Consider the following 288358-nt stretch of genomic DNA (forward strand, 5'->3'; position numbering starts at 1 on the left):
TCCAACAGGAAGGTAATGAAAAGTGATGGATAAATTATCAGGAAGGAAGACAACAGATTCCTACTCATGGTGGAAAGGGAGCCCCAGCTCTGTTGTGCTCACTGCCTCTCCCAGGTCGGGCAGGAGGGGGTCAGGGCAACAAGGTGACTAAGAGCTGACCAGGCCTGCACGGTAGGACTTGCGCTAGAGCCACAGGCTCTGCAAAGCAGTGCTTAGAGGCTCCTATGAGCTACATCTCTCTCCATATACGTTTACAAGTCAGTTAGTCAGACTGAGAGGGTCATGTGTACGAGCAAGAATGCCTCATTCAGCAAATCCTAGCCCAACTCATGGAGGGAGTTGTGATGTACCCATCAGAGACTACTTGTATGTAGGACAAGTCAATATACAGTCCTTATTACCCAGTCAGCCACTACGCAGGGTATTCAGGCCCTGAGTATAGTCCTGAGCCTTTCCCAGGATGGAATTTCAAGTATGCACACACACACACACACACACACACACACACACACACACACACACACACACAAATCTTGGATTGACATGTCTCAGTCATCAAGAACAGTTATCCAGGAGTGGAACTACAAAAGTCACAAAAGCAAGGGAAGTACATTCAAGGACTTTCTCAGAACTATAGACTTCCATGAATTAGGTCTTTGTCCTCATTTTGACAGGTGGTGCTGCTGCCTGTGCTGGGTTCCGAGACCTGAGGGGTACTTCCATCATGGCATTAAGGCTTGGAGGCCTGTTACAAGACTTTGCTGTAGCGTATAACGGAGCCAAGGCGTCTTTCCTTGGGCTGTTGCCCTCGGTTTCTCCTTCCTTTTGAAAACTTCTCTTTTGAGTATCACACCCTGACAAATGGGTCCAGACCATGTGATGTCTGCCTGTGCACTCTCACTGTAGCCAGTAACGCTCATTCCCTGCTTCCTCCTGGATCTGCCAAGAGACAGTCTGATACCTGAGATTCAAAATAAAAAACAGTGGAGAGCTCCAATCCATGCTTAGCCTCCGCATCAAGCCTTTAGATTAGGTCACAGGTACAATAGAGGACTTGAGAGTTTGAGCTCTTAGGAACATGAGTTGGGCTCAAATTTTAAGGCACTTAAATATTCTTATGGACTCTGAAAACTACTTAAAATATTCTAATTCTGTAATAGTGACTCAAAGGGGAGTTAACTCAGAAATAATCTTTAAAGTGCTATTGGAATTACTAAATGTGTGTATCAGTCAGTAATATAAGTTGGTTACTAACAAAAAAGACCCAACCCATACAGATAACCTTCATTTCTCCTTTAAAAATGAAGTTGGATATAGGTCTTGCAAAAATCTCACATTCCTAGGATCATACAGACCAACAACCCCGATACCCTCTATGACCCACAGAACTCCTGTCTTCAGACTTCATAATGACCTCATGCCTAGAATGGCTACTGATCAAAACGAAGAAAGAATTTGTCTCTTAGGAAGCCTTCCTGGAAGTAACTTTGACCTAGTATGTCATGAACCCAACTCTTCTTTTGGGGCCGGTGTTGCGTTCTATAAAACACAGTATAATGTGGCTGCGGGGAGCACCTTGGTGGGCCAGGCCAGGGTGGTTCCATGAAGAATCATGACCATGGACCATGCAACAGGCCTAGTACAAAAGGAAGTTATTGGGGGAAGGGAAGAGGACCTAGAGAAGTGGGTAGAGACAGAGAAAGCAAGATAGAGAAGGAGAGAAAGAGAGAAGACAGGGGAAGAAGCTAGCTGAAAACACATAGAGACAGAGACAGAGAGAGGGGAAAGAGAGAGGGGGGAGAGAGAGAGAAGAGGAAGAGAGAGGGAGTAGGGAAAGGGAGAGAGAGAAAGAGCGAGAAGATGGAGAGAGAAAAGAGGGAACAGGAGGAGAGAGGGAGATGGGCAAAGGGAGAGAGAGAAAGAGAGGGAGATGGGAGGAGGAGAAAAGGAGAGGAAGGGGAGGCGGAGAGGAAGGGGAGGAGGGAGAGAGGAAGGGGAGAGGGAGGGGAGAGAGGAAGAGAGAGTGTGAGAGAAAGGAGTGAGAGAGAAATGAAGAAAGAGAGAGAAAAGAGGAGGAGAGAGGGAGATGGGCAAAGGGAGAGAGAAAGAGAGAGAGGGAGACAGGAGGAGGAGAGGAAGGGGGAGGAGGAGAGGGAGGGGGAGGAGGAGGAGAGAAAAGGGGAGAGGGAGGGAGAGAGAAAGAGAGAGAGAAGGAGGGAGTGAGGGAGGGAGCGGGAGAGGGAGAAGAGGGAGAGAGGGGGGAGAGGGAGTATCTTCTATACTCCTGCACACAGTGTAGAAGATGCTAGACTTCTTAATACACTTGCTGGTGTGAGTCATCAGCTCACAAAGACCTCGTGACCCCAGGTTTCCTATCCTCACCATTCTTATCCCTTGATCTCTGATGGTGGTGGAAATGGTGGTGGTAGAGGTGGTGATGGAAGTGGTGGTGGTGGCGGTGGTCATCGGCATCATCTTCCTCTTCCTCCCCGTCTTTGGAACCTGCCACTGAAGAATGCCTTGCTAGTCCAGGTCACTCACAATCACACCTAACTGCAAGATATATAAACCCAAAGAAAAGACTTCTACTCTTCAGCCTGTGTCTTGTGTTCTTTTTTGTTTTAATTGAAGAATTAATATTTGAGCATTAATTAACACTCCACTATAACTTTTATTTAATTCTATTCTCTTCTTTCAATACAACACACAACATGGATTTAATATCATACTCTTGGTTTTTACATATCAGCTATATACTAAACAAGTGAATAACTATTTCTGCACCCTTTGTATCCTGTATCCTTCAGTGCTCCTTGAATTAGACAGCAAGTAGTGCCAGACTGGAAACCTATTTCTCCCAAGTAAAAGGTTTGATTTAAATTTGTTTTTCCTCTTATCACTTCAGATACATGTACATGTATCTGTATCTGTGTATGTGTATGCATATGTGTGTGTGATGTTTATGTGTATGTGCATGTGCTTGTGTATGTGTATGTATCATGTTGTGTTTGGGCTTGCCACTTGGACTACACTTAACATCCTAAGCATGAATCCCAGACACAGTCCCCAGACATTTTTCTAATTAGCTCTTACACTTCAGTCTGGGTTTAAGAACCTTCTTACGTTCCTACTTCAGGGTCTTTTGAAGCTTCAAGGACATTTGGAATAACAAGTAAACCCAAAGCTGAGCCACTTGCTCAGGGTAACCCTCTGGAGTTGTTCCTCACTCTGCTGTTGAAATAATTAATCCAGAATTGAACAATAGCATCTGAGGCTGTGTAAAGAGCTGTCATTAAACTAATTTCAGTGACGCCTTCAGAGCTGAGAAAACAATACTTTTATTTTTTTCTCGTTTGAAATAGGATGCCAAAGAGTCAGCCACAAATGGCGGTAATTCCATCTTAAGGAGCATTAAAGCCTTATGGAAATTTCCAGGACTAGACTTGAATTGAGGCCAGAGACTTTTAAGGAGCAAAACCTAATATGACAAGGAATAATAGAAGTGGCCTCAGAAAGGCATTTAATAAAAAACAGACATTTGAGAGAAGGAAAACCATCTTGAGAAAAGTAGAAAAACTCAGAATAAAAATTTGGATGTGATCTGTGCTGTGATTGGCTCAGAAAATTCTGGAAAATGACCAACCATTGCACACTTGGTGGGCCTGGCCTTAATAAAAGGCAAAATAGTGGAGGGACTATTTAGACTGACGCAGACAGTCCGAGAATCACTGCTGATAGGCACTTATTAAGGGGTGAGGGAAGCAGCAGAGGCAAAAATTAGTTCGTGTAGAAGGAGGTCTCTATTCCCTAATTGGTCCTTGAATGTGTCAAGGACCGGAGGAGGAAGGTGAAGCAGGAGGATTGCCTTGAGCTGGAAAACAGACTACGTAAGAGTGGGAGATCATCTGAGAAAAACAAACAAGCAAAGCACAAAACTTTCATTGGATTTATGGCCCATCCTAACCCAGGAAGCTTCTATGTCAAGGTTCTCTGCTGGATTGTTTCTGTAGAAACCTTTTTTTGTTCTAATAGATAGATGTTGAAATTATAGGTATTAAACTGCACACTCAGATAGCAGCTCTATATACAAGAAAAAGAAACCGAAGTGTACATGCAGGAAGAAAGTCGTATGAAAGTTGAGACAGAAGCGGAAGGGTATGTTGTCGACCAACCCCATAATGACAGAAGGTGTGGCTGCTACCAGAACCTGGAAGAGGCAATGAAGGATTCTCTCCGCGAGCCTCTGGAAGGACACGGAACTAAGAACTCAAGTCCTCCAGAATGGCGATAGAATGGGTCTCTGTCATTTTCTAGAGCGAAATGTGGCCAATGGTTGTGGGAGCCGCAAGAAACTAATTTAGCCCTTCATGAAATTTAACACTACAGTGAGGATACAAATCACAGGTGTAGTGTGGCAGGGAGTTAGATAGGAAAGCAGGATAACACGGGGTCAAAGGGCTCCATCTGGAGCCGCTTGAGAATGATGCTCAGGAGCAAAGGCCGTGATTAAACTCCTCAAGGTTTCCCTCAAGGAGGGGTGGGCAGATATCTTATACAGTCCAACAAATAGTTTTTCCTTGTTGCTATGAAAGGTATGATAATGAAAGGTAATTTTATTCAGATCATTAAGATAAAAGTAACGTGCTAGCATTTCCAGATATCTGCCCAGGCATCATTAGCACATGCCCGTGACCTGGAAGGACAGCACAAATTACCCTGAACTGTGGCCATAGCTCTACTTAAAACAAAAGTCAAGACTAGACGTATAGAATTAGTCACTTGTTGCTATTGTTGAAGCGCTAGTTGGCTTCTCCAAAACTCAGGTTGAACTATATCCTCACCTTTAGGTATGAAGCGGGGAGCGTGGAAACCTAATCTACCTGTGAGTGATGTTGAGAGATGTTTCAGGTTAGATAACATCGTCAGGAGCGGGGACCCCCGCCACCTCCCCCACTGAGCCAGTGAACACCAGAAGAAGAGAGACCAGAAAGCACCCATATGAGACACACAGTCATCCTGTCTGCCACCTGCCCTGCATTACTTTGAGATTCTGCAAGCAGAAAGACCACCCCAGACAAGGCCCTTTAGGCTTGGCCCTTCAGACCCACAAACCCCAAAATCCTCTTTTGTTTATAGGTTGCTTAGGCTGTGATACTGTATTATTAGCCACAGAAATCAGAGTGGGATGAACACCTAGGGAATTCATAACAAATCCCATTGTACTCAACACTGGCCATGATGTGGTTATTTTTAAATAACAGACGGGTTTTAAATAACAGACGGGTATAAACCGCTTTCACAATGCCGTGTAAATGCTGGGTGTAAAATCAAATACACATGGTTCTGGGAAAGTGTGTGTTATCTGGGAGATCTCCTGACACAAGATAAGTTATTTCAGGTGAGTAAAAAAATGTTTCATGAAGAAGAGGAGAGAGTGGCGGGGAGTGGGTCACACAGGGACCGCTGGCAGTAAAGACTCCCACACTTCATGCATCTCCTTCAAAAGTTATTTACTAATGGATCACCAAATCCAACTCCCCGTATCTGTAAATAGGTTTGCATTTGTCAAGGGAGGCAGACAACGATTAAGTTGTTTATTATTTAAGCATCACAATTTAACCGTTTTATACCGGTTGACTTCTATGAGAAAAAGAAAAAGAAAGAAAAAAAGAAAAAGAAAAAAAAAGAAAAAGAAAAAGAAAAGGGAAAGAATTCAAGGATGATGTCATTAGGAAGTGTCTTAGTCACGGTTTCCAGTTGCTGTGAAGACACAGCAGTACAAAAGCAAGTCTTACAAAGGCAAACTTTTGATTGGGGCTGGCTTACAGGTTCAGTGGTTCACTCCATTACCATCACAGCGGGAAGTATGGCGGTGACTAGCAGGCAGGCTTGGGTGCAGCAGGAGCTGGCATTTTGTTCCAAAGGCAGCCAGGAGAAGACTCTCTTCTAAAGGCAGCCAGGAGGAGGGGCTCTCTTCCACCTGGGTGGAGCTTGAGCATAGGACGTCAAAGCCCACTCACACAGAGGCTCCCCTCCTTTGACAAGGCCACACCTACTCCAACATGGCCACACCTACTCCAACATGGCCACAACTACTCCAACATGGCCACACCTACTCCAACATGGCCACACCCACTCCAACAAGGCCACACCTACTCCAACAAGGCCACACCCATTCCAATATGACCACACCCACACCAACATGGCCACGCCTCCTGATAGTGTCACTTTCTATGGGCCAAGCATATTCAAACCACCATGGGAAGGTAACCACTACAGACAGATTTGAAGGTGGTAATGATCGCCAGGGTGTACGTGGGCAAAGAATTCAGACAAAAGGAGGAAGCGTTCTGATACAGTGCAGGAGTCCTGTCCACAGAATAACAAGGAGGCCAGTGTTGCTCACAGGAGGAAAAGAAGGTACTTTGGGTCCTCACAGGCTACAAGGAAACCATCTTTTCCTCATAAACAAGGAGTCGTAACTAAAGTGAGCTTCCTTTCTCTCAGTTCCTTCAGCCCTATGAGTCCCAGCTTGATTATCACCCAGATGATGGCTGTTGGCTACAGAAAGTGCATCATTATTCCTACACGAAACCACATATCTTTCTTCCCTCCACAAATTCTAGGAAAAATGTGTATCAATGAACAAAAGGCTTTACAAGAACTCTAGCAGGAAAAAAAAACATGTGATTAATACATTCATTATGAGTGGAAAAACAAAAATTTTAGAGCCCATTCAGGAATGAGAATGAGCTTGTTTAAAACCGCTCCCGTCCCACCATGACTCTAGGAAGAAGTCAGAGAGAAGATGAATGGTGCCCACTTGACACAGATATCTGAGCACAAAGCCAAACGACACTGAACTTCTTGTCCTGACAGCCGTACAAGGGAAAACCGGGCCAAGAGGACATTTTTCACTTTAAACAACATAATGAGAAAAAGAAAACTGAATCAGGAAAGAGAAAAAATGCATGCTTGCATTGAAAATGCCTTGCAGAGCAGGACCTGTCAAGGAGACCCAAGGACCTAGGTACAGCCAGCTCTGTGTGTTTGTGTGTGTGTGTCTGTCTGTCTCTGTGTGGTGTGTTTGTGTGTATGTCTGCATTTGTGTATGTCTGTGTTTGTGTGGTATGTTTCTATGTATATGGTGTGTGTGTGTATGTGTGTGTGTGTGTGTGTGTGTGAGAGAGAGAGAGAGAGAGAGAGAGAGAGAGAGAGAGAGAGAGAACTGACAGTTTTGTCCCCTCACCCAGAGAACTGCAGTTAGATAGGGACAATGGAAAGAGAAACCTTCCCACAACATCTTCCCTCTTACACAGAGTACCTGCCTGGAAATATTTAAGGTCATTTCCTTCTTCCGCACTAAAGAAAAATAGACTCTATAGCCTATACAGTGAGGTAATTGCAACAAGGCCACACTTCCAAAATAATGCCACTCCCCGGACAAGCATATTCAAACCATTACACCAAGACACAGCATGTCAGAGTAGCACTGAAGGCCCTTAAGGAAAAAGCTGTTCCTCTCTAGCCAGAAGTGTGAGATCTATGTCTAGTTTGAGAAATGCTATTGTCCCTTACTCCAGTTGGGCGGGTCATCGACCTGGTTCGGGGACCACGCCTAGGAAGGCAGCTTAGTCTTGTAAGGAGATGCTACACTTTCCTGTCTCAAAATTCCCACCGCTAGCACAGTCCCTACCAAGAAGTCCTGTGAGGTCCGCCTGCCTGTCTAGGTTCTGATTCAGAAAGGCCTAACTTCTCGTGTTTCTTTTCTGTCTCTCTCTCCAGATGTTGATTAGACCTGAGGCCTGCACTTTCTGCTACTTGGTGCTCCCTTCCCCTTTCTGTAAAGTTCCCTTCCTTTCTATGGTTGTCGCACTACATGGCTGAATTCCATGCCCGCGTAATTCAGATCGTGTGGCTTCTTTTCCTTCTGTCTCCATTCTCTTCCTCCGGCACCTGCCGAGATTTCAATCTTGGCTGCCCCATTTGCTTTCTCTTACTGTTTTCTTTTCTTTGAAAACTTAATAAAATTGTCTTCGAGCTCCCTGTGCACCTGCTCTTAAGTTTTTTATCAATGAGACTGAGAACCCGAGAAGTGGGCTCTGACTCCCCTGGAAACTAAATGGACCATGATTCTTGATTCACACTGGGATGGAAGACTCTCCATAGAGTCTTCAAGGACTCTGTGACGTATGAGGAGTCTTATTTAGTCAAATCTCAGCCTTGCCAAGGATCCTCAAGCTCCTTACACAGTATCCTATCCACACAGCCTTTCTTCAACAAGAAAATACACACGCTCTAAGGTGAAGACCACATTAGACCAGCCAGGCAAAGAGCGTGGTGGGCAAACTGGAACTCTGGGAAAGACGCCACTAACAGGGGTCCGTTTTCTCACTCTCGGGAGCCTTTGCTCCGGTTATGTCAAACGTCTATCCCACAGCCGTTCAATATTCTGATGATCCCACATTTTGCACTTGAACAATATTAACAGACACTGTGAAAATACCGTAGGGAAGGCTCTGCTACGTTAGTTCGATTTCAAACAGTAACCGGTCCTTTCCAACGGTTCAGAAGGCAAACATTTCTACTGTCCCACTCGTAATATCCACACCAAATACTTCGCTTTAAAAATAATCGATAGGAAAAATCCCCTGTGACTTGCTTTATCTGCCATCGATACAAAAGAACACATAATTAGGGAAAGCTAATGAAGAATGAACAGGGAAGAAAGGCATGGTGAGTGCTAAAGAACAATCTAGAAGCTGGTCGCTTAGAAGCAGCGGACAACGGTTGCAGAGTTACAGCTGCCGAATCTCAATAGCTAGTGATTCAGTGAACTGAAAAATAAATCAATTGCCAGCCCCAGTGTGAATAATCCAGTATGCCATCTTATCTGCCCTGTAACAAGATACCTAATAAGCCCTTCTTCAGCCCGGAGACTTGATGAGACTTGTTGGAGGCGGAGGATTTGGTTAGACTTGTTTACACCCTGCCTGGGCATGACACTGTGGTCCTTAATCAAACTCACTTTTCTTCCCAGTCACAGCCCAGTGCCGTCCATCAGCAGATGTCTGTGAGGATCTGCTCCCAAGACATCCAAGACATTGGTTGTTTTCTGTGATTTTTTTTTTCCTTTGAAGGGACTGTTTTATTCATCACACATTCACAGGTCTGATGGTTTCCCTTCGGAGAAACACAGCACCTGGAAAACAAACAAATATGGGCACTTGAATACTTCCAGGAAGTAGAAATGGGAGAGCAGAAATAGGGGGATAAAAATGAAGATAATAAATGACAACTTAGCTAAGAGTTAAGGTATAAGGAAATCCAATACAGTTTTTCCATCTTAGGTTATAATACAGTGACTCGTAAATTAATTTGACTGGTGCACATGGTTGTTATGATAGTCGGAATTCAGCTGCACATGGGGAACACAGAAAGCACTCAGTATTTGTGTGATGGTCAGTCATTCAGTTCCCCAACCTCCTGCCCTCTCAGGAAGCTTTACTGAAGCCCCAAGTCACCAGACCACAGCCCAGCTGTGTAAGCCACAATGACCCGCGAGGAGAACACTTGGCTACAGTGCTGATTGAGTTATTCTCACGCTGCTGCTGACCATGACTAAAGCCTGTACCTGCTCACACAGACAGGATAGGCTCCAGCCAGGCAGGCCCTTGGTGATCCAACCCAGGGGATCCCCCTCCTTTGCCTCCTGTATGACTCTCTTTCTACTCTCACAATATTCTGCAAATCCATCCTTTTCTGAACATATTATTTATCGAGGTCTGCCTCCCCCCCAACCCCTAGCATAGCGGTGGCCATTTTGCTCTATGCCTGCCAGCTATTTCATATTGTCGCTGTAATATGCCTGCCAGTCATTGACACAGAACAGTAACTTGACTCAGAGCAGGGTCATGCTGACTATATTCCTTGTTACTTTATATACCTTATGAGGTTTGTTAATCTTAAGAAATTCTGAAACCATAAGCTTCACTTCACTTAGGACCCACCAAATTAAAGGTTAATATGGACTGTCACGGCTAAAATGTCTTGAGTCAGGGCTGACCAACAGGCAGTACTTCCACCACCTGCATATGAGCTCGTTGGGTATTTTGCTGTTTTAGTCTTTGTAAGCCGGCCCTGAGAAATGTTTAGCACACAGCTTTCGGCCCGATCAATCAGTCTTTAAATGTGTGTGTTCAATAAACTATCCCTGGCTGACTGAGGTTGGTGTTGTGGGATGACTCCTGGACCCCAACATCACTCTTCTGTTTCTATAGATGCTTGTAGCTCTCCTTCCCTCTCCTGCACCTTTAAAAGACAAACTAAGAGTTACATGTATGAAGTGAGTAGCATCTTATACTTATTCATTTTTATACAGATTAAACAATCTTTTTGACAAAAAAATGTATCCCATCTAAATGGCAAGCCTTCCATTCTTCCCTTGCATCTCTCACTCAAGCTCCTTCCTTTACCCATAGGTTAATTGCTTTTCCCTTTGTCGTGACAGTACCTAACATGAACAACTTGCTAGATAAAGAACTTGTTTTGACACACAGGTCAAAGGGTCCAGTCCACTGCAGAACAGAATCTATCAAGTTAGGAGTGTGACAAAGGTAGCCACATCACACATATAGTCAGGAAGCGAGAAGGATGAATGCTGTCCTCTTTTTATTTAATCTGGAACCCTAGCCGGTGGGATGGTGCTCCCCACGTTGAAGACAAATCTTTCTCCCTGCTTATCTTCTCTGGAAACACACTCACAGACACACCCAAAGGTGTCTCTAACCCTGCTAAATGGACAATCAAAATTATCACAGCCACACTCGGTTTTAACATGAAAAATAAATCAAGATGTAAGACCAAGAATTTTGTTTTTCTACAAAATTACTTCCCCTTTAAGAAATAAAATTGAGGTGCTCTAATCAGACCTTCTCACTGACTCTACACCCAGTCCCACAACACCCAGAAGAAGCTCGACTCCCAGGTGCTCTAACATGCCCAGGATCACAGGATTTCAGGATCCCAGAGGCACCTTGACTCCCAGGAGCTCAGACACACCCAGGATTTCAGGATCACAGAACCCCAGAATCACAGAATCACAGAGATAGCTAGACTATGAGGAGTTCTGACACAACCAGGATCACAGAAGGGACAGGATCCAGTCAGAGACAGCAAAGGCAGGTAGCACTAGAGATAACCATGTGGTCAGAGGCAAGCATAAAAACATAAACAACAGAAACCAAGGTTACTTGGCATCATCAGAACCCAGAACTCCCACCATAGCAAGTCCAGAATACCCCATCACACAGAAAAAGCAAGATTAGAATTTAAAATCACATTTCATGATGATGATGATGATAGGGAACTTTAAGAAGGATATAAATAACTCCTAAAAAAAAAAAAAAAAAAAGTACAGGAGAACACAGGTAAACAAGTAGAAGCCCTTAAAGAGGAAATACAAAAATCCCCTAGGGAATTACAGGAAAACACAACCAAACAGGAGAAGGAATTGAACAAAACAATCCAGGATATAAAAATGGAAATATAAACAATAAAGAGGTCACAAGAACAATGCTGGAGATAGAAAACCTAGGAAAGCGAACAGTAGTCATAGATGCAAGCATCACCAACATAATATAAGAGATAGACAGAATATCAGGGGCAGAAGATATCATAGAAAACATAGACACAACAGTCAAAGAAAATACAAAAAGCTCCTAACCCAAAACATCCAGGAAATCCAGGATACAATGAGAAGAACAAACCTAGGGAAAATAAGTATAGAAGAGAGTGAAGATTCCCAACTTAAAGGGCCAGTAAATACCTTCAACAAAGAAAACTTCTCTAACCTAAAGAAAGAGATGCCCATGAACATATAAGAAGCCTACAGAACTCCAAATAGATTGCACCAAAAAAGAAATTCCTCCACATAATAGTAAAAACACCAAATGCACAAAAAGAAAGATAGAATATTAAAAGCAGTAGGAGAATAATCAAGTAACATATAAAGGCAGACATATCAGAATCATACCAGACTTCTCACCAGAGACTATGAAACTTAGAAGATCCTGGGCAGATGTCATATAGACCCTAATAGAACACAAATGCCAGCCCAGGCTACTATATTCAACAAAACTCTCAATTACTATAGATGGAGAAACCAAGATAACCCATGACAAAACCAAATTTGCACAATATCTTTCTCCAAATCCATCCCTACAAAGGATAATAGATGGAAAACTCCAACACAAGGAGGGAAACTACACCCTAGAAAAAGCAAAAAAAGTAATCTTCTTTCAACAAACCCAAAAGAATATAGCCACACAAATATAATACCACCTTTAACAACAAAAATAACAGGAAGCAACAATCACCTGTCCTTAATATCTCTTAACATCAATGAACTTAATTCCCATAATAAAAAGACATAGACTACCAGACTGGATATGTAAACAGGACCCAATATTTTGTTGCATACAGGAAATGTACCTCAGTGTCAAAGAAAGACAATACCTCAGAATAAAAGGATGGAAAATTTTTTTCAAAGAAAATGGTCCCAAGAAACAAGCTAGAGTGACCATTCTAATATTACATAAAATCAATTTTCAACCAAAAGTTATCAAAAAAAAGAAGGAAACTTAATACTCATCAAAGAAAAATCTACTAAGATGAACTCACAATTCTGAACATCTATGCTCCAAATGCAAGGGCACTCACATTCGTAAAAGAAACTTTACTAAAGCTCAAAGCACACATTGCATGGCATACAAAAATTGTGGGAAACTTCAACACCCTACTTTCACCAAAAGAAGGTTCGTGGAAACAGAAACTAAACAGAGACACAGGGAAACTAGCAGAAGTTTATAAACCAGATGGATTTAATAGATTTGAAATAGAACATTTCATCCTAAAGCAAAGGAATATACCTTCTTCTCAGCACCTCATGGTTCCTTCTCCAAAACTGACCATAATCAGTCACAAAACAGGCCTCAACAGATACAACAAAATTGAAATAATCCCATGCATCCTATCAGATCACCACAGTCTAAGGCTGGACTTCAATAACAACAAAAACAACAGAAAGTCTACATGCATATGGAAACTGAAAGACGCTTTATTCAATGATAACTTGGTCAAGGAAGAAATAAATAAAGAAATTAAAAACTTTGAATTTAATGAAAATGAAGGCACAACATACCCAGACTTATGGAACACATCAAAAGCAGTGCTAAGAGGAAACTTTATAGCTCGAGTGTCTCCAAGAGAAACTAGAGAGAGCTTACACTAGCAGCTTGAAAGCACACCTGAAAGCTCTAGAACAAAAAGAAGCAAATACACCCAAGAGGAGTAGATGGCAGGAAATAATCAAACTCAGGACTGAAATCAACCAAGTAGAAACAAAAAGAAATATGCAAAAAATCAACAAAACCAGGAGCTGGTTCTTAGAGAAAATCAACAAGATAGATAAACCCTTAGCCAGACTAACCAGAGAACATAGAGACACTATCCAAATTAACAAAATCAGAAATGAAAAGGGAGACCTAACAACAGAAACTGAGAAAATTCAAAGACAATTATCAGATTCTACTACAAAAGCCTATATTTGACAAAACTGGAAAATCTAAGAGAAATGGACAGTTTTCTAGACAGATACCAGGTACCAAAGTTAAATCAGGATCTGATAACCCATCTAAACATAACCCCTAAAGAAATAGAAGCAGTCATTAATAGTCTCCCAACCAAAAAGTCCAGGACCAGATGGGTTCAATGCAGAATTATATCAGAACTTCAAAGAAGACCTAACACCAATACTCTCCAAACTATTGTACAAAATAGAAACAGAAGGAACACTACCCAACTTGTTCTATGAAGCCACAATTACACTGATACCAAACCACACAAAGATCCAGCAAAGAAAGAAAACTTCAGACCAATTTCCCTTATGAATATTGATACAATAATATTCAATAAAATTCTAGCCAACTGAATCCAAAAACACATTAAAACAGTCATCCATCATGATCAAGTAGGCTTCATCCCAGAGATGCAGGGATGATCCAATATATGGAAATCCATCAACGTAATCCACTATGTAAACAAACTCAAAGGAAAAAAAACACATGATCATCTCATTAGAAGCAGAGAAAGCATTTGACAAAATTCAACACTGCTTCATGGTTAATGTCTTGGAAACATCAGGAATTCAAGGCCCATACTTAAACATAGTTAAAGCAATATACAGCAAACCAGTAGCCAACATCAAACTAAATGGAGAGAAACTTGAAGCAATCTCACTAAAATCAGGGACTAGACAAGACTGCCCACTTTCTCCCTACCTATTCAGTATAGTACTCAAAATCCTAGTCAGAGCAATTAGACAACAAAAGGAGGTCAAAGGGATACAAATTGGAAAGGAAAAAGTCAAAATATCAATATTTGCAGATGATATGATAGTATTATACTTACATAACCCCAAAAATTCCAACTTAGGACTCCTAAACCTGATATACAACTTCAGCAAAGTAGCTGGATATAAAATGAACTCAAAACAGTACCCTTCCGGGCTGGAGAGGTGGCTCAGTGGTTAAGAGCACTGACTGCTCTTCTAGAGGTCTTGAGTTCAACTCCCAGCAGCCATAGGGTGACTCACAACCATCTGTAATGGGATCTGATGCCCTCTTCTAGTGTGTCTGAAGACAGCTACAGTGTTCTTACATATAATAAATAAATAAATCTAAAAAAAAAAAAACAGTAGCTTTCCTCTACTCAAAGGATAAATGGGCTGAGAAAAAAATTAGGGAAGCCACACCCTTCACAATAGTCAGAAAAATATAAAATAACTTGGTGTTATTCTAACCAGCAAGTGAAAGATCTGTATGACAAGAACTTCAAGTCTCTTAAAGAAAGAAATCAAAGATCTCAGAAGATGGAAAAATTTCCCCATGCTCATGGATTGGCAGGATTAATACAGTAAAAATGGCCATCTTGCAGAAATCTATAGATTCATTAAAATTCCAACTCAATTCTTCATGGAGTCAGAAAGAGCAATTCTCAGACTCATCTGGAATAACCAAAAACCTAGAATAGCAAAAACTATTCTCAACAGTAAAAGAACTTCTGGGGGAAATCAGTATCCCGGACCTCAAGCAATACTACAGAGCAATAGTGTTAAAAACTGCATGGTATTGGTACAGTGACAGGCAGGAAGATCAGTGGATAGAATTGAAGACCCAGAAATGAACCCATACTCCTATGGTCACTTGATATTTAACAAAGGAGCTAAAACCATCCAGTAGAAAAAAAGACAGCATTTTCAACAAATGGTGCTGGTTCAACTGGTGGTCAGCATGTAGAAGAATGCAAATCAATCCCTTCTTATATCCTTGGACAAAGCTCAAGTCCAAGTGAATCAAGGACTCCACATAAAACCAGATACACTGAATTAACAGAAGAGAAAGTGGGGAAGAGCCTTGAACACATGGGCACAGGTAAAAATTTCCTGAACAGAACACCAGTAGCTTATGCTCTAAGATCAAGAATCAACAACTGGGACTTCATAAAACTGCAAACCTTCTGTAAAACAAAGGACGCTGCCAATAGGACAAAACGGTAACCAACAGCTTGGGAAAAGATCTTTACCAATCCTACATCCAATATCCAATATATTAAAATAAACTCAAGAAGTTAGACACCAGAGAATCAAATAACCCTATTAAAAAATGGGGTACAGATCTAAACAAAGAATTCTCAACTGAGGAATATCAAATGTCTGAGAAGCACCTAAATAAATGTTCAATATCCTTAGTCATCAGGAAAATGCAAATCAAACCAACCCTGAGATTCCACCTCACACCAGTCAGAATGGCTAAAATCAAAATCTCAGGTGACAGCAGGTGCTGGCGAGGATGTAGAGAAAGAGGAACACTCTTCCATGATTGGTGGAATTGCAAGCTGATCAAAGCACAGTGGAAATCAGTCTGGTGGTTCCTCAAAAATTTGGAGATAGTATTGCCTGAGGACCCAGCTATACCACTCCTGAGAACATACCCAAAAGATGCTCCAACATACAACAAGGACACATGCTCCACTATGTTCATAGCAGCCTTATTTACAATAGCCAGAAGCTGGAAAGAACCCAGATGTCCTTCAACAGAAGAATGGGTACAGAAAATGTGGTACATTTACACAATGGAGTACTACTCAGCTATTAAAAACAATGACTTCATGAAATTCTTAGGCAAATGGATGGAACTAGACAATATCATCCTGAGTGAGGTTGCCCAATCACAAAAGAACACACATGGTATGTACTCACTAATAAGTGGATAGTAGCCCAAAAGCTTGGAATATCCAAGATACAATTCACAAACCACATGAAGCCCAAGAAGAAAGAAGCCCGGAGTGTGGGTGCTTTGGTCCTTCTTAAAAGGAGGAGCAAAATACTCATGGGAGGAAATAGAGACAAAGTGTGGAGCAGAGACTGAAGGAAAGGCCATCCAGAGACTGCCCCACCTGGGGATCCATCCCATATACAGTCACCAAACCAGACACTCTTGTGGATGCCAAGAAGTGTTTGCTAACAGGAGCCTGATAGAGCTGTCTCCTGAGAGGCTCTGCCAGAGCCTGACAAATATAAAGCTGGATGCTTATAGCTCTTGAACTGAGCACAGGGACCCCAGTGGAGGAGTCAGAGAAAGGACTAAAGGAGCTGAAGTTGTTTGCATCCCCATAGGAAGAACAACAATATCAACCAACCAGACCACCACCCACCCACCTCAGAGCTCTCAGGGACTAAACCATCAACCAAAGAGTACACATGGCTCCAGCTGCATATGTAGCAGAGGATGACCCTGTCAACCACCAATGAGAGGAGACCCTTGGTCCTGTGAAGGTCCGATGCCTCATTGTAGGAGATGCCAGGGTAGGGAGTTGGGACTGGGTGGGTGGGTGGGTGAACACTCTCATAGAAGCAAGGGGGGTGATAAGGGGTTTCTGGGGGGTGGGGGGGACTTGGAAAGGGATTAACATTTGAAATGTAAATAAAGAAAACATCCAATATAATAAAAAAGAAAAGAAATAAAATTGAAACATATGTAAAAATTCTTGCATACCAGATCTTTCCTTGTGTCCTTGATTGTAAGCTGGTAAATCAGAACCAGAGAATTTGTCAGAGGAGGCCCTGATTGGAGGGCAGATCTGTGCAATCAATGAGGTTTAGGGACTTGGGAAGAGAGCAGGGTACCGAGACATTGTGCTAACCAAAACTAAAGAAGCGGGGCAAAATGGATCAAGAAAATCAGCAGGGGGAGAGAACCCCGAAAGGTAGGTGATGAGGACAGGAACACTAATGAGTGAGGTCACCCCTTAATGACCCACATTCTCCACCTATTTAGCAGCTCCACAGCCCAGTTAAGCCTGAATGGAATCTATCAACTTCCGTCAGCAAAATCTGCTGCAGACATGGCCAATTGGTCCTCTCTGCCAATTACACTGTCCTCCTTGTCTTGTCAAACAGGACCATTTAGGAATTCTTTTAAGTGAGACAATATATGTGAAAGAACCTCGCAGGTCAGAACTCACACGACAGGGCTCTGTCGCTTTCCCTGTATATAATGTGAGCCGTGGCTCCAAAGTCTTTAAGTTCTGTGGCCAGGAAAACAAACTGAATGCCACGGCTGGTAAGAAATTCAAGGCTTCAGAGTAATTAGCTAAAGAGGCTCTGCGTGTGGTCCTGCCTGCAGTGCCTTATCCCCCAGGCTGGCAGTGACCAGTCTCCTCCTTTCTCTTTCTGACGAGGCTGACCATGTTCATGTTCATCCTATTGGGAAAGGTGTTGTTTCCTTTGGATCTTGGCCAACCAAAACATGTCATTAAAGGCCTAAACGTTTCAGTTCCCTGGCTCCTTTCCTATATGTCCTTCATCTACAGGTTATAAAAGGACAACACTTACCTCATTCTCGGCCTTTAATATCTATGGGACTTCCCCCACAGGAGTAACAGTACAACTGAGATTTAGATGGTCCTAATGAAGCAATGATATTTCCCATGCAGCTTTATTGAGAGACAAATGACGAATAGAAAATGCACATATTTAAGAAATGTCATGTAATGATTTGGTATACACACACGTATTGTCAAGGTTACATGTCAGGCATCAAGTTTGTGAACCTACTGCCTCATTTAATTAGTATCAGCGTGCGTGTGTATGTATGTGTGTATATATAAGATAGAGTTGTGTGTGTATGTGTGAAAAACACACACAGAATACATAATATCTGCTCTTAGCAAATTTCAAGCGTGTAATACATTGTTAATGGCTATTCAGAAAATTCATAACAGAGTTTTTTCCCTTTGTCAGCATTTCCCTATTTCCCACACCAGAGCTCCTGAAGTCACTTACTTTCTAGTTTGATGTCTTTACTTTCTCAGGTTCCCTGTATAAGTAACAGCGTGTGTCTCTGTTTATCTACTCTTGGCTTATTTCATTTAGCATAGTGTCCCTCCCAGCTCAACTATTCTGTCACAAATGCTAGCACACACCACCATGAGCACACTGATAGGGACAGTTTAAGGATGAAAGGTTTTCTTTCCTTTTCATTTTGGAGGTTTCTGTGCATCATGGAAGACAGGATGTCCCTCACACTAACAGGAAGCAGAGCAGGGCAGTGGCAGGAAGGGGCCAAGGCAAAGGGGAGGCCCGAAGGGCGTGCTCAGTGGTCCACGTAGACAAACCAGACCCCACTCTTCACAGCTAGATGATTTCCCAGTAGTTTACTCAAATTTTGACCCCTGTAGGTGGATCTAACCATTCCTTAGGTCAGAGTCCTCGTCAGCATCTTTGGAAACAACGTTGAGTGTACTCTAGACGCACTTTACTAAGCTCCAAGTTTCTCTCAATCCACTGAAGGTGATAATCAATATTAACCACAGCAATTTCCTTCTTTTTCTTTTCTTTTCTTTCTTTCTTTCTTTCTTTCTTTCTTTCTTTCTTTTTTTTTTTTTTTTTTTTTTGGTTTTTTGGTTTTTTGGATTTTGTTTTTTTCCGAGACAGGGTTTCTCTGTGTAGCCCTGGCTGTCCTGGAACTCACTCTGTAGACCAGGCTGGCCTCGAACTCAGAAATCCTCCTGCCTCTGCCTCCCAAGTGCTGGGATTAAAGGCATGTGCCACCACCGCCGGGCAATTTCCTTCATTTTTAAAGGTTGAATAATATTCTTTTCTATATACATACCACATTTTTCTTTATCCATCAATAGACATTTAGGTTATTTCAGTATCTATTATGTTATAAATAATGCAGCAATAACTGTGATGATATATCTTTTATAGACTGAATTAATTATATATATCCATATAATACATATTTATATATATATATATATATATATACACACACACACAGTAGGTTTTCTTTATTACAATGTCATTGTAATGATTATATACATATGTATATATGTATATACATATATTCAGTGTTTTTTTAATTCCAGTGTCTTTTAATGAATACAAGATGAATTACTATTGTGGGTTGGATTTCTTCATATACTTGTTCACCCTTCTTATGTTTTCTTTGGAAAAATTCTGTTGAAGTCTCCCATTTTAAAATAAGAGTTTTAATTTTCTTTTCTATCCAGGGAGTTCTTTCTGTTCAGGGAGTTCTTTGTATATCTTGGACATGAAGCCTCTGGAAGACTTTGTGCCATGAAGTCTTGGTGCCTTGATAGAGAGAGCACCCTGTGTTGTATGTGCATTTGTTTCTGGGGTCTTTCTGGTTATTCTCTGTGCTTTTACATCAATAACACACTGTGCTGATAGTTCTGCCATCTGAAATTTGGAAGCTTGATACCTTCAGTTTGCTCTTTCTCAAGACTGCTCTAGCTATTTGGGATCCTTTTCAATTTCATCCAAATGCTAGTATTATTTTTTATTTTTTTACTATTTCTATTTCAAAAATGCTTCGATTTTTCACAAGAACTGTATTGAATTTACCAATGACTGTAGGTGACATGGCTGCTATAACAATACAAGTTCTTCCAGTCTTGCACATCACATTCTTTTCACTTAATTTGAGTCTTAATTTTGTTCCTCGTTGGCTTCTAGCTTTTAAAGTGTAAATATTTCATCTCCTTGGTTAAATTTATTTTTAGATTTTTTTCTCCCAATGGGAAAAAAGGGAGCTGTTCTCATAATTCCTTTTTTAGGTAGTTCAAGGATGATATACAAAACCAAAACAGATTTTTGTATATTGACCTTGGATCCTATAACTTTATTGAATTCATTTAGTAGCCTGGGGAACACCTGTTTTGTGGACTGGTTGTACTTTTCCTATGTTCTGCCATAGAATCTGTTGTCTTAGGGGTTTACTGCTGTGAACAGACATCATGACCAAGGGAACACTTTTTTTTCTTTTTTATTGGATATTTTCTTTATTTATATTTCCTAGTTTCCCCCTCTCCTGGAAACCCCCATCCCCCATCCCCCTGCTTCTATGTTCCTCCACCCACCCACTCCCATCCCCCACCCACTTCTACCCTCCCACCTACTCCCAACCCCCTACACCTCTTCCCTCAATTTCCCAACACTGGGGCATCTATCAAGCCTTCTTAGGACCAAGGACATCTCTCCTGTTGATGCCTGACAAGGCAATCCTCCGCTACATATGCAGCTGGAGCCATGTGTAACCCTTGGTTGGTGGCTTAGTCCCTGGGAGCTCTGGGGGTGGGGTCTGGTTGGTTGATATTGTTGTTCTTCCTATGGAGTTGCAAACCCCTTCAACTCCTTCAGTCCTTTCTCTAACTCCTCCATTCTCTAACCCCTCACTCAGTCTAATGGTTGGCTGTATTTGTAAGGCTCTGGCAGGGCCTCTCAGGAGACAGCTATACCAGGCTCCTTTCAGCAAGCATTTCTTGACATTCACAATAGTGTCAGGGTTTGGTGATTGTATGTGGGAGGGATCCCCAGGTCGGGCAGTCTCTAGATGGCCTTTCCTTCAGTCTCTGCCCCACATTTTGTCTCTATATTTACTTCTGAGTGTATTTTGTTCCTCTTCTCAGAAGAACTGAAGCACCCACACTTTGGACTTCCTTCTTCTTGTGCTTCATGTGGTCTGTGAATTGTATCTTGGGTATTCCAAGCTTTTGGGTTAATATCCACTTATCAGTGAGTGCATACCAGTGTGTTCTTTTGTGACTGGGTTACCTCACTCAGGAAAATATTTTCTAGTTCCATCCATTTGCATACAAATTTCATTAATTCATTGTTTTTAATGCTGAGTAATACTCTTCTGTGCAAATGTACCACATTTTCTGCCCAGAAGTGGTATAGCTGGGTTCTCAGGTAATACTATATCCAATTTTCTGAGGAACTGCCAGACTTATTTCCAGAGTGGGAATTCTTATAAGAACAACATTCAATTGGGCTGGCTTACAGACAGATTCAGAGGTTTAGTCCATTATCATCAAGGTGGGAGCATGGCAGCATCCAGGCAGGCATGGTGCAGGAGGAGCTGAGAGTCTGAAGACCAATAAGAGAAGACTGACTTCCAGGCAGCTAGGATGAGGGTCTTAAAGCCCACACCCACAGTGACACACCTGTTCCAACATGGCCACACATGGGTCAAGCATGTTCAAATCACCACATCTGTGAACAGAGATTATCTTGGTACTTCAAATTTAGATTCATTTTGTTCCATTTTGAGCCTTCATTGGTCTATCTAGCCCTTCCAACACTACATGAACTAAAAACAAAGAAAGCATGTGTCCTCGATTTATTCCTGCTGTGAGAGAACCTTTTAATCGTTCAACAGGGACTATGATATTGGCTGGGGGCTTTTCCCATGTGGCTGCTAACAATAGAAAGAGCCCTTGTATCTTTAGTTTGCTGAGTGCTGAATTTTATCATGCTTATTAAGGTGATCGCATGACTGTTTCCCTTCGTTCCGCTAACATGCCACGATGCCCTGACTGGTGTTGGAATAACGTAGAAACATCCCTGAAATTGCAGAAATAAGCCCTACTTTCATATGGTTTACAATCGTTTCATATGCAGTTGAATTTGGTTGTTAGTGTCATGCTGAGGATTTCTGGCAACGACTAGGTCACAGGAATTTTTTTTTTACATAGTGCCCTTCTCTGGTTTTGATATGGGTATCATGTTAGTCTCCGTATGCCTCCTCCATTCTGTGACAGAGTTTGAGAAAATTACTTATCAGATGGAGACAAATATTCAGCAGAATTCACCCAGGGACCTTTTCATTCCAGGGTCCCTTTAATTAATTAATTGGTTAATTAATTAATTAATTTCAGATTCAGATTCCTGATTTATCTTGCCTCGTAAAGCCTTTCTCGTCATTCCCGCTTCTCTATCCTTTTCCTGAGTAGGTTCAGTATGTCTAAAATTTCGTTGTTAGCCCAAAAGCTCAAAATAAACAAGTTACAATTCACCAAGCTCGAGAAGACAGAGGACTTAAGTGAGGGTGCTTCGGTTCCTCTAAGAAAGGGAACAAATTAGTCACAGGAGCAATAAAGGAGACAATGTATAGAGCAGAGGTTGAAGTAAAGGCCACCCAGAGACTGACCTACCTGGGGATTCATCCTATAAACAGTCAACAAACCCCAACACTATTATGGATGACAAGAAGTGTGTACCAAAAGAGCATGCTGTGGTTGTCTCCAGAGGGGCCCTGCCAGAGCCTTACAAATACAGAGGCAGATGCTAGCAGCCAACTATTGGACTGGGCATGGGGTCCCCAATGGAGGAGCTAGAGGGTTGTCCAGAGGAACTGAAGGGGTTTACAACCCCATGGGAAGAACAATGATTTCAGACACCCAGATGCCCCAAGACTCCCAGGGACTAAACCATCAACTAAGGGGCACACATGGTTCCAGCCAAAAATGTGGCAGAGGAAGACCTCGTTGGGCATCAGTGGGAGGAATAGTCTTTGGTCAGGTAAAGGCTCAACAGAGGCAAACAAAGGAAAACCGAGGGGGGGGGGGAATGTGTTGGGTGGAGAGGCATATACATGGAGGCAGGGGAGAGGAGGAGGGGGAGGGGCTGGGCATCTTAGTGGAGGGGGGATATCGGGAAAGGTTTTACCATTGGCAATGTAAATGAAGACGATATTCAATAAAAGTAAATAAATAAATTTAAAACTAATTTCCTCCACTTTATTTAGGTTATGCAAGATGTTCATATGCAATTGTTCACAGTGCTTTCTTATGGTCATTTTTTTTTTGTTTGTTTCTATAGAAAAGACAGTGAGATCTCCATGTTGGTCTCTCATTTCTTATTTACATGATTGTCATTGTTCTTGTTGGTTTGTTGCTATGCTGTGGATCGAATTAGGACTTTGCACACCATAGGCGAGTACTCCACCCACTGCCAGTGACTCCATCCCCGGTTGGCCCGGGGTTAATTTGGAGTTAAATTTTTATCTTCTCTTGGTGTAATTCAGGGTAGCCTTGAACTTGAGGTTCCCCTGCCTACATGCTAAGACAGCACTACCCCTCCCCTGCTACCTTTCTTTTAAGACCTCAAGACCTTCTCTTCTCTCTCATTTTTAAAGCCCATCTAGCTCACCTTGAGTTTGTCTTATTCTTTTTTTTTTTTTCTTTCTAATGTACCTATAACCACAATTTCCCTAAGACCAGCTCTAAGTTTTGGTATTTTTTTTCTTATTACTCAGTATTTTCTAATTTCCCTTGTGGATTCTTTTTTGAGCCACTGTTCATTTAAAAATGTGTTATTAATTCCCACAATGTTGTGGGGTTTTGGGTTTACTTCTATTATTGCTTTCTATCTTTACCCCACTAAGGTTAGAGGCCACAGTTTCTATGATAACTATCGTATAAAACCCAGCCTAGAAAATGTTCCTCTTTCACTTGGGAAGAATTTGGGTTCTGCTGATGTTAAAGAAGAGTTCTCTCTGTGTATATTAAATCCATTCCAATCTAACTATGCTAATATTTATACTAAAACAATCAAAAATTCATAAAGCTATGTGGCTGAGTTTCTTATGCAGACAAAATATCAATTATCAATTAAAATTCTGCCACAGGCTGTGCCTCCTGTAATTCATTTTCCATCCAATCTGTTTATTTATTTTTGTGGAAAAATAATATAAACCTAATAAGATCTCTGGGTTGCAAGCCTGAAATACTATAATGAGTAAAACTGTCATAAGCAAGACACTCCATTTCTAAAATGTGCATGTCCAAAGGTAGAAAAAAATTCAAATTCTTTTCTCTAAAGAGCAAAATCAAGTGTGAAAAAGATTAGGAACATGAAATGCTTTCAAGTACTACCATAAATAATGAAATACAAACTATAGAGTGTAGTTTATCTCTTCCATCCAACTGACATATGGAAAAATCTGAAAGCATCCTTTAACAGAATATGTTTTCCATATGATAGGAAATATTTTTGTCTACAGATCATCTTTAAATATTAAATACTATGGCATTCTTTGTGACACAAATTTAAAAGGCAGTCTGTTCTATAACTTGACAGTTCTCAACTTAAATATTAAATTCCAAAATGCCCTGGCCAGCATTATTGGTACAGAATTGAGCATAGCAGCCTTCTAAAGTGGCCTGCCAAAATGTATTACACATCTACACAGATACTGATAATCAGGAGTACTCTGTTAATAGAAAATCCCCAAATTAGAGAAGCCAGCCTCTGCTATATAAGGATAAAAACCTTAGATAACTTGTTTTAAAACTGAAATATTTCTGTTCCTGATATGCACATGCCATGGAACCAGTGGCAAAAAAAAAGAAAGAAAGAAAGAAAGAAAGAATAAAACGAAAAAAGAAAAAAAAAGAAAAGTAAGACCCCAGACGGCCAGAGAAAGATTTGGAGACATTTGAGCTAGAAACAAAAGTTAGAGAAATGACAGCATGTGGTTTGAATATGCTTGGCCCAGGGAGTGGCACCATTAGGCCTTGTTGGAGGAAGTGTGTCACTGTGGGGACACGTGATGAGACCCTCCTCCTAGCTTCCTGAACACAGTCTTCTGGCTGCCTTCCGATAAAGATGCCAGTCTCTCACTCCTTCTCCAGCATCATACCTGCCTGGATGCTGCCATGCTTCCTGCCATGATGATTATGGACTGAAACTCTGAACCTGTAAGTCAGCCCCAATTTAATGTTATCCCTTGTAAGAGTTGCCTTGGTCATGGTGTCTCTTCACAGCAACGGACACCCTAACTAAGACAGACAGTCACCTCAAATCTCAATGCTCCTCCATCACAGCACATCCAGAAAATGGGATTCACGTGGCCCACAGAGTAAACTGAGAAGGCTGACTGACTTTCGCCTATTGTATAAAAAAAACAAAACAAAACACTTAGGACAACAAATGCTAGGCAGGATGTGGAGAAAGAAAAAGTCTTATACAAGGATGCAGGGGGTTGGGGGAGATAAATTTGTACAGTTATAGTAGGAAACAGTATGAGGACTCCTCCAAAAAAGTTAAAGAGACCTATATACTCTAGTAGCACTTCCTGAGTATTCACCCGTGGAATCCAAATTCAGTACACAACAGGGACACAATACATTCAACATTCATTATTGCTTCTGCACTCATCACCATAGCCAAGATAAAGACCAACTTAGGTGTCAACAAGAGACGAATGGATTAAAGCAATGCGATCTATTTACACAATGAATTTTATTCAGCTATAAATAAAAGTGAGACCATGACCTTTTCAGGAACATGATGAGAACTGATGATTGTTGTTAAGAAAAATAAGCCAGACTCAGAGGCAAATATCATATACTTCTCTTATTTATGGAGTGTAGATTTAAATGCACACACATAGAACATGGAAGTATAAAGAAGATTATGAGAAAGGAGAGATGATATCTAAAAGAGAAGGAAGAAAACAAGTGAAGTTAATGAAAGATAGACAATATCTGATAGAAGATAGATAGATAGATAGATAGATAGATAGATAGATAGATAGATAGATAGATAGATAGATAGAAAGATGGATGGATGGATGGATGGATGGATGGGTGGGTGGGTGGGTGGGTGGATGGATGGATGCATAGATAGATGATAGATAGATAGATAGATAGATAGATAGATAGATAGATAGGTAGGTAGGTAGATAGATAAATAGAGAGATCAATCGATAGATAGATAGATAGATATAGATTGATCAATCATAGATAGATAGATAGATAGATAGATAGATAGATAGATAGATAGATAGATGATAGGCAGATAGATGACAGATTGTTTTGGGGAATATTAAAAACAATATTAGAACAACAAGTTCCTGCACTACTCAGGGCACCAGTGGACCACATAGCACCAGCAGGGTGTTCTCCACAGACTCTCTGGCCCAGAGCTCCCAAAACATCTCCATCTGATTCACTAAGTTCCCTTGGCAGGTCACTGCTATGCCAGCCTAATGCAATGGCCAACCACCTCACAGTTAGCTGTCACAATACCCAGAACCCCGGAATATCAAAACTCTAGAAGCTTATAATCAATCAGTCAGATTTATATATCAATAAATTCTCAATACCCACAGTAAATTCTCAAGATGCCCACATAATAATTTCAGACATTGATAATGATACAAGATGCCCACCTCGATTAGACAAGTTATCCCAATTACTCTATCCCTATATGATATTATAGCTACCTGTGACTATTTAAAGCCATACAGAATCTGAATCATCCTGTTCGTCCTCCATTTTCCTCCTCTTCTTCTCCTGTGTCACTCCCTGTCTCTGCAACTCTTCGCACCACCTCCCTTTTCCCTGTTCAATCACAGACTTCTTGCTGTATTAATATTTAAATTATTTGGACAGGAAAAATCCTGCTACATATCACCTTTTCTGTTCAAATTTAAAAAAAAAACTTCTCTCAAATATAAATTGAGTACAACTATTACAATTTTATAATTTATAAAGTACAAGATAGACAAAACACCCAGTCCATCATTTTTGTCAATAAAAATAGAACACTCTTTCATGTGTCCCAATGTAAAAAACTTGTAATTCTATACCTGACTTATGTCCTGGCTTTAGATTGTAAATCATCTGAAAACCATTTTATCAAATCTGTTTTCTCAATGCAAATAGCCCGGGTTGGCTATGAGACGTTTCTAATCCCATCAGAAATCTGAGAATGACCAACATTACCTGAAGATACATGAAGTCTAATATGTTTCCAGAACTGAGACAAGTTGTAGAGACAGCTGCCTACCTCTACAGCCCCTGAAAGTGAGGAAGTTGGAGCCTTCAGCTTTCTGGCCCAGGATCATCTGACAGACCTTTGAAAAACAAGGATTGTTAAGGACTAGCTTATTCTGTCTTTGCAGAATTAACCTGTCCTAGCCTGTAACTTGTGTTCACTCAAGGACAGTACAGGTCTGCAGGAGAGATAGGCAATTTCTGCCCAGTGGCCACCTAGCCACAAAGAGCCACCTTACCTGGAGGTATAGAAGCTCAGATACGAATGGGGAGCTGTTAGGAACAGGCTTGTCTCAACACCAAGTGAATAAATAACATTAAATGTCACATTCTGTGGATTACTGACGTTTTTGAAAACCAACTATCTATGTAAAGTAATCTGGACAGTTGTCTGTTAATTACCCTCAGCTATTTCTAATTAAAATATCTGAAAACACCCTAACAATAAACTCAGAGCCATGAATTTGCTATTTGGCCCTTAACTCATGGGCTTAAACATCTCAGACCAGTTTATAATAACAGTTCTAGAAGGGCTGGGTCCAAGCCTTGTACTCACAAAATTTTTGTATCAATAGAAGAAATTTATACCAATGAAACCTTGATTCTGTATCAAAATAAAGCCTGTACCAAAATAAGAAATTATGATTTCAACTTAGTAACAATTATAAAGGTTTCTACCAAATGAGATTATGGCTATACAATCAATTCTAGTTATTTCCTCCCTGTTCCAGTTATGACCATTTCTAAGTTCCCTAGAAAGGCAACCTTAGAAGAACCACCTCCAGCCACAAAGCTCAGAGAACTAGGATGATGACTCTTCGTAACTTCTTCAAGCTGAATATGGGTGTTGAGATATCTTAAAGGGGGAGAGGGGTAGAGAAATGGGGAGTTGGCTGGCCTTAAGATGGCTACACCAGCATCTCTGATGTCTGTGTCCTGACTGGATCTGGAAAGTCCAAACATCAGGAGTTCAAGCAGGTTAGGTCACCATGTCTGATGAGGAGACTCACCAAGGCCGTATATTCTGTAATATACAAATCTCAAAACAAAATTTTAGTATCATCAAGATAACTTTTTTGTTTGATTCTCTGGAATCTAGTTCTTCAGGGGGTCTCCCTTTGTCATATCTGATCTATATTACTCTGGAGGGTGTACAGACACTAATCCCCTTTTCGAAAAACGCAAAGATGAAACCTTTCTCTGAAATCAGCATATCAGTGAGCCAGTAACCAGAAAGACCTTTAGATTGACCTCTCTCCCAGAGGAATAATATAACTGCAAAACTCAAAATCACACCCATTTTGAAAATTAAAACAATCCAAAACAAATGAAGTAAACTAAAACACTGTCTGTGCCTATTTCTAGGCCTTTTTATTTTTCCATGTAAGAAAATAACCCAAGGTTCCTCTGGAACCCACGTTAGACAGAATTTGAGTATCCTGTAAGATTATTAGAGTAATAAATCTTTATACCATCTTTAAAGCTATTAACTCAAACTCTCACTAACATCTGCCTATAGGAAGCAGGCGGCTTCTACTTGTTAAGCTCTCTGCCTCGAGCAGCATCCTGTATACCATCTATCTGTTGAGCTCTCTACCTGGAGCCACAGATACTTATTAATACCTGGTCATAGCAGGTAATTATCACTATCCTCTCTGCTTGGAGTTCCTATCCTAGTTATGAACTACGGGTGAAAATACCCACGTGATTCAGACAAAATATGTATATAAATCTTTCCTAAAAGCAAATAATCCCAATTTTATAAATTCACAGTTAGATAGATAGATAGATAGATAGATAGATAGATAGAAAGGAGATAGATAGGAGATAGATTGATAGATTATATACACACACACACAATAGCTGTCAGAAGGAAGAATTATTTGTGGGAAGTAAAGTTACAGCAAGGAGAGAAAGAATGGGAGAATGCAGGTAGGAGAAAGTTGAATGAGAACAGTGTGTGTGGGGGTACTTGTATATATGTATGTGCACATATATGTATATATGTGTGTGTGTGTGTGCATATATGAGTACATGTATATATATGTGTGTGTGTGTATGTGTGTACATATATGTGTGTGTACATATATGTGTGTATACATATATGTGTGTATACACATATATATGTGTGTGAATACATGTATATATATGTGCGTTATGTGTGTACATATGTGTGTACATATATATGTGTGTGTATATGTGTACATATGTGTGTGTGGCCATATATATATTTATATATGTGTGTGTAAATATATATGTGTGTGTATGAATGTATATGTATGTATATACCTATGCATGTATAAAAATATTATAATAAAACTCATTTACTTCTATGGTAACCAGAACATTAACTTTAAAAAAATCAACAAGCACGTTTATAAAGGTCTCAAGATGCAAGACTAACATGTTTAAAAACATTAGGACTGACAAGATGACTCAGGAAAAGTACTTGCTGCACAACCTTGATAACCATAGTTTGGTCCCCAGAACCTTCATAAAACAGCAAGATGCCACAGCTGTCCTCTGTAATCCCAGCACCACACCACAAGATAGGCTATCGTACAGGAGAACTGCCGGAAGCTCATTCTCAGCACAGCACGATGGCAGAAACAACAGAGAACCTGTCTCTGGCCCATCCCTGCCCCATTCCCACCCGACAAGGTAGAGTGAGAGAACTGAACCCCTGGACAATTGTCCTCCAACCTCCACAAGTGTGCCTTGTGACATGCACATCCACACTCACACACAAACTCATTTTCAGATGATCAGGGAGCTTATTATGAGATTGTGTCTCATAATGTCGGCAGCTACACCCATAAAGTCTCAACAAAACAACTTCCTACACATGAGCTGAGCAAGAATGCTACCAACAGATATGCCAAACTGGACAGGGGAGAGCCCATGAGGCCGCGGCCTACACAAAGGATGACAGCAACTAAGGAGAGCTGAGAGTGGGAGAAACAGTCTTCCCCGGGGAAGAGGACACCAATTGGTCATCTAACACTGAATGGCCAGCCCTGAAAACATATACAGTCTGAGCAGGTTAAATTTAGGAGTGTGTGTGTGTGTGTGTGTGTGTGTGTGTGTGTGTGTGTGTGTGTGATGGAGTGCATGTGTGTATACATACATAAGTGTGTACATATACATACATATAGACATATACAGACACACATATACGCGTACAGCAACAATTAATTTAAAAAAAGGGCCATGAATTTGAAAGAGAGCAAGGAGAGGCATATGGGAGCTTTTAGAGGGAGAAGGGGAAAGGGGAATAATATAATCATATTATAATCTCAAATATAAGGAAATAAAATATATTGTGTATATTAGCAATACGAAACTGAAAAGTTAAAATTTTTAGATTCAATTTTAACAACATAAAACAGCAATAGATGAACTGTATCTGTAATCTGAAAGCTACCCAAAAAACTACAGAAAATGAAAAAGTCTAATAGGTGGAAATGAAAACTCCATTGATGACAGACTCAACAGAAGACGTCACACTCTGCAAATTGACCTGTAGGTTCAACACAAGCCTAACCGAAATCCCAAGCCCCATGTTTGTTTATAAAATCTAATTATAAAACAAATTTAAAGAGAGTAAGAGTGCAAATAGTCAAAGAATTTAAAGTTTTGTGGCATACTTATGTTTTTGAAGGTATCCTTAAAGCTACAGAAATATAGAGAATGTGGCATTACACAATAGAATACAAAATTCAGAAACTGATCCATATGTAAATGTTTAGCTGATTTCCAGTGACACGAAAACGTCAGTTTGGTTCGGTGTGGAAAGAAGACTTTTGAGCTAAATGTTAGTAGGTGTGGTGGGGATTGGCCTTTGATACAGGTCATGCAAAACTCTAACTTAAAAATAATCAGAAAGTTTAATGTAATATTTAATACTATACACATCTAGAAAAATAGAAGTTATTTATGATAAATTGTTAGACAAACATTTTCTATTCAAAATATGCAAAACATCTGTAAAAGAAAGAAACCTGATAAATGATACTTCATCAAAAATTTAAAACTTGTTTGAGAGACATTATTTAGAAAATGAGTAAACACACTAATGAACGGGAGAGATGATGTGCAAAACAAATATCTGAAAAAAGATGTGTGTCCAGAAAACATAAGAATTTAATTGGTCAAACTTAAGAAGAAAGCACAGGGGAGAAAGATGGATAAAGTATTCGGGTAATTTACAAGAGGACTTCTGTGAATGGCTAGACTACACATAAAAGGATGTCTGCTACTCAGTGACTATATTCATCTCTTCTCTTTTGTTCTGTCTGGTTGACGGTTTGACAGGTTCGGTCTTTGCTGATTTCAAAAGGGCTGGTCCTCTGGGCTAGTTAAACACCAAGGATTACAACAAAATAAGTAACTCAGAACCCATAGAGCCGGTTGGGATCCAGTCTAATGTACTGCTTTGTGAGTAAACTATCCTCCACAGGTAAACAATGGGCTTAACAGACTATCTTTCTAATGGCAGTCACGGGATCTATAGACCTTGCAATTTGCCTAAATGCTAATAAAACTGTACTTTTAAATGTAAGGATATTCAAGTTAGATAAAAAGTGATGTGCCATTACTCACTTCAGCACAAATCTAATCTTGAAAAGATGAGGATATGAAGTATCAGGTCTGAGAGCAACTGGGAACGTCTTGCTTTACTGATGAGACTCTTAATTGAAGAATCATTTTGGCAAACCATTTGGCCATTTCTCATAAGGCTAAAGATACACTTACCAGAATGTTGCCGATTCCACTCCTAAGTATTTACTCAGGAGAAATTAAAATACACGATCACACATATATCTATCCACAGTGATTAGGACAGCAGAACATAAGGTACCATCTGGGCATAGGGGCAGACATAACATCTCCACAGGGCCATGGAATCTACAGGAGTGAAATTTCCACTCAGCGAAAAACCAGGAAATTCTGGGAAAAGGCAGCAACAGAGACAAACTGCGCTTGTTGCATTCAGGGCGGAAGCTGAGAAAAGTCACTATAGAGACAGAAGCTTAAAAAGGAAAGCTTTCTTTTAGGAGGGCCCAGGAGATGGACAGTTGGGATCTGAACCCTGCCCCTGAAGAGAGATTGTACACTTTTATAGGATGGGAACACAAAGCAAGGTGAGGGCTAGGGGGAGCTGCAGTGTTATCCAAATATATTTGATGAGTTAAACAAGGGATTACCCATTGGAGGTTGGGCCATATCCTGGCTTCAAGGTCCTTTTCTCCTAGACACTGGGTCCAGAGCTCAGCGATAAGAGGACAAGGGAGCAGGTTAGCTGCCTAGGCCTGGGAACATGAACATGTTTGACCCTGCCAGCAAGATAGAGAACTTGTCCTTGAGATGGGTGAACTAGACAACTGTTTACAACAGAAGTTGTTCAGCTAAAGGGAAGTCCCCAGCTCCCCTAGGGACTGGGACCCTGAATTTCATTTCTCCCTATGATGAAACAGAGTCTGAAAATGAAATGGTAGCATTTAGAAGAAGTTTCTTTTGCTTGTTCCCAACAATGCTAAGCAAGTCAGCCAAAAGCATAAAATCTGCAAAGATGTCATTTTTATGAAGTTCTACAATGGATGAATTTATTAATGGGACACAAGCATTATTCTGATACTGGCGGTGGTAAAGATCAGTCGAGAGGGACTGTCCGTGACCTGGACACAGAGGTGATTTGAGTGGAGTGTAAAGGCCTGCTGTCGCCGGGTGGTGGTGGCGGTGCACGCCTGTAATCCCAGCACTTGGGAGGCCGAGGCAGGCAGATTTCTGTGTTCGAGGCCAGCCTGGTCTACAGAGTGAGTTCCAGGACAGCCAGGGATACACAGAGAAACCCTGTCTCAAAACAACAACAACAAACAAAACAAAAAAAGCCCGCTGTCTTCACTTGAGTGGTGACTTTATGAATATAAATGTGCCATGGCTCAAGTCCAGACACACAGATGCATGCATTTTACTCTACAGAAACTATACCTCGATAAAGTTGAGTTTTAGAAAACATCACCCTTTAAATAAAATGAGCTTTTATATCAGTTGTATTATTCTTTTATATGTGGGGTAATATGTTTAATTTCTCTGAGAATATTATGCAGAAAAAAATCTGCAATTACTAAGATGGTTACCAGTTTTAAGAGTGAAGACAGTATTAGCTATTAGCAATGTTGTTTTGTGTGCCTTTAAGAGCTTTGTCTTTGTGCCATTCATGCTAACATACACCTATAAATACTGCTTTATAGAAGTGGACATACTTTGCAAAACTCTTTTTACACAGTCGAACTGTTAGTTCTGACACACAGACTCTGTTAGCCATCCCTTCCAAATCTGAAACAGAAGAGCCTTTTGCTCCTTAGATATATCATAAAACCTGGGAGCTGGCTCAGGACACCAGAGTCTGGACAGACATCTGCTGCTGTCTCCAAGAGGAGGACGAGAAAGTCTGAGAAGGTGGACTGGTGCTGGTCAAGAATGACTGTTTCTGCAGCTTTTTAGGAGACGGGGGGAAGATAAAATAAGCTTCCAGATGGCTACACCTCATTACTGCCTGGCAGCATCAGGGTGAAACAACAGTAAATTAATCAGTAAATTCAAGGAGATTGAATGGCAGGTGGAGATGTACATCAATGCTATTTTAGCGCAAGTCAAATTAAATCTGAGCAACTGACAGCGATCTTTCCCTGCCGCTTCGCCTCCAGGAGCGGGACAAATGGGCTCCTACTTTCTGTGGCCAAACTGCTGTTATTTTTCTGTGATTTCCTTAGCAAAATTCTGGAGATGGCTTGGTAAGGTACCCATAGGATTAATACAAAATTTCACATTATAAAGAGAGAAGAAAGGCTACACTGTGGCAAGGAACCTCTTAAACTACAGCCCCAGCACCAAGCACTCCTCAAGAAAGCCAGTAGGGGAGGATCCGGGCTTGGTGGCGCACACCTGTAATCCCAGCACTTGGGAGGCAGAGGCAGGCAGATTCCTGAGTTCGAGGCCAGCCTGGTCTACAGAGTGAGTTCCAGGATAGCCGGACATCCAGGGTTATGTAGAGAAACCCTGTCTCGAAAAACCAAAAATAAATAAATAAATAAATAAATAAATAAATAAATAAATAAATAAATAAATAAATAAAAAAGAATGTATGTCGGCCATAAACATTGGGGCCTAACCGAGAGCTCTGTGGAAACACTGTAGGAGTATTACAAGGTGCAGCACGAGTGTTTATCTAGAAAGGAATGTGTCTATCCAAAAACACATTTTGATTTGTGTTTCTGATTACGCATAAGGGCATTGTGTTGAGTTATTTTACTTGTGATGTGCATTTAGGAATAACGCTGTATGGGAGAAAAGGCTGGCCTGTGTATTGCTACCTTTCTGGTTTCTCGGGTGAAAATGCCTGAGGCGGCTAACTTCAGGGGAGGAGTGGCTACTCTTTTTCTTTTTAATTTTAACCAGCTTATTTATAATTGTTATAAAGTCGAAATGTGTTCACTAAAACGTTTTGCTTGCATTAATGCTTTAAACACACCTTGTATTTATATTAAAAATTCACACACAAATGAACGTGGAGAAACTGCCAATACCTAATACTGTCCCTTATGTTTCCACTCGCAATCATATACTTAGGTACCTTTGACCCCATGGAAAAAATATCTAACATTCAGAACTACTGATAACAGGAAGAAGAGAGAAAAAAATTTTTGAGAACGAAATGTTTCCCCCTCATAATGGACTCTTAAACACGTTCTCCAGGTATGCTGTGTGCTAGCTGGTTATCTTTTGGCATAATTGTTACACGTTTGGCACAGATAGCATACAGGTTGGTTGGTATCTTCAAAAAGGCCAACCACCTGCCTCCTGCAACGCACCAATAGCTGCACTCTGGAAGCACAGACCTGTTTCAAAGTCCTGAGCAATTTCTCACACCAGACGCTGAAAGGGGAGCTTGCGAAATCAGAAGTTTAGTAAACCTCTGATAGCATCTGATTTCACAGAATGACACAGTACCAGGCCTATAACGAGGCTTCTTCACCCCTCCAGTAGAGGGCGCACTCTTGCGAGCAGCTTTGGTAGCCAGTTGGTTCCTGGGTGCTTTACCACCGGTGGATTTGCAGGCAATCTGCTTTGTATGAGCCATGGTATGGGCACCTCCTTCTGTAACCCCCTTCTCCTTCCGCTGCGGCTAGGCAAGCGAGAGCCAGCGCTGGCATTTGAGAGTGACTGTGGCGAGCCGGAGGCTGCCCAATGGTTGCTCTTGACTCACAGCCTAAGAGGTGCGGATCACAACCAGGAGAGGAGAGGAGAGAGCAGTTCTCTTTGAGCAGGTCAGAAAGCAGGGTGGAGCATTTCAGGTTCTGCCAGCCATTTTGTTCAATCGAAGCCCAGAGCCCATGCGAGGGTCCCACCCACACTCAGAGAGGTTAATGCCCCCCAGAAACGCCCTCACAGACACAGCCATGCCACGCCTCAGCAATTCCCTAGGTGATCCTAGATCCAGACAAGCCAACAATGAAAATTAACTATCATATCTCTGAGTTAAAGATACCCAATAATTGATGGTACCTGCATTAGGTTCAATTCTTTCGCTGGCAAAGCGTCTCTCTGATGTAGGCTGTGGGGTCTCTGGCATGCTTCCCCCTCCCCTTTAACCTGGACATTGTCGCTGGGTAGCCCCCTGGCGGGGTGTGCTACACTAAAATGATTTCTAGAAGCTCTGGGTAGCCAGAGAGACCAATTAAAGGAGGTCTGCTTCCTCCCAAAGCCGTAATAAAAAGGAAGTAAAATTAGCAAATTCAGAGCTCAGGAAAGGAGTTTCAAGGTCCTTTGGTATTTCTGCTAGGGTTTACTCTTCAAGCAATATTGTTTTTAATTGTAACATGACCCAGCTTGTGGGTATTTTGAAGCTTATATATTTGAAGGTAGAGGACTTTATAAAGAGGAAACAAGATTTTATAAACCAAAAATTGCAAGAGCAAAAGTGAATACTTACCTAGGCCAAGAAACAACAGCAAATTATTAGTTTATTTATCTAGGTTTTGTTTTCTTGGCATGGTGTTCATTGTGTATTTCAGACTGAGTTTAAACCCTTGATTGTTTTGCCCTAAGTGTCTATGACCGTGAGTGTTAGTATATCTAACTGCAAATTACAAGTTTTTATTTATTTTTTCTTGTTTTGCTGTATGTACACAGGTGTCTGGCTTTATTTCATTTGCATGTCTGGTGCCCCTAGAACCCAGAGTGAGCGCTCAATCCCCTGGAACTGGACTTAAAGATGTTATTGCAACTCTCTGTGCGCACAGGGAATCAAAACTGAGTGCCCTTAGCCACTGAGTCATCTTTCCAGGTCCTCAAATTACAATTTTAAAAAATGTACCAAGCCAATTAATTCTTTTTGTGTCCTGAGGCCTCTGACAGTCTTTTTAGCTTTGACTAAGGAATTTCCTTTCCATTACATCTAAAGTTTTATAGAGTCAACAATCTTGAAAAACATATAAAGTTAATCTACAAGAAGAATTAAATGCATTTTTAAACTGTTGTCTCTTGTATCGAGCTCTATAGCTCTGGTCTTTAATTCTTACAATAGCCCACTGGACGTTTTTTATTGGCTTGACAAGGAACAGGACACCAGAGAACCGAGGAGACCGCAGCTGTACCTTGGTGGCTGTGTCCCCTGACCTCTCACGATTAAACATCCATGAAGCTGTAGTTAGCTTCTTGTCGCTATAGCAGAAGCCAACTAAGATCATCATGTGTGAGTGCTATCAAAAGGCCTGCATCCTTCAAAGGCTTGGCTTCATTCTAATCATTTACATCTATGTTTTGATTTGTGACCTCTCCCCACTTGCCCATCTCCAGAAGAAAGACCCTAAGAGGAAAATCCAGTTTTCCACGCTTTCAGAGAAAAAGGGGATACATCCACCTAATGAATATGCTACCCAGGTTATAAAAATTCACTTTAAAAAAATTTCCTTAAAATCCACAGCACAGGGATAAAACTAGATGGCTCAGTGGCTAAGTGGATACCACTCTTACAGAAGACCTGGTTCAGTTCCTAGATCTGAACATCAGGCAGGCAGGTTACCGCCACCTCACACTCTACCTCCAGTAGATCCAAGAGCCTCTTGTAGCCTCTACGGGGACAGGTAGGTGCTCATGGGCACACATCCCCACAGAGACATACTCAAAATGCACATAATTAAAAATAAAAATAAATGTTAGTCGGCACAGTGGTGCAGGCCTCTCATCCCAGCATTGGGGAGGTAGAGGCAGGAGGATCTTTGTGAGTTCAAGACCAGCCTGGCTTATGTGCTTAGTTCAAGGCCAGCTACTGTCACTTAACAAACTCCAAACTAGCCAAGGCTGTACAAGAGATCTTATCTTTATCTTTATGATAAAAAATAAATAAAACAGAAACAAAAACCATAACTCACGGTTCCTTATTCTGCTTTGTTAAATAAACTTTAAACTATCTGTCTCAGCCAGATTTTTTTTTCCTTCAAAAAGACATTTATTTTCTCTGGCTCGAGTCTTCTCCAGTGGAAACGTTTCATGTCCAGGTTCACCCTGTTTACTGTATGTGTCCATATCTATGTGATCTAGTCGTCTGGGATCTACAAACCATGCAGCATCCTACAAAGATGCACCCACTGCTGTAGTACAGCCTGTAGCTTCCACGTTCTCTCCTCAAATCATGTGATTCCAACAAATTCTATTTCATACAACCTACACGGAAATATAGACTGCTAATAATGGCTTCCACAAAAGAGAACTTTCCATCTGAGTAGCGGTGAGAATCCCTACCGTGCTTGGGGCCATTTTCCAGAGTCACTCCTGGCTCCATACATTCAGAATATTCCTCTCCTACTTCAGAAGTCAGGGGCAGGGGATATATTCACTGCAGTGTGACCGTTAGTCACAACCCTGGGGTTGTCCAAGGCACTTGGTAGCAGGAGTGTTTCTGGAAGCCATTCCGGCACTGGGACAGGTAAATGCCAAGGAATAATATACAAACATGATCGCAAGCCACACTGAAATTGCCCTCACTAGATTAAATGCCCCCTGTGCATCTGACCCTCATGTCTATCTCCTAACAAGGGCACTTGTGCGAGGGCAGGCAGAGTAATAATAACTAGTGGCAGTGGATACGCTTTTCTTCTTCTTTTTTTTTCTGGTAAACTTTAAAAATCTATGGGAACGGGGAAGCTGGAGAGAGAGCTCAGAGTACAGTTACACTTGCCGAGGTCCTGGGTTCGGTTCCCAGCAGCCACATGGTGGCTCACAACCATCCCAAACTCCAGTCCCACAGCCTCTTTGTCCAGGACTACCCTGCTCATTATACAACTGTGCTGTCCCAAGGCACAGGAAAGCATGTGGTACGCATGTATCCATGCAGGCAAAATGCTCGTACATATGAAATAAAATAAACAAATCAAAGAATGATTTTTTTTAAAAACCTATGGATTGACAAGGCAGCTCAAAGCATAACAGTGCTTTTAAAAAAAATTTAATAGATATATTCTTTATTTACATTTCAAATGATGTCCCCTTTCCTGGTTCCCTCTCCCCCAAAAGTCCCATAAGCCATCTCCTCTCCCCCTGTTTCCCCAATCAACTCCCTCCCACTTCCCTGTCCTGGCATTCCCCTGCACTGTGGCATCGAGCCTTCCCAGGACCAAGGGCCTCTCCTCCCTTTGATGTCCAACAAGGCCATCCTCTGCTACCTATGCATCTGGAGCCATGGGTAACACCATGTGTACTCTTTGGTTGATGCTTTTGTCCCTGGGAGCTCTGGGAGTACTGGGTGGCTCATATCATTGTTCCTCCTATGGCGCTGCAAACCCTTCAGCTCCTTGGGTCCTTTCTCTAGGTCCTCCATTGGGGACCCTGTGCTCAGTTCAATGGCTCGCTGAGAGTGTCCCCCTCTGTATTTGTCATGCACTAGCAGAGCCTCCCAGGTTACAGCTATATCCAGCTCCAGTCAGCAAGTACTTGTGGGCCCAAGTCTGGCTTCACAAGTTAACTCCCTGGATTTACCACATAAATGTAGAAGGAAAGAACAACTCCAGGATGTTGACTTCTGACCTCACCTCCGCACAAGTGAGCACCCCTCTCTACACACAATAATAAACACAAAAATAGATGTTCAAAGATTAAAATACTTTCTAAAATTTATCCTCATGTGGATATATCCCAGTATGACTCCCTGGGTCATGAGAAGGCCCATGGAAAAGGAAAGAGGGCTGATGTTTAAGTTTCCCTGTTACAGACCGAAGTCCCCCCACCTCCAATGCACATGCTAACCTCCTTGTCCCCTACGTGACTACATTTGGAGACAGTAGAACTTTTAGTGGGGGTAATAAATGTTCTCTAAGGCCCTAAGAGCTACAACACCACAGAATTTTGTTCTTAAAAGACAAAGTACCAGGCACACATGTGCAAAGGAGACCCGCCTATGTGGTCACCGTAGTGGTCAGAGAGCCCAGGCAGGAAGCAGTGCCTCATGCATCTCAACTGTGGATTCCAGTGTCCAGAACTGTGAAAGCGGCCCCCTGTTATTGAAGCTGCCCAGTCTTTGGCATCTGAGTCTCCTAGTCATAGAGGCTGTGGAGACTAACACTGTGGGGAGAAAGACTCGCTCTCATGTAATAAACTCAAGAGATTAGTGGACATGAAGGTCTTTAATATTCAATTCTAAAAACCAGTCACCAGTGTAGAGGAAGGACAAAAATGGCTGGTGTATTGACTTCTGTGAGATACTGGCTTTTAAAGTCCCTGATTGATGCTGGAGAGATGGCTCAGTGGTTAAGAGCCCTGGCTGTTCTCCCAGAAGTCCTGAGTTCAGTTCCCAGCAACCACATGGTGGCTCACAACCATCTATAATGAGCTCTGGTGCCCTCTTCTAGTATGCAGGTATACATGCGGATAGAGCACTCATATACATAAAATAAGTAAATCTTTCAAGTCCACAATTAGGAGAAACTCCTGCTTCAGAAAGATACAGCATTCACAGTCTTCATACTTGACTCACTACTCCAAGTGTAGTGGACCCGTTGACTCAGTGCGTTTGAATGCTTGGCCATGGGGGAGTGTTATTATGAAGTCGTGTGGCCTTGTTGGAGTAGGTGTGACCTTGTTGAAGGAAGTGTGTCACTGGAGGCAGGACTTAAGATCATATCTATGCACAAGCTCTGTCTACTATAGGACACAGTCCACTGCTGCTGCCTGCAGAACAAGGTGTAGAGCTCTTGGTTCCTGTAATACCAAGTATTCCTGCATGTTGCTACACTTTCTGTCATGACAACAATGGAAACTATAAGCCAGCCCCAATGGATATGTTTTCCTATAGAAGAGTTGCCTTGGTCATGGTGTCTCTTCATAGCAATGAAACAAGGTTCCCACCCTATTGGTTCAGAGCAGAGAACTGTATCTGATGAATATCCTTGGGCTGGAACATTGTCTTCTTTCTGATTGTAGGATCAGTCATGTAGCAAACTGCCTGCAACTTTTCAACTACCTGAGCACTGAGACAAGCAGGTGTTGGCTGCAGGCCAGAAAAGAGAGATGTCTAGAAGTTCTTGCTTATCTGTGATTCTTTGATGAGTTCCAGGCACACCCTCTACTGAAAATGAACCACATGACTTATTTCTCAGGATGTTAATATTCCTTCCCTGACAGTTCCATCTAAATTGAGCACTTACTGTTATTCCTTCGCCTCCTAGTGCAGAAAAATACACTACTCAGCATCCTCTATGCACTTCCCTAGAAGGTTAAGAGTATATGGTAGAATACACAAGGTTACTGCTGGGTTATGAGTTCAAATCTTGGCTCTGCTGCTTCCGTGTGATTGCAATCCTTATTACGAGAAGCTCATGAGTCTCTATCTCTAAAATGGTAGTGATAGAAACATACTGTCTCAGGGTCTAGGGATTCAGCTTGGTTGGTGATGTGTGAGCGTGATAACCCATGTTCAGTCACTAGAACCTATCTAAAACATCTAGCTGTGGTAGTGTATGCGCATAATCCCAGAGCTAGGGAGGCAGAAACCAGTGGGTCTCTGGGATTTGGTGGCCAGCCAGCCTAGCTTAATTAATGCATTTGTGGACAGTAGGAGACCTTGTCTCAGAAATAAGTAAATGATGATAGATAGATGGCAGATAGATAGATAGATAGATAGATAGATAGATAGATAGATAGACAGGTGATAGAAAGGTAGATGATAGACAAATGGATATGTAGATAGATAGATAGTTAGATAGATAGATAGATAGATAGATAGATAGATAATGGATAGATAAATTATAGATAGATAGATAGATAGATAGATAGATAGATAGATAGATAGATAGATAGATCATAGAGGTAGATAGATGATAGATAGATAGACATACAGGTGATAAAAAGGTAGATAGATGATAGATAAATGGATAGGTAGATAGATAATGAATAGATAAATTATAGACAGACAGACAGACAGACAGATAGATAGATAGATAGATAGATAATGGATAGGTAAATTATAGATAGATACATAGATAGATAGATAGATAGATAGATAGATAGATAGATAGATAGATACATAGATACATAGATACATAGATAGATAGATAGATAGATAGATAGATAGATAGATAGATAGATAGATAGATAGATAATGGGTAGATAGATGGATAGATGGATAGATAGACAGACAGACAGACTGAAGTGTACGGTGCACAAGAAACACTATCCATGGTTAGTCTCTGGCCTCCACACACATGGACACACATGACTATGCTCGTGCACACAGGTACCCCCCATAAATGCACACACAAAATGTAGTTCCCATCTCCAAAGCACTCTAATAAGAATGAAGCAAGCTACTGTGCATGTGCAGTTCTTCGGCATGTGCTCGAGACCATGTGACTACTCCGCTATTTTCTGTCGTTTATTGACGGTTAGTCTGTTGCAATAGGGACAGAACTTTGTCTTGTCCTTCAGTGTTCACGGTGCTCAAACCAGTGCTTCTGAAGCACACGCCAAACCCAGAATAAATATCTGTCACCTTTGAATATGAGTGACAAAGGCCTACGGGGCTTTTGTCCAAGTCCACAACCAGAGGTTATTCTATGACTTGTAACTTAACCCTCTCCTCATTTCAGAGCCCTTAATTTTGTACATACTGTGGGATCGCTGCCAAGTGATATCGCTTTAATTGGCACAGGCTAATAAGCAAAGTTCAGAGGGCCAGTTAGCAAGAGCCAGAGAAAGCAATACAGGCTCTCCTTCTAGTCCATGCAGACTTAACATTGTGAGAGAATTTCCATTTCAACAAACTATCACCCCTGTAATGAAGCCAAACCACTTCCGTGGATATTTGTTAGCTTTGCCTCTGCTTCTGTATGTGAATCTGGCTACTGCAGCCTGGCTGTTCGTATCTGACGTTCTAGAAATCGGTCTACGGCGCTCTGGCACCTTCTGCTGATGAACTTGAGAACTTTTCCTTGCTCTCCAGCATATGGCTGCCACCAGTCACACTTCACGGCTCAAATGCAGGGAAAATCCAAATCAGATGTCGGGTGGCTTTGGCATTTGCTTCCATAGGTCAGAGTTAGCTATGGAGACTCTTGGCCAGCTGTCACTGAGAGTCCTCTGCAGGAGACAGCATGGCAGAGGAGGGAATTTTATCCTAAATATCAACTTCTGCAAATTGCTTGTGCTTTATACCGCGTAAGTCGTCAGCAGGGGGAACATTTGTCACCAAGGAAACCAACAGGACAGTTTAGTTCCCTGTCTGATACCCTCTTCTAGCTCCACCAATGGGGATTTTTCTAGTTAGACTAATGGTTAGTCCTCCATAGGAAGAAGCCTGGTAAAGAATGTGCTGTTTGCTGACTGAGACAAATACAGAGACCCACAGCCAAACACTGGACAGGGTTTGGGGACTTTTATGGAAGAGTTGGGGGAAGGACTGCAGGCCCCAAAGGGGATAGGAACTCCACAGGAAGACCAGCAGAGTCAACTGACCGGGATCCTTGGGGCTCTCAGAGACCAAGCCACCAACCAAAGAGCATACACGGGCTGGACATACGAAGCAGCTGGGCAGCTCGGTCTCCATGTAGGTCGCCCAACTACTGGAGCAGGGACTGTCCTTAAAGCTGCTACCTGTCTGTGGAATCTGTTCCCCAACTGGGCTGCTTTGTCTGGCTGCTTTGTAGGAGAGGATGTGCCTAATCCTGCAAAAGTTGACGCCGGGGGTGGGGATGGGGGGATACCCGGGGGTGATCTTCACAATCTCAGAGAAGATGGGAGGAGGGTTGAGGGAAGGGACTCTGAGGGAGTGGGCATTGATTAGGTTGTAAAGTGAATAAGCACACTAATTAATGGAGAAACACACACACACAAACACAAGCACACACACAAACACACACAGGATATGCTGTGCTCACAGCGGCAAAATTTGAGTCTGGTCCCCTGTCTTGAACTTTATATTTCTACCTGGTCCTCACTGGTCAGCTGATTCCTCGCCATTTAAAGCATAACATCTACACAACTCTGTGTATCTTCCTTACCCAAACCTGCGACCTCGCCCGGGCCCAGGTCTAAGTTTATTTCCATCTCCTGGCTACTGTCACTATGTGGGCCAAACATGATATTCTGGATGAGACCATGTCCTCTGGATGGAAACCCTAGCTTTGGAATTTGCAGGGATGTGCCACAGGCTAGGCTTTTGACCTCATTTCTCTGTCCATACAATGAAGTTCTTCTTTATAAGTTTACCATGAAAACCAATAGAGATTGTAAACTTGTGCTCAGCCAGACAGAAAGTAGGGACCACGATGGCTGGAGGGTGGAGAAATCGGCTGCTACCCACTCAGTTATTCAATGAGGACCGTTCTTATCTCTCTGTCCCTCTCCCTTCCCCACTACTGACGTCTAGCTCACACCCATGGCATTGTGAGTCCATGTTGAAACATGCTAAGCCAGTGTTATCTCGCCTTCTGTTCCTTAAAGGGTTGCCCAATACTTTTTCTAAGTCCACGCAAGGCTACAATCAAAAATCAAAAAAATGTAAAAATACAAAAAAAAGGTGGAGCTCCCTTGTCCAAATAGCATTGTCCCGGGTAGGGCTAAAAAGTCTATACACTCTATACGGTATCACCTTTTTTTTCTCTCCAGTTTCTACTCCTCACACGCTCCATCTTTCTGCCCCTGTGTATTCTTCCCCTCCCCCACAGACCCGCCAGGCTTGTGTGTGTCCGAGCTGAGCTGACCGCTTCAGCTCTTCCAGCTCTTCCGGCTGGAAACACTGATAACCTTTCAGTACACAGCCCAGCCCTCTCACTGGAACTGGTCAGTGCCAGCCCAGAGCTCTGCTTTCAGGTGAGCCTCGCAGGGTGGGTGCGAGCAGGGCATCCAACCTAGCCACTGCCTAACACCAAACCTGCTTGCCTCCCGCTAATGAAGGTTCTCTGAAGATGGACCCTTTACACATCAGCATCCCAGCCCAGCTGAATGAGCACCCAAGAACCATCTCAACAGAAGGCTTGCAAAGATCAAAGCAGCGGCAGCCCCCTGTGGGGGAGAAGGAAATGCATTCAGTGAACGCAGGCTCAGTACTGGTGTCCCAGCTCTCTCCTTCCGACTCTGTTACTTACTCAGGGATGCCAGGCAAGCCCCTGAGTTACCCTCTCCAGTTCAACTTTTGAGTGAGGGTGAGGATTTCAAATCCGAGCCTGTCCGCATGGCCACACACAGTCCCAGGTACAGGAACGCAGATGGAACTGAAGGCGGTCCTTTAAGGTGGACTCTGTCAGCTGCCCTGCAGCAGCAGCAGCCTATGGGGTGGGACAGAGAGGGGACACAACCCAGGAGTGAAGGAAGCCCTGAACGTGGTTACCAATCTCCCTCGAACTTTCTCCTAAGTGTTGGGGCTGGAGAGATGGCTCAGGGGTTAAGAGCACTGGTTGTTCTTCCAGAGGACCTGGGTTCAATTCCCAGCACCTACGTGGCCGCTCACAACTGCAGGTAACCCCAGTTGCAGGGATCTGGCACCCTTGCACAGACTTACTGTGCAGTCAAAATGCTAATGCACATAAAATAAAAATACAAGGCAGCTCAACAGTAGTCAATAGGTCAGTGTGAACCTTGATATTTGCCGATTTATTGCCATTTCTTATCCTAGAAGTCTGGAGTTGTCATAACAGCCTGCATTCAGGGCCAGGGCCAGGGCTAGTGTGCACAGACAGCAGAGAGGAATGTGAGTTACAGAAGCCAGGGAAAGGCCCTGCCACTGCCACAGGTCACTGTCACAGTGAGCCACCACTCACCTGTGGCTGTTATCTACGTCTCTCCAGACTTGAAAGGTTGACCTCTGCTTCATAGACCGACTTCCAGACCAAAGGTTAGGGTCTAGTAGAACTTAGTCATTGTCAAAGAAATCACTGCGCCCTCCAGAGAGGCACTCAGAAGTGTTTTTCACCCTCAGTATCTGCTACATCAACTATGTGCATTAGCATGACGAGTCAGTCACTTTTAGCTCTGAAGTTTAGGAAGTGGGGGTAAAAGTTCTTCCCGGGCCTGGGCCTCTATGGGAAGAGCCCATAGTGGGAAGGGCATTTTGTCTGAAGTCAGATACTTGATCTCAGCTTACCAGGAACATCCCACTTCCTATCAGACAAAGACGCATCTCCAGGACAGCTCCCGGGATTTACTCTTTGGTTCTTCTACACCCTGGAGCTGAGTTACAGAGTAACTTGCAACAGGGCTCCACCATTCACCCCACTAATAAGCTAGAGCAAAGTCCACAACAGGTCTCATGGAAAAGTACGAGCAAAGGCCAGAACTCCAGGAAAGGACGACCACGGAGCAGGGCCAGGTGGCCCGTCCTGAGCGGGGATCCCTGGGCTACCCCCAGCCGTGGGGCCATGAGCTCTGTGCTGGCAATCTTCCTGCAGGAACTCCCCGGCCCCGTCCTGGTCCTGGGGATCTTCCTGCCTGTCACCTTGCTGCTTCTCCTCCTGATTGCCTACTTCAGGATGAAACTGATGGCAGGTAAGTGTGACACCCCACCAGGAAGGGTTTGGTTCACCCTTGAAACTCACCAAAGCCTGCAGGTACTGGGGAAGCTGGAGAAATATATCTTGTTGATTGGCAGATTTCTTCCCCCCACCCCCGGCCCTCTCTTGATGAATGAGGCAACGTTTGATACTTCCAACTGTGTAGGTTGTGAGGTTCGTAGGGTGTGTCAACATGCCATAGGGCCTCCTTCCCTGTGGTCCCCTGTAGACAGTCAACTGTGAGTCACCAAATTGGACTGACAGTTGCTTGTTTCTATCAAGGCATCAGACTCCATGCTGCCCATGCTGCCTCCTGCATGTCACAGATGTGTGTGTGTGTGTGTGTGTGTGTGTGTGTGTGTGTGCCGCAGCCCTCGGAAGAACCACTGTCGGTCACATGGCACTGGGTCCCCACGGACACTGAGTGCTGCTGGGAGACTTAAGGGACCTGGATGGCCCAGGTGGGCACTAGTCCATGTGCACCTCTCACACCAGGTGGGCACAAGTCCATGTGCACTTCTCACACCAGGTGGGAACTAGTCCATGTGCACCTCTCACACCAGGTGGGCACAAGTCCATGTGCACTTCTCACACCAGGTGGGAACTAGTCCATGTGCACCTCTCACACCAGGTGGGCACAAGTCCATGTGCACTTCTCACACCAGGTGGGAACTAGTCCATGTGCACCTCTCACACCAGGTGGGAACTAGTCCATGTGCACCTCTCACACCAGGTGGGAACTAGTCCATGTGCACCTCTCACACCAGGTGGGAACTAGTCCATGTGCACCTCTCACACCAGGTGGGCACAAGTCTATGTGCACTTCTCACACCAGGTGGGAACTAGTCCATGTGCACCTCTCACACCAGGTGGGAACTAGTCCATGTGCACCTCTCACACCAGGTGGGAACTAGTCCATGTGCACCTCTCACACCAGGTGGGAACTAGTCCATGTGCACCTCTCACACCAGGTGGGAACTAGTCCATGTGTACCTCTCACACCAGGTGGGAACTAGTCCATGTGCATCTCTCACACCAGGTGGGCACTAGTCCATGTGCACCTCTCACACCAGGTGGGCACTAGTCCGTGTGCACCTCTCACACCAGGTGGGAACTAGTCCGTGTGCACCTCTCACACCAGGTGGGAACTAGTCCGTGTGCACCTCTCACACCAGGTGGGAACTAGTCCGTGTGCATCTCTCACACCAGGTGGGAACTAGTCCATGTGCACCTCTCACACCAGGTGGGAACTAGTCCGTGTGCACCTCTCACACCAGGTGGGAACTAGTCCGTGTGCACCTCTCACACCAGGTGGGAACTAGTCCGTGTGCACCTCTCACACCAGGTGGGAACTAGTCCATGTGCACCTCCCACACCAGGTGGGAACTAGTCCGTGTGCACCTCCCACACCAGGTGGGAACTAGTCCGTGTGCACCTCCCACACCAGGTGGGAACTAGTCCGTGTGCACCTCTCACACCAGGTGGGAACTAGTCCGTGTGCACCTCTCACACCAGGTGGGAACTAGTCCATGTGCATATCTCTCACATCTTAGCTCTGCTGATTCCTTCACAAGATGAACTTTCAGAACCTCGCAAATGATTCAGGCGTGAAGTGAGGCATAGAGCGGGTCAAGATGGTCTCCTAGGATATACACACATTTTCACAGCTCTGCACACCTGTATATACCCATGATCACGTACATGTACATATACCGTCATCAGCCTCTGACCTTCTGCTTAAGAAATGTTCTAACCATTGTGCTATCAGGGCTTAGCCCTGGATCTGGACTGCAGCAGAAATTTTCCGGAAGACAGATATATGATATATATGATATATTACGCACATATATGTTATCTGCTTATATCTATATCATATATCTATATTCTACATATCTATATGGAGATATTGCTATATCTATACCATATATAATATATTTATTATATATAACATATAATAATATAATATATAATAATATAATATTTATATTATAAATAATAAATAAATATAATAAATAATAATGTAATATAATATTTATATTATATATGATATAGATATGTGATATATCTATATATCATATATCATACACACACACACACACACACACATATATATATATATATATACATCATATATAACACAGGATACATTCAGAAACTATGGTCACTTTGGCCCTGGATTGAGATTGTTTGCTGTGGAGCTGAGCTGTGTATTGAGAACTGCATGTTCACTCGGTTTTCAGTAAATTCTAGATGCCATAAAGGTTAATGCTTATTTTAGTAACGTCCCTAAAAATCAACCGGCTTCCTACTTTGGATGGTTTTATACTAAACTACTGAAAGCTGGCATGGTTGTACACAGCTGTGATTCTAGCACCCAGGAAGCTGAGACAGGAGACTGGCTTAAATTTGAGATGAGCTTGGACTACAGCATGGGACTCTGTCTTAAAAACGACTATAAAGTCTCTGCTCTTATAAACATAAAAGTGGCCAAGACCAAGCAGTGCCCTCCTGCATGCTCTTAAGGAGTTATGAACAACAGGCCCCAGCAGAAGAGCAATGGGGGGAGGGGGGCTCGCGGCTGCGATGAGACTTAGAACACAGGAGACCCCTAGAGGACAGAGACCGTATTACAGAACGCTGCTTCCCATCAGGGCCTCCAGGAGAACTCTGCGGCCCAGCGGTAGGAAATGAGGAACTGCAGCCTTCAACGTTCCTCGTGCTGCCGTGACCCCCAACCGTACAATTATTTCCATTGCTACTTCATAACTATAAAGTTGCTACTGTTATGAATCATAATGTAAATATCCCTGCTTTCCAATGGTCCTTGGTGACCCTTGAGGAAGGGTTGTTGGGCTCCAGAGGGCTGGAGCCCCGCAGGCTGAGCGCCACAGCTGTAGCCTTACTTTCTGCCTCATTTTTATGAACAGCTCTCCTGCAAGATTGGTTTAGGGACTGCAACGTCCGCTACAAAACCCACGCCATAAGTCCTTTTCTCCATTAAGTTCCTCACCCCCTCCCCATCCCCAAGAACAGACTCCTAGAAATTTTGTACCCAGATATTTAAGATTTAATGGATACAGAAAATGTGGTATATTTGCACAATGGAATACTACTCAGCAATTAAAAACAATGAATTCATGAAATTCTTAGGCAAATGGTTGGAACTGGAAAATATCATCCTAAGTGAGGTAACCCAATCCCAAAAGAACTCACATGGAATGCAGTCACTGATAAGTGGATATTAGCCCAGAAGCTCTGAATACCCAAGACACAACTCACATATCAAATGATTCCCAAGAAGAAGGAAGGAGAGGGCCCTGGTCCTGGAAAGGCTTGATACAGCATTGTAGGGGAGTACCAGGACAGAGAAATGGGAGGGGGTTGATTGGGGAATGGGCGGAGGGAAGATGGCTCATGGGACTTATGGGGAGGGGGGGACCGGGAAAGGGGAAATTATTTGGAATGTAATATAGAAAATTAAAAAAAAAAAAAAAAAACTTCCAAACCTCGGGAAAACTCCAAACCAAAGAAGAAACTGATAATCATGACTCCCAAACATATGCCACAGAGTCCCCTCAATCCACTGGCTCCCTGTCCGGGGCCACACCCATTCCCACCGGAAGACCCCTCATAGTCGCGGCAGTGAGCACAGCTGGACGCAGGTGCCCCAGGTTCCCACTCACACTGGAGAGCAGGAGTGGAAGCCAGTCAAGGGTTTGTGCTCTTCACACACTTCAGTTTTATCTCCAGCTGCCTCCTTAGCAGGATAAAGTCCACAGTGCACACTGTCTCAAAAAAAATGCAGCAACCACAAAACAAGACAAGCAGATCGATCGCAGGAGCCTCTTGGATTTCAGTCTCCCAGTGGCCTCTACTTAGCAGTTATGATAGATTGATTCTGTGGGACGCTCGTGGTCTATAAAAAGATGACAGCTCAGTTCTGCATGGGGAAATATCTGTAACACGAGAACTGCACGTGAGTACTCAGTATTTTATTTAAGTATTTAGATAACTCTGAGGTCTGAGCAAATCATACTCCTCGGAACACCCTGGAAAGGCCAACCTGCAGCTGGGAGTGTGGCCAGGCAGCCCTCCCTGTTTCAGGGGCAGTGCAGACAAAGTATTTCTCTTAGCTATTGCCTCTATCGCGGTGATGAAATATCATGACGAAAAGCGACTTGAAGAGGAAAAGCAACTTGGGTGACTTTTCATGAACCACAGTCCATTAAGGGAAGGCAACGCAGGAACTCAGACTGGGTAGGACGGGAGGCAGGAGCTGATGCAGAGGCCATGGAGGGTGCTGCTTACTGGCTTGCTCAGCCTGCTTTCTTATAGAACCCAGGACCACCAGCCCAGCGTGGCATTGTCCACAATGGGTTGGGTCCTTCCCAATCAACAACTAATTAAGAAAATTCCTACAGTAGTTACTTCATAACTGTAATTTTGTTATCAAGAACCGTAACGTGAATATCTGATCTGCAGAATATCAGATACATAACCTAGTGAAACTTGACACCCCCCAAGGGGTTTTGACGAATGTGTACATAACACTGCTGCATAGTGACCTCCATCTGTCCTGAGCACACCCCTCCCCAGGAAAGCTGCCAGGAGTTCAGGTCACAACAAACACGACACGACTACATCTGTGGGTCAATAGACAGGGAAGTGCTCTGACGCATGTGAGCACAGGGGGCACATAACCAACACACCTTCATCCTTTCTCCCTCTAGCCTTGCAATGGTCTGAATATGATGGCCCAGGGACTGGCACTATTTGGAGGTGTGGCCTTGTTGGAGTAGGTGTGTCCTTATTGGAGTAGATGTATCCTTGGAGTAGGTGTGTCCTTGTTGGAGTAGGTGTGCCCTTGTTGGAGTAGGTGTGGCCTTGTTGGAGTGAGTGTGTCCTTGTTGGAGTAGGTGCGTCCTTGTTGGAGTGGGTGTGTCCTTGTTGGAGTGGGCGTGGCCTTTTGAAGTGGGTGTGTCCTTGTTGGAGTGGGTGTGTCCTTGTTAGAGTAGGTGTGGCTTTGTTGGAGTAGGTGTGTCCTTGTTGGAGTAGATGTGTCCTTGTTGGAGTGGGTGTGTCCTTGTTGGAGTGGGTGTGTCCTTGTTGGAGTGGGTGTGTCCTTGTTGGAGTGGGTGTGTTCTTGTTGGAGTAGATGTGTCCTTGTTGGAGTGGGTGTGTCCTTGTTGGAGTGGGTGTGTCCTTGTTGGAGTGGGTGTGTCCTTGTTAGAGTAGGTGTGGCTTTGTTGGAGTAGGTGTGTCCTTGTTGGAGTAGATGTGTCCTTGTTGGAGTGGGTGTGTCCTTGTTGGAGTGGGTGTGTCCTTGTTGGAGTGGGTGTGTCCTTGTTGGAATGGGTGTGTCCTTGTTGGAGTGGGTGTGGCCTTGTTGGAGTAGGTGTGACTTTGTTGGAGTAGGTGTGTCCTTGTTGGAGTAGATGTGTCCTTGTTGGAGTAGATGTGTCCTTGTTGGAGTGGGTGTGTCCTTGTTGGAGTGGATGTGTCCTTGTTGGAGTGGGTGTGTCCTTGTTGGAGTAGATGTGTCCTTGTTGGAGTGGGTGTGTCCTTGTTGAAGTGGGTGTGTCCTTGTTGGAGTAGGTGTGGCCTTGTTGGAGTGGGTGTGGCCTTGGTGGAGTAGGTGTGGCCTTGTTGGAGTAGGTGTGGCCTTGGTGGAGTGGGTGTGGCCTTGGTGGAGTAGGTGGAGTAGGTGTTTGACCATGGGCATGTGCTTTAAGACCCTCCTCCAGTCTTCTAGCAGCCTTCAGATAAAGATGTAGAACTCTCAGCTCCTCCTGCAGCAGGCCTGCCTGGATGTTGCTGTGCTCCTGCCTTAGGATGATGGACTGAACCTCTGAATCTATAATTCAGCCCCAACTAAATGTTGTTCTTCGAAGAGCTGCCTTGGTCATGGCGTCTGTCCACAGCAGTAAGACCCTAACTAAGACACCCCTCCAAATGGTACGACATGCCAGCCAGTGAGCTTGTCCTAACCCCTGGATTTTCTTAAACTGTGAATCTACTCCCTCTCAGAACTTTCAGATTTTGACATATGATTAAACCCTGGGGGTGACACTGGTGACATCACATCATGGGTCAGTGGGGGGGTGGAGCCCCTTAAACAGCTTTAAAATTTACTCCAAATCTACTTGGGGCGGTGTTCTCCTCCTATGACTGGACACCACGGACTGAGTAGTTTTCAAAAATGAAACTTATTTTCTATAGTTCTGAAGACTGGGAAGTCCAAGGTCAAATGGCCCCATTAAGTAAGGTACGTCTTGCTAGTAGAGACTCTGTGGTCCTAATAATTTTGGACAGATCCAAATTATTTTTTTTAAATAACTCATAATCTCATTACTTGCTGATTCATTCATGAGAGCACAGTTCTGTTCTTAAAGGCCTCATCCGGCCCTAGAGCTTGAGAACCTCACAGTTCTCAAGGGGGCGAGGGCAAAGTTTTGGTGGCAAACCAAACTAGAGCACTATTATGTACTACGGCTCGTTCTAGGCACTGGGACAGATGGTCACCATAAATCTTTTAGTTCAAGAAGAAACAGTCTTACATTTAGAAAGAAAAAAAATGCATCAGAAAAAAATTAATCTAACACCAGAGATGTAAACTTGTAGGTTTCTGACTTTGGCCTCTGGCCAAGTTAAGGCTGAACTCTGCCCTTGAACCTAGCCAAATCTAAACCCTAAATTTCCACATTCTACATCTTTTCCAAACTGTCAAAGTGAGGACCGCCACGAGGCAGGGTTCTCTGAATTCCTAAGGGACAATGTGGTGATGAGATAAACCCACCTTCTCCACCGCCACACCCCTTTGCTGTCTCTTAATAAAGCTGCTAAATTCCCTGATTACAGCGCCAGACCGATTAGCACCTGGGTCTGGAACGAATGAACGTGGCTTCTCTACTTAATCTTCTAAAGCTTTAGCCTCCTTGTCTGCAGGAATAGCAGCAGCAGCAGCAGGGTTCAGCTGCAGGAATAAGCTGTGACAAGCAGGTCCCCATTCTGAAGCTACTATCACTCCCGCTAGCTTACAAATCCCAAGAAACGGCCATTGTGTTATTATAGTGTCATTTAAATTGTCTTAGAATAATGATGCCACCCCAAGGTGACTCACCTAGAAAGCAGCAGGCAATGAATCCCCTGCCGTCTGGCTCCAGAGCTGGCCACCTTAGCCTACACACCAAGCTAAACCACAGGCAGGTTTCCTACCAGCTAAGTGGGTCCCTTTCTGGGACCAAGCAAATAAACTCACTACCAAGTCGAAAGGCAACTGTGGGAAGTCTGTAAACAAGGAAAGAATGCTTACAAAAGCTTTGGGTGGGTTGATCCTTTAATAGAAAAGAGATACAAATCATTCCTAGTGAGGGTGATTCACATAAATATCTACCCCAAGCCAGGAAGGTGCTTCACCCACGGCCCAACAAAGAAAATCTGTTATATTGCTCACGGAATTTTCTATAACAAACTCAGAGGCTTTCAAAGCCGCTTGCTGAATCTCTCTGCACATGCTCCTCAGCGGGTTAAATGCAGGGATTAAAGTGATAGCCCAGCTGCAAGCTTGTTTTGGAGAGAGGTAACTTATTTCACTTCTCTTACTCTGTAGAGTGGGCAGTTTTGGCTCTGACTGGGCGACTCACCACAGCTCCCCAAGCTCATCTTCCCTCATCCTCTGTTCGTTTAGCTGTCTCCCTTCAGTCTCTTATCTGGGCCACCCGCCTTCAGCTCTGTAATGTATATCTTAGTCCCTCATTTAAAGCACTACTTATACACTTCTGGTGGACAAGCAATGTAACCCAGTAACTGAAAGTGCAGACTCTAAAGTCAGGTTACCTGGTATCAAATCCTGAATACACCCGTTTCTGTAGTTCTGGAGAAAACTGCTTTATCATGGTCTCTCTCTGCTCATCTATGAATTAAGGAGTGACCAACTTATGTCACAGCAAAAGAATTAGACAAGTTAACACATGCAAATTTAGCAAGGCTATCTGGTACATAACTGCTGAACAAATATTGACTATTGAGTGTCGTGGCTCACATAGCCTAGGACATGTCTTCATCTAAGAACATGGAGCATTGCTTAAGGATGATAATGTGGGATCATGGAAGGATCCAAACCAGGTAGAAAAGGTTTAGCAGGTACATGATGAGGGATCAATAGCATAGCTTGATGTAGACACTGAGAATATTGTCAATTCCATAAGCATGGCATTGGTAATCAATGTAGGCAGCTGTGAGGAACAAAATCTTGTGAGTGTATGTCTGTGTGTATGTGCACCAGGAACATCTACAGAATGTATATTTAGATCTGAACAGAGAGCTCAAGGTTAAAATCAAATCTGGTTGCTGACAGACACACTAGGTGAAGGTCCGTTGAGAAGGTTGCACGCAAGGCAAACGCACGGGAGCAGGTCAGTGGTGGGAGGGGTAAACAAGGGGCTGTGGTGGCATCAGAGACCTGGACTGGGGACTGGGAAAGGCCACTGGGGTTAGTAAGTCAGCAGAAGTAGGCACCACTTAAGGATGTTAGTATTTAAGCAGAGCAGTGTTAGCTTAGGAACTCATAGGCTCTGAAAATCTGAAAAGGCTGCCAGTCAAAGGGGCTACAAGCTTAAAGTCCAAAACAGAGAAAGAGCCGCCCTGTCGAAGGATGACATATTCCCAAGTGTATTTTGGGAAAGGAGAAAGGACAGAGACCTTGTTCTCCTAATTCCTGTATCTCCAACTCCTGGCCTACACACATTTACTGAATATGAGAATATAAATATCTGCTAAACAAGATGGTTGGACGCTAACGATCTTTAGTTCAATAACCATCTGTCCTAACCAGGGAGAATTTTAAAAGTAACTGAGGGCCAGGGAGATAGGGCTGTGTGTAAAGGGACTTGCCACCAAGGCTGATGACCCAAGACCAATCCCTGGGACCAAATGGTGGACGGTGAGCACGGACCAATCCGAGTTGTCCTCTGACCTCCACAAGGGCTGTCATGCTCGGGACTTCACCCACATACACACAGAGAAAAGATCAATACAACCTTTGAAAGGAAGCCAAAGAGGTGAGATCCCAAAGTAGAGACCCAGTCTTCTGTAGCTCACAAGGTGGCCACTTAGAGAAATACTGGCCAGGAGCTTTTCATGGGCTTTCAGGGTTCGAGGCTCTCAGCTGTCTCCAAATTCGCTACTGTTTTTCCTTTCAGTTGAAGAAGAACTGGCTCAGACTTCTGATCGCCAGAACAAGTTTGGTTCTTCCCAGAACAAGAGAAGGAGACGAAGGTGATGGCTGGTGTGACCCAATGGACAAAGCGCCGTGAATTTCTAAAGGCCAAGGAGCAGCAGTCGACAGAACCACCAGGACATGAGAAACAACAGTGAACTTATCAGTTGCTACCAGAGGACTTCTGCATGGTCCTGCGTGGTCCGACGCTAACGGCAGTTCCTGGAAAGGATCACGCACTTAAACTTTTCTTTAACATGCTCAATGCACCAGGCATATCTTCCGTTTCTTTCATTGTGACTGCTTATTTACTCTGTGGAGAATATTTTTAAAATAAAACTTCTAGATCTCATCATATCACTCTATAAAATCTCACATAATTTTCCCTTTAAGAGTAAGGAAACCTCCAGAGAAGTCTAACAAATAGCAAGACGGCGCCCTGTGGGAGCCCAGTGGGTGCTGTATAGGAGTCCTTCCATCGGGCCCTCTAGCCAGTCTGAAACATGGTAGCTTCAGACAGTGTTCAAGACCTCACTTTGTGTCTCTCCTTCTCCCAACTTTAAGACAACGTAAGCCATGTCTGTGGCAGGCTGCACCGAACACTCGAATCTCAGTGTTAGCTATGGGTCACTCACCAACACAGCTTCCCCGTGGCAGAGATAATGATGAGGTGCTACGTGGGAACGGAAGGGAAGCCAAATGTTCCTCTAATCCCCCAGTAGAGAATAATTCAAGTGTTTTTTTTTTTTGTTTGGTTGGGTTTTTTTGTTTGTTTGTTTTGTATTTAGTAAAACCCAAACACCAAGGAGTTCTAAGTAGAAAGTCAGCATTTCAGAAGCAGGATTCCCATCATTCTATCATTACCTGGCAGCTGAACGGATGGTGTGCACTGTGCTCTTCGTAGTCTTCTAGTTAACAGCAACACATGTCCAGCTGTCCCCAACCCTGGCTCAGTTCCAGCCTTTGTACATGATTCCGCTGCTCTGAGTCATCTGTTTTCTGTTTTTGTTGTTTTGTTAAAGCACCAATCTCGGTAGTGACAATCACCCATGACTGCAAGGATCAAAAGTCACCATGCCTCACTGTGGCCTGGTTATTTTCCTGCCTTTTCCTCTCAGCTGCACCCTGGAATTCTTCACAGGCACTACTCAGTGAGCTTTCTGTTGGGTTGCCTTGCAAAATTTAACTCTCAGATCAGCCAACACTGGACAACCCTCATTTCTCTGTTTTAATAGCCCTCAATTCTATCAAGTCTGTCTGTTGGGCCTTTCAGAGCCGGGTAATTTCTAAGGGTTCACACCATATGGAAGAAGCAACACCATTCTTTCGGTTCTGGGAAGGATCTCTTTTTTAGCCCCTGGGGGAGGCAGCTTGTATAAAACTGCTTACTAGGCAGTGTGAAGGGACACAGGAGAGTCGCGTACCCAGCAGCTGAGCCAAATGTGTGGTTCGACATTGGGTGGCTTCCCTTTTCCTCCAGAAATAGGAGCTTCAGAAATCTGAGCTTGGGCTTTGGTGGCTGCCTGACCGTTCACTTGAGTACTGTGGGACAGGTGAGTTTGGAACATGTATGTTTGGAATAGTAAGCAGAATCGTTTGTTACAGGACGGCTTCATGGTGTTCATGCTGGAAATGAGAGTGAGGCATTGACAGAACCGTATGTGCGTGCTTTTTATAAGAACATTAGGCTGGAGAGATGGCTCAGAGGTTGGGAGCACTGGCTGCTGTTCTAGAGGACCTTGGTTCAATTCCTAGTACCTACACGACAGCTTACAACTGTAACTCTGGTTCCAGAGGATATGCATATGCATGCAGGCAAAATACCTATAACATAAAATAAATCAATCTTAACAAAAAAAAAAGTTAGCTGTCTGTCATGAAAAGTCCTGAGGATTTCATTACCAACTCAGCGAAGGCCCCGCTAACAATTTTGCCAAATCTGAGGACAGCCAGCAGCTGCAGGTTGAGTCTTTGCTCAAATCGCAGTTTAGATCTCATTCGGCAGCTTCTACCTCAGATCAGTCTCCTTCCATCACTCCCAAGTCAACTCCAACCTACGCGCTGAATCCCCAGGAAGACATGTTGCTCCCCACAACCCCACATGTTCTCATCCCGGCAGCTCCTAGCCTCGTTTCTGTCCCCGCTAACCTTGCTAATATTCCTTCCTACAATCTAAACGAAGCATCCAGTAGGTGTAACAGTTTTCAGCTCTACTCCTGCACTAAAACTTCAATGGGTGCTTTCAGCACCTTCACACATCTCTTGTAAGTCAACGAAAATAAATAAAAATTGTTATTGAGCCATTAAAACTCAGGGGGGGGGGAGTTCTATTTACGTATGGGGTCTAGAATTCAGGTTAAGATGGCTTTGAACTCATGACCCTCCTGCCTCAGTCCCACCATCACCAGACCCAGTTTTAAGGCTGTGGTAGTTTCCAAGGTGTTTTCGTTTTGTTTTGGTTTGGGTTTTTTTGTTTGTTTGGTTTGGTTTGGTTGGAGATTTTTTGTTTTTGTTTTTGTTTTTTTGTTGTTTTGCTTTTTTTCTGAATTAGTACTTAGCAGTTGGGTGTTGCCTAGGATCGTCCATCAAAAGACTTCTAGAAATGGACTGCAAGTCCGTGGCTGCTCCTCACCCTGAACCTAGATGGTAAGACAGAAAATTTGGCATGGGCAGACACTCATGTCCTCCAAGACAGTATTCGCAATCTCTTAGCCATGAGGAAATACTTAGCCATTCCAGGGATCTCAGTGCTTTCTAGTAGCAATGGGGAAAGTCACGAATACATTTTTTTTCTTGAAATTTCAGTTCTCTGGCAAAAGTGTATCTTAGAAATCAGAATTCATACCACCTTATAACTTGTCATAATTTAGAAAATGTTAAATATACTTTGGATAAGAATTTGAAAGCACGCTCTAAAGGTCACGCTTTAAATCTGCAATGTCCCCCACAGTGCACGTGCTGAGCACCTGGCCCCCAACTTTATTTCGAAGCTCTGGGTAGAGCCTTTAGGGGGTGGACCCTGCTTGGCAGAAGTGGGAAGTGTGCCCGCCCAAGGCCTGCCCCCGTGTCCTGCTTTTTGTGCATTATGAGGTGATTGTGGCACTACTTGCTACCTGCTCCCCTGTGCCTCTCGAACTATAATAAACTGAAACCTCTGAATGAGTCGGACTCTAAGCTTTCCTCCTTTAGATCCTGAGATGCCGGGGTCAGGCTGTGGTGCAGGTCCTAGCACGAATGACCCAACGGGAATGGAGCAGAAAGCACACATTCTAAGATCTGTATTTATGATCATTAAAATTAAAATTAAAAAAAAATTCTACTTAAAAATCTCAAATCCGTACCTTGAAACTCTCCGATCCACTTTCCTACTTACCCTGCCATCTGGCCAGATACCGGGTGATGGGATGAAGAGTTCTTCCAGGACCCCGCTCCTGCGGCCTCAGAATAAAACAGAGACAGTGCATTGACCGCCCTGCTTCACCCATGGCTGCTCTAGAGGCCCTTTCCACCATTAGACACACATGCAAAAGAGCCCTCACCCACCGTCCCAGGTGGACAGGAGATTTTTAAAATATGGACTCGGATTTTGTGATGGGAAGTCTATTTACAGAAGCACGTTCAGTCTCATAATATCCCCATGGCTGGGCTGGCTGAGACAGGCTTCTCCAGATAGTTGTTCTTGTGACAACTATAGAGACCGTGCGAAAGGCCTTTCACAAGCTGAGAGAGAATTTAGCAGGAACGGATCTCAAAGAAGACAGTTTTGCAAATCAGATTTCCTGTGCTCATTTTAAACGACCACATAAACAAATTCTATGTAACACTTCAAAAAAAAAGACTATATGGTCGACCATTTTCTGTGTCATGTTTGACACAAGTAGGCCGGTAATGTGGTACACCGTGGAGAAAGCTCCCGGGACCAACGGCAGTCACAGGTGGGTGGGTGGGTGGGTGGGCGGGTGTGGTCCCTCCGCGGTCTGCTCCAAGAACACAGAGTGGACATGCAGCAGGACACAAGCGCAGCAGCGAGGCACAAGCAGTGTGGCTGACCCATCGCCTGAAAGCACACAGAGAGGGCAGGCCCCGCTGGTGGAACGCACACCTTAGGCCTCGTAACCAGCTAGAGCACCATTTAACCGGGCGCGAGGAATCTGGCAGACGGAATGCTGGATTTGCAAACTTTGCACCATTTCCACCAGTTCACTGAGGCTGGGGGAGTAGCAAATCAAAAGACAAAACAGAGTTTAGCCACTCTTAAAATGTTATTCTCTTAAGTATTTTGTAAAAATACTAGGTTTTCTGATGGGAAAACTGCACTCCAGTTTATTTCTGTGTTTATGAAAAGAGAAGTGACACGTTTATAGAATAAACAAACTTTTATTTTTTATAACAGTATTACATAAAGCAAAATATCATTTAATACAACTTGAAGCTGCAATAAATCTAATCTGGCACCATAACTATACATAGAGTCAAAAGCAAATGAGGCAAATGTCCAATACAGTTAATGAACTCCTATCAGTTCTCGGGTCAGCTTTACACGGAGTAGCTTTCTTACAACCAACAACACGCCCACTGTCCCCAACCTCTTCAACGCTACAAGTCATCAAGCCATGCCAGAGACACACCTGCTCAGTAGCGAAGGGTCAGTTGACTTGGAGACAGAGACGTTTCATACAAAGCAAGTGCTATACTCAAGTGATTAGACACTGGGAGAATTGGAACAGGGAAGGTTAAAAAAGAAACCTCTAAGGCTTGAAGCTGCCTGGTTTTCTTTAGTAGAAGGGTGTGGCACAGGGTGTGGTTCGCCCTGTTCTGGAATGCTGTGGTCAAGTGCATGTCTGAGAAGTACTGCACTGGGGGCCATGGCCTCTGACACAGTACGTGGTCAAAGTGGTCAATTCGTAGTTCTCCAGTCCAGAGAGTCTCTGACTCTACTGAGTACAAAGCCAAAGGACTGGATGGTCCAAGGTCAATATAAAAATCATCCATAGAGAAACTCCCTAATATTAGAAAAAAATGTCAGGATGTAAGAAATGCTTTTAATCGGTATTAATATGTTCTCATGCAGTATCGCTACTGCAGTCTGAAAGCTGAAAGAATTGGAGACAATCTTGAATGAAAACTGCTACCTAAATTAGTCACGAGTCTCCTTTCCACATAACAGCACCTGTTCGGGTGAACAGCACCTCGCCAGCCTGGCCGGCTTGGTTCACCGTCATTTGAGCAAATGAGTCAAAAACGCAGGTAGGGAAAGGAAACAAATACAAACCCTAATAAAAAAACAGAATTACAAAAAAAAGAGTAATAGGGAAAGGGGAGTGGGGTGTCTAGAAGTGGTTATACAACAAATAATATATTAGGAATGCTGTTGGCATTTTAATTCTTCAGGCTTCTGGTCATTGTTATCATCAGTTGGAGCACAATTTTGCTGTAGTAGTGGTGTGGCGTTAAGACTTGGAATGGTCAAAGTTCTTCAGATTCATGAAGTTAAATGTTGTTTAAAAAAGACTTTCTAGGAAAGAAAAAAAAAGACATAAATCTTAAATATTCCAAAGCCAGTGGCTTAAAAACAAAGTTAAATAATCAAATTTTTCAATCAAGCAATCAGGCTATCTGCCTACTTGAACAGGAACCAGGGTATACACTGGAAACAAACATGAAGCAGGCATTCCAATCCTAGAAGCCTTAAAATTCCCGGATCTGAAGAGAAGCAAGACTTAATTAATGCCAAGGAGACGGCATGCGCAGTGTGACGCCCGCCAGTGTCCATCTAGTATCTAGTTTGCCCTTTTACAGCTACCGACTGTGGTCCGCACACTGCACCTGAGAAATTCAAACCTAAAGCTTGGAACAGAGGATGGCCTCTCAGTGCCAGTCCCGCCCAGTTTAGGGCCAAGGCCCCTCTGTCCAGCACAGAGCCGCTGCGCAGCACAGAGCCACTTCAGCAGCTGCTTTGGTTATCAGGTCAAAGGTCACAGTATGCGGGTGGGCGGCTGCCTTCAAGTAACCCCTTGGCTTCAGGGTCTAACAGAGCTGTGAGACATAGGTGCCTGGGGAGAAGGGCCCCGCTCACTGAGAGGGACAGGCAGGGACTTGAGGTGGTGAGAGCAGGCGAGGAGGCACAGGCTCATGGTACCGAGACAGACTTGGGAGTCTGTGGGAGAGGGGACAGAAGGCGCGCACCGGTAAGCACGGGCACACGGTAAACACGGGCACACGGTAACAAGGTGAGCTGGACCAGGTCTCCTCTTAACCAGAGGAAGAAATGGACGAAGAGCAGAGCAGCAGAGGACTGAATGCGGTCAGAAGCCACCACCACTCCCACCCCCGGTGCCGCTGGGCGAGGAAGATGGCACTGGGGCAGTGTTATCATGAGGGGGAGAAGACTCAGACTTGAGCTGTTGTCACAGAGCAGGACCAATGACGCCCAGTGGCTCACGCCTTCCACCCCAGCACCGTGCAGCTCTGTGGTTTTGAGGCCAGCCTGATCTACATATTGAGCTCCAGGTTAGCCCACGGCTACAACAGTGACACCTTGTCACAAAACAAAAACCAAAGACTGAAAAGAAAGTGGTCATATAGTACCACAAAGGCAGACAGACAGCACAGCGGACTGACAAGTGATTCACATCCCTGAGCTAGCAAGAGGTTTTTAGGTGTAACTGTTTCATATTCTATGTCAACTTGACAAAGTCTAGCAAACATGTTAATTACAGAGAAGAGCGGACATTAATGTTCTTTCCAGAACACACCAGTCCCCAAATAAACTGAGAATGTATGCGGTACTGGTCAGATAGAATTCTTATTTTGACAGTGAAAAACCACTGCCCGTTATTGAGAAGCAGTGCAGACACTAGGGGAGCATCCAGATGAACCAGGCAGGGTGGTTCATCACTGCACGGCTCCCGCCCTGCTGTCAGCTCCCGCCCTGCTGTCCTCATCCTGGGCTCTCTCACTCATTAGCACTTCTGGGGGAGTCCAGGCAGGGAAATCAACCAACAGAAGCAAAGTCTCTCTGGCTGGCATTCCCAAAGAAACATGTGGGGGATGGTGACCAATCAACTGCTCGAGGGTTATCAGTGACCTCCGGACTCACTGCCCCTTCTCGTACTTTGATATCCAGTATCTCTGCTCTGCCTGGGAAATACAGATCTTTTCTTTTTTTCTTTTCTTTTCTTTTTTTTTTTTCAAGACAGGGTTTCTCTGTGTAGCCCTGGCTGTCCTAGAACTCACTCTGTAGACCAGGCTGGCCTTGAACTCAGAAATCCGCCTGTCTCTGCCTCCCAAGTGCTGGGATTACAGGCGTGTGCCACCACTGCTCGGCCAAGGATCACTTCTTAAACACAGCTGCCACAGCTGTCCAGTTAGCATAGAAGACAAACTCCTTCACCTGCTGAAATAATGTTTTAGGTACAATGGATTACACAGTAGTAAGACTGGAAAGAAGAAACAAGGTCAGTGGTGACCGTCTCAGAAAGTCTACAGCAGAGGTGACATTTAGGACTCTTCATGACATTTTTCTCTAGGTTTTAAAAATCCATTTAAATAAAAAAAAAGTCATAAAATTAGAGATGAGAGCAAAAATTATGTTTTGATGATATTACAGGAATACTAGAAATATATAGGAAACTGAAGACAATAGGTAAAGAAAAATCTTCAAACCTATTCAATTTAACAATGAAAAAATACATTAAAAAGTCCTTTACTTCCATCTACTCACAATGAAATCACTAAAAAGGTAAAATAGGCTAATTTAAAATGACAAAAGGCAAACTTGATGTGCTTCTAGATTTCCAAGCAGTTTTTAGAATCTAAGTAACTTGCATTTTAGTGTCAAATGCATTAATTCCTTTAACCTGTGATGAGCTAGCGATTGGTAATTGATTCCTGTGAGCGCGGAGCCCCTGGGCTCCGCATCATTTAGACAGATGAGCAGTAGCTTGTGTTGTAAGTTCTTTATACATCTTTGTACCTTCACTCCTGCGTTAAACACAGCAAGAATCTCTAAGAACTAAGCATTTAAGTTCTGAACTAAGGAAGGTCAAAGTCAGCGATGGGCCCACAAACGTCACTGGCATAGTCACATCAGAGGTTTTAACTTCCTTCCTTCCCTCCCTCCTTCCTTTTTTTTCTTTTTGCTTTTTGGTATCTGTATGAAATAAACTTAGTATGTGTCAAGTTTTTATAGATTTGGGTGGAAATGGTTGACACTCATTCCCAACTACAAATGAGGCACTGCACCATTAGGTAAGGCTGAACTGCTTCAAGCGACTGTCCCTTCCTGCGCTGGGACGGACAAGCAGAGAGCAGTCAGCTACGGCTCCGTGCAGAGCTCCACCCATCTCCTACGCAGAGCTCCATCTCCAGCGCATAGCCCTCTTTTTCTTTCCTTCTTTCTCTTTTTCTTTTTTGATACAGTGTCTCACTGTGTAGTCCTGGCTGGCCTCAAACTTTCAGAGATAGTCCCTGCCTCCGCCTCCCAAGTGCTACAATTAAATGTGTGCACCACTATGCCTAGCCTTTTTTCTTTAAGACAGAATTCTATCTTGTATTTTTATAGTGTCAATGCAAACTGACAAGAATTGGTATCTTCACTCTCACAACAGTAGAGTTACAAGGTCAAATGGGTTATGGGTTATATTTTATTAGAAATGTAGTCATGCAAACAAAACCACCCTGGGATTGTGCAATGTTAGTAAACATTTCAAACCACACCCATTCCCAAGCCTGTGATCCCCTCATCTGGTCAATATGAAAATGAGCCAATGTGGCTACACATGGTAGGTCTAATTCTTTAAGGTCAAGTTCTTTAAGAGCACATGCTGTCCCCATGCTGACTTAGCCTTCAGCTCTCACGGGTTGAGAGGTCAGCTTCACTCTGCCCAGGGCACCTTGTGGAGCAGCTGAGGAAAGTCAGGTCCACGTGCAGAAGTGCTATGGGCTCACTTGAGAGACACAGGCTTAGGTTCGAGGCCACGTCTCAGTCTTGAGACTGCTGAGCTCCAGAGAGTGAGTCAATAAACTGGTTTTTAAAAGCACTTAATACTGCCCGTAAGCAGTGTTATCCAGGAGAAGTCTGAATAAAAATAAAATCATGGGTTTTATACAAAATAATGAAAAGAAAATCGAAAAAAACCCACAAAAGGCTTCAAATGAAAGAAAATTCAATTACTACAAAGCAGTAATAGAATCAGAGATCTAGAAAACAGAAATATTTTGTAAGACACGATACAACTATTTCTGAAATTATAAGTTCTGTATGGTCGAGCATAACTATTAGGGTTACAAGGGACATACCTCAACATAGTAAAGGCAATTAACCACCAGCCAACAGCAACATCAACTTAAATGGAGAGAAACTCAAAGCGTTTCCAATAGAATCAGGAAGGAGGCAAGGCTGTCCGCTCTCTCCACAGCTATTCAATTTACAAGCGAGAGCACTCTTCACAAGAGCAGCAGGACAACAGAAGGGGACAACGAGATGCACAGTGGAAAGAAAGGGGTCAGGGTCTTTATTTGGATGGTATGACCTTTTCCATCAGTGACCCTAAAACCCCACCAGGAAACTTCTACAGCGAGGAAACACTTTCAGCAAAGTGCAGGATACAAATCCAACATACAAAAATCAGTAGCCTTCCTATATATAAATAAAAAATGGACTGAGAAAGATAGCAGAGAAACAGCACCTTTCATGAGAGCATAAATATATGTCTTAGGTTAACTCTATCCAAGAAAGTGAAAGGCTTGTTTAATAAAAACATTGAGGACATTAAAAAAGAAGAAATCAAAGACACGCCAGCAGATGGGAAGGCCGCCCCTGCTCGGGGATGAACACATTCACTCGACCATCTTACCAAAAGGAATCTACAGATCCAATGCAATCCCCATCACTTCCACACAGTTCTCAAAGAACGCGATAGGTCAGTTTTCAGCTTCAAAAACAAAAGCACAGGCTAGCTGAAACTATCCCAGTTAATAAGGGAATAGCTGGGTGCACTCCCTCTAGCTTTCAAGTTGCACCAGAGCTGTAACAATAAAACCACATGGTACTGGCAGAAACACGCACACATTGATCAGTGGAATCAAATCGAAGACAGCCTAAGTCCACATACCTACGAACACCTAATTTTTGATAAATAAGCCATAAATATACACTGGAAAAAAGACAGCATCCAACAAGCAGTGCCGGTCACACAGTGGCTGAATGTGGGACACGCAGAGATCCATTCCTTCCACTCTGCACAAGGCTCAGTGCAAAGGAATCACGGACCTCGATGTAAGGCCAGGGGGGGACGGGACCTGGCAGAAGGGAAAGTGGGGCAGTCTTGAACTCACTGACCCAGGAGAACTCTGAACAGAAGAACACAGAAAGCACAGGAACAAAGAACAATTGATAAATGGATTCTCATAAACCCGAAAAGCTTCTGTATGGCAAAGGACATCTTCATTAGGACAAAGCAGCATCTGATAAAGGGCTAATATCTAAAATATATAAAGAACTCAAAGAACTGCACACCATGAAAGCAGATCAGCAGCAGGGCAATGCACGCCTTTAGTCCCACCACCTTGGAGACAGAGGCAAGCTCTGAGTTACAAGCTTTCTGGTCTACAGAATGAGTTCCAGGACAACACAGTAACACAGTAAAGCCCTGTCTTGAATGAAGAAAAAAAGAAAAGAAAAACCTCAATTAAAAAATAGGGTACTGATCTAAAAGAGAATTCTCAAAAGAAGAAATGCAAATGGCTGAGAAGTGTTAAATGTCCAACATCCTTAATCTTCAGGGATATGCAAATCAAAACTACTTTGAGAATTCACCTTACACCAATTATAATGGTCAAGATCAGGGAAACAAACGACAGCGCGTGCTGGGGAGGATGTATTTAAAAGAAAATGTGGTACATTTACAGAATTTAATATTACTCAGCTGTTATAGAGAGAGGTGGGCGTGAAATCATGAACTTTCCAGGTAAAAAGATACAACTAGGAAAACTAAATCTAGCTGAGTGGGGGCACCCAGATCCAGAGACAAACACGTGCATATGCACATATGTGTGGATACTGGCTGCTGAGTCTTGTTAAGCAGGCTGGAGTTTATATGCGTTCAATACAGAGTAAGGTGCAGTGGCGGGGACAGAGGAGCAAACAGGACAGTCACGGATGGAGGGGGAGGCAGACTAGAAAGGGGAACCAGCCGGGGATGAGGAAGAAAGGGTTACAGGTGAGGAAGGAAATGCGGAGGGACATTTAAAACCCAGGCTATCTGAAGGGTCATATGGAAGATGATATAGTAGAAATTCCTTAAAACATATACATATGTGAAAAACATCTAAATAAATCACCAAACAATGGGAGGGGGCAAAAGCCCAGGTCGACGTCTCTCGCCACTGAATGAACGTCCCGGTGCTGGGAATAGATTACATCTGAGTGAGGCTGGCGAACTGGACCCCAATCACAGCAGCTCTGCCAAAGGGAAGCTGTTTTCTGCAGCTGAAGGGAAAGGCCCACTGCTGAAGACAACAGTTACACAACCCAGGGAACACGGACAAGCCAAGCTGGCGCCTACCTGTAGCCTTCACTGCTCGGGGACTACCAACCACTCACGGTACTGGAGGGTACTCTGCACGCTACCCAAAGAGAAAGTTAAACCCAACCCAACTACAAAGCTGACTGATTGGGGTGCCCTGCCTATATAAACCACACTTAAGGGCACATCCTCTTCCCAGCAGTGGATGGCCAACACAAAAAAACTTTTCCTTGTTCTTTTGAGAGGTTTTATTTTTATTTTGTTGTTTGTTTTTAAAACGGTTTCCTACTTTTGTTTGTATGGGTTTTCTGTATATGCAAATGTGTGTCTGCATCTGTATGTTTTTCTTGTGCTTTTTCTTTTGCGCCTTTTTGTTTTGTACTATTCTGGCTTATTTGTTTTCATTTTATTTTTTAATGACTGTTTTCGAGTGAGAGAAAGAAAGAGTAGAGATCTGAGTGGGTGGGAAGGTGAAGGCGTGCTGGGAGAAGCTTCGGAAGGCGAGTCATAATCAGAATATATAAGAAATCTATTTTCAATTAAAAAAAGAAGACATATATCTAGGTGCTCACAGTCTGTTGTGAATTTCCTGGTGCTGGAGGGACATGCAGCTGCCCAGAGTCGTCCAGGGAACCAAACACCGCTCCTCTGGACCGACGGCCACTGACCCATTTCCCCAGCCCCATTTTTCTTACATGTAAGAAAACTGATGGATAACATTGGAAGCAATTACAGTTTTCATCGCTTCTCAGCCTTCTGGCTAAGATCAAGTGCAATAACAGTTTCCCCCCTTATCTTTTGTATGTCGACTTGACTGAAGCTACACTTATCAGAAAGAAGGAAGCCTTAATAGAAAAGATGTTGCCGTAAGATCTGACTGTAATGCATTTTCATAATTAGTGATTGATGGGGAAAGGCACAGCCCATTGTGGGTGATGCCATCCCCAGGTTGGTGATCCTAGGTTCTATAAGAAAGTAGGGTGTAGTGGTTATTCCAGGCTGTGAACTTGACTATATCTGGAATGAACTACAAGCCAGAATTGGAAGGCTCACCTGTGATCCTAATCTGGAGGCTGGGAGATACAAGTTTCTGACCTGGATCTTAGCTTGGAGATCTTGAGGCATAGTGGCTATGAATCTCAGAAGATTAAGACAGGGAGATCTCTGAGTTCAAGGTCATCTGGGACAAAGCAAGTCCCAAATCCAGGCGTGGTGGCACACACCTTTAATCTGGGCCACACCTTCTGCTGGAGACCAACATAAGGACTTTGGAAGAAAGATAGATTTGCTCTCTCTTCTTCACCTGCTTCCTTTGTGGGATTGAGCAACTGCTAGATCCTTGGATTTCCATTCAGGCTGTAAATCAATTCCTTATTATATAGAGACTACCCATAAGTTCTGTGACTCTAGAGAACCCTGACTAATAAAGAAGTTGATACCAGGAGTGGTTCTAGAGGAGCAGAAGTATAAGAATGAATCGTTTAAAAATCTGGAGTTGGTTTGATAATTCTCCAGCACCTTCAACTACTGAAACCTCTCCAGATTCTCTCTCTCTTGGGAGCTCAGAGAATATTGAAGAACCGTGGTTGAAATCATTATTTCAAGCTTAAAGAAGCTAATGCCTTTGATTATCTGGGTGGATTAGGTGATTCGGTGTACAAAACTTTCTACAAGTTGGGGGAAGAATCCGAAAGATTTTGCTGGTTGGTTGCTCTTGTCATCTCTGGAAAGGACAAGAAGGAGTTGTACGGTTGACTGAATTACAGTGAATATTCAAGTCTCAGCCTCAGAGGGTATCAGCAGTTAAAGGAAGGGCCTTAATTGGCAAAGAATGGGATCCTATAACTTGGGATATTGTACTGGCTGGTTTTTTGTATCAACTTGACACAGGCTGGAGCTATCACAGAGAAAGGAGCTTCAGTTGGGGAAGTGCCTCCATGAGATCCAGCTGTGGAGCATTTTCTCAATTAGTGATCAAGGTGGGAGGCTCATTGTGGGTGGTGCCATCCCTGGGCTGGTAGTCCTGGGTTCTATAAGAGAGCAGGCTGAGCAAGCCAGGGGAAGCAAGCCAGTAAGGAACATCCCTCCATGGCCTCTGCATCAGCTCCTGCCTCCAGGTTCCTGCTCTGCTTGAGTTCCTGCCTGACCTCCTTTGATGATGAAGAGCAGTGTGGACCTGTAAGCTGAATAAACCCTTTCCTCCCCAGGCTGCTTTCCAGCACGCTGGTTCATTATAGCAATAGAAACACTGAGCATTTGCAGGCCCTAGTTTGTCCTCCAACACTGAAAAAAAAAAAAGGAAAAGGTAGAGAAAAGAAGAAAACTAAATACACAGAACTGAATTAGCAGGCTGAGTTAGGCAATAAAGAATAAGCAAGAAGAACGACGGTTAGGGCACACCTCCTATGCTGTTGAGACCTAGCGTGAAGATACATGATTAAGACGGGGAGGCACGAATCCGCAGGGCCCAGTGCAACGACCGCCAGAGCGCAGTCCGCCAGGGCGCAGTCCGCACAGGCAGCCGAGCTGGGACACTTCAGCGCAGACGGAAAGGTCCGCGCTCTCAACAAACCGCAGGAAAGCTGCCACTGCTTTTAAGCACACAGGAAAGGCAAGTGAAGGTAGGTTAATATTTGCTACTCGAGGAAAAGCTTGTAAATTCAATTACATTAATAATGAAAATGAACACCACAGACCTCATGACATTTGTAACATATGACAGCATCAAGATTTAGAACTAAGAATCAATAAAAACACCATGAACCTCGCATTGGCAGCATATGACATCATAAAGTAATTCATCATAAAGTGAATGAATAAATGGAGGCTGGAGTGATGACTGAATTGTTAACAGTGCTTCACTGCCATCGCAGAGGACCTGGGTTCAAGTCCCAGCACCCACACTGGTTTATAACCCACCTCTAACTCCAGTTTCCGGGGATGAAATGCCTTCTTCTGGCCTCTGCAGGGACCAGTTATGCATGTGGTCAATATAACAAACACACAGGCAAACAATCCGGCCCATAAAAGAGTAAATTAAAAAAAAAAATCAATGAACAGGAGAAAAAGGAAATGGGTATTTTAAAAGGTGAATAAGCTTTTCACAGAAATGCTTTGAGCTTTCTGGCTTTTCCTGTTTTCACGGAAGAAATATGAGGAGCTAGGAACCACAGACAAAGATATTAACGGAAGGAACTGAAATAACACTCAGTCACATCCTGTTCCCTAACTAGCACAATCAAAGTCTCCATCCGAGACGAGGCTGTGAACTGGTCCGGGTCTTCGTCTCCGCAGATGGACTACGAAGAGCTTCTAATGTGTAACGCGGAAACCCACGGCCCTGTCATTCCCTCTGACTGCTCAAAGTACAGACTTAAAAAAAAAAGTAAGCTCGCCGTGCATTTTTTGTGATAACGTGTTTGGTAAAAGCCTATCAGGCAAATGTGACATTTATGCTGGCCACCAGGGGCTCCTCCGTCAGCACACGGAAGCAGCGAGGGCATGAACTCCTTCCACACTACTGGTCATCTAAACGTCTGTCTTACCACAGCACAAGTGTGCGCTGGTCTGGTGTCAATGGTGTAAGTGGTATGAACACGCGTGTTGCTGCTGACATGCACGAGTTCCTTGCGGGTAGCTCTGACTGGCTTCTTAAAAGACTAACATCCCAGCATATTTAAGCAAATTTATTGCTTTTAATTTTTATTATATTATTTATTTTGTGTGCAGACGTATGTGATTGTTTGAGATGCGCATGACACAGCACACACAACTTGAAGTTGTTTGTCTCCATTCGGCAGGCAGTGAGTCCCAGGGATGGAACTGAGGCTGCCGCGGGCATCGAGTCCCAGGGCTGGAGCCGAGGTTGTCCTACTCACAGCGAGAGCTTTCTTTTACTTGCTGGGTCATCTCATGGCCCTCATTACATTCTTTTTTTTTTTTTTTTTTTTTTTTGGTTTTTTGGATTTGGTTTTTTCGAGACAGGGTTTCTCTGTATAGCCCTGGCTGTCCGGGAACTCACTCTGTAGACCAGGGCCTCTGCCTCCCAAGTGCTGGGATTAAAGGCGTGTGTGCGCTACCACACCCATCATTAAATTCTTAAAGGTAGTTTAAAGATAGGTAACTATAAAGTAAATACTTTGAGATAAGCTTTTCCAAATTGTCTTCTAAGAAATATACAGTAGGTAAATATGGTTTCTTGCCACAATCTCCAAACAGTGATTAAAAGATATATTTTTTTACCACATGGGTGAAAAATGTAATAATACTAGACGTGTAATTTTTACTGCTTTAAGCAATAGAATAAGGCCAATGGTTTTTTGTCTGCAGTTCGCTTACTTGGTTCAAATGGTTTACCTGTGTAATCATGAGCACACTTTTCTCTAGAAGTGTTTACGCTTTCTTTATAAATTGTTAGATTTCCCAGTCTGCTGAGCATGTTAGTCCTTTTCTGCTGGTTATGTTAAGCACCATTTATCAGTACTTGCCCCTCTGGTCCGGCTAAACTGTACACTTTCAGGCCAGACAAGCTCTATGCTCTCTCTATAGCTCACTGCTTGATACACCATTCTTAACATGCAGATTTTAAAGACATACCTCTCATATAACAGACATCTAACTTACGGTTTCCAAACTACGGAGAGCAAAGCCGCTGAAGTGAAGCGGCGGGGTGGTGGTGTGGTCAGGCCAGGCCGCGGACCCCAACAGACGAGGTCATGAGGTCACAGTGCAGTCCGGCCAGGCCGCGACCCCCACAGATGAGGTCACGGTGCAGTCAGGCCAGGCCGCGGACAGAGGGCAGGGCCAGGCCGCGGACGGAGGGCAGGGCCAGGCAGCGGACGGAGGCAGGCTCGCTTACCTTACTCTTCTCCCTCCTCCGCCAACTCTGTCTCTTTGTGCACTACCACCCTTGTGACAGACATGTCAGGGTGCTGCTCTCTGGCTTCCCGTATGGCCTGGGCCAACGCCTGTGGGGTCAGAAGAAGAAGCGGCTATGAGCTGAGTATGTGGCTCCACCCAAAGACGGCAGAATACACGCATCTCCACCAAGCAGCCACGAGCGCCAGCAAATCGCTCTTGTGTCTTCCTTTACAGCCACAAGGACGTTTGAATCGTGGTCGTGGCTCAGCTCTGAGAACGCCCGCTGTTCTACACTTCCTGTCCTCCCCGCACACCCCCAAGGGTGGATGCATGCAGAGCTCGCGGGCTTTGAAGGCCCTGTTCCCACTGGGCACTGTGTGCGCTCACCGTCTGTACTGAGTTCTGGCTTGTACTCACATTAGGAGAACATGGTTTTTCTCTGAGCCTTATATAACTTTTACTGGAAGTTTATATAATCTTTACTGGCAATAAAGATTATTTTGAGGTTGGCTGTATGAATGTAGGTAATGATGTCAACCAAAAGTGTAGTGCCTCATCTGGACACTCAAGTGTAGCCACCACACAAACAGCTGGAACTCCAGGACATGGGACCAAGGCCTCCTAGTCTTTGCCATCTAATTTAAAACATTAACAGAAAAAAATGCCTATAAACCTATAGGAGTCAGAAAAACGCAGCAACAACAATTAAAGGCATCACTAGGAGACAGAGCAGACGGACCACCCCTGCCGGCCCTTCTCTGCAGCTGAAGACCCAGAGGTTGGCTGCTTCTCAAACCCAGGCAGCCGCCATCATCAAGTGAGAAGGTTTCAGCGTCAACTGCATCGTGTCGCTGTCGCGTCACGGTCTCTTCCACCGACAAGGGAGGGAGAAAGAATACTGTCTCATCAGAGAGCACACTGTGTGACATGGAAAGACTATTTTTGAGAGACATATCTTTCTTAACTATTGTGAATGTTATTTGTAAAGAAGGTTTGGAGGAAAAATAAACAAAACCACACAAGAACAAAGTCTTGGAAAGAGTCCTAAAAGGGAAAAAAAATTCCTCTAAGGTACAGGTCTTCTCATTGTGTAAGGAAACCATGCAGTGGTTGTGTAAGGAAACTGCAAAAAGCAGTGCAGTGGTTGTTTCCCCAGGCCTGTCTGTGGGACCAATGCGTTGCCGGGTCACATGACAGCTTCTCTCTGGTGTGAAGCTATGGGCATACCTTGAAGCTTTGTTCATCAAACCCGGGCACAGCTAACAAGCACAAGGGCAGAGCAAGGGCCACAATCAACGCCCGGTACCCTGAACGTGCGTGGGTGTCTCGCCTGCATGTGTGCCTGTGGACCCACCATGCTGGAGTCTCGGAAGCCAGAACAGAGTGTGCGGTCTCCTAGAACCGAGGCACAGAAGATTTAGGATCCACCAATGGCTGCTGAGAAGCCAGCCAGGGCCTCTGGAAGAAAGGCCAGCGTCGGCGTCCTGTGACCATGAGCTACGCTCAGCCTGTAGCTTAAACTATACCTGAATCCTTTCATTCTACATCATCTCAAGAAATTAAATACAATAACATGTTAAAAAGACATTGTTATGACAACAATAAAGATCATGAGAAAATATTGCTGTCAAATTCACAGGGGAAAAAATTTGAACCTGGGTCTCAGTAGAGTCAATTAGTTTTGAACTTCATGGGTTCCTTCTAATCTAGTCTCTGGAGGGCAGACCTAGGACAACAGGCTGCGCCACCATGCCAGACTGAGAACTGTTGTTTTAGGAAGACATAATCTCAGGAGGGAAACTATAGGCTGCTCACTCCAGGACGGGAGCAGGAATCACAACCAGCACAGAATGAAGAGTGGCTAAGCCGGATCCTGCGGGAGCATGTCTCTCCAACACCGACATGAGTCCTGTGAGAGCACGTCTCTCCAACACCGACATGAGTCCTGCGGGAGCATGTCTCTCCAACATACCGATATGAGTCCTGTGGGGGGGGGGGGACATTTCAGGGGGAGGGAATTAAAGATACAATGGCTGGGAAAATTCGTGTCCTCAGGCTTAGAATGCTGAAGGAAGTTAGCAAACAGCTCTTGAGGAAGAAACCCAGAGAGGGGGCAACTGAGAGGGCAAGAGAGTCAGGTAAGCTCCAGGTCAGGGGAGGCTAGCCCTCCTAGCAACCCTCACCCCATGTCAGTGTGCTAGCCCTCCTGGGACCCTCACCCCATGTCAGTGTGCTAGCCCTCCTAGCAACCCTCACCCCATGTCAGTGTGCTAGCCCTCCTGGGACCCTCACCCCATGTCAGTGTGCTAGCCCTCCTAGCAACCCTCACCCCATGTCAGTGTGCTGGCCCTCCTAGCAACCCTCACCCCATGTCAGTGTGCTAGCCCCCCTAGCAACCCTCACCCCATGTCAGTGTGCTAGCCCTCCTAGCAACCCTCATCCCATGTCAGTGTGCTAGCCCCCCTAGCAACCCTCACCCCATGTCAGTGTGCTAGCCCCCCTAGCAACCCTCACCCCATGTCAGTGTGCTAGCCCTCCTAGCAACCCTCACCCCATGTCAGTGTGCTAGCCCTCCTAGCAACCCTCACCCCATGTCAGTGTGCTAGCCCTCCTGGCAACCCTCACCCCATGTCAGTGTGCTAGCCCTCCTGGGACCCTCACCCCATGTCAGTGTGCTAGCCCTCCTGGGACCCTCACTCTAAATTCAGTGAGCACACACAACTTTATCTCTAACCCTCAGAAACCAAAACCAAAACAAACCAACAAGCAAACGAATTCCCGTAAATCATGGAACATGTAATAAAAATACCATGCTTACAAACATCACACACACAGAGTCTTTCTCAAGCACGCAGTTCTCATATCTAACAGTGGCCTTCTTGGAGACCGCACTGTGTTCAAAGCCGTGTCTACCATCTGCCTCTCTTCTCCAGCAGATGTAATCCACAAACACCTCTTTTCCTTTCTTCAAGTTGTGAAACAACATCAAAAACAAAACAGAAACAAAACCACCTTGTTCTCCTTTTTTAAAAATCAGTTAAAATAAATGAAAGAAAATCCAGAGAGCTAGAAAGACAAGAAAGGAAGAAAAGAAGGGAGGAAGGGAGGGAGGGAGGGAGGGAGGGAGGGAGGGAGAGAGGGAGGGAGGAAGAAGAGGAGGAAGATGGCGGCAAACAGACTCTTCTCATCACGTGTGACTATAGCCTAAAATCAAGCAACTCCGTACATTACCTCGTTATAACCATTCTAACAAGCACTGAACTTAGTTTAAATAAACAAATGCATAAACAAACAAGCAAATAAATAAATAAATAACACCAATATACATTTTTGTCTTGAAATATTAGATATTCTTTCCTTCCCTCTACTACTCCAGATTACAATAGGGAAGAAAGCCTTGAAACCATTTAACAACTAGGCATAAGACGTCTTGGTGGCTTTTGTTTTGCTTGAGTTTTAGGGAACTGTCAATAACTGCCATTTGTTTTAAAATGTGTGACAAGCTGTCTTTAAACAGGCTGACAGGAGTCCCTTCGCTGGTCACCAGAAGTCCCCACTGTCTCGCGTGTCACTGCAGTGGATGCTGAACAACTCGTCATGTTTTGTGCCAGTGTGCTTAGGACCTCTCACAGGACAGGGCACGCCAGGCTCAGAGGTGTCTTTCCCATCTAAGGAGGGAACTGGACTCCACCCAGGATGTACCGGAGGCGACCACACACAGCCGTGACAGGAAAGGTGCTTACCTGATCGTGATCCAGAGCTGCGTCCCCTGTGATCACAATGCGCTTCTCAATTCGTGTTTCGGAGATCCCGCCTTTCACAGTCTATGGTCAGAAAGAAGAAGGGGCGATGACCAACCAACCAACCCAAGCTGGCGAGCAGAGGAAAAGGCGGAGCCCAGCTTCCACCAGTCACCATCTTAAGACCAGAACCCAGAGCATCGCGTGATAGTTCCTGTGCCACATTTCTCGATTCCACAGAGGCCTACTGTCGAATCAGGCAGTTATCATACGCACCCTCTGACTGAAAGCAGACCTCAAAACACCAACATTCTGGGGAGATTAAAATGGAATGGATGCCATTTTAAAATCTAAATTCTTTCCATGGGGATAATCTACTACAGTCCCTGTTTCTTCCCTATCAGTTGGCCAACTTTTGAAAAGGAAAGTAGCGAGAAGAAAAAACTGTTTAGGATATGTAGAATCACAAACACTTGGTGGGTTTTACACTTAGAAAATCATCTGATACTGTAGGTTTTTTGGGGGGGGGATTATAAAATACTTTAATTAAACTGGACCCTAACTTGCATTTCCCAGCCCAAGGCAAGCTCTGTTCTTGGTCCAGAACAGGTAACCTTTTCTTTTTTTTTTAAATTTTAAAAAAATTTTTTATTCGATATATTTTTTATTTACATTTCAAATGATACTGTAGTTTTTGATGCTTGATTCCAGTCCTACAAATTCATTTCGTGAGTTCACTCGATTTAGTGCAACTACAAAGAATACTTGCATTTAAGACAAGGAAAACAAATGAAATTTTCATTAAAGGTTTGAACTGATGGCTGCTTCTGTGTGTCACTGTGCACTGGCTATGCAGAAGACTAGGCTGAAAGAGGCCCTGCATGGATGGCCTCACCAGGGCTACCGCTCAGGTGCAGCTCTGAGTACCGGGGCCATGCTGGAGATGTTCCGAGATCCTTCAAACAGAACACAGCCAATACCAGAGTCCTGGGCAAGCACACAGGCAGCCTCTACAACCTTCACAGTTCACACGCCAAGTCACAAGCAGTGGCACAGAACTGAGAAATAATGCCCACCGCTAGCTTTACAATTTGTAAGAATGAAGAACCAACATATAATTTTTAGTTCACAAAATTTCTTACTATTTTTGTTTGCTTCTTTAAATTTGTCCAGAAACATGACACACTTAAGACCATTAAGCACTAATCCAATGTGAAAACAGAAGCAAAATGAAATGCTGGGAAGTCAAACGTGAACGCACTGACTGACATGGGGCAGTCAGCTGGAAGCTTCTTCCCAGGGTCTCAGGAGATCTGGTGTGACGGTGATTTAGACATCCAAGCCCCAGATGCAGCAGATGCTGTCAGGCTGAGGACTCTGGGTGATAAAGTACTAAATATTTAGAAAAGGCTCTGGGTAAATGTCAAGTCTACATACCAGGATTTAAGTAAATGAGAGAAGTCTCACAGTTTTACTAAAGTACTACTGTCTATGCAGCTGTCTTAAATATACTAGTCATATTTTTACCCCCTTGTACTTTACAAAACTGAAATTTGGTTCAAAACAATTTGTCATCGGAGCCTAATTTCTCGGATAATGTAAGAAGGACATTTCAGTCTGTTGGCACTGTCTGTGTCTCGCTTAAAAGTGTGTGAAGGAATAAAGGAGAGATACAGAAAAGATCTGTTGGCCATGTACCATTCTCTCCCTAGGGCCCCCCTAGGTCGCTTTACCTTGGTGATGTGTGTGGTTGTCGTTGTTGACGCGGACTCAGATGTGATGGTTTGTGCGGTCAGTAACACGCCCGAATCACCACCAGCCCCGCCGTCAATCTTTGGACAGTTGGAGGAAAAATACAAAGTAACGCTTAACTTCCATCACGTCAGAAAAGACCCCCCACTGCGTATGCATCTTCTAAGAGTCCCACAGCTGGCAGGAGATCCTAGCTTCCTATCCTCTGCGTGTGGTGGTGGTGCTTCAGGGTCCAGAGAGCGGCTGACAGGGAAAACAGAGCTGTGAAAAGCATGATGTACAGAGATAAACCGTGTCTATTAGGAGAGGAAGAAGGAGGAGGAGGTGGGTCTGTCAGTCATCTGAGAGCAAATAGCATTTATAGAAGCTGGAGAAAGAAGCCAAGAACCGGAGGAAGACGTTGCCACAGTGACCAGAAGTACTGGCTTTGCTACTGTTTTTAAGCACAGGTGGGTAAAAATAGGTAAACATTTTCTCAGATTACTAAGTAAGGTTATTTACTTCTCTCGAATATATTCTATAAAATGTACAAAGTTCTTACAATGGTTGATATCTCATGAGTATATATATAAGTGCACATAATGATAGTGCATGTGTGGGTATACACACATAAACATACACACATATGCCATTGTATATATTTTTAAAAGAGCTACTTTGTTTACATTAACACTAGAAGAGGCAGAAGATTCTAGAGTCTGCCAGGAAAAATAACAAAGCAAATTAATAGCTTAGTTTTGTGAGAATCACAAACACAGTTCCCTATTTCCTACAAGGAAGCTTCTCTCAAACTCACCTCAGGCGCCTGATCCCCTTTCTGAGAGGCTTACCACACTGCTGATCTAGTCAGAGCAACATCCTCACAGACCTGCCCACAGTGGGTTTGTTTGCTCTTATGTGGTATAGTTAACACGCCTGAAACTGTTTTGATAAATGTTGCACACATGTACGCATTCAGTCTTACACAGACCTGACATTCTTCCCCATAGTGCAATCCTGCCAGAGAAAGGTAAATTATTTATCATGCCCACTTTTACACAGGTCCGTTTTGAAACGATGAACCCATTTGTTCCCTTTCATTGGGTGAACCTGAAGATCACCGATTTGACTTTGGCTGCACTGCCACGGACCTCCTCCTCAGCACTGACATCACAGGTTCACACCACTCCCAGCTTTGAGCAGGGATCTGAACTCGGGTCTTTATACTTGTGTGGGAAGTACTTTACCTAAAACTAAGCAATCTCTCCAGCTTTCTTATCTAAAAATATCTTTGGAGAACTAGAGTTCTGCAGAGCTAAAATCAAGTATGCGGTTCCTGTAGTCACGTGGACACTGTTACGTGGAATCCACCACACATGTCTAAGGTAAGGACCCAGAGTAAAAGAGAGAAAGTGTATGGGTGCCACTAATGACAGAATAAGATCTGAGTTTATTTGGTCTGCCTTCATGAAGCAGTGCAGGGAGGAGCTTATCTACATAACACACTGCATCTAGAAGGCTTTGCTAGGCCAGCTGATCCCAACAATGTGCACACTTTTAGCTACAACAGGCCAGAAAGGCCCCGTAATAACAGGAAAGGGCACCGTGTGCAGTCTGTCTTGACCAGCCATTGCACGGCTCTCCCGTGGAAGGACCAGGTCACCAGCATGGTCTTCCTCCTCTTCTCTAACTGAGGTTTCTCTTTACTGCAGCTCTCTGTCTAATTTAAGACAGCAACAGAGCTAGCTGTATTGTCCCAACAGTTGCAGTGTGTGGAAAGTGAGGTCAAAGCCCAGATCCGGGGAAGACCCTGAGAACAGAAATAGCCATGGTAAACAAGAGCAGGGACTCAAACAGTGCACGTCTTGAGCTTTGTACCTGCGGAGACTCATATGTGATGGTTTTGGTCTCAGTTTGAACAATGGGGACTTCCTTGGTGGAGATCTCTGTCCTTTGTGAGGCGTCAGAAATTGTTACCATCTCTGTTTTTACCACTGGTGGCTGGCGTGGAAAAGGAAGGGAAAGGTAAATTCTAGTGGTCATGAAGTAGAAGTGTTTACAGGAACCTTCAAAAATAATTGTTAAAAATATCCAAACACAAGCTCATGCATGGAGAGTAAGAGTAAAAGCAAATGAAGTGAAAGATTTAAAAGATATGTCTTCAAGTATATCTCACATACACAGACATACACACACACTGTCTCTGTCTCTCTTACACACACACACACTAACGCAGTAGCTCCCTACATTGCATTCCTCTTCAGACTGTGCGGGTCCTAAACCACTACACTAACACATGTACCTTCTCCTTTGGAAAAAAAAACGAAAGACAACAGCGTGTACTGTATGAAGGTAAGTACCTTTATCTTCACTGATGCTTCAAACCCAAATGTGAAGACTTACTATTTCTAACTGTAAACTCCATGAACCAAGATTTGCTCTTTCCCCTGCCAATTTCCGACACCACTGTCAGAAAGGGTATTTTCAAGTATGAGTATTTTCAATTACGCTCACCAGAAAGTTTGCTTTTTTCTGCATTAAGTACAATGAAATGTTATATGTAAAAGCAGCCGATCAGTGCTGCCTGAAGTTCTCTGAACGATTTTAAGCATGAAGAGGGGCTCACAGTCTGTTAACCCCGCTCGGCATCCACGGCATAGCGGACTACAGCACTACCCAATGTGAGAGCTGACCTTTGCGAGAAAGCTCCCAGCAGGTATAACTACTTAAATGGAAAAGGTAGATCAGAGTGTTCAAAAGACTCGAGATGCCTTTTCTGAAGTGACATAAGAAATGTAAAGTAAACTATTTACTTCAAGACAAACCCACTTAAAGAGTGTCCGCTCCATCAGAGAGAAAATGCTGATAAATACTGACAACTGTGGGCATTGTGGAATCCAGAGACATTCCTATGCAAGTAAACTATCATGTGAGTCAATGCCCCTCACGATCAAGAACCAATCTGAGAAAACTACACAAGGTTCTCTTTCTTGAAACTATAAGAAGAGACACATCTAATACAGATTGGCCCACAGCAGAATGGCAAACAGGCCAGGGTTGACGGAAGGAAGGGTGTGCCTCCAGTGGACTCCTTAGTCCTTGGGTGCCAAGAAGAAAAAGACTTAACCAAACCACACTCTCCCTGGACTCTAAAGACCAGTCACAGTGGCACTCAAGACATAACATTCGCCCCACTGCCTCACAGCAGCAGCAGCAGCAGCGGCGGCGGCTGTGAGCGCTAAGGAAGAGGCAGAAGAGGCAGGGAGACACGCGCAGTCACCTCAGGAGCACACACTGGACCCACCCCTCACGACTCTCCACAGTACACACACATCTTACTACAGAAACCCATGAGAAAAGGCTTGTGATGGAGGAAGGCATGCAAAGAAAGACAAAGCACCCAGAACATGCGCGGGAGACCCGGAACATGGAAGGAAGGAGGCAGCTGCAGTGAGACCTGCAGAGGAGCGACAAAGCAGTGCCTTCCCTTCTTCCCACAGACAGAGAAACCAGGCTCTTGCTGAGAAAGATGGAGGAGAATCAGGAGAGGGTGAGGAGTGGCCGCCGGCAGCCGGCGTTTCCACCTGAGAAAGGCGCTAGAGCTGGCTCGTGCTGAGACGCCCATTTACCTCAGAACAACAAATAATCTCTGGCAAACCATCAATGTCAAGGTGGGGCACCTCTCCGTTAACTCTGTGCTGGTCGGCCTCCGCTTCTTCTCGCACGGCTTGCTCAGTGGTGCCTCCCTGGGCACCCTTCTCTCCAGGGAACTTTTGGGCAACTACATTTTCCTGGGCCTCTGTTTCTACTGGGAGCTCGCTGGCCCCTGCTTGTCTGTCTGGGATGGCTTCGGGCATGGCTGCCTCCCTCTCTACTACCTTGGCGCCTCGGCCGGGCTCTTCCTCCAGCTCTTCGTCACACTCCTGCTCTTCCCTTATGGTGCCCTCGGTCACTCGGTGGTGGGGCTGGTACTCTCCCACGGCCTCCTCACTCTCACTGCTGCTGCTGCTGCTCTCAGAAGACAGGGAGGTGGAGTCTCTGTGGGCCCCAGGCTCCACCTTACGACTCTCCCCAGGACCACTCCCCGGTGACAGCTCTTTACCATTCATCTCTTCGGCGATTACGCTTTCGTCTTTCCCAACCTCTGCCCGCTTCTCCTCCACTACATTCAGAGTCTCATGTGAACTCTGTACAAAAACAAGACGGATGAGGGAAGACAAAGATACATGAATACTTAGAAACAGCGCAGGCCCAAATTAACTGATGGCAGATTCATGTCATGAAGAAGAACAAGATGACTGTGATGCGGACTGAAAGGGAAGCGGGGACGTGAGGTGGATGAGCGGGTGAAGGAATGACATTAACATGGAAGGAGAACCTTAACCGCGTCCCCGGCTCCAGAGCAAGGCCCTTCCGGCGTGGGCGTGGGAGGACGAGTCTGCGGAACAAAAAGCAACCAAGGACACCAAATCAATACGGTTTTACCTCAACAACCTCCAAGACAGAGACGTGACAGACAACGCAGACACAGAGCACAGAGCGCTACCCTGCCAAATCCTGCTCAAGGTCGCACACAGGACAAGGAGACAAGTGCCACAACACTTACGAAAAACAGACAACAACACAGCCCACAAAGAAATCTTTAAAAAGTATTAGGACTATTCATGGACTTGGAAAATGCTGAAGAAAAATGTGCTCTTACACCTAAGCTCAGTAACCAGCTTAAAGGATAATCTTCACAACTTAGAAACCTGTTCCTGCAATACTTTAGTCTGAATCTAGAATAAGGGCTGGTACCCCAAGTCCTAAATAAATGCAGCATCAGGATGGATTGATTAACTGACTGATTTCCTTTTTGGATGGTGCTTTAAAAAAAAATCTTGGATTGGCAAAATCATGTTGGTTTCAAACAGCTATTAACATTAAGAGTTCATTCCAGAAAGTTCCTAACACCTCAATTTGAAGTAGAGATATAGTAACATAAATGACTACAGTCCAGTATTAACTGGGGTGCAGGGTTCTCTTAGAGGAGGCTCAATGCTTCATGCTCCCCTACACTTAGAGAAATAAAGCAGAGAGACAAGGTTTCATCCTTGTGGCACTCCTATTAGTCACCAAATCAAAAAACCAAAAAACCAGCAACAGTGCTGTCTACTCAAAATATCGCCCACACTGAATGCAGATGTGCACCGGTCCTCTGACCCTGCTGATGCTAACCGTTGGGCCATCAAGAAGCTAACTGTCCCTAGAGGTTTTCCTAACAGACATCAGTTACATCAAGGGTCCCAGCAACCAAGGGCACCAGAGCTAAGTTATACAACTGTCTGTAGCTCCTACAAACTATGCTACAGACTCTGTAACTGGTTACTGTAAAAAAGTCACGGCAACTGTACGTTTGAGTTGCTCAAAATGAATGCTATGTAAAAATGTGATCAACAGAAAAGAATCACCTTTTCACTTTTACTGAAAACTCAGGAGTTTCAGATATTAAACTGAAAACTGCAAGCCTGTTTTTATAAGCGAGGACATGTAAGTACAGACTCCTCCAGAGACGAAGCCGCCTAGAGCTCAGAGCAGCTCTCAGGGACACTTCTCCCGCTTCCTGCAGGCCAGGGGCACAGCTGCTGCTGAGCCGCAAACGGCTGCCCAGGGTTGGCTGCCCAGGGTTGGCTTGCCCAAGGCTCCAGAGGATCATTCCAACACACTTAGCGCAGCAACTCGGGTCGGGCATGTGAGTGCGGCCTTAAATGACACACTACCAGAAGACAGCTGGAGTCTGGGTTTGAGACCTGAGCTCTGCAAAGCTCAAGCTGGCTCTGCTTAGGTGAGCCTTTTCTTCTGTGTGTTCCCCAAATGTTGGCATTTTCCCCATCTATGAAGTGGTTTATAATCATATTCACCGTTTCCTGATGCTTCTCCCAGTGACTGCACTAAGTGGAGGGACCTGTACCTAAATGCCCCCAGAATGAAGGGCGGCTCCTGTGCTTTTAGTAGGGGTGGGGGGAATGAAGTAAAATGCACCTCAGGCAAGCGTGAAAAGGGCGCAGAAGAAAGCGGCTCTGTGGGTGCATTAGCGTTCACAACAGCGCCCTCTGCTGTCCAAGTGGTGGCTTTCACACTAAGAGAAAAGCCCTGGCCACTAAACAAAATGGATGTTATCTCCTCTTCTAGGCTCTAGAGGTCAGAAAAGGAAGAGCAAAGAGTTAGCCACACATCAGGACAGACAGCAGTGACCTACTGAAGGAAAGGAGGTTACTCAAGAGAGAACAGCAGAGCAGCGCACACTGGAAGGGGAGATGCGCATGCTGGCGATGGAAGCTGAGGTGGAGGTGTGCTGAAGCCTGCTTCTGCTCCTTGCCTGACAATTTCTGGCAGCTGTCACCTACAGAAGCCATTTATCACAGAGCACTCGGTCCCCAAGCCCCGGACTCTGACATCGGAGGTAGCCACCTTCCACAGAGAACACTCTCCCCAGCAGCCCTACATTAGAAATGCCCCTTTCCTGAGCTGGGCCCTGCTCTCCACGCCCTCCCGACAGAGCCTAACTCCAATGCTCCCTTCTCTGCTGCATATAACTGCAGAGACGGTCCCGACAGAAAGGGGGGCACTTGTTTGTTGTTTTTTTTTTTTCAAAAAACGGTTTGAAAAATAAGACAATCCCCAAATTTGAAATATCCACGCATATTTAACTTTCATATTTCTATCCCCTATTCAACACTCCCTAGCCAGCCTGAGAGGGTAAGCGAAAAGCTATGACAATCCTCAGAAACTTGGAATGTCATAAAGAGTGAAGTAGGAAACCCCTCCGCGCCCACCAAGGGCAACTTTTTAAGAATCTTAATAAACCACATTCTCCAGCAATCTTTTTAAAAAAAAAAAGATAAATGCTTGTCACGTATAAAGTGTTCTTCAGAGTGGGAGAGTGTGGAAGTTCTTAAATTTTTCAGCAGAGAAAAAAAAAAGCTTCTGATCTTAATAAAAATTGTGAAATCCCCAAGGCATCTTAAAGCAACAGTGTAGCTCATCCCTCACGTCAAGAGAATACAAGCTGTAGGCCACACAGTGGTTACCTACCCATTAGAGACTTAAAATCGACTGGCTTCTGATTTTCTGTGCTGTCCTGCCCCCAAAATTATTTATGGTCAAACAAAAGCCATTTTAAAATTCAGTGTATTTTTTTTTAAACAAGATACCACTTCTTTTTTTAAAAACAAACAAACAAAAACCCCACCTAGGCGGTTGGTTAGTGAGGAGATGGCTCAGCAGTTAGGAGCCCCTGTTCTTGCAGAGGACCCAGGTTCGATTCCCAGCACCCACAAACTGATTCGCAAGCATCTGTAACTCCAGTTTCAGGGATGTGATGCCCTCTCTTTGACTTCTCTGGGCACCAAGCACACATGAAGTATACATATATGTAGGCAAACACTCGCACATAAAATAAAAGTGAACACATCTTTTATCTTTCTTAGACCCATATTATGAGACTTTGGAAATTTTAAGCAAATACATGGACATGGGTTTTTTTCCTACTTCTCAATAATGATTATCATCTGAAGATAAATAAGAAACCCTGGAAAATGACCAGTGATAGGGAGACATAAGAATACTACAATGCCATCAGCTCAAGTCAGCGCCTGAGCGCAGACTTCCAATGGCGGTGTGTTACCTCAAGAGAAGATAAGAAACAGACAAATAGCCAATAAAGATTTCACAGGTGAGGGAACTAGAACACAGGAGCAAAATCACCTGATACACATAGTATATATTTTATACACACGACAGAAAAAAATCCGGTTATTTCAAGTGTAGAATAATCCCTCTAGGAATGCTCCCTGATTAAACATCATATAATTTCACTCTATAAATCATTTTATACTGTGCATTCATAAGACATGAGATCCATAAAAATGTAATTTTAAATATCTTCACCAAAATTCTAAGTAGTATCGCCAAAAGCCCTTTAAACGCTGCCATCTGAGTTGGCTCCTGTGCATCCTGATTAACCTTCCATTTCCGGGTCCTTAGGGCTTAAAAACCTCCTCAGCTGTGTGTGCTCTCCTTTAGCGTGCTCTTCCGGTCTCATGTTCTCACCAGTGAGAATCCGTACGCTTTACGTGCGTCTCCTCCTGGCCCTTCTAACACACACTACATTTTACCTTTTGGCATTCTTGCTGTATGACCATCTGCAGCCACTGAGTGTGTGTGCCCGCGGCCTCCCTCCCCAGCAGCCCCTGAGCCTCAGGGTTAGCAAGCCAGCTAAGCGACCTACGCAGGAGTGGTGTGGGAAGAGTGCCAAGCCTGGTCCTCCCTTGTGACGATGCTCAGGGCGCAGAGAAAGAGACTGCCGCTAGTTCTCTGAGTAACTTTGGCTGTTATGAGCCTAACTTTTTAAACATTCAAAAACTATCTGAAAGATAAACTGACAGTAAAAGTCGCATTTCTGGCTGCGAGCAGAGACGCGTGGGGGAGGGGAGGCAGACGCAAGGATGAGAGTGAACACCTTGTGCACCCGAGCTGCCGCCGCTTCGGACGTCTGGGTGGCCGCCGTCAGGTACTTCTCCTTCGCGGACAGGACATCCCTGAAGACATCCTGGCCTTTTCTCTATTGTTTCAAACAATGACACGATCAACACAAAGACACACACATCACACCTTAGCAACACAGACGTACAAGGACGTGTGGGGCAGTGGAGCAGACCGGACAGAACAGGACACAGAGGAAGGCCGTTCAGTCCTAGGGCTGAAGCCACTGCTTCTCTAGAAATTCTAGACCAAGCTGCTGGACCCATCGGCCGGAAGACTCGCTTTGCTCCTTCACGACACCCAGCGTGGAGCCTATCTAAGCTCTCCAGTTGAGAGGCTTATTTTTCAGTTCATGTGTTTATAAAGCTCTGCTCTCCAACCAGTGTCACGAGCGTGGAACATATCACTACTAGGGCTTTGCTCTGGGAGGCGGGCAAAGCCAGCAGTGGACTAGCCAAACCAATTTTTTATTTTATTTTATTTTTTTATTTTTTTGGTTTTTTCGAGACAGGGTTTCTCTGTGCAGCCCTGTCCTGGAACTCACTTGGTAGATCGGACTGGCCTCGAACTCAGAAATCCGCCTGCCTCTGCCTCCCAAGAGACATAATAAAAATTGTATCATAGTAGCTTTCAAAAAGGGAAAAGCAAACTATATCAATCTCAAGAAGGGTGTGCCCATGAACCGTGTCTGTTAGCATTAAGAAAAACCATGGAGGCAGAAAACGGGAGGGAGGCAGAGATCTTCTGAGAGATTGTCAAGGCAGGCCTCGTGCCGGGAAGCAGCAGGCCTTACCTCCTGTTCACACAAAGGAGAATGTTTAGGCTTCACTGCTGTTTATAATGTTTTTCCAAGAAGTTTCATAACTGTATTGCCGTCTAATATTTTAAAATATTTCAAAACTTTTGAAGAGAGCTCATCAATCCCCAAAGGTAAGTCTTAGCTCCTTATCTTCATGGTAATAACCTTAAACTAATCTGCATACGACACACTCTCCTTCACAAACCAAGCATCCTTACTTGAGAAGCCAATAGCTTCTCTGACAGAGTACTACATTAATTCCTGAATTGTCCTACTGACCCAATACTACTAATTTATTACCTAAAGATGATAAAATTACTCTGAAAATATTTCCAAAGCACTTTGAAATGCATAAAATTTACCTAAGAATTACGCCAACAAATACTACATTGTTAATACTTAGTAGTTTAAAAATTGTTAGCAATATAAAAGAATTTACACGGGAACATTTTCTAACATCTGAGGATCCACACACATGGGGCAGGGGCACGTGAGACACAGAGCGCCGGGCAGCCAGGGACATACCGCTTGGGTCTGGAAGGACAGAGGTGTGACACGCCGCTTCTCCCATTCACTGGGGCGAGGCTCAGGTATGGACTCCATGAAACTGCGCTTGAGCTCACTAATGCTAGCCTGGTGTTTCAGAATGGCCTCCTGGGCCTTGTCCAGGTCCTAGCAACATGTGCCACGACAAAGGGGAATCCAGGGCGGAAAACCCAGCAGGGCAAAAGCAGAACCAAAAAAACACAATAAAGTAAATTTATGATTCAAAAGCCCAATAAAGCAAGAAAAATGCCCGGTCTCAAAAGCCGTATTATTATCTGTGGATAGCCCTGAGTTCATATAAATTTGAGAACAAAGTCATTGAGTTATTTTACTCATATCTGAATGATTTTAATTTCTTCTCTATTTAGAATTTTAAATGATTTTAAATTATTCAGTTAGAAGGGAGTCAGGGAACTGAGTATAAATAATGGCTAAGAACCCATATATATATATATATACATTTGGGTTTAAGTAGCAGCCTACTGCTTTGTTAGTACAAATTTATCTTTGGGATAAAGGCTCTTACCAAGTTGTGTTCTGTGAATACAGTAATACACAGAAGGGTGAACACAGAGACACACTTGGCCTGGAGGGAGAAGTCTGTCCAGAACTATCACCAAAAGCGGAAAAGCCAAGGGACAGCTTTGTCAGGAAATCCCAAATGCCAGTGTCTTTTAATTCTTAAAGAATAGAAATAACTCCTTCCAGAGACCTTTTCTGCTTGGTCTCTCTAAATGAACCACACATTGGTCTCCTGTAATAACAAAACCAGGTGAAACCCAGCCACCTCATAAACACAAGGAAAAAGCCTATTCATTCGGCTGTCACTGCCGTAGGCCCTGAAGAATCAGCAGATATAAAAGAGAAAAACACAACAACAAAATCAAAACAAAATGGAAAGTGGCTCTGTTAGCAGTGCACGTATAATCAATGTTCGGGAATTTGAATGGGTGTAATTTTAAGTGTTTTGTTGTATTTCAAAAGCAACGGCTGCCTGTAGATTATAGTCCCGCTCCCAAGGCAGATCATGCATCTGACCAATTAGCTAATCCAGTCATGCACAAGCACGGTAGTTCACCGTGAGCTTCTAGAGCTATTTGGGAAAAGTCCTGACACCCTGAGCCCACTGCTCAGCATGGGGATTGACTGGCTTGAGACCAGGCACGTTTCTTGCATCTGTTCAAGATAACAGTGTTACTTGTTATCCTTGACAGCACTTTAGTAAGTTAAGCAACAACACATTTCAACATTGTCAAAGCTGCCAAAGCAACTGAAGAGATTAGTCAGATTACTCAGAGCTGCAGGTGTCCCTGAATATGCTGCATACCCCTCCAAAGGGGCCTGAAGGAAAGATGTCCTTCTGTGACAGGGAGAGCACACTTTACAGCCCCCAGTGCCTCTCTCCCTGCATTTCTCTTCCTCCCTTCCCTTCCACCCTCTCTCCTCTGTTATTTTCTTTTAGTAAGAACAATCCTATTAATTAGCATATTCTCAGGTCCAAGGCATTAAAGGGACCACAAGCTTCATCACACAGATAGCAGTGAAATTTCAAGCAGGAAAGCCATAGTTCAAGGGTCAAGTGAGTGGACCAACATTATATAAAAATTACCTACTCTGTTTGATGTACATTAAACTAGAGATTGTGTTACTTCACATCGTATAGCTTAAAGGTGATCTATTAGGGAAACGGGCTTACTTAGGAATCAATCTAACTTAACTAAGAAGAGCTTTTCTCCCAAGCTGATAGCTGGAGATCTTACAGCAGATACATCCCTTCCTATACCAGCTAAGAACCGAGGCAGACCGGTAGCATGCACCCCCAGTTCAAGAGCCCCATGCACTACATGCACCGTGTCTGAGGAGAGCAGCCAGCCAGTCTGTGCGTGACCTCCCGTCCACAGCAGCCTGGCAGCCAGAGGACAGAGCAAAGCCTTCAGAGTTCATACAAACCTCCAACATTAAATTGCTATGTCTGACATAAATATTATCCCCGGCTACTCTCAAGGTATTTTTCTGTGAAATTAAATCACACACAGGGAGAAAAGGCAAATAAACACAAGTGTATATCAGTCATCGAGCATCACAAACAACCCAGAATTTCATAATCTAAATTCTAAAATAAAAGAGAATGAAAATCTTAAGAGCCACAACAAACAAAACTTCAGGTAAAACCACCGTCATATCCCATCCCATCCCAACCCCAAGTCAGGGAGCAGCAGGCAGCAGGCACTTAATATCTAACATAAGGGAAGCAGACACCTGCTCTGGGCACATCTCTGCATCTTCCATCTTCCCCTGAAAAGCCACTGGCCACACGGGCAGAAAGGAGGGCTCCCGGCAGGGCTCCACCGCCAGGCGGGGGTGCTGTGTCCCACGGATGTGCAATAGCGTGAAGCTCGCTCCGGCCCCGGGACACGCCAGGCCAGTGGCTGTCTTCACCTAGCTGCTGTGCATGATGGAATGGCCCTTCGTGTGCGTGGGATGGACAAGGGCAGCTCACTCTTTCTCAGTCCATAGAGTACGCTCTACTTTAAAGAATTTTCTTTTTTAAGCAGAATAAAAATGAGAGTACAAAGATGGCAAAAGCCAAGTGGCGATGGAACAAGGGACAAAGACGCCAAATTGGTCTTCGGCTAGGAGTAGGTTACCGACTTGACATCGCTATACATTGTCCCGTCAGTTTTTAAAGAGCAAAATTAGCCAATTAGCTTTTTTTCATATTAAAAGGGATCTTTCAAATATATCTGCTTCCCATAAAATTTTTATGCAATAGTTTTCTGTAGTTAGGTATTTCCAAATATTTAATGACCCCAAAAATCAATTTGGAAATGGGACTAAGAAATATTGAGTAAATGTTGACAGTAGGAGACTCATGTCAGAAACAAAAACAGACACAAAGGGAACGTCAGCTTCCCAGGCTAACCCATCCATGTGCTCCTCTCCTGGGCTGCAGTGACAGTGCCACAGAGTTAGAAGGAATCCTGTGTTCTGACCATGTGGTGGTGTGTGTGGGAGGTAGGAGGGAGCTAAGAACTTTCTCCCCACCTCCATGTCAGAGGTGAAGAACACGACATAGCTACGACAAGTTGGTGAAGAGTCAGTCTCTACTTTCTTGCTCAACATTTAACTCACTAAAATGTTGATATGAGGTTATTTCTCAAGTAAATGTAAAGAATTACAATTTCTTCTACAATGGTATATTCATTCCATTTCTTATATTTTTCTTTGTTTGCCCTGATTTCTATGATATATAGTCTGTGTTGATAGAATCCCTAAAATACAAGACACTTAATCAACCAGACCATATTGAACAAAATAATTAAAAATGTGCTGCACATACTAAGGCTGACTTCCTGGTAGTGCAGAGGTAGAACACGTCAAATAAACTCTTACACAGATGTAAGAAGTCTCAGACACCTAATTTTAAATACATAAGAATAGAAAGGCCAACCTCTCATATTTAGTCTAATATCTCAAAGCCATGGTTCATTTTTAATTCATACTACAACAGAACTATCATCTATCTTATAAAATACCCGATGATGACTCTTATATAATTACATAATTCAGGGTAGGAGAAAGAAGACTAAGGAAAACTTATCTACTTGGTCCCCAAATGCTAAAAGTACAACAGACATGGAGTTTCTGAGACTTGGAAACATCAGGAGTGTAATTTACATATAGACATGGGCTCGTAAGTGCACGTGCAAGCTGGAGTTTTGATCAAGATTAGAATACTATGTTCTCCTGATACACGACAATTACAATTATGCCCAAAACATTCTAAGTTTCGTTTTAAAATAATGATCACATGCTTAAGGATCAATATTGATACTTATCGTCGAGACACAGCTAATATGAATGCTTGAGGACGTTACAGATTCCCAGCTCAGACACTCCTGTAACAACATAGCATGATGTACGACTATTTATACATTGATCCTACCAGTTTGCTCTGAATTTAGAATGTGTGCTGACCTGGACTTCAAATAGCAAAGGGAAGTATCTTAACTCATTGCTCGTGTGTGTGTGTGTGTGTGTGTGTGTGTGTGTGTGTGTGAGAATGTGTACATACTACTTTGAGGGTAGTCAGTAAAACTGATGCACATGTTTAGACTCTATCAGAAGGGGGTGTGACAAGAGAGGGAGGGTGGGCTTCAGACACTGCCGCTTATGGAGACATGGAGGTCACTGCTTCTTCTTCCTCTGGTTTGTCATTCAAATCACAGTCATAAAAGACGTGGAGTGCCGTGGCCTTCCCCTCCAGATAGCAGAGGGCTAGTGCCAGAGGAAGGGAAAGAGTGAGGGAGAAAGCAACTGACTGCGAGGCCGAGAGCAGCAGCCCGAAGCTGAGGATGAGTGAAGGGATGAAGGAAGGCGAAGTGATGGGGACGCGATGCTGGACGCCGGCAGGGAGAAAAGAAACCCAGAGCGTGGGGAGGCTGGGGAGCGCCAGGTACCCATCTTCATCCAGAAGGGATGGGAAGCCAGAGGCAAAGCAATGGTGAAAGGGAAAGGGAACGCAGCCGGGGTCAGCGTCCTTGGGGACAGCCAACCTGAGAGTCCTCTCATGCACAGAAGGACCGTCAGGTTGAGGAGGGGCGACCACAGGCTCGGGGGCAGACTCCAGTGTGGCCGCCTCAGAGTCACCCTGCTCTGAGGTTCCAGCCACGGAAAGCAGCTCGAAGCTATCTAGTGTGGTCTGATCAGCCTCCCCAAAGGGGTCTTCCTCTGAAATGTCTGACAGCACGTCCACTTCAAGGACTGGCAGGAGGTAAGGGGGGGGAGATGACGTACAGCACATGAGAGGAGACAGGGGGCACATGCACGCGGTCTAGTTAACAACCCACGGGTGGGTGGGTGGGAGTCCCACAATGGTTATGTTCAAAGGAACAAGGAGGAAACAGGAGAAAAGAAGAAACATTAGTGAAAACTTCACTCCCAAGTAGGTTTCATAAAAACAGCAACTAAAAACTTAACTGAATAATCAACTTTTAAGGAGAGAAACTGGCCTCCTTTTATCACATACAATTTACACATATTAATGATTATTAGTTTTTAACTAGCATGACTCAAACCTAGTTGCTGACACAAATATTAAGAAATGCTAGAAAAATGCTCACAGAACTAGTCATTTGCTAAAGACAAGAAAGATTTCATTTAGAACGTAATACAAGACCATTTGTCTAGTTTTTTCTCATAATTACATATATCAACTTAAGACAAACTGAACAGATTTCAGTTTCCTCAGATAGTCTGTAAGCATAATTTAAAAGATTTCTGAGCACTTGGCAGTTGGAAGATATCATCTAGAACATAAGCTGTGTTGTTTTTTTAACTAAATGGTGTTTAGCCAGATAATTTTCCACACGACAATTACAAATTGTTTAACGACAGGAAGCGAATGATTCGTATCCCCTGCTGTTTGATGCCCTGCCCTGTGGCACGTGTCTGTGATGGGCACAGAAGCTGTCGGTGCTCGCCAGGACTCCTACAGTTCCGGCAGAGGCTTCAGCTACAGCTCCTTTAGATGTCCGTCCTGCATGTCTTTACATTTCTCAAAGACAGACTTAAAAAAGCACGGTAAGTCAAAAGGATGATTCAGGAGTTGTGTGTGTGTGTGTGTGTGTGTGTGTGTGTGTGTGATTTATTTCCAATGTTGCATATAAAATAATGCTTTGGGCAAGCATGGGAATGATCTGTGCAGGAGCTCCAAAGCTCTTTAGTCGTGGGACTGGTAGCCACCGGAAATGACTTTAGTAACAAAACTGACAGACTTAAGAATGTCTCAGTTCATTAGTTAGAGTGGAAGGACAAACAAGGCAGAGCAAACAAAACAGCATACAATCTTGCACTCTTCAAAGCTATGGATTATTAGTGGATTTTCTTCATAAAGAATATCTTAATTCATCTAAAAAGTAAGTCATAAAAGACAGGGATTACCTAAAAGTAAGTAATAAAAGACAGGGATTACCTAAAATTGACTAGTAATAAAATACGGAAATTTCAAACCACATGGCTTTTATCTTTGGTTAGCCAACTTATAATAAACTAAGCAAACAGAAAATGCTAGTGCATTGCTTTCTTATACTTGCATAATCTACTCTGTTCTTACATTATTATAATTTACACTGAAACAAATATTTTACTCTGAAAAAAAAATAAAAAACGAGGTTAGACATCACAGTAGCATGATCCTCTTGAAACATGGAAGATTGTAAGCACCGGTCACACAACGACAAGAAATTCTGTTCAACGACTGAAAGTAGCAAAGAGCCTGGGTCTGAGCATCCTTCCCCGCAGCGCGAGCGCTAAGGGAACGGCCTTACCTTTCCCTCAGCGAGCAGGGGCGTGGCTTTTGTTGGACTTCTGCTGTCCCTCCGGCCATCCTGGATGGTGACTCCAGGGCCAGGCGCTGATCCCTCCCCAGGAGGGCCTGGGAAATCCTTCACAAGACTTTGGTCCACAACGCCAATCGGGGCTGACCAGAAGATAAGTTGAAATACATTAGAGCCGTGCGTGTAAAGTTTGGAAGAATGTAGTCCCTTGACCAACTGTAACTAGGACATAGTGTCTGAACTTTGGATATATAAATATGTAATATAAACTTGTTATTAAACGAATACAAAACTCTAAGTTTTAAAAATTCTGAGTTTTTAAAAATTAATCCATCCAGCAAATCAGATTTTCGAGCATGTGGCTGACCCGGGAATTGGCCAGTAGGCGGAGCTCTTGGCCAACTGCAGAATTACAATGTAAGCAATACTCTGGGGGTCTGATCATTGCTATATATACCTTTTTAATAAAATTTTGTATCAAAATGATTTGTTTTCAAGGGGTTTTAAGAAATCCACTGCAAACTAATTTATTTGCATACTAAAAGATAGTAGATTTAAGAATTTACCTACATTAATATTTTTTTGTTCTTCTGACACTTCTGAACTTCTCAACCTGACCAGTGACCAGTTCTACTGCCCCAAAGTGACCATGTGCCCTGCTGTCCTCTCACAGCGAGGCAGAATCTACTGTACTAATGTTTTTATCATAGTGCTGGATCACCTCAAGAGTCAGCAAGCCAAATGACAAGTCTCTCTACCAGAGGCTCTTCCTGAACAGTGGAATCCCCCAGGTCTTTTCCTCCTTATAAAAAGTGCTTCACAGACACCCAGTGGTTTGCTTTTTCCCATGCACCAAGAAAAATTCCAATAAACAAAAAACCCACAGGGCTGGAAGCTGTTAGAGGGTGGTGTGTGTAAGCCATCGTTTCGTGAGGGATCTACCCTTTCGATCTTTGTTCTACAGGAACCAAACACCCCACACCCCTGCCTGCCCTGTCCCGACTTGCCACTTTCCTAGGCCTGTTTTTATTCATCAAATGATACTTCTACTTAGCCAGGAACCCCAAATTCTAGAACATCACCCTTAACACTAGCAAATCAGACAGGGCCCTTGAATATATTTTTTGAGCATGGCATGGTGGTGGTGGTGGTGTTTTTGTAAACCTCTATTTCTACACCATTTCAGCCTTTAAAATTTTTCCGATCTATAATAAACTTTTCAAAATCCACATAAATTGTTAGAACATTAAAATGAGCTCACATCATACATTATACCTATTTATTTCGTGAAGCTGGTTTTTGTTTTTGCTAAGATTTTACTAATTTTCCAGTGTAGAAGCATATAATTATGCATACCTCTTGGACTTATTTTACAACTTTAAGCACTCACTGCCATCACAAATTACAAAATGAAAAAAAATCTGACCTATAGTTTCAACTATACTGATATATAAGTCAATATAAAATTAAAAATTACAAAGCCAAGTTGACAAAATGTTGATGGCACACGTTTAAACACTCACCCATTCTAATGTGCTCTAACCAAGTGATCTGCTCCAACCCAAGGGAGCACCACAGCAGCCACTGTCATGTGACCACCACTGTCATGTGACCACCACTGTCATGTGACCACTGCATCCCAGTGTGTGGGCTTCGGGACTCAGTCTTCTCTCACCATCCTCCGGGGACCAGTTGATTCTGCAAAGCTGACCCTGCGCGCTGCACGACAGCACCAGCGCACTAAGGATTCCCTCAAGGGCTTCCTACAGAATGGACGCGCAAGCCTAGCAGAAGCCAGGCTCTCCTGCCATGCCTGAGTGTGCTGTCGTCTCTGGGCTCTCACCTCAAAGCTGCTTTGCACCTTCCACTGTCTGGGATGGCCGCTGTTCTCTCAAGTCTAGTTCTGCCTCCCTTTCATCCTCCTAGGCCTCTGAGGGAAGCTTCCTTCCCTGAGGACCCTACTTAAGCATCCCGGAATCCCTCTCTCTCCTAACTCTCAGGTTCAGAAAGCCCTGCTCCCCCCACTTCCCTATGCATAAAAATTGCTGTTTCTAGTTCCTACCCTCAGGAGGCTCCTGGCTTTATGACAGTCACCCTGGGTGATCTTAACTCGTAAGTCTTTTAAGGCTACCTTAAACTGTGCCTTTAATGCAATCACTAAAATATTTTCCTAAACTTTAAAAAGACCATTATTTACCTATCTGTATTGTTCGAACCTTCAAACACAGTACACATCAGTAACACTAACGGACTGCTGACAAAAGGCTGAGGGAAGAGGCTCTGCCCTGGCTCAGAGCAGCTCTGCTGTGAGAACGAACACACACACACACACACACACACACACACACACACCAGCCAGAGTTCACTTGCCATAGGAGCATGGAAAGTCTCCTACTTCTCACAATAAGGCAGTCATCCTTTGGATGAGCTGTCCATCTGATGGATCACAGCATCCGAAACACAGAGGAGAAAGAAAGGGCTGGTGCCACGCCTACAGCGTCTCTGCCTTCTGCAATAACTGCTCAATCAAGATGGCAGGTTTCCCAAAGAAGTGCACAGACTACAAAGATGCCCTGGCTGACTGTTGTTCATTAGCTCTAAGACAACATGAGAACTCTACAGCCTCCCACCTTAGAACAAAAGCTGGTGACAGTCCCCAGAAGGCTCCTCGAGGGGCAGAAACAATAGCAACTGCACCTTCCCTACCCAAGGCAAGGGCAGACCTGAGAGGCCCACTATTCAGTCTGGCATGGGTCTCCAGATCTACTAAGGAGCATACTTAGTTGTTGGCCGACACAGCTAATTCTCTATAAACAGTCTTATCTGGAAATATGGACAATTCTTTGCTTGACGCATGTATTTTTCTGATGGTTCCTTAAAACTCTATGGAAGACTCTGCTGAGTTAACAACCACATATATCAAAATACCCGCAGGCAAAGCCTGGGAGGTAACTGTGTGCAGCTGCACCTGCTTAGGAATGTCAGGAAAAAGAGGGAAAGGCTGCTCTGTGAGAATCCTCTACTCATGAAAGAACGTTGGTCTAGGAATCGTCTGCTTTATCTAATTATTTAACATCTTGCTGTTCAAGTTCATATTTCATATTTGCATAGTTATATACAGGAACAACAATCAAAATGGGATTTTTGCTAATAATGCAATATAAAATTAAAATGTGTCAAACTATTCAATATAATGAAAAAGGCTGAAAAACTTTCTTTTCACTGAAAATTAATATCATTTTTGTTATATAACAAGAAAAGCAGCTTAATAAAATGTAACATGATAACATCATCTTTCATATAAAAACATATTATTAATTCCTAATAACTAATAAGCAATATGACAAACATGTAGAAAAGAAATATCACCTGACTTCCATGAATGTTTCTATGCAAGACTATAAACATGTAGCTCACAAGGACTCTAAGAGAAGCCATTAATATTTATGCTATCTCCCTGACTCATGAGTATGCATTTCTTTTGTTATTGTTGTTTATAAACATATTTAAAGTTAATATTTTTGAAACCTAAAGTGATTTCTCATATGCTATGAGTCTGGTAAACTTCTGAAAGCACACCTTCAAATCTGAGTAGTAGAAGTGTTTTGTCATTACTGGAATTCATGCGTAAACATACCCCAAAATTCCCAGAGTGATGTGAGCAACTAACGAGGTTAAGAAATTAAGTCATGGAGGCTGGAGAGATGGCTCAGTGGTTAAGAGCACTGACGGCTCTTCCAGAGGTCCTGAGTTCAATTCCCAGCAACCACATGGTGGCTCACGACCATCTGTAATGGGATACGATGCCCTCTTCTGGTGTGTCTTGAGAACAGTTGCAGTGTACTCAGAGAGAGAGAGAGAGAGAGAGAGAGAGCAAGCTAGCTTTAAAAACACATATGAGAAAAGGGCTGGAGAGAAAGGTCAGTAGTTAAGAGCACTTAATACTCTTCCAGAGGACCGCAAAATATAGATAGATAGATAGATAGATAGATAGATAGATAGATAGATAGATAGATAGATAGATAGATATAGATAGAAAGAAATTAAGCCACATTAGAGATCATAATGAAATAAAACCAAGAGAAACATTCATCTGTTAGCTTACAGACACAAAAATACATACTATTTATGCATGTTCCAACAACAAACATGAAAAACAACAACAAAAATTTATGTTCAGAGTGATAGCCTGAACACAAAATTATTTTACTTTGAGAATAGCAACATTTTACTAATTTGGGGGTAACTGTCTATCCCTTGAGACCAGTGGTCCTCAACCCTATGGGTTGTGTGACCTCTATGGGGATCACATATCAGATATCCTACATATCAGATATTTACATTACAATCCATAACAGAAGCAAAATCAGTTATGAAGCAGCAACAAAATGGTTTTAGGGTTGGGGTCACCACAACATGAGGAAGGTTGAAGACCATTGCTCTAGAGGGTGTCTAGTGGTCTTATCAACCATACTGACCCCACTAGACTAGAAAAGTGAATAGAATCCAGAATTATAAATGCGTTACCTCCATCTAGGCTCCTTGAGACACGTTTACTAGAAGCGCGCTCAAACTGTGGTGCTGGCCTGTCTATGAGGGTACTTGCTTCTCGGGTCTGGGCCTGTGTGCGGCCGCTGTAGCGGAACTTGGACCCCAGGGTCAAGAACTTGGTCTTTGGTGGCTGCTCTGGAGACACAAGCCTACAAAGAAGAAGAAAAAAATAAGGACAAAGTCTTCAGGTGGATTAAGAAAAGCATAAGCACAGGTGTGTACTGCTAAGATCTCATTTCATACATGATCAGTCAAAATCACTGCTCCATCGCTTTAATAAAAACATCCTTCCTGCATGCGTGGTTCTATTGCTATTTTGGGTTCTTTGAGACAAGCTGCATCCAACTCGTCCACAAAGCTCTGGAATTGAAGAGCAGCACCACACTGGGTCAGAGGTAGTTTTGTAACAGTAATGTGCTCACATTTTTATTTTTTTAGCCCAACCAAAAGAGCAGCTGCTCTGAGTATGTATCAAGAGTATTTATTTGATTTAGTGCAAATCACTTATGTAAACACATATGTCTGAATCTGTGCTGCTAGCTGTAAGTGTCAAGTAAAAAGCCCATTATCATTAGCAATTGTTAATAGTTATGCCTCTTTCTGGTAGGGGAAAAAAAAACCATCTAACACAAGGAATCTATTCAGCCAAGCAATCTGGTCCTGAAGGACAGACAGCGGTCCTCAGAGGCCACTAATATTCTTTCTTGCCAGTGTAACTCTACCAAGCAACTGGGTTCATAATGCAAGAATTCAAACCTTAATGACAAATAATTTTCTGACTTATGTAAGAACATGCTTTTAATATGTAAGCATTTATGAAACAGCTAAAATCATCTTTCCATTATTTGAGTTAGAGAAACACTTAACAAAAATATACTCTCAGAGACCTTATAATTTACTAATGAAGACTTTAGCTGACAGTTCAAAAATATGGAGATTTCAATCATTTTCCAAGGAAAAGTCAATTTTTTACAAGTTTTTTTTTCTAAAATCATTCCAAGAATTCCCAGATCTGCATAAGATTTTATAAATCTTCTGCTTAGGGAAAGATGAGTTCTAAGTCAAGGTGGTAAGAAATAATAATGCTCAGAGGTAATCTAAATCCTCCGTTAACTCAAAACAGTATTAATCCAGAAAGACACGGTCAGAATTTAATAAGAGAACCACAGGCATCAGGCTTCCCCGGGCCCATCTATTCATGTGGTGGAGCACATAAAGCTACGTGCACATCAGTTGTAAGGCATACTCCACCTCCTACCTACAGAGAAACAGCAGAGCACGGCTGGGAACAGGCACTCTGATGACTGTTCGCCTCAGGCTGTCTCCAGATGGGCGGAACATGGATGGAGTTTCTCCAGCTAGCAAGGCAGTGAATGTGACCTTGAACTGCTCTCTGCAGGAAAGCAATCAGCTACAAGTCACAGGAGGACAGCTGCGGGGGCACATCAGTGCAGCCAGAGTTTGGGAAGTACTCCCTAGACACACCCTGTGGCTCCTAGTGTGTCACTGAGGTCCACTCGGGAGTAGAGATGTAAAGGCACACGGACCCTTCTTGTCCGTTAAGGAAAGTTACTCAGAATAGAAAAGATTTAAAGACTACTGTAACAAGGAGACATGAACTGGGCCCTGAAAGAGATCTCCAAAGAAAGATCTGAAATTACCGACAGGGCATCTATTTTACCAAAATACAAGAAAACTTTAAAAGATCACGTATTTTCAAGAGCTATTTTTCTTCCAAATTCTAATACATTTTCTGTTTCTTTTACAAAATAAAACAATTAAACTTCTTGTGCTTAAGAAAACAATTTTAAAGAAAATTTAAAATCTTCCAGGGGTGTTCCCCAGGTTTGTAATTGTTTTTTGTTTTTGGTTTTGGTTTGGTTTGATTTTTTTGTTGTTGTTGTTGTTTTTTGGATTTTGGTGTTTTTTCGAGACGGGGTTTCTCTATATAGCCATGGCTGTCCTGGAGCTCACTCTGTAGACCAGGCTGGCCTCGAACTCAGAAATCCGCCTGCCTCTGCCTCCCAGAGTGCTGGGATTACAGGCGTGCGCCACCACTGCCCCGCAGGTTTGCAATTGCTAATTTACTCTTTGTAACTTCATCAGGGCCTGTGAGTGCTTGAGGAGACCCGGGGCCCACTGTCTCCTCAACTACAGACACATCCAAACCCCAGCTCAATGGGTTGCTTGCTTTGTTTTGTTTGAGGGTTTTACTATGTTGCTTGGACTGGTCTCAAACCATGAACTCAAGTGACAGCCTGCCCCAGTTCTGTCTGTGTCTGTGCCCTCATTGTGGTCACGCATGTACACACACACACACATACACACACACACTTGCACTTGAACACATGCACACATACTCACACACACACATACACACACACATACTTGCACTTGAACACACACACACACACACACACACACACAGCTGAAGCACAGGCAGCGCCTCTTCAGCACTCTCCTTCTGCTATCTCAGGGATCAGCCTTGAAGAAGTAACTTTGGTGTTCAGAGTATCAGAAATTTAGGAAAAGGCGCGTGCTGCAATCCTTGACCTCTGAGCCTCCCTAGAGCTGCTTCTGAGGTACTCTGTCTTAGCAGAACATAAAATAACTCTTCCTTAAAATGAGCTTGAGGGTGTGCTTGCTTTTGCTGTGTCCTACCCAACTTTCTCATTACCATGGGCTGTCCATGTCCACATGAAAGGAACTCTACATAATCAAATTTTTGCTAATTTATTTTCTGTTAAGGTAATAGGCAATTGCTTATTATTTAAATATATATTCAAATATTTATCAATTAGAGCATTTTGCATGAAATATTTTACATACATGATCACTTAATTATTTCTTTTTGCACTCTAAGGCATATGAGTAGCAGAACCCCGAGCACCTGCAGTTTTCCCCAGGCTCCTTGCTGCTGTAGCCTTGTGTGACAGCTCTCTGTCTGCTCTAGACATACAGGGCCGGTGCCATTATAGCTCTACATGAGGCAGGCCCACACGTCTTCAGAAAACATTTATTCTAGCTACCACGAGACATCATAAACTTTTCAAGGACTTCTACAATTAGTATAGCGGAGTCAGACAGATTCAAATATATGTTGAATTATATGTCTTCCCTAAATTAGCATATTTGAGTATTCTTGAAAATAAATCTGTTCCATTTCACTGTATAAACCAGTCATTTGTAATAACTACAATGTTTTAAAAGCAGCACTGATGACATCATTTTTCATTGTTACACACAAGAAATAGCTTGTTTGCTTCTCATGTAAAATCTCACTTAATTTAGAAAACAAGCCCATAAAGAAATAAAGGAACCCTTTATCAGCATCACACCGGGATAATGAAGGTGAAGCCAAGGTTGTATAGCCTGTCACTGTCACATGGCTAGGGTGTGGCAGAACAGTACTCAATCCTAAGTCTGCAGACAACACTTAACCCGATCTGGCTTTACAAACCAGTGGCCAACAACAGAGGCGATGAGGACGACCAACCTACTCGTGAAGAGACCAGCCCTACGGCAAAGACCTGAAAGGGGGTAAAACACAACCTACGACGTGGAATCAAGGGGAATTTGGAGGGTTTGTTGGTTAGTCTGTTGCATGTTTATTTCTCTATGTAGCTACAGCTAGTCTTGAACTCACTATGTAGACAAGGCTAGCCTTGAACTCTCTATGTAGACAAGGTTAGACTTGAACTCCCTATGTAGACAAGGCTAGCCTTGAACTCCCTATGTAGACAAGGCTAGCCTTGACTCAGAGATCCACCATGCTTCTACTTCCCACATACTGAGATTACAAGCTTAGGGGATCTTAGGGGGCGGTTATTTTTTACTTTGGGGCTTGGTTTTTAAGGAAAGTATGGATATGTAACTGGCTAAAGAAGTCAGAGGTGTCTACTGGAAAGTAAATTTACCAAGCAGAACCCAGCTGTCTTCCAGCCTGACTGAGGAAGCCTCTGACCCTCAAGCACTCAGCCCCTTAAGTACTGACGCACGCATGGCCCTCAGTCAGCGCCCTTCAGCTACAAAGGCCTGGAGCCTGCTCCTGAGTCACCCACAGTTTCCTCTCCCCAGAGAGCTAACTTGGAGATGATAATACAGGAGGATGAAATAAATAAACCAAAACAATGTCTAGCCATCCTTAAAACAGGAGAAGTTAAACAAGATAGGTGCTAAGATGAAGCGGCAATTCTTTTGGAAGGAAAGGAGGCTATTAAAGAAAGGTGGGGTGTCCGTGGCCCCCAGTTTCTACAGTGATGCACTGCACTGAGCGCAGCCCTGAGGAGAAGCCAGCATGAACGGCTCTAGAAGGCGATGAAGAGTTCAGATGCTAAAGGAAGCCAAAGGGTGGGCTGGCTGTCAGCAATGAGGATCCCACTAATGCTGAAAATTAGGTTTTTGAAATAGCATTAATACACAAGGTTGTGATACTCCATCAGTCACCACAGAGTCCTGCTTAACACAGAAATGGCCATGTCAGGACATCAGATTAAACCAGGAGCAGCACACTGGGGTCGCTGGTGTGTTAGGAGACAGGGGCTTGAGGTGGATAGGTCCCCTTAACAAAACAACCAAATGGAGCAATGACAGACCCAAGCTGACTGAGAAAGAGCTGCTAAGAAGACAGCCTGACTTAGAACTAAGAAAGCCAATGACAGAAAGGACAGCAGCAGGCAGGGTTAGCACGGTGGTGATGGGGGAGAGAGGCGGCAGAAGAACCCACAGCACAGGAAACATGGTTGTAGAGTACCACAGGCTACTCCGGCCGGGAGCCATCTTCACCTCACCTGTAGAACGTGTGGTGCTCCACACACACTTTCCATAGCCTTTTAGCCGCCCGGTGGTTTGGCAGTTTGAATCCAATGGTACTCTCAAACTGTTCCAGCTGGAATAAAGCCAGAAAAACAGAATCAGCCTCTTCTTTAACCAATGGCTACATGCCACTGTAAGCAGATTCAGTTGTTTCTGTCAGAAGTAATTCTTCTTTAGAAAGTAAGTGTTAATCTATATAGTCATACAAAATAACACATTTCTGACTGTAAAACTGTTTCTATGAAAAGCATTACTAGTTGCCCATTGCCCAAGTGAAATGATTATTCAACTCCACTAAAAACACATTCCATTACTTACTTTGAGTCAGCAACAACAAGGACAAAAAGCTCCTGCTATGTGTGGCAGGGAAAAAGAGCCCTTTCTGTGAATAACCTAGCAGTTTTGTATATCAGCAACAGGAATGTTCAGATACACTGATGAAGACATCAAGAATGGCGTCTTGTGCAGCACAAGAGAACCAGGAAGGGCTTCCTTCTGCAGTACTCTTATGGCAGAATTCATTTACCTCCTACTAGAAAAGGGGACACTGACAGCACCTTAGCCAGGCCAGGGTGCACGACACTGCTCACCTCTGCTGGTCTAACTTTAATGTAGAAATTGCTGCGCTTATAGGAAATTTTCAAGATCTTCGGCCAAGCAAAACGATTGATCCTCAGTCTGTCCTTGTAAATGAGAAGTCCGTTAGCGCACACGCCCAGCCTGATGTCCACTCCTTCTGAGTCCTGCCAAGGGTAAGCCATCGGACAGTTAGAATGACAGGTTATACAGACTGAGGCAAATCACACTGCAGATGACTGGAAATGTCAACTTCGAATGCTCACGTTTAAATGTTAGTGAGGGTACCTAAATTAACTCCAGGAGGAGGACACGTGCTCATATTAATAAAATGATTCATCTTCAGAAATCAGGTCAAATTTGAATAAGAAAATATCATTTATATGACATACTCTGCAAAAGATTTAATTTATGCATTTTCAAGTTCTGCAGTTTATGGGTTTTCAAGTTCTGCAAAAAGTTAACAAGGAAGGAAGAAACAAGAGCCAGACTGAGGCATCTTGGGGACACAGGACAGAACATGTCCTGGAGCAAGTCTGTCCCTCACGGACAGTCGGCTGTCCCGCTCCAAGGTACATTCTATTCTTTTAATTCACCAAACTTGCATGGCTATGTGAGTTGAGAGCTGGTGAAACTATACCTATAAATGTCTTCCAGCCTGACTGAGGAAGCCTCTAACCCTCAAGCACTCAGCCCCTTAAGTGCTGACGCATGCATGGCCCTCAGTCAGCACCCTTCAGCTACAAAGGCCTGGGGCCTGCTCCTAAGTCACCAACAGTTTCCTCTCCCCAGAGAGCTAACTCGAGATAGATGACAATACAGGAGAACCGCAAGCCTGAAGAGGTTTGGTTCACTTGCCCACATCAATATACAGAAAGCCGAGAGCTTGAAGTGTGTTTAAAAAGGCAGCAAGTGACACTTCCCCTCATAAGTCACTGAGCACTTAAGAGACACACAATATTCAAAACACACAAGCAGTTTTTCCACCAGGGGACAGGTAATCTCAGCCAAGACAAGACAGAGAAACTCAACACTACCGCTCAAGAGAGGTACACATTTTAAGAATCACGAACAACGTAGGATAAAATTTCACACAAAGCAGCAACAAACAACACATTAAGAAGTCTCAATTCAATGACACCATGCTTGACAGCAGCATTACAAAGAAGAATGTGACACAACTTAGCTTTTCTTAAAATAAAAGTACAGTTAGCCAACTGATACTAATTTCATTTTCTGCTAGGATACCTGAATAATTCACATGCAAAGGACACAAACCTGCATTACCCCACACTGAGCAGGTTTGAAAACACTGGGCTGCCGACAGCCAATGGAGGTTTGCTGCAAAGGCCCAATGACCCAAGCTCCATCCCCAGGAGTAGATGGGGAAAAGCCGCACCAGAGTCTCTGACTTCCACACACGCCATGGCGTGTGCCCCACAGTATGTGCATGCCCACTTACATATCAAATACACAACATTAAAAAAACCCGTAAAGGGGCTGGAGAGATGGATCAGTGGTTAAGAGCACTGACTGTTCTTCCAGAGGTCCTGAGTTCAATTCCCAGCAACTACATGGTGGCTCACAACCATCTATAATGAGATCCGGCGCCCTCTTCTGGTGTGTCTCAAGACAGCTACAGTGTACTCATATAAATAAAATAAATAAATCTTTAAAAAAAAAAAAACCGTAAAATAGCCAATACTCTGCTCTCTGGAATCCTAGCGGCCTCAGCTCTCTCTAGGAATAGCAGAGAAAGTCGGGTGAATTCGGCACAGAGGCCCAAACTACTTGGCATCAAACTAAAATGTTTGTCAAAGGTATCGACACCCATGGCCAATGGGAGAGGGTGTGAGATGGCAGAAAACGCTGTGTTTTCATCAGAGCTAATTCACTGGAAACAGAAAAGCCAGCTCCATCTAGCATGAAACAATCTTTAGATAGGACAGACAAGTATTTTTATTTTACTTCAAAAGAAACTCCACCTGTATGTATTCAAGCACCTCAGTGGATGTATGCTAGCCCACGACTGTTTCAAATGTATCAGTACTTGAGAACAGAATAGCGGGTAAGGCCATGAGGTGCAAGGAGAAGAAGCATTCTCAGTCTACCAAATCTGCCATGTCTGAGCTGTGCCACGCAGCCAAACAAACAAACAAACAAACAAATAAATAAATAAATAAAACCTGACTCCAGAAATTACCATCTGCTCTGCCCCTTGGGAAGCTGCCTGGGCAGGAGGTCTTCTAGAGGTTGGAGATGCGGAAGACTCCCTCCCTGTGTGGTCACAGCAGCTGCTTCTAACAGTGGCGCCTCTGGAAACAACCCCTTGCAGTGTGGCCTTCTGCAGAGCCAGCCTGCTGCCCACCTTCAGAGCCAGAGGGTACCGGACATGACAGCACCCGGCCCACCGCTCTGCGCTTCCAGCCCCTTTGTCAAGACTCTCCAGCCAACACTCTTCAGCCTGTCCTGACTTGAAGCTGCCATTTTAACGTTTCAAAAAGGAATGAGTTCAAGGTGAGGGAAAATGTTTTAGGACGGTAAAAATTTCCATGGCCTGTTCTTTAAAACTCCTACAGGCCTCTTCCCAGGGCCTGCACAGCAATGGCTATTGGCAGTCTAAGGACGGACACTAGGGTGAGTGATGGCACTGGTGGTGCTGCTGCTCTGTCCCTTACTGGTCAGCAACACCTGACACTACATTCATAGTCAAGCTTACCTTTAGAACGCCCACATTATGAGAAAAGAATCTACTTCTGAGAACTGGGTTCTACACGATGATCTACAAAGTCAGGCGCTAGAACAACTGCACACAGTTGTTATTGGTGTCCTCTCAGTCAACCTAGGATTCCTATCACAAGCCTCCATGGGCGACAGCTGAAGCCTCCATCATCCCGTCCATGGGCGACAGCTGAAGCCTCCATCACCCCAACCATGGGTGACAGCTGAAGCCTCTATCATCCCATCCATATGTGACAGCTGAAGCCTCCACCATCCCATCCGTCTATGCACTGCTTCTGAAATTAGTCTGTGGGGCTTCATGGCCTGGAGCCAGGGCACATCTGTGCAAATTTTGCCCTTCCGTGCTTCAAGATACACTTTCTTCTCCCAAAAAGGAGGCGGGAAGAGAGAGGGAGCCAAGACAGCAGCACTGGGTCTAACACAGGGGTCCTCAACATTCCTAACGCTTCAACCCTTTCAAACAGTTCCTCATGCAGTGCTGGCCCCAACCATAAAGTTATTTTTGCTGGAACTTCATAACTGTAATGTTGCTACTGTTATGAATCATAATGTAATTATCTGTTTTCCAATGGTCTTAGGCAAACCCTATGAAAGGGTTCCTCTGCCCCCACAATGGGCCACGCACAACCCTCAGGGTGAGAACCACCGGTCTAGCAGAAGCTGGAACAGAGCAATGAACCAGGGTAAGGAGTAAGGCGGCTCGGTAGTAAGAACTCTTGAAGACGCAATCATAAAGCCAACAGAAGAAGAAAGCAGAGATGACAAGGGAGTCCTACACCATCAATGTTGTAAGCAGTCACCAAGAAATACTACAGACCAAAGTGGAGACAAGCAGCCTTTTCCAGAAAGAATCAGGCTTTGTGAAAGTGGAGATTTCTCAGAACTTCAGTCACCAGGCTGGAGGTTACAGTACCTTGGCATGATGCAGGTCAACGCCGTACATGGAAAGCCTCTTTGCGTTTTCTAAGAACTGAGAATCAGCTTGTGCTGGAGATAAGCCCCTGAGAATGAAAAGACACTGTGTCACCAGGAGATGCAAGTGTGTTCAGAGGAGACACGGCTGTTCGCAGGACGACGGGAGAGTTGGGACTGGAGGGGGAACCGTGTCTGGCTGCAGAAACGCAGGGTAGGAGACAAGAAGCAGCTCTGCCTCTAAGGTCAGTGGATCGCGCTCGGCCTGCGCATCAAGCGGGGGGACTTCCACCCTTCCCGATGTATCCTTGAAATGTCGCTCTTCGCTGTTCTCACAGTGGAGAACAGCCAGAGCAACATGGGTGTGACACACGCCAACAGAGAGAGAGCAAACTGCCGCTTCACCTTTTAAAAACTGGCCGATTCTTAGCTCCTCATTTAATTTTAGTATTAACCAAAATTACTTGTATTTGATTTTCTAAGTATGACCAACAGCATAGCATTCTGCCTTCGGAAATGTGTTTTTATTCCTATTTCTCCAATCCAACAAATTTAAGCAACTGGCAAACTGATGATCTCTGCCCCAAGGGTCTTCATTTTCAACACAGCATTTCATACCTACCAATTCAAATCTGGGTGGCAAAATAATTGTCTGCTGAGTAGAATTTCAATATGGGGTGGGGTAGGGTGGGGGGGGGGGGGTCAAGTGTTGCCCTTTTAATTTTTTTTAAACAAAAGTCAATGTATAATAGCCCTTAAGAGTTTTAAATGTCTGAAAGTTATTCAAATGATTTTAGTCAATATTCCATAAGATTATGGTCTTCATATATAAATATTCTGTAGTGTATAGAAATATTAAAAACTCATATGAAACTCCATTTTGACAGCAATATGAAAGTATTCAAAAGTACACAGCCATTCAAGTAATTTAAGCACTCCTCACCTAAACCAAGGGCGCTCACTTCCTGTGGCTCAGGGCTAGCCGCCCACCTCAGCCGACCCCGCCCATCACTATCTGTGCTTCAGTTCAAATCCAGATGCTTCAATACCTCCCTAGCTTTTAAAAAAGTATTATTTTTAAAAATATCAAACATGAACACAGTGTGTTTTGATATCTCCCTGGCTTTCTTACAAAATATAGTAATACTTTATATTTTATACTGAGAGGCAGAAGAAAGGTAATGTCACACCAGTATGGCACAAGTCTGCCTCCTGTGTATCTGCTGAGAACGACAGGGTGAGGGAGGATATGGGTGTCATATGGGAATACACACCATTCTGATACAGGAGTTTATCAGGAACACAATCTCCACATTACACTAAAAGGAACTGTATAAGGGCATCTCAGGAGGCCGTGTCCATTGCTTTTGGACACGATCCCAGAGGAGCCAGTGGATAGGCTAAAACCTGTTTCTCAAACGCCGAGCTAGCAATATGCCTGTCTGCCTGCCCGGTGTCTGTTGTCTCCCACTCGCTGATGGACAGACCTGTGGGTTTTATGCAGTTCTGCCACCTTTTCCTCCAGCTCCCTGGTGTGGGCCGGGGCAAAATGGAAGTCACTGAGATCAATACTGTCATATTCTTCTGGGTCATAGTCCCCATGTTCAGCCTGCAGGGTGTAGGACCCCAAGAGGGCATGGGTCACGAAGGAGCAGGGCAGGCGGCCAGAGGCGATGTCCTGCCTCAGCTGAAGGCACAAGAAGTATCTGCGAGGGACAGGGAGCGAAACATTAGTTAACCTTACATTTTAGCATTCCACTGCAAACAAATACACATTGTTGGGACTATTTATATTCATAGCAAAAACAGCTGTTTCATAACATTTTTACCCTGCTCCTTGAGCTCCTAAACTGCTGGCTTTTTAATAAAACTAAGTCTAAAAGTTAATTAAGATAACAGACATTTTGACAGTCATCATTTACCCAAAAAAAGAACAGAAGAAGAAAGAAAAAGGAAAAAAAATCTAGTCACTCACTCTTGCGCACGTCTGCCCTTTCATACTGCTTTCTTCTTTCCCAGAAATGCCTTTAGCAACGACAGTCCTGCTAAATCTACCTTGGCATCCTTACGTGTCCACTCTCCTGTCCAAGCTAGCTGTGAAGCCTCCACTGACCCTGAGATGAGGAGCAGTGACCTCATTTAGATCTTTTCAGGGTCACCCTTCATGCTGACCTTCTGCATGGGTGACCCCATCCACACTGTGAGACCCACTGAGTAGTAAGAGCTGTCAGTCCCTCGCTTTCCTTGCTCTGTCATTCACATAGGGAGGCACAGACTCTGGGCAGGCCTCAAGGCTGGTGAAGCTCAGAGCGACCAGACAGGGCTCCCGTCCATCGTAACCGTACCCAAGTGTCCATGGGGAGACAGGAACTCTAGGATGGGCCCAGCCCCACACTTGTCAAAGGACTCACACATGCACTGACAACTGCTCAAGAATTGTCTAGTTAAAGGATCTCCTCATCGATGCTATAGTCTGAGTATTTCCGTGCATTTCAGAAGTCCTCTGACTCGTGGGACCACACAAACGTACCAGCACTGCTCGGGAGAAGTAAATTTGAAGCTGGACCCCAGCTGCTGAACGCCCACCACAGCCATGCTAGATCTCCCAGCCCTGCGGTTCCCTGCCGTGTCCCTCGGTGTCAGCCCAGCATGCCAGTCCTCCCGTTCTCAGCCACGCCAGAACAGTTTCAAATAAACTGGTGAGAACTTTCTGAATTTCCCAGATCTGTCCTTGGTGGGAGTGCTGGTACTCAGCAACAGAGGGAGTGCTGGTACTCAGCAGCAGAGGGAGTACTGGTACTCAGCAGCAGAGGGAGTGCTGGTACTCAGCAGCAGAGGGAGTGCTGGTACTCAGCAGAGGGAGTGCTGGTACTCAGCTTTACATGATATGAGGCTTCAGGCTGATAGTGGTGCAAGCCTCCGGGAAAGCCTGCTGACCCCTGTGACGTCAACTCACAATGAAGACCTTAGGTGGGACTTCCACAGGTCTTGAAGAGCCAATCCTGATACACACTGAGCTCTTCAATTAGCATAGCAGACACATAACTTTCTTCCCAGGACAGGGAGACTTTCCAATACAATTTATATAGAAAACTAAGCACGTGCCTGTGCAATAAAGTCGAAATCACCATCGGATTACCATTCCCCAAGCAAATTATTGCAAGGAAAGGGGAGAGCGTGCACACCAGAGGGCCCTGTGTCCATGACATTCATTGTTAAAGGCGCTTCTGCAGAGGAGCTCCGCCCTACATGCCAACACACCAAACACTGTGCCCGAGAGAGAGTCACTGCGGTTACAAGAGCTACTACTTATTCTTTGCTAGCCGGAGCGTGGTTAAAACCGGAGTGCGATCAGTGAACACGGAAGGGCACCGGCACTCAGCCACAGCCAAAGTGCTGCAAGGCAGTAACAGGCGAGGGGTGAGAGCACTGCACGCCTGACTCTGCACTCAGCAATGAACGTCCATCTAGTTCATGCGAATATTAACACTGACAACCCAACTGGCCCAGCAGAAGCATAAAAGCAGGATGCACTAACTGTCGGTCCTCCTCTGAGACCATCCTGTTTTCTGAAGTCTTCCCTGGCCATGTGAATAATCATTAAAAACTGCATAGCGATCATCATTTGCACCAACTCTTCACAAAGTTACGGCATCCTATCACTCACAGAGGGGACTAAGATGTCCATGAACTCATCTGTCCACAGTTTCCTCGGTTACCATAAAATACCCTGTCAACGCAAGATCAGCAAATGCTCTTGCTTCTAAACTGAATCCTCTATTTGCAACTTAAGACTATGTTCTTATGGCCCACATAATCTCAGGAGAGATGAAAATGAAACAGCTAGCCTTAGCTACATAAATTCTACTCTGTTGTTTCTTTTACTGTGTGTGTGTGGGGGGGGGGGGGGGGGGATAAGGAAGAAAAGTCACCAGTGTGACTCTTAAGATAAATTGACAAGGGGCGGGGGGAAACCTCACATAGCACAGTGATGACTGTGGGAGCAGAGTCTGAGTCCAGCACTCAACCTTCCGAGGTGTGGAAGGACAGGCACTCAGCCTTGCCCACCAGCCCACCCAGCCCAGCGTGAGGCTGAAGCTCAGACACAGACTGTGCGGCTAAGAGCAAGGTGGGACCACAGAGACGGCTCAGAGGTTAAGAGCACAAACTGCTCTTGTAGAGGACTGAAGATCAGTTCCAGACATTCACATTAGGTGGCTTGTAACTGCCTGCAATCAACTCAGACGCCTCTTCTGGTCCCCAGGGGCACCTGCACTCAAATGTACATACCCACATATATTCAAAACAAAATGTTAAAACGAAACAACAAAAAAAGCCAACGTAGGGTTAGAGAGATTTAGAGAGATGGCTCAGCGGTTAAGAGCACTGACTGATCTTCTGAAGGTCCTGAGTTCAATTCCCAGCAACCACATGGTGCTCACAATCATCTGTAAGGGGATCTGGTGCCCTCTTCTGTCATGCAGGTGAACATGCAAATTAAATACTCATATACATAAAATAAATAAAAAATAAATCTTTCCTAAAAAAAAAAAAAGCCAAGGTACATTGCTCCCAAGGAACATATTTGAGGCTGAGTACTGACGTCTACATTCATAAGAATGCTGCATGCTTTTGTGTCTGTCTGTCTGTCTGTCTGTCTGTCTCTCTCTCTCTCTCTCTCTCTCTCTCTCTCTCTCTCTCTCTCACACACACACACACACACACACACACGGGGAGGGGGAGGGGAGAGGCTTCTTTACATACTAACATAACTGGGTAAATACAAATATATGATACCTGCATACATGAGACCAACACAAGTATACATGGGGTAAACTACTAAAAAAACACTTTTGCATTAAAATATGAGACACTGAAGATAAATGCCTTCCACCATATATTTACATTCCACAGAATGTAAATTTGCCAGCAATACTTTTCTTTATCCAACTGTTTTATTACTTGAATATAAAAGAACTAAAGAAGAGGAAATAAAAGTCTTGACACTGGTAACACTTCAAGCTATGCGGGACACGATCCAGCTTGATCCAGTTTGAAGTGACCACCCAAGTTTGCCTGGTTTGGTTTGTAAAGCTGCCGGAGGCTGCTGCGAGGCTCAGCAGCTACAGGCCCTTGAAGCCCTAAGACAGGTGCTTAGTAACCTGAGTTCAATCCCTAGAATGCCGGAGGGTCAAGCAGACTCCGCGTGCCCACCCTATACGCTCTCTGACATACACAATAATCCATATTAATTGCGAGATGGCTTAGCTGTTAATAGTGCATACGGCTCTGACAGGGGACAGAGATGATGCGTGGAGCCTATGCACCAGCTCAGAGCTGCCTGTGACTCATCTCCCTCCTCTTCCTGTGGATTCGAGGCATGCATGTGGTGCATATACAGAGATCCAGGCAACATTTTATACCAATAATTGTCTTTTATTGCTCTGTCAGTCCTACAGTTAGAACCATACTCACAGAACACAGAAATGAACAATAGCAGTAAGTAAAGACGCATTGCAAAATGTAAGCACAAGGTACCTGGTGATATCTTCAGTCAGCTGAGAAGGATCCGGAGGATAAAATTTCACATTAAAAGTGAACAGCCAGGGAAGATCTGCAATTATAAAATCTCGTTATTTACCAAAGACCAGGTTTGGGTGGCTTTTGTTTTGAGTAATTTGATATCACCTAAATTAACATAAATAAGTCTGATCTAAAAAGTAAGAGACAGGATATAGCCAGGGCTATTATACAAAGAAACTCTGTCTCAAAAAACAAAACTAAAACAAACAAACATCAAAACAAAAACAAAAAAATGCACAGTTCCAGAAACGGCTCAGTCTGCACAAGCATGGGACCTGAACTCCATCTTTAGCAGGGTAGAGCAGGGACAAGAACTTGAACTCCAGCCTGGGGAGGTAGACACTGTAGAGCCAGGCGCATCGGTAAGCTCGATGGCCGGCCGGCAATCTAGTTGAATTGATGGGCTCAAGATTCAGTAAGAAATTGTTATCTCAGAAAACAAGTGTGGAGCAATCAAGGAAGACACCAGGGTTGACTTCTGGCATGTGCTTACGCTTACAGACACACACATACACTCCGATATATACAACGTATACATACAACATAAATGTTCAATGTATTTTTTAAAACCCAGGCTGTTATCTCATACAAGTAGACTTCACAGACACTAAGAGTAAGTCTATTGCCTCCTCAAAGGGAAGGCTCTAAGCCACCCGCAGTTAGACTCCTGGTTTTGTTGTTGTTTGAGGTAGGGCTGCACTGTGCGGCCTGGAGCTCAGGACCCTGCCTTGGGTGTTAGGACTACAAGCACTGGCACCATGCCCTGCTGGGGTCCCTTCCACAAGCATCTTACTTATCGTTGGCTTCAGCATGCAAAACAGAGCCAGCACCCTATTCTAGGTTACAACTGTAGTAGTTATCGCCATAGGTTGTTATTAAAGGCAGAAACAATATGGACTAATTTCAGTATGGTCCTTAAATACTCACTTCTCAGCTGTCTCTTTATTTCCTTTGCAGGATCTAGCCAGTTCTGCAGGAGAAAAGAAGACTCAGTTATGCATAAGAACTATCCCATGTCCCCAAAATAAAGCGCAAGTTTACAGTCCCTACCTCACATCTCAGACCTACTTCTATAGCTTTCACTCAGTAGCATTCTCCTGGGCGCGTGCGTGTGTGTGTGCGTGCGTGTGTGCATGTGTGTGTGTGTGTGTGTGTGTGTGTGTGTGTGTGTGCACGTGTGCTCCTGTGCATGTAACAAAATGCTAAATCTTTCATACAATAGTGAGAAGGGGCACACATAGGCCTGCTTCACAAATCACCCCTCAGGCACCGAAATAAGTTGTTTAAAGTTGCTTCTTGCTTAAGGATAAAATGTGAATTGTAAACCGCTGGCTCAGAAGTAAGTGTGCTATGATCCTAACCATCACATCAACCTCTAAAGCCAACTTCTTCACATTCCTCAGCCTCTTGTCTCTACAACCCATGAAGAGATAATGCCGCCACCCCCCTTCCACCACCCCATTTCTCATTTGAATTTAGAAAACACAATTCTAACATCCTTGGAATGTAACATCCTTCCATTTCCCTCTCATTTCTATTCTTTGAGAAAGCTGACTAAAAATAAAACATCTTAAAGCAAAGAGAGAGAGAGAGAGAGAGAGAGAGAGAGAGAGAGAGAGAGAGAGAGAGGAAAAGGAAAAGAAAAAAAAGAATTCCAGTCTCTGAACCACATAAGGAAAGTAAATCTTTCAAACTGTAAAGCAAACGGTTCCCACAAATGACCACAAATTTGTACCTTGTGCTTCCCCGCCCTATTGTTAAGTCACGGGAAAGCCATTCACCTAATGTAAAACAAGTGCATTTTTGGAAAAACAACACATTGATTCAAACAACTGACTTTATATATAGCAAGGAAGTCTGATGTTGTCTCCCACCCAATGTATTACAACACCTGTATTTAAACACAATCTTACCCTACACAGAAAGAACAAAATGTGTGTTGTTATATATGAAATAACTGCCTATCAATCTACTGAAATGCAACAGAACACCAGTCACCATTAAAAAGTATTAACAACAGCATCTTTTGAAAGCAGTCCTCAGATTTTACTACACCACGGACTGTGACACAAGGATCCAGACCATACCCAACAAGGTACACGTGTCTCTGTCCTAACACTGGTGACAGTCAACGCTCTCACTAAGGAGCCTCCAGAGCATGGTCCAGCTGCATGGGGCGTTGATATGAGGGGCTAGGGAGATGCTGCAATGGCGCCCCAGTGCTGCGTTAGGAAGCAGCTCTATTTTTTCACTCAGAAAAATAGTGTAGCATTGAGCTTCCTGACCCTGCAGCTGCTGCCCTACACACAGCTGGTAACAAATGGGGAACTATGACAAGAACACAAGAACAAGAAAAGCACATCCTCAGCTTCTAGTCAGGCTGGACTGAGGCTAGGGAGCGGGGAAGAGGGGTTAAATGTGGCGCACTGGAACCAATAGAGTGCTTGCTGGTCACGAAGGGAACGGACTCGGGGACAATGGCTACAAGCCCCAGTGACAAGATCCCCTTGCTCGTCTCCCAGACTCCAGTTTCCTAAGGGTGAGCTCACACAGATGGCCTGCAGGGAGAAGCAAAGGGTCCTGGACTAATAGTGCGTGCTCCTGGGCGGCTGTTCTAACTCCTCCTAGAGCCTCCCTGTACAGTCAGGCTGCTCTCGGAACTCCTGACCCTCTGCCCCACTTTTCCAAGTGCTAGGAAGTGTGTGTGTGTGTGTGTGTGTGTGTGTGTGTGTGTGTGTACACGTGTATATATAATAAAGAGGATGGTGAGATTAAGATGGTGGCGTGTGGACACATGCAGTGCACGTGTAAGCACACACAGCAGCCCCTCGGAAAACACCAGGATGTATCCTTACTATGCTAAAGAACTGGCTACCACAAATACAGTCTCTGGGCTTAGAAATATATAGAGTCAAATTCCCACTTACTTCACGCCAGCTCGATGACTTTCGCCCCAACTAAGCCTCAATTTCCTCAACAGCAAAATAGAATTCACATCTACCCAGCAGAAGCGACCATCTTCCACCCTAGAGTCTCCCACTACTCTTCCGGCTGACCTTTGGATTTCGGAGTTTGAACCTCTACTCCCAACAAAACTTTGCCCATGTCGTCATTTGTTTTGGGGGAGTCTCGTTGTTTTAGGGGAGTCTCAGATTGGCTATGAAATGTAACAAATTCACCCAAATTCACTTGAACAAGTAAGTGAATGCTTCACCAGATCCCTTCACTGTGCACGCTTAACCACGAGGGTCACCAGATCCCTTCACTGTGCACACTTAAGCACGAGGGTCACCAGATCCCTTCACTGTGCACACTTAAGCACGAGGGTCACCAGATCCCTTCACTGTGCACACTTAACCACAAGGGTCACCAGATCCCTTCACTGTGCACACTTAATCACATGAAGGTCACTAGATCCCTTCACTGTGCACACTTAATCACATGAGGGTCACCAGATCCCTTCACTATGCACACTTAATCACATGAGGGTCACCAGATCCCTTCACTGTGCACACTTAACCACAAGGGTCACCAGATCCCTTCACTGTGCACACTTAACCACATGAGAGTCACCAGATCCCTTCACTGTGCACACTTAACTACACAAGGGTCACCAGATCCCTTCACTGTACACACTTAACCACGAGGGTCACCAGATCCCTTCACTGTGCACACTTAACTACATGAGGGCCAGCGCAAGAGGAACATTCCAGGGTTTCTGCATCACAGTGAAACTTATAGCCCATCTGGAGAAGAGAGGATTATAAAGTTTACATGAACTAAATGTAGGATCTTGCTCAAGTTAGTTACTATGAGCCTTTAGTTCTGCTTCTGGGGAGCATGACTGGCAATTAGTGAACTCCTTTACTCTTCATATAGACAGCATGGATATCAACTATACTTCTAAAAAATACCTCTTGTAGAATTGCTTAGAGGAAACTGACTGATATCATGCCTGGGCCAAATGTCAGACTCTGTTAATAACAAAGACTCAAGACTTTCCTCTTTGAGGAGAGTTCAATGTCTTTAATGATGAATTCATTTATACACGAATACCAAAACTACACAGACTTACAATTCTCTATCAAAGAAAAGCATGCTGTGTGAGTATTTTCTATAGCAAAGTTTATATGAGACTTTTACAGATGGTGAGAAGTTTGATACTAACTCTCATTTTCATCATCACAATAAACTGGAATGCCTCCAAGTCCGAGTCACAACTGAGAGACACAATACCTCACTAAAACCAAAGACAGCATAGGTTTTCCCACATGACAAATTGCTGTACAAAATACTTATAGCTGTGTCTAAATTCCACTGTACAAAAGGCTGAAGTGTGTGCTCAAGGCTTCTTTAAATACACATAATGTTTAGAGCAAGAGGGAGGCACGGGGCCAGGACTCTGGTAGAACGGCGTGGTGTGGGTCTGGCAGACACACAGCACAGAGAGACACACCCCACAGCCTACAGCTGAAACCTCAAGAACTTCAAAGGAGGATTGTGAAGCTAAGTTTGACAGTAACAATTTCCTGAGGGGAAAAAAAAATGGAAGACCGTACACATCTATATTGGGAAGAATGAACGTTCTTTTGCCTAAATGTTTTTGAGACCTGGATTTTGCCTATATTTATTTATTATATATAAACACATTATATCTAAAAATGAACACTATAGACGCATAAATATGTAACTTAACATGTTCAAACTATATTTGAGTACACACATTCTGAAAAGTGAGTCTCCCAAAGGTCACGGGAGCCAACCATAAGTGGTAAAGTGTCTGTGCCGTCTTACCAGCATGTTCATGTGACATGTAAGAATCACTGTCCAGAGTGAGGTAAGGAGTGCTCCACTCTTCTCCAGCAACGGGCATCTTTCTGTCACTGAGAACACTACAGTAATCTAACTACAGTCTAGCCTTACACAGTCTTAGAGGAGATGCAAGTTATCCACCTCTGAACTATACACCCAGCCCCCTTCTGATCTGACCATCTTAGCTCCAGACTGTGGCCATCCCTTCCACAGCCAAACCCTGGGTCTCACCATCGCACAACTCCCCACCTCCTTACACTTCGGCATGCTGTTTCCAGATACAACCAGGGTAAGGAGAAAAAGCAACACGCAAATAAGGTTTGTATTAATATTAACATGCCGATGGCAGAAGAAACTGATAAGTCACCTCCTTGGGCTGGGGAGATGATGGTAGAAGGCAGGCTGTGGATAGGGGAAGGGCCTCTCATAGTGGGATGTTTAAAGAACTCCTTAGGAAAGGCAGGTGTACTGGCTGGTTTTGTGTCAACTTGACACAGGCTGGAGTTATCACAGAGAAAGGAGCTTTAGTTGGGGAAGTGACTCCATGAGATCCAGCTGTGGGGCATTTTCTCAATTAGTGATCAAGTGGGAGGGCCCCTTGTGGGTGGTGCCATCCCTGGGCTGGTGCTCTTGGGTTCTATAAGAGAGCAGGCTGAGCAAGCCAGGGGAAGCAAGCCAGTAAGAAACATCCCTCCATGGCCTCTGCATCAGCTCCTGCTTCCTGACCTGCTTGAGTTCCAGTCCTGACTTCCTTTAGTGATGAACAGCAATGTGGAAGTGTAAGTTCAATAAACCCTTTCCTTCCCAACTTGCTTCTTGGTCATGATGTTTGTGCAGGAATAGGAGCCCTGACTGAGACAGCAGGCATTTAGACAATAAGAGAAAGAAACTGTCACTGAGACACCGTCTGAATGAGCAGACAGATACAGCAGCAAGGCTCCCTTGGCAAGCAGCATCTGTCTGTCACGCACTGACTGTCAGGGCCGTGAGACACTGCTGAGGAAGAAGCTTGTATAACTATGGGGGCTTAAAGTGTGGGCAGTAAAGGTGTCTAACTTCAGTTAGATCAGACACCTGACTATTCACAGAAGTGAGGAGAAACCAGAATCCAGAACTAGCCTTCTGGGACAGATGGTATTTAAAGGGAGGATAAAGTTTGCTTTTAAACCAGGAGTGGTCAGCAGACAGCTGAGAAGGGATCAAAGGCTCTGGTGTAACACATCGACTAGACATGTATGCTAAAAGTTTAAATTAAAAACAGTAAATCGTACTGCCTGAGTACTTATTCAGACTATTTTGTTTGTAGTAACAAAAGCATTCACAACATAATCATTTTATATTTTACAAAAATTAGACAATCTTGGAGGAAGGAAGGAAGGAAGGAAGGAAGGAAGGAAGGAAGGAAGGAAGGAAGGAAGGAAGGAAGGAAGGAGGGAAGGAAGGAGGACGGACTGGCAAGCCACTTTCTCCTTTGGTGCTTTGAGGCTTAACAATGAGCACTTGATTGGAACCATTACCAACTGGTAATTTATTGCTTTACAAGGCACTCAGTTTATTTAGTGGAGTGTGTTTTACTTCTGAGGAGAGTACTCTAAACAATTCTAATAAAAAGACATGCTATTCAACAGACAGGCATGCAATTTGTCTTTAAAGGTAGAATTAAACCACTAATTACAGATCTGAGATTTAAGGCTGAACAAGTCAAGAAAATTTAATTTGCATATAATTACCATGCTTAAAAATAAAACCCTTTATTCCTTTACTGGGGTCTGTAAATACAAACAATGGTACTATTCGGGCAAAAACAGCATGCACAGTTTGTGAGCTTCCTCCGATGACTACTGTTCTGCTGGCTGAGACATGGAGGCTGACACGACACAGAACCCTCTTTGCTATCACTGAGGACTCCACATATCCTAACAGAATGCTCACAGTGAGCCTGTCTGCAGCCGCCATCTAACAGACTAAATGGCTTCCTCTGTAGGGTGCGACTCTAGACAAACTCACATTCTTCCCTCTCTCAGTCAACATCTCACTCACACCAACCCTCAACACTCAAAGAGTGAAGCAGAGGAGGAAAAGCACTTTCCCTAATAATGCCGATGGCTACAGGTTAGCCCTGACCTGCCAGAAAGGGCTAATGCTCCAATCTCACCTGTGAACTGAGAAGCTTTGAAGCTCTGTAAAATTAGTACCAACGTCAGATCAACCATCCTGCTCTCCTGCTTAGTGTCTAGGAAAAGGCTTAGGAGTGGTCTCAGCACGCTCGAGGCATCCGCCAGCTCCACTCCCACACCAGTCTGGCACTGGCTGGTCAGATGTCCCCTGAGAAGAGCTCGCCCTGCCACCTCTCTTGCCCCAACAGCCCAGCCACAGAGATACCAGTATCTTTCCCACACAAAGCCACTCAAGTCCTCTAAGCAAGACAAACACTTCTTCCCAAGCCTCTAGCACTGGCTCCCTGCAGTTCAGGCTTATTCAATTACTGCACAGGTTACTGCACATCTGCACAGGTGACTGCACATCTGTATGTAGGTACCAGGAGCCTACTTGGCCTCTGAATTTAGAGCACTATAAGGCAGGAACAGGACATGGCTGAGACAGTATTATTTAAAAAGATATTCTTCACAGTATATCATCAATTTTCCCACTATTAAATCTTTTAATGTATATGTTTTGAAATCCTTTCCCCTCAAAAGTTCATTACAGAAGTTGATTCCACTGTGAATTCAAGAGCTAAAGTGTTCCCATAATTGTAAAATCAGTTTTTCTATCTCAGATAAGATAGGAAAACATTCCATTCCAGCTGCTTGTGGTGCACTGTACACAACCAAAATGCCAAGAAGCATCAGTGAGTCTCTCACATAATCACTTTTAAATATTGGCCAAAAGTCTCTTAACAATCATGTAATCGAAAGTTAAATTTATTCTGAAATTGAACTGTTTACAAAAAAAGAATGCACATGGAGGACATGAAAGTGTAATCACGTACTTTCTGCTCAGGATGCTCCTGAATTACAAGTCCAAAGTAGTCCTTCTCCAGGAGGTTCAGGTGCTCGCACACTCTGTCGAACAACGCTTGTCCCTTCGCACGTTTCTGCAGAAAAACAGAGCAAGTCTTTACTTTTCTAAAGGAGATGAGGAAAGAGAAAGAGGGTTAGTGACACTTAGGACAGGGAGAAGAAAGGAGGCCTGGGGCGGGAGCAAACCGGATGAAAATGGGGAAGAGAAACAACAAGACAAATTCCATAGGAAACAAAAGTCATAATAAAACCTGTTTTGTGTACTAATAAAGCTTAAAGGGCTATCTTCAGAGCACCAGCCATTTACTACAAATTAATATACACACTTATTTTCAATGTCCTAATGATACAAAGTATGATTCTAAAATCCACAACTAATCGCGTTCTGCTTTACCGCTGTTCTCTTTAACTACTGACATTTAAAAGGAAAATGTGGGGTATCATGTACTCACATGAACAGTAAAAATGTAAAACCTGAACATGATTCACGACGGTTCTAAAAGCACACTGCCCTATGAAACCATCTGATGTGACCTCTCAAGTCATGAAGGCTACCTGTGACCCTGACTGATGCGACCTCACACAAGTCATATGGACTCCACCCTGCGACCCTCATGTGACCTCACACAACTCATATGAACTCTGCCCTGTGACCCTGACTGACGTGACCTCACACAACTCATATGGACTCCGCCCTGCAACCCTGATGATGTGACCTCACACAAGTCATACGGACTCCGCCCTGTGACCCTGATGATGTGACCTCATACAAGTCATATGAACTCTGCCCTGCGACCCTGATAACAAGTCATATGAACTCTGCCCTGCGACCCTGATAATGTGACTTCACACGGGTCATATGGACTCCGCCCTGTGACCCTGATGATGTGACCTCTCACAACTCATATGAACTCTGCCTTGTGACCCTGATGATGTGACCTCTCACAACTCATATGAACTCTGCCTTGTGACCCTGATGATGTGCCCTCACACAAGTCATATGGACTCCGCCCTGTGACCCTGATGACGTGACCTCTCACAAGTCATGCAGCTCTGAGGCTTTATTTCCCTGTTGCTGCTATTCTTAGATATTTATGCAGAACAAGCTTTTTCCACTTCAATTACGTTTTTATTTCTAATTTTCTGGAGACTATCCATTCTTTAGGAAACTTAAAAGAAATTTAAAAGCCCTAGGAAGACACAGAACGTGGCTGACAAAGTATACTCATTTCCAGTTACGATGGATGGGACGTGACCTCACACAAGTCATGACTTGTCGGACATATAACTGAGCTGGACAGGCACCGCCTCCCACAGCCTTATAGACAGCACAACAGCCAGGGGAACCAGAGTGGGACCAATAAGAGAGGGCTCGGCAGACGCCCCATTATTAGAAGATGCACCCGTTTGCTCATGCAGTGCCTAGAACTTATGGACACACAGAGAAAGAGATAGGCAGACATCTTGGGGAGTGGGATCTGGTGCTTCTACTAAATGTTTTCGTTATGATTACCACTTCAGTACTAAACGAAAGAAGTTCACACAGATTATATTCCCATAAGCAGTGTGCTATGTCTATCACTGTGGCTTAACAGTCAGAAGTTGATAGTTAAGTTACTAAGTTTCTATTATTTACATGCTTGCAGTACATAGAAATGAAAGACATGACTACCTCTTAATAAGACGAGTGACTGAAGGCAAGACTCCACCTTACTCCACCACCAGTTTCCACAGCTGTGAGAACAGCAACATAACACAAGGTATACTGCAAGCATGAAATAAACTAAAGTGTGTAACTACTGGCTACAGTTCTTGAAATCAGGAATATTTAAGCACTATCTAAGACAATGTGTATAAACACACATCAGAGAGAAAATACATTCCAGTCTTTTCAATAGTTTCTCTCTTAGACACAAGCTCTACTGGACATTTTATCCTGAGAGACGAGGAGGGACACGCCCACAACGCCGCCCCAGGCTGGTGGTCCTGTCCTGAGCAGGACATCAAAGCCCAGCACGGGAACTGCAGTCGGACCCGCCAGCCAGCGTCACTCAGCATTTCAGAACTCTTCTGCTCCTGGACAGCATGACAATGGAAACTCACTTAACCTCCTACAAGTAACCCAGGAGCAAGGAGCACCTCACGACTCTCTGTGGCAACCAAGTGAATGAGACAGGGTGTGCCCAAGCATCGGGCTCAACCGCAGCTGAGCTCCTACTCCGAGTTGCTCTTTGACTGGGCCCACATCTCACAAACACCAAAATATCGCCTCGGTGCCCGGGCATCCCTCCTACTAGGTTTCATCCCTCTCTACGACACGGGCATTTTAGCAGCTGAGGAGAAGCCAACTTTGCACAGAGTTCCCTAATCGTCCACTCACGATCCCCACTCTCCAGAGCTACGGAAAGGCCGAGACCACACCTAGACCGACAGCTGGATCTAAGAAGAAAACAAGAAATCACAACCATGACATCGCACGTGACTCTCAGAGGAGGAAGCGGAGAGGGCAGGTATCTCAGAGGCCTGACGCCTCACTTTGGTGCTCGCTCGTTAAGCCTGGTGGAATGAACCTCTCCTCAGACACTGCAGGCTCCGTAAGATGATGAACAGCCAGTCGCTAAGGCGGTAGGTCCTGTCCTGTTCACACGGGGCTGCAGTGTTTGCCAAGCTGCAAGGCCGGGTACACTGGCCCAGCAATAGATGTCAGCCCCGTGTTCGCCAGCGGGGAAACAATAAGGAACAAAACATAAATGGTCTCGAGAAATGTCTATTCAACTAGCAAGGACAGATAATGAACTCCATAGACAGTAAGATGCTGCCTGTGGGGCAGAGAGAATTCATTTAGGTGTGTAACATGTTTAATAAAACATATGAGCTCTTTCATGAATTCACAGAAGGCCTTGAGCTGTTGTAAAAAATAAGGTGGTGTTAAATGTGATTCAAAAGTTTCCGTGGTTTAATTCAACCACCTTTGAAATGACAGGAAGCTGAAACGATCCAGTTTTCCCATCTGCTTTTCTGAATTTCTCTGTGACTGTCACACTTACACGAGGCATGCTCTTTCTGTGTTTGAGCTAGGGTGTTAGAATATAGTTCAGGTTGTCATTCAAATTCTCAATCCTCTTGTCTCAGTTTCCTGAGTGCTGGATTATGGACATACAAACTATGTCCAGCAGTTACGTTTTTTCTTATAAACAGCTACAGGTGTGTTGGGTGGATTACAAATGAACATTTGCCAAACAAGCAAAATGAAATACACCTGCTTACAACTCATAAGTTAGCGCTGTGAGTGTATATGCCTGTGAGTAAACATGTCCAACTCCATGTATGTGTTGCTTGTACATAAGTGATTTCAGAAGGCTGGAGAGGTGGCTCAGTGGTTAAGAGCATCTACTGCTGCTCTTCCGAAGGGATTGAGTTCAAATCCCAGCAACCACATGGTGGCTCACAACCATCTGTAATGAGATTTGACTCTGGGGTGTCTGAAGACAGCTATAGTGTACTTACATACAATAAATAAATATTTATAAATAAAACAAACAAACAAACAAACAAACAATTTCAGGGCTGGCCACTTGGTACCGGATAAGCAATCAGGGGGCCGTCCTTAGGAAAGACTAACTATTCCCTCCACACGTATACCAGTAACAATCAAAGAAAAGGTCAAAACAATCAAAGAGGCGGTGCATTTGAGAGGGGCTGTAGGTAGATGTGAAGGGCACAGGAAGATTGGGGGACGATGACTTGGGAGGCACCAGGGGAAGGAAATAAAGTGAAAAAGTGATACACTTTTTTGCAAAAAAAAATATATATATATATATATATATATAGTTAGTGTTAGCATTTTGTCTAAGTTCTGCCCTCACAGTTACCTAGCAACAGACAGGTACGCCTGACTCACTATTAAGGGGGCTGCTTGCCCCTCCCTCCCTCTCTTCCCTTTCTGCTCCCCCTCCCCATCCCCTTCCCCCTCTCTCCATGTGCTCATGGCTGGCCTCTACTTCCTCTCCTCCCCTCCCCCCCCACCTCTATTATTACCCTCTTACCTTCCCTCCCCATTCCCTGAATAAGCTCTATTCTATGCTATACTGTCCTGTGGCTGGTCCCTCAGGGGAGGGATGCCTCAGCGTGGCCTGGCAGAGGCTCCCCTTTACCCCATATCTGACTACACCTCCATAGAACATATTCCCCTCTTTATCTTTTTATAAACACATCAGTCAGTTCATGGGCTATCGTTATAGTTTGGGGATTTGGGCCCAGATAAAGAGGACCCTCAAATCCTTTCTCTGGATTTAAAAAAAAAAAAAATTATGTGGCACACACAGAGGTCAAAGAAGAACCTGCAAGAGTGGGCTCTGTACACAGAACTGAGGTCGGCAATGCTGGGCAGCCAGTCCCTACAGTTCACCAGCCCAATCTACTTACCTTCAAAGGTCAACGCCATGCTCTGCTTCTAAGCAAATCTCTACATTTTCATCTAAGACAAAGCCTATTCCAACCTCCTAATATTTAGGCTTCCTTCCTTAGCACTCTGACTCCCTCCCATTTTGATGGATTTCAGTGTCTAGTTTATTTAAGAAAAAGCATCTTGCCTCAATGCCTTCTAAAGCAGTATACTTCACTGAATTAAAAGCCAGTAGGACAATACTGCGATGGCTCATATTATTAATGCAGGTCAAAGGTCCGGCAGAGTGGTGTAGAGAGGTCAGTCTGCCTGGTTAACAGACACACACAATCCCGTGCCCCCTCACTCGTGACTAGCGGCCCATAGACATCCAAAGCACTAAAGCAGGAACACACTGACAATCAGAGTGTGGGAGAAGCACACCTATCAGCTCTCCCTTAGCGCGAGAGCGAACCTCTGGAGAACTGCACGGCAGAGAGCCACTCTGCAACAGTCTACAACAGGCTACAGCCACATTCAGACGCACGTCCGCTGGGGTTCAGGCTGCGCCCATGCCCCACTGAGACATCAGCTGCACTGCTGTTTCATAGTGCCAACTGAGGCATTTGTTTTGTATCTGATCTTACGTGGTAACTTATGAAAACTGTCAGCCTCTGTTCTGATGATAGAGCATGCTCGTCATCAGTCAATAAAACCCCATAATCAGGAATGGGGCGCCATCTCCGTGGTAGAACCTTGAAGCACATCCACGAGACCCTAGGTTCAGTCCTGAGTCCTGTCGCAAAAAACGCTCATACAACTTACCAAGCACATTTTGGAAAAATAATTTTTCGTTTTTTATATCAAATTCCAACAAGCTTGACAGTTTACATTCCCCATGTGCCTCTTACTAACCCAACTCGCATTTCCGCACTGCAGAACCAGGGAAAAGAAGGGTGCAGTGGGGAGACTGCTCTAACTCTCCATGCATGGCTCTGACAATGTATGTGTGTGTATGCACAGCTGATCTGAGTTCACACATGTGTGCCTGTACGGCAGGGGCACACATGCGTGTGTGTGTGTGTGTGTGTGTGTGTGTGTGTGTGTGTGTGTGAGACCTTCCTCATCCTCCCCATTTCTGGAGAAGAGGTCTCGGAATCCAGCGCTCACTGGGTTCAGCTAAACTTCTGACCAGCATGTCCAAGGGATCCTCTGCCTGTCTGCCCCGCTGTGAGAGGCCTGCTGCCTGCCTCACAGGGCTCTCTGAGTGGGCGCTAGGGATTCACTCCAGGTCTTCGTGCTGACGCTGTATGGGCTGAAACCTCTCTTGGTTGTGTTTGTTTGTAGTGATAGAAGCTGCATAATATATTAGAGACATACAATGGAGGGAGGGAGGGAGGGAGGGAGGGAGGGAGAGAGAGAGAGAGAGAGAGAGAGAGAGAAAGTAATATAATTTAGATGTGTTTTCAAAAATATTTTCAAGGACTAACTGACTAGCTTATGAGAAATCTCTCTTTAAACAAGCAAACAGAGCAGCGGCCCCAGCTAAAGGAAGACAGCCTGAGACGGGAGCCTCAGCTCAGGCTCCAGGTCCGCGCTGTCATTTGTGGCATTCGTAACTGAAGCCAACACGGGGCATTCTGGAGGCCCCTCAACTTGGAGGAATCTGGGCAAGTGCTTCCCCAGCACGCTGCAGAGGATGCCACACGCTGTGGCAGCTGACAGAACACAGCCACTGTCCTGGGTAGGCCCTCCACAGTGCCTCCATTGTGTGCCGCCAAGGCAGTGACGGGAAGCACACAATGCAATCCATACATTACTCCCAGAGCTATGCGTTACACTCGCTCAAAACTACACTGTGCAACTGTAAAAGGCCACGAACAACGGTGTGCACAGAGCCCACAGAGCGAGTGCATTGCTGTGGCGGGGCAGAGGAAGCCGAGGAAAGCCATGCAGAGGAGGGAAGAGCCTCAGCCCAAGGGCTAGACAGGATCCTCTTCCTGCCAGTGAGTCACCTGTCCCTATCTGTTCCTAAGTTCATTCCACTTCTAGCAAAAGGAAACCAGAGCCAATGACCTTTTTTTATATGTTCAAAACATAATTCTACATGTAAATAAGTCACTTATGTTTCCCTGATTATTGATAAAAATTCGAAAAATTGAAAAGGTTATGTCAAGCACTCAAAAAATTCCTCCCAGTTGAAGACACCTACAGAAATTCCTATTTGGAGGGGTGGGGGGAAATGTACATCTGACTGAATACACAGACATTTTATTCCTTGGTCCTCATTCTCAAAGTGATACAAATTAATATCTACTTACACTGTATCAACACTGTGTTATAAACTCTAAGTGATCTGGCAGTAAGTTCAAGGATACAGGAGGATAGACATACAAAAAATACTAGGCTATTTTACAGAAAAGAATTTATGTTGTGTGGCTCTGGGTATTTGTAGAGGTTCTGGGAACGGACCCCCCTCAGATACCCAGGAACAACCAGATTTTCAAGGAAAAAAATAAACAAAAAAACATATTTTAAACAGAATAGCATATTTCATCTCCTACGACAAAAAGAAATATCCATTCTAGCCAATTAAATAAGCATGCAAAATAATGTAATTATCTAGAAACATGTAAAAAATGAAAGAATATCAACACTTATAAAATCATCTTTAAGAAAACTATCAACAGTGTCAAAATAGAAGTTGTAAAACTGCTAGAACTAATTCAAAGTCTTAAAAGATTTTTTAAAAGCCTAACTTTAATATGTGTTACATTTAAGGGAAGGATCCACAAGTTTATTTTAATCCTGTAATAAAACAAATTGTAGAAAATGTGTTCCATAAACTGAGATTTAGAACTGAAACCACACACTGAGCTCTGGTCTCTAGACAAGCTATTATATATAGTCTAGCATCGAGGTATGAAAGAATTCACACACACTCTCTTCTCTCACTCAGCCCCTGCCCGCAGCACACAGCACCACTGCACAGCCATCAGGAGAAATGAAAGTCACGCCAACCAAACTTCAGAAAGCAAGCTCAGAGGGAGGAGGTGGGTGTCCATTCTCTTCTTTGCAGCCTCTCCATGGGTGGTGGTGTGCGTCCCAGTAGGATTACAAGGGAAGAACTCAAGGACTGACAACAGACTGACTTAGTAGTAATGTATTCAGTGGCTTTGAACAACTGGACTGGTCCAGTCAAAGACACCCAAGGAGGCAGGCTTAGCTCAAAGCTGGCCACACGGGCCCATAAAGCCAAAGGACAAACACTGATGGTGTCTGGTGTTTGGTGTCTAGGAGTAGAGGCTTAAATTCTAAGCTATTTTAATACATCTTTCCTTCTATATAAATTAAAAGGAAGCAAGTCTTCCTAAAGTATTCTGTTGTTTCAGGAAAGATGGCATTACACCCCTTCACCTGACAAAAATCTGGCATTTTTGTTGGTGTTTGGTAGTCTATGTTCAATAATTTGAAGTTTTTAAATCCCTCCATATTTAGATATGATAAAAATGTGCCTGTGTAGACTTTTTTTTACCAATTTTAGTCTGAACTTTCCCACTATAACTTAAATAGCTCTTCATTTTTTAAAGAGAAAAATATCCCAAAGAAATGGCTACCAATTATGTCTCAAACCCAAGACAAATGGCTAACTGAGCCACCAGTTTCTCCCAGAATCCCTCAGTCCCATCAGTTAGTTATAAGGAGTGGCTGGCAACCCCCACGTCTACCCTGAAGGCTCCAGAGGCTGGGCTCCCTCCCTGTAAAACCCAGCGGCTTTCGTTACTCAGCATCTGTCCATCTTACTCTCCTAGCCCCAGGCCAGGGTCAGGGTCAGGGTCAGGGTCAGGCAAAGTCCAAGGTATCTCTGCCTCTGGCAATGATCTCCTTCGCATCCATAATAACCCTCCTCCACACGTAGCAACAGTCCTGCCCTCCTCTTATATTTCTTTTTGTCATTCACTACTAACATGAGAGCACAGGTAAAGCCACCGAGTGGTCACTACCTCGGGCTCAACAGTGCCCACAAGAAAAGGTCAAAGGTGGCCACTCACACTGAGAGTTACTTCCAAAGGGCAAGTGCATTCCTTTCAAAGTGCAGTTGAGTTGTCAGAAAAACAATCCTGGTATTTTAAAACCAAAAGTAGAAAGAATATTAGAGACTTGCCGACTACTCAAAATTCAAAACTATCCTTTCAAGAGGCGACATTATTAAAGAAAAGACTGGAATACGGCATTACTGATTCACCTTTTCAGAGGTGAACCAATGCAGTCAGAGATTTACCACTTCAAGAAAAGCAAAGAACAAACTCTCACAGTTCCCTGCAGGCTGCCAACTCCTGAGGGCTTCCTCCTGCAGAATGTTCTTACTCCAGGGCCTGGACAACCTTGGGCAGAAATATAATGACTTGTTTTCACTCACCAAGGCCTGGAAGAATTTCTACAAGTCAGTGCAGTACAGGTCAGAGGAAAGATGCAATCAGGAACACAATGCTATCAAGGTATTTCAGGAAGAAAGAATAAGAATGTACAAAGTGGTGGGGAGTGGTGGCACACACCTTTAATCCCACGGCTCTAGAAACAAAAGAAAGAAGATATCTTGCAGTCAAGGCTAACCTAGTCCACAGAGCCAGAGCAAGTTCCGAGACAGCCAGAGCTACCCAGAAAAGCCCTGTTTCTGTACTAGAAAGTAAACGGAAATTATTATTTTAGGAGAATTGACTTAGGCAAAGCCTTGCATTGATGCTCTGCAAGAGAAAAGTAAAGTTTCAGAAGCAATAAAAGTACTAAAGAAAATCCACAAGAACTTAGCAGCTGTTCAACAACAAAGACCCCTTCACATGACACTGTGTGATAACTGAACACACTAACAGCATGTGAGCTGGGTACGAATCAGATGCTACAGATCAGAGAAGAATCATGGAGCTGAGGAACACAAAGGAGATTCTATGACCAGAAACTTTACAGGAGAGCAGACAACTCAGGATGTGAAGGATGAGATCATAACGAATGCACAGGGGAGGGAAGACAGCCTGGGGTCACATCTAACAGTCCCTAGTGACCAGCTATTTGTGGCTTAAATAAGAGTCGGGCCAGCTGCCACAACTGTAGGTTCTCTGAATACTTCAAGTGAAACCAAAAGCTCCTACCACTTCCATGGAGTAACACCTTTTGCCACTTTTTAAAAAATCAAGCCCTTTGACACAATTACAACCTCAAACCTCTTTTATGACCTAAGGAATAACGGAGAGCTGGTTGGAGACACTACATTTGCATCTAGTCACTGGAATTTTAAATTTGCACATAAACTATTCCCAGTTCCAAACACCCGAGCACACCCACCCATCTGTGTGGGATTTTTAGAGTCTCACAACTTCTGGGTCAACTGAAAGTATGTAGATATGTCAGGATTCGTCCAGGGAAGTACTGCAGACCTTGAGGCGCTCCGCTAGCTGCCAACAGCCTGCTCTCAGGACTGCCTTATTCATGAATCAGGGCGAATGGTTGTGACATTCCTGCTAGCGCTAAAACAATGCCTTCAATTCTCGGACAAAACTGACACGTGGGAAAGCTCACACAAGCCGGAGGAAAGTGTGAGCTTTGACTCGGGTGCACAGGGACTCACACTTCTTGCGTCTCCCCACTTCCATACTTACTCCAACTTTCAAAACTACACAGAGATTTACAAGCTCTAGAAAATCCAGCTCAACCCCCGAAATACAGGAAGCAAATATTTTCATTCTTACTGAATCTGAGAATAGAAGGAAGGGCAGGAAGTCACTTGCCCAAGACATACAAAGAGTCAATAGGAAAGTAAACAAAACCCTCCGGCTATCCCCACGACTTCAGATAAACCTTACTGTATTGTTCCTTACAGGAAAGAGCCCTGCAGTTTTAGCACACCAAGCAGGTCAATGCCTTCAGCAGCAGCAGCAGCAGCATAAAGACTCCCACAGCCAAGGGCAGGATGGAGCTAACATGCAAAGTCCACAAGCCCCTCAAATTCTGCACAGCTTAAACACTGGTACCAAATTAGGTTGTCATACGTCACTTAAAAAAACGGAATGAGATAAAAGTTGATATGGCCTTCATTTAAAAAATATAATACTCCTCAATGACAACGGTGGTGCACACCTTTAATCTCAGCACTCAGGAGGCAGAGGCAAGTAGATAGCTCTCTGTAAGCTGGACCACATGGAGAGTTGTAGGCCAATCAGGGCGAGATACATTTTGAAATTCTTTCTCAAAAATAATAGTAAAAGTAACAATCCTCAAAAGTAAGATTTAAAATACATGTGGAAACAAGTGCATAAAGATACAGTAGGCTTTGGATAAATGGTAACGCATACAGTCACAAGAAACTGTGGCTTCCTAAGCCAGAGAGCCCACGACTGAGTGTGCACTGTCCAGCCTTGTCCACAGGCACTGCCCAGCCATGCGCATGTTCAGCCATGTCCACAGGGTCCTCTGAGTTTAAACAATCATGTCTAATGCACTGGATCCAATCTCTGCCTGTCATGTCCACCTTCTGGGGGCCTGGCAAATGTGGTCGACATTCTTTAATGTGTTAATCTTAACCTGCCTCTCCTTTCTCAAAAGAACACCAACTTTAAAGGTGACAAAGGGTTTGAAACCAGTTTATTTGGCAGTTGTCTTCATCCTGGGGCTCCGGAGCAGAAGAAACAGGTTTGTTTGTTTGTTTGTTTGTTTGTTTGTTTGTTTGTTTGTTTTGGGGGGGCTGAGAGAAAAAGAATTTTGAAACAGTAACTCCCCCCCCAAAAAAAACCCCAAAAACAAAACAGTAAGGGAGGTCACGTGTATTCTACTGTCCCAGATACTGGGGAGGCTGAGGGAGAAGGACCTCAGCTCAGGAGTTTGAGGCCATCCCTGGTAAGTGAGTTAAGCCCATGTCAAATGTGTTCTTTTCAATATCCAGTCTTCCCCTACACACATAGGGGAAGAATGGATATCGATGGGTATACAGAAATGAACATATTACATATATATTTACAAAGCAGTAAAAATGATATATAATAAGTATATGCGTAATTACGCATATCCTAAATGTTAATTCCATCTATGCCGAATGATCTAAGCAGCAGAGATGATGATTAGATAGTATAAAACCATCTTGCAGAACTATGTTTTCTAACATTAAAGACATTCAGCATGACATAGCGTTGCTTACATCAGACAGTCGGAGATGGAGCCTTCACTGACAAAAACCCTGATGGACAGGTAGCGCAAACAGTGACGTGTCCAAGTGACCCAGTGCTTTAAACGAGTCACACAGAACTGCTACCTGCAGTGCATAGCTAACCAGTGCAGTGAACTGTTAGCACCCCACCCCTCAGCTACTGCAACCACACGGCTAACATTTGCCAAATCCTAACCAGCATCTTGGCCTTTCCAGACCCACTGTTCTTGGCTCCTCTGCTCTAGGGGTCAGTTCTAATCTTACACAGGCATCTGAGGTCTTCCAAATCCTCTCTATTCTATGAAGACCCTGTGAACAGACATTCTATGTAGATGTCCTACAGTGGCCGATTTTCTTTTGTTTTTGTTTTTCAAGACCAAGTTTCTCTGTACAGCCCTGGCTCTGCTGAAACTTGCTCTGTAGAGCAGGCCGACCTCTGCCTCCAGATTAGAGTGCTGGGATTAAAGGTGTGCACCACCTCCCCTGGCTGCTGCCAGCTATCTAATGGCTTCCTCTACGACTGTGGGTGAAAAATGACAGGAAACATGAGAGCATGCAACCACGGCTCCCCAACCTCTGCACACCACTCCTGAAGAGCAAACGGAGCAAGTCGAGAAGACATAGATGAGAACACATTAATGTTATCAAGCTTCTACCACAGTGAGAAGGAAACTTAGATGGAAGAAACCTTAATTAAAACAGGAGATATAGCACATGACTTCTGCACTGCTCCAACACCTACTAGAAGAGATGAATGACCTCAGACTTACGTCCTGCCCAGCAGCTCACAGGAGCTGTCAGTGCATAGCACTGCTGCAGGAGAGCCTCCAGGGTCTACCCAATTCTGTTTTGCTTTGTGCCTGAGAAGAATAAGACATTCGCCCAACACAGCTGCTATAATGCTGATTTATGATCTACTGTCTGCGAAGGTTTCTTCTTAAAACAGCATGTTAAAAAAAAATCCCATATTAAATAAAAAGAGAAGCTGGGCGGTGGTGGCTCACGCCTGTAATCCCAGCACTCTGCGGGGCAGAGGCAGGCTGATTTCTGAGGCCAGCCTGGTCTACAGAGTGAGTTCCAGGACAGCCAGGGCTACACAGAGAAACCCTGCCTCGAAAAAAAACCAAATCAAAAAAAGAAAAAGAAAGAAAGAAAAGAAAAGAAAAAGGCAAAGACAAAGAATATAAATTCATACTCATAAAATTATGAGACTCTTATAAGCCTACTTCTTGGTGAATTTAGGGATAAGTTGCAGCCTTTAGTCCTGGGTACTATGGAAGTCTGTTTTGGGAAACACAACGAACTGATTCTCTGCAAGCACCAGACTCAATCTGCTGAGTCTGGCTACACTTTTTCTTCTTAATATTCTAAAGTTAGATCAGAGACCTAATAAGCACATATTAATGCAAGCACAGTAGGAACAAACTTCAAATCAGTGCGTCTGTAAAATACAGACAATTCCCGAAGAACAACAATGAGACTGAGGCGCAAGCAAACAGATGCCCCAGACTCAGAAGGGAGAGACAGTCACAGGCGTCGGGGCTGGGAGAAACCTCTACAATTCACTAGTTAAAAGATAAATTTAAAAACAAGTTACTTCAGGTTTAAAAGAAATGGCAGAAGCTGAAGCAGGCAATTCCTAACCAAAATGCTACTACAATAACATTAGTATCTAATAAAGTGGATTTAAGGTATAATATAACAATCAGGGAAACTGCCAACAGTATGTAATTCTAAAGTTAATAATCTAGACTAAGATTTTAGAAAATATAAATTTACAGGAATAGTAAGGCAAATTATGAAATGAATACGGCCATTTTAACATACTTAGAAATCAACAGTCAACACAGTTAAACAGTACAGACAAGAAACAGACGTAATTAATTGGATCAAAGACAAATCCGAAACTCTAAGAAAACTATGCTGACTAGATACCTGGTGAGAGTCTTAAACACACAACAGAACCTCTACTTTAGACCACATTCTGAGCACAACACAACAAAAAACTTGGATTCTGAAAAAAGGAAAATTCCCCATGCCCATGTGTGTACACACTGAAAATTCTAAATCATATACATAAAAAAAAATTACAAAGTCAAAACTGTATGTTATAGAAAATACTAGAAGGTGAAATTAAGAACCAGAAAAGCAGTATTCCTAAGTATTAAACTCAAAAAGAAAATTGGGAAAGCACAGGAAAGAGCTGAGGGGTGCAGGGTAAGTCAAGGGGAAATAATATAAGGTTAAAAACGAAATAATCAGTAAACAAAATTAAGTTGTTGGTTTTGGAAGGAAAATAACACATTAAATTTGCAACAAAAATGTAAGTAAGAAAAAAGAAAAGGAGTATTCCTGGTGTTGATTCTGCGTCCCAATACTGGATGAAGGCGGGTGCTTATTTGCTAGCGTTTCCTGTGACTCTTAGGGTCCTCCATGGATACAGTCACAGCATCAGCAAATGACGATCGTCAAGCATGAGACTGAACAGGTATGGAGAAGGTGGACCCTTGGCTTGTGTGCTGGCAATGGGCTTAACCAGGAATCAGGAGGCGGAGCCTCCTAACAAGCCACGACTGACCTCAGTGCACTCAGACAAGACGATCCAGGAGTGGCTAGCCCCCTCCCACCCTGCAGGAGCAGTTTTACTCCCACAGCACGTGAGGGGTCAGCAGAAAGGGGCCATCTTGGAGACAGAAGGCAGTTCTTCCTCACACGCTGATGCACTGATAGCTTGATCATGAATAGATCATCAGTCTATTCCACAGGTTCTCAACCCAATGCCAATGCCGCGACCCTTTAACACTGCTGTGGTGGTGACCCCAACTCGTAACATTATTTTCACTGCTTTTGCTAGTGTTGTGAATTGTAATATAAATATCTGATATGCGTTATATGTGAACTCCAAAGGGGTCTGGACCCACAGGCTGAAAAATCACTGGACTCTGTTCTTTAAAAGTTACCTCTTCTAAAGTATTTTGCTATTAACACTGTACTGGCTAGTTTTGTGTGTCAACTTGACACAGGCTGGAATTATCACAGAGAAAGGAGCTTTAGTTGGGGAAGTGCCTCCATGAGATCCAGTTGTGGGGCATTTTCTCAATTAGTGATCAAGTGGGGGAGGGCCCCTTGTGGGTGGTTCCACCTTTGGGCTGGTGCTCTTGGGTTCTATAAGAGAGCAGGCTGAGCAAGCCAGGGGAAGCAAGCCAGTAAGAAACATCCCTCCATGGCCTCTGCATCAGCTCCTGCTTCCTGACCTGCTTGAGTTCCAGTCCTGACTTCCTTTAGTGATGAACTGCAATGTGGAAGTATAAGCTCAATAAACCCTTTCCTCCCCAACTTGCTTCTTGGTCATGATGTTTGTGCAGGAATAGAAACCCTGACTAAGGCAAATTGGTACCAGTGTAGTGGGGTATTCCTGTGACAACCTGACCATGTTTTGGGGAGGACTGTGGAAGGACTTTGGAACTTTGAGCTAGAAAAGTCATTAGAATATTAAGAGCTCAGTGGAAAGTTTTATAGAAGCTTGGAAGACAATGCTAAGAACAGTGCAAAAGATGGAGGCCTGGCTTGTGAAATTTCAGAGGGAAGATTAAAGACTTTTAAAATGGGCCATGTTTTGATTGTGAAGATTCTGTGGTTTTGCTTAGCTGGGGCTGAAGAATCAGCTGTGAGTTTTGCGTTACTGGGACTATTGATGCTGGTTAGCTGGAGCTAAGAAATTAGCAGTGATTAAGAAGAGACCAGCATCACTGAGATGAAATCTTCTTGGAAGTGTTTTCTGAGAGCACAGAGAGTGTGTTCCAGAGATAGCCACAGTTGTATTTTGTGCTGTGGCTGGACTTGGTACTGTGTAAGAGTCACCCAGATGGTACTGGTTTTGAAGGCATGAAAGGGTCATGAAGAGCAGCTGAGGCTCTTGGCACAGTGAGAGGCTATGGAAGGCCATTGGTGAAGGTGCAGCCTCAGTTGCAATTGATGGCCCAGGACTTGAAGGGGTCATGCATAGGAGCAGAGGCTTGTCACCATGAAGAGAGCCTATGAGAGGCTATTGGTGCCTAATTACAGTAGAAGTCAGCAGTGTTTTGGAGATGCCAGTGCCATGAGATGACCACCAAGAACAGCAGCAGCAGTGGAGTACAGGCAGCTGGAGCCTAGAAGACAAGCTGTGTGCTATAAAGGGCAGAGCTAGAGAAGTGACCTACGCCCTTGGAGGAGCCCGGATGATTGTGAGTTGTATCCCAGACATTGAACCATTGGAGTTTGAGTTTTGCTTTTGGTTGTGACTGTGCCCTGATATTGTTTCCCTCTTGAAGGAAGAAAGTATTTTAGTGGAGCCCACAGTTAAAAGACTTTGAATTTTTAAAAGACTTTGAATTTTAAAGATATTGGACATTTTAAGGTAATTGAACTTTTAATATGTAAAGACTGGGACTTTTAAAGTAATTTAGATCTTGGGGATGAATAAGAAAGTAAGGGTTGAGGCTTAATAGTGATGTGTTTGTGTGTCAAGTTGACAAGGGGTCAATTGTACTGGTTAGCTTTGTGTGTCAACTTGACACAAGCTGGAGTTATCACAGAGAAAGGAGCTTTAGTTGGGGAAGTGCCTCCATGAGATCCAGCTGTGGGGCATCTTCTCAATTAGTGATCAGCAGGGAGGGCCCTTTGTGGATGGTACCACCTTTGGGCTGGTGCTCTTGGGTTCTATAAGAGAACAGGCTGAGCAAGCCAGGGGAAGCAAGTCAGTAAGAAACATCCCTCCATGGCCTCTGCATCAGCTCCTGCTTCCAGACCTGCTTGAGTTCCAGTCCTGACTTCCTTTAGTGATGAACTGCAGCACTTTTAAATGAATAAAAGACAGGGTTGTGTGTGTTTTCTTACTGCTCTTTTGTTTGATTTTGTTGTTTGGGAATAGTTTTTAAGACTCACAGGGAAGACTGAAGTTTAGTAATCCAAGTTTTATATTCCAGACAATAAAGAAGCTCAATAAACCCTTTCCTCCCCAACTTGCTTCTTGGTCATGATGTTTGTGCAGGAATAGAAACCCTGACTAAGACAAACACCAAGTACCAACTAAGACATGGATTCTTAATTCTTTGTTACTCTATTTTTGAAATGCCACAAATGCCAGAAGTATATGCATGGGTAGACTGAACGGCCGGGGCAGAGCAGAGGTCGCCCCTGCTTGCCTGGAGTCAGGAAGTGCGGTCTGACATGGGAATGACGGCACTCTACATGGCTGCTAACGTTTTAAAAGCACAATTACAACACTCTGGCCTACAGGAACTTGGTGAAAGGGGGCGCAGACCCACAGTGCCTCCGAGAGAGAGCAGACTGCTTTCATCACCGTGAGGAGTCTCTCCCTCCGGCCCCGCCTCACCTCCAGGTCACAGCTGTATTCCGTGCCATCTAGGAGGGTCACTCTGGCCAGGACAGTCTTGGTCTTCTTGGTGGCTTTCTGAGAGGCCACCTCTGCTTTCGGCTCGCTTGTCTGCACTTCCTTCGTCTCCCTTCTGGCTACGTCGCCTTCCAGTTTCTCTTCCTGTGCATCTTGGATTGGTTCCTCCTCCTTGTCCTTCTTCACTTCTTCAGCAGGCTGCCAAGACAGCAAGCGAGTTCACGGCAGAGTTAGCCGGCTTGTAGAAGACAGCATTAACAAGGAGACAATGACAATCAAGCCCCACTTCTCTCCACAGGCTGGAAACTCACCCAGGTTGTGAACACAGTAGTGAGTGCCCCAGCCACACCCTCAGGCCCCAGAAGAATAGTTAATGAGAACTATGATTTTCAATCTAACAGCTTTAAACTTAAGGTATTTAAGCTTTTCACCCTTTCTTGTATCACTTTTATTATCCGTGATTTTACCAGGTTAGTGATGTAAGCATTAAATGAATAAAAAACTATATTCCAGCAGCTGTACTTTAAAAGCATTGAAATAACAAAGTTTCTAAAACCTTAAGCCACAAGAAAACCTAGTCTTCAGACAAACCACAAACATGAAGAGAGGGAGAGGGAGAGGGAAAGGGAGAGAGAGAGAGGGAGAGGGAGAGGGAGAGGGAGAGGGAGAGAGCTACTCACTTGAATAAGGCAAAGGTAAATTAAAGGGTATCAAAGTAACAGAAGAGGTGGGAGGGTCTGACAGGGCACTCAACCTTCTCAGAAACAGGCACCTTTAAGACAGGGTTGTGTGTGTTTTCTTGCTGTGGTGGTGGCTCTTTTGTTTGATTTTGTTGTTTGGGAATAGTTTTTAAGACTCACAGGGAAGATTGAAGTTTAGTAATCCAAGTTTTGTATTCCAGGCACATCAGGCTGAGGTAGTATCTCAACACAGAACGGGAAACGATCCCAAACCAGCCAGGCCCTCCCCCACCCTTCCCCACCCTCCCCTACCCTGTGTGCTGTGCCCTCATCCCGGCCCCGCCCCTCGTATGGATGCCCTCTTCTCCAACCTACCTGGGTCTCAGCGCTGCTTTTCAAGGCTGGGGTGTCTTCCCTGACCTCCACCTTCACCTCCAGGTGCTTCCTCTGAGCCATCTCTTCTGCATCGCCCTTGGCCCGACTCTCTTCTTCAGGAAGGGATTCCTCTTTGTTTAAGATCTGGTCTGCCACATCAGCTTGAGTAGGCTCTTTTTTATCTCCTCCATCTTTGGCTACTACTAAATTGTAAGACTTCTGCTTCTTAAGCCAGGGGGGTATGAAGCGAGCGATGCCCCTGTTCTCGGCCGCGTCCTTCCCTCGCTTCCGCCGGCGGGGGCTGCTTTGGCTTTCAACTGTAGGACCCGACTGGGACCCTTTCAACTCCTCGGGCTCAGAGACCGGAGTCTGCTCATTTTCTACTTCTTTAGCTTTCTCCTTGGGGGCATCTGCTCCCGCCTGGTCAGAGCCCTTCTTCACTTCAGACGCAGCGCCAACTTCAGTAGTCATGGTTACAGCTTACACTGCAACAAAATAAAAACCACGAGATAATATTTTAGACTTTCCCACTTTCGGTCTGGTGGTGAGGGGATGGACACGGCAAGCCACGGGAAGGGGGAGAGCAGAGAAACAGGACCGGGCGAGCGCTGTTCAGGAGGAAGGCTCAGGCAAACCCAAGACCGCTGGCGCTCAGAACCCTCAGAATCCAGCAGCATCACAATGGTGGGCACTCTGCACACCACTCAAGAGAGCACAGGAACTGCTATCTGGTCCCAGCTAGTCACACAACCACACAGAAAGTCTAATGTTCGTGGTTCTCTTTCACTTCTGGCCTTCATTCTTTATTAAGGAAACACTGACAGTAACATTAGCAAGAATTAAAAAAACACACACTGTTACATGCTGGGTGCTTAACAGCAATAAAAACTTACTGAAACAAATTGTACTATTATTTTGCTTTCCAGTGTTTTATGTCCTGATTCACCTGCACTATTCGAAAAGTTAAGCTTCTGAAAAAAAACTAAAGCCAAAATCAGAACCCCAAGCCTCTGCTCCATCCAATCTCAAATACTGTGTATGTGTCTGTGTGTCTGTGTGTGTGTGTGTGTGTGTGTGTGTGTGTGAGAGAGAGAGAGAGAGAGAGAGAGAGAGAGAGAGAGAGACAGAGAAGTAAAGGTCCTAATCCAACGTAAATAAAGATGTCATAGAATGGGTGAGTATACCTAATGACTTATTCCATCACAGCAATGAAACAAAATTGATTCAATCTAAAATATAACCGGCAGCCTAAATTGTATACAAGCAGAGAGGGACTCCTGGAGCGCAGCGGGCAGCGGGCAGTGGGCAGCGGGCAGGTGGGGCCAGCCCAAGCTCACGGCTGTTCTCCCATAGTGTTCTGAGAGCTGGTGCCCGAGGCACTGGGTAATGTCACAGCTAGCTTCTTAAAGGGTACAAATATCAACAGTTTTAAAAAGAAACTCAAGTACAATCGTTCTAAAGCAGGGTCACAAACCACACATATGACCCTTTTAAAATATACGTCGATATACTACAATGTTGTTTAGACATAAGAAGAAAGCTGGACTACATACTGTCACATGGCGCCTGCTGAAATCAGGTGCTTCTAGAGCTTCTGGGGCTTTAAGTACTAGTAGGATAGGATTCTTGTTTCAACAGCCCAGCCTAAAATGGGACTGAAGCAGGGGGACAGCTGGCAGGTGGCGGCAAAACTCCAGGAATGGTTCGTTATTAAGGCCCAAACAATCAAGAGGGTAAGAAATGGATCTGGTGGGAAAGACACAAGGATCCTGACCATGGAAAGAGAGAAAAAGGAATCCAGGGAAGTTATGGGAGCTGAGGAAGTTAATCCTCGGACACGGGATCTCCAGGAAGATGGATCTAGCCAAGACACGGAACCTGACTTTAAATGTCCTGTGGCTGACAGGCTTGTGGAGATGTCTGCTCAGTCAGTAGAGAAAGCAGGCTTTGAAAGAGTCTAGATGCACACTGGAGATGCCACTTGGGAGCCGTGGTCACATGCACACAGAGTTACAAGAGCAGTGATACTGATATCACTGGGGAAACCACTGCTGTTTAGTAGTAGAGAACTCTACAAAGAACCTTACTACTTACATGCAAGGAAGAGACAGAAAAGGCCTGTGGGCCAGAACAAGCACAGTGGAATGGCAAGATCAGAGGACAGACTGTCTCTAAGAGCAGTACTACAAGGGACAGATTTAACTACCACACATGACTTCTCATTCTCAGGTATTTACAATTCAAAGCACCCACCAATAGGAACGAAGATACGCCTGAACCTATAATGCACAGAAAACATGTCTTCTTACATACATATTTAAGATTATTGTATACAAGTCACATAAAACCAAAGCTGATTTCTAGCATATACTTTCTAATTACATTTTGAGATGTGAATAAATATCTAGGTAAAGTTAAAAGAAAAACGTTCCACGCTTGTATAAAGCTAACCAAGATGAGTTGGCAGCTTGTACCCTGGCTACAGGAGACAGAGGAGTAATCAACTGGTGATAATATGATCAAAATATTCAGAAAGCAGTGAGATAGAAAACTGAAGTTTCCACTGTCGTATTAACGAACCAACAGCTGTGCACACTGTAATCACAGGAGAAACCACTGCTGGCATGAATGGGAACAGCCACCACAGGGAGTGAATGCTGTGGATGCCTGGCCACGGAGGGTGGCACTATTAGGAGGTGTGACCTTGTTGGAGGAAGTGTGTCGCTGTGGGGGCAGGCTTTGAGGTCTTCCTCCTCGAGCCAGGGCCAGTGTGGCACAACATCTCTCCTTGCTACCTGTGGATCTGTAGGAAGAACTCTCAGTTCCTTCTCCAGCACCATGTCTGCCTGCATGTCACCGTGCTTCTCGCCATGATAAAAATAAACTGAACCTCAGAAACTGAGGTAAGCCAGCCTCATTTAAATGTTTTCCTTTATAAGGGTCGCCATGGTCACGGTGTCCCTTCACAGCAATGAAACCCTAACTAAAACAGCTCACCGTGTCCAATAGTTCGCAATTTCTGTTCTTTAACACACCCAGGAATAAATCACAAGGCTTCTGCTCTACTCCGTAGAAAAGATCCATATAAGTTTGTGGAAATGATTATAGAACATGGTATAAACTGTGTTCTCACCAGAAGTAGCTCTACCCCACAAAAGCATACTATCACATCATATTTCAAAGTCACTGCTTGGCCATGTGATCAAAAGCTAAAGAATACAAGCTGAAGACCAACGGCTAATACGGAAGCATGGGGCGCAGGGGAAGCAGGCGCGCTGCGCCTCACACACTGCATCGGCGACTCTGTCCACCCCAGAGCTGGCCCACATCGCTCACTCAAACTGATGTGAAGAGACGGGAAAGGAGACACAGCTTACTGAGCTGTGAGGCGCCAACAACGAAGGTGGGGGAGACTGTAAATAACCATGTTCTTAAAGCAGCTCCGAGAGCTCTGACCCAACACCGCTTTGTTTGTAAGATGATTTCTCCAACAAATCACTAGCATCAGAGAACATGATTATAGACAGCACAGGCACTGACCATAATTACCATGCTTGTAACTCAGCATTCCAGATGTGGATGCGCCTCTAACTGCCCCACCCAGAAAAACAGAAACCCAGTGCCACGCGGTGTGCTTCCAAAACCGTAAATCAGGACTGCATTTCCCACTAACCGCCTTGAAGGCAGGGCGCTTTCTTTCACATGTAGCAGGAACATCTAGACTTGTCTTCGGAGAGTGGCGAACACTATTCAGTAAGTGCTATTTTCTGGGCATTGTGAAATTCTAAGTATCTAGTCTAACCTGGGAGGTGGTGGCTCACAACTCTAATCCCAATACTCGGGAGACAGAAGCAGGTGGATTTCTGAATTTGATGCTAGCCTGGACTACAGAGTGAGTTCCAGGACAACCAGGGCTACACAGAGAAACCCTGTCTCAAAATCAAAAACAAAATCTAGTCCAACATCCTCATTTTATCAGCAAGGGTAAAGGCTGAGTAAGCGGGATGTGCCCAAGGCAACAAAGTTTAATGAGCAAAGACAAAACCTGACTAATTTTTCTCAAACCATACAGTGCTCATTAATCTCTAATGAGAATTACCCAGCTCCATCATTAGTAGTATAGTTATATAATATTCCAAGTAAAGATTTTTCTACTTAACAACCCAAAGAACAAGGCTGTGACCAACCCGGCCATTAGATGAGCATGTGGTTTAGTACAATTACCATGCTTGCATTCTCCAATTAGGGCTGACGAAAGTGGTTGTCATCATGACAGCTCCAGAGAAAGAGACTGCATCACTGAACAAGCAATCAAGCAGACACTATCAACAGAGACCAGTAATGTTTAGCAGAAAATTATATTTAAAAAAAAAAACCCACTCTTTATGTCCTTGTGGTTAAAAATAAACACAACTACATCAAGGTGTTGTTGTTATTCTAGCTTAAACCATCTACTATACATCCACTGTTTAAAATACAGGCTAGTAAATCATCAGTGCTACAGAAAACAGATAGCCACACAACTCTGGAAAAAATGTCAAGTGTCTGTGCTAACGGCAGTCCCAGGTGTTTCCTGCAAACCATAAGGGTCTGGGAAAGTAGGACTGAGGGTGAGTGGCTCCCTTCCTGTGCTATGATCAGAAGCAACCCATTTCTCCTGCCGGAACATAAAGAAGTATTCAAAGGGCCAACATTAACAAAGGGGGAACATATCCATTTTTAAATTTCAAAACTAATGGTAACAGGCTAAGAGATTTCAGTTTCAACTCTGAGAAACAGAAACAAAACTGTTCTACAAATAGCCATGAATATAAAAATATATTGACAATGTGTGGACAGTTCTAATTCAGCTGTTTTCTAGCGCTAACAAAATTAGTGTTCATCTGCCGTGTTCATGACAGGATAAGAGATGAGTAAGATCCTCGCTAACACCCACTACCGCTCACTCTCTCATCTCCCCAACTGCCCACAGGCACAGGGAAGCTCCTTCTAGTGCCCACCATCTTCCATTAAAACAGCAGACAGAGAGGGGTTGGAAGCCACCTAATTCTACTGAGAAAGCATAGGGCGATGCTTCTCACATATGCAAAACAGTAAAGAGGAAGAGAGACCGGAGAGCAAAGGGAAGGGGGAGAAAGGGAAAATCAAAAAACATGAAGAGGAGGGAAGAATAATAAAAACAGGCAGACAGCATGGCTGCAAAGACTGATGAACAGTTCCCTGGTAGAGAGTGCTAACCATGAGGGAGGAGGGGTGGGGGAGGGGAGGGAGGGAAGAGGGGTGGGGAGGGGGAGGGGGAAAGGAGGGAAGAGGGATGGGGAGGGGGGAGGGAAGAGGGAGGGGGAGAGGAGGGTGGGGGAGGGGGGAGAGGGCAAGGGGAGGGAGGAGGGAGAGTATTTGTAGCTTTGTTTCTCTAAGCACGAGATGGTCTAGAAAGGCTATGCCCGCTATCCACTAAGTACAGTGTGGCATCTATGAAATAGCATCAATTTTACATTCATACTGTTCCTATAAAGATGTAAACTAACATCTGCTTGAAATTAAGACCACACACTGAAAAGATATGAACTACAAACTGCGCTTTGCTAGTTCCAGGATAGGCTAAATCGGGTTTCACCCCAGCAGGGAGGAGTTCCTCTGCTTCATCTCCTTTTTAACAAGGCCCACATTTTGTTCAGTCTCTCTCCCCTTCCTCCTATGCACACCCAAGATGGGTCCCAGGGTAGGCTGTTGGTCTAGAGCAGTCCTGGGGTCTCCCTTTCTTTGTCAAGAAGACACGCATTCATCCAGTAACATGTCTCCAGGAAAAGGTTCCTCCCTCTACGAGGGCAGTGGTTTTACGGGCTCTGAACCCCATAGGTACGCTGTAATCATCCCCAGTCCACTGGGAAGAGAGTCCAAGGATGAGTCGGCTCAGGATGAAGAGCCCTGAGGGAACTACAGAAAGAAGGCCAAGCCCAGCATGCCAGGCCCGACCAGGCCCGTTTCCTGTGGCCTAACACAGCGTGCTCTCCTGTGGCAGAAATGACTGCCAACAAGAAGCTGAGGTAAGACGTCGCACAACTCACATCTGGGATATAAAAAAATAAAAAATAAAAATATAAAACCTCTGTATATGAAAGAAAGGGAAACACACCTACGAATGTACAATGAAGGGACCCCTTAGTCACATGATCACTGGGCATGGCTATTGATCCAGGCGAATACAGACATACTGAAGCGGATCGCACTCACACCACAGAAATTGTCAATAGCTATACCCCAGGGAAGAATATGATGGTACACACCTTTGATCAAAGCACTTGGGAGGTAGGCACAGGCATGTCTTTGTGAGTTTGAGGCCAGCCAGAGCTGCCAGTGGGATCCTATCTTAAAAAACAGAAAGCTATCATAATCTCAAATATGTATTTTAAACCAAGTCTCGCTATCCTACCTTTTAGTTTGAAAGCATAATGTGTGAAGGAAATAATGTTCATGTGCACATGTGTACTTACTTGTATACAAGGGAACAAACAATAAATGTTCATGTGTACACATTTATCTACTTGTATATTAGGGACAAACAACTGATGTTCATGTGCACACGTGTAGCTACTTGTATACTCAGGGACAAACAGGAGACTCTCCAAGAGGAACAGAGTGTGGGAAGTGAGAGAGGGTGAGATGCAACGCAAGAGAAAGGAGTTCTCACTGAGCCAAAGATCACTGAGATGAAGTACATCGGCACTGCAAGAATAGATTTATACACTGAGAGCACAGCGGAGCCCCCATCATGTCACACGGCTCCAAACATAGAAACAGCATATGCGCAGACAACTTCCATGCTGCTCCAGCTCAGAGGCATGAAACTGATTTCCTAGCAAATGGGGTTCAATACCATCTCTACAGTGCTCAAAGTAACTGGTTTTTGCTAGTCTATTTGAAATATTCCACAAATCAACCTCATTCCACATAGACTGTTTAAAACCCTATGTGCTTAGACTAGTAGTCTTTTACAGAAGCATTTTCAAGGACCCTCAAGGTGGCTCCGTAGGTAAAGGCCCTGCCACCAAGCCTGCACTGTACATTTGATCCTAGGACTCACACAGTGAAAGAAGAGAGATGTCTCTAACCTCCCACCCACACGTCTCATGCTACACACACCTCATATACACTTAAGTAAATGCAGTAAAAAATAAGAATTTTTCTCAGTTCTGTGTTTAAAACGAGAGGCTAGAGCTCCTCCTGCTTGTTCTTTATCCCCTCAACCTCAAGGCAGAGCAGAAACTTGTCTTCATCGGAACACTGTAGTGCAGGGAAGCCAAACAGTCTTTGCTGCTTTGTGCTGAGGGAAGGGAAGCACAGCCCGCACCAGTCCTCTGAAGGGAGAGAACCTGTTTTAAAGGAAGATAAAATAGGAGGGGAAGGGAAGGGAAGGCAGTCACGAATAGATGCTCCTGATTGCTTTCAACGGCTTCCTCCTCATCTGTAGGGAAAGCAGCAGGCAGGCAGCTTCATAAGCGCAGAGATGTCACACTTCCTGTCCACACCTCCTCGCTGGCCACATCTGCTGCCATGTGCCCTTAAAGAGGGACATTTTTGTGAGATGAGTAAAACTTCGTGTTCCCAGTGCAATGTCATACATCCGGTGTCTTCTCAGTAATACTTTGATGCTGTTTCTAGTATCTAGGGAACATTTATTAGATCCTCATCAAATAATACTCTATGGAAAAGAAAACTAGCCAGCGGCTTCCAGAGCAGGTCGGACCCATGCTCGCTCACGCTTTCAACGGATGCCGTCAAATGTCCGTTTCCTGAGCTCACTGCGCTCCTCTCCTCATAGGATGCGCGCCCACCCAGAACACCTGGACCTTCTCGCTATCAGTGGTAATCAATAACCAGTTGCCTATTTCTGTGTAAATAAACTCTTAGTCTGATGGCAATGAAATAACAACTGTATTTGTAGAGGCTCTTCCCGAATAAGCTAAAGACAAACCCACCAAGGTTAACGGCGTGGGATAAACACGCAGGCTGCAGACGCTGCACTTTAACGGGTCATAAGACAAAAGCTTGTCAAAGTCAATCAACGCCCCAGACTATGACAAGTCCACCAAGCTGGGGCCTGCTTTCAAATCCTCTTGTGTGTAAGCCTGGGAATGCTGCAATGTAAACACGCAGGCTGGGGGCCTGGGGGGCAGTCCCTGCGGTGGTAACAGAACCACAGAGTTCACCCCAGTCATGGCACACCACTTCCTACTGTCAGGCAGTAGCAACAGAACCAGTTTGAGGTTTCTCTTCATTTTTAAAGAGTCCTAGATGAGTAAATTATATACAGATAAAACAAAACTTACTTAATCCCATATAAATGTCAGAATCTAAGCAACTGAGTGATTTTCCTCAGTATGGCAAAATTAGGTATTTAGCAACAGAAGACAGAGAACAACATGAAAACGGCATGCAGTTCTTGACAACAGTAACCATAGATACTGAAACTATGGGAATTCCCCATCTCTAAGAGCTAAAGAACAATTCCTTTTCATCAGATACATTATGGGAAAATTCTATAAATTAGTACCACATGAGATGTTCACTCTTTAATGTATGTGGGGGGGGGGGGGAGGGAACTAACAACTCTGCAGCAGGCCATTGCCCTCACAGTGCATTGGGAAAGAATCGAGCTAAGGACGGCTCCTCAGGCCAGAGGGGAGAGTGGGAGGTGAGGCAGGGGGACAGGTGGATGACGTACACCAGCCTCACGGCTCTCGAGTCTGCGTCCGAAACGGCTACTTGTGTTAAATAACCCACACAGACTCAGCATTTGCCTAGAAAAGTGCAAACAACTAAACAAAACTTGGGCCACTAAAATACACATATACATGCAGTCACACTCACATACACACACTTTTAAAGGGGCTCACAGCAAATTTAACGCAACGATCTATTCCCAGAGCATGCATATCCAAATCCCGCCTACTGGCATGGTCCACATTCTCAACCCCCCTGGACATGTAATCACACTTCCAACAACAACCTTCCCTTTCCAAGCAGAAACAAGCAAGCATGTACCATAAACCCCAACTGCTCCAACAGAACTCTCCAGCGCAGCCATGGCGGGCGGGCGGGCGGGCAGGCGGGCGGCATCAAAGCTTATCCAGCCAGCTGTCTCCTTTTCCTGTCACTGGAAGACTGGAAAGCTGATGGGCTCCCTGCTCCTAACTCAGTGAGCAGGCCCCACCCAAGTGGACCCTGCCGGAGAAGGGCGTGCTCAGTAGACAAGCTCAGCCTGCTTCCAAGTCACTCAGTCCCTCAGCTACAAAATTCATGTGGCCCACAGCGCTTCCTGCGGCCTGTCCTAGGCAGTTAACTACATAAAGACTGCTTCGGCGTCCGATGAAACTCCAGTGCTGTAACTGCCGCTTTCATGATCCACCGGTACTTTCACATTTTATTTATTAAGAGAAGGAGAGTGGGAAGGAGAGGGGGAAATGGGGAGAGAGGGAGGAGGGAGAGGGAGAGACAGAGACAGAGAGACAGAGGCAGAGATTGGCAGAGGGAGGGAGAGATGGAGACACAAGGAGACAGAGATCAACTCCAGCGAGTCAGTCCCCTCTCATGAGGGTCTGGAACTCAAATTAAGGTCCTCAGGTTGGCAACAGACACCTTTACCCATTGAGCCAGCTCATAGGTCCCCTCAGTTTAATGGTAGTAATTTTTACTCCCCTCAAGAGCCAAAGACTCTAACATAGGCATGAGAAACTTTTTTGAGTTGTTAAAGTTGTCCAAGAAACTCCCAAACATCCTAAGTTCCTACTTTTGCCTTTGGTCGCCCCCAAAGATGGAAGTAAATCCGCACAGATGACACTTCAGACCAGGGCCCAGGGTGCTGATGTTGGATACAGCAAGGTCTTCAAAGGGTGAAAGAGGATTTTCCAATAAGATTTCACTTATACCAAATGGTCAAGAAAAAAGAATGCTTTCTTCATGAGAATACGTACTCAAGGTAAGTTTTTACAGTAGCTCCAAAGATTCCTCTGTCAACCTACACAAATATAAACTGTAGTGCTGTTCTAATTGATGAATGCAGGCTAGTCGAAAGAGCAATCTGCTGTGTGTGTGTGTGTGTGTGTGTGTGTGTGTGTGTCGTGTATCCTGTATTCATAATTTTTAATTATAACTCTGTTTTAAACTTGTTTACACTTATTTATTCTGTACATAAGAAGTGTGTACACGTATGCACACCATGGTGAGTGTGCAAAGGTCTGAGGAAACTTACAGGAGCTAGCTCTCTCTCCCCACTGGACGAGTCTCACACCCTGAACTTAGGGCTTCAGCCTTGCCAAAAGCACCTTACCCACTGAGCAGCTCACAAGCCGTTAAGACACATTTCTAATAAATATCAGTCACACAAATGCATTACCTGTCTAGTTGTGGACTTATTCTGTCCAGCCAGCCAGCCGGCCTCCAAGCTCTAGCCCAACCCTCTACGCATCTGCTGTAGGGTCAATGTGTCCCCTGAAGGCTGCACTTTGTGCGTGGAGGCTTCGGCTCTAACAGATTTAGAACGAGGTTGAGAACCACCAGAGAGCTTACACCACACCCGCTAACTAAAACCCAGACCAGGTCGTACAAGGAATGCCAATGTGCAACCTCGAGAACTGTGAGGAAGCGAGCAGCCTGCCGGCCAGGGGCCAGCCTATGGTGGTTTCTGACAGCAGCCTGACTCCTCACAGCCACGGCAGTCAGCACTACTGCTCAGCTTCTGAAGCTCCAAACTGAAGACTCCATTCATGAGACACAGACACATGAGCTGGAGAGAGAGAGAGAGAGAGAGAGAGAGAGAGAGAGAGAGAGAGAGAGAGAGGAGAGAGAGAGAGAGAGAAAACGAAGTAGCAGGACAAGTTCTGTGGCCCTAGGATTTGCAAACACAACCCAGAGCTATTATTAAATGTGTTCCTGCACAGGAAAGCCAGACTCACACCCCAGGCTGCTCCAGAGCAGGGGGCTTGCCATCTCTGTTGTCAATCCTGACACCCCTGGCTTCTAGATTATTAAACTGAATCCAGATATGAAACAACCTTGGAAGCGTAGCCACTAGATTACCGGCAGAGAAGCCTACAAATACTCAATTCCATGTAAACTATTGTTTCTGAAAAGATTTCAAACAATTCCAAGTATTCAAGCCGAAATGCGGCTTGCATTTTGTTAACAGACACTTGTATGTGTTTTCACGCGTCTTTGGAAAAATGTTTTTAAATTCTATTTTTAACGCTGTATCATCACTAGCATAAAACTGAAATAAGAAAAGTTTATCCTTAAAATGTGGTTTGTATAACTAGTCAAGAATTGTTTGCTAGGGTGGAAAACATTATCCTTTATTTGTGTGCAAGAGTCTGTAGAGATTTTAATAGTACAGCCAGGGTAACTTGATTTTTGAAAACTGTTTTCCACCAGAGGGGGGGGGGGAAGGGGGCAGGAGAGCACACAGTGAGCACAGGACTGGGAGCAGGAGACAGAGGAGAGAGAGGGAGGGAGAGGGAGGGAGTGGGAATGAGGGGGAAGGAGAGGGGAGGAGGGGGAACAGGAGGGAGGAGGAGGGAGAGGCAGAGGAGGGGAGGGAGAGGGAGGGAGAGGGAGGGAGGGAGGGGGGAAGGAGGGGAGGGAGAGAGAGGGGGGAGAGGAGGGGAGGGAGAGGGATAGGGAGGGGGGAGAGGAGGGGAGGGAGAGGGATAGGGAGGGGGGAGAGGAGGGGAGGGAGAGGGATAGGGAGGGGGGAGAGGAGGGGGGAGGGAGAGGGATAGGAAGGGAGAGGAAGAGGAGGAGAGGGGGGGGAGGGAGAGGGAAGGAGGGGAGAAGAGGGGAGGGAGAGGGATAGGGAGGGAGGGAGGGGAGAAGAGGGGGAGAGGAGGGAGGGGGAGAGGAGGGAAGGGAAAGAGAGGGAGAGGAAACAAGGCGTAGAGACCAAGTGCTGTGATGATGCCTATAGCCCCTGAAGTCCTGAGGCCGCAGCCACACCGCTGTGAATCTGAGATGAGCCAGGGTTACAACAAGCAAGGGGGGAGAGAGAGAGAGAGAGAGAGAGAGAGAGAGAGAGAGAGAGAGAGAGAGTCAGAGACAGAGAGCAGAGGATTCAATGCAGTTGGCTCAAAACTCCACACTCTGAAGAGTGCAAAGTCAGTGCATCAAAGTTCTTGGTATCAAGAAAGGACCAGGGACAGCAGGGATCTTGGGGCATCTCTACTCTGCATCTTTCTTTAAGAAGTGAACATCACTTGCCAAACCAGGGAAACATGGACAACACATTTTCCTAGCAAAGCCCTAAAACCACATGGAAAGCCCCACCTACCCCAAATAAGCCTGCCCCCCCCCACTCGCTTTCTCTCTGCCTCTGTCTCTGCCTCTGTCTCTGTGTCTCTGTCTGTGTCTCTCCCCCCCTCTCCTGACTGGGACATGACACTCCCACCTGTTGACCATCATGCAAGGCTGTACCCCCCCACCCAACCATGTATGAGTTTCCTGACTCACTAAATGGATGTTCAGTTTCTAAGACGCTGTTGTGTCTTAAGACACTTGCTATTGGTCCATTGATCTGGGGTCAACAAAAAACAGGGGCAGGAAAGGGAGAGCACCTGTGGGTGTGGACGTTCCTGGGCTCCAGGGTGCACATGGTCTTTGGACCACACAGCATCCTTTAATTTCTTTCAGGCTCTGAATACAGACAGATCCATAGATGAGTCATCTGCACATTTCTTGCTTAACCAGAGACCTGGCAACATTCTGCACATGGGTTCCATTGTGTTTCTTAAAATGCAGCCTTCTTCTGAGTTGTAGGGAAAATGCACAACATGGTTTTTTCAAGGAATAAGGAGAGAAAGTGGGGGCAAGAACAAAGGAGAGAAAACAAGGGGGTCAGGGCTGTAGCTCTGTGGAAGAGAGCGTTCTGCAAGCATTCCCAAGCACTGGCACGCACGCATGCGCGCACACACACCAAAATAAGACAGTGGTTCAAATTTCCTAATTAAAAAAATTATTGCTTTGAAAATATCAACAAGTATTCTGACAAATAGCTCTTAACACACACCCTTAAAAAAAGATAAAGACTCTAGCATAACAGAAGTGTCCAATCAGACTAATGTGAAAATTCATCAAAGGTGTCTGTTTTCCACTCTACTCTGTGACTGTCAAACGAATAACTAACTGTCGGGGATCTTAATCTGCTTTGTTGATGTCCCTGTGGGCAGACTCTAGACCTGGACGACCCCTCGGTCTATGGAATGACCAATAATGAGCTGAGAAAGGAGGCTTCTGGGGACTGAAAAAGAAAACAGACGGGTGCTCTCAACACAGAGAGGACTGGCTTTCTAAGTTTGGCAGTTCAGGTAAACCTATTAGTTATCGTTAAGTCTCCTGTGGTTTTCTGTTTGCTCTGGCTTTCAAGCCTGGCCCTTTCAGAGGACAGAGCGCCTAGCAGAACTCCACTCTGACTTGCTCTGGGGTCTGCTGAAGCCCACTGGGAAGAAGTTCTCCCAACCAACAGTGCTGAAAACTTTTATTTGAATGTTTAAAAAGCATTTGTGGAATTCCTTCTTGATATCAGACCAGATACAGGAAATTTAAACTACAGCAGGAGACAGACACATACACAAATCATTAGGCTGCACGTGACAAGAGATGTAGGTACAGGACAGATTCCCTGGGACACGCTCTGCCGTGAACAGATGCTACTGTTAGGGACTAACAATACCCATGCTGACTTAAAGGTGAACAACAAAATAAAATTAAACTGTTTACCATAAAGAACAGTACAAAGAGCAAAACAAAGGCCACTGTGCAGCGCTCTCCAATACAATGCAGCAGCGACATGGGATTTTACAGAATCAAAGCCAAAACTGACCGCAGTGTCCACGCACCTCACCACGGCCCTTAACAGATGGGAAGCCTGAAGCCCCACACTAGGGCATTGTCTGGATTGCATAATGAGGCAGCAGCAGATCTAACCACGATAATACATGTCAGACTCTGACTCACACTCCTAAGTCCTAGCCCGGCCTAGTCCACAGCACGCCCGCCTGGCTGAAGACGGAAAAGGAAGACAAAACTAAAGGAAAGAGAGTAGAAATGAGGCCCTTTACTGTAACTTAAAGCCGAGAGAGAGAGAGAGAGAGAGAGAGAGAGAGAGAGAGAGAGAGAGAGAGAGAGAGAGAGAGAGAGAGAAACAGAGAAACAGAGAAACAGAGAAACAGAGAAACAGAGAAACAGAGAAACAGAGAAACAGAGAAACAGAGAAACAGAGAAACAGAGAGAAACAGAGACTGGGGTAGGGAGGGAAGGAGAGGAGGGAGGGAGGGAGGGGGGAGGGGGGAGAGGGAGAGGACCACCAGCTCCAATATAAGAGGTGCAGATCTAAAAGTACTTCTCAGCCTGCCCTAACTTCTATACTTTAAAAAAAAAAAGTCAGTAACTCCCAAGGACAGCTCCCAAAGGACCACTGGTAAAAACTTCTCTCTTCAGGCTAATGAGGTGGCTGGTGGCCAGGAGCACTCCCCACGCTTGTGGAGGACTGGGGTCCATTCCCAGCCTACAGGGCAGCTCACAGCTGTCACTCCAGTTCAGGGCCCAGCACCTTTTCCTCAGGCACTTACATGCACTTACATACATGAAGGCTCACATACACTTACATACATGAAGGCTCACAACTAGCTACTTACTTCACCTGGAAGAACATTAAGTTTACACTCAAGCCACTGAAATCATATTCTCACTCTGCCCTTTACCTAAATCTACAGAATGAAGATATCCGCCACTGACGTCTTTAATGGGATTGGCGTCAGGATCATTGAAAATGAGCACAGACGCTGCCAGTGAAGTGCCGACAGTACCAGAATGCAGGAGACTATTCAACAAAAACCTTCAATCATCAGAATCGTCAGCAGTTTTTTTTTTTTTCTGGCTGATATGCATCCTATATTAACTTCATTTTTAGAAAGAAAAGATATTAAAATACAATAATCTGCCTAACCAACCTGCTTTGCTTAATCTTTCTCCTCAATATGCAAGATGAAAACGATTTCTCCGACCTAACCCACCTCCTATAGTTTCTCTTCAAGTCTTTTCTCATCTGCCTTTAGGACCATGGTCTCAGCCATGGCTGGGGATGGAAGGTGACGTGAGGGAGGAGGACCTGAGTCAGGGCCCACGGCACCCACACAGAGCTGGCCTCGGTGCAGTGCATCTGGAAGCCCAGCACTGTGGGAGGTGGGAGAGGGCGGAGGGCAGCTCCTTGAAGCTCTCTGACAAGCCAACCCAACCCATCAATACGCTCCAGCTTCGGAGAGCTTGACCAACAATGTGGAGAGCTACCGAGAAAGACGTCCCATGGCAGGCTCTGGCACACACGTGTACACACACCCATGGCAGGCTCTGGCACACACTGTATACATGTATACACGCCACGCACACGGGCACCCATTCACACAAAGCACATAGATATTCCGCATCCATTTTTTTTTTTTTTACCATCAACGTAAAGAGGCCATGTGGTCCAGGTAGCAGTGCTTGCTGCGAAGCCTGACAACCTAAGTTCAATGCCTGGGACTCGAGGGGCAGGGCATGGACCAGCTCCCAAAAGAAGGTCCTCAGACCCTGTCCGCACACAATGTAAACAAGTTATGAGACAACTAGACTTCTGAGTGTGTCTCTGTAACTTCAGCACTCAAACCCAATGGAGGAAGGCAATCGGAACCCTGAGTGAAGACATACTCTTAACACAGTGCCCCTCGGTTCAGCATGGCACACAACTATGGGCCAGCAAGCCCTACACTGTCATTACTTTTGCCTTAGAGATCTTGATTTGGGTCCCGGGCTACAGACCTCTAAGGCAATGGCTCCTGGCAGCAGGAGAGGAGAGGAGGGCTGGACTGTGGAACTGTAAGCTTGAGGAGGGAAGCACGGACAATTCAACAGTGACTGACTAAGGAGGGGAGAAGGCTCCCAAGGTGACCTTGAAGGGTGAGAAGGCGCTTCCTGGGCGCCGATATGTGGGCGTAAGTGCAAGCCAGACTGTGGGAACAGTGCGGAAGGGCCTGGTACCATTAAAGATAAATGTGCTGAGGAGAACGGGGAGTACCTTGTCCTCCTGGAACATGGGGCGGGGAGTGGAGATGGGAAAACGGAAGCAACAGCCAAACAATGCGTGGTCAGTACTGAACTCAGAAGTTCTCACTCAACCCTGCAGGCGATGGAAATAATATTAACTTTGTGTCTCTGGCGGCCATTTGAGAACGAATGACATAACGAAAGGAAGCTGATAAAACAAGCGCCCCAACGATTCCAGAGGATTCCTGACCCAGCAACCGGAGTACAAACAAAGAGGTGGGGTGCGGAACTGTTTGGGGAGCAAACAGACCGACTGGATGGTAAGCTGGGCCGTGGGGCGAGAGGGGAACAGAGTTCCTGGGCTGCCTGAGATCGGAAGCCAAATATGAGTGCCACTGGCCCAGAGGGACCCCCAAAGAGACCAGGAATAAGAGCAAAGCAACCAAAGCTACTTGGATGGTACTTGACTGCAGAAGCGTCTAGACAACACTCAACTGAAGAAAGAAAGGCTGCGTGGTGACCGCATGACAGAGGCTCCAACTGCTAGGTCCCTAGTGTCAGAGGGACCGAGGCCGAGGGCCGGGGGGGGGGGGGGGGGGGGGGAGAAGAAGACATTCCCAGTGAATTTTCAAGGAACTTCAGGGAACAGTGTGAGGTGACAAGAAGGGAGCCGTGAGAATGCAGGGAGGCATCCAGACACACACACACACACACACACATGGAGGCAGGCAGCTAGCTGCAGGGACCCACAAAGGTTAAGGGGTGCAGGGGAGAGGAAGCAGGCCACAGACGCTCTGGGGGGCTGGACGGCCCTGAGAAGGCATAACTACCACACACCTTACAGCGGAGGGTGATACCTGCTCCACGTACTAACCTAAAGCCCCTAAGTCTTAGAAAAGAGGGAAAAAAAATCTCTTCTAACAAGTGACAGCCCCCCAGAATGCACGCAAACAAACAGGAAGCACAGAACCCCTCAGGCTAAACAATTTCAGAGAGAAGGCATTGTTTCCTTCTGTGTTCTAACTTCTCAATGTTTGGAATTTCCTGTGTAACCTTTCCTCTTCTGATAGATAAACTTGATCTGTAAGCCAGCCCTTAGTAACTACCACGAGGAACACAACCACATGAGCGGCACTGCACCTATAAGCCGTGTGACCGCAGAGAGAGAACTGGAAATCTCACCACTGAAGCTGAAGGGTTTAAGGAAGGGCAGTGTGTCCTCATCACAGTCTTTGCCAAGGGCCCGACTAAATTTATTTTACAAGATAGAAAAACTACAACTGCAATTCCTACTCGGAAACTGTGAGTCTGAGCCTAAGGAAAGCTCAATTCACAAAATAAACCAGTGAGGGCCACCAGCACCAACAGGGCCGACCCCGTAAGAACGTGAGGTTACGGGACAGCCCTCCTTCTACGGAGCTGAGCCCTCTTCAGGATGCTTTAAGATGCTCTGACAGTGCACACAAACACTATCTCTGGGATGGAACCCAAACAGCACAGCTGCAAGCCATCTTCCCCTGCTGTCCCAAGCCACTCCATCGCAGCCCCTCCCTGTCACAAGAGAGTCTATCAAAGCCAGAAGCAGGACGAGTTGAGTTTCCCCTACAAACTGTTGAGTAGACCTTCACTCTGCTGATCCAAACTTTAGAGAAAAAACTAATATACCTAATACAGTCACCTTAGCTTATAATGGAAAACATGAGAAGTTGAGAAAAATCCCCATTTGAACCAAAACCAAGCTTAAGTAGATAGGCATACATCTGTAAGTCATGGCCCTACCATCACCTCAAACAGGACATTTAGATCCACAATGGCAGAATTTTTTTCAAACTTCCAAGTAGTAGTAATAATAAATAACAAATAATTTGTATTCATATTAAGAATGTTTATTTGAGCCAGGCAGTGGTGGCGCACGCCTTTAATCCCAGCACTTGGGAGGCAGAGGTAGGCGGATTTCTGAGTTCAAGGCCAGCCTGGTCTACAGAGTGAGTTCCAGGACAGCCAAGGCTACACAGAGAAACCCTGTCTTGAAAAACAAAACAAACAAAAAAAAAAAAAAAAAAAAAGAATGTTTATTTGGACTTCATACTTATGGTATGTGGCTATTTCATAACAGTTAAGGCTAAGAAAAAGCTATCTTAAAACCACTGAAGTAATACCAAGACAGTCTCCCGTCAGCCCAGTGGGCACCTCCTGACACTGCCACTCCCACAGCAGCAACAGATTCTCCTATCCAAATACTTCATCTGTAGGTAAGAGAAAAATCAACACCTACTTCTCAACAACCAAAAATAAATAAAAATGAAAACACAAAGAAATGGGCCTCCCCAAATTTCACTACACAAATTTCAAATCCTACAGTGTAATTCTTCAGGCCAATCTGGTCCACAGCACACACTACAGGCCAGCCAGGGATGTAGTTGAACACCGTGTGGAGGGGAGAAAATGTAACAAGCCAACCAGAGCATTGTGAGTTCCAGTCTGCCATACACAGACGGTTTGTAAACAAGCCTTGTACGCGCTGCTTCCTGCCCTCGGCAAGCCTCTCCAGGTGAACAGCACTGCGGGCGCTGTTGTTTGGGACGTGCTGGTCCACACAGGATCCTGTGCCGCTGTTTGAGTGGGCCGTCCTGCTTGCTGTGAAGTCAGAGGGCTGCAGCAGAGGCGGGCAGGCCCTGTGATCCTGTGTTCTGCATGGAAGGGCTTTCAAGCAAGTGGAGATAAAGATGCTGCAGCACCACCGAGCTAAGAACTTACAGGGCACTGCTGGGACCTATGCCTTCTCCCCAGCCCTCATAAGCTACATGGGCTCTGGGCCTGTGGGGGCCACCATCTGGGAAAGTGAGGTCCGCACTTCTACAGCCATGGAAGAACACACTGACTCAGCTGGGACAGCCTGGCGTGGGAGGACATTAGGGAGACTCCATCTGTGATGCTGGTAGACAGGGCCAGAAGAAGGGCCAGCTGGGGTTTTAGAGCAGCAGGCTGGGGAAATGGGCAGCTAGGCGAGCACACAGCTGCTCCCCACCATAAGGGTTTGAACTCCAGTGCCCCCCCCAGGACAAACTACCTCTGCAAACAAGAACACAAGCCACACCTTCCCCATCTCCCAAACCACATCCTGTTCACCATTTCCCCCACCCCATCCCAAGTGAGCTTTATGTGTTTTTTTGTATCCTAAGCCAATTTCGGATCATACCCTTCTATACAAAAGTGGAACATTGTAAAAGATGACCTCACCTTCCCCAAAGGAAAGACATTAGAACCCTCTCCTTCAGAAGAACAAAAAGGTTTGTCTACAGATACCACAAATGAATACAGCAGATATCCCACACAGTCCTGATTTCCAGTATTCCATCTACTGTCTCCTGGGGTGAACTCACAGCTCATATCACATTCTCCAGCTGACATAATCACCAGATGTAAGAGTTGAGGAGAAAAGATATTGCAGATTAGAATTGTGAATTGAAGAAATCTGAATGCAACGTTGAAAATCAGAAGGTGGGCTCCAAGAAGTATGGGAACAGCCTTTAAAAGTGAAACACAAGACTACCAAGCCTTTCTGGGGGAGAGTAGGCATGGCCTACAGGCAAAGCAGCTGCTTGAGCAACCCCCAGATGGAAGTTACATGCAAAGGTGAGTTACTGCAATGCTGGATGCAAAGATGGTTCAACACGGGACAACCAGTAAATAAATCATATCAATAAAAACGAGGGGGCCATCCAGGATCATTTCAAGACAGAAAAAAGAAAACTTGACAAGTCCAATCCCCTGAGTCAGGCATGGTGGCACACACCTTTAATCCCAGCACTCCAGAAGCTGAAGTAGGTAGATGTCTGTGACTCTGAGGCCAGCCTGGTCTATACAGTTGAGTTCCAAGACAGAACAGCCATGGTATAGAAAGAACCTGTCTAAAAAAAGAGAGGAGAAGGAAGAAGGGGAAGATAGGAGAAGAGGAAGAAGAAAGGAAAAAGGGAAAAAAGAAAAAGGAGGAATGAAATTGAGAAGAGAAAGGAGAGAAAGACAGACAGACAGAGAGGTCATCTTTCCATCATAGACAGAGACACACCTATCAGCATCCTACCCTCAACACTGTACTCAATGGGAAGACAGAGAACCTTCCTCTTAATATCAGAAAAAAATAGGATTCTCCATGACACTTCTATCCAACACTGCATTCAAATTTCAAGCCAAGGTAATAATCAGGCAAGAAATGGGAATGGGGTTGGGGGTATCTATGTCTTTTAAGAAAAATAAAAAACAATAAATTAAAAAATAAAAATCACCTAATAGGAAAGAAGTAAATTATCTCTACTAGGAAACGACGCAATCTTATACTTAGAAAAACTGTAAAGAACAGTTTTAAGATAATGAACCAGTTCAGCAAAGATTACCATACGAAATCGACTGCACTTCAACACAATGAACAACACAAAATGAAAACGTTTCCACTCAGCTTCAAAAAGAGTAAAATGAAGACGGATAGCCTTAACTGGGGTCGTAGCAGGCTGCCACGGGAACACTAGAAACCCTGAAGACATGGAGAAGCCCTGAGGGGAGCAGAGCCGGAGCCAGAGGAGGCCCAGTGGCTCGGAAAGGGCGGTCGCGCTGCCTCCACACAGATCTGCAGATACAGAACGGACCAAAAGGCAAGCAGGGGTTTGCGAGGATGACAAGACAATCCTAAATCACAGAGAACTGCAGAAAGAGAATTGTAAAAACTACAATATCAGTAGCTGAATTAATACTGAAACGAAAAAAGTGAGATTTTAAGATTAAAGTGTTCCACTAAAATATTATAGCACACCAAACTCAAAATCTGGGCAAGTCTTGAACAGACATTTCTCGCAATATTTACAAATGGCCAATCACAACACAAAAAAAGAAAGGTTTAGATGACTCATTATAAAAATCAAACTCACTTTGTAACAGTTCTTCACACCCACTGGGATGGCTGTTTTAAGAAAAAAAGAAGATGAAAAACAGTGTTACAAGATAAGCGTGATCACACGTGTGTGTAATCCCAGCATTTGGAAGGGTGGGGGCCAGGAGCTGAGGACGACCCTGGAGTACAAAGTAAAACCAAGCATGAACAATAAAGCAACTGTGCACATGCCTGTGCATGAGAACACACACGCACACACACACACACACACACACACACACAGGCAGGCACACACACACACACACACACAGGCAGGCACACACACACATACACATTGTTCATGAGAATCTGGAAAACCTGGGGCATGGCAATGGAAAATGGCAGCGCAGGCTCAGGCAGCGAGAAGGACTGCTTGGTATGTGCAAGGCTTCTTCCACGCAGGAGGCAAGGGTTGAAGAACTGCGAACAGTGCAGGAAACCGTGTGCAGAACCCAGGATTGTCAAGGACACACAGGAGAAACAGGGACCAAGCAGAGAGCTGTGTGCCGGGCAAACACAGAAAAGCAACAGTGAGATGGGATTTAGAGAAAACTTAGAAAATAATCCACAGGACTTTAAGTTCATCCACTGATGTCTAAATGGCGGACAAAGAAGTAACTGTAACTTAATCCAGGCCCAGAAGAAGTACATCCTTGAACAAAGGGAAAAAATTAAAATAAGAAAACTCTCCTAAAATTCATATGGAACCACCGAAAGCCCCCAAATAGCCAATAATCCTGAGCAGGAGGAACGCTGCAGCGGGGCGTGCCATTCCAGCCCGCAGGGCACGTGTCAGGGACACAAAGATGAACACTGTGACAGCAGGACAAAACAGACACACATGCACACACGCAACCAATGCCGCAAACACGAACATAAGCACACGCGTACAGCCATTTGCTATCTGACAAAAATGACAAACACGTGCTAAAGCATGGACAGCATGTCCAATGACTGGCTCCGGGAAAGCAGGCTGCCCACGTGTACAGTGACAACATCAGACTCCAATCTCACCTTGCACAAAGACTACTCCAAGGGGATCAAAGATCAAGCATGAAACACTGGAACTGCTCAAAGAAGCCACAGGCGGCACTTACATGATACAGGTGTAGGAACGGACTTGCTGAGTAGGACTCTGTCTGCCCAAGAATTAAGACAACAACTGACAAGTGAGACTTCATAAGACTAAGATGTTCTGCAAGAGGAAGCCCAGAGAGAGGGAGAGGGAGAGGGAGAGGGAGAGGGGGAGAGAGAGAGAGAGAGAGAGAGAGAGAGAGAGAGAGAGAGAGAGAGAGAGAGAGAGAGAGAGAATCTTTGCTAGCTATACATCTGATAAGGAATATTCAGAATGAATAAATGAATGCATATTCATACATATATTCATATATTCATACATATATATAATACATATACATACATACATACATACATATATACATATATACATACACAGATACACACACAAGACAAATGACCCATTCAAAAATGGACTTGGGTTCTAAGAAGAATTCTTAAGCAATAAGTAAAATTGGCTAAGAAATACCCAAAAACTGTGTATCATAACTAACAATTAGAGAAATGCATATGGAAACAACATTGAGATTTCATCTTACCCCTGTCAGAATGCCAGGACCAACAAAACTCACAACAAATGCTAGAGAAGACGTGGGAAGAGGGAACCCTTCCTTATTCACTGTTGGTGGGGTTACAAACTAGCACAGATGCTCTGAAAATCAGTCTGAAGAATCCTCAAAAAGCTAAAACTAATCTACCAGATGACCAAGCTATAGCACTCCCTGGCATATGCCCAAAGGACTGGACAGCCTCCTTCACAGATCCTCCCTAAGCCATGTTCACTGAAGTTCAGTCACAGTATCTAGACAATGCAAACGACCTAAATGTCCTCCACCTGAAAAACATTTAATGAAGATGTGGATAATATACCCTATTGAAAACTAAAGAAAATAAAATCTTCAGATATGTGTAGTTCATATCCTTAGTCAGGAACATGTATCTTTGTAATACACAAGAAGTTTCGACCATTGCAGAGCACTGATCACAGGGCAGAGCGACAGAGCTATGGAGTCCAACCCTGAGTGACGTGCCTACCATGTAACACCTGCACCTGCGGCTCAGGGCTCACTGAAGAAGAGATGTGAAAAGGTTCTAAAAAGTCAGGGGATTTTGCTGCAAGACTGTCTCTCAGGAAGTCACACCAACATGACAGTCTAAACACAACCTGAGCATGGACAACACCCACAGACATACTAATGTTGAAGTGGGAAAGCCCTGTAGGCCTCAAGCCTAGACTCAGAACTACAGGCCACCTCAGAAGGCTGAGAGTGGGAGACACAGTCTGCCCCAGGGAGAACACACCAATGGATTACCCCACACCAAACAGTTAGCCCTGCGAACATTCATACAAATAACCTCTTATGGACTAAGCGGGCTGTGTGTGTGTGTGTGTGTGTGTGTGTGTGTGTGTGTGTGTGTGTGTGTGTTGGGGTCAGTGGTGATCAAGCAGCAGAGTCTTTCACTGAAACCATTATCACAGGAGGAACAGTGAGGGAATAAAGTCAACTTTAGATTAGGTATCAATAAAACAGAGACAACCCTAAGTGGGGGTAAACTAAAATCTGACAATTATTCAATAACCTGCATAGACAGGAAAAGAGGGAAAACCAGATGAAACAGGATAAGACAGCACCCACCCGCAATAATCACTACATGTGATCATCTAAAGGCACCAATGAAAAGACAGATAGTGTTATGCCGAACGAAAAGGCAAAAGCCAACTTTGTTACTTACTGGAAATAAAAGCCAAGGCTCAGCAGGCTCAGGCAAAGCAGAAGCGGTGGTGTCCAGGTAAATGAAGCTGCCAGCCACTGAGCCATGGAAATCAACGCTAAGATCAGCCCCAAGGCCCAGAGTGTCCTTAAGCGGAAGCTGCACAAGCAGGTCACTTCAAGGCAAAACTGTCTGAAAACATTATGGAGACGGTAGCCAAAAAAATACAGTAAGAAGCAAATGGAAAAAAAAAAAAACCTGTCTGTTTCTAGGGAACAACACAGTTCAGTTTATCACTTGCCTTCATGGTTATTAGACAAACTCAACTCTGCTACAAATGAATGCACTAGACCAGTGCTTCTCAACCGGTGGGCCGTGACCCCTTTGGGACTTGAGCAACCCTTTCACAGGGGTCACATGTCAAATATTTACCTCACGATTTGTAACAGTAGCAAAATTACAGTTATGAAATATCAACAACAAAAAAAATAATGTTGTGGTTGGGAGTCACCACAGCATGAGGAACTGTAGAGACCCTTCCTAACTGCTCTAGTCTAAAACCTTCTGAGAGCAGCACCACTGATAGCTACACACCTTCAAAGGGACAAGAGAGACAGCTGTAGTCCTTCCCCTTGCTATTTCTAGCACTAGACCTGGAAAAAAATCCAGGGTTTCTCCAAATTCATAGGATGAAAAATGTCAACAATGAAACCTCTAAGGGAGATAACGGCACACTCTGAGGATGAGATAGATATTAAGTCAGAACCAGATGTTCCCACTGATCAAGACCTGTTTTGTACAAGAGAATTCCTTAGCTCAGAAAACACCTACAGTGGCCCTTACATAGGTCTCTTCTTGCCCTTCTACTGAGAACTATCAAACACCTGCAAGTAGAAATGAAGGTGCTCATTTAAACAGGCTGCAATTTCAGCAGCAGCCAGACAGGGGTGTCATAAGCAAGCAAGCAGATATACAGAGGGCTGCAATTTCAGCAGCAGCCAGACAGAAGTGTCACAGGCAAGCAAGCAGATGTACAGAGAGAGCCAGTACATGAACAGGATGTCTGTCTCTGCTTTATCCCTTTCCCACCTCCCTCCTCCACCACATTAGTAACACGGCTCTACTGTGGCTGTCTTCAGCATAGACACAAAATGTCATGGTAGTCATAGGGAGAGCTATGATTACCTGGGTATGGCATATCTCGTAGACAACTTTCATAATTATAGTCTAGTTTAATAATTTAAGCTAAAGCCTGTAAATATGTCAAATTCATGTTACACAGTAGGAGGGATTTCTTACTGAGTACTCCTGAATCTTTTACCTTCCCTTATAGAACTTAATTCTAACAGTACAGTATTTTTTCCCCTGACTTCTAAAATATCTGCACTCTAAAAATAATAACATCTATTTTATCTGAACTTTCAACACAACCTGATAATATCTGTATGTGTGCTTTTCTCTTCTAGAATTTTTAAAGCTTAAAATCATAGCCAAAACACTCAAATGACAACATTGTATTCTGTAAATTACTAAAAAAGTAACATGAAGATACATATAAACTTGATGCATTTTCTTTGCTTTATTCTTCTTCAAAAATACTTACTCTTTATAAGAGAAAAGCATGGAAATTATTTTTATACTCTTGAAAAGATGCGAGAAGTTTACAACCATGGCTGTAACTTGTTTCTCTTGGATCTAAACACATACACATTGGCTTTAGAAAAATTCTTGTCAGGAATCTTGTATGGCTCTAAGTGATACTTCTGGAAGTTTCAATGCAGGAGGAAGACTGTAATAGCCTTTAGCAGAATAAGCATGGACCTGATATGTAATAAGTAAAGGAACATCTGATGAATTTATAAGCAACTACATATAATCATGGTATAAAGGCTACTACTAGCTCCCCGTTCTAAAGAAAGCACAGCAAGACTCGGTGTAGATGAGTTCCTGCCTCTCCATTCAGGCTAACTGCTGTGCGTCCTCTGTATTTCTACCACTGAACACTTTGTCATTTCCTAAGTCTTACTACCAGTGTCCTGGGAACTCAGTAGCTCTGTCTTCTTGAGGTTGAATCTCCTCAGCCCAGCACGTGGAAAAAAATAGACATGAAAGTGCTTTGTACTGAACAGCAACAATTACCAAAGTCAGCTCCTCAACTGGGCATCCCAACTTCCCTTCATTTCTCTGTAGGAATTTACTGCTAGAGACTTGACTGGAGTTGTCTTTAAAGTAAGTAACATAAAAAACAAAGAACAAATGCAATAATGCCAAGGCTATTGATAAAACTTTATTATTTTTATATTTACTTAAAATTATACACAAGGTTATGCATGTGTTTGTGTGTGTGTGTTTGTGTATGTGCACACACGTGTGTTAAAGGAAATTAAGCCACTGAACTGACAATGCTCCCCACAAAAGCCCCAGCATGAGGCACCTCCTTTCTGATGGCTAGTCAGGGTAGTCCGCATGAGCCCCACAGTATACAGATTATGATGCAGTCTTGGCTGTCTCCCAGGGGTTGAGGGCGGCTCCTATAGCTGAAGATGACACACTTAGGGAATAAGACCAGCGAGACCTGACCTAAAGCCTCCTTCTGAAGTCTCGCTTCCTTGACACCTGAAGGTAAGTCGATGCAGGCTGCCAAGGGAGGAAGCAATTAATAGTCCCTCCCCAGTGTCTTCCACTGCCCCTCCACAGCCCTCACACCCTTCAACTCCAGCCATACCAACTTCTGCAACAGAAATACATCTCCATGCTCCCATGTGCATGAATGCAAACTATCCAACTCTCATGACTACACTTAAAAGCAAACAAACCAACAAAAAACCAACATGACCTTCCAGATCTAAGCCTGAAAAATAGGCACCATGTGACCAAATCCATATGTATGGTACACATTCAAATAACAAAAGCCATGAGACAGAAATCTAGATGACAAACCACCCCAAATAAATCCACCACTAGCAGAATAAAAGTAGAATTTCAGAATGTGTAGAAAATGGGCTAAGTATACCATGACTCATTTTCACAATGACCCTGAGATGCAGCATGACACTTGAAGCAAGTACTCCCCATGCAAAGGACAGAAGGAGACAGGAATATGGCTGTCTGTCTGTCTGTCTGTCTGTCTCTCTTTTCCCCTTCCCTAGTCATCCACACCCTGTGAACCACACAACCAGTGATAGTACAGAATGTGAAGGGGCTGTGAAAAGGGGCAGGGCAGAATGGTGGGCTAACAATGGTGTCACCCTGACCTGGGAGAGAAGGCAGCAGAACCAGAGAAACCAACAGCCCTGTATTCTGGAAGGCAAGACACTCCCTCCAGATGCAGCAGATCAAATAAAGCTGCAAGATTTGCCCTGAAGAAGTAAGGTCTGGTGTGTGTGTACTGAGGTGTGTGTATACACACACACACACACACACACACACACACACACACTCTCTCTCTCTCTCTCTCTCTCTCTTAACTTTCCCCTTTGTCCTACTTGTGTAAACCTTTCCTCCCTCATTGTCAACACTAATCTGATGATTACATATTCAAGTAGTATGGTATGGAAATAACTGGGAACCATATCATATCTTCCCTCCCAATCCTTTCCTGTTCTCCTTGGTAATTTCAGTTTGACCAACTAGAATAAACTAAATGGCAAAATTTTAGCTCAATAAGGAATCTGCTTTTGCCGTTCTGGTTCTATATGAACTTAAGCATTCTTGCTCTATGCCAAAATAAGGAAATCCAGGTCACTTTTCTCTTCCATAGACCTCTGGCCCCAGAATATTTTAAGTTCCCTTCAGTGATTGATTGATCAACTTGGACCCCAAGTTATACAAGAACACCCATAAAAAAGAAATTTTAATTTTCTCGTAGAGTTGGCATATCTGCCTATGCCAATTTTATATTTACCTTCTAAAGAAACAGATGGAATATCATGACATGGGGCTTGAAACCACAACAAAATGGCACAGCTGACACCCAGATAGACACAAACACTGTTAACCCCTAAGTCCAAACGACAAGAGTCAGATCACAACTGTACCAGCCCTTGAAAATCCACAAATCAGCTCTCGGGGCCGAGTCAAGGCGATGTGATCGGGTCTCTATGTCAATGGTTCCTTAACAGAAAGGACCCGCTCTACTTCTATGATCTCAGAAAACATCCACAACAGTAGCCTATCCCTTTCTGTGTCACAACTATAATCAACTAACATATACACCTGCTACTAAATACAAGATTTCAAATGACGTTAATGTTTCCAAACACAAACTCTATCATATAACAGTCTGTAGAGCACAGATTTTTTTTTATTGCCCTGTCTGTCAAAGGAAGGTAATTTTAAATAGAGAATGCTGTTGTGCTAATCCACACGTGCATACCTAGAAACCAAAGACTAGGAATGTTTAACCAAAATGCTAGCTGCTAATTCCAGAAATATGGGCATCGGGAGATCTTGTTCTATTGTATTTTTCTATTACCAAGCTTTCTGTACATAATACATGCTGATACTGTACTAAGAAAAAAGGTAGGTCATCAAGATGGCTCACCAGGGAAAAGTACTTGCCACTAAATCTTATGTACTGGTCCAACATGGTAAAAGAGATACAACTCCAACAAACTGTCCTGATATACACACACATACACACAAATAAATAATTGTAATAATAATTTACATATAATATACAATCCTTGAAGATACACAGGGTTTTCTCCCTTTGTTTTCCTTCCACTGAGAATTTTAGAGGCAGTAAAAAGAAGATTAAGGTCCCATCCTTATACCAAATGGCACTGTTCTGTGTGCAGATTTACCTGAACACAGAGGAGTATTCATGATGTGTTCTCTGGGCTTGCAGGCATACAATTGCTGGACTCTAAACGGCCAAGGCTTCCAGACACTATTATACCAGGGGACTTACAAAAGTCTGATTTCAGCTGGATTCAAAAGAATGAAAGGAATTTCCTGCATTTTATCAAGGCAATTTCCCAGCAGATTTTTGCTTCCAATTCTTTTGAATACAGGGGCTAAGACCACTTGGCAAATAAATTCAGAGACATTTAAAGAGGGATACTTGTCAACATGAGCTGAGAGTCCTTCTCAGAAATCATTCTGTGAAGTTGGCCAGAGTCAACCGTCTGTGGTCACATCCAAGTGCACAAGGAATCATCTGCTTGGGGACCACACAGGAACACATAACATACATCACCCAAGGATCAAGGAAAAGTCTGTCTTTGTTTTGTTATCATATGAGAAGTGTTATTGTTTAATTTTCTCTATAACTTCATTGCAACACCAACCACAATGCATGCACGATTTAACGCAGAAGAGCAGACATACTTTTCAGAACTGCAAAATGGCATCTGTAGAATGTCTCAAGGGAATAACAAAGGCACTTCTTTAGCCTGACAGAGAGCACTGTTTCCACTAAAATACTACAAGGCTATTGACTTTGGAGGGGAAAACCAGTAAAACTTTACAAAGCAGAACTAAAAGTACAGAATAACAGTCTGCAGAGAAAAATTAAAACTATCAGGGCACAAATTTCTCTCATTTCAACATGGAACAGAGTTTAATTAAAACACACATACACACTTGGTAACTGCAAATGTGAAACTAACAAAGAAAAACAACTGTAACAACAACTTCGAAATGAAAGTTATGGTGCTGAGGAGACAGCTACAGCGGCCTCCCAGGGCATTTAGTTCCTTCATGACCACTCCATGAGAACTCAATCATTGCTTCCCTCTGCAGGAAGGACACTAGGTGTCAAGGAGACCACGTTTTAATTCCCAAATCCTTCACTTCCCAGTTGGCACGCTGACTTTCCAAGGCTATGAACAAGGAGGTACCTTCGAGTGGATTAGAGACAACCCATTTTCAAAATGGCACAAAAGCACCCCTAAAACAGCACTAAGAATGTACTCTGGAGGAGAAATCAAGACACACTAACTCAGTCAACCGAGTAACATTTTCAAAATCCTATTAAGAGAATGGTTTTTGAAATGAATCAGGAGGACGGTAGACCCTCAGTGGTAAAGCACACACCTCACACACCAAGCACAGGGCCCTGGGGTGCATCCCCCAGCACAACGAAACAGCAAAAGCAAGCTAAGAACGGGTTGGGGAAAAAAACAAAAGTGCCAAAAGTAGGAACCGAGTAAGGAAATGTCTGCACCCAGGACACGGGGGAAAGAGCACAGTGAGGAGATTATGTCACTCTCCTGTGTGTGCTCGGAGATCGCCAAGACCGTGCTCCAAAAAGTTCTTTCGTGGCTTGAGAGAGAAACTTCAATCACAACTATACACAGACTAATGTACCAAAATCACCTACGAGTAAACTGTTCTGCCTCTGTTTCGCACTACTTAGTGGTTAGCCCTACTGCCAGTCTTTCCAGAATATTGCTTCCCAACCAGTCTTCCCCAGTTCCAGTTCTGATGGAATCATTTGTGTCCAGAAAGCCTCAGTGACTAGTCACGGACAGCAAGCGGAGTTCTCCGCACAGACTGCAGAGGCCTGTACGATACCGGCTTGACCGCAGTCTCACCTCATTTCTCCCAGGCTGAACGCTACAGCTGAGCAGGGGAAAGCTACTGAGCGCCAAGGCGCACACCCCAGGCCTTGGTGAAGGCAGGCAGCAGGGCTGAGCAGCAGCCATCACCACAGTCACAGTCACCGTCACCGTCACCGAGTGGAGTCCTGCTGCCTACCTTTCCCCTCCCCTGAGGTCCCACCTGTGCCCTCTACAGCTCAACCTGCTTAAGTCCACGTCATACTGAAAGTTAGATTTAAAAAAAAAAGTGGGGGCAAATGGAGGAAATTCATTAGACCTCCATTTTCAAGCAATTCTGGCAATGATGATCTTATTCTTCTGATACCCGAGATAGTCATGTAGTGATCCCATAGCTATATTACTAATTAACTAGCACTCTAACGGCACACACACTTTGTCTCATCTTAATGAGAAATTGTGTGTCGTTTCTTCTACCACACATTAGGACATATGAGGAATGCCAGGTGTGGGTGATGGCTTACATGTGTAAGCTAAGCACATGGAGGTGTAGGCAGGGCCATCAGAATTTGAAGCCAGCCTCGGTTATACAGCAGGTTCAAGACCAGCCTAGACCATGGAGAGACCTCTCTCAAAGAAACAGCAGTTGGAGGAGGAGGGAAAGGGGAGAAAGGAAGGGGGAGGAGGGAAGGGGAGGAGGGAAGGGGAGGAGGGAAGGGGGCAGGGGCTAACTCTAAGGAAAGCAAGAGGGAAGAGGCAGTCTCTGAAATGAACCCCAGAATGGGCCAGAGTCCAGACCCTTCTGAATAACAAAACAACTGCATCCCAAAGCACTTAGTTCATCACTATCAAAGATCTGAGAAACTCTGATCTAAGTACATGAGGTCGGCTTTTAACTGTTCTGAGGAAGGCAGAATGCCCCGCCCCCAGGCACCGGGTATGTGCCGTTGGCTCCTCTGCATGAAACGTGCCCTCACGGCCCTCATCGCAGATGAAGCTCATGTCTTCTCCTGCCCACAGGACAGTGCCTGGTGTGGAAGGAAGGCCGCACTACTGCAACACCAGCACTCAGGAAGCTGAGGCAGGACAGGCCAACCTGAGCTGCGCAGTAGGACCTTTGAAAATAAGTGGAGGGAGGGAGGAAGGGTGTAAGGTGCTGGGTACTCTTCCAGACGCCAGGAGTGCTGGGGCGCTCTCTCTCATCAACTGCAGCACTGGGAGTCAGCTTGCTCCACACAGGTTGAGTTGCTGTTAACCTGACTGCACTTGCTCAGGTTCAACACAAACACCTCAGGGAAGGCTGTGCTCCTGTGGGCCGGACATGGCAAGCTCCCCCAAATATAAAACGGAATCAACCCCTTCGGGCCTACGGATCACCTGGGCACGGGGCCACATCAGGAGAGCAGGCTTTACCTTCAGCCATGCTAGAGATGGAGGAGTAAGTCGCTCTTTGCTAAGATAAAGCACCTTTCTCCTCAGTATCCCCGCTCCTGGCTTCCCCAGGGTCCTGAGAGCCACAGCCATGCAGCCTGGCAAGCTGGCGGCCAATGCCTCACTCAGTCAGCCTCGCACTCCTCTGCTAGCTCTTTCCTAAGCAGGCTCGCTCCTGCCCTTCTCTAAGCAGCCCTCCCTGCCCTGTGGCTGCGTGACTGACCTCCACGCCATCCTAATTCAAAGAGCATGGCTTCCTCTTCTCCATCCTCTCCTCACAGTGGCTGCCAGGCTTTAGTCTGCTGCCCTGCAGTTTCTCTCTTAAATCCTATTAAAATTGTCCTCAAACTTCATAGAATCTGGTCTTCAACTATGGACCCAAAGAAGGGCCCCTAATTTCCCTTTTCAAAGGTAAAAAGGTGTCTGGGAAAGTGGAGGTACACATTCTGGAAAGCAGTTACAGCTGTCACAACTGAGCCGCCTCCAGACTCTTGTGGGTCCCTCGAATATAGCATGCAATGGCAACACAGAGCACTTAGGACACTGCTGAATAAAATACAACGTGGCTTCTAGAAAACCTAGTCAGCCTAACGACCAGAAAAGCAAACCGTCACCGAGCCTGGGCTGGCTGTGCAGCTGGCTCACCAGCTGGATACCTTCTCATGCTGCAACACAGCAGAACCTCTGAGACCAAGTTCAGACGTGCATTCTACTCTAGAAGAATGACGCCATCAAAGTCAAACGCTGCTCCCTACCCATCACGCCACCAATCGCAGCATCCCAGGGAGGGCACAACTCACATTATCAGTGATGGCGTCCTACAAGTGCTGGGAGCCCACACGGGCCGTCTGGGTCTGCAGTCACTGCCGCCACCTTGCTCGCTGGCCCCGTACAATCCAAGGACGCCTGGATTAGGATAAACCCCTAAGCAGCAGTGCTGACACAATTCAGTCCCAGCGCTTAAGTCAGAGGCCGCACAGCTCCGGGCCAGGAATAGTGCCGCTAACTTGAGAACCCAAAGATAAACACGGGCATCTCTAAGAAGCAGTGTTTCCTTCCCATCATAAAATTAATGCCTGAGGTAGCTTACCTTTTTCTCCAGCCAAACAGAAAACATTCCCAAATGTCTCAGAGAGTACTCACAACTACTAAATATAATAAATCAACAAGATTTCAAAAGATAATCAAGAGATGAGATCACTCTGGCAACAGAGTTTTTCACCAAAAACAAAGATAAAACAAAAGCGTTCCTATTCTCCTTCCCTTTCTAAAGGAAGAGAGTGTGCCTGTGCACTGGCCACACCACACACATGGACACGGCTGTGATGTGTCACAGCTGCTTACGGAGTCAGTCACACCTGTGACACATCCTGACACCTCATGGTCAGTAAGTGGGGTACGGATGGCTCTGATATCTACTCTAACAAGAAGCAATGCAGGGGTGTCACAGTGAATCCAAAGGAAGACTCCTTACAGTGAAAAACCAAGTCTGGCTTAGAGGGCACACACATCTACCATCAGCTACGCAGAGTGAATGAGCAAAAGCTATTCAAGAGAAATGAGAGAACTTAAGTACATTATAAGAAACACGGAGAGCTGCCACAGGGTGAAATAACTCTTTAGTTGTTTTCCCTATCATAACTAAGCACTTGGCCTGCTGTGGGTTGCCCTGGTGCTGTTTGTATTTGATGTTAATTCTGCTTCCTTAAGAAGGGCTGCCCCAGGAGGAGGAGATGACTGACATACTCAAGTGACCTCACGGAACCTTCTCCCATTCTGACTGGTCAAATACAGGCTACAGCCGATCACTGGGCAGTGGAAGGGAAGGGTGGGACGGGAGGTCTCAGAAGAGGAGGAGGTAGGCGGAAAATGGAGCAGAAACACAAGGTCTGGAGAAGCCAAAAGTAGCAAGGGGTCTCACAGCTGGGAAATAAATCAGTAAAGTGATAGATCTGCCCAATCTAGGCATCTAGCTTAAAAATATAATAACTGGCTGTGTTTTTTTAATACAGGCTTATGGGGGTAAACAATTACCACAGCATTGGCCAATGTGTTGTATTTCTCTAATACCTAAGCTGTTGACCCTAGAGAACTTTCCATACCCATCCCAATCACTTTTTAAATCTTGCAGGAAATTATCTATCACCTTTGCCGAGTGACAGGTAGACTTAGACCCAGTATCTGGCTGTCTGTATGATTCCGTCGTTCTGTTCTCGCTCTCTTCCCCACCTACCCAGTCGTCCTCACTCCCTGCTCATGAGGAGTCTCAAGAGTCAGCATCTCCATCCTCCCTCCTCACTGCAATAGCTCGCAGAGGAGGACAGCCATGCTTGCTGGGCCCTTCTTACAGGACCAGTACCCAGGGTACTGGGTGACTGCACAGGGTACTGGTGCAGGGTGACTGCACAGGGGTCAGGGTAGCCTGCACCAGTTCCAGGCCACAGATGCTGACTCAGAAAATAAGGCGAGAAACTGGATGTCTACCACCTGTTTTCAGATACTCCTCCACACCTCACCAATGGTGTCTTGGCTCATATATAGTCCTTATGATTTACGACTTCAGAGATGTCAGTGAGATTGAAGCCATGATGAAACTATACCTTTAACCAAAACACAAGTGCCAAACTTGCCAGACTTGTTTACTCCTCAGATAGTCCTTAGATCAGCAAGGCCAGTCTAACCCAAGACACCCTGTTTCCTCATGTGCTCCCAAAGTGTCAGAACAACTTTAGTAAGACATGGAAAGGCGCCCTTGACAGCCCCCCCCCCGCCCCCCGAAGAAGGGAGCGGAATGGAGAGAAGCTGACAAGAGGACATCCTTGTTCTTGAGGGGAAAACCTTGCATGGCAACAGCGCCGAGTCAAATTCATGGTAAGAGCAGAGAAAGTGGCAGAAGAATATGGGTGAACAGCAGCCAAAGGAACTAGAAAGCTACCAATTCTTATAGGAATACATAGGCAAGTATGTTCCAGAGTAAAACAGGTGAGATGTGAATTCCTTCAGCAAAACAGTTTCTAAAGCCCTAAAGTATGCTGGAGAGATGGCGGCCAGTGAAGAGCTTGCTGTGGGGAGACTGAGTTTGATCCCCAGCACCACACTGGGGGTAGGGGGAGGAGAAGGAGAGGAAGGAAGGAGGGAAGGAGGGAAGGAGGGAGGGAAGGAGAGAGGGAGGGGGGGAAGAAGGGAGGGGGTGGGGGGGAACAGTGTGGAGCATTATCCTGTGCACACAAAGCTTTCAGGATTTTAACAGAGAAGAAAAGAAAAATATCCAAGATTCACATGCTAAAGGTAAAACTCATTTTAACTCCAACTCCTTTCAAGTTTCAGTCAATAACTCAGAGGTGTGACAGAGCAGCCCTAGGAAAGCACTTCTCAAACTTGTCCCTCGGGCAAAATGACTGAGCAGTTGTGTTTGGGTGGTCTCAATTTTCTATTTTTTCATACCAAAGTGATAGAGGGATCTAACTCTGAGGTCAATGATGTCTCATTTAGTCTAGAACACACAAACACTGACCAACTCTCCCGGTAAGTGAGGCCAAGCAGAGCGTGTAGTAAGAGGCCCACGGACTGCAGGGACTGAGTCCAGCCTGCCTCAGAGCGACAGCCGTCAGGCAATGCGCTGACCATACTTTACCTTCTTCATCTAGAAAGGGAAGACAACCACTCCTGCCTTAAAGTACACCTTAAAGGTGTCAGTACTTTCAAAAGATTCTGGCGTGGCATGGCAAGCTACAGACATGTAGGAGTGAGTGCAGACAGACACCTAAGCCAAACACACAGTGAGACCACTTCCTGAAATGTCCGTGAATCTGTTTACATTTACTCCATAAGCTATGACTGCATAGCACAAGGGTAAAAACAACATATTAATAACAATGATATGGAAAGGGGGGAATAAGATTGGTACAATATTTAAGACTCTCTGCATCACAAACTCTATCTAATACGCCTCCAGGAAATTGATCCAATTCTCAAGTCCATACCTGACATTTAACAAAGTTCTTCAACTTTTACAAAATAGGCTGGTTATCACTAGCTTTCTCAGAAAAAAAACTGAAAATGTAGTCTTCAGGTGAGGGGGAAAGCAAGAGCTTCAACAGTTTTCCCAACTTCTTGTCTCTGAAGAGTCTGAAATCTCTGCCTCACCCAGTGCCTTCTCCCAAACCCTCTTGAAGGGACCAAGCCCACGCCAGCACCTCTAGCTGGAGTTCGGGGCCCTTCTGTCATCTACCTGATTCCATCCAACATCCCCCAGCAGTACCTCACCACACGGCCTACTTTAGACAAGGGCAGACCACGCGGGAAGAGACAGATGAGCCGGTCCCTGTGGGGATGTCACCCTCAGCCCTGGCTCTGACCATCTCTGGAAGGCAGCTAGCTGCAGGTGCGGCCTGACTCCCTGCCCCCCCAAGGCTGCCCACCTCAAACGGCTCCTCTCCAAGCAAGCCCTGGAGAGCTTCAGTCAGGGAACTGCGCTCTGCGCGGAAAGCCTGCCCTGCACCATCCATTTCTCTGCTTTCAACTTTTCACAGCAAGCAGCATCAAACCCTGCCAAGACACCCTTAGGAGGACCAGCCCTTCTCAGCTCTTTACTGGGTGTCAGGTCTCAGTGGGACGGGTTTTGCACTCCTATCTACAGGCAGTTCCTGAGATTAAAAACTGATCTGGGGGCCTTTGGGATTATTGAAAAGAAAAAAAAAGAAAGCAGCACAGCCTTAATCCTTACCTCACCAAAAGCAGACAGTAAGCATCTTAGGACAGGCAGGCTATGGGCCTCGTCTGTCGGAGGGAGCGAAGGAAATACGTATGTCTGTCTCCAGTGCTTTAGCTTCATCATCAACTAGTTGTCAGTGTTTCCAGAGATGTGTGACTGAGTCCCAGCCTTCCCTGCCCCCACCCCCTGCATAGGAAGCATTGGAACCGTAACACCATGCACTCACTCCCCACACTCCTGCCGCCCAGGACAACCATGTGTTCCTACTGGAAATCACCTTCTAATGGTTTTCCTCTTCTCACCATTCCTATTTCCTGTTCCCATAGTCACCCCACCTTCCAAGCTTCCCCAACTCTGACCCAGAAATATTTACTGTCTGACGCAGCTCCAAAGTCCATGCTTTAACAGAAAACATGTTTCCCTTTCCTCCCTCTCCCTCGTTCACCTAAGGTTTTTATAAGCGCCATGTGGTCCTGAGTCTCACATTACTTACTGTTCCCCTTTTAAAAGCTCGGTCTGGCCCGGCGGTGGTGGTGCACGCCTGTAATCCCAGCACTCTGGGAGGCAGAGGAAGGTGGATTTCTGAGTTTGAGGCCAGCCTGGTCTACAGAGTGAGTTCCAGGACAGCCAGGGCTACACAGAGAAATCCCGTCTCGAAAAGAACTCCCCCCCCCACCCTACCCCCCCCCCCCGCAAAAAAAGAGCTGGGTCTGATCCTCAAAATAACTCTAGAAAACCCAGTCTACACCCACAACCTTCTTCCAGCGCTTACGTGACAGTAAGGAGTCTACGCCCTGGCCTCCTCCTGAAGCAGCGTGGGTCCTAACAGTCGTCGTCCATAGGGCACCTGATCTCTTTGCCCACTCTTACTCCACCTGGTTTAGGGTTGCCTGCACACAAATCGTCCAACAAAGCCACCATTTCATGTATGAAATCCTCAACTAATAAAAAGTGTGTTTGTCGTCAAACCATCATAGTAACTTTTTCAATTTCAGTATTCAGGCAGGATAACGATTTAGTCAAAACACTCAGGAGGCCGAGGCAGGAGGACAGTCACGAGTCCCAGGCCAGCTGGAGCTACAGAGGCCCTATCTCAAAGACAAAAAAAAAACTACCTAACAGTTACAAACCTTAACAGGACCTTTATTGATCCCAGACGTCCCACCGAGTTCTTTAGTCACACACATTTCTACAATCACAGACATCAGTTTTCTACCTGTACATGATTTAAAAAAAACAGACACTCAGTCATGATCAAACTACAGCTATCCTTCAATGGAAAAAAAAATCTAATATCCTGTGTAGCAAACTCTATTACAAAAAACAATGCCAAACACTTGAGGAAAGGAAGAGGGCGGGTAGAGAGAAGGGCAGAAGGATTTGCCTGTTAGCTGAAGGCTGAACGCTAATGACACTAAGCTCAGGGTGCGTAGCTGCTTAGCAAAGGAGGAGCCTTTGCTCTCAAACAGAGGCTCTGTTTCTCCCCTCAGTGAGGGTGATGTTTACTGTATCCTCTTCCTAAGTAGTTCTGTGCAGCCTCGCCTTGCTTGTCCAATCATGCTGGACAACAGCTTATTGTTCAACTATAATCTGTCCAACCATGCAAACACTTGGGCAACCAGGCATGGTCAATTTGCAAGAGTCAAGTCCAATGCCCTCCTAGTGGGCCTTCTCAATGAAGGGACAACTTCCCACAATTAATCTCTCATTTGAACCCAAGAGTCTATGCTCTCACATAATCCGAAACAATCAAAATAACACACACGCTTGCTAGTTACTCTAACATGTAATATTTATACACATAAAAAATTAAATCCCGGAGAAAAATGAAGCTGTCTCTCTGAAACTCAAGTCGGTCCAAGCGCAGGCTAAGGCGGCAGACCTGCTCGGAGCAGGGGGAACCGCCCAGCTCGGAGCTCAGGGGCAGCTCAATCACCATGGGTGAATCTCCTCAGGATCTCAAGGACCATTTCTGTCACTCTCTGAGCCAGCTCCTCCTGACAGGGTAAAGATGGAGAGGGAGGGGAGACAGGGTAAACCCAGGACTACCATCCATTCTGAGAAACAGCCACTACAAAAAGAATGTGAAAAGCTGCCAAAATAGAAAGAAGAGTGGGCCAAAAACCAGGGCTGTAAACAGGAGAAGCAAGGGGGCAGGGAAAACCGGAAGAAAAAAAAATCACTCAAGGAAACGACACCAAGACCAATCAGAACGCAGCATCCAAAGCTCAGTCAAGGGACGCATCTATGCATCTACAAAATGATGTCCACACCTCCAGCTAGGGGAGCACTGAGGAAGACGGCCAGAGAGACAGTGAGAGCCAGAGGATCTCTGCTGCAGGACTGTCTCCCAGTACTGTCAGTGGCTACACACACTCCCTTACCAACATGGCTGCCTGAACGGAACCTGCGCAGGGATAACAACAGACTCACCAAAATGAGCCCAGGAGAGCCCAGGAGCCCTCAACCCTAGCCTGAGAACTACAACAACTATGGATGCTGTGTGAGCGTTTCAGAGCTAATCGTCCCCCCAGGGAAGCGTGTGCTGATTAGTTATCCAATACCAAATGGCCAGCCCTGAAGATAGACATACGAGTAGCACTATACAGACTGAGCAAGTTATATTTAGGAATATGCAGTTATATACAAATACACATACATATACACTTTTAACAATAATTTTAAAAGGTCATGAGTTTAAAAGAGAGCAAAGAGGGGTATATAGGAGGGTTGGGAAGGGAGAAAATATGTAATCATATAATCTCAAAGATAAAATATAAAATTCACAATCAGCTATAGACTGCTACTTTCATCTTAAATGTAACAAAACCCATGAATGTTGTGCTGCAGCACCCGTGAGGTGGCAATAAAAGACAGAAACATCCATTTCTACTAGCAGATGGTATCAGGGGACGGCAGGAAACAGAACCCAACACAAGGTCAACTTCTGTTATTTAGCTTGGAGCTGGGGGAGCAAACGGATAGATAGCCGCTTCCCCCATTCCCATAATAAGAAAGCCTGTGCCCAGAACCGGACCATCTCGCTGTGAGAAAGCTTCATGAGGTCAGAGTCTACAGAATCTGGTATGGAGCCTGTGGCCTCTGTGTGCTCCATCTGGACTGCTCAGCCTCTCCACTCGTAACCGTGCAGTGAGGAACAGCACTGCTCTTCCGGGATGCGGCCTCTCCGCTCGGTCCTGCCTTCCGGTGGGACTGCTAGATGAGCAAAAGCTCCCAACACAAATACAATTATCAAAATCACTGTTGCTGAGGTCGCAAAACATTCAGAGAAATATTTTTTTGCCCTAATTAGCTACTTCCCTGCCTTATGAAAAGCTTAGGTGCCCTCAGCAAAAGACAAATGCCAAAAGTACGGTCAAGAGAGCAGGGCACCATCGGGAGCCTTTGAGAAGCACCGTGACCGCGGCACCCGCTGCCCCTTCACACCGGCAAAGTTTACTGTGTGACTCAATGCACAGGTGTGGCAAGAACTAACCTGAGTCAGCGAGACACTGACCAGACCAAGGCTGCCTTTACTCCGAGTGTCCGCAAGAAAATCATTCCAGACTTTTATCCTAACAGATGAGGATCTGGAATAGTTACCTAAAATAATTAGAACCATATACTGACAGGCTCCACGTCCCAGTGCCAACAGCTGTTCTGTACGAGACACCCTCTCTAACCTGCGCCCCTTGTCAGGAGCCCTTCAAGTGACATCGCCAATGTACGGATATCAGCACTGTGCTTGGCACTCTGGGCACGAGCAGGTGGCAATAGTTCCCATAGTTACCCTGTCAGACATCAATGGGAGGAGAGGCCCTTGGTCCTGAGAAGGCTGGATGCCTCAGTGTAGGGGACTGCCAGGACAGGGAAGCTGGAGAGGGTGGGTTAGTGAGCAGGGGGAGGGGGATGGGATGGGGAGCTTTTGGGGGGAAACCAGGAAAGGGGGTAACATCAAAATGTAAATAAAGAACTTATCTAATAAGCTGCAGATCTGAGCTCAAAGGGCTTGTCATAAAAGGTTATAAAAAAAAAAAAAAAAAGAAACCCAAGTGAGCTTGTGAAGAGAGTGCTTTCTAATTAGCTTACTGGGGGTGAGGGGAAGACAGCCCCTCTGCCTGTACAATGCATGTTACCTTCATATAAGGTACAGGGAAACTGGGTTATCTCTGATGCTCAATATTAGAGTAAAATCAAAACAGAGGTGTTACTACTGCACAGCTTTCTGACTTCTGCTAAAGCAACTATTTCCCCAGATTTCAGTGCAAACTCAGCCAAGGCATCATTCCTAATAATTGGGACTTAAAATTCACTTTATGAACTAAATCTTCTAACAGGTGTAGTGATGGGGGAAGGGCTCTCCTGCACCCACGGCCCGTCTGCAGCTGCTCCCCTGCCTCACGCTTGTTTTCTAACCACGAGCTACTACAAATTGTTCAGACCTTGTGGCAGCAGCACAGGAAACTGCCCTTTTCACCCATTCCCTCGCAAAAATGCAGTCACTTTCCAGGCAAACCCTTCTCCCAAGGGCACTGTGCTTTGTGAAGCCAAACATTGAGCAATAACCCCCAAATATTTTGCATTTTTGAGGAAAACTGAAAGCCACCAAAGACATATGGACAAAGCTTTATTGAATCAGCTCAAGAAAGTGCAATGCCAACATCTGAAACATACGGGACACTTGGCATCGCAGCTGTTTGTACTTTATACACATCATCAAGGGTATGGCGGGCAGTGCATGAAGCCATTTCCTGCACATAATCATCCTCAGATTCCCCGCTGCTCCCAACCTGTCATAGTTTATATTATTCGAATAAGTGGAGTAGGGGGCTTTGCTTGTCTTGTTTAAGTGAAGCAACTCACTTACTTTAACTTTGATTTTAATCTCAGTTTTGCTACAATCTGATACACAACATGTAAAGGCATTTGGGCAAGCCTCGGGAAGAATCTGACATCCTGTCAGCTTTTTATCCCAAGATACAAACAACTCACAGATCTCGACATTTATTTAAGAAGAGGTGAAAGCGGGAGGTGTTTCATTACCCGACGACGGTAAAATATTTAATTTCTAAAAATAAAGCCAACATTGCCTCTTTAATATAAAATTAAAGACACACTTTTGAAAACCAGGAATCCCTTTGTTCCTCATTTGACTTAAAAATTTCACACACTGATCATTTATTACAAAGAGAAAGAAGCCAAAATAATAATAATTTTTAAAAAGGCAGTAAAAAAATGAAGTTCAATAGTGCTCTGTACTGGAAGAATCAAGAGCCAAAATCCAATCAGTGAACAAAAGTCATGATTCTTAAAAGAAAAACAAGTATCTGGCCAGTGTCTTTCAAGCAACATTGTCTGTGTCCAAAAATGACTTAAGACTGAGAACGAGTTCCAATAATAACACAATGTACACACAAACACACACACACACACACACACACACACACACACGAACTAACTGTCTCTCCCAGTAAGTAACTGATTTGATCCTGCAAGACCCACTGCGCCTTTTTTTAAGACTGACCCTGACCTCACGAGGTAGTCAATGATGATCTTAACACGTGATCCTCCTGCCTCACATTCCAAGCGCGGGCTTCGAAACTAGTTTTCCACACCCGGCTTTGAGCAGTACTGGAGACCGCAGCCAGTGTCAAGGGTAGCGAGCGGGCAAGCATTCTACAACTGAGCTGCATCCCTAGCCCAAGACAGAAGACTTTGGTGTAATATAGGATAATCAGAAGACTACGGCCGGCCAGAGTTCAATATGGGATGGAATAGAAATCCAAAACTCCTCTGCCAAGGAGCTTTCAATCATTTTAAAATACAAAAACAAGCAATGCAGATGACATTGGGAAAAGATCTAGAAGCAGACCAAGGCGCTCCAACTAGAAACCCCAAGGACAACAGACAGCAAGCAAGTGAAAAAGACTTACCCGGTGTTTTTAGTGCGTTTTCTAAGTTTAAAGATAAAGTTCACAGTGGAGCAAAGGTTAGCGATCAACACATTCTCACACTGATGCTGGCAATGGACTGTCATCTCCATGCACGACGCAGCACAGGTGACTTTACTGTTAGCAGCTTATCCAGGTCTTCAAAGGACATCCATGTCTCTGCTATCTACGAGAACGCTTGTGCGGAAAGGACGAACTACTCAGTACTGGAGCTGCCCGGCCTGCTCTAAACAGGGGCCACTCAACACCAGCACAATTAGAGATAATCACTGGAAGAGCCCAGCATGCCCTTCTCCGCTGGCCGCCGTGTTCTCACACATCCTCTTCCAGGGAAGGCACCAGTGAAGAGAGACTGCCGAGGTCACGCAGAGGTCTGGCGCGCAAGAACAAAGCCCCAGGTTCAATTTTCAAACACATGGGTTTTTCTGGCCCGTGCTAGAAAACTCCGGCCTGGGAAAGCCGTCCCTCAGATCTGAGCTGGCTGGACAAGTGGAGACTGTTTTTCAGTCTTTCCCATTAAAGAGGCTTTCTGAACAGTAGATTAAGTCGCCAGTTGGTAAGATCCATCCTGCATGTGCCTACATGCCACTCACACTTACTGTGTGCATTAACTAGTGCCCAGTTCACAGTGGCGAGCAGCACAGGGAGGCAGGGGGTGGGCTCAGTGCACAGGGCAAGTCCGGGTGCTGTGTGCCGTGCTTATAAAGGACCTCTGTCTAGGTTACTTTTGACAGCAGAAGTGCTGAGTGCCCGTCATGTACCTAGAAAGAAAACTTCAGTAGTCAGTGCTCTCTTGAAGATGGGGTCCAGCTATGTATGCATCGGCTACACCTGAGTGCTGTGAGTGCTGCAAGAGCTAAACGGGGCAGCTGGGCCATCTGCAGCAGCTTGTGCTAGAGAACTCCCTGAAGAGAAAACTGCAGTTCCCAAGCTGCTCCGCTGTGGCTGCCACACAACAATGTGAGGTTTTCCTTCTTCATTCACTCGTCTTTCCCATTACAGCTTCTTCAGAGAAGTCTTTGCAATTATATAGTCTTCTGTGCAATTATATAGTTGTGTTTATAAGTGATCCAAAGGCTGACGGCTGACACACTGGAAGTCTGTTTCGGCAAATGTGTAACTTCTGAGCGTTTGATTTTTTTTCCAGTGCTATCCATTAGCAATTAATTCAGGGTATAGCTATTAAATTAATTCAGGTATAGCACATTCCTCCTGAATTTATCCTGAAAATGTTAAAGCACTTAAGAGATGGAAGAAAAAATTGAAACCAAGTTTAACTGTGCACACCACACCAGATTATTCACTGATGAAAATAACTATCTGTCAGGTCTATATAGTGAAGTCCAGGCTAACCTGGACTACAGTGTGACCCTATCTAAGAAAGGGGAGGGGCAACAATACTCTTAAAGAGACACATCAAGTGGGAAATGCAGGCAAGAAGGAATCTAAGCTCACCCTAGTTTTGTAGATGTACACTAAGGGTCAATGGAGAGAAGGCGATCTTCCAGTCAGCTCTCACTGGTGCCAAGGCTCACGCCGGATCTCTTCGACAGAAAGCCTAGCATACCACTTCTAAATCGTCCATGATTTATTAAGAGTCTGCCACTGAACTAAGAACCAAAACAGGACCACTTAATTCACACACATGGGGATTCCCCATAGACGAAGACACGCGTTACCACAGGCTTTATAATGTAACATTCCGTCAGCTGTCTTAATAAGCAGATAAAACCATGTCACGTATAGACTGTTCTGAACTGAGAATCGGGCTCTCAGAAGTCACTGAGCAGTAGAAGGCACCTCCTGGGTCAACACCTCTCTCAGCAGCTCTCTGGAGGCAGGACTTTCCACAGGTCAGTGTTGCTCTCCTAGGTTTGCACTTAGCACTATATTCATACTCTTGATTTTAGTTCAAGACTATGGTTTTCTATGTTCACATAAAGCTTTATTTGGGTCAGTGTTCTTTTTTTAACTCCTATATAGTCCTCCATCAGAGATAAAGTATTCTTCCTTTCTCTGAACTGAACCTTGTCCCCGATACTTTGCTACTATAGATATCTCAGGACGACTTCTCCAATGTCTCCTTAACACAGCTTTACAAAATCAGTCCCCTAGAATGGCAGGTCTAGTTTTACCCCACAGTCCCAAACTGTTCTCCAACAGGGCAGTATAGAGCACCAGTGTATCCTCTCGGCGCCTGCTGCTCTGTGCAGGCACGTGTGAGTTGCTGTGTTAACCTGCTTTTCCCGATGACTAGAAGAGAGCTTCCGAAGCTACAACCCTTTGGCTTTCCAGTGCTACCGTTTTTGTGTCTGGTCTGACACCTTGGCAGCTACCAGGGATCCCTGTTGTCTTTCTGATAACATGCTAGCTATTCTGCTATGCAGGAGGCCCCCTGCAGCCAGTCAGCCCTGTGAATGCAGCACAGCCCTGAGCCCTGCCCACTCTAGACCCATCTCACACCCCTTCTCCTCTTCCCTTCCCTTCCCAACTCCCCGTACTAACTGTCCACCTTCTTCCCTTCCGAACCCTTAGAACCTCAACAATACACATGGCAGGCTGTATAGCTACTACCATTGTTAATCTATTAGGCTCAGCACTATAAACAGCTTAGCTACAAGTACTCTCCTGTATTCCCTCATGCTACCCACATATGAAAGGGGCTACACAGGTAATTGTATATGTAAATATGTATGTATTACATATGCTATATACACATATATGTAATGTATTACATTTCTTATATACATATGCAAATATATCCATTATATACACACATACACCATGCAGTTTTCTATCTGTTTCAAGGTTGGACTCACAGTTGCTTCAAGGCTTACTCTCACCACTACCTGCAAGCCAGAATCACTAGATACAAGCACCGGCTTCAAATCTACACTACACTCAGCCATGACAGGAAGGCTGTAACTCAGTTCCATCCTGAAGGTGCATCACTCCTCCACAGGCCGCAGCTTTCTCTGCATAGGGCCATGTCCCTATAGACCTGCTTAGTTCTCCTGGGACACAAGGGGCCGGGTCTCAGCAGACTGTTGCCTAGGGAGCCAAACAACTAAGCATCACTTCACACGCCTGCACTCTCTGCCAAAGGCAAGAGGGCCACTCCTGAAAACAGAGCCGACGATTGATTATGTGATGACTCCGAGCCAGTCAGCAACAGCACTCCATCAACTCTGAAAAGTCAGGAGGCATTACATCACCAAAACGTGAAATTCTTATATGGTTTATGTTCTTGCTCTGGCATTTTTGCTTTTCATTAATTGATTGATTGATTGATTGATTGATAGGTAGTATATGAGTACACTACAGCTGTTTTCAGATACCAGAAGAGGGCATCAGATCCCATTACAGATGGTTGTGAGCCACAATATGGTGGCTGGAAATTGAACTCAGGACCTCCAGAAAAACAGTCAGTGCTCTTAACCATCTCTCTGAGCCATCTCTCCAGCCTATGTTTTAGTATTTATTGTAACCTAATATTTAGAGACAGCAGCCTACTTATCTCTGAAATAAAATGAAATAAAATCAAAAGGAATCTGTATCTTTACTCAGCTTTTTAAGGTCCAACACACTGATCAAATCTTCCTCCATCACAACAGAGACCATTTAAAACAATTCCAATCATTTTATTTTATATCTACAAACACTATTGTATGTAATTTCTTAGATAAGTATGCCAAAAAACTAGTAATGCCTTAACATAACTCCCACACTGCAAAAACTTCGATTTACTAAGGGAAAAAAAGATTTGTTCATTCAACAACAGAGTATTGAACTCTTTATCTAAACACAAACTGTCACAATTAATGAGTGTGATTTCTCCAAAAAGTTTTATAAATCATTCTAAAACTAACTCAAGTTGCCAAGAGTTGTTCTTACAATATTCCAAAGTCAATGTCAATTCACTTTCTGCTGATAATTTATTTTAAAGAGTTTATTACAAACTTCCATGATTAGAAATACTTCTGAGGAGAACAAGTGAATTTTTCTTCCTAACGTCAACAGTTAAGCGCCTACTCAGAAGTCAAGTAACTGATGTACAGTCTCCTTACCTGACAAATCCAAGCGCATTTCAAAAGATGTCACCAGAGACAGACATCAGCAAATCAGCAGTGAAGAAACGGTGGCAGTGTAAAGTTAGACACTGACAAGAGTCAGCCCGTCTTTCCATGAACCCGATGTGAACTTTATCACTGCTCTGTACAAAAGGCTGAGGAAAACCCAGTTAACCCTACCAGTCACCTGAAACATCAGAGCTGCTGCAGCCTCCAGAAACTTATAGTTACTTAAGTCTGGGAGGAACAAACCAGCCCGTAGGTCCCTTAAAAAAATATACCCCAAACAGGTACTTCGTGCCATGGGCAGAGAAAGCTGTTTTGTCCCTATGCAGAGGAGTAACTTTGCCTCTGAGACTGAGTGCCAAGTCACTAACAATCATCCTTTGGTGTGATGGCTTCACTCCCTAAGAATAAAGGAATGAAGAAAATACCCCGCTGTCAGATGTTCCGGACACGCAACACGCTGTGAACAGCTGACTCTGAGAGGTTCAATATTTTAAAGGGGGAAATGCTAATACCAATCCTACATAATCAAATCATTAAGACAGAATCAAACCATTAAGCTGGTTCAAACTTCGAACCGCCATGTGCTATAATGCTTAGATATGCATTTCTCACCAGCCTTCACGTCTCCTGCTCTAGAAAAAGGTCCCAGCTCTCTGAATCATTTGTATGGGCAGCCACTATAGCCAGATACGATACCTACACATTAGATATTCTTCACCACTGAACTCCTCTACTTATGCTCATGACTCAAATGCTGCTAACAGCTACTTAAAGCAGCACTTCTCGGTCTGTCGTACCTTAATCTGACATACTTCAGGCACTGGTTAGCAAACATTTCAACTTCCCATCTCCCAGTCAGCCTAGAATGCCAACGATCCCAACAGTGAAACAACCCCCTTTTTAAAACACTGCACGCCCACGTACAGGGCTCTGCCAAGGGTGACCATCCAAGTCCTGAAGTCTCTATGTTTACAGCAAGAAGCAAAGGCTGCACAGCCTGCAGCACCCAGCCTCTCTTGATCTCATAGCAACCTCTCTGACCTTTAAAACCGTTTAAAGTAATGGCCTCCACAGGCACTCCATAAAGTACCTGAATTTTATTAATGAACTTTCTGAACGTTATTTCTCAATTGACTAAATGGCTGCTAGTTTGCCCCTAGCAACCTATCTTCACAAAAGCTTCCCTTTGGATGGCAGTAAGAACCACGCTGCCTCCCCTACACACCTGAGAGCCAAGCATGTCTCTTTAACACGGACTGCCTTAGCTTGCTTGCCGCTGTGATAGACACCATGACCGACCCACCTGAGGAGGAGGGGCTTACTTCCCCTGTGGAGTCCAGCATCGCGGGCGCTGAGACAGGAACTCAAGTCAGGAACGTGGAGGCAGGAGCTGAAACGCAGACAGAAGAGTGCTGCCCAGTGCCTCACCATGGCCTGCCCAGCTTGCTTCTCACAAAATCCAGGAGAACCAGCCAGGGTAGCATCACTCACAGAGGGCTGTACCCGCCCACGTCAGCCATTAATAAATAAGGAAAGCGGCCCACAGGTATACCCACAGACCCATCTGATGGAGAAAACTCCTCAGCATCATCAAATCATTAGGAAATGTCCATCAAACCCATGGCTAAGATACACCCTACCCATCAGGATGCAAGGCCTGTTACCTGGGAGAGAGGTGCAAAGACAGGGAGGCCTACTCAAATGCACACAGAAACGCCACAGAGCTGGCAGACCACACCCAGGGCCCGCCCCTCACACACCGAAGAGCAGCTGTGAATGACATTATCTGTAACAGCAGAAGCACAGAACCAGGAGATCACCCAGCAGATACAAGGGAACAGCATACAGACTACCTACTGTGTGCGAGCGCATGATGAAATACTGTCTTGTCTCAAAGAGGAAGGAGGTCGGGGCACATGCTACAAAACAGATGAGCCTGGACAACACTCACTGCGGAAGTTGAACAGATCAGACAAAGAACATGTGCATGACTGTCTTAGGTAAGGTTCCTCGGGGCTGGTGGGGGTGAGGAAGGAGGAGTGGTTATTTGATGTGTGCAGTCTACACTGAGAATGGGGGCAGATACTCAGCTGGTGAAGACATGAGCTCTGTTCCCAAGACCAATGTAGAGGCGCTGTGGTCTAGGGCAAGGGGGAACAGATGACAGGCTGACCAGCCACGTGGCCAGTCTGTCAGGTTCAGGTTCAGTAGGAGACCCTGCTTCAGGAACTGAGAGTAACAGAAGAGGTCACCCGACACTGGACTCTGGCCTCCACACAAATGTGCACACACTTGAACACATGCCCATCTATATGCACATAGGCACAAAAACACACAAAAACACAGCCATGTGCATTTACCACAACAAGAAGGGTTTGATTTAAAGTTGTGGAAATAGCAATAGCTGCGCACCACTGTGGCCATCTTTAATACCAATGAGTAACAGTTAAAATGCAAGCAGATTTTGTTCTACAGAAAAATCTCACTAGTGATCCAGGCTAGCCATGTACCCCAGGCTGACCTCAATTTACAATTTCCTACTTCAGCCTCCTCAGTATTGGGATTATAGGTTTATGCCACCATGCTCAGCCAAAAAGGATAAATCTTATGTAAATTGTATAGTTTTAATGTATCTTTCATACAGCTTACCAAAATAAAGAAAATAAAATTAATTCAAGAGCTAAGATCTATAGCAGAGAAAGTGTTTATGACCATGAAAGCATTCCCTAATAAACATGGGAGCTACAAATCAGCTGTGTTCCAGAGCTTCCGGAAGCACCTGAAAAACCAGAGGCCTGTTTCTCCCCCAAGAGGGTGAATAGTTTCACTCCCACCACAATAAGATGGGCATGTGAGTTCTGAGACTAGTAACCACTCCGAACGTGGGCAAGGGTGACCAAGCCCAGCTCCTTAAAAGCCGCCAATGCAGAATTCTCCTCATTTTTCCAAGACCATCCACCAGCTAGCTAAAGACGAAGAAGACCATCAACCAGCTAGCTAAAGACGAAGAAGACCATCCACCAGCTAGCTAAAGACGAAGAAGACCATCCACCAGCTAGCTAAAGACGAAGAAGACCATCAACCAGCTAGCTAAAGACGAAGAAGACCATCAACCAGTTAGCTAAAGACGAAGAAGACCATCAACCAGTTAGCTAAAGATGAAGAAGACCATTCACCAACTAGCTAAAGACGAAGAAGACCATTCACCAGCTAGCTAAAGACGAAGAAGGGAAGAACAAGCTGACCACACCCTGCAGTCACTTCAGAACGGCGATCGGATGTCTTGAAAATTAAGCTTGGAAGATCACCCTCCAAGTATGCTCCTGAATCTACTTGGTGCATTCTCAGACAAAACCAGTAGAGGCTTGGGCTGGCGCGATATTCTATGCGAGTTATTTCAGAAGAACAAAAAACACAAATCCCAGGGGGATAAGATCCCAGGAAATCAATATGCTTAATCAGCTTAAAGGTCCCAAAGAAGCAAAAAAGACAACAGATTCTTCACCCCTAACTGTATGACAACAGACGCGGAACTGTCCTCTTGTCCTGCGCCATCACAGAAGGCGGCAGCTGCCCAGTTACACAGCTCACCACGCTGGAAGCCTCAGTGCCACAGACAAGCTGAAGGTGCCAACTGAAGACACATCTATTAGTACTCCTGCAGGGCAGCATTGGTACTCCTGCAGGGCAGCATTGGTACTCCTGCAGGGCAGCATTGGTACTCCTGCAGGGCAGCATTGGTACTCCTGCAGGGCAGCATTAGTACTCCTGCAGGGCAGCATTAGGACTCCTGCGGGGCAGCATTGGTACTCCTGCAGGGCAGCATTAGGACTCCTGCAGGGCAGCATTAGGACTCACTCCTGCAGGGCAGCATTGGTACTCCTGCAGGGCAGCATTGGTACTCCTGCAGAGCAGCATTGGTACTCCTGCAGGGCAGCATTGGTACTCCTGCAGGGCAGCATTGGGACTCCTGCAGGGCAGCATTAGGACTCCTGCAGGGCAGCATTAGTACTCCTGCAGGGCAGCATTAGTACTCCTGCAGGGCAGCAATGGTACTCCTGCAGGGCAGCATTAGGACTCCTGCAGGGCAGCATTAGGACTCACTCCTGCAGGGCAGCATTGGTACTCCTGCAGGGCAGCATTGGTACTCCTGCAGAGCAGCATTGGTACTCCTGCAGGGCAGCATTGGTACTCCTGCAGGGCAGCATTGGGACTCCTGCAGGGCAGCATTAGGACTCCTGCAGGGCAGCATTAGGACTCCTGCAGGGCAGCATTAGTACTCCTGCAGGGCAGCAATGGTACTCCTGCAGAGGCAGCATTGGTACTCCTGCAGGGCAGCATTAGGACTCCTGCAGAGGCAGACTCAGTCCCTCCTAAGGAGCACCATATGCATCAACGAACAAGGCCAGATGCGGCAATGTCATCTGGGATGCGAGCACAGACTCTCCAGGTAACTAAATGAAAACCTTGTTTCAGGCCCTAAACAATGAAAGCCAGAGAACTGCGCTGTGCACTGATGTCTCCGAGATGAAGGACCTGATGTGATCCCAGGCCTACATGGTATCTCTCACCTTCTGCTCTGTCTCCTTACCAATGCTGACACTACACTCAGTGTGACCCGAATCAGACAAACTTGCAATTCAGGAAGAAAATGTGTAATGGGCTCTTGGGTGAACGATGCTGAAAGAGGCATCTGTGACCTAGACCCTACTACTAAGAGCCTCTCCATCAGTGAAAAACAAGACATCTACAGTGCACAAATACAAAAACGCCTAACTGAGCCTGGCTCTGACCAGGCCTGCACGCAAACCTAAACCTGGTCTTTAAGGACCTCACCTCTTAGACCGTCATACGTTTTTCCTTATTTCTAAAGTGTGGGTATCACTGCTCTGCAGAGTGGTTTGTAAGGAACAGAGAGGGAACCAGCCCCAAGGTAAGTGCTGAAAGCATCACCAACACTGTCCATTACTATAGCAACAAAAGGTCTGATGGTATCAGGACCTCAGTGACATTAGAATCTGGAGCTACACCAGAGCACATGCGGAGCTGATGGAGAAGGTAGGAGAGAACCGTGGAACGCTAGCTAAGACCAAAAAGAAAGAGACGGTGCAAAAGAGAGCGAGGCCTCAGCCATATCCGGGCCTGGGGCTACTTTTTTGGCCTAGGTGAGGGCTGCTTGGAATCACCTAAAAGGTCAACATCCTGGGGCTTCCATTTGTAAATTAAAGGTTCAATTAAAGGATGGCTACAGTTTTCAACCACTCAAAATTCAGTAACTGCTGTGGGAACTCTAAAGGAGCAATTAAGATACAGTTTAGAGACAAAGCCAGAGAGATAGCTCAGAAGCTAAGAGCATTTGCTAATCTTCCAGAGGACCCAAGTCCCTGTCACAGCTCGTAGCTCACAACCATCTCTAACTCTAGCTCCAAGGGATCAAATAAACAGTTCTGGACCCTGAGGGTACACACACACTTACACAGTAAAGATACACACACACACACACACACACACACACACAAGTAATCAAAAACAAAAATTTTAGACTTTCTTAAAATAAAATGAAAAGAATGTCTTCAGATCTGGAGAAACAAAGCTACCCAGCAGCCACTGGGAGTCCTACGGCTGGGATGGGGCTGGAACGGGGCATCCAGTGAGAGCGGACACCAATGCTGACTTGGACTAGGACACTTGGAAGGGAGCCCTCAGAGGCTCCACAGTAGGGGAGTGGCATCATGGAGCACAAAGGGCGGCTGGAGAAGCAGGACGATAGAAAAGAGTATCAAAGGGGGCAGAAATGAGCTAGAAAGTAGGAACCGAGAATGGGGGTTAGCAAAGGACTAAGATGGGGCTCGACCCACAGCGTGCGGGATGTAAACAGAAGCGGGAAGAAGAGTTCAGAGTGTCCAGGCTGTTGCCCCAAGTTTTTAGAGGAAATGGTTCGTTCTCTTGGAACAGGCCCCAGAGCTCACTTTCCTCTCAAAGCTTCGTCTCTTGTCACGCTACTATCTGGTAATTCTAAGATTCTGATACCTGTTCCCTCTTTTAAAATCCCCCAGAGGATTCTAACATTGCCAGGACTGAGGACTGCTGCCTACAGCAGACCGGAAATACTAAAGAGTTGCAATCAGCTAACGGGACACCTATTAGGCCAGCAGTGATAGGAGAGGGTACTGGAGTGCCACCGAGAGCAGAGCCCCTGAGAGGGGACAGTACAGGAGGCCACCACTATGGAGGGCTACCGGAAAGAGGCAGCTGAGACGCGACTCTGAGGAAAAGCACCTACCCAGCTCCACTTCTCCACGGAAAAACACGTCTAAAGTTGAACTATGAGACAGACCACATCGCCACCGGCATCTAAAACTTCTACACAGTAAAAGGAGCATCCGAGTCAGTCAATGTACTCACTCATTCCTAGCCAGGAAAGAAAATGAACAATCTGTGTCAGACTTTCCATCATTGTGACAAGCGCCATGCATAGTCTAGCTCAGTTCTAGACATTTGGTCCACTATGGCCAGGAAAGCTCACGCCAAGGTGCCCAGGAAGCAGAGAAGAAATGGAATGAGGAAGAGGCCAACACATCCCAGTGACCTGCTGCTCCTGAGGGGCCCCATCTCCTAAAGTCTCCACTGCCTCTCAGAACTGGGCCGCCAGCTGAGCCCCCCACCCCCATTCCCCCACCCCCACCCCAGCATTCAACTCACAAACCTGTAGGTGACACTTCCATTCAAACCAGGACATAATCTGAACTTCATTAAGACTTGTGTTTCATTTACTAGTTTTTATTCTATCCATAAATACCCAGACAGTGCTTTAACACATGCAGATTACTGGGAACAGGCTAAAGTATGGTTGCTGCTCTGGGAAAAGGCAGGAACTGGAAAAATGAAAAAAAAATCAGCTTTTAAAATGGAACCTGACAGATGCTGCGCCCATCCAAGAGTGATAAAGAGACAGCAGTTAAACCTACTTGTGGGAATCAGAGATTATTTGTTTTAAAAGGATCAAGAATTAGGGAAGAATTGGCTCCAAAGTATATAAATCATTCAAGAAATAAAACTTAGAAAAGTCTCAAGTACTAATCTTTTTGTTTAAACAGGTCTCACAGTATAGTTCAAGCTGGCCTCAGACTGGCAACAATCCTCAGGCCTCAACGTCTGCAGTGCTAAGATTATGAGCTTCCAGTCTTAATAACAGTAACTTCCCTTTACAAAATGGCTTTGTCTTATCAAAGGATCGGGAAACTCACTAGCAAGATGTCCGCATTCCAAGCTGAAGGAGCCAAATAGAGTTCAGTCCCCAGAAGCTATATTTTAGAAAGAATGGACGACCACCATGTTCTCTTGTGCCTCTGCACTGAGAAGCTAAACTCCGCATTTCTGAAGTCGTCTGGTCAGCCAGCCCGACTTGCAGGGCAGTGCGAGAGCCTATCTTATTAAAAACAAACAAACAAACAAAAAAAATAGACAATACTTGCAGCACAACATGTGCACACACATACACATACATGCATCACATACACATATGCGAACACACATACATACACAAGAATTTCAGGATTGAAGGAGGGAAATGTCTTCAATAACTTTGAGCAAGCATTTCTAAAGAGTAAGAGTTAAATCGGGAATAAATCAGATATTCTATTTATGTGTATGTCTGTTTTGCTAACTTTTATAGAACAAATAATTTTTGGGGGCTATAAGTCATTAACCACATAGTATCTCTTATACAGAAATAAAAATAACAAAGCAATCAAATTAACAAAATATCTTTAAAACATATACTAAGCTACAGTTACAGCTGCATGTATAGATATTCTCTTGGATATTTTCTTTTAATTCTTAATTTACTCGGCCCTAATTGCTTTTTAAGAAATTTTGCCATAGGGCTGGAGAGATGGCTCAGAGGTTAAGAGCACTGGCTGCCCTTCCAGAGGTCCTCAGTTCAATTCCCAGCAACCATATACATGGTGGCTCACAACTATTATATAGTGAAATCTTGGGCCCTCTTCTGGTATGTCCGTGTACACGTAGACACTCATACATTAAATAAAAACTCTTTTTAAAAAATTGGAAAAAAAAGTTATCATCAATACTAACTGTAAGAAGGCCTAAATTCATTGTATGGTAATGTACAAAATAACTGCCATTCAACCTACAGACACTTGTATTTTCACGTAGAAAGGATATGTCCTTATGTCCTTATAAAGGATAATCCTGAACAACTTAAGTTGAGCTTATTCACAATTCAGTAATATTATGAATGTGAAAGAAATAACCAAGCATTCATATTATTCTTGCTGTGGCCACATCTGGGATAGCCACAGAAAAGCTTTATCTGCTAGAAATGACAGTATTCAGTCTCTGCCGTTTATGCAATTTTCGATATTTTTTTAAGTGCTGGTTCTCTTCAAAATAAGTGTCTTATAGCTACAGAAATGTTATAGTTTACAAACCTGCCATAACTTAAACATATAAAGAAGAGTACTTCTAACTAAAGTATAGTACGGCTTTTTTAATTTACTTTAAAACTTAACTCCCTGGAGAATAAACACAGAATTCCATTATACTAGTTTCTATTCTTGGCAAAGAACTGGCTTTTCGGAGCACAGCATTTGGTTTGTGTTAGTATGGTATGCAGCCGGAGGACTCGTACGGCTGCCCAACAAGCCGTGCGTGCTCCAGGTACTCAGGAGCCGGAGGTTCCTATCTACTGCTTAGGAGCTGGAGCCATGGCGGCGACCGGCCTTGAGAACACAGATAAACCAAGCCGCATTTACTTAGAAAAGCAAGCCTACAACGCCAGACCGAACCACGGCCTACACAGCGGACACGAAGTGCACAAAACGCCACTGTAGGGAAGAAAAGGAAAGTCACGAGCCAATGTGTGTTTTAAAATGTCGGGTACTGCTTTCCCAGAGGTGTGGAAACATGCTGTGCTCGTGAAGACTTTATTCAATTACTGAGCAGTCCTTTACAAACTCATACATTTCAATTCCTAATATTTACTCCAACCAGAGGCCACGGAGCTGCCCGCAGGAAACTCTCAGCAGTCGGTTAATCCGGCGTGTCCAGGCAGACCGCTTAGAGATGCTTTAGGAGGAAATGAAAGGCAGAGGTTAGCATGCAAATCCCTCCTGGTCTCTCCGAGGGTGGAGCTGGTGACTGATGGGTGCTGGAACTCTCAGGGCTTCAAATCCAATCCATGGCCTGGAAAGCTAACTGGACGGGGAACAAATGATGACATCTAACTCAAAAAGCAATACACGAACTCTTAAAATATTTTGTTCCAGTAATGACTAAATAGCAAAACAACATTTTAAGCATTAAAAGACCACAAATTATACAGCGAGGAGAAGTCCTGGCCTTTCATCTAGCTCCTAAGTGCTGATAACTTGGTATCATGGTGTAAGTACTCTGCTTTATGTTTCTTTATGTAACAGACGGTTTTGTGTTAAAGCTGATGGGAATTTGATGGTATTCTAAATTCATTTTTAAAAATAAAGCATCGTCTTTAAATAAATTCATTCCTTTTTTTTTTTTCAACATTTGATAAGTCAATAAGACAGAGCCCGTGTAAAAGACTCAAGAGGGAGAGGGGAAGGCGGGGACAAGCTCAGGTGTGTGGAGAGGCAGGAAGGAAACCCAGGGGCCAGGAGAAGTCATAATATACAGCAGTGGGGGGTGGGGCAGGGTACATCTAGACCATCCCAGAGACCTGGGATGTGAGAGGCTGCCGGGACTCAGAGGGAATGACATTACCTGAAATGCCCAACAGTGGGGAGATGGAATCTGAAGAGACCACCTCCAGGAGAGAGACACGACCCCCAGTTGAGGCAGGGGACCACCTTCCCATTTTTAATTTTTTTGACCTAGAATTGTTTCAGTCTAAAGGAGACGCAGAAACAAAACTGGAGCAGAGACTGAAAGACCAGCCATGCAGTGACCTACTCAACTTGGGATCCATCCCATGGGCACCCACCGAACCCTGACACTACTAAGGATGCCATATTGTGTGAGGAGATGGGAGCCTGGCATGGCGGTCAGTCCTCTGAGAGGCTCTGTGACAAATGCAGAAACGAAAAGCCAACCATTAGATTGAGCCACCAACCAAGGAGGATGCATGGGGCTGGCCCGTGGCCCCCCGTGAGAGAGCGCGCGCGCGGGGCGTGTGTGTGTGTGTGTGTGTGTGTGTGTGTGTGTGTGTATGTGTGTGTGTCTGTGTGTGTATGTGTGTGTGTGTATATGTGTGTGTCTGTGTGTGTGTGTGCGCGCGCACGTGTCTGTGTGTGTGTGTGCGCGCGCGCGTGTCTGTGTGTGTGTGTGTGTGTGTGTGTGTGTGTAGCAGAAGACTGCCTTGTCTGGCCTCAGTGGGAGAGGATGAGTTTAATCCTGTAGAAACTTTATGCTGTCAGGGGTGAGATAAGATGGGGGGGGGGGTGAGCTCCCTCTGGGGAGGGGAGGGGAGGGGAGGGGAGGGGAGGAGAGGAGAGGAGAGGAGAGGGGACCAGGTAGGTGGGCAACATTTGGAATGTAAATAAATAAAGTTAAATTTTAAAAAAGAAGAAAAATTAAAAGGACTCAGGAAATGAGGCTATCATACAAAAACAATGAATGGCCAATCACAGTGTAATCTAGCATATAACAGGAAGTTAAAAAAATGTCCGTATAACTGCTTGAAATCCACAGAATATATGAAAATTCTTAAATCAATGAATATATCACGAAAGCAGCAAGCCTGCTTCTGGTTAGCTTCCCATTGCTGTGACAATACCTGAGGCAAATTAACTTGTAAGACTGAAAGCTTAATTTTGGCACACAGGTTCAAAAGTTTCAGTCCCCAGTGAGTCGGCTCCATTATTCCTAGGCCCACAACAGTACAGCCCATGGTGGCTGACAGAGTGAAGTCTAGGAAGGCTGAGGCGACCAGGGGCGGGCAGAGGAGGCTGAGATTCCAACAGACCTGCAAGTGTAAAGCCAACTTGCTTCCTGCGGGGCCCACATCCTGACCACTCACCCCTCCTCCCACATGTAGGCTGTAGAAACCGCTACACATGGACATCTGGCAACATCTAAAGCTCAAAACTTTTTCTATTAATACAGAAAAAAAAGAAAGAAAGAAAGAAAGAAACAGGTCTAACTATTAAGCCCACTTCCAAACTGCAATAAAGCAAAAATTAAACATTTACCCAGCGTTTCCTATTTTAAAACTATTTTATGGTAACCAAAGAGCCCACCTTGATAAAGGAAAGCTACTTAGCAAAGAGCAAGCAAATAAAATGAAGAGAAAAAGAGCTGTAAATACTGCAGCTAGGAAGCTGGCTCAGCTGAACAGGACTTGCTGCTCTTGCATAGGACTGGGGGTTCAGTTCCCAGCACCAAAACAGGAGTTCACAACGACCTGTAACCCAAGTTCCAGGGCATCGACACCTCCTGGCCCTCACAGGATATATACACATCGTGGGTGAACTATATACATGCAGTCAAAACACTCACACATAAAAATAAATCTTTTTCTAAACACACTCAAATACCATTTTAGAATATACAATTTCAGTGCCGTGAAGATCAGCACATCACAAAAATTTTAATACTGAACTATGTGCTTTAAAAAGATCAAGATAGTAAGCTTGTGTATTCTGACTCCAATTCTTTAAAAATCCTTTTTATAACTTTTGCTAATTCCACCGATGGATACCATATTACGTAGAGAAGTTGGAGAAGAACTAGACATATATGTATTGCCAAAACTTCACTCCTCCCAGATGATACACTGATATCAAAGGGGAAATCATGATTTCACAATCGGAAAGTCTATCATCACCTTAAATGATCCTAGCTTCTTTAATAATGATTTATAAGGCTCCTAATATGATGCAATGGGTCTGGTTATTAAACACTCTCCTAAAATGTTTATCCTGGTTTGAATTCTTCAGATAGACTTTTACTTTGACAGAAAATAAGAGACACAGAAGGATGAGCTAAATACACCATAGAAACAGTAAAATCCAGTCAGAGAAAGGAAAGGTTTTAGGAGACACGAGGTGACATCATAACAAGTCATCATCATGAAAACATAATGAAGTGAGAAGGGGGCTTCACTGTTTCAAAATAAAAGACCCTAAGTAGCAAAGCACAGGTAAGTAAGGAAATGTTCCACTGCAAAACTGGTCAGACAAGCACACTGCAGAAGATACCATGGGGATAACTGCAGATATTATAATACACCAGAAATTAGGTAATGTGAGAGGATTTCTGCCAATTAACAGTTATAAAAATAGCAGTGCTCTGATTAAATGTTAAATTCCCCTTTTCACAAATATGTAATACAGATGTAGAGATGAAGGGCTCTGAGCTCCATAATTTAAATTACCTGGGTAAAAAAATACACATGAAAGTAATATAATCACATAATGCATCCATGCAATTAGTAACCTACCAATGGCTGCTAAAAAGCACAGATGAACGCCAGTTGTTTAAAAGAAAGACAGTAAGAAGGCACGTCTCATCCCTTCAGTCTATCATCCAAGTCCCTCCACCTGCTACCTAAAATGAAAACCAACCAAAATACACTGGCAGAACTGGCTAAAATATCGGCATTGATAAAGGCAAGACAAAGGCCCCGCTGTGAGCCCCACGTCTGAAAACAAATGGAGAAGGCGAAGGTTCCAATGGACAGCAGTGTAAGACCACCCACTGCCATCAGAGACAGATGACTGGTGTCCAGTCCTCTACTGTCTTCTCTGTTTCTGCAGCTGAAAAGTTCCATTGAGAGACTCAGAGCTGGGGTGGAATGGGGGCAGGGAGGAAGAAAGGGAGGGAGAGGGGGGTTACAAATGTCCTTCAGAGGTTCCCTGCAGAACATGTTTATTTGATCTCCTTACACATCTTGGTGTCATCTCTGTTAGGATTCTGCCTAAACTCCTCCCCAGTTACCTGGCAACAGCCAGGTAGGCCTGGCCCACTCTAAAAGGGGCTGCTTGCCCCTCCTCTCTCTTGCTTCTCTTGCCTCTTACTCTCTTAGCATCTCTCTTGCCCTCTTGGGCTCTTCCCTTCCCCCTTCCAACCCCCCTCTGTCCACGTGGTCACAGCCAGCCTTTTACTTCTCTACTCTCTCCCTCTCCCTGCCTTTCTCTGCCTCTACTACCCCTTAACTCCCCTCCCCATGCCCTGAATAAACTCTGCTCCATGCTATACCATCGTGGTCTGGTCCCTCACGGGGAAGAGATGCCTTGGCATGGGCCCCCTCAGGAACCCCCTTCCCCCACACACCCATAGAACATATTACGCGGCTTTCTCTTTTTATGATCACAACAATCGCTAACACATCTTCCCACTTTAATCTTTATATCCAACTGCCAAGAAAAAAAAAAAAAGAGGTAAAAGTACTTTAAGGATAGTACTTATTGGGTGGGAAATCTGGGCAACAATGGGACCATCCCTGGCATGGTGGGAGAGAAACCAAGACTGGTACAACCGTAAAGCATCTTACTTTACCAAAAGCCAGGCCTTGTTTCTAGTATGTGTCTGGGTGTGGTGTCTGCAGGCCATTACCTTTCTCATGTCTGTAAGTGGTTCCATCTGTTTTCAGGGGAAATTTGGGCTTGGCCAATTTCAGAAAACGAAGGAATCTCAGAATCCTTACAACTGGTTCTGGAACCCGCCCGTAGTAGGATTGAGAAACAACAAAACTAAAGTGAGTTCTGGAGAAAAAGCACTGCACTAAGAGGACTGGCTGCTCTTCTCGTAAGCCCAGATTTGTTCACAGCACCCACAACATACTTCACAACTGACTGTAACATGGTCCCAGGGAACTCATCCCTGATGACACACATGTGAACATACATGCATGCAGTCAAAACACCCATACACATAGGAAAAAAGAAAAGAAAACATGGCGCTGGAGAAACAATGACTAGGACCTGATCGATCCCCAGCTCCCACAGGCGCTCGTAACCTGCTGTAACTACAGCTCAGAGGATCCGACACCCTCTTCTGGCATCCCCAGGCACCAACCATGTGCATGATGCAGAAACATACATGTAAGAACAACATACATACATATAATAATATACCTCAAAAAGTGTCAAAGACTGTGATGGTTTGTATATGCTCGCTCCGGGGAGTGGCACTACTAGAAGGTGTGGCCTTGTTGGAGGAAGTGTGTCACTGTAGGCGTGGGCTTAGACATCTTCCTCCTAGCTGCCTGAGGATGCCCAGTCTGTCCCTGGCTTCCTTTGGATAAAGATATAGAACCCTCAGCTCCTCCTGCACCATGCCTGTCTGGATGCTGCCATGCTTCTGCCTTGATGATAATGAACTGAACCTCTGAACCTGTAAGCCAGCCCCAAGTAAATGTTGTCTTTTATAAAACTTGCATTGGTCATGGTGTCTGTTCACAGCAGTTAAACCCTAACTAAGACAAAGACATTACAAAACAAGATGTTAATGATCAAAAATAAAACTGGAAATTTATTCTTTTAAAGCTTCTGTTTATTCCTACCAACATAAAAGGGACAGAGGAACAGAGTACCCAACAGAGATTAGTGGCACCCCAAAAACTCTGGGGATGTTTCAGAACATAGGCCCATCACTTCATACAAGTATCTGTGAGGAAGCAGAACCTTTACATTAAAGAGAACTATCACCAATCACAGCATGGGGGTCAATTTTGGATTCTGATTCAAACAGTATAAAACCAGCCAGATAAGGCGGCGCACCTGCAGTCCCAGCTCTGAGTGCTCGAGAAGTCTCTCCGAAGTCGGACCTCCAGCACAGCTGACAATACTCGCTGACAAACACACCGCCCACAGCCACTACCTCGAGCCCCACCTCTCGGTGCCAAGGCTCAGCAGCTATCCGGGACATCCACGTGCCTTCAGTCAGCAGCTCCTGGAGACTCTTACAATACCAAGTTCAGCTGCCAGCCGGAGATGCGGTCTCGGTCTCCTCAGAAGCACAGCTTCTGCTGGGCTGACTCTGAGGACATACTCCCAGATCTGTGACTCTCGGTGATGCTGGTCTCTTAACCACTGCTACTTTCTCAGCTCCACTAACCAGCATCAACTGTCCCAGGAAAGCCAAGGTTTCACTCACTTCAGTGGCGCCAGCCTCCTGCTAATCACAGCTGATTCTTCAGCACCAGCTAACAGGAACCACAGATTCTTAATTCAAAATATCACAGAAAGGGCACCATTAGAGTCCTTGCTTCCTTCTGAAACTTTGTCGGCTCTTCAGTCTCTTCCAAGCTCCAACAAAAACAGCCCACTGAGCTCTGAGCACTCAATGGCTTTCGTAGCCCATAGTTCAATGGCCACGACAATCCTCCCAAAAACACAAGGTCAGGCCTACCATAGTAAACCCCACTCATGGTACCAATTCCCATCTTAATTAGGGTTTCTGTTGCTTTGAGAAAACACCATCGCCCAAATCAACTTGGAGTGAAAAGGATTTATTTCATCTCACAACCTGTATGTAGTCCATTATCCAAGGAAGCCAGAGCAGGAAGTCCCGAGGCAGGAACTGATACAGAGGTCATGGAGAACACTGCCTGCTGCCTTGACCCACCGGCTTTCTTATACACTTCCAGGAGCACATGCCCAAGGGCTGCACGACCTCCGCTGCCCCGGCAATGAGCAGACTTTCCCACATCAATCACTAAGAAATGCCCCACAGACCTTCCCCCAGGCCAGTCTGGTGGAGGCATTTCCTCCAGAAACATCTCTCTTCTCCACCCCAAATGACTCTAGCCTGTATCAAGTTAAAAATTAGCTAACACGGCCAGGAGAGCACATTCAACTTTCCTGGGGATTGCTGGACACAAGTGGGAAAATTCCACTGGCAATGATAAAGAGGCTTTTCTCCATAACAGCAACGATGAGACACTGGTTGCATTTCCTGCTGAAGGTTGTCAGCATGTAAAGCACAATGCACGTTGTGTATGGTGCACGTTGTGTATGGAACAGTTGGAAGTTGAGGAAGCCTTCTTTGCTTGCCAGCCTATGGACAAAAAGCCTGTATACTGGTAGGTTTATGCTGACTGTCAACAGGATCCAGCATCAATGAAAAGATGGACGTGTGTATAAAGGAAGTTCCTAGAGATGTGGGCAGCATCACGCTATGGGCTGGGATCCCTGACTGCATAAAACAGAGTTTCTTACTTAGGGTTTTACTGCTGTGAACAGACACCATGACCACAGCAACTCTTACAAGGAAAACATTTCACTGGAGCTGGCTTACAGGTTCAGAGGTTCAGTCCATGATCATCAAGGCAGAAGCATGGCAGCCAGCATCCAGGCAGGCAAGGTGGAGGAGGAGCTGAGGGTTCTACAACAGAATACTGGCTTCCAGGCAGCCAGGATGAGGGTATTAAAGCCCACGCCCACAGTGACACACCTCCTCCAACAAGGCCCCACACCTCCTAGTGGCGCCACGCCCTACTCCTGCCACGCCCTACTCGGAGCACATACAAACCATGACATGAAGAAACAAGCTGAGCTCAAGCATCCATCCTCTCTGCCTCCTAAGGATGCAGTGCTCCTGCTGCCATGACCACTGTGAGCGCGACCTAGGAGCCAAGGCGCACCTTTCCTTTCCTAAAATAAAGAATTGTAAGTGGCTGCTCTTCGAGAGGACCCACATTCGGTTCCCAGTACCAGCTCACATGGTGACCCAAGGCAGCTCACAGCCACCTACTTCCAGCCCCACAGGATCAGGTGCTGCCTTCTGGCGTCTGGCCTTCTGGTGTGCATGTAGTATACAGACATATATGCAGGCAAAACATTCATACACGTAAAATAAAATAAAAATAATTTTTATAGAAGTTTGGAAGAGGCAGAATCTTGTAGCAAACTAAACTGAAATAAAATAAAATAAAATAAAATAAATAAAATAAAACCAAGGAGAGTGGAGCCAGTGAGGTGGCCTGTGGGTAGAGCCCTTTCCACATGAGCCTGATAATACACACTCAAATCTTGCAACCAAGGGTGGGAGGAGAAAACTCCAGAAAGTTGTCCTCTGATCTTCAAGTCCAGGCTGTGACACAAGTCCAAACTCTCTCTCAATAATAATGATCAGTGATAATTCTAACCCAGAAAAGGAATGGGGTGGGAAGAATATGGAAGTTGTACCAGGCTAATTCTCACTTTATGCTAAAGTGTTTTCATGGAATTTATAACTGGGGAAACTCAACAACTCACTTCTACCAAAGTTTGTGCTGTCTATCTACTTTGAAACATAGCATTATACACAACTCCTGAAGTTTCCCTATAAACTTCTACAATCTAAAGGACACTGAATCGGTATTTTAAATTGACACCTGTGGGCCAGTAGGGAGATGGTTCAACAGGTATAGGCACCTGTTGCCAAGCCTAACTGCAGCCAGTCCCTGGAACCCAGGTGGTAGGAGAAAACACACACACACACACACACACAGGGGGGAGGGACAAGGTCACTACTCATAACAGTCAAGAAGCAGGAAGGTGACTACAAGTAATGATAATATGCTGTATTATTTTCAAATGCTTAAAGAACAGAATTTAAATGTTTAACCATAAAAAAAATGTTTGAGATATACTGAATACAACTCAAATACAACAAAACATACACCTGTGTCAAAATATCACACAATTCAACCTCTTTCTGGGGTGGTTTTATTTCGAGGAGACAGAATCTCGGGTAGTCTGGCCTTGAACTCACGAGTCTCCTGCCTCTGTCTCCAGACCAGTGGAGTGGCAGACCTGCACCACCACACTCGTTCAGGTGGCACCACCTGAGGCCTGAATCCAGAAGACCACCCAGACTGGGCAAGCACTACTCACAGAGACACACACACAGCCCAATTTTTATGTTATGTATCAGTTTAAAAAAAAATAAACGTTAATGCTGGGCATGGTGGCATGTACTTTTAATGTCAGCGCCGGGGGAGAGACAAGAGGATCTCTATAACTTCAAAACCAGCATGGTCTACGCAGCAAGCTACAGGGGTACATGGTGAGAGTTTATCTCAAAAGCAATTACAATAATAAAATTTAAAATAAAAATCCTCTTGGCGTACTGGCACACGCCTTTAAACCTAGAGGCAAAGGCAGTTGGAGTTCTGATTTTAAGGCCTGCCAGGTCTATACAGTGAGTTCCATGACAGCCAGGGCTACACTGAGAAACCCTGTCTCAAAAACTCCAAATAAATAAACAAACAACTCGGTTAGTGGGGAAATTATATTGGTTAAGAGTTGGTCAACGTTAAGATTTCAGCTACCACCAAAACTGTTTTCCACTCATTTTTCCAAAGTTGTTATAAGGATACCATAAAACCTATCAAATATTTTACCAAAATCTTATTTTTCATAAGGAAGGACATTTTAAAGTCACTTTCACTACAGAGATAGATTAATGAGTCACAACCGTATGAATGAGGACTATTCACCGCACTTGAACCTGCAGAGAGAAAGCAGACACTAAAGCAGTAAGGGCCCCCAGCACTGTCCTGTCATCGCTGCGCTGGGTCAGGGACGTGGGGCTACCGTCACCTCTACCTCCTTCTGTCAGAAGGAAGTGACCAGAGACAGTGTCTAATTACCTGTTCTGTGAAAATCCTAAGGACTCAGGATGAACTCCTGTGAACGATTCCAGCACTGGCCAGCCACTGCCTATGCTCCAGTAACAACACACTTGTCAAAGCCCTCAGCTGAAGACAGGAGATCTCTCCGTCCACAGCCGCCTTCCTTCAACAAGGATACGGCCTTCACCAGGGCCTTTGTGACCACAGTGCTCAACATTCCAAATGGAATCCTCAGAGGCAGGGCTGGGCTCAAGACCAGTCACAGAACCGGAATGCAATCTCAGCAACTGCTTTCAGGCTGCTGAATCAAACGGTCCTCTGGTGAACAAATGACTCTCAAATGCATTAAAGCAGCACTGGCTGGGGGGTGGGGGTGGGGGTGGGGCAAAGGGTGCAGATACAAACAGGTCTGAAGGAGTTTCCACCCTCTTATCAATATACAGGGCACTGTAGATCAGAAGACTCTAGAACATAATGTTATTCTGTTAATTAAAGTAAGTTCCTGAAACTTGAAGGGCCTCAACTATAGGATTGCTCCTACAAAAATCAGTTTCTACCAAACTGAGGTAGAAACTCAATGCCAAGCACTAGGAGGTATCAAGAACCCATGTATTATCAATGCTGCCTTACATGGAACTTAAAAGTATAAACTATTTCCAATACAAAACTCCCACTTATTAGTCCAGGAAAGCTTTGCAGTATCAGACTCTCGACTGTGGCTTTGCTGCTAGGGACTGCCTGTTTCTAAGCCCAGCGTACACACAGTGTTTAAGTGGTATACTATTCCCCACACTGCCAGCCAAACGGAACAACTTTGCCAACAGAAAGAAAAGTATCTCACTTGTTCTAGTTCTCACAACAAAAACATAGAACATCAAAAGACAGAATAGAAGAAAGGAACAAAAAGGAAAAAAATCTAAACAAGTTGGAGGCAGGAAAATATGCATATACAAAGACATTACCTTAAGAACGCACTAAAGGCCAGGTGTGGTGGCACACCCTTGATTCCAGCACTCGGGAGGCAGAAGCAAGAGGTTCTCTGTGAGTCTGAGCTAGTCAGATCTCCATAGTAACTTCAAGGACAGCCAGAGCTACACTGAGACCCAGTCTCAAAGGTAAAGATACAATTAGATCTCGTCTGCCCTGACCTAGTGATCATTCAGAACTTTCCTGTCACTGCTTACTTCTGCACTGCGGTCTGTTTCATTGCGAGTACTGGCTAGATCACACACGACGCTATATTCACACAAATCTGCTTTCAGTGACAAAAACAATACTCCATATTTATTTCAAACACACGACAGCTATGTTATAAATGAGTGACTTACACAAATCGAATCAGCTGTCAACACGAACCTCAGACACCAGGTAGTATATTACAGGGCTCCCACATTATTTACATGGGAAATTATATACTGTTTAGGATTTGCTTCAAAATACTACGGGTGGGCTGCCGTGAGCTGAGCATCACGGAGTAGAGACGAAAGACACGTGAAGGCCACGCTCTCCCACACAGCACCGCCACAAGCTGAAGCCGCCCGCACCGGCTCCTGGATCTTTACCACTGTTCTACTGACAAACATCCGGTGAACTCTACAAACACCGGACAAAGGGAAGCAGAGGAAGCCTTGTCAGCTCAGGTCTTAAATCCCAGCACTGGAGGACTGAAGGGTTCAAAGCCAGCCTCAGCTACAGTCCAGCCTGCGTGGTGTGACGTGAAGGTCCTTCTCAGTAGACAGACTTCTGTTTTCTGTAACGGCTAGTGGTCTGGTAGGAACTACTCCCAAAATAAAAAAGGGCGGCAGATACACATACGCAAAAAAATATGGCTTCGATAAACTACATACACATATACAAAGATAAGCCCTGACAAACAACCCATCTTTGCTACTGTCCTGTGTGCTGCACAGAACAACTGACAAACAGGTCCCAAGCTACACAATGGTCTAGAATCCACACTACAGTCTTTTAAGCTCACAATGTGCACCAAGATAAAAGTAAACTGACATCACCTGTACCACATGTGCACCAATCACAGTCCTTTCCAGGGCTGCAGAAGTTAGGAAACTCCCTCCCCAGACCTCACCCTGCTTCCAGGGTTAAGGTGGGGGCCCCTGGGAGAGAAACCAGGGTTTCACAACGCGCCTAATTTAAAACAGACATGCCTGGCATTAGGACAGTGAAGCCAAGCCCCGAGCTTTCTGATGTTCATTTTAATGCCATGATCCAAAGACAGTTACGACTACAAGTGCAGAGGGAAATCTTGATTTCTTTTTTTAGATAGGCTCAAATCATTACTTGACTCTCTTAAGTTTTCCTACATATAATTTCTATTTATTTTATGGAGGGAGAAAGTTTTTCTTTTCTTCATTAAGAGAAGTGAATTAAAGGAACCGTCTCCAGGAAGATGTTCAGTTAGCTGCTTTCTTTCCACTGCAGAGCAATTAAACAGAGGGTACCAGGAAGACACAAAGGAGTATCATAACAAATATAGCCTCCCAGAGCCTCCGCTGACTATGCACTGTCTAGATAGCACGAGGGCCACATCTGCTTTGCACACACTTCTGAAAGCATTTGGCACCGTCTCCCGATAACCCCCACAGTACCAGACTTCCTTGTTTTTTCAGTAGTATTTCAAAATCTTGACACATTTATTGAGCTATTTCTGGAAGACTTCAGTCTGTCTACCTTGAGGGTTCACGATGCAAATATATAAAAGCTACAGGACATCCCTTTAGCCACAAAACTTGGCAGGCTTCCTGGGTCTCCAAGAAAACTCCAATTAGCTATTTTATTACCAGCAACGGAGTAGAATGGGGAAGGACTCACTGAAGGCAGGAGCCTGGCCAGGCTGGCCTCACTCCCGAGCTGCTGAGTGGCTTCCTTAACCTCTTCCTGGCTTGCCCTTCCTACCTGTCAGAGCTACTGAACAGAAGGTTAAAACAGAAATCTTAAAAGTCGAATGACAAAAATGTCCTAGAAATTTCTGTTGGAAAAAAATTAACTTTAAAATTAACAGATATATATGTATATAAGTATATAAGTGTGTATATATATATATATACATACATACACACACATATATATTTTTAATAAAATAATTAAAGAAGCATGCTAGGTACACACACAATCCCAGCACTAAGAAGGCTGAGACAGAAGATCTGAGCTGCCAGGGAGAGCCTGTGGGAGAAGAGCCGGGAAAGAGAAGTCCACCACAGTCAGCACACGGCTTTCAGGAGAAAAAAGGATTGTATAAAAAGCGCTGACAAAGAAACCTTCCTCAGAACCTACCCAAAGGAACTCTGGGAAGAGTTTGGTCTTGTTGGACTTTTTATTTCTGTGTGCTGATAGATATTCTGCCCACACGAGGGGGTCAGATCCTCTATACCTGGAGCTACAGACATTTGTAAGCTGCTATTTGGGCAGCTGGGACTTGGACCCAGGTCCTCTTATCCTCTGAGCCATCTCTCCAGCTCCAGGTTTGTTTTTATTCAAAACAGGATCTCCTGTAGCCAAAGCTAACTTAGAACATGCTATGAATCAGAAAATGACTTTTAATTCTGCCTCCATCTCAAATTAGAGCATCTCTTTTAGCTTTGGTAATTTGAACAAATTATAAATGTGCACCCATGTTATAATTTTCCCAAATCCTGTTAAGACTACTTAATGTCTGTATCGAGGTCACTTTAAAGTATGTGTGTGTGTGTGTGTGTGTGTGTGTGTGTCTGCTTCCAAGGTAGGCTGGGTAATAGAAATGAAGTAAGAGAAACGACTGTACACCTGCATATACAATCAAAGAGTTAAAAGGAGTCTACGCAACACCTTGGTCATTGCTACGTTTCGGGGTGATACTGTACTATTTAGAACCTGTACTATCTTCTCCTAGAAAAAAAATATAGTGTTTGAATTTATAAACTTCTGAAGCCCACTGGGCAAGTTAACATGCACTCCACCCTTGTAGCCACTCCCAGACAGCTCAGCCACACTGCCAGCCTTACACCAGGGTCTACACAACCCCTTTGTGCCTCAACATCCCCAAGTCCACTCACAAAAACCCTTGACACCCACATTCATATGCCATAAAACTTACGCTCTACCTAGCGACGAAGATTTTCACTTGACAGTAGTACAATTTTTCTAATCCCCAAATAATATTCAAATGTATATATGGCACTATGAATCCGTTCAAAGGCAGATAAATTAAGAATTTACTATTCTAAAATAAGACTCTCATTTCTGAAAGTTACATATTCACCAAATCGCCACTGTGTTTTGCTAAATTTATGGGAGATAACTAATTTTTAAACTTATACTAAACCAATCCTGGAACCACAGGAAACCCATAAACAATGAGTTTCCTGACCTCTTCTAAGAAAGAGCAGTTCTCTCCCAGCTCAGTCACGCGCTGTAAATACTGACTCGTTAATCTGATTTTTCTACGTACTTTTAAACATAAGTCAGCAAATGGGATAGAAAAAGAAATAGGTTTATTATGGCTGTAAATACTGACCCATTAATCTGATTTTTCTATGTACTTTTAAACATAAGTCAGCAAATGGGGTAGAAAAAGAAATAGATTTATTTTGGCTGCAATAAATATACATTGAATACCACAATAATCCTCTAAATTTTATTTTTAATCAACATAAAACCCTAAATCCAGACAATTGAACATGGGTTAATTTCTACTTTTTCCTTAGTAAACAAGCAGGAAGAAAATAAAACAAATATTACAAACAAGACAGGAAGTTAGGGGTTGGGCACCCCTTTAATCTCAGGAACCTAAAAACAAAGCTACTGAGAGTTCAAGGCCAGCCTGGGCTAAGACCAGGTCTCAAAACTAAAACAAATGGGGGAGAAGGGTCGGAGAAGAGCTATACCTACGGAAAGCACCTGACTTAGGAACAGAAGTGGCAACCTGGCTCCAGGCTTTGGCAGACCCAAAAGGAACCAGGGCTGAAGTCCCTAGCACCTCAGGCCTGCAGGTTCCAGGGCCCTCTGGGGCCTGAGGCTTGACTAAGAGCTAAAGGCAGATTTGGGTTGCAAAATATGTCCTCAGATTTGGAGGGAAAGTAATCACTACCTCATAATCTGACACAAGCCAAACTGTACAAACTCTCAACTAAAGATGGCAGCCTGTCTTAAGACATAACCGGATCTGAAGAAACTGACCTCCCACTTACCATTTCTAACTGCTAGCTGGGTTCATGTGAAATCGGAGTTAAATCAAAAAATAAATACAGTGTACAGGAAACACAGAAGCCAGGAAAAAAAGATGGTTAGAAATTCCCAAAGTGCAGTGATCTATAGAGAGGTTCCAGAAATAAAGCCCAGGATGACAGAGGGCCCAGGAAGGATGGGGAGCCTGAGTATCTATGCTCAACCCCCTGACACCCACACAAAAGCCACATGTGGTGACCCCATTTACTGCCCCAGCCCAGGGACACAGCTGGATCCCTGCAGCTCCCTGATCAGTCTAATGTGCAAGCTGAGGATGGAGAGAGGCCCTATGCACAAAGTGGGCAGCTCTGACACACACGTGTGCACACACACACACACACACACACACACACACACACACACGCAAGATGGAATGGAGAAACTGTTTTAAGCTTGAGACCAAAGGCAGGAATTTTATAGCTTCCAACACAGCTGAACATCACCTAAAACGACTCTCGGTGCTCAAAAATATCTCCACGTGAACCAAAGAAACCAGACAGTGGCTGTTACATGTCTGTGGAACCAAGTTCTTGACTCCCAGCCTGTCCTGTTCCCTTAGAAAATACAAAAGACTCTAACAAATAATAAAATGAAAAGTATTCCGTCATTTTCTTCAACTCAGGGAACAAGATGGTTATGTTTCTTAGAGACCAAACACGCCCAAAAAACAAAATCAGAAACATTGAAAGTAGCGGCCACTGGGGAGCTGACAGTTGTCAGAGTCAGGGCACTGGCCTGCCCTCTGTCTCCCTTGTATCCTACAGCATGCCTGGCGCTCTCGACCATGCCAAAGGACTCTAGGGGCTGCCATTTCCACTGGAAATGAAATAGCAAAAGTGTAAAACCACATGAAGGAGAGAGCTGGCTGGGAAAGGGAGAAAGCCATGCTTTATTTTTACGCTTTATCCTCTGGCACGTTTTGCTGACGTTGGAAAAGCAGATGAGGAGCATTGTGTGAAGGGCGGGAAGGAGGTCGTTCTCCACCTGAGTGGGAGGTCAGCTCTGTGGAGAGCATGGCCCTGCTTCCATCACAATACAAGAACCACACAACCCACAGTAGTGCTCAGTCACGGGATACTTGTTACTCAGAACTTCAGGATCACACAGTACAGAAGAAGTGTGGGGGCCCTAAGCCAGCCAGGAAAGCAAGCCTATCTCCTGCAAAAGCCAGATGCTGGAGAGGCCAACAACTTCCAAAATGAAGACCAGTTCTTAGGCGCAGCATCAAATAATCAAATAACTTACGTAACTGTAACTCCTGGCCCCAGTGGACAAAGCTAACATTCAGCCAACACGTCCACTGGGTGCCATGAATAAGTCAGCCCTGACCTTCATCTGTAGAGTGAACTGTATACCACACTAACATGGATAAATACGCTCCAGCCTTCCTTCTTTTGATTGGTTTTTCTAGAGTTCTCTCTTCTCTAACACACTATTACTGACGTGCTGATACTTCCCCACATTATGAACACACAAAAAGAAGGCAGCCCCTAAGACTGAATGAACCCATCTGTGCTGTGACAGCATCAGAAGCTTGAGGGCCACAGACCAGGAATATGGCTCAGTGGGTAAAGGAGCTTGCAGCCAAGCCTGAAGGTCTGGGTTCAACCCTAACCCCCCACCCCCAAGACTGATCTCCCATGAGCTGTCCTCCAACCTCCACAACGCTCTGTGGATGTACAAGCATACATACGTAAGCATAAATCCACACACAAAATAAAGGTCAAAGCAAAATTCAATACAAGGTTTTCAATAAAAGCCTACACCTAGGAAATAATCTCACAGAAATAGGAAAGAGGTAGTAAACTGGATCATTTTTCTAGATCTAATTATAGATCAAAGAGAATACAGGGTAAAGGAATAGGTTAACTATACCACAGGGATGAAAAGAGCAAAGTTCACTCTGTGCTTAGCACATAAAACAATCAGTTATGTTTTCAACAAAACACACTAAAAAGGAAAATAAGGAATAAAGAGATAACTAAATCGTAAGGGCTATAGAGACTCATTGTATGTACAAATCTTAACTGCATCTTCACACAAAGAAAGTTTTTTTTTTTTTCAAAACATGGCACTTGAAAGGCTGGAAAGATTAATGGGTCAGAGCACTTGCTACTCATGCAGAGAACCCAGGTTCTATTCCCAGTAGCCACGGTGGGTCACTACTGTCTGTAACTCTAGTCCCAGGAGATCCAACACCTTCCTCCAACCTCCTCAAGGACGAGGAACACATGAGGTACAGACATACACGCAGGTAAAACCGTCAGACACATAAAATACAAGTTTCAAAAATGACATTGATTAAACTGACACTTAACCAGTTGGGTATGGTGGGTGGATAGATAGATAGATAGATAGATAGATAGATAGATAGATAGATAGATAGATAGACAGACAGACAGACAGACAGACAGACAGACAGACAGACAGACAGATAGATAGATAGATAGATAGATAGATAGATATCTATATACCTATAAGCAGGAAACAGGAAAATCACAAGTTCAAGGCCATTTAGGGCTACAGAGAAGAAAGTGAGACCAGACTGCATTAGAAGCCTGTGTGAGCTACATGAGGCCCTGTCTCAACGCCTCCCACTTTAAACATTGACACTTCGGAACATCAAAGACCAAGGGGCTGAAGAGACAGCTCAGCAGTTAGGAGAGCCGACTGCTCTCACACAGCACCTCAGTTCGGATCACAGAGACTACATCAGGCAGTACCCAATCACCTGTAACTCCGGTTCCAGGGGACTTTTACAACGTTTTCTGGCCTCCAGAGACACCCCCAAGCACTGTGCACACACTAACATGCAGGCACTCACGCAAACATGCAACTTAAATACAAACCATTTTAACAAAGAAAGAAACCAGGAATCAAGACTTATAATGCTGACAGACAACTTGGGAGCTTTAAGAAATATTCAGTGTAATGAAGGTATTCCAATTAACATTATAAAAGTGTGTTGTCATGTAAGACTGAAAATGAAACAAAAATCACAATTAAAACAACTCTGAAGTTTTTCAAGGACTGGAACTGAAGCTCAGTAGGTAGAGCTCACGGGGCCCACATAAATCCGGGCTGGAGGCTCATAAAGCCCGATATTCTCAACACTCGAGGCTCGTGTTCATCTTAGTCTACAAGGCAAGCCTGGGATCCAGGAGACCTAGTCTCCAAAACAGTTGTAAGACCTAACCCCATATCAAGTTGCTGCCTCAAAATGTGAACTTTGGTTGCTCCAGACTTTGACTATGACATCTGGGGATGATCAAAATGACCAAATAACCAGATAATTAGTTCATTGTGTCCAGAGATGCAAGAGGCTGCCAGACTTGTTTTGTGAGTATTTCTACGTGGTATACACACTGTCTTCTCGAGCTTTTAAGTCATGTGACCCCTGTTCTCTCAGCATTGGAAGGTAAATCAACAATGCTTGCCCACATAAGCCTCCATCTCCTCTCTTTTCTCCCCAACTCTGCCGTTCCTAAGACCACATGGAAAACTGTTTTTGCAGACCGCATTGTAGTCTGAAGTGATGGACCGGGTGTGATGAAAAGCATCACTTTAAAAAGCCAATGACATATAAATCAGGCACGGTTGTGAGCTAGGGAAGTCTAAAGCGGAGTTTCAGAGAATGAAGCAAACTGTTTAACAGTAAATGAGGAAGTCTAGAACCAAACCAGAAAGGAACCGAATCCATACATCATTACTAAGGGCTTACTGCACGGTGAGCATTGATCAACTGTGACCCTGATGGTGACCCAAAAGTAACACCTCACAGAGGGAGAGGCCCAGTAGGAAGGAAAGCCCTACTGTAAGCAACCTTCACCTCCACACAGCCTTACCTGCTGCCAGTTTAACCACTATTCAATAGTTGGTTCACAGGACGCAACTGAAGCAGGAAAGAGAAGAGTTTCTTAGCCTGTGGGTGGAGATCCCCAGAGCCTGCACACCATATATTTGCATTACGATTCATAACAGTAGCAAGACTACAGTTATGAAATAGCAACGAAATACTTTAATGATTGGGGGCCACCACAACACGAGGGTCGCAGCTTTAGGAAGGCTAAGAACCACTGCTCTAGAGGTAACATGAGAAGGAAATGGGGAAACTGAGTCAAGTTATCATTAAAAATAATGCAAGCCGGGCGTGGTGGCGCACGCCTGTAATCCCAGCACTCTGGGAGGCAGAGGCAGACGGATTTCTGAGTTCGAGGCCAGCCTGGTCTACAGAGTGAGTTCCAGGACAGCCAGGACAGGGCTATACAGAGAAACCCTGTCTCGATAAAACCAAATAAAAAAAAAAGAAAAAGAAAAAAGAAAAAATAATGCAAGCTCTGTCAGGCTAGCCGTCCCTCCAGCAGAGGCAAATGAAACTAGTCCTTAGTTCCCACCCAAAATAAAAGTATTTATAGTAGATTTATGGTTTCATAATACTGGCAGGAGTTTAAAACTAAACACTACACTGGGGGAATATATGTCTGCAGGTTTATTTCATATATAATATAAGGTACTAGATCTATAAAGGTTTGCCAGAGCTTAAACAACCAGTAAAACACCAACTTAATATGAGCCTTACTTCAACAGCAGAGAAAATAAGTTGTGAGACTGCACATGCACACTTCAGACTCAGGATCCGTTACCTCTAGCAACACCACAAAAAGACTACAATCTTCCCGTATTGTTGAAACCAGAGCCCAAAAGCTTCACCACACACATGGTACTTTGTGCATTATTTAAAAGAAAAAAAAATGGGCACTATTAAGTTAATAGTTTTGTAAAAGTTTAGAAATTCTAAAGATACTGTACTAAAAATAGTTTTTTTAAAGGCATTCAAAGCAAAAAAAAAAAAAAAAAAACACACACACACAAAACCTCCAAGCCCCATATCAGACTCTGCTTCCACAGATAACTGGTTCCTGACGACTGCAGAAAATGTGCTTACCACAAGCAACACACTAGCTCTTTTCATAACCGAACAAACAACTCTCACAGATGCCAGGCACTACGTGAAGCATTTTATAAACACTGGCTCGTTTAATTCTCATATCACTCTACGAAACAGGTATGATTTACACACACACACACACACACACACACACACACAAAACACCATTAAAGAAAAGGCTTTGTAAAATATTTTACCCCAAGTCCCTGGTCAGAATGTCAGCCCAGCCAGCACTACCCAGCGTGGACATGTTAGTGGCCCTCTCTAATCACAGTTCTACCCCCAAAGAAACTTCTGAGGAAACAAAAGCAGCAGTTACTTTTACTCACAGGTAACAATTCAAGCAGCTAAGATTGAATATTGGAACTCAGTTTCACCTTGACAACAGCACAGGGGACTCGACTGGAAAATCCAATGTAAGTACAGCCGGGCAGTGGAGGGGAAAACAGCCGTGACAAAGTACAACCTTACAAAGAGAAGAGAGATAAGAGAACCGCATTGGGTCAGTCCCCAGCGCCACATAAACTGTATGCTCAAGGTCCTCCTTGGCTACATCCCATGCTCAAGGTCAGCCCTGTCTACCCAAAAGCCTGTCTCAAACAACAGTAATTATTACTTAAAAATAAGTGCTGGATTAGATCAAGAGTTGGAAACCTCCTCTGATCCCCAGATGATCTCATATTCCCATTTCGTCTTTCTCCGAGTTCCCCTGACCTCTCAGCCTGTTTCCGGCACTCACCCAGACTCTTCTTCCCACAGCCTGAGGCGGATCCCAAGCAACACGTTCTCACTAAGCTCTCAATCTTCAGATCATGAGCATAAATTAAATTGTCTAAGCACTTCTGACCAAGTCTCCCCAGAGTCGAGGTTGTGGGTGTGTACATGTGTATATTCTTAAAAAGGAGCCTATTTGAATAATGGGGAGAAAACCAAACAAAAAAGAACAGTATCAAATATAAATCACATCTGAATACCTTCAAAGTACTGAGATGTAGACACACACTGTCCACTGTCCAGGACAGTGATTCGAAAACAATGGGTGAACTCAACACTGCTGTGAACCCTAATGGGGTCAGCTCCAAAGCTCATCCAGGGACCTGGAAACCCAGAGTTAGCATCTGAAAAACATTCCTGGATGGTAGATGAACCTACATGCCATTTTTTAGTTCATCTTAGAGGGCGCTTAAAAAAAACAACAAAAAAAAGCTAAAATGGAAAAAAAAAATCAGTTATCTGAACGAAACATACTTAACATCACTGAGTGTGTGAAATTAACTCAAGGCCCATTTGAAGGGGAAAACCCAGAAGGGTATGAAAGCTCTGAGAGTCTAGAGATCTGACTTGAAATCTGAGATGACGTTATAAAAACTCGGGAAATCCTCTATATTTTTTTTTTTTACAAAAATTCTAGTTATAACAAATGCTATTCCTCAAGTCAGGGAAACGGTGTATATATGACTTACCATCTTAAACATGAAAAACGCCCATCTAAGCCCCTACACTGACCCCAAACCCAATCATAAGAACAAAGGAAAACCAGGCCCAGTGGTTTTGTTTTTTTTTTTTAAAGTAAGTCCTCTTTATTATTTACATGTTTCTACATGAGCTATAACCAACCTTTATAAAGTTGACTTGAGTTTTTAAAGCATACAACTGGAATCTTAGCAACTGGAGTCAAGAGGACCAGAAGTTCAAAGCCAACCTCATCCACATAGTAGGACCAACACCATTCTAAACTATATGAGACCCTGGGCTTCGTTGTTGTCTTGGTTTTCTTTTTTTTTAATTTTGTTTGTGTTTTTTTTTATTTTTGTTTTGTTGTTGTTGTTGTTGTTGTATTGTTTGCTTTGTTTTGAGACAGGACCTTTCTACATAGCCTGGGCTATCCTGGAATTCACAACATAGATGAAGCTGACCTTGAACTCACACAAATCTGCTGGCTTGTGCCTCCCAAGTGCTGAGATTAAAGGCATTAAAAATATAGTCAAGAAGGTTGGAGAGACTGCTGAGTACTTGAGAGCCCGTGCTGCCCTTCCAGAGGATCCAGGTTTGACTTCCATCACCCACAGGGCTTACAACTGCCGGCAACTCCAGTTCCAACAGAGCCAGCACCCTCTTCTGGTCTGTGTGGACATCAGGCAACCACGTGGTGCACATACATACATACATACATACATGCAGGCAATATAATCTCACACATAAAAGTAAACCTTTAAAAATATACAAAAAACGTTCAGTGAACTAATCTTCTACTGCTGATTTCGCCATCTATCAGCTATATGTAAAGTATGTGGTGTGTATGTGGATTCCCTTCTATCTCATACAAAATACACGTACGTCATAGAAAAACTACCCTCAAAAAGTTATGTCAATTTTTTCAAGATGTATTAGAGATAGCTTGCTTATTTCTAGCTTGCTTGTGACCTCTCAGCAACTACACTACTAATAGGTGCTGTGGTGGCCGTGTCCTTTAGTTAATGACACACAGCAGTCATTCAATCTTAGACCTTAGTTTGGGATGCTGCCCAGAGAGACAAATGATAGAAATCTTATGAATATCAAGTTACTGGCTCATGCTAAAACCCACTACTCCCAAAGGATGCTCTGTCTACAATCTGTGGAGGAATCGTATACAAACCCCCTATTTATTCAGGGCTTCCAAAGAAGCTAGAAATGTTTGTGTGGGAAGGGGTAAAGGGACGGAGCTCAGAGATTTGCTGACTCTTAAAAGTTCAACCCTGCGATTCCGAGATTCTATAAAGAGCAGTAAATTAGGGTTTGCCTAGTAGTTGGTGACTATGGAAGCCAGAATAAACATTGATTTGAGGCTTTAGATCTGTGAGAGTACCCAGAGGTTAGTTAGGTACCGCAACTCTAATCTGGAAAGAAAATAAAACAAAACACAAAAACAAAAACAAGCAAATGCTTTTAAATAAAGATGGAGTGGAAGGAATAGACACACTTCCTTTGTCTTGTCCAACAAACACCTCAGAAACGCAACATGCCACTTGGTGAAACTGATCTCTAGAAACTTATGCTGCCTTATTTAAAGAAAAAAGAAAAAGAACTAGCAATTCATATTTTTCAAGAATGTCTACCCACAGCTATCTCAGTTCAAGTAAAGAAAAAGCCCATGTCTTACTGTGGAAACAGAAACAAAAATCAAACCTCCCACTATGTAAAATATGGGCCCCACATTCCTAAACAACCTGGCCCAGACACAGCTTCTGCAGGTCACTAGCCACAGCATCACGGGGTTACGATTCGGAGCAGAACTGAATGTTAAGGAGAACTGCACAGAATTGCAGTTATGGAGAAAATTTACCAATAAACATTTTAGTTGAGGGCTGCTTTCTCATCCTAACTCTTTTTAGTTGAAAGTGTGGCTGGGTAGCCCACGTGGATATGGTTCTGATTTTTTTTTTAAACTCTCATTTTTTTTACATCCTGGTCACTGGTTAGGTTTTTCTAAACTTGGATTCTTTAGAACTGGTCATTTGGAGGGAGTAAGCCACAAGAACATCACATTAAAAAGCAGAGGACACCAGGCTCACCCTAAAAGGCTCGGAGTCCTCACAAACCTAAAGATGGGCCCTCTCATCCAGACTCACACAGAACATGAAATATACACAAACAAAATGTCCTAAAGCCACGCCTTCAGGTATAGCAAACGTGAGATTCCTTATTCTTCCATCTGCAGTTATTTTGGGGTGGGTGGGGGGCATCCATGCAGATTCTTCCCAGAACGCGCCAAACGGGTTTCTTTCTAATTGGACCTAAAAATTTGGATGTTAAAGACCCATAGTCAGTTATGGTAAAAACATCCCACAGCTGTTTACATTTCTTACACAGAAATGTGTCACTGAAAATCTATCACATGGTGTTAAATAGCAGCATTGCGTCTGAATCTTTTTAACAGTCCCCCTCTAATTAGACTTCAAGAGGGCTGATAGTGCACTCTATACACACTTTGTGTCTTGCACACAGTGCCCTACTTCCACTAGACGTAAATGACTGAAGAACTCTTAGGACTAGATCCTGTTTAAAGGGGACTGTTTTAAAGAAGAGAAACAGTCCTCTCCTATTAATGAGCAACCTCTTGTCCTCACTAGGCAGTTTGCAAGCAAGACCACTGCTGGCTTCAGTGGGAATTCTGCCCCAGAAGTGAAGAAGACAGAATAGGATTAAATTGGGCAAACTTCACACCACTGCTCTAACTCCTCCAGTTCTCCAAAGGGTGCAAACCAAATAACAGAAATGATGGCCCTAGGCCCCCAACAGGTGACCATAGCCTTTGTCTCGCTAAAAGTTAATGTCAAACTACAGTCTCATGAAAAGGCTGCTGGCGCTTACCAAGATGCAGGATAACACTGCAAGGCAGCCCACCAGTGGCTGCAACAGCAAACCAGAGATTGATTTCTCATAGCAGGAGCCTGCAAACAAATTGCATAGCACAGGAAAACCTGTACAAATACTGAGACTTCTAATCCCCACCAACCACAGCCAAGAAACGATCAAGTTTCCCTCAAATCCACCGGAATGTCTGATAGGGTAGACTAAAATGTTGTCAATGCAGCGTTGTAAGGCAATAAAGAATACAGGGGAAATGTATGCCCATAAAAAAAGAAAAGAAAAGAAAAAAGAAAGAAAGATAAGCAGACAGGACTGAAGAAAAATGAGTGAAGACAGAGACCGTTTTTTTGCTTTGTTTTTTAGCTAATCGCAGAAACAAGAACACACTGCCCTACACATCCCACATTTCACATGCAACAAAGTTCAAGAAACAGAATCTTGATTCCCAAAGGAGGAAATATGTGTACAACTCCCCTAGGTGCCACCTTGACTACCACTCTCCCCGGGACCTTATAAATCAGGGACAGCTCAGGTGACAGATTTACTAAAGGGCTCTCTTTTTTGTAAGGAAGGCTCCACATAGACCACTCCTCGAAATGAGGCACTAGGGGAAGGGGGCGCTCTTCTAACTTCACCCCAAATAAATAAAACTTGGCCCCGCCTGAGGCTGGCGTCTGGGGACACTTAATGACTAACGTCCACCGCAGACGTCTGGGGTTGAGGATGGGGGATCCTGAGATGCCAACCTCAACACCACCGACTCCGCTATTTCCTCTTCTAGCCCCGGCCCTGCAGCAGCTCACACCTAAACTGCTCCCACCCCTCAGCCAGCGCCCGAGAAGAAGAAGCCATCGGGTCGGATGGCCTGGTGTCCGGGCTGGAAGGCTCGCCACGGAATGCATGCGAGCGTGCCCGCAGCTCCACACCGCACAGCCGGCGGCGGGGGCGGAGGGTCGCCCGCGTGGGCCCGGACCCGCAGTGCGTGGGGCTGGATGACTGGCGCAGCGCCCTCCCTCCCGGACTCCCGCAGAGCCCACGCGCGCCGCGGGCCCGCGTCCGGCGACCCCCCGGGAGGGAGGGCGCGGCGAGCCCCCCCGCACCCGGGATGGAGCCGCACGCCTTGGCAGGGCCCGGGCGCGTGAGCCCGGGGACGGCGCGGCGGTCCTCGCCCGGGGAAGGAGCCAGGAGGGCCCGCAGCCGCCCCCTCCCCCGCCCGGGATGGCCGTCCGGGCTTCCTGCCGGGGTCGGCTTCCCGCCTGCAGCGTGTCGGGACGCCGCCCGCCACCCCCGCGGCCCGCTCGCCTCCTTACCCAGACACCGCCCCTCTCGAGCTAGCTCGCCCCGGGGACGCGTCCCGCTCCAGCCTCGAACGCCGGTTCTCCGCGCCCGTCGCCTCCACCCTCCGCTGGGTTTCAAATTGAAATTCCCTGGCTGGGGCCGTCAGAGAACTCACCGCGCAAACCCCGCCCCCTCCTGGCGGAAGCCCCGCCCCGCTCCGCTTCGCATCCCCCGCCCGCCCGGCACGCCCCGGGCGCGGAAACCCCCGCGGGAAGGCCACGCCCCCGCGGCCAAAGCCACGCCCCCGCGGCCAAAGCCACGCCCCCGGCGCCAGCTGCCGTGGGAGGGGGCCTTCCCGAGGGGTTCGCGCGGCTCCCGGGCCCAGTGCCCCTATGCAGGGGTGCGTTCTGCCCTCGGAGCGACCCTGGAGATAATGACAGGCAGTGCACGTGTGCGAGGCGTTCTTTCTGAGAATCCTGACCTTAAATGCCCTCTCAACTTCTTAAAAGTTCTTTCTTCGGAGTGCTTTCACTAACCAAACCTTCACTGGGTGCCTATTTCATGATAGACGGTAGAACAGGTCCAGGAAACCGAATAAGGAAAAACCTGGGTCCCCCCTCGGTCTGCAGTGAAAGAAGTGCTTTCACTGGAAAGGCTTGAAAAGAATCCATTTATTCTTCCTGTGGGAGAGTCAGGAGAGATTGGGTAAACCCCGTGGAGGAGAGGAGAGAGGAGCTTTGATGCTCTCAGCCTTGAGAGTCAGGATTTCTCCAGGCAGAGGATTGAGAACCTAAGGTGCATAGTATGATGGGGATAGAGTCTTCTCCGGGTCTTTTGTACAATCAGACCTCAATCTCTTCTACTTATTTCCTCTTTTCCGAGCATTGCATGTCAAACTGTCAGAGTGGCAGCCCACTGCCTCCAGCATCTGCACCCCTCACCCCCCGTATCCCCCCACTACTCCCCCCCCTTCCTCATTTGCTTCCTCCCACCTCTAATAAAATCTTTAATGATTCACCTCCGACAATTCCTTTCCTAAACATCGTAAAATTAGCAAGATCAAATTAACTCTCAGTAGCAATGCCTTGCCCCTGTGGATAATACTTCCCAGGTAATGACAACACAGGCAGGTCTTTTCATCGGTTGATCCTCACTATGAAAAAGGCACCTACCTCAAAAAAGAAAAGAGTTGGGGAAATAAATTACTCGCTAAAATCATCCTTGTAAATAATAAAATTATTGCGATAACAGCACTTGTTGTGTGTCAGGATCTTGAGTTGACTTTAGTGGACTGCAGGCCCAGGCCCTGAGTACACAAGGAAAGTTTGATAAGGTGTGTAACACATACTAGAATCCTAATTACATACATTTCTAATATAAAGAAGGCTTGGAATAACTGGTGTTCCTTTTCTGTTGCTATGAGGAAATACCTGAGACAGATAACACAAAAGATGTTTGCTCATGGTGCCATAGGTTTCTGTCGATGGCCACCCAACCCTTTGCTTTGGTGGCAAGGCATCCTGGCTGGGAGCACATGGAGGAAATTACCTCATCGAATCTGAGAAGCAAAAATTGAGAGACTGAGGTCCTAATATACCCTCCCCTGACATACACATAGTGACCTAACTTCCTTCAACTAGGACCCACATGCAAAAGTTCCCACCTCCCCACAGTATCATCAACTGGGGACCAAATCTTTCAACACAGGACCTTCAGAGAAAGAATTAAGATCTGGGCCACAGAGGCAGCTCTCATAAAAAATTAAAAATAAAAAAAAATTAAAAAAACCTTCAAGGTCCAGTACTTTCTAGGACCTCTGCAGAGGAGGCTTGATGAGGAGCTAAGATCAGAGGCCAGCATCCAGGTTACTTCCTCTCTGTATTTCTTTCAGTCTTGGTGTGCTTTATCACACCAAGCTAACGGAGACAGTGGCTGATGCTGGCCTTGGAGTCTGCTTGTAGCAAAGATGGCCTCCATTTTTTACAAGCTGGAAGTATAGGCATGTGCCACTGTACCTAGCCCTATGCCACTTTTAAAGGATATTAATAAGATAATTGTATTCGTAAGTGCTTTTATGTGGGAGCCGAAAAGATTTAGCTTGAAGAAATAATTTAATGTCATTAAAAAGTCTATCGGGACTGGAGAGATGGCTCAGAGGTTAAGAGCACCGACTGTTCTTCCAGAGGTCCTGAGTTCAATTCCCAGTAACCACATGGTGGCTCACAACCATCTGTAATGGGGTCTGGTGCCCTCTTCTGATGTGTCTAAAGAGAGCAATGGTAGTGTACTCATACACATTAAATAAATGAATAAATCTTTAAAAAAAAAAGTCATTATCTTTGTGTGTGTCTGTGGGGGGGGGGGGCTGCTGGCCTTGGGAATTTCAGACATCCATATAATAATCTTTTGATCAAAACCACACCCCATTCCCTCCCTCAGACTCCTCCCCTAATCTCCCACCATGACTTTTCTCTCTCAATGTCATGGCTTCTGTGGGAACAGGAAACAGGAAATATGGGGTAAAGGGAGTCGGAGTCCACAATGATGCCCGCGATTCAGACTCGGAAGACCAGCATCAGAGTTCAGATCTAACCTTATTGTTTATTACATAAGCTTATATACAGCTTTTTAGCCAATTAGGGTATGTTTATATATGCAAGGGCAAATCGGGGCACAAGAGATGTTGTTTAGCAGACTCTGACTTGCCTGCCCAAGAGCCTGTCCAGGAGCCTGCCTGTAAGGGAGAGTCCAATCTTCCGGGATTTCTTTGAAGGCAGGGACACAGCCACCTCTCTGGCCTAGGGTCCTGTGTGTGGTCTCACCAGCTTGCCGTGAGCCGTGTCAGAGCATTCACTGCGGACAGTGGATCAGGACTATCTGAGGAGTCGCAGAAGCTTTATGGCGCCTCGCTCTCCGTCCTACGACTTCCTCCACACCCCCCACAGCCTCTCTCCCTTAAAAGAAAAAGGTTTCCTAATTTTAATTTCATGTGTATGGCTGTTCTGCCTGCGTGGATGCCCGTGTGGCATGTACACGCAGTTCCCACAGAGGTCAGGAAGAGGTAGCAAATCCACCGGGATGAGAGTTACAGTAACTACCGGGAATCGAACCCAGGTCCTCTGGAAGCAGCAGCCAGTACTTTTAACCACCCAGCCATCTATCTCGCTAGCCTTGTGGGCTCTCTTTTTCATCTTCTTAAAGCTCTTGAGTGCGCTCTCACTCAGTCCTGCCACTGTTTGCCCACGGGCTAAGGGCCACCTCCTAAGCAATAGGGATGTGCTTCTAAACTAGTACCAGTTTGATTTCTCTGTATCCTATGAAGCAAGTATTCAGTGTCTTCAGCAGTAGAGTCTGAGCATCAAATTCTGAAGGGTAATTAATTGTCCTAGTTAGTCTTTATCGGCATAGCCTAGGAACCTGGGAAGAGGGAGTCTCAGGTAAAGAACTGCCCAAATCACAGTGTCCTACAACCACATCTGTATTGCCTCATGAGAGATCTCAGGGAGCTCAGCCCACTGGGAAGGAATACAGCCTTAGACCAAGTGGTCCCGAGCCAGTTGATCATGAATCAGAGAGCCAGCTAATAAGCAGAATTTCTTCATGGTCTCTGCTACAGTTCCTGCTTCCACGTTCCTAACCTAGTTCCCGTTCTCGCAGTGGAAGTATAATCTGAAAGCAAAACAAAACAACAACAAACCATTTCTTCTCTCACATGACTTTTGGTCCTAGCGTGTGTTACAGCAACAGAACAATAAACTAAACCAGTAATGAAGAGCTATAGCGATAGAGTGTAGTGTTTGAGAGTCTACGGGACTGCACTGACAACTTAGAAAGAGGTGACAGACAGACAGCACTGTGCCTTTTGTTTCATAGCCTGTGATGCCTAGGAGAAACATTGCCCCACATATTATAGGGCATAGGTATGTATTTTTTTGCAACCTACTTTTAATAAACGTTTAACCTCTCCTCTTGCCCACCACCCAGAAGAGATAGGAGAAAAGTTGTTAGGGTATGGAGGAAGTAGACATGCTCAGCAATAGTTCTTTGGGGGCGAGCTTGATCTTCTTTGACAGCAGCTCAGTTCAGCAAACACCAAATATGACTCTGCAGCTGCAGACCAGTCCTCCAGGCAGGCAGACACCACACATGAACCAGCAGCTGTCATTCAGTCCTGAAGAAACTCCCAGTCTTGGCAGCCTCAGGAGCAGTTCGGTGGAGGCACCAGTAATGGAGATCAATAACACTACGTAAAGCCAACCAATGCACCTGTGTCATTATCAAAGCCTAACTAGGCAAAGCAAACCAAACCAAGGCTCAGTGCCCTTCTCCCGCTGTCTGTGGGGTCAGAGGTAGACTCCTTCATGCCGGGTCTTTGCATGTGTTTGCTATCTCAAAGCATCCTTTCACGTGTGTCTGTTCTAGGAAAACATTCTTTCCCGTGTCTGCTCCAGCAAAACAGCCTTTCACTGGGTATCCCAGCAAAACATCCTTTGACATAATTGACTCTCCAAAGAAACTAGAAGTCTCCACTTCAATAAGGTAAATGCACCGGGCAGTGGTGGCGCATGCCTTTAATCCCAGCACTTGGGAGGCAGAGGCAGGTGGATTTCTGAGTTCAAGGCCAGCCTGGTCTACAGAGTGAATTCCAGGTCAGCCAGGACTATACAGAGAAACCCTGTCTCAAAAACAACAACAACAACAAAAAAAGGTAATTCACCTAAACACTTTTTGATTTTGTATATATATATATATATATATATATATATATATATATATATATATATATATATATATATATATGTGTGTGTGTGTGTGTGTGTGTGTGTGTGTGTGTGTGTGTGTGTATGTGTGTGTATGTATGTGTATATATATATATGTATGTGTATATATACACATTAGGACTCTTTCAACAGTAGTACACTTTCATGTGAGTACTTCAAAGGTCTTCAGCGTGAGTTAGCTCTCCTGTGTTCCCACCTCTCCCCAGACCTCCCATACCAGCTCACTTACCCGCCCAGCTCCATTATTTCCCACCCCACTTTATACCACCAGTGTTCTAGCCCTCTGTTGCAGCCCCCCTGATTTGTCCTTACTAGCTTCCTGACTTCTATGAGGACTCCAATGTATACACACATAGCTAAAGGCCCAAAGCTAACACCCACGTACTCAAATAGGCACGTGGCGTTTGTCTTTTGGAGTCTGGGTTAGCTCTCACAGAATTATTTTCCAGCTTCATTCATTTACCTGCAAACCTCATTTTATGTCCCTTAACAGATGAGTAGTATTCCATTATGTAAATTTTCACTCTTCGTTAGTTTACCAGCAGCATCTAGGCTGTTTTCTTTCCCTAGCTATTGTGAATAGAGCAACAGTGAACCTGGAGAAACAAGTGTCTCTGACGTTGCATATAGAGTCCTTGAGACTGCCTGGGACTGGTATAGCTTGGTCACATGGTACACATGGTAGATCTACATTTCTGAATGCGCTCAACAGTGATTTCCACAGTTTGTACTCCTATCAATCATAGATAAGTGTTCTGTTTTCCCCACACCTAGGCCAGAATTTGTTGTCATTTGTGTGTGTGTGTGTGTGTGTGTTGTTTTATATATATATATTAACCATTAGGACAAGACAAAAATCTCAAAGTAGTTAATTTGCATTTCCCTTGTGGCTAAGGATGTCCAAGTTTTTGTAAATAGTTCTTAAGTCATTTGTACTTAAAAAAAAAAAAAAAAAAAAAACTCAATGTTTAGTTCCATGCAATTAATTCTAACAAATTATTTGTTGTCTTGGCCGAGGTTTTAGTTCTTTGTATGGTCTAGATGTTAACTCTTTATGAGACATATAGCTGACAAAGGTTTTTCCCCATCCTATAGGCTGCTTCTTCACTTGGTTGCTGGTGACTTTTGCTGTACAGATGTTATTGCTTTGTCTTGCTTTGCTTTAGTTTCCTGGGGTCCCACTTGTTGGACTTAATCCCTACACTACTAAATCCTACCCAGAAAGTCCTTACATGTTTATGTAAGTCAAGGCATAGTCCTTACTTTTCTCCAGTAATAGGCTCAGGGTATCAGGTCTTAGGCTAAGATTCTTGAACCATTTAGTTCTACCACCAACGTACAAGTGTTGGAATTATAGACATGAACAGCCACACCCATCTTATGTGTTGCTGGGGATGGAACCCAGGGCTTTGTACATTTGTGCTGTTTTTTTTTTTTTAAGACTGTATTTAGAAAGAGGTCTACAGCACCAACTAACATTCAGTTGTTTAATTGTGTGCATATTTGCTTTATGAGTTAGTTAATTATGTTATTGTTATGTGCATTAGTGTTTTGCCTGCACATATTTCTGTACATCACACGTGTGCCTGGTGCCCATGGAAATCAGGAAAGGCATCTATGGAGGTCAGGAAAAAACACTGGATCTTACTGGAGATCTTACTCCAGAATTGGAGTTACAGACACTGTGGGCTGCCATATGGTGTTAGGAATCACACGTGGGTCCTCTGGGAAAAATGGAAGAGCAGCCAGTGTTCTTCACAGGACCTCTCTCCGGCCCGTTTCCTTTTTTCTTTTTACTCTCTTTCTTCTTCCTTTCTTTTCTTTTCTTTTTTCTTTCTTTTCTTTTTTTCTTTTTGAGACAGTGTTTGACTGTGTCGCCCTGTCTAACTTCAGACTCATGATCTTCCAGCCTCGGCCTCTCAAATGCTGCGACTGCCAACTGCAAACACTGTGTCCAGATGTACAACATCCATTAGGATGAGCAGACTCAGCGAGGACCTGGCAGACTCGAGAGGGATCCGTGTTCCAAGAACTTGAGGGTTGTAAAGAAACAGGATGGGAGAGATTATCAAACAACAGGTGGCAAATGCAATGCAAACCTAAGGGAGCAGGGGGACGTTTGGACGACGCCCTAAATAGGAGGTTCTCGGCCTTGCAGGAAGGCTGAAACACTGCTGGAATTGCCAGGCTGGGGTTCAAGAGCAGGCATTCATCCTCAGGAATAATAACTGGGTTTCCCTAGACCGATCAGTAACAGGCAAAGGACTGACCCAGACTGAAAAAAATAGGAATTCAGGTACTAGACCTGAGAGTTAACTCATCCAAAAGCACCACCAGCCTCAAATGCAAGCACCATCAGCAGCAAACTACAAGCAGCGTAGAAAAGTAATGTAGACATGATCTCCCCAATGGCCTTACTAACTCCACAGGCTCGGGGAGCAAGCTGGTCTATACTAATTACTGTATTAGCGATTCATATGTGTGCCTCTGAGTGCCTGGCTCAAGCACTCAGAGAAACACATTGTAGGGGCTCTGGGTTGAAAATCAGCCCTTGCTTTGTATGGTACATAGACGGGAAGACCTGATCATACAGTTTTCTACTGTAACTGACTCCCATGTTCTCAAGCTTTCGTGCAAACAATCCCAATTCAAGACAAGCAACCAAGGCATCATTCAAATATCCCAGTAGAAGACACTGTCATGGCCACCCTTTGGTGGAGTTTTGTTGGGCTTCGAACCTGTAAAACAATCATTATCGCCCATGAGTCTTTGGGGCAGAAATGAGGCAAGCCTCGAAAGTAGTCCTCATCTCTGTTGCACGTGAGAGCAGCTGGTAAGCTTAACTGTAGATGACGAAGCTAAGATGGTCCCACTCACATCTGCCAGTTGCTCCTGTCGGTTAGTTGGGAACCAAAGTTCTCTTCCGCATGGATCCTCACTGCATGTTCTTCCCCTCTACCCTCTTCTCACTTCTCTACTAGGAAAACCCAGATTTCCTCCATGGTATTTGGTTTCCAAGAAAATATGAGCAAACTCTGCAAGGTTTGCAAAACCTAAGTCAAGCATCGCTGAACTCAATCTGAAGACCAGGCTGACCTCAAACTCAGAGTTCTACCTGCCTCTGCCTCTTGAGTGGTGGGGCAGGAATGAGGCCATTGCTAAGCAAATAATTATTTCTACTTGGACAACAATGCATTCTCCTACAGAATTAAGACTCCATTCTCCAAAGAATCTCCTTTGCTTATTCAAAACAGACTCGTGGTAGAAAGGCCATTATTACCATCCTCACTTGCAGTCCATGTGACTCTCCACAGCACAGAAATGTGTTCTGCTGGGGAAAGCTTACCAGGAAGTTTAAGGTTATGTGATGCTACTACCACCCATGACCCAACCCTCTCCAGAGGAAAAATGTCCTGGAAAACATGAATGCTAAGAAAAACAACACCACACCCAGAAACCGATAAAGGCCGTACAATTACAGGCTCTGGGAAAGCAGGGACTTCTGTTTTGTATCCCATGGTACTTTAGTTCTCCGTACACGGGTTCAAATAAGCCACTGTGATGGCTTTTCATGGTTGTCAACTTGACTACATCTGGAATGAACTACAATCCAGAAATGGAGGGCACACCTATGATCCAGAACTTAAGGCTGGAAGACACAGGCTTCTGACCCAGATCCTGAGGCATAGTGGCCATGAAAAGCTTGGGTGCAGGCAAGGTAATACATGCCCTAAATCCCAGGAGATGGTGGCAAGCATTCTGAGTTCAAGGCCAGCCTGGGACAGAGCAAGTTCCAAATCCAGATGTGGTGTACATACCTTTACTCTGGTCTCCACCTTCTGCTGGAGGTCTGCATAAGGACAATAGAAAAAGCAAGTGTTTGTTCTTTGTTTTTGCTTGCACTTACTTGCCAGCACATCTGTCGGAACCTGCTTCTTCAGCATTCCACACTGAAGACCATGTGAAATATCCAGCTTCATGGGACTGAGAAGCTTCTAGGCTCTGGGACTTTACATCCCACAGCTACCCATTGTTGGGTTAGTTGGACAGCAAACTGTAAGTCATTCCAACAATTTCCCTTAATATATAATACATTCCATAAGTTCTATGACTCTAGAGAACCCTGACTAAACCAGCCATCTTCATTAAATATCTGTTGAAAGAATAAAAGAAGATCCTTAATCTAAGAACAAGTGAAACACCTTCTCTTTCCTAGTTTGACAGACAAGGTATTCAAAGAGAAGTATCACAAGGAATACAATAGTTTTGTATGTATATATGTTCTGGTGCGTGTGCACATGTGAGAGCACATGTGTGTGTCTAGATCAGAGATGAATGTCACTTGCCTTCCTCAATCACTGTCTACCTTATCTTCTTGAGTCAGGGTTCCTCACTGAGTCTAGAACTTGCCAATTCGTGTAGACTGAGTTGCCAGCAAGCCCTTGGGGTCCTCTAGTGTCTGCCTCCTCAGAGCTGTGGTTACAGGTGCACACACTGCCAATGTTCCTGTGGCTTCACCGAGATTACAGGTACAAACTACTAACTTCTCTGTGGGTTCTAAATATAAAATAGCTCCTCAAGCTTGGATGGCACGTGTCTAAAAATCCCCAGACCCCAGATTTAATATTTTAAAATATATTGTAAATACCTAGCTGAACCTGATAGAAAAGGTGAAGTAACTGTACAAGGCATGAATCCAGAAGAAGACCAAATCCCTAGAGGTGAACGACCATTTAAGTTGGCTCTGGCCTCTGCACACACAGATCTGGCTGTGCGCTGCCTGAGAACAGGCAGTTGAAGTGAAATGTACCAGCACTTAGGTCCTTGAAGCTTGAGTCAGCTCAAAGACAAAAGCGTCCATTTGAAATACACCTTTAGGAGGTGTTCTATTATTGTGCTACCAAAACCACTGAGCGGACTTTGGCCCGAAGTCACCTGCTTGTTTCTGATACTTCTAAACTTGTTTTCCATAAGCCACACTATTAGAAGACATTTGGTTATGAAAAGCAACGCCTTTACGAGTACTGGGAGGATGAAGTGCTCCTTATGGAGAGATAACCCATCAGTTCCTAGCATGGACTCAACAATCAAAACATAGAGAGACGTGCAGGTATAGCCATGCATGCCTGTAAACCCAGCACTCAAGATGCAGAGGCAGGAGGATCACTGAAAGTTCAAGGCCTGCCTGTTCTACCTAGAAAAGGGCATCCAGGTGTAAAGGTATGTGTTAGGAGATTCAGGGGCAGTGGAAGTTGTCAGGTGTGCATGAAATCAAGATACAGTATGTGTAAGCACGAAAGTGTCAAATAAAGCCAGCGAAGGGACTGGAGAGATGCCCAGTCCTCACTGCTTTTCTAGAGAATCTACTTTTGATTCCCACATGGTGATTTACAGCCATCAGTAACTTCAGTTCCAGGGGATCCAATGCTCTCGCCTGACCTCCAAGGACACCAGATATACATATAGGCAAAACACCTGTACACATAAAGTATAAAATAAAAATTATATTTTTCTTGGAGGGGAATATAAGGACAGAGAAAAAGGAGAGAGGTGATTGGAGAATGGGTGGAGAGAAGAAGGTTTATGGGACATTTGGGGAGGGGGATCTGGGAAAGGGGAAATCATTTGGAATATAAACAAAGAATATAGAAAATAAAAATATTAAAAAAAAGATACATCCTTGAATCACAGAAAAAAATTATAGTTTTCTAACCTTAAAAAAAAACACTATTTGTGATAATCAACCTGTATTAACAGATCATAGGAGATAACAAGATAGTAAGTTCAAGGCCAGTCAGGACTGATAGATAGATCTATGCTAGCCTGAGCTATATTTATAATACTATATCTTGTCTCAAAAGCAAGAAAGCAAGCAAATAAGCAAGCAAACAAGCAAGCAAGGAAGGAAGAAAGAAAGAAAGAAAGAGAAAGAAAATACAAAGATGGCACATAATTAGAAAAGGAAATAAAAATAAAAATTTGTATGCACCAATGTTGGAACAAAAAATTATAAAGCATTTTTTAAAATACAAATAAGGAGCTACCAACATGGCTCAAAAGGTAAAGGTGTCAACCACCAAGCCTGAAAACCTGAATTTGGTTCCCAGAACCCACATGGTATAAGGATAAAACCAACTCCAGCAAGTTGTCCTCTGACTTTTACATATATGTGTACACACACACACACACACACACACACACACGTTTGGTACAGAGCATGCACACATGCAGGCACACACACATATGCATGTTGTGCAGAGCATTGCAGACATGCACATACATGTACACACGCATAAGTAAATGTAATACAGAATTTCAAATACAAATAGACTATTTAAAAACACAGTGGTGACAGTTTCCGCATAACCAGTGGAGGAAAATGGCTTCCATTACCCTGTGGCACTGGGGAAATTAATTGAAAGTGCTATTATGTTAAAACAGAACATTAACTTACCGGGGACTCCTGAGTGAACCACGTGGAGATGGAATCGCTGCAAAACGCATGAGAAACTTTATTAAAATTACTAGCATGCTAGGGTCACTCTGTATATGAAGAGGGAGTGACCCTGCTTCTTGTGCGGGATTTTATACCCGCCACCCCATAAAACACGATGTGATTGGCAGAATAGTGTCACATTCAAACTAATTAGTTGTTAGATGATGAGGTAGGTGGTCAAAAATCAGTGCTTTGGAATGCGTCCCCACCCTTAGGTCCTCCTCCCTCCCCCTTGTGGTCTGAGGAGTGCCACCCAGCCTCTGACCTTTCCAAAGTTCCTGAATTAACTGTTTCAAAAGTACTAAGATAGAAGAAATGAATCCAATTATGATGAAAACTGCAATCAATACAAGCACATTACGGATCGAGTTAAAAGGATGCTTCTGAGATGGCCATGCGCCAGCGAGCTTGGAGCCCAGAGGACAAGTTCGTAAGGCCGAGCTCTCTTCCCATCTTCACCTGGATTTTGAGGCTGAGCCTGTCTGTTGAGCACCTTTGCCTGCAGAGCCTGTTTTGCCTACAGTCCTGGTGGTGTTGTTTCTAAAGACCAACTGTGTTTCCCACATTCTTTGTATCATCCTGGAGGCTTTTAATGCTTTGAGTTTTTTGCTCTGACCATTATTTCTTTGTCCTTACTGCTTTGGTTTGGGGTGGTTTATGTTTTTCTGCAACGTCTTGAGGTACATCATTAGGTTATTTGGATTCTCTCTCTCTGTGTGTCTGTCTCTTGCTCTGTCTCTCTCTCTCTCTCTCTCTCTCTCTTACGTGGGAAGGTTGTGGCACACGCCACATGTGCATGCCACAACACATTTTAACACCTAGTGTTTTAAAACTCACAGCACATGTGAACTGTAAAAGAAGCACTCTTCTGGTTATTAGCACAGAGAGGAACATGAATGCATTCACGTCATAGTGGGTTCTCTGTTGCGTCTATGTTAAAACGCTTTCCTTCCAGCTATAACACACTGTACCATTTTCTCTGAGGAATGCATGTGAAAATACAATATACTAATGAAATACAGAAACCCTTTTGTAAGGCAACCCTCCCCTTCCAGCGTGGGGGCCTGGGGATTGCACTCAGGTCCATCAGCTTGGCCACAGACATTTTTACCCTCCGAGCCATCTCACCGGCTCTTTTCTTAACTGGGGCTCTTTCGCCATTTATATTTTGATTCTCTGCAACTCTTTGATATAAACACTCACAGCCACACACTTCCTCTCAGAAGCACATTAGCAGTACCCCAGGGATTCTGGCATGTCGTCCTTTGGTTTCCACGGTGTTCCAGGAATGCCTTCATTCCCCCCTAGTTTTTAAACTGAGGAGTATATTGCTAAGCTGCCTGCTGCTTGTGTTATCTCTGTAGACTGACAGACTACAGATAGAGCAACAGTAAATTAATGCATTTGTGAAACAAGACGTCACATGCCCGAAGTCATTCACAGTAGGGGAACACAAGAAAGATGTAGGGGAATTTTTCAGGCCAATTTTATCAATGGATAAAATAGTTAATAATCCAAATTGAAAGTATTAGCAATGTAAAGAAAGGAATGCTAAATTTTGACTAAGGACATCAGGAACATCGGACAGAAATAACTTGAGAGACACCACGTGAACAGTGGCATTGAGGTTTTGAGAATAAGTTTAGCCTTTGTACACAATTGGGGAACACTACAGATTTCTATAAGATTGCTAGATTATTATAGTTATTATTAATGTATTATACATACAAGAATAATCTTGTATTAATCAAGAATAATATTCTTGTATTATAAATATATTTTGTTCTCATCCTCTAAACCTGAAAGCAATAGTCCATTATGCTTAAGTCTAACTTTATCAAATTAAGCACATCTTAGCCGGGTGGTGGTGGCGCACGCCTGTAATCCCAGCACTTGGGAGGCAGAGGCAGAGAGATTTCTGAGTTTGAGGCCAGCCTGGCCTACAGAGTGAGTTCCAGGACAGCCAGGGCTACACAGAGAAACTGTGTCTTGAGGAACAAAACAAACAAACAAACAAAAATGTCATTCATAGCAATAAGTACTTATAATGTCAGCACTATGGGGGTGGAGACAGGAGGATTTCTGGGGCTAAATACCTAGCCAGTCTAGCCTAACAGCTCAGCCTTAGTAAAAGACCCTGTCTCAAACAGGGTAGGCAGTATTTCAGAGGAAGACACCTTGAGATTGTCGTCTGATCTCTAACATGTGAGCATACATACGTGGACACATACATACCTCCCACATATATTTGCACACCTGTGAATATGCATGCACATGAGAAAAAGAAAACCTTCCCTGGCATAATATAGTGGAAGCAAATGTATGTATATCTGATGACACAAAATCACACACCAAAGAGTACGTTGTAAAAAGGTACACACACAAATGCACCCAAAGGTGTGGGAGATGGACAGACGCCTGAGTGGACATGTAAAGAGTTAAATCCCGAGAGAATGTGTATTGTTGACACGCATGGCTGTGTGAAGAACCCCAGAGCTTCAGACCCATGGGACTGACACAGCCTTTGTCTGGTCCAGGTGTGAGTGTTTATGAATGATTCGCCAGCATGTGCAAAAACTGTCGCCCACAGTTTCCTCCTGGGGCATGGCTGCAGCCAGAGACTGCTCCCTACAGAGATTTCCTTCAAAGACGAATTAAACCTGCCTCCTGGTTCAGCTGTATGCAGTAATCCACCTTCTTGATCCAAATGTATGAAATAAAGACACCGTGTTTCCTTCCACGTTGCCGTTGCGGCTGCTGGGTCTCCATCAGAGCGAGCATGGCCCGCACTACCCAGCACTTCTTCGGTGTGCCTGCATTTCCTCAGTGTTAGTCATCTCTTCGTTCCCTCATCCACCCCAGCCAAGTTTCCAGGAGCAAAGGCTGTGACACGAGTGCCCACAGAACAAAATCGTAATGAAGCAATTACAACAAATTATTGGTAGCATCAAAGATGGATGCATCGAGAAAAAGAATTAATTCTGAGTGGGAAATAAAAAGAGCAGGGCAGACACACAAAAGAATACCAAATAACAGCTGGGCGGTGGTGGCGCACGCCTGTAATCCTAGCACTCTGGGAGGCAGAGGCAGGCAGATTTCTGAGTTCGAGGCCAGCCTGGTCTACAGAGTGAGTTCCAGGACAGCCAGGGCTATACAGAGAAACCCTGCTTCAAAAAATCCAAAAAGAAAAAAAAAGAATACCAAATAATGTGCCTCGATTTACACAAACTTTAGAACCCGCCAATGTTCTGCAATCGTAGCAAGCAGGAATGATGTTAAACACTGAAGATGCACCATCTGGCAGAGGTTGTTAGGCTCCAGCAGTCATTTCTGCTGTGGGGGTGGGGGTGGGGGTGGGGGTGGCTACTCTGGCTTGTTATTTTTGCAAAAATTGAAAATCACTAAATGATGAAATAGATGATTCTGGAACTTGTGGGCTTACTCAGAATGGAAAGGGGTTTGCCATAGCTGCCTGGCATCCGGGGTTCCCAGAAGCTGTGAAAAAGTAGGAGAGAATTAGTCCTCCAAAGCTGTCCCCTAACTGCCACATGCACATTATAGCGTGTACACACACACACACACACACACACCATCATCATCATAACCATCATCATCATCATCATCATCAACAACAACAACAACAATAATAATAAAGTAACTTTTAAAAGAACTTGACATTTGTTAATGTTTCCTCTTAAAAGTTCACTTCTGGGCATCTAAATGGCAGCTTTACCCATTTCCACTTCCATGGGATTCATCCAGGTCTCTCTTCTGACCTCTGAGAGCACAAGAGACATGCATGCAGTCAAACCACTCAGACATGCAAAATAAAAATAAATAAAAGCTTCCAAAGATTTAGTTTGAAATGTAAAAATGGAAGGGATGCCTGCCCAGAGTGTATGTAGTAACTCAGTCATGAAACTCTCTTCTAGCAAGACTGGGCCCTGGGTTCTTCTATCCCTAAAACTGTAAAAAGGAGGTGAAGAAATAGGAACAAGACACTCAGGGATGGGTGGTAATGACGCTCCAACTCTTGAGAAACAGAAGACACGGGAGAAGGGCCTGTTGTTTGCTGTTGTTCAATGTTCGCGTTTTGTTTCTCGAGACGGAGTCTGGTGCAGCCCGATAATGGTTCGCCCTCTGACTTGCTGGTGGCTTTCAAGTAATGATCTCCACTCTGCTACCTCCTACGGCGCGTCATCCACCACACCTACCAGGCTCTGGGGAGTCAAATCAGGGGCTTTGTGTTTGCTAGGTGCGTGATTTTTCCAAGCGTTCCATTCCCCAGTGGTTTGTTTTCTTTGCCACCCGTCACCAGCAGACGCGGGTGCACAGTTTTTATTTACGAGAAGGGCGTCTTGCTATGTTTTGAAGGCTTCTGTCCCCAAACGTCTGGTCCCAAGTGGCCCTGCTGCCTCTGCCTCACCTTACCTAGACGGGCAGGTTTGTATCTTCACACCTGGCTGGCCACACTCTTTTTACTCTTAGATAAAAGCACTGTGCCAGCAAGTACCGTTTGGGAAGAAAGAGACTTCAGCCATCTTGCAGCAACTTGGCTTTTTAGGATGTAACTTAAAGAAATCCAAATGGCGCATGAATTGTAAATATCTTTGGAGGAGAAAATCCCACCTGCTTAGCTGTAACCCGATTATATTCCACACAATTGGTTCAATGCGCATTTAGAAGTGGTTTCCAGTTGCTTTCATCCCATTGTTTCCATGCTCTTGTTTTTCACCCTGTCCTCTGGGAATTTACTAGAATTGTTCCGTGATCCAATGAAAGGGACCACGCCGCCAACTGGAAAAAAAAAATCTGTTTGCTTTCCCCGGCCTATTATTTTTGCCTTACTCTAGGTAAGTTTTCCCACAGGCTACATCTCCTTTACCCCAAGTGAGTGTTTTTTAAAAATAGTTGCCACTTTGCGTGACAAATTTATATTTTTCTTCACGCGTGCGCATGTCCATTAATAAAAATGTGCTATTGCTTGCATTCTTCCCCTATTTATAAGAATCACCAATCCAACTCACACTGTTCTGCTGTTCAAAAATAAAGAGGGCCCGAGAGAGATGGGCATTTCCTACACGTTTATTTTAAAGTCAGTAATTATTTCTAAACACAAAGGAAAAGCGTGGTTGACAGACATTAAATACAGTTGCTCGTGTAAGCAATTAAAAATGTCTACAATGTTTAATTATGATAACTAAGCTTTCTTTAAAAAAAAAACAAAAACAAAAAACAAAAAAACCCTTTTCCAGGGTGTTGTGACACATGCCTGTAATTTTAGCCCTAAAGCCTGAAGACCAGGTTCAAGATGGCCCTGGGCTGTGAAGAGAGCTCTGGGTAAGACTGGGCTACACAGAGCCAGTTTCAGCAAAACAAAGCCAAATAAAAACATGCAAAAATTTTGGAAATGACAGAAAGAGTTAGTAAGTCAGACAGCAGCCAATAACAGATCAGAAGATAGGATCAAAGTCGATCGGACAGAAACAGGGTTAAAGGCCCTCTCTGTGCTATTTTAAAATGAGTTATAACATTTTGACATAATTTAAAATACAGTCACAGAATGAGATAGTGTAAAATCCCTTCTGAAGTGAGGGCCTTGTGGTAGCAAAGAGCTATATCATCACTGGCAGATTTTTCTCAATAGCTGGCATTTTTTTACACTTAAACTTATAAAAGTAAATTTAGCTGTGAAGCGACCTTGAGAACTGGTGCGTGGGAATCAGGCCCTTAGTTCCTCTTGAAATATCTTCTTTTAAAGTCTGCTTTATGTGTATGAGTGTTTTGCTTGCACGTATGTCTGTGCACCGTGTGCATGCAGTGACCACAAAGTCCCACGGGACTGGAGTTAGAGAGTACTGTGAACCACCGCAGAATGTGGGTGCTGGGAACTGAACCTGGGTCCTCTGGACGAGCAGCCGGCACTCTTAACTGTTGAGCCATCTCTCCAGCCACCTCCACTCGTGTTTTGGAGATGGAGACACGGGACTTTGGCCAGAAGAGATGGCTCAGTGGGTAAAGTGCTTGTCTCGAAAGCGCGAGTCCAACTGGGATAGTTGCACAAGTAGCCACAGGACCCAGGGGGCCAAGGCAGGATGTGCCGCTCTCTGCCCCGCCTACTTGGTGATACCTAGACCAATGAGATATCCTGTCTGCAAAGCGAGGTGGATGACACTGCGGAAGAACAGTGGAGGTCATTCTCTGGCTTCCACATGGAGGTAGACTAGTGTGCTTGTGCACAGCTCCCATGAACGTGTTCACACTCGCCACACACTCATTCACTCATCACACACACACACTACACACACACACTCACTCACCACATCCACACACACTTACCATACATACACTCAACACATCCACACATGCTCACCATACATACACTCAACACATACACACATGCTCACCATACACACACTCAACACATACACACATTCACCACACACACACATTCACCACATACAGACAACACACACATGCTCACCACACACATATTCAACACATATTCACCACACACAGTCAACACACACATACACTCACCATACACACATTCACTATACATTCAACACACACACACAGTTAACACACACATACTCGACACACACACATTCAACACATACACTCAACACATACACACTCACAACATATACACACCACACACTCACACACTCAATACTCAACACATACACACATTCACCACACATGTACACACATACGTATATATACCCAACACACACATTCACACACTCATCACACATAGACACATACACATACACTAAATAAATGAATAACACACACACACACACACACACACACACACACACTCACTCACCACATCCACACACACTCACCATACATACACTCAACACATACACACATGCTCACCATACACACACTCAACACATACACACATGCTCACCATACCCACATTCACCACACACACACATTCACCACACACACACATTTACCACATACAGTCAACACACACACGCTTACCACACACATATTCAACACATATTCACCACACACAGTCAACCCACACATACACTCACCATACACACACTCACTATACATTCAACACACACACACACAGTCAACACACACATACTCGATACACACACATTCAACACATACACTCAACACATACACACTCACACACTCAATACTCAACACATACACACATTCACCACACACACACACACACACATGTATATATATATATACCCAACACACACATTCACACACTCATCACACATAGACACACACACACATACACTAAATAAATGAATAACATACACACAAAGGCATGGAATGTATGCAACTGATATAACATGGAAATTATGAGAGAGAAAGAGAGAGAGAGAGAGAGAGAGAGAGAGGATATATCCTTTCTCCTCCTCCCTGGACAGATGTTATTTACTTTGACGTTATCTGAAGTCCACGTAAATTGTTTAGCTCTGCCGCGGCGGCCTGTGAGCTGAGAGCTAGGTGAGCACACGTGACCTTCTTACTGGAGAAGACCTCCTTTGATGTCCCTCGGTGCTTCCAGCCTCCCACGGTCACCAATCAGTGGGTAAACATTAGGATGAGGACATAAGAACACGGGAAGTGAGTTTGCCATTATTTCTTCCTCATTTCCTCCATAGCCTTATACAAACATCTATCATCCCTTATTTATTATGAGACTATAAACACAAACGCTACTTTGAAGTTATGACTTCAAAAGTTTTGGACGGTTCAAAGTCTAACGTGGAGGGAAGACTTACTGTATCATAAGTCCTGTTTAATCAGCAAAGAACTCCGATAATTTTCAAACTTTCAAAACAAAATTATCTTCACATCTGGAAGCTATTACAGAAGTCAGAGAGCCAGGCCATGGTTAGACTCAGAAAGACATTTGCATTATAAATTTCACTGTAAGTGTATACTTTACAAATTTCATTATAAACGCAGATCTGTGGAAAGTAACACTAAATGTGCCACTGCCATTTGATTCGTGTCTCTCACTGATTAGACGTACTGTCATCAGAATATAACGTGACTGGGGGAGAACCATGGCTTAGTGCTCATCCGAGAGAGTAAACGGGACATTTGCTATTACGAAATAGTGCGTGCACATAGTATACACGTGTAAGATACCACATAAGTACACTTTCATGTGCACTAAATATATTAAAATATGATTGACAGGGAGCTGGAGAGATGTCTCAGCAGTCAAGAGCACTTAAATGCTTTTCCGGAGCTCCTGAGTTCAATTCCCAGCAACCACAAGACGGCTCGCAACCATCTATGATGGGATCTGATGCCCTCTTCAGGTGTGCATGAAGACAAAGCACTCATGTATCTAAATAATCAGATATTTATCTGTTTGTTTGTTTTGGATTTGGTTTTTTTTTTTTTCGAGACAGGGTTTCTCTGTATAGCCCTGGCTGTCCTGGAGCTCATTCTGTAGACCAGGCTGGCCTCGAACTCAGAAATCTGCCTGCCTCTGCCTCCCAGAGTGCTGGGATTACAGGCATGTGCCACCACTGCCCGGCTCAGATATTTATCAAAATCAAAAATAAAATATGATTGGCATTCAAGTCCGTCTGAGCCTTCAGGTCTATGTTTCAGGAACAGAGTTCATTGAAAAAAGTCATCTACCCAGAGTCATGGTGTTCTTGCATGAAACGGTGATACCTTTACAGTGCAGACAAGAACGTGAGAGATGGGCTAAGTGTTGCTTATCTGAAATGCTTCTAACCAAAGGCATTTTAAATTTGGGGGGTATTTGCATGTATTAGGTGCACCCATCCTATTGGTCTAATATGTCCCAGGATAGCTGTGACTTTGTCCCTACACAGCTATAGATGATAAAATCATATGTAATGTCCAGAGGTTTGATCTTATGTACAATGAAGAGCTTTGGGGTGGGATTTGGGTCCTAACGTGAAATGTATTTATGTGACACATATTCCTTATGTAAATAAAAGGTAATTTAAAAACTTACATTTCAGCTGGGCAGTGGTGGTGCACGCCTGTGATCCCAGCACTTGGGAGGCAGAGGCAGGTGGATTTCTGAGTTCGAGGCCAGCCTGGTCTACAGAGTGAGTTCCAGGACAGCCAGGGCTATACAGAGAAACCCTGTCTTGGGGGAAAAAAAATCCAACCCCACCCCCCAGAAAACCTTACATTTCTTGCTCTTTTTGTGTGTGTGTGTGTGTGTGTGTTCATGTTCCTGTGCACATAGGAAGGTCAGAGAACAATTCGTGGGAGCAACTTTTTCTAGGGGTCTGAACTAGGCCCCCAGACATGGCAGCAAATCCCTTTACCAAATGGACCATCTCACCCCTGAAGATAATTTTATCTAGTATATTTGTGTGTGTGTGTGTGTGTGTGTGTATGTGTGTGTCCTCACAAGGCCATATGCAGACTTTTCTACAGTTGCTGTTGTGTTGATATGGAAAACAAAACAAAACAAAAACCTTTTGGATTTCAGAGCTTTATTTTTTTGTTTATTTACCTATTTATTTTTGATGCTAGAGATTAACCTAGGGCCGTTCACGTCCTAGTCGTGTGTTCTATGTTAAGTTACAACCCTAGACTATTTTTTTGTTTATTTTGAGCCAAGATCTCTTTAAGAAGCTCAGGTAAGCATTGAGCTTGAGCCCTCCTGCCTCAGCCGCCTGAGAAGCCGGGATTATGAGTGGGTTTTTTTTTTTCAGATTATAGAGGATAAAACTTAATACTCTGAAGTGACTAACAGTGTCCGGTTATTATGCCCAGCGTGATCCCTCCCTCCCTTCCTCTCAACACTGCCGTCACTATGTTACTCTGGCCTCTCACCCTAGGGCCTAAGGAGATGTCACATGAACGTCGTGATAACTTCCTTACCATTGCTCATATTGTGAAACCCTAGGCAGCCCCAAGAAGGCTACGCGCTCATTTCTGGGACAGGATGGGGGGGGGGGGGGAAGCTGTCGGCACATTGTATTCTCTTGTTGCTTAGAGAAGAAGAGGATGCGTCTGTCTCGAGTCCTGATCTGAGTCCTATAATATATGGCATTTATAACATTCACTCACACTTATCCTTACTGCTTAGGGATGCTGACTGTAAAGCTCCCGTTCTTTTTTGTTAGAAAATTCTGTCACTGGCTTATAGAGCATGCACAGTTGATGCTAATGGAAAAGTGCGTGTCAAAAAAGCTTAAAAACAAAACACAAAAAAACAAAAAACTACTGGAGCTCAGAATGGATGCAGAAAGCCAGGACCCATCTGGGTGGTTGTGCTGGTGGCTATTTAAAAACAAAAAAGTGAAAAGGAGGAACCGAGGCCTATAAATAGATCCGCAGCAGCGTTGCCCGAGAAACTGCTCGCTGATCCCCTGAACTGTGGAAACGGAGGAACACAATGGTGGAGAATCAGAGCGAGGCCTCAGGCCACAACATACAAAGACACGAGGCGAACTGAGAGAGCGTGTGCTGATCTGTAAAGGATGGAGGCTCAATTACATCAGCAAATGGTGTCTAGAAAAGAATAGAACCCGGTGACTCAGAATTAAACCCCCAGAACAACAGGCCTCCCCAGATGTGGGCTGCTCCCTAAAGAAGCATCAGTCTGGATGTACAAACTAGGCCAGGAAGACCTACTCCCTCGTGGTTATTCTTAGCTCCCAGTCTACTTGTTTTCTATATAGAGCTGCTTCTGCAGTCCGGAGGCAGTGCTGTCTGCCGCCCCTCTTCAGTGCACGCACACTAGTTTAGCGATTGGTGGAAAGAAAAGATATCAAAGGAACAGCTCTTTTTTTTTCTTTCATATTTTATGATTATTTTTAAAGGTTTCATTCTTTGGCTCTTACTGGCCTGGTACTCATCAGACAGCCCATACGGGTCTTGAACTTGTGTCAATCCTCCTGCCTCAGCCTCCAGACTGCTGAGACTACATGGGAATACCGCACCTGACTGAAGGAACAGATTTTATTACTTGGTGGGGGTAGCTTTTTTTCTTACCTGGATGTGACTTTGCAATAACTTCTGCTGTTTTGCATCTGGTCTTAAAACTTGTTATTAAGACATAATCAAGCCGGGCGGTGGTGGTACACGCCTGTAATCCCAGCACTCTGGGAGTCAGAGGCAGGTGGATTTCTGAGTTTGAGGCCAGCCTGGTCTATAGAGTGAGTTCCAGGACAGCCAGGGCTACACAGAGGAACCCTGTCTCGAAAAAACCAAATCCAAAAAACCAAAGAAAGAAAGAAAGAAAGAAAGAAAGAAAGAAAGAAAGAAAGAAAGAAAGAAAGAAAGAAAGGAAGGAAGGAAGGAAGGAAGGAAGGAAGGAAGGAAGGAAGGAAGGAAGGAAGGAAGGAAGGAAGGAAGGGAAAGAAAAGAAAAGAAAAGAAAAGAAAAGAAAAGAAAAGAAAAGAAAAGAAAAGAAAAGAAAAGAAAAGATCATTCCAATCTTGATTCGACTTGATAGCCAAACTAGCTATGATTGGAAATAAACCTCAGTTCCTCCTTCTATATATGCACGATGAGAATTTAAGCAAATGATCTAGCTTCTCGGAGCTTATATTCCCTCATCTGAGCATGGAGGCATTACTACCAACATCTACCTTAACTGGACAAAGTCTGGAAAACCGAGACAGCTGTGATTTGGGGCATCACCGCCAAGCCGGGCCCCTCAACGGCTCGCCCATTAGCTCTCCGGGCATTGGTCTGCTGGCTGTACTTGCCCGATATTTCAAGGTATGCTTGCTTTCAGCACCTCAGCTGTGTTCTGCTCGTGGCCTAAACCACCACCATCTCTCCCTCTGCATCAGGGCAGTGCTCTCCTCAGTCGTTCAACCCTTGAAACCATCAAGACTGTGACCAGCATGAGCTTCCAATCGAAAGCCGAACCCTGCCGATGGGAGTCGGCCCGCCTGCTCTTCCTGTCCCTGCAGACAGATGTTCTTGGTGGTGCCCCGCCCTCTGGGTCCCACCCACTGCTCTTCTTCTGGACTGCATGCGCAATTAACTCAGCTGGATCCTTCCCAAGCATAGAACCCTCTGCTGCCTGGAACATCCTTTGCCCTCAAAAGAGTCTGATTCTCTCTCTCCTCCTTCAGGTCTTTATTAAAACATGTCCTCGCCGGGCGGTGGTGGCGCACGCCTGTAATCCCAGCACTCTGGGAGGCAGAGGCAGGCGGATCTCTGAGTTCGAGGCCAGCCTGGTCTAGAGAGAGTTCCAGGACAGCCAGGGCTATGCAGAGAAACCCTGTCTCGAAAAAAAAAAACAAAAAAACAAAACAAAACAAAAAAAAAAAAACAAAAAAAAAAACATGTCCTCAAAAGACCCTTTCCTCACTCTTTCACGACTCTGCATCTCTCTGTCTCTGTCTCTGCCTCTGTCTCTCCTTATTCCCTCCCTTTCTCCCTCTCTCCTTCTCTGATTCTCTCCTTTACTGTTTTTCTTTGTTTTTTTGTTACCATCGAACCCTCTATATTCTAGTTCTTTATTGTTTAAACCGTCCTCAGTCCTGTGGGCTCTACAACAGCAGGGGTTCTAGTCTTGTCTTTTACCTAGCATATAATAAATATATGTCCTAATGTAGTAGTAGCTGAATTGGTAACCTGGTCAATCTATCTATAAATGAGTGAATGAATGAGTGAATGAATGTTGAAGTCACAGAAGAATGATGGGGAAAACCATACAGCAGCTCAACATACTTGTAGCTATAGTGATATACCACGTCTGTATTGTAAGACAGATCATCTTAGACATAGCTTACAGTAATCCTGTTGAAAAGTCATCCTGCTGATTAATTATGGTCAATAAGAAAACCTTGGACTGTACACTTTGCTATAGGGATAACAATTCTCCAAGGCCCAAGGAAGGGAAAAGCAAAAAGAAGTCCTAGGGGCTGCAGAGATGGCTCAGCAGGTAAGAGTACTGACTGCTCTTCCGAAGGTCCTGAGTTCAAATCCCAGAAACCACATGATGGCTCACAACCATCCGTAAAGAGATCTGATGCCCTCTTAGGTGTGTCTAAAGACAGCTATAGTGTACTTACATATAATAAATAAATCTAAGAAAAAAAAGAGTGTATTTATGCTGGACAGTGGTGGCACATGCCTGTAATCCCAGCACTCTGGGAGGCAGAGGCAGGTGGATTTCTCAGTTCGAGGCCAGCCTGGTCTACAGAGTAAGCTCCAGGACAGCCAGGGCTACACAGAGAAATCCTGTCTCAAAAAAAAAAAAAAAAAAAAAAAAAACCCAAATCCAAAAAAACCAAAAAAATAGAAGTCCTCATTCAAATTAGAGGATAAGAGAAAAATGGGGTACCAAACCCCCTAACCAAACCCCCTAACACACACACAGGCACAGGGAGGTTACTATTGATAGTCAGGACAATAAAGAGGGGAGAGCTTTGAGATCAGCTGAGCCAGTTGTTTAGGGATAGAGAGGCAATGCCCATGAAAAGCCTCTTCATTCTGAAGTGAGCTGCCTTTATGTGGAATAGGGACAGAGGAGGAAACTTTCTCACTGGAAAGCAGAAAGGCTCCAGGGCATTGGGAAGGCCGTCGTGAACCTGAATAGTTTAGACAATTTCTGTCTTTTCCAGTTTATTTATTCAACTTATTTTTTCATATATGTAGTATACACGCTTGTTTCCTAGGAGTGCTTGACAGGCAGCTTGGAAACGTCTGTCATAGTGTTTCTGTCAGTAAGACACAGAAGACCTGCTTACAGAGTGTCTTAGTTTGGGTTTTACTCCCGTGAACAGACACCATGACCAAGGCATTTTTTATAAGGACAACAGTTAATGGGGGCTGGCTCACAGGTTCAGAGGTTCAGTCCATTATCATCAAGATGGGAGCTGAAGGATCTTCATCTGGAAGCTGCTATGGAGAAGACTGGCTCCCACGGTTAGGAGGAGGGTCTCCAAGCCCATTTCCACAATGACACACTTCCTCCAACAAGGCCACACCTCCTCTAGGGAGGCCACGCCTCCTCCAGCAAGGCCACACCTCCCCTGCAAAGGCCACACCTTCTCTAACAAGGCCACGCCTCCTAATAGTGCCTTTCCCTGGGCCTTGAATATTCAACCCATCAAGTAGAATATTTCTCTTTTCTTCCTTGCTTAGCATAAAACTTCAGGCTTCCTCTCTGTTGCAGCATGTATCAGAATTTCCTTCCTAGAAGTGCTGAGCAGTAGTCCGTTGTAATGTGTGTTTCACAGTCATTTTCTCCTTCCTCCAAAATATGGCTCCTCTGATTATGTCTGCCTTTTGGCATGTGAAGATGCCAAGTATTGGCGTATAGTATCTTGCTTTTAGTTTTTAAGTTTTTGAGATTATAATTATATAATTTCCCCTTCCCTTTCATTTCTCCAGCCTCTCCAGTGTATTCTCCCTTGCTCTGTCTCAAATTCATGGCTTCTTTTTAATTGTGTTACACACACACACACACACACACACACACACACACCCTAAATATATAAATACAATCTGTTCAGTTCCTATAACGTCACTAGCACATGTGTTTTCAGGGAATATTGTATTTTTCAATAAGGTATTAGTTACTTTTCTGTGACCGCGATAAAATAAACACCATGGTCAAAGGTAACTTAAGGAACCAAGTTTTGATTTTATCTTGCTGTTTCAGAGTGGAGGCATCCTCGTGGAAGGTATGACCCGGAGGCAGGATCTGGAGTTTATCAAATTTACACACAGAAGCAGAGAGAAAGTGAAGTGGGCGCGGGTTAGACATTCAGGCTTTCCCCGCTGACGTACTTCCGCCAGCTAAAGATGGTAGCCGCCTTCGAAGAGCATCACTACATGGGTATCAAGTGTCCAAGTACGTGGGCCTATGAAGGATGATTCTCAGTCAGACTGTCACAAATAAGACCAAATTCACTTCCTGGGAGTCGCTCAAAGACCTTTTATTTATAGTGTATACAGGTATAAGTTTGTGTGTGGGGGGTGTATGTGTGGTGTGTGCTAGTGTGCATGTATGTATGGCTCTGCGTGTGCATGAGTGTGTATGTATATGTATGGTATGTGTTTGTGTGTTATGTGTATTTGTGGGTGAGTGTGCATGTGTCTCTGTATGCAAGTGTGTGTATATGTGTGCACATGTGTGTATATGTGTGTGCATGTGTGTGCATAGTATGTGTGCTTGTGTGTGGTGTATATGTGTGTGGTATGTGTATTTGTGTGTGAATGTGCATGTGTATCTGTGTGCATGAGTGTGTGTATATGTGTGTGAGTGTGCACACATGTAGGTCTGTGTGCATGCATGAGTGTGAGTATGTATGTATATGTATGGTATGTGTTTGTGTGTGTGGAGTGTATTTGTGTATGAACGTGCATGTGTCTCTGTATGCATGAGTGTGTGAGTGTGTACATGTGTGTGTGGTGTGTGTGCATGAGTGTGTACATGTGTGTGTTGTGTGTGTGCATGAGTGTGTATGTATATGTGTGGTATGTGTTTGTGTGTGTGTGTGGTGTATATGTGTGTGTGTGAGTGTGCATGTGTCTCCATGTGCATGAATGTGTGTATATGTGTGTGTGTGTATGGTATGTATGTTTGTGCATGTGTGCGCGTGTGAGTGTGTATGGAGTGTGTATTGGTCACGCATCTCTCCTATGTAGAGGTCAGATGAAAACCAGCAGAATTCTTCTTTCTTCTTCAACCATAGGGCTTCAGGGATTGACCTCATGTCAGGAGCTTTGAGCAACAAGTACTTTCACTCAGGAGCTATTTCAATGCTTCAGATCTTTTAAAATGAACTGACGCCTGTCCCCTTGGTAAGTTTCTTTCAAATAAAAGCCACTGTCAAACACTGGAATGGCTCAGTGTTTGAGAGTGCTTACTGTTCTTCTAGCGGACCCAAGCACCCAGTTCTAGTGTTCACAATCACCTGTAGACTCCAGCTCCAGAGGGTCTGATACCTTCTTCTGCTCTCTGAGGGCTCCCATACCCATAGAACACACAGACACACATAAATAAAAACAAATCTCGTTTTAAAACCCTGTAGCTAAAAGTATTTACTAATTTCTTCCCCAAAGTCCCTGTTTGTCAAGCAGGAAACACAGAATGGGCAGTAGGCACGCACAGCAGAAACCTGAGCCTCTGGACTGCCCATTAGAAAGTAAAACTTCTCACATAAAACAATGGACTCGGAAGCTCGGTGGCAGACCGCTGACTTAGCATGCATGAGTCCCAGAGTTTCATCTCTGGCACAGAAGAAAACAAAACAAAACAAAAGCACTACAACTCAATCAGCCTTTGGATGTGGGCCCAGATTTTTCCCCCCAAAACCTCCATGGATGATTCTATTATGTAGCCTAGATTGGAATCCCTGATTCAGATTAATCATCAGAAGTAACTTAACTCCTATTGGTGCCTTCAGAGAACCCAGTGGGGATGATGGGTATTTTCCAGGTCCTGTTACACATGTGATTTTATAGTTGCTAATCTACGATAACTCTGATCTCCTGAAGTTGTTTAGTTGTTTATGAATTATGGCTACCATATGAGTCTTGGATTAGTGTAGTAAGACATGCATAATGGTCCCTGAGGCCAGCATAGTTGTGCTAATGAAAATGAGCACAACATGTAAGTTAATGTGCTATGGTGCTTACTTGTAACTGCAGCATGTGACAGGCAGAGGCAGGAGGATCAGAAGTTCAAGACCACAGGGACCAGAGAGACAGCTCAGTGGTTAAGTGCAAAAACACCAGGTTTAATTCCCAGCATCTGTAACTCCAGTTCCAGCAGGCCTTCCTCTTCTGGCGTCTGACAGAACTGCACGTGCATGGCTCATAGACATATGCACATCTTAAATTGCATCCTGTAGCTTAAGAAAATAAAACTAAAAACAAGAACAGAAGAAAACAACCATCACCAAAACAAAAAATAAAACAAACAATGAGCAAAAACCACAGTGCAAGGATTCCAGAGGGAAAGTTGAATACCTAATCCTACACTGTGGAGTATTTGTGACACTCCACCCCCACGACCGCCATATTGAAAATCTCATTCTCAAGTGTTAGCATTTGGAGATGGACCTTAAGTAGGTGGTATGGCTTGGGTTTTGAAGGATTCCCAAAGGCCTGTGTGTTAAGAAGTGCTAGGACCTCTGACAGGTGAGGTGTCAGGGCTGGGCATGCCCTGGCTTTGAGCCCTAGCTGAGGAGTGGGAACAGAAGTGCTGGCCCTAATGGGGGCCTTTGGAGGCCTGCCCCTGAAGAGGATTGTGGGCCCAGCCCTGTCCTCCTTTCCTACAATCCCAGACAGGAGTGGTATTTTTTTGGCCACATACTTAACAGGATGTATTTGCCTATCACAGGTCCAAAGTAACAGAGCCAATGTGAATGGAAACTCCAAAACTGGGAGCCAAGATAACCTTTTCTTCTTATAAGCTGACACTTCAAGTGTCTTGTTGTAGTGCTAGAAAACTGACTAATAACAGAAGGTGGGTTAGGTGGGACTGTGAGGGTAAACCATAGGCCAGTGACATTGGTGCCCTTTAAGAAGAAATGTTAAAGACGATCTCTGTCTCTCTGTCTCTCCCCCTCTCTCTCCCCCTCTCTCTCCTGCACACACCAAGAACAGGTCACATAAAGCTGGGTGCAGTGGCACATGAAGGGAGAAGGGGGGGGGGAGGAAGGAGAGAGAGAGCATCTTTGTCTCTCGCAGAGCTTCTTCTTCTTCTTTTGTTTTTTTTTTTTTTGGATTTGTTTTTTTTTTTTTGTTTTGTTTTGTTTTGTTTTGTTTTGAGACAGGGTTTCTCTGTGTAGCCTTGACTGTCCTGGAGCTCACTCTGTAAACTAGGCTGGCCTTGAACTCAGAAATCCGTCTGCCTCTGCCTCCCAGAATGTTGGGATTACAGGCGTGCGCCGCCACCACCACCACCACCACCACCACCACCACCACTGCCGCCGCCGCCGCCACCCACCACCACCACCACCACCACCGGGCTCTCACAGAGCTTCTTAAGTCCTCAGCGTCTCCAGACAATTGGTGACATTTAGTGAGTCTCAGTATAATTTCAGGACAAGGCTGATTTCCAGAGGAATGAACCATATGATCAGAGTTCTTACCTTTTTGATCCACTGGGGATGAGAGGGGGCTGGAAATTGAATTCAGTCATCAGTAACCAATGATTTCATTGGATCATACCTATATAAACTGCATGGCTCATACCTGTAATCTCAGCACTAGAGTGACCAAGGCATGAGGATTGCCACAAGTTCAAGGCTAGTCTGGCCATCCACAACCCTGATTCTAAGAGATGCAACAGGCATGTACATGGTACATAAACATGAATATAGGCGAAATACTCATACAAATAATAAAATTAATCTTAAAATCAACCCCTTCAATGTTAAAAAGTAAAGCCAGGTCTATAAAATAGAACCTTCATACAAAGTCCTAAAATCAGTACCAGGGAAACATCCTCGTGCCAAGAACTGCTACATCTCAACAGGAACAGAAGTTCCCATACACAGAAAACTTCTAGATCTTTCTCTATGCACCTCTTTATCTGTTTTTTTTTTTATATGTATCTTCTATGATGAATTAGCCGATGAAGTAAATAAAGCATTTTCTAGCCAGTGAGTGACCCTGTGGAGGGAGCGTGGGAGCCCCTACCTGATGAGTGACTGGTCAGAAGTCCAGCTGGAAACTGATCCGCGCCTACCATCTGAGATGAGAACTGTCTTTTGAGAGTGAACCCTTGAGTCCCTCGTGATGCTAATGTGGAGCAGTTAGTGTGGGAATTGAACTGAATGATGGGATGCCCAGCTTGAGTTAAGGGACTTGGAGAACTTCTTAGGAGTATGAATAATCCCAACCCCATTTTGGTTTCAGAAGACTACATTTAACCACAAAGCAAAGCCCCAAGCAAAGCAGGAAGGAGAAAAATGGATGAAAGGATGCCATCCTGCCAAGACCTTCCAGGGTACCTCAGAATATCCATTCTAAAAAGACAGAAGCTGGTGATGGGTGCGTTGGCTAGAGGCTCGGAAGTTCATGGTTATCCTTGGACACCTAGGGAACTGGATGGAAACTTGGGATATGTGAGACCCTGTCTTAAAAAATCCAACTGGTTAAAACACAAACACACACACACTCACACGGGAAAGGCAGAGGTGTGCTTTCTGACACATCTGGTGTCACTTGTTTGAATGCTAAATGAGTCCTTGAAGACTTCCTAAGAGATTTAAGAGAGGGAGAGAGACCAAATAATGCACCTGAGGCAAATTGCTCTGAGGGACAGTTGCAGGAAGCTGCTAGCTATAGGACTAGGGGAAAGGATGCTTAGAGGGTAGGAGAAGAGCCACCAGGAATGTTCAGTGCAGGTGGTTATTGGAGGAGAGGAGTCGGCCGTGAGGAGTGAGGAGTCAGTCCCTATTCCTAGCTCCAGTGCCAGGCCTCACTCCAAGACCTTCCCTTCATTTCTAGCCTTTGCCGACTGGAGTTGGCTATACTCAGAGAGCGGATGGCTCTCCCATACTAAGCCACTTGCCTCTTATCTCTTACGCTGTCTGCAAGGGGACACATTGTTTTAGAAAAACAAGGTCAATTGTTTTAGGAATGAAATAGAAAAAAAAATATTGTAGCCAAGTACAGAAAACCGTGAGAAACAATTCAACATCCAGGCAGCATGGCAATTTTGAATATAAACGTTTGTTTGCTTGTTTTAATTAATCATGCATAATTCTTCTTGCTCATCCACGGAGTGCTAGGTTAGTTTCATCCAGAAATGGGCCACAAAAAAAAAAAAAAAACCCACCATTTTTTCAGAATTGTGCAAATATATTACATACTTGCTATTTCCTTCCTTTGGTATTTTGCTATTTGCCCCCATGCTGTTCCTGTTCATTGGCTACTGTTTTCTCCTTCCTAGATACCTCTCCTAGATCAGGGATTAGCAATGAATACTCTGCTATAGGCCTGCCTCCCTCCCTTCCTGCTGGAGAAGCCAGGGCTTTTCGTGTTATAGGCCAGGCAAACCCTCCTCGGGCGAACTTTACCCTTGACTCTGAAACTTCCCTTTGTGTGGTCTGCAAAACAAGAAGGGTTTTTACATTGTGGGCGGTTTCTATGGAATGAAAAGAATAATGTTTTTGTTGCCTGCAAATTATATGAACTCCTAATTTGTGTTCATACATAAAGTCTTATTAGAACACAGATACACACATTCATTTACATCTTGTCATTGGCTGTGTTTCTAAGGAGAAGACTATCTCCAGTTCCATCCATTTGTCTAAGAATTTCATGAATTCATTGTTTCTAATGGCAGAATAGTACTCCATTGTGGAAATAGACCACATTTTCTGTATCCATTCTTCCATTGAGGGACATCTGGGTTCTTTCCAGCTTCTGGTTATTATAAATAGGGCTGCTATGAACATAGTGGAGCATGTATCCTTATTACATGCTGGGGAATCCTCTGGGTATATGCCCAGGAGTGGTATAGCAGAGTCCTCTGGAAGTGTCATGCCCAGTTTTCTGAGGAACCGCCAAACTGATTTCCAGAGTGGTTATACCAGCTTGTAACCCCACCAGCAGTGGAGGACTGTTCCTCTTTCTCCACATCCTCGCCAGCACCTGCTGTCACCTGAGTTTTTGATCTTAGCCATTCTGACTGGTGTGAGGTGAAATCTCAGGGTTGTTTTGATTTGCATTTCCCTGATGACTAAGGATGTTGAACATTTCTTAAGGTGCTTCTCAGCCACCCGAAGTTCTTCAGGTGAACATTCTTTGCTTAGCTCTATTTTTAACTACTTCTTAATAAAAATAATTTCTATGTCGGGGCTCTAGCTCAACTGATAGAGTGCTTGCCCAGCAGGTAGAAGCCCTATGTCAAATTTTCAGCACCATATAAACTTGAGGTAATGATGGATACCTGGAATCTTAACCCTGGGGAGGTGGACACAGGGCGATTGGGAGTCCCAGGTCATCTTTTGGACTCCCATTTGGTGTTCGAGGCCAGTCTGGGCCTGTGAGAATTTAGCACTAAAAAGTTACATGTATCACTGGTAGTGCTTTTGCATTAGGGCCACCAAATCCGTGATAGATGTTTTTACTAAGTTATTTTACATGTCATCACAAGTCTAGCACATCATCGCATGTGGATAACATGTGGATAGCATGTGGATAGCATGTGCTTATCGGGTAGCCTAGTGAGGGACCGACTGACTCTGGTGGATGTGGCCAAGTGCGGCTTCAGACAGACGCCAAGGAAGAATGCATTGGCTCTTGCTTCATGTTTGGATAGAGCTTAGTGACGCACTCAGAGCATGCCCGAGTCACACTTTCTCACAAGGAGCTTACGCAATAATGAAGGGAGGGGCCACTCTTGCAGAGACCACATCCTCATGAATAACTCACCCATAAGGACAGCCTCACACGGCTAATGCAGCACAGAATTATCCTCAGGTCACTCCCCAAAGAAGTTCACTAGTTAATGGTGAAAGTTATCCATCGATACTTGACAGTTTCCTGGGGCTGCCTGGCTCAGAACATCACATCACAGCTGAACTCTTCACTGGGTCTTCTTGTTCCTTGGTTTAATCCTTTATGCTGTGATATGGTCAGTGATAAAGCTCTCTCTCTCTCTCTCTCTCTCTCTCTCTCTCTCTCTCTCTCTCTCTCTCTCTCTCTCTCCTCTTCCTCCTCCTTCTTCTCTCCTTTTCCACCTTCCCCGCCTTCTCCCTCTTCTCTCTCTCTCTCTCTCTCTGTGTGTGTGTGTGGTGTGTGTGTGTGTGTGTGTGTGTGATGCAGAAGCTAGACAAGGTTGTCAAGGTGTCCTACTCTGTCACCGTCTGCCTTATTCTGAACCTAGAGCCAGGGTGGCAGCCAGGGATATACACTGACTCCTTGATCCCATAGCACTGGGGTTACAGTGGTGTGCGTGGCCATACCTGATTTTTTTTTTCAAGATTTATTTATTATATGTAAGTACACTGTAGCTGTCTTCAGACACCCCAGAAGAGGGCATCAGATCCTGTTGCAGATAGTTGTGAGCCACCATGTGGTGGCTGGGATTTGAACTCAGGACCTCTGGAAGAGCAGTCAGTGCTCTTAATCACTGAGCCATCTCCCCAGCCCCTGATTTTTTTTTTTTTTTAAATGTGGGTCCTGGGGATTTGAGTTCCGGTCTTGCTGCTTGAGTAGCAAGCATTCCTTCCTAGTGCATTGTGTCCCCTGCCCAGTCCTCTCTGCTCTTGTAGCATGAAAACAGTCAGATCGTATATAGATGGATGGGTAGGGCTGTGCTTCTATCACTCTTATTTATTTACAACACAAATCCTACAGGTCAGCCTGTAGGATCTAGCATTCTGACCATTGTATGCTACTAATAAATTAAAACCACCAGGAACTCCTTACTTCCTACAAAAGAGTAAACCTCACACACTGTTCCTGTCTCAGTGCTGGCTAATTCTCCAGCTTTCTGTCTTCAAAATACCCTATAGGGATTTCCATATCTTTCCATTTCATAGGATTTCATACTGTCCTGTTGCATTGGTGACATCATGGTGATTAGGGCAAGTGATAGGGATGTATAAATAGTCTTTGTTTCTGAAAATATGTCATAGAGGATAGAATATAATATTCCAGTAACCTTCAGAGCCTGCCAGCGTGATAAATGCCTAGGGCGCCTCTGAGGTAAGCCATTCCAGATATGAGCTGAAGGGAAAGCGTCACTTCTGCAGCTTGTATCCCTTACAGTTGAGGAGTAAACTCAAACTGGACTGTGTATACTCTCAGAAATTCCTGTATTTTCAGTCAATCAGGGAATAATCTGACACATCAATTGTTGACACCCAATGCCACTTCTGGTCCCATCCCCCGCATCCCCACATTGTGTCAGGGGCTGACACATGAGAAGGGTAATTTCCATAGTCTCTTACCATCGGGGTTCTAAATATACTTTACATTCGGTTCCTGAAGTGTCACGTGCTTGAATGTGAAGTCAGAGGAGAGGCAGAACGGTTCCTCTTTCTCTACCCAGAGTAGCAGATTTGCGAACGTGAGAGGGGAACTTGTTCCTGGAACTCTAGCAGTAGGAGGCTGACTAAGGACACTCAGGGGCTTATGGCCATCCTGAGCTATGTAGTAAGGCCCCAGCATGGAAGAAAACACACTGAGGAGACAGATCAATGGTAAAAGTGCTTTATGTGTAAGTATGAGGACCAGCATTTGGATTCCCAGGACTCCTAGAAATCCTGGGCAGATACGGTGGCCCATCTGTAATGCTAGCACTAGGCAAATGGAGACAGAAACCCCAGAGCAATAAATACATACACTGAAAGAAGAAAAACTGCAAGAAACAAGAGTGGGGAGGAGGAAAGAGAGGTGGGAGGGGAAGGAACAAAAGACGAAGGGCGAAAGGAAGGAAAGAAGAATCCAAGGAAGGAAGGAAGGAAGAAGGAAGGAGAGAAATGACTGACCCCAGAGTTTCTAAACCTGTTATTAGTTTTAGTCTGTTGCATATTCCTGATTTCTGCATGAAAACAAGTTGGTTCAATATTTTTGGACTTCAGTAAACATGAAATCTGGATACAGCTTCTATAATTTTAATCCTTAAGAACCTTCAATTTTTTTAAAGATTTATTTTATTATTATATATAAGTACACTGTAGCTGTCCTCAGACACACCAGAACAGGGAGTCAGATCTCTTCCCGGATAGTCGTGAGCCACCATGTGGTTGCTGGGATTTGAACTCAGGACCTTTGAAAGAGCAGTTAGTGCTCTTAACCACTGAGACATCTCTCTAGCCCAACCTTCAAATTTTTTAGTATTACGTTCTCTGTAAATTAAATGCCAGTCTAAGCTTGGTAACACATTTCTGTGATCCTAGCACCCTGGAAATGGAAGTGGAAAACTCGAATCTGAAGCTAGTCATAGCCACATAAGCTTCAATCCAGACTGGGCCAAATTGCCAGAGTCTGCTTCGAGAAATGTTAAAAAAAAACCCAAAACCCAAATGCTTTTATCTTTAGGTGGTCAAACGGGTCCCTTGTTCTTTGACTGAGACTAAACTACTTGTGGGAACAGGACCTGCTTCATGGTTTCATTTCCTATAGTACCTAGGGGCATTTGTGGGTAGAATACAACAGGAGAAGTGAGTCTATACTTTGTATAGCATACTGTAATCATTTTATTTGGCATGACAATCTTCTTGGCATCATGTTTTTATTTTATTATTCTTGCATTTTTTTTTACTCTTTTAAAATTACATTTATCATATAACATTTTGGTACATATGGCATTCCTTATAAACAATCCAGATCATTATGTGTATGTCTGAACCTCAAGCATTCGAGCCTTCCTAAAGGATTAGCTCATAGCATTATCAGTCCTGGCCATCTGGCTGTCTGTTACAAAGATATAAACAAGATATTAGTTGTGGCAAACAATCCTGTGATTTTAATATTACACACAACTTGATGCTATATTCTGGTGCTATTTGGAAGTCATTTCTGACTATGTAACCCCAAGGGAGCAGTTAAAAATAAAATGCTTGTAAAATAATCGCAGAGTGATATTTTGTATATTTATATTTTTGAAATTATAAGCTTATTGAGATATAATTCCTATGCCGTGAATTCACCCATGCAACTCAGATACAATTCTACTGTTTTCCATATATCTATGTGATTGCGTAGCTATTACAAAACTCTAACTACAGGACATATTTCTTCGTCTAAAACCAACCCCCAACAATATGCAGTCACACCCTTCTCCCAGGCCTACATATTTACTTTTTGTTTTGGGGGAATTTGCTTAGGCGCAACCCTCCAATTTACTTTTCTTTTTCTTCTTCTTCTTCTTTTTTTAAAAAATAAATTAAAACCATTCTGGTGCTGGAGAAATGGTGTCTGTGGCTTTGATTTGTACTTCTCTAAGAGAATGGTTTTGAACATCTTTTCATGGGCTGTTCATTTATCTATCTTGTTCAGTAAAATCTCTCTTCCAATCCTTTATTGTTGTTGTTTTAATTAAATTGTCCTTTTCTAACTGAATTATGAACATTTGTATTAGGGGCTGAGGAGATGCTTGGCATATAAAAGTACTTATCACAGAAACCTGATAATGTGAATTCAATCCCAGAACCCATGTAAATAGTCAGATTTGGTGGCAAACATTTGTATTCCCAGGATTCCTATGGTGAGATGGGAGGTGGAGACAGAGGGCCACCTGGAAACAGAGACCCTGCGTCAAAAGCAGGAAGGAGGGATCGAACTCCCAAAAAGTTGTCCTCTGATCTGGACTCCGGTGTCAGCACACAATAAGCAAAAAATTTATAAAGTTTTACTCTGTTGGGTTTGGTGGTGCGTGCTTTTCCAGCGTTTGATAGGCTGAACCAGGAGAAATGGCCCAAGCTCAAGGCTGGCTAGGGCTACACTAGACTCTACACAAGACTCTCTCAAAACAAAAACAAACAAGAAACAAATATTTGGCAAATGCAAGCCCTTACCAGATACTTGATTTGAAAGTGTTTCCCCACTCCTGCTGTGTAGGTTCCTCTTTTCATTTCTTTGGCTTGTTCTACATCCTTAGAGACTGAATCCATTGCTCGGGGATGTGGGGTGACCTCTTCCCCATGAGCTGCCTCAGTGGCTCTCCACCTCCTAATGTCTCAACCCTTTAACACAGCTCCTCAGGTCGTGCCCGCCCCAACCATAGCATTATTTTGTTGCTACTTCATAGCTGCCACTTTGCACTGTTAGGAATCATACTGTGTTCTCTGATGGTCTTCGGTGACCCTTGAGAAAGGGCCATTTGACCTTCCAAGGAGTCTCACCCCATAGGTTGAGAACCATTTGAAAGGGTTAACTCAGGAACGTTGGGTAGGTCATAGAACACTGGCCCCTCCGAGAAGGGCAAGTGTTCCCCCCTCCCAGAAGGGAGAGGCTAAGTTCCTCAGATCACAGGGAGGATCTCTGCAGCTAGGAAAGACCCAGAGTCCCATTGGCCACCTACCTCCTAACAACCAATTAGTTTAAAGGTGACACTGTTCTGCCAATCACATTGTGCCTAATAGTGGCTGCCCTTAGGACTGTATAAAGGCCTGCTGTGTGGTCATTTTCTCCCCCACCCCCACCATGTGCAGGGTGACCCCAGCATGCTGGATTGAATAAAAATCTTGTTTTTTGCATCGATTCCTGTCTCCACATGGTCCACTCAGGGGGTCTCTCCGGTAAGTTAAGACTCGCTGAGCCTTACACATTGAGTCATTGACTTAGTTCCTCATTTTCTTGATAGTATCTTTGGAAGTACACTCACACACACACACACACACACACACACAAACTTTCATGAAGTCCAATTTATCAGTGTTTCTTTTGTCATTTATACTTTTGAGGTTGTTTTATTTAAATCATTGCTGCCACAAGTACAAAGAGGTTTTTTTTTTTTTTTTTTTTTTTTTTTTTTTTTTTTTTTTTTAAGTTTAACTTTGTGTTTGGGGAGACAGAATCTTCCTGTGTGTACCAGCCTGGCTTCTAAGTCACTGACTTCTTTCTCCTCAGCATCCTGAGAGCTGGGATTACAGTCTGAGCTACCACACTCAGCTCTCCAAGTAGCAAACACTGACTCTCCTTCCCCCCATGTTTGTGAATGTAGAGATTTTGGTGCAAAATGATATACACACAATGATATTCATCCAGCCACTGTTTTTAAGTAGCAAAAGACTGCAAACCAAAACATCCATAATTGAACCAATGGACCCCAGTTAATTAGACTTAGGCTATCTAATATCTGCAGTTAGGCAAAATGTATGGGGTACAGTCATGCACACAATATACTAACAGTGTGATAAGATATTGGGATCCTATCAAGGATTGATTCTTATGCTCAGGTTCTCCAAGTTGTTCTACTATTGATTTAATTATTAACAACTGTACATCTATACAATTTAATTTTTTAGCAATAATTGTTGTTAACAGGCGGTTCTCAAAATTCTCGAAGCTCTAACAAATGGTCTAGTTCCGTCCAGCAGCTGGTGCTGCAGGCAGACTGTGCAGGGCGAGTCTGGAACAGACCAGGATTGGATGTGAGAATGGGCGGGGAGGGAGTAGAAGGGGGCGAGCACCCCGTGAAGGCACAATTACTTGGAGATGCTAACCCCACTTTGGAAGCCAGTCTTCCTTAAATTGAAAGCTAATCTTTCTTTGAGCAGCAATAAAAGTAATCCAGGGATAATTTGACTGGGAGGAGCCCCAGGTGTGGCTCTCTAGAGACTGTGGCTGTGTAACCTCACCAGGTGTGGGATTCCTGAGGCCTGAGTCAGAAGACAACAGGCGATAGGCGTGTCCTTGATAGAATAGCTTTGTTCTAAGAAATTCCCCGGGAGTTTATGTTCCTAATCCTTGGGGACTGGAGGCAGGAAGGTCAGAAGTACAAGGTTATGGTAACTTCAAGACATGGATGACAGGATTGACTGTCTCAAGACAAAAGCAATAGAGAAAATAAAAGAAGGCTGAACTGTCCAAAAAAAAAAAAAAAAAAAGTAGCCACTCACAATCACCTAATTGCTAAAATATCAACTTTAAGATGTTTTAATTTGGCCAGCCTGATCTACAGAGCAAGTTCCAGGACAGACAAAGTTGCAGAGAGAAACCCTGTCTCTAACAAAAGATGAAAGATGTCTTAAATTTATCTAGACAAATCCTAGAACTGTCACTTTACTTTGAAAAGCTTTAACACAGATTTGACTAGGTCTTAGGGAGTAAATGCAGAGCAAATGTACTGTTTGGTAAGAAAAACAAAACAGCTGGTTGGTGGTGGCGCACACCTTTAATCCTAGTACTAGGGAGGCAGAGGCAGGCAGATTTCTGAGGTCAAGGCTAGCCTATTTTACAGTTAGTTCCAGGACAGCCAGGGCTATACAGAGAAACCCTGTCTTGAAAAACCAAAAACTAAACCAAACCAAATCAATAGGCCAGCCATGGCTATATAGTGAAAGTCACTTTCAAAACTATAAATGAAATTAAATGAGCCACGTGCTCACCAGTTAGGTATCCTCAGGGCCCTAAATATGCCATGACACGGAACTCTAGTTATCCCAAAGGAGGTGAAAATACAACACAGGGATTCCAAAGTAGGGAATCGTCCCCTTGGTTGAACAAAGACAGCATAAGAAGCGAATGGAAAGGAAGGGCTGGAGGTTCCTCAAATAAAGAGGACATTGCAGGCAATAGTAGTCACTGGACCAACAGTTGCTGGATGTCCCTGAGGGCACTTAAAGAACAGACAAGTGCTGAGTTTTCGTGGCACACTGAAGGTTTTGGAGAAAAACAAGTGTGTAGAGATGAACTGAGAATTCCTAACTTCACAGGAAACTGGTGTCGTGGGAAGCCCACCACAACACCTTTTCACAGCACCCGCCTTGCAGATGCATGAGCTGTCAGATTCACTACCGCCGCCACCTGTAGTCAGTAGGGGCTGCTTACCACACCCTCTAAACGGGAGAAACGTTGTTAAGCAGTCGGTAAACATTTGACTAACAGAAAAAAAAAACTGAGCATTGCTGGTGATTTAAGAAGTCTGACAGAGACAGAGATGGCACATCTATAGGTTCTAGAGTTCGAGGCCACACTCTGGCTCAAGCAGGTGTGTGTGTGTGTGTGTGTGTGTGTGTGAGAGAGAGAGAGAGAGAGAGAGAGAGAGACAGAGACAGAGACAGAGACAGAGAGACAGAGAGAGACAGACAGACAGAGACAGAGAGAGAAACAGAGAGAGAGAGAGAGAGAGTAAAGAACTAGGACATTAATAAACTAATAAACCTAGGGCAGAAAAGGATTTGGAAAACGAGCTTCCCTTCCTCTTTCTCCTCCTCTTCCCCTTTCTATTTTCTCCCTTTCCTTTCCCTCCCCTCCCACTTGTTACTTGTTCCTGTTCCTTCTTTCCTTTCTTTTCTTTTCTTTCTTTCTTTCTTTCTTTCTTTCTTTCTTTCTTTCTTTCTTTCTTTTTCTTCCTTCCTTTCTTTCTTTCCTTCTTTTTTTCTGTTAGATCCAGATGGGTCAGAATCTTACACTGTAGTTCAGACTAACCTGAAACCCACTATGTAGCCAAGACTGGCCTCAAGCTTGTAGCAATTCTCCTGCCTCAGCCTTCCAAATGCTGGGGTTACAGGAATGAGCTCAATACAACTCATGCAAAAAGTATTATATATTATTTATATATACAAATGACGCCCATAAAATCTGCTACGTCTGATAAAGATTAAAGGAGATCAGAGGATCTTAGGTGAATATGTTTGCAGAAGGGGCTGTTTCAGTTCATTTATAATTATAACTATATCACAAGACAATGAAATAAAGCTACTCTTTGATTTGAAACCCTGTCACAAATTTTAAGATACACGAGGGAGAGTTTTCTATTCTTAAACTTCTCCCGTGCCAGGCAGTGGTGGCACATGCCTTTAATCCCATCCCAGCACTTGGGAGGCAGAGGTAGGTGGATTTCTGAGTTAGAGGCCAGACTGGTCTACAGAGTGAGTTCCAGGACAGCCAGGGCTACACAAAGAAACCCTGTCTTGAAAAAAACAAAAAACAAAACAAACAAAAACCCAACTTCTCCCACTTCCCCATTTCCTATATCTTCCAATTCTTACAGTATTCAAAGAAAATATCATAGGATAATTGTCAATTATTCTCTATGTAATGTATAATTATGCCAACTACACAGATTGCAAATACAATTCAGTTCAACAATCCTACATGACTTCTACTGCAACTTTGGGTCACACAAATAAAGAACAAGAAATACTTCTCACCAAATACACAGTTAGATGGCCAACTGTAGAAAGAGGCAAAATGTGCCCACAGACGCTAACCTTCTCCTAAACAGCCCCGTAACCTGTTCTCGATTGAGGATCTATCACAGCCGTTGAAAATGGGCAGCAGGAGGTTTAAACACAACTGCACCATCTCCAGCTAATGAAAACTACACAGCACACATGTAAGACCCCAAAAACTGAGGGTGCCTCAGCACCCCACACCCCGGAAGGCAACACCCAAATCACTCTCGAGAAACAGTCTCGATGCAATAGCATGAGGATTTATTTATTCCAGAATTCTGGGTTCCATAGCCGTGCACCATGCAGGGTTAGAGGACTATGGACCCCGAGTGCCGAATTGAGACAGCTTTTATAAGCCCGTGAATCACAAACCAATCATTTCTCAGCATGGAGAGCCCGCGAAATGCGAGCCAATTGATTTGTACCACTCCATAGTTTTTAGGCCAATCAGTTTAAATTATCGGAGCCCGTGCTCAGTGAACCAATTAGTTTTCTATAATGTCTACAGCTGTGTGAACTCCTGCTTAGGGGTAATGGCGTAAGTTTACAGAAGCAAGATAAGCTTAGCCCATTTTCAGTTACCCTATGGGGCCAGGATCACCTATTCAAGGCCTTTCTGCTAGGTCTAAACAAAGGGCGGGCTCTGGAATGTGACCTTTTACCTAGTTTCTAACAAAGCAAGATAGCATTTTAAACTCCTGATTTCCTGGGGGTCCAGACATGGGAAGCTGACTCAGCTTTTTGTTTGTTTGTTTTTCAAGACAGGGTTTCTCTGTGTAGCCCTGACTGTCCTGGAACTCACTCTGTAGACCAGGCTGACCTCGAACTCAGAAATCCCCCTGCCTCTGCCTCCCAAGTGCTGGGATTAAAGGCATGCGCCACCACTGCCCAGTTCTGACTCAGCTTTTAATACTGTCCTTTGAATTGTCTAAAATGTCCTAGCAAATAATAAGAAAAAAATCATAAAAGAATGATTTGTCAGCAAATAAGGTGATGACATTTATAACACTAAAAATAACCAGAAAAGACGGCACTGGGCTAAGGGATCCTGTAAGATGTAAATGAGGAAATAATTCCCAACATTAAGCAAGCGCAAGAAACCTAATCAGAACTGCTGAGCCCTGTCTGTCGAGGCTTGTCGGCTGACCTGGCATTTGTTCAAAACTTGGTCAAGAAAAGGAACCACTGAAAATAAAGATTGCCAGTCAGGTCTCATCCTGGAGGCCTCTCACCCTTAGCTGGGAGGCTGGAGGGGGCTGATAGAGGGAGCTGACAGCCAGCCTGGGGTGTGCAGTGAGTTCAAGGCAGCTCTGTGAAGCCCTGTCACAGAATGCGAATAAAAGGAGGGCCATAGTCCAGAGGTAGGACATTAGCCTAACAGGCCCAAAGTCCTGGGCTCAGTTCCCAGTGCCACAGAAATAAATGGATGCATACATGCATGAACATATAAGTAAATATACAAACAGGTTAAATGACTGAATTAAAACAGAGGTTTCCTTTAAAAAAAAAAAAGTAACAACACATCCTCTCGTGTTCAGAGTAGCAAAAAGCACCTACATGTGTCTCATAAGTAAATGCTCCTTTTCCCTGGAAGAAAACTCCACCTTGTCATGCCAATAGCCAATATCCTAGATGGGAATTCTTACAGTGGCTCTCTCTCCCCTACCTAAAAAGTAGGGATGGATGTACTAAGAAAGAAAAAGCAACCAACCAACCACCACCAACAAAACCGTATTTATCCGTGCCATCAAAGAAATAATTATAGAAAACAATCAGATTGTCATTTAGTTTCCTAAACCCCCTTGCTCAGGGTGAAATCATGGGAGTCCTGAGCGCGTGCACGGCTGCAGTGGCCACGTCTGCGCACGCGTGCTTCCTACTTCCAAACTGGAAGGAGCCTCCTTTAGCGGCTTCTTCCTTTATCTGAGGATGAATTCGCCAGTCCTGATATCTCAGGGCTGGAGATGGCGTTTGTCTGATAAAGTGTGCCCACGGCCTTTGGCTCAGACCTTACTGCCATTCAACCTAGCTGTGGAGAACCCCACTTGTAATCCTAGCGCTTAGGAAATAGAAGCAGGAGAATCATCAGAAGTTCAAGGTCATCCTTGACTGTTAGGGAATTCAAAGCCAGTCTGGGCTACTGAAGACCCTGTTTCAAACAAACAAACACAGAAAAAGACATCCCTAGCAAAAACCAAACCAAAACACCCCAAAGCAACAACCCCTTAGTCAGGCCTCGGGGTACAGGCATGGAATTGCAGCTACTCAGAGGACCATGCTGGGAGGATCACTTGGAGCCTTCTGTGGAAATTCTAAGCCTGTCTAGTATCCAGGCAACAACACAAACAAAAAATACCCAAAGGAGGGGAGAGGGGGGCATAGGGATATAGACCAATGCTTGAGTAACATGCACAAGGCCCAATCTTAAATCCATGGAGCTGTAAAATAAATAAACAAAAATCAAGTAAATAATGACTCGGAGTTGTACTGCTGCTCTGATGCTGTCCAAGAGCACCAGTAGGCACTTGCTCCCCTACTGAGCTGAGGGTCTTCACCTCAGCTGACTTGGTCTCCTCTCCCCCATGACATTCAGTTCTCCTTCATCTCTTCAGTGCTTCCGATCCTTAGATATAAAATAGAACCAAGCTCAGTGTCCTACTTGCCCTTTGAGGTCTAGCTCAGCCTCCCGCAATCCTGCTGGTGTGTGGAATCCTATCCCCTCACTGAGATCTCTGTGAATACTTAAGGTTTATCGTCACAGTCTGTAAACAGGGCTTACAGGCACATCCGTGTGCTCGCTGCATCTCGGTTCAGTGCGATGGCTGGATTCATGAATTAGATTGTTGGTTCCACTAAAGACCCCTGAGAGATGAGGGGAAGGGTGCCACCTCCCAGTATGTTTTCCATCATCTTGCTCATAAATTCACTCCTCTATTAGCCTTCTCTCCTTTGTTCTGGGGTGCTCTGAGGATCCCAATTTGCTCACTTTAATATGTTGGTACCAGTCAACTTATTTTCTCTTTATTTTTCACACTTTTAAATCTGTAATTTTTTTTAAGTCAATACTTCGGTTTAGGTTTCTGCCTCTCATTATAGTATTGCTGTGAACTTGGTTTTGGGTCTTCAGTTCTTGAACCCTATTAAAAGTCCTGCATGGTCCTGAAAGATGTCTCTCTCATAGCAATCCTTTACCGTGTTTGTTCTTTAAAGGAAGAGTTCTCTAGTAACCCAGTTGTCAGGCAGAACGGCCCTAGTTGCTTAGCCTGGCTTTGCAAACATTTTGTTTTCTGGTCCCAAGCTCAGTTTCCAGGCTGGTCCCCACCCTTCTGTCATCTGAACCAGCCAACCATGTAAGTGCATCTCTTGTGTATCTTCTTGCATAGTCTTGGCTTCATAACCCTGGACTGTGATAGGCCTGATCTTATTCCAGTTGGATTAATTCATTGTCAAGTCTAATCTCACATATCAAGGCCTCTTGCACATCCTTCCTGGCACGCTCAGCTCGAAGGGATCGTCTCCCTTTTGCTGATGAGATGCAGCTTGGTGGGTGGAAGTCTGTCTACAAATCCTTTCCACTTTGACCCTCTGTTCTAGTTCCTTTTCTAGTTGCTATTGATGAAATACCTGGTAAGATGACTTAAGGGAAGGGTTGACTGTGACTCACACTTTGAGGGCAGAGAGAGCGTGGCAGCAAGAGCTAGAGGCAGCTAGCTGGTCACATCACATTCTCTGTCAGGAAGCAGGGAGAAATGGATGCTTAGCTAGCTGTGATGGTTTGCATATGCTTGTCCTAGGGAGTGGCACTATTAGACCGTGTGGCCTTGTTGGAGGAAGTGTGTCACTGTGGGGTAGGCTTGGAGATCTTCCTCCTAGAAGCCTGAGCATGCCCAGTCTGTTCCTGGCTTCCTTTGGCTAAAGATGTAGAACCCTCAACTCTGTCTACACCACTCTAGCCTGGATGTTGCCATGCTTTCTCTTTGATGACAATGAACCTCTGAACCTGTAAGCCACTCCCAATTAAATGTTGTCCTTTATAAGACTTGCCTTTGTTATGGTGTCTGTTCACAGCAGTAAAACCCTCACTAAGACACCAGCCTTCTCCTTTTTGTGTGCTGCCTACAGTTAGGGTGGGTCTTCCGGCTGCAATGAACCTCATTTAGACAACCATTCACAGGCATGCCCTTGACTGCCAAGAACCTTGTCTCTTCAGCAAGCCTCAATCCTGTCAACAATTAACACTAACTGTCGAACCAATTTCATTTCTCCCGGTATGTATTAGGGTGATAATGTTGAGGGGCTTCTTGGAGCACAGGGCTTTCGGCAGTAAAGTGGAGTGGTCCAAAACACACCAGGATAGTTGGTCATTCTTCTTGTAATACCTGTGGCAAAGACCTTCATGGCAGAAAACTAGTACTTTCTTGTGACTCTACCTTGAAATTTCACAAAGCAAAAATGACCACACCATCTTCAGGGTGGGGCTGGGGTGGGGATGAAAACCCCTGGACCTGATGACAGAGTCAGGATGAGGCCATCAAATAAGCACACAGCCAGAAATTGTCCCTCCCTGGAAGGTTTGCTGGAGATAATTTATTTTTCTTCTTTTTAAAAAAATGAATTGAAATAATTGAGAAAGGAAAAAAAAAGAAGAAGAAATCCTCCAGCTAAAGAGTCTTCGTAAGAACAGAAGTGGGTGGAGAAAGTCCAGATCTCAGTACCAAGAGGAAAATCTAGACAGATACATAACCTTTCCTTTGTGCTGTTACCTTGGGAACAGGCAGAATTAGAGCTATTCATCACCAGAAAAAAAAAAGGAATGGAACCCAGAAGTTAAGGCTGAATTTTCAGATGCTTTTCTGCTGCCAAATTGAAATTCAAGATGAGGTATAGAGGTTTGGTAGAGCAGCAGCCAATGGCACCCGTGGGAGAAGCATACTGGAGGTCTGAGATGTGCAATTCAGTCACACTGCTTTGGAAGTAACAGCACTGCGAACAGAAGAAAACAATGGGGTGGACAGACTAAGCTGTGTAGCACATACGTAAGTAGTAACTAAAACTTGGGAATGTTAAGTGTACAGACACCTCAAGAGGGATGGAAGGGCCCAATGAAATCTATGTGTATGTGTGTGTGTGTGTGTGTGTGTGTGTGTGTGTATGATATATATATCCGTGGCCACAGAGAAAAATCAACTTAAAGGGGGAACTGTTTATTTTGGCTCATGATTTTGCAGGTTGCTTTGGGGCTTGTAGTGGGGAAGAGCATACAGCATCATGCCCAGGAGAAGAATGTAGCGGAGGAAGGCAAGCTAGGACACACACACACACACACACACACAAGGATAGAGACAGAGACAGAGAGACATACACACATATACACACACAATAGGGGAGAGAGACACACACATGAACAGACACATACACAGGGAGAGACAGAGAGACAGAAAGACATATACACATACACAGAGGGGGCAGAGAGAGACATACAAACAGACAAACACACATACATACACATACACACACATACACACACAAACACACACAAACACACACACACACAAACACACACATACACACACATACACACACATACACACACACACACACACACACACAGAGAGAGAGAAAGAGAAAGAGAGAGAGAGAGAGAGAATAATGAATGAATTTTGGAACCCAATAGCCCAATAGCCCAATAGGGTATGCCCTAGTATGATCTGACTTCTGTCCATTAGACCCCGCCTCCCAAAGCTTTGATCACCTCCCCACAGTGTCTACTACCTTGAGATAGACTCTTCACTCCTTAGACTTTGGGGATGTTTAAAACCCAAACCAAGACACAGGAGACTTGCCCTGGTGCTTTCCTGGTAGGGTACCTTTTCCATATGGGTCCCTGGAGACAAATCTCAATTCTGGGATGGGGTTGTTAATCAGTGGTAGAGGGCTTACCTAGTGCATGGGAGCCCTTAGTCTGGGCGTCATCAGCCCTACAAACAAACAACAAACAACAAACAACAAACGTCTATGGGCTTTGGCCCTCACATCTGCACCTTGGCAGGGAACTGAGAGGGCACTGTGAACTCAGGAATCATAAACAAGCGAGTTTCCTAAGACTCGCCCTGTTAGCCCAGTGGACCCTCACCCTAAGAGCTCTCTGTGCCCTCCTCACTTCTTCCCCCGACCCTCATGACTATTTTAAATCGATTTAATGAGTTGTGAGACGTGGGCATTTTAATACAGTGTGAGAGTCTCTCTAGTTGATATGGTGACTCCTGTCTATACCTCAGCATTAAGAAGACTGGGTAAGACCCTGGCATCAGTCAAACAAACACAGGCCTGTGAAGTGGCTTAACAAATGAGGCTGCTTGCAGCTTGAGTTCTAGTCCTTGAACCCACAGAGTAAAAGGGGAGAATGGACTAGTACGTATTGGGTGCACCTCTAAATATAAAATAAATAAATGTTGGTGGTGCATGCCTGTAATCCCAGCACTCTAGGAGGCAGAGGCAGGCAGATTTCTGAGTTCGAGGTCAGCCTGGTCTACAGAGTGAGTTTCAGTACAGCCAGGGCTACACAGAGAATACAAACAAACAAACAAACTTGCAAAGAGAAAACACCTAATGACTTTAAGTCATCAGGACGAAGTTATAAAAAACAAAACAATTGAGGCTAATATGAAAAATAACAGATTTTCAAATTCTCATTAGAACTATTATTTATAATTAAAATACAAAGAACAGGTAACAGGTTACAGCAAATATAGACAAACTATTGAGCTGGAAATGTAGCTCAGTTGGTCGAGGGTTGGCCTAGTATACTAGAGCGCCTGGGTTCAATCCCCAGCACCACGTAAGTAAATGAGAAGTCAAGGTGTTTACCCGTAAACAGAGCTCTTGGAAAGTAAAGGCAGGAGGATCAGAAGGTCAAGATCATCCTTGTTTAAACAGTGTGTTAGAGGCCAGCACGGACTGTCTTAGTCCCTGTCTCTAAAAACAAGCATGTAAACAAACAAACAAAAGCAACCAAACAAACCAACCACAATTTAAAATAATTAATAAACAGATTTTATAAGGTAGAAGCAAAAGGCAACTTAGAGAAAATAAGCAAGTGTTTTCTATATAAAGACACGCAAATGACTATCAAATACTCATGGCTCTCAGGGAGTGAGAAATTGTCCCTTCTGCTTTCTGAAGATTCTCCAACATGAAGAGATAGACAATATACAAATTGCAGGAGTGAAAACAGCACATATATTAATACGTAGGTGTTCATGGGAGTTATACAACATATAAAGCTCAGAAAAGAGGGTCAAAGCTGGGCATGGTAGGCACACCTGTAATCTCAGCAGTTATGAGGTCAGCAGTTCAAGGTCATCATTGTCTGCTTCTTAGTGACTGGGAGGACAGCCCGGGGTACATGAGAACTAATGTAAAATAAAAATAAAAGAAACCAAAACCAAATCAAAACAAAACAAACATAGGCGAGAGAGAGAGAGAGAGAGAGAGAGAGAGAGAGAGAGAGAGAGAGAGAGAGATTTTGATTGAGAGAACTTGGCAATGCAGGCAGATGCCAAGAGGCAGAAAGTGACTTTGAGGGGAAATGAAGACTTGCTTGGAGAGACTTCCTGTTGTGGCCAATGCTCGGCTGCTCCCTCTAGATTCCCGTTTGACATTCCTTGGTTAATAAAGTCTCAGTTGGAGGTCTGAAGACAATCTGGCTCCTCTTGGGTGGATCTGGCCCTTAGATAAATGGAGGCCAGTCCTGACACTCACTGCCTCCCAGGGCCTCACAGTTGAAGTTCAAAGTAGAACATTTTCTGAGACCTCACAAAACAGTATTCAGATTCATTAACAATTAAATAAATAAGAGCTAAAATAACTGTCTGCACTTTGTAGATGGACAATAAAGGAAGAACTTCAAAGCAGTAGAATTTAATAAACTTCCAAAAAGTGCTTATAAGTCTATATTTTGGGAGGGGCAGGGTCTTGCCACTGAGCTCAGGGTTCTCTTTAAACTTACTATGTGATCTACCCTGGTGTTGAACTTGCCGCATACACCCTCTTTGGATTCACTGCTGTGAACAGACACCATGACCAAGGCAACTCTTTGTTTTGTTTTGTTTGTTTGTTTGTTTGTTTGTTTTTTGGATTTGGTTTTTTCGAGACAGGGTTTCTCTGTATAGCCCTGGCTGTTCTGGGACTCACTCTGTAGACCAGGCTGGCCTACAGAACTCAGAAATCTGTCTGCCTCTGCCTCCCAGAGTGCTGGGATTACAGGCGTGCATTTAACTGGGGCTGGCTAACAGGGTCAGAGGTTCAGTCCATGATCATCAAGACTGGAACATGGCAGCATCCAGGCAGGCATGGTGCAGGAGGAGGTGAGAATTCCTCATGGTCATCTGAAGGCTGCTTAGGAGAAGACTGGCTTCCATGCAGTTAGGATAACTAACCCTTACCAACAGTAACACACCTACTCCAACAGGGGCCACACCTCCTCCAACAAGGCCACGCCCACTCCAAAGGCCACGCCTACTCCAACAAGGCCACGCCCTCCAACAAGGCCATACCTTCTAATAGAGCCACTCCCTGGGCCAAGCATATACAAACCATGACAGCCTCCCAGTGCTGGACTTACAAGTGTGGGCCACCGAATCAAGCAAGCATACACATTTGTTTGAACATTATGGTGGATAATTGGTAATATGGCTCAAAATCTAAATAGTCATGATTTTTTATCTATCAATCTCCTTCCTGGGAACTTATTTTAAGCAATAAAATAGAGGGGCTGGAGAGATGTTGCAACAGTTAGGAGGACCTGGGTTCATTTTTCAGCACCCGTACCTACAACTCCAGTTTCTTGAACCTCACGCATTCTTCCGGCTTCAAAAGGCAGCTGTATTCGTAAGCACATTCCTATACATAGACACGTACACATAATTAAAAATAATTTTAAAATAGCCTTTTAAAAGGTAATAAAATATTTTAAAGGAATGAAAGAATGTATCATAATAATTAATAAAGACACACTGGCATGAATTTTCATGAGACTGAATAATAAAGTCAATGTTAAATTGAATGCATTATAGCACTCTTACATAAAGCTGAAACTGATATAGAAGACTACAAAATGATGTAAGAAATTATTTCTGATAGTTGAACTATTAGAAAGCACGCAACAGTGCTGTATATAGTATGATTTTTATGGAATGCATGCAGTGATATATGTGTATATATTTCTATATCAATAACTGGCTTGATATCTTTCTGAACACTTCTTTTTTTTAAAAAAAGATTTATTTATTTTTATTTATATGAGTACACTGTAGCTGTCTTCAGACACACACTAGAAGAGCACATCGGATCCCATTATAGATGGTTGTGAGCCACCATGTGGTTGCTGGGATTTGAACTCAGAACCTCTGGAAGAGCAGTCAGTGCTCTTAACCGCTAAGCCATCTCTCCAGCCCCTCTGAACACTTCTGATTGATATTATATATTGTGGTGCTGAGGACTGAACATGGTCCTTACAAATGGTGATAATGTTTAAATTCATTTCATAAGTTCTTCTGCATTTAAAGATTTTTCTAGAAAACCATACAAGTTATTCATAAGACAGTAGTAGTGAGAGTTGTTTAAGGTAGTTTTAAAAATTCAAATTCTTATTTATTTGTTTATTTTTTGGTTTTTTTCGAGACAGGGTTTCTCTGTGTAGCCCTGGCTGTCCTGGAACTCTTGCTATATAGACTAGGCTGGCTTTGAACTCACAGAGATCCACATGCCTCTGCTTCCTGGGTGCTGGGATTAAAAGTGTGAGGTACCACCGACAGTCAAGGAATTCAAATGGTTATTCAAATAATAATAGTTAATATTATTAGACATTTCCTAGCTGTACAGCTATTGAAAAATGATCATTAAGTAGGCACAAGATCTGGTGGTGTAGTTTAGCTGTAGAGGTAATTAAGGTATGAAATCTTGGGTTAAATCCTTAGCAACAAACATGGGGAGGAAAGAGGGGTGGTACCTAATGGTAGGCGGTATCTTAAAATCGTTATGCTAGAAAAAAACCAACACGTTTTATGGTTCCCCTCCAACACAACGGAATGTCATCCTGAGTCACCCTTGGTTACCAAGAGTCCTAGCTTTTGTGTTGATGTTTGACTATGTCTTGTAAAACTGCATGACTTCACCTCCTCCGAAAGCATTTGCAGCTGTAGTTTACATGGAGAACAAGCAAGTTTTTGGACTAGGAATTGAACAATCTTTCTGAGAGACGTTCCCAGGGAAAAGACGATAACCACAGACAGAAGTGGAGCTCTAGTCTGTACTGGAGGGTGTCGTAGATAAAGGAGCCAATCAGCAACAAGCTTCGAAGGTCAAGAGGTGGCTCTTGCTACAGGAACCATGTCGGAATTTGAATGTGAAACCTTTTGCTGCAGCTATCTTGACAGTGTACCCTGACTGCCCCACAGAGAGAAGAAAGGCTAGGTGTGTTCTGAGGAACCTACTATCTCAATAAACTCTGTAACTTTCAGAGGTTCTGAATCATACCATTGATTCTGCCAATCTCCTAGCAGAACACAATGTATCAGGAATTGGTTTCATTTGCCAAGGACCAGCCAGTGAAGACCGGGAGAATCCCAGAGGCTCTGTGAATCCGCCAGGCAATGGGCTGACCAGAGGAGACGGGCTCAGCGGAACCAGGAGCTCAGGAAGGCATGCAAGTCCTAGGGATGCGTGGTAGTCAGGATTAAGCCATCAGCAGCACGCAGCTGGGGATGGCCAGATATAACTGGAAAAACCCAAGAGACTTATTATTGATGTCAATGGCAGCTCATTTTTATTTTCAGGCCAAAGACACTTAAAAACATCAAGAGAGCCCACAATGTCCTTTCTTTTCCTCCCTTCTTCCCGCTCCCTTTCCTCCTTCCTTTCTCCTTTTTTGAAACTTATTTGGCTGTGCTGGTTTGTTTGATTGATTGATAAACATGAGTAGTTAAAAATAAATCTCAGCCAGGTGGTGGTGGTGCACGCCTGTAATCCCAGCACTCTGGGAGGTAGAGGAAGGCAGATTTCTGAGTTCGAGGTCAGCATGGTCTTCAGAGTGAGTTCCAGGACAGCCAGGGTTACACAGAGAAACCCTGTCTTGAAAAAAAAAAAAAAAACAAATCCAAAACACCAAAAAAACAAAAACAAAAAGCCAAAAAACTCAATCTTTTTATTCATTCATTAAATACTCTCAGAGAGACCTCTGTGTACTTGGTAACATAAAGACTTGAAAGCACAGTTTCTGTCTTGTGTGTGTGTAGAACTAATGGGGCAAACGGTAACAAGGTAAAAGATGGGTGAGCAGGCACAGGCATAAAGAAGAAGGAAGGCATAGCACCTAAGTTGGGTGGAGGGTTGGGTCCAGACACTCAGTCTTCTCTCAGGAAGTCACACAATCCCCAGCTAATCCAGACAGCAGCTCAGGTCCCCTGAGCCGACAAGCCTGTTCACAAGATGGTTGATCTCGGCCAAGTAGATTGAGGAAGGCCTCTCAACAGGCTCAAACATGGTGAACCTAACACACGTTTTGCTCTTCAGCCTTTCTCTCTCTCCCTTGCTAAATACTCATAGCTTACATTCCAAGAGGTAGCCCCCAAGGTCTATTCCTTATTTAGCTGCTTTCTCTTTCCTGAGACAAAGCACCAAGGTCAAAAATTCAAAATTTATTACTTGGCTAATGTATCTAATCAGGATTTACCAACTCTTTCTAGCACAGACTCCCCCCTTTTTTCTTAAAAACCCACTCCAAAAAAAAAAAAAGGAAACAAAAACAAAAACAAACAAAACAAAAAAATACACAAAAACAAACCACAATCACCAAACAAAACAAAAAACTACTTGATGTGGCTTGCTGTCCTATCCAGAGGCAGCCTCCGCCTTGCTCCTCCAAGGCACTAAATCTTCATGTTAAGAATTTTGCGTTTGAGCTGGGCATGGTGGCACAAGCCTGTAATCCCAGCACTAGGGAGGCAGAAGCAGGTGGATTTCTGAGTTCGAGACCAGCCTGGTCTACAGAGTGAGTTCCAGGACAGCCAGGGCTACACAGAGAAACCCTGTCTTGAAAAAACAACAAAACAACAACAAGAACCAAAAGAATTTGGCGTTTCGATATGTTCTGTATCTAGATTATTTGAGGTGGGGAAATCCATCCTAAAAGTGAGCCTCCTCTTCTGGTGGCAGCCCAAAACAAAGGAGCTGGAAGATGGTTATTTTTATTTTTATTTTTTTGTTTTTGTTTTTTTTTTTTTTTTTGGATTTTTTTTTTTTTTCCTGAGACAGGGTTTCTCTGTGTAGCCCTGGCTGTCCTGGAACTCACTCTGTAGACCAGGCTGGCCTCGAACTCAGAAATCCGCCTGCCTCTGCCTTCTAGAGTGCTGGGATTACAGGCATGTGCCACCACCGCCCGGCCTATTTTTATTTTTAATGTATGGCGATTTATATTTATTTTTAAGGTTCGTATTTCTGCTTTGTGGTGGCTTGCCTTCATTCTTTCTGGCAAGTTCAGCTGCTCCGCTGTTGCCACTGCCTCGTTCCTCCGACGCTATTAGGAACCTTCTTTGGTCTTTCACGGTGGACTGAGAACCAGCGGCTCTTTGGGGATCTGTGTATTCAGCGCCAGGCTGAGACTTGCAGACTTGTGGCCTGAGCAACGACAGTGTTTTTTATACTTTTCGGTGTGAGACTGCCATTTTTGGATTTGCCTGGTGTGGGTTTACAGGCGATTCTGCTAGGCTCCTGCCAGGGACCTAGCAAGGGGATTTCCACATAATCTGCCGCCATTATCCGCCTCAGACAGGAGCAGCCTGCAGGCTAAGCCACCCCAGTTAGCCCTCTCTCTGTTCCCACGTGTTCCGGGCCAGCCAATCTCTCTCCCCCTTTCTGCTTTCCCTCCCTTCTCTGGCCTAGGGGCTCTGCTCCAGACTGTCTGCCCTCACCTCTTTTCCAAGTCCTCACTCCCCTCCCTTTCCCCAAATAAACCCCCTTTATACCAGGTCTATAGGTCGGGGTGATTTCTCAGGGGGACACCCTGGCATGGACCCACCAGGTGCCCCCTCCACCGTTATTATATTTCATAACACCTGAACTACCCAGACCTCAATATATAACAAAGGGTGGTACTGTCTGAAGAGACTGGGCAAAAGGAAAAAGGGGTGAGCTTGGACTGGGGAGCGGAGAGAAACTTTACAGTAAATAAAAGCATTAAGGAAAGTTCCTTATGCATGGACAGCCTTGTTTACTACTTTCTGGTCCGGCAATACAACAGAGCCAGGCAATCCTGCTGCCCTTTTGGGTTCTTAGTTTAACAAAATAATTTAGAATTACAGTTTGTCTTAGTCAGGGATTCTATTCCTGCACGAACATCATGACCAAGAAGCAAGTGGGGGAGGAAAGGGTTTATTGAGCTTACATTTCACACTACTGTTCATCATTAATGGAAGTCAGGACTGGAACTCAAGCAGGTCAGGAAGCAGGAGCAGATGCAGAGGCCATGGAGGGATATTTCTTACTGGCTTGCTTCCCCTGGCTTGCTCAGCCTGCTGTCTAATAGAACCCAAGACCACCAGCCCAGGGATGGCCCCACCCACATGGGCTGGGCCCTCCCCCATCCGTCACTGATTTAGAGAATGCCCTACAGGCAGATCTTGAGGCATTTCCTCAATCCAGGTTCTCTCCTTTCGGATAACTCTAGTTTGTACGTCAAGCTGACACAGGGCTAGCCAGTACAGACTTTTGAGAGAAAAAACAACCAGAGCAGGCAAGCTTTAACTGCTGGCAGCTGCTGAGAGGAGAAAGGTTAAGCGTAATCGTGCTTTTCAATTTAGAGGTTGAGGTCAGAGAAAGAGTGAGAAAGGCTAGAGAGTCAGAGGGCTGGTGTAGACGTTGGCCAGTAATTGAAAAACAGGTAAAGGTGCAAGGAAAAGCATGCTTAGTGCCAGCCCTTGAATCTGAGTTCAGGGCATCCCCTCTCCAGCCCCCTCTCTCCCTCCCCTTTCCCCCCCCCCTCCATCTTCCTCCCCTGTCTTCCTCCCCTGTCTTCCTCTCCTTCCCTCTCCATCTCTTTCTCCCTTCCCCCTTCCCCCTCTCTCCTTCTCTTTCCCCTCCCCCTCTCCTTCTTCCCCTCTCTCCTTCTCCTTCCCCTCCTCCTCTCTCCTTGTCCTTCCCCTCCTCCTCTCTCCTTCTCCTTCCCCTCCTTCTCTCCCTCTCCTCCCCCTCTCCTTCTCTTCCCCTCCCTCTTCCTCCCCTCCCTCTCTCCAGATCACAGTTCCCCCTCCTTCCACCCTTCCAGAACCCCCCCCCCCCCCATTCATTCCTCTTTTGGTTTTTCCTTCAGAAAAGAGCAGGCCTCCCAGGAATATCAACCGAACACAGCAGAGCAGGTCACAGCAACCCTCCTATCAGGGATGGGCAGGGCAACTCAGTAGGAGGAAATGGGTCCCAAGAGCAGGCAAGAATCGAAGATACCTCTGCCTCCAGTGATAGGAAACACGCCAAGCTAAACAACCACAGCACGTTTGTATGTAGAGGGCCCAGCCCAGTCCCGTGCAGGAGCTGTGAGCCTCTATGAACCCTGCTTCCTTGATTGTGGCCCGTGTTCTCCTGGGGTCCGCCACCTCTCCAGCAGAACGCACCATTTCTTTCTTCCCCCTTTCCTCAGGGCTCCCTGAGCTCTGAGTGGGAGAGACTGCAAGGTGAACTCCACGCAGGGCTCTTTCTCTGCATCTGTCCCCATCAGCTGCCTCCCTGATGAAGACTGGGCCGGGTACTGATCTAGGACTTCAGCAGAATATCATTAGCAATTATTTTTGATCTCATCAGGCAAGGGCTCCCTTCTGTGGCGTGAGCCTCAGACTAGACCAGTCACTGGTTGGCCACTCTCACAAGTTCTTTGCCTCCTTGGCCCCAGCACATATTTCAGGCAGGGTAGATTGTAGGTGAAAGGTTTGGGGGCTGGGTTGGTGTTCTGGTCCCTCCACTGAAGTTTATGTCCCAAGGCTAAGGATTACGCCAGCCACAGATATGTGGTTAGAAATAGGAAAGAGTGCTTTGGTTTTGTTTTTTGTTTTTTAAAGGAGGGAAATAGAGTGGGCTCTTGAGCTGAAGAAAGACAACCGTCCCTGCCGCAAGCCTCAGACCACACGTGAGGTGCAGACCCCACTTCTGCCAGGTTTGTAGTGTTGGTTCCTTACCTGAAGCCCAAGGAGGGGGAGGCTGGGGAATGTGCTTTACTCTTTGCAATCCGGTTTCTTTCACCTGTCGATCTTGCTGTTTCGATGTGCTGTTCCTACTTTCCAGTCACATAAATATACCTTTAAAACGGGAGGAGGGGGGATAATCCTTACAAAGAGAAATGGATAGATGTCTAGTCTACTTCCAGTGGAGAAAAGGAGGGCAGAGCGTTGTTTCTCTGTCTGCAGCTCAAAGTAATCCTTCCGCCTAAATGTCCTATTTTGTACCCGTTCAGCTAGCATAGGCTGGCCTTGAAGATCCTAAGGGACCTCCCTCAAGGTCCCTTAACTTATTTTTCTTTCTTTCTCTGTGATTAGATAGTCTGTTCCTTTAAAAACATCGTCTTACATCTTACATGAAGATCCACAAAAAGGGGCTGGGACTTAAATACCAAGCAGGGAACTTTTCATACTTCTCTGCCAGCTTTAAGGGCTACGGCTGTGGAGGAAAGGCAGCTAGAGGTCATAGTAACTGCTCCAGCCTCAGGGCAGCTAGAGGTCATAGTAACTGCTCCGGCCTTAGGGTTTTCCAGCGTATGGTCTTCGTGTCAACGTTTAATTATTGTTTCTTTTTAAGATGATCTCACTGTGTAGGTCATGCTGAAGGTGGAACTTGCTATGCACCCCCAGGTTGGCCTTGAAGTCTAGGTACACACAGCTCTGGAGCACTGCGATGAGGCTTGTCCCACCAGGACAAGTTGTGTTAATTACTGTAGTTATGTGGATACCTTCTCTGTTCTAACGCCCATTCTAGCATATATTCCCACTAGGTGAAGTGTTCTCAAAGTGGGCTAGATCAATTGATTATTGACGACACACCACCATATTTTCTTAAATTAAAATTACACACCCCCAACAAACCAGCAGTAATACCACCATTTGCCCCCCAGCCCAGAAAAAACACTAGCATTCTTTTCTACAAGATTCATATTTTAACTATTTTTTTTAAAAAGTAAATTGTTTTCTCTTATTTTACTCCGATACTGAGGAACCTAATCTGCCAAAATTTTCTAGATGATTTCATTTAGCAATTCCAACCTTTAGCTATTAAACTGCTGTTGTAAATAAAAGCATCTCATAGAGACGTTCAAGGCCTCGCTATTGTACTTTCTGCTCAGGCCGCCTATTTCGCAATCAGATCTGTGCTTCCAAAGCTCCACGCTAAAGCAAACACACGGGTTCTCAAGAGACAGCGGGCCAAGGAATGCTCTCCCGATCCCAGGCTCGCCCCTCCAAGCGTGGGACGGGAAGGGCCGCGCCGCAGGAAATAACCGAGGGCGGCCAGAGGTCGGAGCCCAGCGCGGGCCCCGGGGACCGCCCCGATCCGGGTACCCACGCCCCGCCGGGCCGGCCCCTTCCGGCCCCTCCCGAAGCGGCGGGTGCAGGGGATGCTGCGACTCGTGGGGCACCGCGCCTCCCTAGGCCTGGCCGCCGCGGCCCGCGCCCCCGCCGCTCCGCGCGCCCCGGGCCCGCGCCTCCGCCTCCGCGCCGCCACCATGGAGCGCCCCGCCGCGGGTGAGAGCGCGCCGCCCTGCGCGCCCCGGGACGGCCTCTGCCGCGGGGCGTGCTCGCCCGCCCCGCTCTGCCTCCCGGGCCCCACAGCCCCACGCCCCTCGCGCTCGATCCTCCCCCTGCACCCCGTGCGCCCCGGCCCAGCCCTGTAGTCCAGGCAGTTTGGTTGCCTCCATGGGTCTCCGTGCACCACTCCACACTACGAATGGAGAGGCGTGGGATCTTACTTGAGTTGTGGTTTCTTTTACCTCTTCCTGTCTTGTGGCCTGTGGCCCAAAGTTTTGCAGCTCATCCTTTCTTACAGTGTTGGGGAGGTTAACAAAATCAAAAAAAAAAAAAAAAAAAAAAAAAAAAACACCTCCGTTTTATTTATCTACTTATTCGTTTTTAAAATGGTAAATAGAAACCTCCGAACACCGTCTTGTCTCATTTAGGATTTTGCTCGAGTCTTGGCAAGGAAAACTTTAAAACGGGTGCTAGATTGGCACCCAGAATCAACTCCGGCTTGGGTCGAACCTGGGTAGGAATTAGAGGTTGGACTTGGAGGGAAAGGAACCGAGAAATAATAGGGGAAAAAAGGAGTTCTACAAGATCATTCTCTCCTCAATGTATACAAAGCATAAGAATATTAAAATAGGCGCTCCAAGCATGCCATGTAAATACTTTATATGTAAATATAAATTATGTGAATAATGTACATGTGTTTATAACTTTCATGGGAATGCAATTACATGTCACGCGTGGGTAATAGGCGGAAGGAAATAGAAGGAGAGGACTCCTTTCACCTATTTACACCGCGTCGCTTTGCAGTTTGGGATGCTCTTGGCGTATCCTTTCCCTACAGTGAGAAAGCTTAAGGCGCTAGTCCAGTGTACTGGGTCCTTCCGTTCACGTAGTGTCGACTTGTTAATTTCTCCTTTGGATTGCTCCCTCTTCATGAGGAGGAAGTGGAAGCCCACCGGCCCGGTGGGTGTGAAGTTTAAACATCTCTGGAGACCTAGAGTTTACGTAGCGAATCGAAGCGGATAGACCCCGCGGATGACAGGCCCGTTCGTTCTATTGCTGTTTAAGCTGTTCAGGGACCAGAAGAGAGTCCTAATGGAGTTGTGTTTTGTGGTTCAGATAGGAAACTTGTTTTGTATGACTAGCGCACTCTGTCTTTTATGGTTTCTGTTTGCTTGACTTTGATAATGTTTGCTGAAGTGTACCTGTGATTTGAGTATTCGAGTGCGTTTACTGTCTTGGCTTTAGAAGATCCTTTACATGTACATTCATGGCTTTTCTTACAAAAGCAATAATTCACTTTAGAAACAACCTAGTACTGTGGTTGGAAAGCGTCTAGCATTCGCAGACACTCCGGCCTTTATTCTTCCTTTCCTAACTGTACATCTTGGGAACATGCGGTTTTCTGGCTACTTTTTCATTTCCCTTATGCTTGTTTCGCAACACTGGGGATAAAGCCTGGGGCTCCGTGTATGCTGAGTCAGCGTTACTCTCCAGCTACACCCTGACTATGTATCCGCTTGTTAGAGAGTCCCCTTTCCCCTGTTTTTTTTTTTTTGTTGTTGTTGTTTTGTTTTGTTTTTTGTTTGTTTGTTTGTTTTGTTTTTCGAGACAGTTTCTCTGTATAGCCCTGGCTGTCCTGGAACTCACTCTGTAGACCAGGCTGGCCTCGAACTCAGAAATCCGCCTGCCTTTGTCTCCCAAGTGCTGGGATTAAAGGCGTGCATCACCACCGCCCGGCTGTTAGACTCTTCATAACCCGTTGTGGTTTTCAGTCACCGGAGTGAGCATGCACTATTTAACTGTTTCTCTGTTAGGCATTTAGATTCCTCCCCCTTTTCTCTTGCCTTCACATAAGGCTGTGAGGAGGCCTGTGTGAGTGTATGTGATAGGAGCCCAGATTTTAGTAAGAAGAACCTTCGGCTATCTTCCGTGCTCCTCACCTGCTGTTGGCACGTTGCTTCCTGCCTCAGTTTACAGTGCTGCCATCATTTTAAAGAGCTCAGGGCCTAGTTGGTTCTGGAAGTTGTGGGCCATGTAACAGGGTTACTTGATCCACAGGTTAGCTTCCGAATCTACTTTACTTGTGGGCAGGCTCCTGATTTCATAATAGCCTTCCCTATAACAGAGTTATTAAGATGTAAATGAGTTACTTATCAGAGTGAGTCTGCCTGGCGTAAAGTACTCATTGAAATGTTGGCTAGTAATGCTGGTAATGCTGATTTCTAATTAGCAAAAGTAATAATACTAGTAATGCTAATTTCCAGTTTCCCATCATAATTATTAGTGTAACAACATTTATTCTTGTGATTATTTGGATTTGTAAATGATACTTTTTTTTTTTTTTTTTTTGGTTTTTTGGATTTGTTTTTTTTTCCCAAGACAGGGTTTCTCTGTGTAGCCCTGGCTGTCCTGGAACTCACTCTGTAGACCAGGCTGGCTTCGAACTCAAAAATCCACCTGCCTCTGCCTCCCAGAGTGCTGGGATCACAAGCGTGCGTCACCACCGCCCAGCTGATACATTTTGTTTTTAATGACAGAGCAAATTTGGGGTGACTTTAAAGTTCTTTGTGCCATGTGGCTCAGGCTGAGGATAGCCTTGAACTCCTCCTCTTTCTGCCTGCACCTCCCTGGGATTGCAAGTGTGACCTAACATCCCTGGCTTACACATTTTGTCATAGATCGATTTACTCTGTAGAGTGGAATCTCAGTCTCGTACATGGCAAGCAAGAACTCTCTCGTGGTGGTATATCCCAAACTTCATTAACTTTAAATCTGAGATAAAGATCTCACTAAATTAGTTGTATAGGATTTTTTTCTTTAAATTTATAATCCTGCCTCAGTTCTCAAAGTACCTGGGATTACAGGTCTGCACTACCAGGCTCAGTTTATCTAAGTAACATTACAGCAGCCAAAACAGTGAATGTGTGCTTTAAATGCTTAAAGATGGACTGTTTAAGGCAGTTCCCAGAGAGAAGTATTTACATGTTATGAAAGAGGAAGTGTGGTTGTGATGGATGTATTTAATTATCTCCCTGAGACTTTGCCCAAATCCCAGCACATACGGACCTGGAGCAAGGTTCCTGAAATTGAGTTTGAGAAATATTGTACTGTGGAATGACCTGCACTTCCTCCGAGATGTATGAGACAGATACAGTGATGCATGCACCAGCCCTTGGTAGCTAAGTTGGAGGATTGCTAGTTCAAGGCCAGCCTGGGGTACATGGAAAGATTGTGTCTCAAAAGCAAACAGACATAAGAGGTAGGATGTGGGGAAAGATGAACCCTGCTGACAGGAAGGTGAGCGTGTAGAAATCGGCATAGAGGTTCCTCAGAAACTGAAAATATAACTACCCTATGGCTATTCTTTATGGCTATACTGTATAGCTGCTGGGCATACACTCAAAGGATCCTTAAGTCAGTGCATTACGAGATCCCTGCACATCCACACTTGTTCCCACATTTTCACAGTAGTCAAGTAATATAACTAACCTAGATGCCCATCCACACAAGAGTGGAGAAAGAGAATGTGGTACGTTTATAGTCTCCAAAATTCCATAATGCAGCTTTTTTTTTATTTTTTATTTTGCAGTTGCAAAGAAAAGTAAAGTCATGGCATTTGCAGGAAAAGTGATGGAACTGGAAATGATTATCCTAAGAGAAATATGCCAGACTCAGAAAGATAACATGTATGTTTTCTCTTATGGGTGGGACCTAAATTAAATTATATATGTAGATATACGTATATATTTATGTATGTGTGTTTGTAGGTCACGAAACTCTAAGAGGGGATCTTGAAGGGGAGGAAGAGATAGATTTTAAAGGTGATAGACAACAAAGAAATGACTGAAGTGTTTGTAACAGGAAGGCAGAGAAGGCATAGTTCAGGAAGCATCTGGAGGCGGGCGAGTTGAACTATTACGAACAGATGATAATGGTGCGCGTGCATGAAGAAGCCACAGAAGAACCCAACAGAGGGCTAACCCCGAGACTAAAGCTATAACTCCAGTGTCACAAAGAGTAAAAGGCAAAAGAGACGTAGTTGTCGGCAGCCTTCTCCTTCTGGAGCTGTCTCATCCACAAAAATCCCCTCCATTTTGTTCACTAACAGTGGAAAGTAGTTTGTCTTTTAAGTTCTTGGCTTTTGTCAATTTTAATAAAAGATTGCATCTGAGTTTACTATTTAAGTACGTAAGATGCTGGAGAGTGGGCGGTCATTGTTTTGTGCACTGTAATCCCTGAGAGGCGGAGGTGGGAGAAGGAGGAGCTCACGGCCATCCTCAGCTACATGTTGAGTTTGAGGCCAGCTTGGCGTGTAGGAGACTTTGTCTCAAAACCGAGACCAAGGAAGCAAACATACAAACACACAAAAGGATGCTCTAGAATAAATCACAGTATGCTTTCATTTTTTTTTTCTGATATTGGTTGGTTCTAGTTTTGATTTTGGTGTGTAGGATTGCAGCCCAGGTCTGGCACAATAGACAGGTGGTCTGTAGTAAGCCACACCCTCAACCCTGATGTCTTAGCTTTCATTTTTATGCGTTTTACTGAATCTTGTGAAAATGAAATAACTTGCTGTGCTCTGAGACTGCAGTTAAGTACCGTTGGTTTTCACGGTATCGAGAGAGCCGCACTGCAGTGAGATAGTAGCCACTTCCGGGTATGTATTTGCTCTGGCCAGCCATTTGGTAAAAGTTGGTAGGATACCTGTGGGCAAGCTGGCTCAGTGCTCAGTGTGGAGTTATCCAAGGGGAGCCAGACAGAGCGCTGAGGGAGTGTTGAGGACTGTATTTACTGACAGCCATTGAAAGTTCCCCTGTTCACCAGGTTTCCTGGCTAGAGTAGTAGGTACCTTGGTCACTTTCAAATCTCATGGAGAGGACAGACAAGAGGACAGCTGCATCGCGTGCATTCCTGGTGGGCCCTTCTTAGGTACCTGGAAGGAGGCTGGATCGCTAACACACTCAGAGAGAAAATTCTGGAGCATAGCATGGTCTACACCATGTAGACCTGGTTTAACTGGCCTGGGGCCGAAACCCATCCCTGGATAGGTTGGGCCCAGTGCCTGGGATCATCACTGCTAATTTAAAGTTCTTCTTGGCTTCATCGAATGACTCACTTAGCATAGCTAAGTTTGCTTGCTCGGTAGTGATGCTAAGTGATCTTACGACAGACTAAACTTTAAAGTACATCAAGGACTTAAAGAATGACTTAAGTCGCTGTCTAATGCTGTCTCCTTGCTTTCAGAATGTATGAGAACGGAGAAATCAGTTTCCTCTATTTCCTATATTGCCAAGAATGTATGCTGTCAGTATTCATAGGAGAAAATAGGCCTTAAAATATACCAATCCTGCTGAAGGTCATTGATTAGCAACACAGTCCACTCTAGAGTTTTGTTTCTTTCGTCTGAAGATCTTGGGGCTGTATGAAAGCTGGGGCCTACTGCTGCCCCCCCCCCCCCCAGCATAAGAAGGAGCATCGTTTCAGTAGCCTGGGAAGAAATCAGTGCTCAAAATTTGAATATGCTTTCTACTAAATGACACTGCTTTCCTGAACAGCTGACGGGGGAAGGAAAGTTGAACAGAGAACGAGATTTAGACCACTTTCTACAGACTCTGGACACGAAACCCCACCCATGTCCCAATGTCACCCATGTCCTGACCCCACGCCCTGCCTCCTTGGTTCTGAGATCCTGACCCCACCCCACACTCTGCCTCCTTGGCTCTGAGATCATAAATCCAACCTCACACCCTGCCTCCTTGGTTCTGAGATCCTGACCCCACTCCACATCCTGTCTCCTCTAATAGTAGTAAGAATGATGATAGCTTTTGTACTACTATGAGATTGAAAAGTTTTACCTGAAGCCATTGTAAGCCAGGAACTTTCCCCATAGCATGTAGACTTGGGAAATAGTGTTGACATGATAGTATCATGTTGGGACTATCTCCTGCCACTAAATGCTAGATTGAGAAAAAGTTAGGGGAACATAGTTGGGTTTATTTATTTCACCAATTCTGATTTGTATGCAATCTTCTTATATGTTATGGGTAGTATCTAGGTATGTTTAATTGTATAAGTACTTAAAAAAATTGCTTTATCGTTGATATTGTTATTTGGAGTCAAGATCTCAGTCTATAGCCAGGCTGACTTTGAACCCACATTCTCCTGTGTGCTAGCACTAGAGACATGTATGTGCTCCCACGCCTGGCTGACAAGTGCACTTTTGTTAAATGCTTTTCTGAGTGTAAGGTGCTGGTGGGTGATGGTCCTTTACATGGAATCGTAAAGGTTCAAAATAAGTCAACTGCATTTGTGTTTCTAAAATGCTTGTATTCTACACGGGAAGCTGAACCAGGAGGAGAAGAAGGTAAAAGAGTTAGAGGATGTATTTTTAAAACTAAAACCAATAGTGTCCAGGCTGGCATTGAATTCACACCATAGAAAAACCTGAAACGGGCTGGAGAGGTGGCTCAGTGGGTAAGAGCACTGACTGCTCTTCCAGAGGTCCTGAGTTCAATTCCCAGCAACCACACGGTGGCTCACAACCATCTGTAATGGAATCTGATGCCCTCTTCTGGTGTGTCTGAAGAAAGCAATGGTATACTCATTATACATAAAATAAATAAATAAATCTTTAAAAAAAGAAAAAGAAAGACTTCAGTTGAGATCATCCTGCCTCAGTCTCCCTATTGCTAGGATTATAGGCCTGAACAGTTCCAGTTTGCAGGCCATAGCTTTTTGTTTGTTTTATTTAGTGTGGTGTGTGTGTGTGTGTTGCTAGGGATTAAAACTAGGGCCTTGTTCCTGTGAGGCACTGTACTTCTAAGAGTCTTCCCCAGTACCCTGTAAGTCATAGTTTAAAAAAGATTTTTTTTATTATTTCGTGTGCATGTGTGTGTGAGTGTATGTCGGTATGTGTACATGCCTGAATGTATGCATGGATCATCATGTGGGTGCCTGAAGAGTCTTGAAGAGAGTGTTAAATCTCCAGGGAGTGGGTGAGTTGCTACATGTAGCTGCTGCGACTTGACCCTGGAAATGAGCCTTGGCCTCTGGAAGGTGCAACAAATGCTGTTACCCATTGAACCTTCTCTCCGGCCTCCTCCTCCTCACCGCCCTCCTCCTCCTCTTCCAGCTTTATTTTTATTCTGTGTGCATGGCTGTTTAGCCTGTGGGTTATGTCTGTGTGCCTACCTCACACATGGTTGCAGTGCCTTCAGAGGTCAGAAGAAAGTGTTGATTCCTCTGGGACTGGAACTGGAGTTAACAGACATGCTGGTAGCCATGTAGGTGCTTGGGAACTGAACTCAGGTTCTATGGAAGAGCAGTCAGTGCTCTTAACTCCAGAGCCATCTCCCCAGCCATCTTGCATATTCCAATGGAATGTGTTTTGCAGTTATTGCATTTGAAAATAGAGGATTACAACAGATGGAGATACTTTTTTTTTTGACTAGTCTGCAAGGCAAGTTAGTCTTCAATAATATACTGGCTGAAAAATATGTAAGTATTCCAGGATTTTGTTCAGTACAAATGCCCTTTATGTCTGCTAATGGAGGCACAGTGAATGATGGTCCCGGGGAGACCACCAACAGATGCCCTTAGCAATTAGCTGTCAGTTCTGGTCTTTCCCTTAGCCTCCACCTAGCATTGTGGGTGTTCTCCCCATGATCAGAAGACAAAGGCCAAGTGTGAAACGTGGCTTTAGGACATGACACGGGAGGGCTGTTACAAAATACTGTGAGGGTGATTTGTTTCTCATAATTGAATTTCAAAAAAAATGCATATTAGAGCCATATATTTAAATTCTTAGTGTGTATGTGGGAAGGCATACACACATGATTTGGGTATGGAGGTCAGAGAACAATTAGAATTGGTTCTCTCCACCTGTAGATGGATTCTGGCCAGCCCGACTGAGGTTGCCAGACTTTCATGGCCAAAGCCTTTACCCAGGAAGCCATCTTTCTGGTCCTGAGTCAAGTATTTTTAACTAGATTTCCAGTGTTAAGTGTAATGATGGAGTGGAAGAGTTTATGGAGAAAAAGAAGGCAAGAGCTCATGTAAATTAGAAACAGTGCGGGAGGAAAAGGGATGAGAGGTGAAGTGTGTGTGTGTGTGCATGTGTGTGTACGTGTGCATGTCTGTGTATGTGCTTGCGTGTGTGCGTGCATGACTGTGACCAAAATACACTATGTTCATGTGTAAAAATATTACAATGAAACTTGTTAGGATATATTATGTAATATATCCTAACAAAACAAAATTAGACAAAACATATTAAAATGCACCATGTAGCTGATATCACTGAAAATAGACATGCAAAGACACAATGAACAAGTCAACAAACAACCTTTGTTAGTTTGTTGTCAATAGATGAAAAAAGATGGCTTTTAGGATTAAGAAAATTTACCAATGAAAAAGGTAAGATTATTGATGTATTTGCCATCTACATCTGAGTCGAACATACTCAGGAAAAGGATTAAAGCCTTAGAAGCTTACTGTTTAGTGTAAAAAAATGCACCTTTAAAAACAAGACTATGCAAAAACAAAACAAACTAACAAGCAAACAAACAGCCAGGCATGGTAACCCATGTCCACACAGCACTCAGGAGGGAGAGGCAGGTGGAGCCCTGTGAGGTCAAGGCCAGCCTGGTCTACAAAGACAGTCCAGGATAGACAGGACTATTATACAGAGAAACCCTGTCTTGACCAACCAACCAACCAACCAAGCAAAGAACAACAACAAAACCCAAGCCACAGCAAAACAAAAACCACCCAGGACTCCATAAGAGGAGCAAATAATAACCCCTCTTTATGGAGACTCCTATGTATTGAGTTCACCTGGCTGGGTTGTTTTGGTTTTCACATTGGAGTTTAACAAATGACAATTCAGTAACACTTGTTTATGTTTCTGGTCTGTTACAGGAGAAATAGATTCCAATAAGCGTGAACATATATCAAGAGAAGAAGAAGGGGCAGGGGAACTGGAATTCAGCCCTGTGGGTTCTCTGGCAGACATGCCGTTTGCTGTTGTAGATATTCAAGATGACTGTGGAAGTAAGTTCTGTGTTCAAACACAAACGTTTAGAAGCAGTGGGCACTACATTTAGTTATACATTCAATCCCTCTTTCAGTTAATTCATTTTACATATGCGTCACGCTTTTGCGTGCTGACAGTTATCGGGTGCTTTGCTGTCCAAATTGTCACAGATGATATGAAGGTACAGCTCACAGAATTTTGGACCAGATTATTCTGTGGTTGCTTCTGAAAGTCATGGACCTGCCAGACCGTTTTGTGGTTTACATCAACCCATTTTAGTTCTTTAGAACCGCCTGTGATTTCAGAACTGATCCCTTCATGTAATAAATGGCTGGTGGCGTTTGGGTATATGTAGGCACTTGGCTATGTATTGATCAGTTCTATCTTTCTGTTAGTGAATCAGAGAAGTATTATCAGTTCAGTTCCGACAGTCCCTTAGATCTTCGTCTACAAACTCTATGAAACCAATACTTGATTGAAACATTAAACTAGAAAATTCATGTCATTATGAAAACAGAACTATCCATAATGATTGGGACTCTCTCCTCTACCAAGGTGACCGATTTCTGTTATTCAGGAGCAGGAGATGAAACCTGTCCACTGTTTACTGTCGGCACTTGTGATCTGTCCATGCCTTACTCCTTTTTTTTTTGTTGTTGTTGTTGTTGTTTTTTTTTGGATTTGGTTTTTTCGAGACAGGGTTTCTCTGTATAGCCCTGGCTGTCCTGGAACTCACACTGTAGACCAGGCTGGCCTCGAACTCAGCCTGCCTCTGCCTCCCAGAGTGCTAGGATTACAGGCGTGCACCACTACCGCCCTGCTCATGCCTTACTCCTATTTAGTATATCTGAACGGCTTACAGTAGGAGTGAGTACTGAGCACTTCTGGATTCCCAGAGAGCAAACAGTATTGTGTAGTGTCTGTAGTCTGACTATTGATTGAGAAGGTTCATGACTACTGTGAACTGGGAGAAGGACTGGGGCAAGTTTGGGACCTCTGTTCTCCTCATGCTTTGAAAAGGGTGTCTGCTTCTGCTCAGGATGGGCCTCGGGAAGGGAGGCCCTTTATGCAAGCAGGATCTGCACCCCGCCCCCAACTCCACCTCTTGCTCCCTCGGTACCAGAGCAACACTATCTATCCAGGTAACCTGGGGTAGAGGCCAGTCTACCGAAATCTGTTCTTGACTGTGGAGTATTACACCACTCTCTGATATTGTGAGTCTTAGGAGCTTTAAAACCATTTGAATGTTAGCCTACATTTCAAACCACAGAATGGGAAGCTTTCTTCTGTGGGAAGACGGCTTTCAGATTCTAAGCTCCAGTTTAATGCATGGGCCCTTTGGGATAAGGGGAGAAGCAGAACTCGGTTTTCAGTTTTGATTACTGAATTTTCTTCTTGTGTGACTTTGGCCATTCAAAGTGTGTGAGTGGGACTTTAACTGTGTAAAGAACAGATTTTAATTCCTTCTTGCTTACCTCATTATGATACTGTACAGATCAAAAGAGGAAATGTGTATAAGAAAAGGGTTAAAATGTAGCTACACATAATTGCTATTTTATAAACTCTTTGTGTGTGTGAGTGCGTGTGTTCAATTGTATGTGCTGGTACACATGTGCGTGCGGAGGCTGGACAATGGCATTGAGTCCGTTGATCCCTTCCTGCCTTGTTTTCTTTTTTTTTTTAAATTTTATTTATTTATTTATTTATTTATTTATTTTTTGTTAGGCAGTCTCTCATAGATCCTGTAACAGACTATTTCAGGAGGACATCTGGAAAGTGTACCCCTTGCCAGAGAAAACACTCTTCCTGACTTTTTAGACGATGTCCCTTGTAGTGACGATTTTGGCATTTTGGTTTCTTTAAGAAACACAGAAATATTGTAAGAATATGTTTTCATTTTAATTCCTGGTGTGGGATGTGGGGCTGCTTCAGATTGTCCACAGCAGCTGACTAGGATTCGTCTCATGCTCTAGCAAGGGCATGATTTTGCCAGTGGCAGATAGTTTCTATAATTATATGATATTTGGAATTCTAGGGACTTCCCAGAGGGTATACAAATGCTAGGGCTCCCAAGGAGTGGAATGGTTGTGGCTGTTGGG

The 288358-nt window shown here is 44.4% G+C and overlaps 4 protein-coding genes and 1 pseudogene across 24 annotated transcripts in view; 2 read left to right on the plus strand and 3 right to left on the minus strand.

Annotated features, from left to right (window-relative positions):
- Positions 1-34951: 34951 nt before the first annotated feature.
- On the minus strand, positions 34952-35353 carry LOC127673627 (histone H3.3A-like; annotated as a pseudogene).
- Positions 35354-46118: 10765 nt separating this feature from the next.
- Positions 46119-55530, plus strand: Smlr1 (small leucine rich protein 1). Its single transcript, XM_052169833.1, has 2 exons — positions 46119-46245; positions 55451-55530. The coding sequence occupies exons 1-2, from the start codon at positions 46119-46121 to the stop codon at positions 55528-55530; spliced, it is 207 nt and encodes a 68-aa protein (XP_052025793.1).
- A 4294-nt stretch (positions 55531-59824) lies between these two features.
- Epb41l2 (erythrocyte membrane protein band 4.1 like 2) lies at positions 59825-219570 on the minus strand. Of its 19 annotated transcripts, none has more exons than XM_052169869.1 (23): positions 219423-219569; positions 214137-214225; positions 138576-139060; positions 137503-137718; positions 120516-120620; positions 113639-113681; positions 112667-112742; positions 108616-108834; positions 107130-107217; positions 103489-103641; positions 102874-102971; positions 98060-98232; positions 93524-93675; positions 89145-89207; positions 87174-87320; positions 85827-85928; positions 81705-81764; positions 80956-81513; positions 79205-79327; positions 77329-77427; positions 75599-75679; positions 71854-71962; positions 59825-60982 (listed from the first exon to the last, which is right to left on the minus strand). In XM_052169869.1, exons 3-22 carry the CDS (start codon positions 139044-139046, stop codon positions 71855-71857), a joined length of 3135 nt encoding a protein of 1044 aa, XP_052025829.1. In that variant the 5' UTR covers positions 139047-139060; positions 214137-214225; positions 219423-219569; the 3' UTR covers positions 59825-60982; position 71854. The 19 variants fall into 19 exon arrangements, with proteins under 19 accessions (XP_052025829.1, XP_052025831.1, XP_052025839.1 ...); XM_052169871.1 differs by having other exon boundaries at positions 214089-214225; XM_052169879.1 differs by lacking the exon at positions 214137-214225 and having other exon boundaries at positions 81205-81513.
- On the minus strand, positions 89218-93517 carry LOC127674052 (band 4.1-like protein 3). The gene has a single exon (XM_052169889.1). It carries the CDS (start codon positions 92017-92019, stop codon positions 91366-91368), a length of 654 nt encoding a protein of 217 aa, XP_052025849.1. The 5' UTR covers positions 92020-93517; the 3' UTR covers positions 89218-91365.
- A 57502-nt stretch (positions 219571-277072) lies between the features above and the next one.
- Akap7 (A-kinase anchoring protein 7) overlaps positions 277073-288358 on the plus strand; it is a 138269-nt gene continuing 126983 nt past the window's right edge. For 2 of the 3 annotated variants that reach the window (XM_052169739.1, XM_052169738.1), the window contains exons 1-2: positions 277073-277222; positions 286145-286276. In XM_052169739.1, coding sequence (XP_052025699.1) covers positions 277096-277222; positions 286145-286276 — 259 coding nt within the window. In that variant the 5' untranslated portion in view covers positions 277073-277095. Of the gene's footprint in view, positions 277223-280814; positions 280912-286144; positions 286277-288358 lie in introns of all 3 variants that reach the window. The other variant, XM_052169740.1, reaches the window with a different exon arrangement.

This window comes from Apodemus sylvaticus, chromosome 23 (genome assembly GCF_947179515.1).
Source record: "Apodemus sylvaticus chromosome 23, mApoSyl1.1, whole genome shotgun sequence".
NCBI classification, from domain to species: domain Eukaryota; kingdom Metazoa; phylum Chordata; class Mammalia; order Rodentia; family Muridae; genus Apodemus; species Apodemus sylvaticus.

Excerpts from the sequence above, each read along its gene's own strand:
- LOC127674052 (XM_052169889.1), bottom strand. The coding sequence starts at position 92,019 with ATGTGCCCCCTGTCTCCTCTCATGTGCTGTACGTCATCTCCCCCCCCT.
- Epb41l2 (XM_052169868.1), bottom strand. The coding sequence starts at position 139,046 with ATGACTACTGAAGTTGGCGCTGCGTCTGAAGTGAAGAAGGGCTCTGAC. Across the intron at positions 137,719-138,575 it reads AAAGCAGCGCTGAGACCCAG|CCTGCTGAAGAAGTGAAGAA; the intron begins GTAGGTTGGAGA and ends CTGTCTTGGCAG. Across the intron at positions 98,233-102,873 it reads GAGCACCACACGTTCTACAG|GCTTGTGTCTCCAGAGCAGC; the intron begins GTGAGGTGAAGA and ends TCTTCTTTGTAG.
- Smlr1 (XM_052169833.1), top strand. The coding sequence starts at position 46,119 with ATGAGCTCTGTGCTGGCAATCTTCCTGCAGGAACTCCCCGGCCCCGTC. Across the intron at positions 46,246-55,450 it reads CAGGATGAAACTGATGGCAG|TTGAAGAAGAACTGGCTCAG; the intron begins GTAAGTGTGACA and ends TTTTCCTTTCAG.